The sequence below is a fragment of the Dermacentor andersoni genome, chromosome 1, assembly GCF_023375885.2.
Source record: "Dermacentor andersoni chromosome 1, qqDerAnde1_hic_scaffold, whole genome shotgun sequence".
Taxonomy (NCBI): Eukaryota; Metazoa; Arthropoda; class Arachnida; order Ixodida; family Ixodidae; genus Dermacentor; species Dermacentor andersoni.
The window spans coordinates 16,579,903-16,868,260 of NC_092814.1; the positions used below are offsets into that span (position 1 = coordinate 16,579,903).

General features: G+C 47.3%; 1 protein-coding gene and 1 long non-coding RNA gene across 2 annotated transcripts; both read right to left on the reverse strand.

Moving 5' to 3' along the window:
• Positions 1-13,698: 13,698 nt before the first annotated feature.
• On the reverse strand, positions 13,699-219,864 carry LOC126545837 (growth hormone secretagogue receptor type 1-like). The gene is made up of 3 exons (XM_050193840.3): positions 219,445-219,864; positions 44,958-45,502; positions 13,699-14,413 (listed from the first exon to the last, which is right to left on the reverse strand). The coding sequence occupies exons 1-3, from the start codon at positions 219,809-219,811 to the stop codon at positions 14,183-14,185; spliced, it is 1,143 nt and encodes a 380-aa protein (XP_050049797.2). The 5' UTR covers positions 219,812-219,864; the 3' UTR covers positions 13,699-14,182.
• LOC129381130 (uncharacterized) lies at positions 143,133-145,267 on the reverse strand. Its single transcript, XR_011892421.1, has 2 exons — positions 144,240-145,267; positions 143,133-143,339 (listed from the first exon to the last, which is right to left on the reverse strand). It is a non-coding gene; the product is annotated as an uncharacterized lncRNA (long non-coding RNA).
• Positions 219,865-288,358: the final 68,494 nt, after the last annotated feature.

Genomic DNA, 288,358 nt, shown 5'->3' on the forward strand with positions numbered 1-288,358 from the left:
GAGCGTTGACTCACAATGGCGGAAAAGAACTAGGAAGCTAACCAGTAAGCATGCCAGACACGAGGACGGAGAAAGAGAGCATTAAACGACAGGTTAAAAACGCGGAAGATAAAAATTAGATAAATTAAATGGAAAAGAAGCATAGTGTTGAGCTATATCGATACTGGAAACAGCAGATAAGGAAGGAAGCGTCTTATTATAACTCAACAGGCAGTAGCCTACTCCTTGAAGCTAGGTCAGGATGTCTTAGAACGCGGAGCTACAAAAAGGAATTTAACGAAGAAGACACATGTACTGTGTGGTAAGTCTGTAGAAACAATAGAACATACTACTGTGAGGGTAGTAAAATGTGAGGGTACTAAATGTGAGGGTATCCATCCCGATGTCGATGCGGGCCCTGAGGCCCTAGGGTTCAGAGATAACAATAGTCATTTATATAAATATGCGCTGAACATTACCAAAAAGCGATTGGAGGATTGGTGGCGCAAAAGCAGAGAGGTGACATAAGGTTAAAAGTGTAGGAAGACGTATTTAAAGAAAATGGCGAAATTTAATAACTTACAAGACAGTTAAACAAAAATAAAAAGCTGAGAATGGTGGCAACTGCCATCACCCCGTTTCAAAGGGGACGCTCCTACCCTCCATCCATCCATCCATCGGGGCTCTGCAGCTGCTCTCACTTTCGGTGAGCCTGTAGCGGCGGCGTGATCTTTTCTTCTAGGCGACGTTGGTTCGAGGAAGTTCTCCTATAGAGCTTGACAGTTCGTGGAAAGGGTCCCTCTAAAGTCGCACACACACAAAGGAGCCTGTAAGCCAGCCAGAATGGTAATCCCTCGAGACAACCATAACAAATTGGGAATCCACCTTTCTTAGTCGAGCATTCTTTTTGCCTGGGGTGCTACACGCCTACCGCGGCCGCTGAGGCCTAGCGCGCTGGCGTGTGCTATTGTTGCGCTTCCTGGACGTGAGCCGTCTTCTTGTTCACCAGCTCTGGAGGCGATAGTCGCGCCTCTACTACATATACTTTTACACTACATACATACTTTTCATAGCATGTATGTCGTGACATAAATTATATGAATGGCATGATGCCGTTGTGGTCGTGTTTGTAACTCAGTATATATCAAGATATGAATGAATTGCATGCATGACCTTACATGGATCAAAAGACATGCGGTTTATGGCATGAATGACATGTATTTCATGGCATGCTCTGTGCGTATGACATCAATGACAAGACGTGGACGTGTCATGTTATGCATGACGTGATTTTTTCATGGTCGTTTCTTTAACTCGATATATATCTGATATAAATGACATGACATGCTTGTGTGACCTGACGTGAATGAGACGGCGTTAATGACAACACAAGCAGGAGCACGTTATTCCATGTCATTCTTGTCCTGTCATGCAGGCATGTCTCGCCACACATATTATGATACATATCGAGTTAAAGAACTGGCCACGACGCCACCACCTCATGTCATTTATGTCATTCATGACAATCACGTCATAATATGTTATGTCATTTAATTCATGTCATGGATATCCTGACATGTAACTTGCCAACATGACAATGACAATCATGTCTTGACGTGAATGTCATAAATGCGATTACTATAATGGGTTGAATAACAGGACGTTCATTTCTCTAACTGGATATATTCTGGATATGCATATCATTCATGTGTGATAATAATGTCATGCCATGCCATGTACGAGCGCGAATCAGGAAGTATTTGCCTCTATTTTTTATTAGTCAAAACAAGAGCCATACAGGTAATTACAAATATACGTACTATTCTACGTACCTTCAACTATTTTCTCACATAATGCCCACACCGGTTTAGACATTTGTCGTACCACAGGATTAAATTTGGGATGCCCCTGTCACACACCGGAAGGCGAGTACTAGTTCTGGTTTCAAGGAAGGTGCGCGCTCCAAGTGGTTGCCGGACATCCTAACTTATTTTTTTATTTCTCTTTTTCTCAGTTTTAAATCGGACAAAGCGCGGGAAGTGGTTGTCTTCGTGCGGCCGTGGAGCTTATCTCCGCTCACACTTGCCATGCGCTCAGCGATATCACAAGCCGGATCACGCTCGGTCATCTGCTTCGGCTGTCGTTCCAAGCCTGACGATGGGAAAGACAGAGAAGCTCGATCAGGCGTGCAACGAACGGAAGACGCAGGAAACCGGGTCAACCGAGCATGAGACGAAGCTGGCCAAATCGGAGCATCACATGTGTTGCGCGGCTCTGTGGTGTTCTAACACCAGGAATTCCAGTTCTGCGAAGGTTTTCAGGTTTCCTAATGACAGCTGGTAAGCACAAGTACTTCACTATACTTTCTGAGCAGGTATTCATTGTGCATGAGTAAACCAGTTATGTGCAAGCCTCCGTGAACTGACATAGGAGGAGTGTCACTCGACCCATTCCTCACGACAGCAGCGCATCTGCATGCTGTCGGTGAAATACTTGCACTGAAGGGCTTGAGTGCGTGTTTGTTGGGCTAAACATTTTGTGCACTCTTTGCTTTGTCGACGCATAGAGCCCAGGGTAAAGAAATCAGACATGCGTGATGTTTTATTAAATATAAAGAGCAATGATGGCAAAAGGACGCACGCACGTAATTTCTGGTGGCGTTTTGATGAGCGATTACCAAGATATCGCACTGAAAAAGGTTGAAGCTATCTATTTGATCTAAATTTTGGAGCGTAGAGGTACCACATGCTCCGTTACCTTGCTTTAGGCTCACCTTCGGTGTGTGCAAGTTTTTGAGTGCCTGTATTATAGACCAGGCGCAATGCTGTTAGGTTTGCCGGCAAAATGTATTTATAATGCCAGTAATACAAGTATAGGGTATTTAATGATGATTAAGTATGAACTGGTAAACCCCCTTGCGATGAAAAGTGCTACTAAGTTTTTTTTATGAATTGTTGTTTCCGTGCGTTGTTGTTGTGTCAAAATAGTATCCTAATACTCGGTGTGCGTTTCTGTATACATTAATATGACGCAAAGTATGACGACAGGCAGATTACACGCACTTGTAAGCGCTATAGAAATATCCTTTCTCATTCGGCATGTAGTTCAAATAATGAGAACAATGGCATGCTACTCCCTGTTCATTCAGATGTATGTAGCCTGTTTAAAATCCGTGGGTCCCTACTTTTCATGCTGTCAATCAAATACATGTATTGTACTCTACCTTGTTTCTGTAAGCCATAAACTGTGTCGCCTTCATAACATACGTGATAGTCAATTTCCGTGTGACTAGCTCGTGCTGGTTAATGTTGGCATTCGTTTCGGTCTTCTGGAATCTATGTTCCGCCATGATGTACAAATTTAAGCTGTGAATCAAAACTGCTTCTGCAGATTGTCGCTTTTGCACTAAGAGGAGGATAGTGTTTTGCCAGCACGTAATGTGTGAATAAAAACAAAAACGTTCAACTTGTGTTCAGTTTTGGCTGACTGAGAAATCGGCCAGCTTTAGGTGATCCACTTCACAGCACGCGAACAAAATGAAGGATTGATGGTGCCAGGAAGGTATTTTGTTTAGCCTACCCCCATTATATCTGTGGACTAGTTGAACTGTCGCCCTAAACTTAACCAAAAGTTAGGAATTTTAAAGCGACTACTTTCCCGAAATGACGAAATGTAAATATTACCTGCGAATATTGGTAGTTAACAACGGTTTGCTATATAAATAATTTTCATATTTGCTTGGCATTGGTGTGTACGAGCGCTGTCCCAGCGCTTTAAGAAATGAAGCTTCCAAGGTAAACGCAGAAGAAAAGTGCCTCGTAAACACGGCACACTTAAGCTGGTTCTGCTACGCGATTTCGCCGATGTCGCCACGCGGCCAGCGGACCTACAAGAGAGCCCGCCTGCATGAGAAGTAGGAAAGGAGAGGTTCACGGTAAGCCTCCCCCTTCAGGCGGCGCGCCCTCTGCCTTCTGACCTCATTAGTGACATCATGGAGGCAATGTTTTGTTCGTGAATCATTTCCAGTTGGATGTCAGGCAACCGCCAGAGGTGGAAGCGGAGCTGCCACCGAGTATCGGCAGGGCACGGAATGCCCCAGCGCAGGTATAGGCAGTTTCCGCCCCCTGCCCCTGTGTCGTGAGCCAGCGAGGCACGCAGCCTCCCCGAACACTCGTTGTCGTGCAAGTCTTCACAGCCTTTTGCGAACTCACAACACCATCACCTCACACTTCTCAAAGCAAGACAACATTCCCCACACGTGCGCTATATTTCCTTCTGGATTTCGATGGGCGTTCGTCCCTTGCTCGATAGGAAACCAATCACACTTCGTTGCTCGTAGGACGTGGACGTCTGCAAAACAACCGCCATCTTCGGATGGATGGATGGATGGATGGATGGATGGATGGATGGATGGATGGAGGTTATGAGCGTCCCCTTTGGAAAGAGGTGGTGGGTTGCGCCACCAACTCTTGCTATTATACTGCCCAATGTCCTACCTAGATTACAGAAGAAGAAAAAAAAACGCTATGAACTTCCACAACCAAATTTTCTGATCCCCCTATTGCGAACTTTGCTTTTGTACGTCCCCGTTTTTTGCCATTTCCCTACTTTTCGTCCACTAATCTTTCCAATCGTCCCTTACTAATCCCTATTATGGACATATTTACTTTTCCACTGCTCTCGCTGAACCCAAAAGCTTCAAGGAGGCCAGTGGCGCCTAAATCGACCGCTGGGCAGACGTCTTCACATTGTAATAAAACATGCTCCATAGTCTCCCTAGCTTTACCGCAGCAAGCACATACTTCTTCTTCCTTCTTAATCTCGCTTTATAGGTGCGTGTTCTAAGGCATCCCGATCACGCTTCGAAAAGTAATGAGCTTCCCCTTGAGTTATCATAAATTGTTTCTTTCCTGATTTCGTTTTTTCCTCTTAAGTAGTTACTCATGGCAGGTTACCTTTCAACTGCCGCCACCCATGAGATTATTTCAGCCTCTCTGACTTTCCGCTTGACCCTCGTTGTTGCCATGTTGCCCACCCCACAGGCCACATACTTGCTGGTAAGCTTCCTAGTTCTTTTCCTCCACTGTGAATCAATGTTTTTCATGTACAGATACCTGGAACACTCTCCCAGCCCATATACTTTCTTCCATATTCCTCAGCCGTTCTCCATACTCAATTTTACTGCGAGCTTCCATCGCATCAAAACTAGTCCAGCCCATATCACCCTGCACAGTTTCATTTGTAGTCTTCCCGTGAGCGCCCAATGCAAGGCGACCCACTGACCTTTGGTTCCCATCGAGACCTGATTGTACCCCTGATTTAAAGCAAACAACCGCATTTCCAAAAGTAATTCCTGGAACCATTACAACTTTCCACATACCTTGGAGGACCTCGTACCTATTGTATCCCCATAGCGCTTTGTGCTTCATTATGGCTGCCCATTTCTCTTCCCCTTCACTGTTATTTTTTTTCCTGTGTTTCCATACATCTATTGCCTTCGTTTATCCATATACCAATGTATTTATATTCTGTTACCCGAGGTATTTCCTTGCCCTGTATCTCCACTGTCTGTTCACTGTTTTCATTGAATGCCATTAGATCTGATTTTCTAACACTAAATTTCAAACCTAAATTGTTGCCTTCCTGTCCACAGATATTAGCCAGACGTTGCAAATCACTTTGCTTGTTAGCTAGCAACACAATGTCATCCGCATAAAATAAACCTGGGAGCTGCTGCTCTACTACTGTACCCGCCTGTTTGTATGATAGATTAAACCCGATATTACTTCCTTCTAGTGCCCTCTCCATCCTCACCATGTACATACATCATAAACAGCAGTGGGGATAAAGGGCACCCCTGCCTCAGTCCCTTGTTGATATCAACTTTCTCCTCGCTCCTCATCCCTTCCCATTCAACGCAAACGGTATTTTCTAGGTAAATCTCTCTGAAAAGCTGTAGACAATCGTCGCCTCAGCCTTCTGCTTCCAGAATATCCCACAAAATGTTGCGGTCTACGTTGTCATACGCCCCTGTAATGTCTAAGAAGGTCACATATAACGGTCTGCTTGCTAATCTTGATATTTCAATACAATGACTAAGATCCAATAAGTTATCATCCAAACGCCTACCTATTCTGAAGCCATTGTGAAGTTATTTCAAACTGCCATTATTCTCTACCCATGCTTGCAGCTTTAATTTGATTTCATGCATTGCTAACCTGTATATTACCTATATAATGGTCAACGGTCTATACGAGTGAATTCTATCTTTCTCCCGCTTACCTTTATAAATTAAATCCATCTACTTTTTCACCAACTGTCTAGTATTCGTCTATCTTTAAAAGTTTTTCCACTGCTTTCACCAGAGCATCCTTAATTTTTGGTCCTAGTTCATTTATCAGCCTAACTGGAACCTCGTCGAGCCCTGTGGCTGTGCGCTTAGGAATTTTGTCTTCGGCTTTCTTCCAATTGAAATTTGTAAGCACCGGCTCCTTTTCCAACTGGTTCTTTTTCATGCTCTTTCTTTCTTCAAATACAACCTCGTCATTGCCTTGGAAAGATTCGACTGTTATTTTTCGGATGTAATTTATAGTGGCTTCCCCTTCCAGTTTGTTTCCTTCTTCGAGTAGGATATGTTGTACTGTTGTTGACTTCCTGCCTAATAATTTTATGTGGTTCTAAAATATTTGAGGTGCGGCAATCTTTTTCTCACGTGTTTTTGACACCCAACGTTCACTTTCACCTTTTATCTTTGCTTGCAGCAGTATTTGAACCATAGACTTTTTCTCCCGGTATATTTCCCCTTTAATGGTTACTTCATCCTGCGGTAACTGCGCCTTCGTTGCCTGCCTATGCCCTCAGGACACTTTCTGTTTTTCGGTGATCGCCTCTCGTATCTCCCGTTTCCACCAACTTTTCGGTTTCTTTTTTTTTCTTTCCAACGAATACGTTGTTTCTCTTTCCGTGTTTCTGTCGTTATTACAATTAGAAGCTCACTATATTGCCACTCTTGGCTATTTGTCAAGCTCTTCCTTGACTTTAGTGACTATATTTGTTATTTGTTCAGCGTTCAAATTTGGAATGTCCGTTTGCATTCCTTGCTCTCTTTCCCAACTGCATATCCTATATTCAAAATGGTGCGTTTGTGCTCACTCCCTATGCTGCTATACCCTTCCTCGGCAGTGAGCACTTCTCTCAACGTATCATGAATTCCTTCCGTCATCAGACAGTAATCAATGGTTCATGGCCAGTTTCCCGCTCCCCCGTCATAATACCCTTAGGCCTTGTTTTCACAATAACGAGGTTATGTTGCTCACAAAGATCTAGCATTGACTTCCCGTTGTTGTCGGTATAGCCATCTAAATCCTGTATGTGGGCATTCATGTCACCTAAGACGATAATTTCGGCATCATTCCCGAAACCCTTGATGCCAGTACTTATACATTCCACTAACTCTTGATTCTTCTCTGTGCAATTATTTCCGGTGCACAGATACGTTACGCCCAGCCTAGTTTTTTGCGCACTCATTGTAACTGACAACCAAAGATGCTCCTGACATTTTGAATTTACTCTTTTCCATTTGGCTCCCTGATGGATGAGTGTTCCGACTCCCCCTGCATTTCTTTCCAACTGTACTTCCTGTGCTCCGGCCTTTTCCGCGTAGCTACCTCAAGGTAGGTGCCGCTCTTTTTAGCTACTCCCTCCCCACGTTGCACGCATTCTACGTGCTTTGCTGACCCTACCTCTCCTGTCGCGTTGGGGGACTGCGTTTCATTGTCGCGACCTTTCTCGTTCACAATGGCGGCCCTGTTCAGCTTTTTCTCGACTGCTTGAAGTCTTTTTTGCACTACCTTCCGTGCATCACGCTCCATAGTTACCTTATTTTTGAGCTCTTGGACCTGTTTGACAAGGTCCTCCTGGAAAGCCTCGATTTTCTTTCGCCTAGCACCGACGTCAGAGTGTGTGCCGATTGACTCGATTCACTCTCCAATCTCGTCCGTCGCCTCGTCTGCCTTGAGGGACCCCCCCCCCCCCCCCCCACACACACACTGCACGCTTTCCCTGCTTTCTTGCCATGTATTGCACGGCGTTTTGTAATGCAAATACTATCATCATCATCATCATCATCACCAGCACTCTAGTTGATGTCCACTGCAGGACGAAGGCCTCTCCTTGATTCTCCAATTACCCCTGTCCTGCGCCAACCGATTCCAACTAGCACCCCCGAATTTCCTAATTTCGTCGCAGCACCTAGTCTGCTGCCGTCCTCGACTTCGCTTTTCTTGGTACCCATTGTGTCACTCACATGGTCCAACGGTTATCTGATCTGCGCATTACATGACCTGCCCAGCGCCATTTTTTTCTATTAACGTCAATTAGAATATCGTCTATGGCCGTTTGTTCTCTTATCCAAACCACTCTCCTTCTGTTTTTTTAAAGTTCTGCCTAGCATTCTTCCCTACATGGCTCTTTGCGCGGTTCTTAACTTGTGCTCAAGCTTGTTTCTCAGTCTTCAAGTCTCTGCCCCATATGTTAGCACCGGTAAAATTCAATGTTTGTATACCTTCCTTTTCAATAATAACGGTAAGCTTCCAGTCAGAAGCTCACGCTATCTGCCGTATGCGATCCAGCCCATTTTTATTCTTATGTGAATTTCCTTCTTATGGTCAGGCTTCCCTGTGATTAGTTGACCTAGGTAAAAGTACTCCTTCACAAACTCTAGAGGCTGACTTGCGATCCTGAACTCCGGTTCCCTCGCTGGGATATTCATCATTATCTTTGTCTTCTGCGTATTAATCATCAACCCCACTCTTACACTCGCCCTGTTAAAGTCCTCAATCATTTGTTGTATTTCGTCTGCATTGTTCCTGAATAGAACAATGTCCTCGGCAAACCGCAGGTAGCCGAGATATTCGCCGTCGACCCTTACTCCTAAGCCTTCCCAGTTTAATACCTTGAATACGTCTTCCAAGCACCCAGCGAATAGCATTGGAGAGATTTTGTCTCCCTGTCTGACCCCTTTATAGCTATCTTCCTGCTTTTCTTGTGTAGAATCAACGTAGCTGTAGAACCTCTGTAGGTATTGTCCAAGGTATTTACGTAAGCGTTGTGCACTCCTTGATTACGTAATGCCTTTACGACTGCTGGTATCTCTATTGAATCAAATGCTTTTTCAAATAGTGCTATTGAATCAAATGCCTCTACTGAATCAAAAGCCATATAGAGAGGTATTATACTTTGCGGATTTCTCAATAACCTGATTAATGACATAGATGTGATCCATTGTAGAGTATCCCTTACTGAAGCCAGCCTGTTCCCTTGGTTGACTTAAGTCCAGTGTTGCCCTTATTCTATTAGAGACTATTTTGGTAAATATTTTATGTAACACTGGGAGTAAGCTAATGGGCCTATAATTTTTCAGTTCTTTAACGACTCCCTTTTTGTGTATTAGTGTAATGTTTGCATTCTTCCAGTTTTCTGGAACCCGTGTAGTCGATGGACTCTTCGAATAGAGAGCCGCCAGTTTTACTAGCATTATGTCTCCTTCATCTTTGATTAAATCGACTGTTATTCCATCTTCTCCTACCTCTTTTCCACGCTTCATGTCTTTAAAGGCCCTTGTGACCTCTTATTTAGTTATAGTATGAGTTTCTGCATCCTGTTCCTTATTGTTTCGAATGGAGTACTCCTGCGTCCTCTGGGTACTGCACAGGTCAGTATAGAATTGTTCCGCTGCTTTTATTATAGCTTCGAAATTGCTGATGATAATACCCTGCTTAACTTTCAGCGCATATATCTTGGTTTGTGCTATGCCAAGTTTCCTTCTCATTGATTTCAGGCTACGTCCATTTTTGACGGCTTCTTCGCTATTTCTGACGTTATAATTTCGAATATCACTTATTTTCGCCTTGTTAATCATTTTGGACAGTTCCGTGAATTCTATCTTGTCTCTTGAGTTGGACTCTTTCATTCTTTGTCGTTTCTTTATTGGGTCCTTTGTTACTTGCGAGAGCTTGCCTACTGGTTGCCTTGGTGCCTTGCCTCCTACTTCAATTGCTGCTTCTGAAGCCAGCCTCGTTACTGTTTCATTCATTACCTCTATGTCATGATCTTCATCATCTCTCTGTTCTAAGGCTGCATATTTGTTTACAAGTACGAGCCTAAATTTGTCTTCCTTTACCCTTAGTGCCTCTAAATTGACCTGTTGCTTCTTGACCAATTTTTCTCTTTCTCTGTACAAATTTTGGTAAATCCCAGCCCTCAGTAACATATGATCACTGCACTTTACACTACCTATCACTTCTACATTCTGCACTATGCTGGGATCGACTAAAAGTACGAAGTCAATTTCATTTCTTGTTTCACCATTAGGGCTTTTCCAGGTCCATTTTTTGTTGCTACGTTTCCTGAAAAAGTTTTTCATTGTTCTAAGCTTATTTATTTCTGCGAATCCTACCAGCATCTCTCCTCTAGCATTTCTAGAATCGACGCCGTAGTTGCCGATTGCCTGTTCACCCGCCTGCTTTTTTGCCCCTTTTGCATTGAAGTCACCCATTACTACTGTATACTTAGTTTGCACTTTTCTGATCGCTAATTCAACATGCTCATAAAACTGATCTACTTCCACATCGTGGCTAGATGTTGGAGCGTAGGGCTTGTACTACCTTTAATCTATACCTGTTATTACGTTTGATTACGACAACTGCTAGCCTCATTTATTCTGTAGAATTCGTCAGTGTGGCCCGCTATGCCCTTATGGATTAGGAGTCCTACCCCGTATTGCTTCTTATGAGGGAGACCTCTATAGCAGAGGACATGGCCGTCATTTAGCAATGTATAAGCCTAACCAGTTCTTCTAATCTCACTAAGGCCAATAGTATCCCAAACAACGTCTGATAGTTCCTCAAGTACTATAATACTATACTAATGCAGACCTCGTGTCTTCTAGCAAAAACCGATAAGCACAGAATCCGAATTCTTTAAATGTGGCAAAGTAATTCTCGCCAATGTTTTAAAAGCAAGCAATGCCGCACAGACTTAAGGTATGACACGTTTGCACACGTGTTCAAACACGCGGCCACGCTCTCACTTTCCTGCCAAAGCAATATTCCCGATACCAAAGCACACACAGTAAAACCACTGATAGCTATTAGCGTTGACACTTCGAAGCTACTATTTAAAGGCTATAAAGACTTAACGCCCCACCCGGTTGCATATGTTGAAGCACGTGGCGCGAATGTACGCTCTGACTATCCTGCAAAACCAAATATACACGAAACACATGCGCACACAAGCACCTGCGCACACGAAAAAAGAGAGAAATAAAAAAAGAAAACTACCCAATTATTATTTAAAGGCTAAAAAACTCTACAATTCTAAAGCAGAAGCAAGCTCAAAGCATGCACAAAATCTTATGATTTCGTCGCCACCACGGAGCCCTGTAAAAACACGTCCATTCATCACAAAATCTCACGCTAATCTGCGGCGGAGGGGAGCGCCATCGAGAGGTGTTGCAAGGAACCGGGTGCACCACTGTATGGCCTTTGAGATTTGCGCGCGCCAGCACGTGCAGATCTCGGAGGCAGTGACTGTTCTAGGAGTGGTAGAAACGCTGGGAAATGGGTTTATGTTTGAGATTCCGCGTGAGAGGATGTTTATGTTTTCTCCTATATTCGAATTGCAATCCGACGTATCATGTCTGTAGGATGTGTGTAAGTCGTATTTTACGATTTTTCTGATGTATTTTACTTTCACATATTCAATAATTTCAGCAACTTCCTTGTGCTGCGTAAATGGCCTGCGTGGTTGGGTATGCGTGGTGCGGAATGAGTTTTCCCGAAACGACAGTCGACGCTGGACACGGGACGCTGTCGTGTTTATAAGATGATTCGAATACATGCCATGGTGTGTATATCAAGCCATGACATTATTGCTATGAATGCCATGATAGGCGTACCAAGAATGAGATAATTCCTGACATACATGCATGCAAGGGATCACATTACCATGACAAGAACTTATGCCGACCCAATGGATCGAGTTGTCTACTATCGTGGCGCGATGACTCGTGTTCGTGAAGCCGTGAATGGTCGTTCAATCGTTATGCTAGATTCGTAATCTGACAATTGCCTCTGATTGTCGCGTGTTATCTGCGCCTGAGCCAGGTGCCACGCGTAAAAAGATCCCGGCATATCAGCAGCAGAACACCGGTAGGTGGGTGTATCCTTCCAAACTGCGATTGAGAAAGCAAGTTTCCCACAAGCGCTTATTTCTGAGCGCGGGACAGCAACACGCCGCTTCCTCGTTCCTTCCAATGCTGGCAGCTGACTTTCGCGGCGCCTCTCGTCGTTACCAGCCCGCTTAATCAAATATCGAGGCCTGCTCTTTCCTGGTGCACATGGTCTCCGAATGTGACAACGCTTCATCGAATTCCACAACGGCAGCGTCAACACGGCTCGGCCAAGGCGAGCAGCTGCACAACGCGACTCCTCCGAATGGCTATGAAAGGACGCGGCCTTACAGGTTGTGCTACAGTATATCGCCGTCAAGTGATTCATTTGTGTCCCTCAAGTTATACCACGTGCTGCCGTCAGTGAGCATTCAGTTTCTGCGTGTCTTACCCATCTCGCACTTCCATGCCGTTCGTTCACATCAATTCGATCGCTCGCAGAAATCATGCTATTGTCGTTACCGTCATCGTCCTCTTGCTGCTGTCTTCAACCAACGTACTCGCGTTAATTCCACTGCACTGTACTCTTGTCACACACAAATACTGTTTTTATGCTAACACATTGGTCCGCCTGGTGACTCTTTACGGAACTCCCAACAATGCTGCATGGCCAGCCGCCTGCAAAATGTTTCGCGTAACGTCGATTTCCAGTGTATGGGATAAGCACATTTTTTGTGGGTAGAGGGGGTAATTGCCTCCGATATCAGGCCGCGTGCGCCACTGTTCGAAAGCGTTTAGCGACTAATCGTTAGAACAGGGCGCATGCTCCGTAACGCTGTGAAAAAGTCAGATCGTTAATACCCTCGCTAGGACTACGAGTACTTCTTATAAGCGACGCTTGCTTTTAATTCGAAGAGCATTGTTGGCCTTGTGAGACCAGTTTTCTTTCTAGGTATGTCTGGCTATCCCACCGAGGACGTGGCCCGATCTCGGAGATAGTTGTATCAGGGTTTCGCAATCGAAACCGTATCTGAACCGCCCTCATGGGGGCGCTTACGTACGGACGCCCAGCCTATTTAAGGCGTGCGCACTACGATAAACCCTCTGCCTCGGTCTTCGGCTGCGTCTCTGTGCGTCTCTGCGGCCGCCGTCCCGGCGTGACCAACGTGCCCGGCGTGGCGTTCATGGCGGCCACGCCGACGTAACATTTACGCAGTGTTATGTGTCATTCGGAATTGTGTAATGATGCTTCCGTACTTGTGTAATGTCGATCGTAAATGCGAATGCCATTCAGAAATGTGTAATGATGTTTCTTGCTTCTTGTGCAATGTCAGTCAGAAATGCGAATGCTATACAGAGATGTATGTTTCCTTGCTTCTCGTGCAATGTCGTTCGCAAATGCGTAATGCCATTCAGGAATGTATAACGATGTTTCCTTGCTTCTTGTGTAATATGCTTTCTACCATTGAGATTGTGTAATGTCACAACTTCTGAAAATACTTTTAAAGAAGAGAGGGGCAATGGTGTTGTATCGGGGTTTCTATTTGGAAACCCCGATACAACAATAGTGCAGCCTGAAAATTCCGGCGGTTCTCACTTACGACGCCTGTACAAGTATAGTCAAAACTGTATGTGTACGGAGCCGGCGCTTCTCTCTCGCTGTTCCCTCTAGGCACGCTGACCCTTCTGGCGGCGCCGCTGTGAAGTTCATAGTTGCACATACAAGTAACCCAAGTTGGCGTCAAATAGGTTCATTTAAGAGCGGCACATACCCAGTGGCCCCAGCGATACACAACCAGTGGCCAAGGTTAGCTTCACAGAGGTTCATTGGCGTCAATGAGTTACGGGCGCAAAGCTGCAATTATCCAGAGGAGCTGAAAAGACTAGCCCTGCGATACTGTGTTGCCGCTTCGCTTCGCTTCCGGGGGGGCTTCGCAAAAGGAGTCATCATTCTTTACTGTAGCAGGACGCCGCGGCAGGTGCGAGTTCCTTATTGTGCCTTAACGCAGAGTTGATATGCAGACCGTGGATGTGTCAGACATTCTGTGGGGCACCGCTGCTAAAGCTGCTTTGGAAGGCCAGTGAAGTGCTCGTTTGCGTGTTGGTGGTGCAGTGGCGCCTGGGGTGACGGAAACCCAGCAGACGGCAGAAGGCAGCGCGAAATTTTGACGAGATGGCGTTGTAGAGGATGGGGTTCATTGCCGAGTTCAGGTACAGCATGACACGGCACAGGTACAACAGGCTGTAGAAAAGTTCCAGGCTCACCTGCGAACCGAAATGAAGAATTGGCTTATTACCGCCGCTTGTGGCACATTCTAGCAGGCCACACAGTGAAACATTTCAAGCACAGCGGGCAGGTAAGGTATACCACGACCACTCCTATGTGTGAACGATAGAGAAAGTTTAGCTCAATTTAGCGCATCAATTAAGAGAAAAGCTGCTCAGTAGCAGTAAGAGCATAAGAACGACTGAGTCCCTTGGCTATCCTGGCGCCATAACAATGGCGACCCACGATGAGGGAGAAAATGCAAGGCGTGGGTAAAGAGACAGGGTTTTTCGTTCTACTAGTTCAGACGTTACGCAAGCTTGATGAGAGCTAATATCAGGTACCCTTTTGTTTCCAATAAAGAAGGTATAATCATCGCTTTAGAGCGTCACTGCAGCTTAGCATTGTTCGTCTGGAAATTTTTCGTCATTCTAAATCTCTGTGACCTACTTGGCCTAGATAAAAATGTAAAAAATCACCGCCCGGGCCCTCCATACAGATGGTTAAACAGCGAAGCTGGAACGTGCGGCTCCGGTGTTTATCACTGGGTTAATCTTGACGGTTTATTAAACGACGGCTTGGTAGGCTGCCGGGTCCTGGGTACGCAGTTGCTGCTTGCGCTCGGCTGCTCGGCGCTGTTCTTGTGCCCAGGCTGCAGCATCGGCACGGCGTGGACGAGCTCGTTCCCGGCTCTGCTCACGGCGTTGCTGATCGAGTTACCTGCGCCTAAGGAGGGCGTGTGACGCGTGGCCTAGCCATTTCGTAGGCGGAGAGAAAATGCTTCACGCGCGCTCGGCTGCGACGGAGAGCAACGACGTCACTACTTGCGCAGCTAATTCAACACCACCTAGATTGCACAAGGCCTTTTCACTCCGATCTATGACGTCATGTTACCTGGCCCGACTGCCATAGAATTTAATGGGGATGTTCCCAAGTAGGCAACAGTGATTTTGACGTCACCACTTTCGTCACGCACGCCTTGTCAATGGAAATTTCAAGCCAGGTAGCGTGACCACATAAATCGGAGTAAACAGGCCTTGCGCTATCTTGGTGGTGTTCGCTAATCGCGCGACTCTCTTTCTCTCTTTTTTTCGCGCATGCGCATGGGTTTGCACCGGGGGGGGTTTTCAGCGTACAGGCGTCCGATAGACGGATGGACGGATGGATGAATCGGCTGGCTATATATATAGCTTGGCTGTAATACCTAACACTCACAAAGTCTTCTTGTCTTGGCAGGCTGCTGAGCAGTGTCACAATCATCTAATATTAATCGTTAAATCTAATAGCGTGGCTGATTGGGCAAGTTGGCGATTCATCACCTTGAGTGTACACCACGAAGGTTAAACGTGGACAAGAGAAGCGACAAAAACGCGCTGACAGCGCTTGTCCTTCCCACTTCACTCATCCCCGTTTAGCCTTCGCGCTGCCCATCACGATAGGCAAAGCTGCCGTTACTCTTAGCCGTTTTAAGTCTTCAATTAATTTAAGCCAGGCAGCGAGGCTGCGCATGCCTCCCATTGGCGTGGTCAAACATGTCACAATTAAGCCAAGCCTACATTCAGCGCATATTCGTCCCCTGGTGGTGGACGGCGTAAAAGGCTTTTTTTTTTCGAGCATGTACTACATCACATGGCTGAGGAAAGGAGAGCAGCGTAGGAGGGTGCAGCGGAAGCATAAAGAGGAAAGCGGAGGAGGAGACTGTGGCGAAAAGGTAAAGAGGATAGAGGACTGCCACACGAGACGCTCTTCACGGCGGCGACCAGGGATGCGACGAAAGCGTCCACAAATACCATATATGGAAACAAAGTGCTGGCGTGGCTTCGGTCCCACTGGGCATGCGCTACTTCGCCTGCGCTGCCGCCGCTAGAGAATGCGCTCCGCTCGAGCCACGGGTTCCCGTGTTCACGCTTTCTTTCTGAACAATGAGGCATGCAACCGGTGCTTCGTCTGCCGCTGCTGCAGAGGCTGAGAGCCGCCGGCCAAGAGGACCCTTAGAAGTGTTTGGGCGCGAGCTAGTTGGCACGGATCAGTCCTTTCAGACAGTGCAAAAAACACACGGACAAGGAAGATCACAGGACCAGCGCTGACTGCCAACATCTTTATTGAAGCCTGCAGAAATTACACGAACGCCGAACAGGCAAAGAATCAATGGAACAATGGACGTCGCAACTAATGGCCGACATTGAGACGGCCACGAAGGAAATAGAGACAGATCTCCCCGTAAAAAGCATGGACAGCCGACTGGCTCACATGCTCGAAGCCAACCAATGGCTCACCAGGAGATGGAACGGACAAAGACACAATCGATGGCTGAGGAAAAGAATTTCTTGCCTCAACCGGCTGATTGCAGAATATTGCGCGCAACTATCTAACCAACAATGGAACGAAGTGCGCGACGCTGCGGACGGCCGCATCAACAGCGGGACGACGTGGCACCTGCTCAAACACCTTTTAGACAGAACCAGAACCAAAGTGGACCAGGGTCGCACGCTGAACAGGACCATGCACGAGGAACTCAAGATTACCACGGAAAAGGACCTCATTGACCTTCTCGCCGACAAGTACCTCCCGCTGGCCAAAAATGCTAGAGGCACGACCGCCGAAGCATATCGCGTCAAGGCCAACCCAGAGCTAGATCGGGACTTCTCAACCGAAGAGATACGCATGGCGCTTCAGAACCTAAACAGCAAGTCAGCGCCGGAGACGAACGGCGTAACTAACAAGGCACTTAGAAACCTAGACGACACCTCCATCGAAACCCTCACAGAGGAAATCAACAAAATCTAGAGGAACGGAGCACTACCCGAAGACTGGAAAACGGCTCTCATCATGCTCAGCCACAAGCATGGCAAGGCGCCCAACATCAATAACCTCAGACCGATCTCGCTGACGTCAGCGCTGGGGCCGGACGGCGTAACTAACAAGGCACTTAAAAACCTAGACGAGACCTCCATCGAAACCCTCACAGAGGAAATCAACAAAATCTAGAGGAACGGAGCACTACCCGAAAACTGCAAAACGGCTCTCATCATGCTCAGCTTTAAGCATGGCAAGGCGCCCAACATCAATAACCTCAGACCGAGCTCGCTGACGTCTTGCGTCGGCAAGGCAGCCGAGCACGCGGTCCTAAACAGGCTCTCTAAACATCTCGAACAAAAAGATATCTACCCCGCAACAATGATCGGCTTTAGACCCGGGCTATCCACCCAAGATGCCATGAAGCTTCTCAAACATGAGATCATTGACGCAGACACGAGAGACGCGAGATTAATCCTAGGGCTAGACCTCGAAAAGGCCTTCGATATTTTATCACATGACTACATGCTCGACACGATCTCTAACCTCGACTTCAACATTAGACTCTACGCTTATATAAAATCCTTCCTGGGAGACAGAACGCTCACCCTCCGTCTACGGGAAATCAAGTCCCAGAAATATAAACGGGGCAGCAAGGGCACCCCACAAGGTTCTGTCATCTCTCCGACGCTTTCTAACCTTGCGCTAGCTGGCCTAGGCAAGAGACTGGATCAAATCGAGAACGTCAAATACACCATATACGCAGATGACGTAACGCTCTGGATCCCCGGAGGTAGCCTGGGATCAATTGAGAACGCTCTATAGCAGGCGATCAACGCGATCTAGGAATACCTCGCTCCCACAGGCCTGCTAGGTTCGCCTGCGAAGTCGGAGCTCCTCGTCTACAAACCATCGAGAAGCGTTCCCAAGCCAAAGAGCGAAATCAGAGACACACACGCCATTACTCTCAGAGCAAAAGACGGAGCAACCATTCCACACGTCAGCAAAATCAGAGTCCTCTGCATGCTCATTGAGAGCAATGGCTCTAACGTCGCGACAGTGGAGAAGATCGTGACAAAGTCGAATAATGCCTTGAATCTCATACGACGCGTAGCAAACAGACAAGAAGGCCTTGAGGAAGAAAATCTCCTCAAGCTAACACACGCCTTTGCGGTATGCAACTTCACGGAGCCATTCACAGATGGAAGGTAGCGGAGAAGGACAAACTCAATGTGCAACTGAGGAAGCTAGTCAAACTATCGGTGGAAATCCATAAGAAAACCGAGACCGAGCTCCTGCTGCAAATTAATCTGCGGAAAACTAAAGTAATGCTTAACAGTCTCGGAAGATAACAATTTACAAAAGGTAGCGAGGCAATGGAAGTGGTAAGGGAATACATCTACTTAGGGCAGGTAGTGACGGCGGATCCGGATCATGAGACGGAAATAATCAGAAGAATAAGAATGGGCTGGGGTGCGTTTGGCAGGCATTCTCAGATCCTGAACTGCAGGTTGCCATTATCCCTCAAGAGAAAAGTGTATAATAGCTGTGTCTTACCCGTACTCACCTACGGGGCAGAAACCTGGAGGCTTACTAAAAGGGTTCTACTTAAATTGAGGACGACGCAACGAGCTATGGAAAGAATGATGGGTGTAACGTTAAGGGATAAGAAAAGAGCAGATTGGGTGAGGGAACAAACGCGAGTTAATGATATCTTAGTTGGAATCAAGAAAAAAAATGGGCAGGACATGTAATCAGGAGAGAAGATAACCAATGGTCATTAAGGGTTAGGACTGGATTCCAAGGGAAGGGAAGCGTAGCAGGGGGGCGGCAGAAAGTTAGGTGGGCGGATGAGATTAAGAAGTTTGCAGGGACGACATGTCCACAATTAGTACATGACCGGGGTTGTTGAAGTATGGGAGAGGCCTTTGCCCTGCAGTGGGCGTAACCAGGCTGATGATGATGATACTCTTCGAAGTGTAGAAGACGCCGGGGACACCCACGATTGAGCTTGTCCAGGCGGCCAAATCGAAACGCGCCAAGCCTCTCACGGCACTGGCATGCCCGCGATAAATTCATAAGGGCGTTTTATTCGGTTGTCGATACTTGCGTTCATGGCTTAATGGTTTCACTATCAGGGTGCTGTGGTAGAGTTCTGGTGTCCGAATCCTGTCGTCGGACAATTTTAATGATATTTTTTAATTATTTGTTACGCAATACACTGTTAAAAATGACGAGGTCACAAAGTCACAAAGCCGTTTGAAGCCAAAAGGACGGAGTTTAGGCAAATCCATGTACTTCCCATAATTGCCATGCTGGTACAACCGCTCCCATTGCAGCTCCCTTTTTTTAGGAAACTCTGTAGTCGGACCCACGCAAACAAGAATCAAGACTCCGCCAGGCTACAAGAAGCATTCCGCGGCACGGGCCTGGCGGAGCAGTTCTGGGCCGTCGAGCGAGCCCACGATGCGGCCAGGGAGTTACAACTCCCAGTCCCAAAGTGGGAGTTGCCCGCTCTGTGGGACGTCGCGCCCGTAGCTCGCAGGACTTTCAGTAAAGTTATTCCATCCATCCATTCATCCATACAAATATACATGGTGTCCCACGTAACATTAGCCAAACATTAAAAATATGCGAATGCCACGTAGCTGGACAGAACCAGGGTAATGTTGTTTGCCGTCGCTTGGAGATACTCAGATTATTTCTTTCCAATCTACCTAATTACATACTTAGGACTAATTATTTAGTCAACTTCTCAAATATTGTAATTACATGAAAAGTGTCGGTGGAAAAATCGTAGAGTGACATAAAAGACTCCCGATGCAGCTTTCTGTTGCTCAATACGTGCTACATAAAAGCGGTTTTCCCAGCTTGAAACGAGCCCGCGAATACGCGGAAAGCGCCTCGAGCGGCCAGTCGTGCCGCAGTTTTGCGTGTATTTGCGCGTTTCTTCGACGCTCGGAAAAACAATTTTGTGTCGCACATATTAGGCGACAGAAAGCGGGAGGTTTCCATGTCGCTCTACAATTTTCTCGTTGACACTTTTTATCTAATTATAATATTTGAGAAGTCGATCAATAAATTAGGACTAATTATCTAATGAGCCGGAATAAAGAAATAATTTGAGTATCTACAAGCGACGGCAAACAACATTACCTTGGTTCTGTCCAGCTACGTGCATTTGCATATCTTTAATGTTTGGCTAAAGTTACGGGGAATAGTATACATCACCCTGTATACTATTCGCAACAGGCTAAAAGAGAGAAAAGAAGAAAGGGAAGGCGAGTCGTCCTGGATCAACTCCTCCTGCCCATGCGTCACGAACGTAAAACTATACAAATGTAAAACACAAAATGTGGGCACGATCCAAACTGATTAACTTATGAGGAAGCTCCTCATCGTAAAGAGGTATAGAAGGGGCGCTTACGCAAATGGCTCCCAACCTACAAATTGAAAAGTCTTCAATGATGTCCCTGGTCATCTGATCACTGTACCTTCTCAGCGCGCGTGTGACTTCTAGGCGAGGTCAACAGTCGCACGTTGCACAATGAATATCTAGATTACTACCAGTCTTAAACTTTATACTGTGAGCATGCTCTCGGTAAACGTTCGTTAAGGCAGTGTCCCGTTTGCCCTATGTAAATGCAGCCGCAAGAGGTGGGAATGACACAAACTATATTGGTTTTGCACTGTACAGGTTTGGCGGTATGTCGCTTACTACACAGTCCAGGCGTTTGCCGGCCTTTCGTTGACTTTCTTGCACAACGTTTCCTACTTGTTAGGTGCGGTAAACACCACCTTGACACCGGCCCAGTCCGCCGCTTTCTTGATGCGGTGCGACACACAATGTAATATACATACAGGATTGAAACAGGCTTGGATATGTCCTTTACCACTTCGCGCGGCTTCATGGTGGAACGGAAGTCTTATTGCGAGAGGTTGCCTGTGCTGTTTAAGAGGAATGATCAAGAGGACCCTGTCGTTCAGAATCAAGTTCTTTGCCACAGTATAACGCGAATTCAAAACACCTAAACAGCTGCGCGCGCAATTCGCATTAGGGAGCACCGTAATCACCGGTGAATTTTTTTCGCTCGATACTATAGCACCTCAAACCTTCATTGCAGTTTCGGTTTCACTTCTGAGCATAGAGTCAGTGAACTTCTCACGCGTTTATATATTCCTGATCGCGAAACTTATTTTGTGGTCGTTTGGTGAGTGTCAAAAATGGCACAAATGAACTTTCCCCGAGGAAGCTTTAGTCTAGAATTGCTCTCGCGCGTGTATGTTAGTCACCCTGTTTATAACCCTCTTCCAGTGACCAGTAAACTCCATCAGTATCTACAGAATGCAAAGTTGCTGGCATGCCAGTGTCCCTCTGGCGTAATTATTGAAATGCTCCTTATTTAGCGTCCACTGAAAGCCTTTCTGTTAAACTTTGCTTATTTCCTAAAAGTCTCAATTTTTGTATCACGTGCGTTTCGCCTAGAGCGGCAAAGAGTGTAATGAAAAATGTAAGACATATACAGAAAAAAAAACTTTCTGCTCGCACGCGCAACACTCGAGGCGACGGCGTTGATGTTTCTCCGAGGACCGTTCTTGTTTTTTTTTTCTCTTGATATTTTGTGGTTCCTGAGTAGCTTCGCTGTGTTCTGGAATCCCGTGCAGCCTCAACATTCTAATGCCCTCATAGTTGTTTGATACCAGTTGTTTTTCGATGGGGGCGAAATGCGAAAACACCCGTGTACTTAGATTTAGGTGCACGTTAAAGAACCCCAGGTGGTCAAAATTTCTGGAGTCCCCCACTACGGCGTGCCTCATAATCAGAAAGTGGTTTTGGCACGTAAAACCCCATAATTTAATTTTTAATTTTTGATACCAGTTGTTTGCATGAATTCGGGTCACTGAGGGCTCATTTGTTTTGCGTAATTTGCTGAGACCTAATCCCCCCGATACAGCCATAAAAATTGTTCTCATGTGGGAAGATAAACTTATTTGCGGCGACAATGACAGCCTGGCTAAACTAATGCAAGACAACCGCACGACGAATAGCGTATGAAGGTACCGTTACAATGGTGGAATAAGGCATAACGCGTGCTAAATTCTCGAGAAATCGCAATAAAGCGTTTCATGCTTCCATCTATCTCTCCATTAATCGTGGGCGGACGCATCGCTTCCAATCAGCTCGCGCCCCCCCCCCCCCTCCCCCGTTGGTGGTGTCGCGAAACAGCGTGCGCCGTCAAATGTCTGAAGGTCCTATTTTTTGTAATTATGCAAAACGGTGTATTCACCAATATTCCCCAATTACGTGAGAAAAAAAGAACCACTGTATCGCGGTTTGACGAAGCTCTCATCTACCGTAAGTACATCAGACACTTGCATGCCGACCGATGATCAAGTGCATAAGTGTATTGCAAGAAGTACTTGTAGCTAAACTATAACAGACTGAAATCTAAAACTATACAATACTCCAGCAACTATTGGAACTGCAGAAGGAAATCACAAAAATATTTTTATGAGGTCTTTAGAAGAAGGGCTTTAATGGACGAATCATTCAAACTACGGTTATTTAGAGTTGACGGAAGAGCATATTTCAGTCTTTGCATTCCATAATTTCTTCACGGCCGTGGGTCGTACCAGAATTCACGATGTAGTGTTGTGTAGTGATTTGGGTTCCTCTGTAAATTCGCAGTTTCCGATAAAAAAGTAATCGTGTGCTGAATTTGCCACTTATGTAGGGAAAGATTACGCCTGGGATAAAGAGCAGTTACATTCTTAACACGTAAAATCGAGTGTAGTGGTACAGAGGGAGCTAAACAACGTGCGCGCGTTGGAGATTGCTCTTAATGGGCCCTTTTGAAATGGTATTATTTTTCAGATTTGTTATCGTGGTAATTCCCCAAACCAAGTTACAATATATTGTGCGCGATTTAATTAGATCAAAATATGTTAGCCGCTTACTTTTCGGAGGCAGCGTGTTTTGAGTGAGTGAGTGAGTGAGTGAGTGAGTGAGTGAGTGAGTGAGTGAGTGAGTGAGTGAGTGAGTGAGTGAGTGAGTGAGAAAACTTTATTTCGAATCAGAACGATTCGCGTCCGGCGAGTCAGTTGGATGGGGCACCCGCCGAGGTTACGGCCAAGAGTTGTTGTCTCCCGGCGACTTCCTTGGCCCGCAGGACTGCCCACAGTTGGTCTTCCAGGTTCGATCTGAGCACCACGGCCTGCCATCGCGCGTGGGAGGCTGTCGGTAGAGGGGTCACTTTCATTGTCTTGTATTAGTCTTCCCCGGCATTCCCATAACATGTGTTCTAGCGTGGCTCTGGTGCCACACACTTTGCATCTATCTGTTGTGTATATTTCTGGATAAAAAGTGTGCATTAGTGTGGGACTCTTTTATGATTTCGTTTGTAGTTGTCGCCACTGGACACCTTGCGATCTGTTCAGTTGTGGATGGGGTGGTGAATAAGTTCATCTGCATCTTGTAATGGGTGGTGATGTCGTTGAACCTGGCCATTCTGTCTTCACATACCCGGAGGGTCCTGTCGAGGGGTCTACGCTCGTCGCAGCTCAGAAAGTGAGTCCTCGAGCTACATTGTTTGCCGCCTCGTTAGGGTTGTCCTCTCCCGTTGAGCCAGGGTGTGGGCTGGTATCCATATCGTTTGGACGCATCTGTCTTTGTTGTTTTGCCTTTTCTGATTATGTGTAGCGCCTCAGGTGAGATCAAGCCATTCGCGAAGTTGCGTACTGCAGTTTGTAAATCGCTGATTATGCAGTATGCGTCGGTTTGTGCTATGGCTAACGCTATAGCCGCTTCTTCCGCCGTTTCTACGCATGTCGTGCTTATAGACAAGCTTGTGCAGCATGGCCTATTGTGGTTAAGTACTGCTGCGACAATGCTACGCTTGTGTTTGTAATGTGCAGCGCCTACAAAGACCGGGTCCTTGTCTCTTCCGCAGTTCTTCGCCATGTTCTTTGCCCTTCGTCTTTACAGGATGCATATTCTTGGGTAGTGGGGGTACCGTGAGTCTGGCCCTTATTTCCTTGGGTATGTCCCGTTTGTCTCGGTGTTATGTGTGGTAGCGGATGCCTAGTTTATCCAAGATGTGTCTGTCCCGCCGTCATCTTGGAGAGGCGTTTGTATTGACACGTGTATTCTTTATCTTTGTCGGGCGACCAATTCTCGCCACCTAACAAATGTTATCGCAAAGCGTAGGACGCGCCTGCATGTAAAATAAGTTTCTGGAATGTTATCGATGGTTGCATCCGCTGTCTTTCCCCGCAACTTGTGTAATCTGATTGCATGCATGCGCGACGCGAATAGTGTAACCCTCCGTGGTTGCTCAGTGGCTATGGTGTTGGGCTGCTGAGCACGAGGTCGCGGGATCGAATCCCGGCCACGGCGGCCGCATTTCGATGGGGGCGAAATGCGAAAACACCCGTGTACTTACATTTAGGTGCACGTTAAAGAACCCCAGGTGGTCCAAATTTCCGGAGTCCCCCACTACGGCGTGCCTCATAATCAGAAAGTGGTTTTGGCACGTAAAACCCCATAATCAAATCAATCAATCAATAGTGTAGAACTTTGTGGAAGACAGGCGGGTCTCAGCGGTTACCCTGGAACATTTGACGACTGATTTATAAAAGCCGACGCCCTTGACCCGATGATCAGATTTTCGACGATCGCCGACTGTGTTCGCCGCTATCGTTGTGCTTTAAGTCTAGCCTGTCTTTGTGGCCACAGGTTCGCCCAATAAAAGCTAGTTTTGTCTTTCACAGTATTGCTACTGTGTTCTTTAACGTCACTACCACGTGACATCTGGTGGAGGTGCTTTTCGTCCAAGTACCGGACGCCCCCGACAAACCGTGATCCAAGCCCGGACCGCAAAGAGAGCACCAACGTAGTCCCGGACAATATAGCAAGCCGTCGTCTACAACAGCTGCCCCCGGAGCACGGACTTCTACCTGAGAAGACCAAAACGATTGTGGCCAAGACAACCACAATGGCAGCCCCAGTGTCACCCGTCATATTTCAAGAACCCAGAGAGCCCCCTACCTTCCGCGGAGCTACGTCGGAGGATCCGGAAACCTGGTTCGAAACCTACGAAAGGATCTCGACCTTTAACAACTGGACATCTGAGGATAAACTACGACCTGTGTATTTCTTGGAAGATGCCGCGAGGACTTGGTTCGAGAACCGGGAGTCCACCCTTGCAACATGGGACCTCTTCCGCCGTAACTTCCTGAGGACGTTCACGAGCGTTGTCCGAAAAGAAAGGGCCGAAGTTCTGCTGGAAACCCGAGGCCAACTACCCAATGAGACCATCGCCATCTTCACAGAACAGATGACCCGTCTTTTCCGGCACGCCGAACCGGAAATGTCCGAAGAGAAAAAAGTACGTTTCTTGATGCGAGGCGTAAAGGAAGAACTTTTCGCCGGACTAATCCGAAACCCACCGTAGACCGTAGCTGAGTTCCTGACAGAGGCTACGACGATTGAGAAAACTTTAGAAATGCGCACTAGGCAATATAACCGCCAAGTGCTCACGCCTCAGTGCGCCATCCAAGCGCTAGGCTCCATTCATCTCCAAGAGACCATCAGGGCAACAAAGGTCTGCGACGAAGGTCTTGCCTTCGCCGCAGCCTCAAGTAGCTTCGATCGCTGACATCGTGAAAGATGAGGTTCAGCGATCGCTGGTAGTTCCTGAGGTGCAACCTCAATTACCGCATCCCCAGCCAGAAGCGATGACCTACGCCGCCGTCGCACGCAGTCAAGGTCCCCCTCCGCGACCGCGCCAGGGCCCTGTAACGCCGCAATTCCGTCGTCTGCCGCCGCCCCCGCCAGCACGGCCACCCGTCACCCAGCGCACATACGCGAGAAAGACGGACATTTGGCGCGCTCCCGACCACCGCCCGCTCTGCTACCACTGCGGCGAAGTCGGCCATGTGTACCGCCGATGACCATACCGCGACCTGGGATTGCGAGGCATCGCCGTCAACGCACAGCACCCGAGGGAAGGTGAACGCCCTCGTGACATCGCCGATTACATCGCCACTACTCAGTGGAGCCCTCGACGACCGTCCCGTTCGCCGTCACCAGGCCGCTACCTGCCGTCCCAGCGCCGTCCATACACTGGCCCGACCCGGGGCCGGCCAGCGAGCTCCAGCATTGTCATTTCCGTCGGCACCAAAACAACTGCCGACGTAGAAGGCATCATCGAGGGTGACCAGCGTCTACAGCTAGACCGGGAAATTTGCGTCGCAAGAGGGATCGCTCGACTGCACGAAGGAAAAATTAAAGCGTTGCTGACAAATTTCAGCCAGGAGTTCAAACACATGAACGAGGGCACTACGATTGCGTACATCGAGGAAATTCTGGAAACCAGTAATGCGTTTCTTCTTTCCCGTTCTGCCGCATCTACCCCGACGACCATAGTTCCCGAACCAGACTTTGACGTAAATCCAAGTCTCCCCATGAGCAAGCGGCAACAGCTCAGAAGTCTTCTCCGACGATACAAGGACTGCTTTTCGACGTCATCGAGGATTCGACAAACACCAGTTGCAAAGCATCGCATAATAACCGAAGAGTGCGCTCAACCACTCCGCCAGAGCCCTTACCGAGTTTGGACACGAGAACGTGAAGCTATTAGGCAACAAGTCGACAATATGCTCCGCGACGACATCATCCAGCCGTCGAAAAGCCCGTGGGCATCTCCTGTTTTCCTGGTGAAGAAAAAGGATGGAACCCTACGTTTCTGCGTCGATTATCGTCGCCTGAACAAGATCACGAAGACGTATACCCCCTTCCACGCATAGACGACGCATTGGATTATCTCTGCAGCGCTAAATCCTTCTCGTCGATGGACCTCAAGTCTGGCTACTGGCAAACAGAAGTCGACGAGAGAGATCGCGAAAAGACCGCCTTCATCACGCCAGACGGCCTCTACGAGTTCAAGGTCATGCAATTCGGATTGTGCTCGGCGCCTGCAACGTTCCAGCGAGTCATAGACACGGTGTTAGCAGGACTGAAGTGGCAGACCTGTCTTGTTTACTTCGATGACGTCGTCGTCTTCGCCGGAAATTTCGACGATCACCTTAGGCGGCTTGCGACAGTACTAGAGGCCATCAAATCATCAGGGCTCATTCTGAAGCGATAAAAGTGCTGCTTCGCTTACGATGAGCTTCTGTTCCTAGGCCACGTCATCAGCCAATCCGGAGTACGCCCCGACCCGCAGAAAACAGCTGCCATCGCAAAGTTCCCGCAGCCCATTGACAAGAAGGCAGTGCGTAGATTCCTTGGCATGTATGCCTACTACAGGCCCTTTGTCAAGGACTTTTCACGCATCGCTAAGCCACTAACGCATCTAACCAAATCTGATGTCTAGTTCAAGTGGCAAACGCCGCAGGCCCACGAATTTCAAGAACTAAGACGACGTATGCAGTCACCGCCGGTAATTGCACATTTCGACGAAGACGCCGACACCAAAATCCACACTGACGCCCTTAGCCTAGGCCTTGGTGCCGTCCTAGTCCAGAGGATAGACGGACTTGAACGGGTGATATCTTATGCTAGCCGGTCTCTGTCAAAAGCGGAAGGTAATTATTCTACGACTGAAAAGGAATGCCTCGCCATCATTTGGGCTACAGCAAAATTCCGCTCTTACCTATATGGCAGGCCATTCAAATTAGTCAGCGACCATCACGCGTTGTGTTGGCTAGCTAACTTAAAGGACCCTTCAGGACGGCTCGCGCGGTAGAGCCTCAGACTGCAAGAATAAGACCTCACGGTAATATACAAGTCCGGAAGAAAACATTCTGACGCCTACTGCTTATCGCGCGCCCCCATCGATCCCTCGCCGCAAGACGACGAGGACGACGACGCCTTCCTTCGAATAATAAGCACGGAAGACTAAACAGCTACGAGCAGACCCGGAGCAAAAAGGCCTCGTCGAGTATTTGGAAGCGAGCACCGACGTTGTCCCTAGGGCATTTAAGCGCGGGTTGTCTTCATTCACGATACAAAACAACCTGCTCGTGAAGAACAACTTCTCACCAGTCCGCGCCAGCTACCTTCTTGTTGTACCGTCAGCGCTGCGTCCAGAAATACTGCACGCCCTACACGACGATCCAACCGCTGGGCACCTCGGATTCTCCCTGACGCTGTCGAGGATACAGGAAAAGTATTACTGGCCGCATCTGACCGCCGACGTCGCCCGTTACGTCAAGACATGCCGAGACTGTCAGCGACGCAAGACACCACCGACAAAGCCAGCAGGATTACTACAGCCGATCGAACCTCCTCGTCGACCATTCCAGCAGATTGGGATGGATTTGTTGGGCCCGTTTCCGACGTCAACATCCGGGAATAAGTGGATCGTCGTGGCGACGGACTACCTTACCCGCTTCGCTGAAACTAAAGCTCTACCAAAAGGCAGCGCAGCCGACGTGGCGAAATTTTTCGTCGAGCACATCCTGCTGCGACATGGTGCCCCAGAAGTCATCATCACCGACAGAGGAACGGCTTTTACAGCAGAGCTCACCCAAGCCATTCTGCAGTACAGCCAGACAAGCCACAGGAGGACAACTGCCTACCATCCGCAGACGAATGGTCTCACGGAGCGCCTGAACAAGACCCTCGCCGACATGCTAGCAATGTACGTCGACGTCGAACACAAGACGTGGGACGTGGTCCTGCCGTACGTAACCTTCGCTTACAACACGGCGGTGCAAGAAACAACACAGAGCACGCCGTTCAAGTTGGTTTACGGCAGGAACCCGACGACGACGCTCGACGCCATGCTGCCGCACGTCACTGACGAGGAGAATCTTGACGTCGCTACCTATATCCAGCGCGCCGAAGAAGTCCGACAGATCGCCCACCTACGGATCAAGAACCAGCAGCGTACCGACAGCTGACACTACAACCTCCGACGACGCTACGTCGAGTACCAGCCCGGTGACCGTGTTTGGGTTTGGACCCCGATACGCCGACGAGGACTGAGTATTTCGGACCCTACAAGGTCATCCGACGTATAGCGCACTAGACTATGAGGTCGTGCCAGACGGCATTCCGCATTCACAGCGGCGCCGCGCACAATCTGAAGTGGTCACGTGGTGCGTCTTAAGCCCTTTTACGCACGCTGACGAACGTCCTTAGTTTGTTGTTTCTTTGCTACGGGCGTTTTTGTTTATTACTTTCGCTTGTTTGCAGCATCGGGTCGATGCTCTCTAAGAGGGGGGTATTAATGTACACGCGTACATTTTTATCTATCTCGGGTGACCACGTTTCACCTCTTAACAAATGTTATCACGCAGCGCAGGACGCGCCTGGATGTACAGCAAGTGTCTGGAATGTTATCGATGGTTCCATCCGCTGTCTGTCACCGAAACTTGTGTAATCTGATTGCATGCATGCGCGACGCGAATAGTGTAGAACTTTGTGGAAGACACGTGGGTCCCAGCGATTAGCCTGGAACATTCGACGATTGAAGTATAAAAGCCGATGCACTTGACCCGTTGATCAGATTTTCGACGATCGCCGACTGTATTCGCCGCCATCGTTGCGCTATAAGTGTAGCCTGTTTTTGTGGGCACAGGTTTTGTGGGCACGTTACCCCCACGTGACAATATTATATTGACCGCTAATATACGCGAAGACCGGGGAAGAGAACACACAACGACGACATGGGTAAATTTTGAGGACGAGACGATGGAACACAGCAAGAACGCCATCTTTGCGACATATAGGCTTCAGAAGAACTTTAGTTTGACCTCATTGATGTTTACTTCATATCAGATAGAGCGCTAGTAAACACGAGGACAGGTGAATGAAACACAGAACGACGACCCGGGTTAATATTGAGGACACCAAAGACGATGTAACAGAGCTTGAATTGCAATATGTACTTGATATATGCTTCATAAGAGCTTGAGTTTGGCCTAATTGGTGTTTACTTCATGTCATATTGACCGGTAATAAAGACGAGGACAGGGGAAGCAAACACAAAACGACGACACGGGTGGTATTTTGAGGACACGAAAGACGATAAACCACAGCAAGGAGGGTTATCTGAAAGAGATATATGCTTCATAAAAACTTGAGTTTATCTTAATTGATGCTTACTTCATATCATATTGATCGCTAATGAAGACGAGGACAAGGGAAGAAAACACTAAGTGACGACACGGACGGTATTTTGAGGACACAAAAGACCATGTAACAGAGCAAGAAGGGAACTCTGTACTTGATATGTGCTTCGGAAGAACTTCAGTTTGGCCTAATTTGTGTTTACTTCATATGATATTGACCGCTAAAAAAGACGACGACAGCGGAAGAGAACACAGAACGGCTACACAGAATGTATCTTGAGGACACAAAAGACGGTGAAACACAGCAAGAAGGACCATCTGAACGAGACATATCCTTCATAAGAACTTAAGTTTGGCCTAATTGGTGTTTACTTCATATCCTATTGACCGCTAATAAGGACGAAGACAGGGGAAGGGAACACAAAACGACGACATGGTAAATTTTGAGAGAACGAAAGACGATAGGACACAGCAATAACGGCCATATGTGCGACATATATACTTCAGAAGAACTTGAGTTTGACCTCATTTTTGTTTCTTTCATATCATATTGACCGCTATAAAGGCGAACACAGGGGAGCAGAACACAATACGATGACATGGGTGGTGTTTTGAGGACAAGGCGATAGAACACACAAAGAAGGGTCATCTGTACGAGATATATGCTTCAGAAGAACTTGAGCTTGGCCTAATTCGTGTTTACTTCGATGATATTGACCTGTAATGAAGACGAGGACAGGGGAAGTGAACAAATAATAACGACACAGTGGTATTTTGAGGACACGAGACTATGAAGCACAGCAAGAAGGTCCATCTGAAAAAAATATATGCTTCATAAGAACTTCAGTTTGGCCTAATTGGTGTTTACTTCATTTCATATTGATCGCTAATAACGATGAGGACAGGGGAAGAAAACTCAAAACGACTACACGGGTAAATATTGAGGACACGAAAGACGATGTAACAGAACAAGAAGGGCAATCTGTACTTGATATATGCTTAAGACGAACTTGAATTTAGCCTCATTGATGTTTACTTCGTGCCATATTGACCGGTAATAAAGACGACGACCGGGGAACAAAACATAAAACGACGACGTCTGTGGAATTCGAAGACACAAAACACGATGAAGCCCAGCAAGAATAGCTATCTGAAAGCGATATATCCTTGATAAGAACTTTAGTTGGGCCTAATGGTGTTTACGTCATGTCATATTGACCGTTAATAAAGACAAGGACAGGGGAAGAGAACACAAAATGACGACACGGGTGGTGTTTTGAGGAGACGAAAGACCATGGAATACACAAAGAAGGGTAATCTGTACGAGATATATGCTTCAGAAGAACTTGCGTTTGGCCTAATTCGTGTTCGATTATATTGACCGGTAATAAAGAAGAGGACAGGGGAAGAGAACTCAAAACGACGATACGGGAGGTATTTTCAGGACACGAAAGACTATGTAACACATCAAGACTGGCCATCTGTATGACATATATGCTTCATAAGAACTTGAGTTTGGCATAGTTGGGGTTTACTTCATATCATATTGACCGCTAATAAAGACGAAGACAGGGAAAGAGAACACAAAACGACGACATGGGTAAGTTTTGAGGACACGAAAGACGATGTAACACTGCAAGAATGGCCATCTGTGCGACATATACGCTTCTGAAGAAATTGAGTTTGACCTCATTGATGTTTACTTCAGATCATATAGACCACTAATAAAGACGAGGAGATGGGAATAAAATAAAAACGACGACACGGCTGGTCTTTTGAGGACGCCGAAGACGATACATCAAAGCAAGAAGGCCTATGTGAAAGAGATATATGATTCATAAGAACTTGAGTTTGGCCTAATTGGTGTTTACTTCATATGATATTGAACGCTAAAAAAGACGTGGACACCGGAAGAGTACACAAAATGGCGACACGGGATGTATTTTGCGGAGAGAAAAGACGATGAAACACCGCAAGAAGGGCCATCTGTACGACATATATCCTTCATGAGATTTTGAGTTTCGCCTAGTTGGTGCTTACTTCATATCCTATTGACCGGTAATAAAGACGACAACAGGAGAAGAAAACATAAAATGACGACACGGGCGGTATTCCGAGGACAGAAAAGACGATGTAACAGAGCAAGAAGGGCAATCTGAACTAGATAGTTCCTTCATAAGAACTTGAGCTTGGCCTAATTGGTGTTTACTTCATATGATATTGAATGCTAACAAAGACGAAGACACCGGAAGAGAACACAAAACGGTGGCACGGGAGTTATCTTGAGGAGAGAAAAGAAGATGAAACACAGCAAGAAGGGCCATCTGTACGACATAAATTCTTCTTAAGAACTTGGGTTTGGCCTAGTTGGTGCTTACTTCATATCCTGTTGACCGTTAATAAAGACGAAGGCCGGGGAAGGGAACACAAAACGACGACATGGGCAAATTTTGAGGGAACGAAAGACGATGGAACACAGCAAGAACGGATATCTGTGCGACATATATGCTTCAGTAGAACTTGAGCTTGACCTCAGTGTTCTTTACTTCATATCATATTGACAGCTAATAAGAGGACCTGGGAAGAGAACTCAAAACGACGATACGGGTGGTATTTTGAGGACCAAAAAGTCGATGAAACACAGCAGGAAGGGCAATCTGAAAGGGATAAATGATTCATAAGAACTTGAGTTTGACCTAATTGGCGTTTACTTCATATCATATTGACCCCTCCAAAAGACGAGGAAAGGGGAAGAGAACACAAAACGACGACACGGGTAAATTTTGAGGACACAAAAGACGATGAAACAAAGCAAGAAGGACTATCTGAAAGAGATAAATGATTCATAAGAACTCGAGTCTGGCCTAGTTGGGGTTAACTTCATATCACATTGACCGCTAATAAAGACGAAGACAGGGAAAGAGAACACAAAACGACGACATGGTTAAATTTTGAGGACACGAAAGACGACGGAACACAGCAAAAACAGCCACCTGTGCGACACATACGCTTCTGAAGAAATTGAGTTTGACCTCATTGATGTTTACTTCTTATCATGTAGACCACTAATAAAGATGAGGACAGGGGAAGAAAACACAAAACTACGACACGGCTGGTTATTTGAGGACGCAAAAGATGATACATCAAAGCAAGAAGGCCTATATGAAAGAGATATGTGATTCATAAGAAATTGAGTTGGGCCTAATTGGTGTTTACTTCATATAATATTGAACGCTAAAAAAGGCGAGGACACCGGAAGAGAACACGAAACGGCGACACGGGAGGTATATTGAGGAGAGAAAAGACGATGGAACACAGCAAGAACAGCCATCTGTGCGACATATATGCTTCAGAAGAATTGAGTTTGACCTCATTGTTGTTTACTTCATATCATATTGACAGCTAATAAAACGAGGACCTGGGAAGAGAACACAAAACGACGATACGGGTGGTATTTTGAGTATCAAAAAGACCGTGAAACACAGCAAGAAGGGCTATCTGAAAGAGATAAACAATTCATGAGAACTTGGGTTTGGCCTAACTGGCGTTTACTTCATATCAGATTGACCCCTCAAAAAGACGAGGAAAGGGGAAGAGAACACAAAACGACGACGCGGGTAAATGTTGAGGACACGAAAGACGATGAAACACAGCAAGCAATGCCATCTGAAAGAGATATATGCTTCATAAGAAATTGAGTTTCGCCTAATTGGTGATTACTTCATGTCATATTTACTGGTATTAAAGACGACGACAGGAGAAGAGAACACAAAATGACGACACGGGCGGTATTTCGAGGACAGAAAAGACGATGAAACACAGCAAGAAGGGCCATCTGAACCACATATATGCTTCATGAGATCTTTAGTTTCGCCTAGCTGGTGCTTCCTTCATATGCTATTGACCGCTAATACAGACGAAGACAGGGTGAGGGAACACAAAACGACGACATGGGAAAATTTTCAGGGAACGAAAGACGATTGAACACAGCAAGAACGGCCATCTGTGCGACATATATGCTTCAGAAGAACTTGAGTTTGACCTCATTGTTCTTTACTTCATATCATATTGACAGCTAATAAGACGAGGACCTGGGAAGAGAACTCAAAACGACGATAAGGGTGGTATTTTGAGGACCAAAACGTCGATGAAACACAGCAAGAAGGGCTATCTGAAAGAGATAAATGATTCATAAGAACTTAAGTTGGGCCTAATGGTGTTTACTTCAAACCATATCGACCGCTCATAAAGACAAGGACAGGGGAAGAGAACACAAAACGACGAAACGGGTGGTGTGTTGAGGACACGAAAGACGATAGAACACACAAAGAAGGGTCATCTGTAGGAGATATATGCTTCCGAAGAACCTGAGTTTGGCCTAATTCGTTTTTACTTCGATGATATTCACCGCTAAAAAAGACCAGGACAGGGGAAGAGAACACAAAACGACGACACGGGTAAATTCTTAGGACACGAAAGGCGATGAAACACCGGAAGGGCCATCTGAAAGATATATATGCTTCATATGAACTTTAGTTTGGCCTAATTGGTGTTTACTTCATACCATATAGACCGGTAATAAAGACGAGGACAGGGCAAGAGAACACAAAACGACAACACGGCTGGTATTTTGAGGACACAAAAGACGATGCATCAAATCAAAAAGGGCTATCTGAAAGAGATATATGTATGATAAGAACTTGAGTTTGGCCTAATTGGTGTTTATTTCATATCATCTTGGCCGCTAATAAAGACGAGGACAGTGTAATAGAACACAAAACGATGGCACATTGTAAATTTTGAGGACACGAAAGACGATGAACAAAGCAGGAATGGCCATCTGTGCTACATATATGCTTCAGAAGAACTTGAGTTTGACATCATTGGTGTTTACTTCGTATCATATTGACCGCTAATAAAGACGAGGACAAGGGAAGATAACACAAAATGACGACACGGTAAAATTTGAGGACACGAAAGATTATGAAATACAGCCACCAGGGCCACCTGAAAGAGCTGTATGCTTCATAAGAACTTGAGTTTGGCCTAATTGGTGTTTACTTCATGTCACATAGACCGGTAATAAAGACGAGGAAAAGTCAAAAGAACACAAAACGACGACACGGCTGATATTTTGTGGACACGACAGATGATTGAACAAAACAAGAACGGCCATCTCTACGGCATATATGCTTCAGAAGAACTTGAGTATGACCTCTTTGGCATTTAATTCATGTCGCAGTGACCGCTAATAAAGAAGAAGACATGGGAACAGAACACAAAACGACGACGTGGGTGGTATTTGAGGACACGAAAGACGATGAAGCCTAGCAAGAAGGGCTATCTCAAAGAGATCAAGCCTTGATAAGAACTTGAGTTTGGCCTCATAATGTTTACTCCATATCACATTCGCCGCTAATAAAGACAACCACAGATGAAGAGAACGCAAAACGACGGCACGGATGGGGTTTTGAGGACACGAAAGACGATTAAACACCGTAAGAAGGGCCATTTGAACGAGATATATGCTTCAGAAGAGCTTGAGTTTGTCCTAATTCGTGTTTACTTCGCTGATATTGACCGCTAAAAAAGAGAAGGACAGGGGAAGAGAACACTAAACGACGACACGGGTAAATTCTGAGGACACGAAAGACGATGAAACACGGCAAGAACGGCCATCTGAAAGATGTATATGCTTCATAAGAAATTGAGTGTGGCCTAATTTGTGTTTAGTTCATATCATATTGAGCGGTAATAAAAACGAGGAGAGGAGAAGAGAACACGAAACGACGATACGGGTGGTACTTTCAGGACACGAAAGACTATGCAACACAGCAGGAACGGCCATCTGTACTACATATATGCTTCATAAGGACTTGACTTGGGCCTAGTTGGTGTTTACTTCATATTATATTGACCGCTAATAAAGACGAGGACAAAGAAAGGGAACACACTATTACCACACGGGCGGTATTTTGAGGACACAAAAGACGATGGAACACAGCAAGAAGGGCAATCTGTACTTCATATATGCTTCAGAAGAGCTTGAGGTTGGCATAGCTCATGTTTATTTCATATAATATTGACCGCTAACAAAGACGAGGACAGCGCAAGAGAACACAAAACGACGACACCTGAGGCAATTTGAGGACACAAAAGAAGATGAAGCACCGCAAGAAGCGCCATCTGAACGAGATGTATCGTTCATAAGAACTTGAGTTTGGCCTAGTTGGGGTTTACTTCATATCATATTGACCGCTAATAAAGACGAAGACAGGGGAACAGAACACAAAACGATGACACGGGTGGCGATTTGAGGACACGAAAGACGATAGAACACACAAAGAAGGGTCATCTATACGAGATATATGCTTCAGAAGAACTTGAGCGAATTGTTATTTACTTCATATCATATTGACCGCTAAAAAAACAAGGAGAGGGGAAGTGAACACAAAACGACGACACGGGTAGTATTTTGGGGACACAAATACGATATAACACAGCAAGAATGGGAATCTGTACGAGATGTATGCTTTCGAAGAACTTGAGTTTGGCCTAATTTTTCTTTACTTCATGTCATAGTCATGGCTAATAAAGAAGAGGACAGGGGAAGAGAACACAAAACGACGATACTGGTGGTATTTTGAGGACACGAAAGACGATGAAACAGAGCAAGAAGGGCTATTTGAAAGAAATATATGCTTCATAAGAAATTGACTTCGGACGAATTGGTGTTCATATCATATTGACTGCTAGAAAAGACGGGTACTGGGGAAGTAAACCCAAAACGACGACACTGGTGGTATTTTGAAGACACAAAAGACGATGGAACACAGCAAGAACGCTCATCTGTGCGAGATGTATGCTTTAGAAGAGCTTTAGTTTGGCCGAATTGGTATTTACTTCATATCATATTGACCGCTAATAAAGACGAGGACAAGGGAAGAGAACACCAAACGACGAAACATGTGGTATTTTGAGGGGAAAAAGGACGATGGAACACATTAAGAACGGTCATCTATACGAGATATATGGTTCAGACGAACTTGTGTTTGGCCTAATTTGTGTTTACTTCATGTGATATTGATGGCTAATAAAGAAGAGGACAGAGGAAGAGAACACAACACGACGACACGGGTGGTGTGCTGAGGACGCGAATGACTATAAAACACAGCAGGAAGGGCTATCTGAAAGAAATATATGGTTCATAAGAACTTGAGTTTGGCGAAATTGGTGCTTATTTCATATCATATTGACGGCTAATAAAGACAAGGACAGGGGAAGACAACACTAAACGACGACAAGGGTGGTTTTTTTGAGGACAAGAAAGACGATAGAACACAGCAAGCATGGCCATCTGTACGACGTATACGCTACAGAGAAACTTGAGTTTGGCCTAGTTGGTGTTTACTTCATATAATATTGACCACTAAGAAAGACGAGGACAGTGGAAGAGAACACAAAACGAGACCAATGGTGGTATTGCTACACGCGTGTGGTATTTGCTTCTTTGAATGAGGCACATGGGCGCCATCGCTCGAGAAACGAGGAGGAAGAGCAAACTGGGCTCGCGCTGCGAATCTAACCGGTCAGTACTGCAACGGCTGTTGTAAATATAACCTGTAAATAGTTGTTCGTCTTACTGACTTGTCCTTCGCGTAACAGTGTTGTCGAGGTGGAACGCTCCCCGTTCTTGCCACGGAGCTCCGAAGCGGCCGCACCGTCGTCTTCTCGGCCATGGCTTCCGATGGAACCTGCGGCACCTACCACAATGTACGTTACAGTTCCTAGTCTCCGTGATCCTGGGACATTCTCCACCTAAAACGACGTAGACATCGATGACTGGCTCAGCATGTATAAGCGTGTTATATATAAGCGTGCATAAGCGTGTTGTATAAGCCACCACAGTGACCTTACCATCATGCTTGCCTATGTGATGTTTTATCTGGAGGGGACACCGCGTGTCTGGTTTCGCACCCGTGAGGACGAGCTCTCCAGCTGAGACATTTTCAAAGAGCGGCTTCGTGACCTGTTTTGCAACTCGTCAGGTCGCCAACCGGCTGCGCCAAAGAGCTTGGCACCCGTGTCCAGTCGTCGACCGAATCGTACGTCTCCTACATACAGGAAGTGCTCGCGCTTTGCCAGAAAGTCGACGAGCACATGACCGATGTTTACATGGTGGGCCATTTCTAAAAGGCATGGCGGATGGCGCCTTCAATTTGCTCGTCTTTAACGACGTTTCTACCATCTACACCATTCTCAAAGGATGCCGCCGCATCGAGGTACCCAAAAGCCATCTCGTCGTCCCACACTTTTCGCGGCTCCCAAGCACTCTTGCCACGTCCTCTTGCTCCGCTCTGACCTGCACATGGCCATTTCAAGAGAACGTCACCCGTATCGTTCGCCGTGACATTGAAGCGACGAGTCCGGCCCCCCTTCATCCACGACCCCCTGAATTTACCTTTGACCAAGCGGCACCGACTATTTCCGTTATCCAAGCAGTTGTGCGCTAAGACATTGCAAACCTTGGTATCCTTACCACCTGTTCTGTCTTCCGACCTGATTGGGCACCCATTCCTTTGTCCACAAATTGTAATGACCAGTATTTCGCTCTCAGACCACGCAATCCTGCCGATTGGCGAACCCCAGACGACAAACCAATCTGCTTCCGCTGCCACCGCGTTAGTCATGTATCCTGCCACTGCCGCACCACCTGGATACCTCCGTACTGGAGCTCATTCCCTGCTCCTCGCCCATACGCCGACGCTCGCCGTTATTCCCCTCGCCGTCTGTACGATACTTCCGATGTCCCTGACAGGCGCTGCTCCGTGCGATCGCCGTCGCCTCAGCACCGTCGCTCCTCGTCACCCCAACCTCGCCGCTTTTCCTCGCCAAACAGACGGACGGAAAACTAGGCCATGCAGCTCTTGGAGGTAGTGCTGCATCACGTTCGTCCTGTCCAAATCCTCCGTTGACGCTCCTCACCAACACGAACCTAATTGAAGTAGACATGGATGGTTTTCCGTTGATGGCAATAATTGATACTGGATCCCTATTGTCCATTATGAGCACTAACCTATGTCATCGCCTCAAAGCATTCTTACGCCTGCCATCACTCGAGCCGTACGCGTCCCCAATGGTGCCACTGTTGCCGTCAAGGGTATGTGCACTGCTCGGATAGGAATTGCTGGCCACCAAGTTCCAGTCCTGGTCACCGTGCTGACCAGTTGCCCTCATGACCTAATCTTCGTGCTCGACTTTCTGGCGACGCATTCTACCCTCATCGACTGTGCCACCGGTACGCTGTGCCTAGAGCTTCCTCTTCTCTCAGACGTTCGCCCCGAACAACTGAACACCCTCTGCACTACAACGTTTGTTCGCTTACCTCCAAAAGCCCTAACCTTCGTCGAATTGGCCTCAATGGCAACCGTGCCTGATGGCAACTATGTCGTCGCAACTATTCGTGATGTCCTCCTGGCGCGCGATATCACTGTGCCACGCTCCGTCGTAGCCCTTGGCGCTAATTGGATGTGCCTGCCCGTTATGAATTTTGGCAAGCAAGTGTTACCTGAAGGCATAGCGGTGGCCACGCTCCGGTCAGTGACAGACGACTACGTTACTGCTTTTGCAGCCGACGCGTCTCCAGATCCTCCTGATTGCCCGCACGATGCTTTGAACCTCGACGGCCTATTACGTCCCATGGTGGCTCCGGACCTCGCACCTGACCAAGCAGCCGCCCTATATCGCCTTTTGCTTTTCTACCGCGACATATTTGACTGACAATCGACCACTTTGTCAGACGTCCTTTGTTAAGCATCGGATAAACACTGGTGATGCTGTTCCCATTCACCACCGACCGTATCGCGTGTCCATGGCAGAGCGGCAAGTTATTCAGCAGGAAGTCAACAAGATGCTCGCCAGAGGCATTGTTGAGCCCTCGTCGAGTCCTTGGGCGTCGCCGGTCGTGCTCGTCAAAAAGAAAGATGGCACGTGGCGTTCCTGCGCTGATTACCGCCATCTAAACCAAATTACTAAAAAGGAGGTTTACTCTTTACCACGAATTGACGACGCTCTTGATTGTCTTCAAGGTGCCAAATACTTTTCGTCCATCGACCTTCGATCTGATTATTGGCAGATTTCCGTCGATCAGCAAGACCAAGAAAAGACTCCATATCGTCACTCCAGATGGCCTCTACTAATTCAAGGTTATACCGTTCGGTTTATGCAATTCCCCCGCGACGTTCGAACGGATGATCAACTCTCTGCTTCAAGGTTTCAAATGGTCAACTTGCCTTTGTTACTTCGACGACGTCTTTGTATTTTCTCCTGCATTTGAGGCGCACCTTGAGCACGTCGCAGCTATCCTTGACGTCCTCCGCAAGGCTGGGATCTAATTAAACTCATCGAAGTGCCACTTCGGGCGCCGACAGATTACTGTGCTAGGCCATCTCGCTGATGCTTCTGGAGTACAACCCGACCCGGAGAAGGTTCGAGCAGTAACGGCTTTTTCTATAACTCAGTCTGTCAAAGACGTCCGGAGTTTTGTGGGGCTCTGTTCTTATTTCCGACGGTTTGTGAAAGATTTCGCAGCAATCACTCGACCACTAACTGAACTTCTGAAGAAAGATGTGCCTTTTACATGGGGTTCCCCTCAGACTGCCGCATTTTCACGCCTTATCACGATTCTCACCAATCGACCGGTCTTGGCCCACTTTGACCTGTCCACACCTACAGAGGTCTTAACCGATGCCAGTGGTTATGGGATCGGTGCCATCTTATCGCAATGCCAACACGGACACGAGCGCGTTATAGCCTACGCTAGCCGGATATTGACACCTGCAGTGCGCAACTATCCGATTACTGAGCGTGAATGTCTTGCTCTTGTCTGGGCTGTTTCAAAGTTCCGCCCACATTTATATGGCAAGCCATTCTCAGTAACCACAGACCATCACGCGCTCTGTTGGCTTTTGCTGCTCAAGAATCCTACTGGCCGGCTCGGTCGTTGGGCCCTCCGACTACAAGAATATCCCTACACAGTGATTTACAAGTGGGGACGCCAACACCAGGACGCAGATTGCCTCTCTTGCTACCCAGTCGAAGACGCGACCTCTACGGCTGATACTGACACCGACGCTTGTGCTCTCTCTGTTTTTCCACTGCTCCATGTTGCCGACGAGCAGCGCCGTGACCCGTCTTTGCGTATTATCATTGACCGCCTGGAATCGTCACTCGCCGACAGTTCCCTTCGATTATTCACACTTCAAGATGGCGTACTCTACCGCCACAACGTTCACCCCGACGGCCCTGCATTACGCCTTGTGATCCCTAAACACCTTCGCTCGGCGGTTCTCCATGAACTTCACGACCTCCCCACTGCCGGTCACCTGGGTGTGTCACGTACCTACAACCAGATCCGCCGACGCTTCTTTTGGCCAGGGCTTGCTCCCTCAGTTCGAAGATACGCAGCTGCGTGTCAAAAATGCCAGCGACGCAAGACACCATCGACGCTCCTTGCTGGGTACCTGCAACCACTCGACATTCCCGCGGAACCATTCTTTCGGGTTGGTTTGGACTTACTTCGCCCTTTTGCTCTTTCTACCCCTGAGAACAGGTGGATCGCGGTAGGCACGGATTACGCCACGCGCTACGCCATCACCCGAGCGCTTCCTACAAGCTGCACCACGGATGTCACCGATTTTCTTCTACGCGACGTTATTTTATTACATGGAGATCCGCGACAAATTCTCACTGACCGTGGCCGGACATTCCTATCAAAAGTTATGGTGGACATCCTGCAGTCCTGTGTCACGAGGCACAAGCTATCCACGTCATACCATCCGCAAACAAATGGCCTCACGGAGCGTCTCAATCGCACTCTTACAGACAGGCTCGCGAAATATGTTTCTTCAGACCACACTGACTGGGACGTCACTCTAGCGTTTGTCACGTTTGCTTATAATTCCTCGCGCCACGAGACAGCCGGTTATTCCCCATTTTTCCTCCTGTTCGGCCGAGGACCAGCGCTACCCCTTCACACAACACTCCCTGTTCACGCGGCACCGACCAGTGAATATGCACAGGACGTTATTGCCCGCTGTGCCCACGCAAGGAAACTTGCCCGTGACCGCCTTCTGAAATCCCAAGAGAGTCAAAGGCGTTTTTACGACCAGCGACACCGAGACATGCACTTCCCGCTCCGTTGCGTCAGGTCGGCCTGTCAGAAAAACTGCTGTCTCGTTACACAGGCCCATACCGAGTGCTTCGTGCCGTGACTCCCGTCACCTGCGAGATCGCCCCTGACGCCCCATCTGATTCCCAGTCCAGGGATATCGTGCACGTTACACGACTGAAGCAGTATCACCCTCCGAGTGATGACGTTTAGACGCTCCGGGACGTCGCTTCTGCCGCTGCGGGAGTATGCTACACGTGTGCGATATCTGCCTGTTTGAACGAGGCGCGTGGGCGCCATCGCTCGAGGAAAGAGGAGGAAGAACAAACACAGTGGGCTCGCGCTGTGAATCTAACCGGTCAGCACTGCAACCGCTGTAAATACAGCCTGTAAATAGTTGCTCGTCTTACTGACTCTTCCTTCGCGTAACAGTATTATAGGACACGAAAGACGATCTAATACCGCAAGAAGTGTCATCGGTACGAGATGTAGGCTGCATAGGAGCTTGAGTTTGGCCTAGTTGGTGTTTACTTCATATAATATTGACCGGTAACACTAACGAGGACATGGGAAGAGAACACAAAACGACGACACGGGTGGCTTCTTGAGGACACGAAAGAGGATGTAACACAGCAAGAACGGCCATCTGTACGACATATATGCTTGAGAAGAACTTGAGCATGGCCTAGTTGGCGTTTACTTCATATATAATATTGAGCACTAATAAAGACGAGGACAGAGCAAGAGTTCACAAAACGACGTCATGGGCGGTATATTGAGGACACTAAAGACGATGGAACACAGCAAGAAGGGCCCTCTGTACGAGCTGTATGCTCCATATGTTTGATGTTTACTTCATGTCATATTGACCGCTAATAAAAACGAGGGCAGGGGAACAGAACGCACATTGACGACACTCTTGACTTCTTTTCCCCTGTCCTGGCAGTTATTAGCGGTCATAATGATATGTAGTAAACAACTAGGCCCAACGCAAGTTCTCAAGTAAATTACGGGTATTGAAAAGGAAGTTTGGTAAATGTCGGCCTGGGTGGGGATCGAATGCGGGGGGTGCGAGAGGAGCACGCTTCCCCGACACCACGGCTGTGATTGACTGAATGTGTGCGTGCGTCATTGCGCACGTCACGCCGCAGCCATCTGGCTGGCTATAAATGTGGCCTAGACGTGACGACGCAGCCAATATTGAGGAGGTGGCGCCACGCTATGACTGTATAAAATGAGTGTACAAAATAAAAACCATTACTGTCCACTGGAATGCCGCTGAGTGGTCCTTCAAGTTATCAACTCCTCGCGAGCAAGCGAGCGCATTCGGTCGCTTGGAGCGTTTTCATTTGTCCTTACCGAGGCGTAGTGAAAACGCAGCTTGCGCGGACAATAAACGCGTAGAAAAAGCATTGCACCAAAACGATTATAATGATTTCGCCTTCCCACATGTAATCAGCCTTAAGTGCCTGCCGAATGTTTCCTGTTGCAGTCATTTAACTGGTGTGGAGGATAATTATGCCTTTTCGTTTCAGCATTAGAAGCATTCTTTACAGGATTGGCGAGGTTGCTGAAGATTGGCCCCTGTTTGCAAAAGAAAGGTCCCTGGAAGGTCGTTTCGCGAATTGCAAGCGCCGCAATGTCCGTTTAAGCATTGTATCTATACATTCTGTAGCAATACTCCTTCCAGGCTCCCATAGTGTGTACGTCCAGCCTATGTATGTCAAAAAGCTGGAAGGCATCCTCGTAAATGTGAAAATTGTACGTAACTGAGGGTGGCCTTTTAGGCTTTTGACGCACGTATTGGGAAGATCGTAATGAGCACTGCATGTACAGAAGCATAACTACGATCCATTAAAATTTGAAATACACTTGTAATTGCGCACAGATGCTTTTCAGATGCTGTTATTTCTGAAGAAGGGGCGAAAGTATTTCAACAAGCCGCTATACATAGTTGCAACTGCATCTGCACTAGTGGTGGTAGAATAAACCTACACCACTACAGTTGCACCCGCGAGCAGCAATAGACTAAAACTGCTCTAGTGCAGTCACTCTCCTTCCACAGAGTAGCGATGGATTGTCCTAGTGCTAGTACCATCTCCGGAAAAGGAAGAGTCTATTTGTCCTACTCCTGATAGTGCACAAGTTATCTTGAAAAAAAAAAGAAGAGACGCATGTGTGACAAATTGTTACTCCATTGATATACTGACGTTAACTTCTATAATACATCCTTTAAATTTAGAGTGTGGCGACGGACCGACTTGACTCTTAGGACCACCAGACACGTGCAGTATGCGCTGTGTGAGTGAGAGCTGCATAGCCACTGCGTATTATTGCGATAAACCATGCTGTGAGCACTCCTATAACCAATGTAAACCGTCACTACCGAACAAGCAGCCGATCATACCACTCAATCACATATTGCTCAACAGCTTGTGAGCACGGTGGTTAATGCGAGCCTCTACAAGGATTTGCATCGAGAACAAGGAGTGCTCGACCTGTTCCTCGACGGGCGCGGGAGAGACGATGATCCAAAGGATGAGTGCCCGGTAAGGCAACAAGCAGACGAAGAAGCTGATCACAACGGCAGCCAGCATCAGCACCACCTGGCGGCGGGCGCGTAGCTGCGCCGCCTCGGGCGCCGATGGAGGAGCGCTGCCAGTGTCGCGCTGGCGCACGAGCTGGCGTGCTATGCTCGCGTACACGACCAGTAGCACGAACAAAGGCAGCACAAAGAGCAGCGCCATTGTGGCCATGATGTACAGGCGCCGCCAAGGCCGCCCGAACGAGGTGCCACACGAAGCCACCGTACTTCCGTCATAATACTCCACCCAGCCGTACTGGGACACGAACAGCATCGGACTGGTGACCACCAGCGCTAGGAGCCACACAGCGCTGATGATGGCCAGAGCACGCATCTTTGTGCAAGTGTAGCCGGCCTTGAGCGGCTGGCAGATGGCGTAGTAGCGCTCGAAGCTGATCGCCAGTATGGTCAGGATCGACACATGCGCCATCACCAGCTCCAGGAACGGGGTGAGCCGACCTGCGAATGTAGTGAAAATCATATTGCACACTAAGGATGGAACTTCCACTACCGTACATGGCACTAATGGAGTCAATGGCGTCTATTGGCCAAACCACGCGTAGGCATGCCGGCAATCCTGCAGATGGTGCGGGACAGATCGTACGCGTCCAAGCGCGGCACGAGCACGGACATCTCGGTATCTGTTCCAGACAGATATCGGTGCTCTGGCTGGCTGCCTCGCCTTTCCATGCACTTGGCTTCGGTGCGGTACAATCAGTGAGGCAACTTTGTGTCATGCGTGAATGTGTTTTCAGAGCGCAGCTGTTAGGCGCCCATTCCTGCGGCCAGCGTCGGCGTCGACCTAACAGAGCGAACGAGCACAGCGTAAGATGAAAGCGAACGCGGAGCGCAGCGTTTCAATGCCTGCGCAGCGTTTGTGCGCAGGCGCGAGTAAGATAGGCTGCGAGAGAGAAAATGTGGGGGCTTTTGTTCCTTGAATACCTGATTTTGGCTAGGTACTACGGAGAAGTTTATTTGCTCGTTTTCTATGCGTTTGTCGCTAGGCGTGCCGGCATCGCCGTGTGAGGTCGCTTGTTGACCATAATCAAATGCACCAGTTTGTTTACGCTGCGACGCTGGCTGCCGGCGCGGTGAACGAGGTGAAGCAGTGGGCACTGACGCCTGATTTGGCGATCTCTGTTTCTAAAGGCACATATGTCGGACATACGCATATCCCAGAAGCTAAAGGTGTGTCAAGCATACTTTCTCGAGCCTGCGGCGCTCGCGCTGAGTCATGCCATGCCGTTTATGCCTTTCTCGCGCCTTACGGCGCCCTACCTTCAAAAAAACCCCGATTTTCTTGGGGGAGCAGTAGGGACCCTAGCAGAGCCGAGCCTGCTGTCCTGGAGCAGTATGTTCGCTCGCACCAAACTAAAAATACGCTGGGCGTCACTTGTTTGCTTCCGTTTCACTGGCTCTGTGGAGCTGCGCCACTGCACTACGTACTGCAGCATGTTGATTTAAGGTTCTCGGTACAAATTCAAGTATACTAACAGTGCGAGACACAGGACGAGAAAGTAGGTGACACCCATATCTGTTATAATGCTACGTACACAAGTGACTGCAGCGCCTAAAAACATTTTGGTGTTGGCTTTTTACGACTTTCGAAATATTCAGGGAGGACCTCCATGCATAAATACAGCACACGCGCCGCGATGGACGAACCCGGCTAGCGCTAAGATGGAAGTTCAAAAACATTCCACGTTCAGTAACCACACACATATATCAGTTGCGGCTTCCTTCAGGGGCATACGTGAGCTTTCGGGTTGGTGCTTGCTGCTGCGTTTGGTGCAAGAATATGGATTGCAGCAGGCACCGCTTATGCACAATTACGATCAATATACGCATGCCACTTCTCTAGAAGCTTACGCTAACCACGGGTAGCGTGAGGGTCTCCATGCACTGACACGATTATTTCACCGTAGCCGAATTTCGACTATTTATATGCGATAAGGGTATCTATTTGAGCTTGTTGGTAAGGCATCTTGTAATTTGTTGTAGCACTGGCAGAACGACACGGACATAGGAGGCACATGAGACAACACACATCACTGAACGACCAGCTGCGAGCCACTGCGCAGCTATTACAGCTGCAAACAGCTGTGAACGTCCGTCATGTCTCCTCGCACTGATCTTCAGGAACCGCTGTTGCGCACTCAAAAACAGATCTAAACTTAAAATAGTTTTTACATTACAAAACACACGTATCATTTGTTCTTAATAAAGACATGTCAATATTATCATAACGCACAAGGTTTCTTAGTTGCATTTGAAAAATTGTGCGGCGTACTTCACAATACGTGGCAGAAAGCAGCCCTGGGCGTTGCAGCAGCGCCATTGTTCTAATCGTAATCCTGTGAAATGCGCCCTCTAAATATCGCATTGGTACGCTTCCGATTGCACTGATTTTTGTCGCTCCAGTCACAGCATGTGAAACAGGCTTTTGGCGGCGAACTGCGGAGATCAAAGGGAAGACACCCCTCCGCGCGCTGCGTTCCTCGCAGCTCCTGTCCGGCGGTCCTCAAGATTTGATGGCTGACCCATGGTACTGTGCCTGCCCATCATTCCTGGGCTGCCGTCCGTGCCTCCTAGTAGTGGTCCCTTCCTCGTGTATGGGACTTTTGTTATCAAGGCAGGCCCCAGGACTCGCATCAAGAGAAGCGACATGTTCGCCTCATGTAATCGCTGTGGCACCTTCTCCGTAACCTGGTCCTGTTGAAGACGACGACGCCCTCGTTGACTTTGCCCCGCTGGCTTAGCCCTTTTGGCTGTCTGAACCTTGCCATTTGGCCTCGGTCAGCCTTCTTTGCAGGCCGGCCTCGGTCTTTAGGAGGGTAGAATGCGGGCATCGAGATGCTTTCCCGCGCATCATCCCCCGGCTCATGCATTTTGCTTAGCATGATCTCCAAGAACCGCCATCCCAGTGGCAACGTGGCAGACACAGCTAGATTTCTCTTTTAAAGGGGCCCTGAACCACCCCTCTGGCTTGGTGAAATAACGTAGTCCGCGGGTAGCATACGCCGTTGTGAACATTTCAGGCAAGTTCTGCTGTCGTTTGCGGTCCGTGGAGCTCGCAAGCGGAGCGCGAAGTCACCTTTTTCTCAAACGCTCTCGTTTCAAAAACCCCATGATCTTCGCTCCTTTTTGTGTGCTCTATTTCGTCATAACGCACACTCCAATACGCGGCTGCTATTGGTCGCGGCGCTCGGCTACACCGCGGCCGCCGCGAGGTGCCGCCACGAGTCCAGTGGCTAAGCGCACTGCGACTCTCTGAGGACAGCCGCGTTTGGCTTACGCTTAGCGCGGCATAGCTTCCAAATCGGAAATTTGAACTGCGCACCATTGTGACGTCTCCGCCGTAGCCTTCGCAGTGCAAGGCATTGGAGGAGGAAAGGGAGCACAGCTGAGGCCGTGTTCGATTGCCGATAACTCCGCTTCTGCTGAACGCATTGAAGTACTTTTTGCGGCAAAGTGGTTCTGAAATGGCCTATCTTCACTTCAAATGTCTTTCTCCACTTCGCTAAAAAGTGGTCCCGGGCCCCTTTAAGTCAATCCAGCTTCATTTGAGATTTTGTGTTGTCTTGTTTAATCCTTTTGCGTGTCTCAAGCGTAGATTCATTAGAGCGCTGAAGCAACACAATACAAACAAAGGTAACCCTGCTCTCCTCGCGTCTCCGCTTGTGTGTCGTCACAAGTCAGCGCAATGTGGGATTCCGAAACTTCTCCTTCAAAAGCGCAATATGGCGCAACGAGAAACAACAGCGGCCTCCGAACGTCGGAATCACGGCATCAGGGTCGTGGGCGCTGTAGTTGCGGGCACAATCGGCGATATGCATGAAAGGGGCATCAACGCGAGAGATTCAACTGCTAGCGAGATAGAAATGTCTGGGCCCGATGAGCTTAAGGGGCTGGTTGAAAGTTTCCGCATTATTCCGGCCGCTGCATTCGAAAGAGTTTTTCTACATTTCTCAAGGTAAAAAGCTATTTTTACACCTTTATTCCATGGTGCTGTTTCTTAGTAACATTCATATAAAAAATTGAACGCAACTGACACCGATAGCTGCACTGAACTATAAAACAGTTTCGACATGCAGGCTAAAGAAGGACCATTTCTTTTCGGAAATAACTGTGCATCCGAACAATGCCTGCATTTCTACTGATCCGTACTTCGTTCATTCAACCGAATGACGACGACTTAACAAATTGAGCAAATTTTTTTTCTACTCATCATATCTCTGCTGAAAACAAAATGTTCACCTGCTGCAAAAAGAAGGCGGGGATTTTGTTTCTGTTTTCTTCAGGGAAGAAAGACGTTATAAGGAAAGTCACATAAGCAAAGGGTGATTCATATTCTGAACAAGTTAATTGACTTACCGTCCAGTCGGGAATGTGCCTTATAACATCTGCTTCTTAGTTGACAGCTTAAGGGCTGAGCCCAGAAAAAGTTGGTCATGGAAGAGGTCTGTCTTTTTTTCGTACGTAAAGAGTATTCTGTAAACAATCTCAGTCAGAACAAGTGGAAGCAAGGCTTACATATCTAGACAGTGTCACGTGCATTGGTGCTGGCTTAGCAATTGTAGACGAATTCACTGACTCTTTGCTGAATCGAAAAATCTCATATAAACCGAGGCATAGCGAAAAAGAAAAGAATTGCGCCTATGACGGCAAAAAACAGCACGTCTCTGCATATTGGTGGACGAATGAATATACAAGCCCACTCAACTTTCAACATAGACGCTTTTCGATACGTGCCGAATTTTTTTTTAATGTGTCGGCTGAAAAGTAAAACTTGCAAAAAGTTTTGTATTTCTCTAGCTTTCAACACCTCTGTATTCGGTCCTCTCAGCCGTTAGTATGAAAAAGCCAGAATTTCAACCAATTTAACAAAGAAGGATATAGCGACACATATTTTTTTTTATTTATAATTTCGGTTCCCACCCTACCGGTGCCGCCACCGCGGAATAGAAACGGCCACCACGCCGCCGCCAGTCGAAATTGACACGCCGCACACCTCTAGCCACAGCTAACTTCCCGCGCAAACCGTGTTTCTCCAGAGCCAGCTAGACTAGGTGAACGCCTCCGCACTCGCCCTCACCTTTCCTCTGACGTCACCCCACTCTGCCTTAGCCGTACCACTGCGCGTGGTGTCGCCCTTGAGCACCAGATGGCGCTAGGTGCTAGATGCTACTAAAACGCCTTGATAATTTGAAAGTAGCGACACTCTCCTCCGCACGGCGCTTTGCTCCTCGATTCTCCTCCTCGCTTTCCTCCTCGCCGGCTGCGCACGGCACGCTTTTCCTTCTGGGCTCCCGCGGACGGGCCGCAGGATTCTATGGAGGCGTGTTATTTTTGGCCAGTTGCGCGCCGCAGTGGGGCTGAAACTTTTGAGAAATGCTAATAACAGCATCGATAATGCTGGAGGCAACGTTTATGAGGAGGTTGGTTTTTTTCTTAAAGCGGTATGAACTGGGTATACCGATGTAAAGGGAGCTCTGAGGCGAGTTCTACACTCCAGACAATTTTTCTACCACATGATCAGATGCTTTACTTCGTGCGTCTGATCTGGTATTGCTTGTGACACATGCCTTTGTGTGTGGCTTATTAAGCGAAAGCCTTAGACCTCTCTTTCAAGGTCCCGTTGTGAGCTACAGAAAATATCACGTGACCGAAGGAAGAGGGGAAGCGTACCAAAGCATGTGCAGGCGCGTATAAGAGACGATTAATGATTAGCAAAGTAATGATTGATTAGTGATTGGATTAAGATGAATTCGGGTGTATTAAGGTGGATTAAAGTCGATGAAGGTGCATTAGGGTGAATGAAGGTGGATTAAGTTGCATAAAGGAGGACTAGGTTGAATTAAGGTCGATGAAGGTGCATTAGGGTGGATGAAAGCGAGTTGAGGTGCATTAAGGACGATTATAGTGGATTAGGATGGATTAAAGTGCATGAAGAAGGATAAGGGTGGATTAGGAAGGATTAAGGGTGATTTTGGTGGGCTAGGGTGAATTAAAGTGAATGAAGGAGGATTAAGGTGGATTAGGGTGGACTAAGGTAGATGAATGTGGATTAAGGTGAATTAAGGACGATTACAGTGGATTAGTGTGGATTAAAGTGAATGAGGAAGCACTAGGGTTGATTAAGGAGGAATAAAGTGCATTAAGGAGGGTTAGAGTAGATGAAGGTCGATGAAGGTGAACTAGGGTGAATTAAGGAACACTTTCGTGGATTATGGTGGATTAAAGGAAATGAAGGAGGCTTAAGGTCGATGAATGTCGATTCGGTGGATTATTGCGCATTAGGAGGATTATGGTAGACTAATTGGTCTTAATACTCAATGAACCCTAATTCACCTTAGTCCACACTAATCCACCTTAATGCTCCTTCTTCCACCTTAATCCAGTTTAATACTCCCAATCCACCTTAATACTACGGAATCAACCTACGTCGCCCATAATGCACCTTAGCCTACCCTATACGGTCTTAATCCTCCTTTATCAACCCTAATCCATCACAATCCACCTTAATCCGCATTCATCCACCTTAATCCTTAATCATGCACCTTAATCCAACTTAATCCTGCTTAATAGTCCCATTCTACCTTAATACACGCTAATCCACCTCTATTAGACTTAATCCAGCTCCATGGTCCCAAATCCACCTTAATCTACCCTAATCTATCCCAATCGGTCGTAATCCTCCTTTATCAACCCTAATTCCCCTTAATCCACATTAATCGACCTTAATCTGTCTTTATCCGCCTTAATCCACCCTAATCTACGTTCATGCACCCTAATGCACCCTAATTCACCCTAATTGGTCTTAATACCCTTTCATCAACCCTTCACCTTAATCCACCATAATCCGCCCTAATCCCCCTCCACCCACCTTAATCTTTATTCATGCATCTTACTCCTTCTTAATACATTTTAATCCCCTTAATCTCCTTTAATACACTCTAATCAACCTTAATCCCCCTAATCCACCTTATGTCAATCACTAATGATTCATTAATTGGGTAAACATTCTCTTATACAGGGGTGGACATGCTTTGGGTCACCTCTGGCCTTCCTTGGGTCACGTAATACTTCCAGTTTACAACGCGACCTTGAAACATAGAGATCTAAAGGCGTTCGCCTTAAAGCTTAAAAAAAAAACTCAATGTTGACTTGCTAAGGCTCATCACCTGCAATACTACGGGTATACTTGCCACTAATTTTTTCAGGGCGCAAAGCAGAATCTATAGAGCTGCACTTCCGACTGAATAACAACAATTAGCGACGTGTGAGGTGATGAAGCCGCCCCAGAATATTAAGCATACTGAGGACAACCGCAACAATAATGGGCCGGAAGAATGAAAAAGAAATGCAGCATTACGGGATGCTTTGCTACGAGCTATAAGAAAGATGCCTCAGCTCGCAAACAACGCTGTTCTTTGTCGGAACAAAGTTCTTTCGGCCAGTGTCATGCAGCCACTGCTTCCTTCGCAAGCCGTCACGCTTTCCTTGTGGTATCATAAAAATGGCCTAACCATCTTCAGGCTTCTTGCTGCAGTTATATGCGCAACAGCCCGGCATAACGCTAGCCCATAGAGCAGAAAACGCCGCGTGCAACGTTCGCTACGCCGAGCTAAAGCACCGAGCCAGCCGTGCTAAGGAGGAAAATGGCGCGAACAAAAAAGAAAAACACAAGGAAAACTCAGGATCCGCACGTTTCCAAGGACAAAGGCAGGGAGACCAATCGTCGTGCAGAAAAACGGGGACAAAACTGGTTGCCGCGGGGGAACGCGCAAGGGGCGAGGGGGTCGCGCGGCAGCGTTCAAAGAGTGTCGCTACTTTCAAATTATCAAGGGATTTTAGAGGTTACGCGACCCACGTGACGCGCATATCCTGAGCCATCGAGACACCGCAGGAGAACGTCGCGGCACGTGGTTCGCTTTTTTGCATTTATTCCTCTGTGTACACGTACGGTCTGTTCGATGTCATGGGCCGATGTTGTGTGCCAAACTGTAGAGGGAACTACGACGACGGGCCAAAGGTCAGGCTGTTTGGGTTCCCAAGTGATCCCGAACGAAGGAAAAAATGGCAGTGGGCAGTGCGACTGGATGATGTCGACGTTCGAAAACTGAAAGATCCGCTGGTAAGTGTTGTCTGGCTTTTCAATTTGAGCAGTGATGATTTATATAAGCAATGCACAATGAAAGTGTATTAGTGCCAACTACGATATTCCATTGTTATACAATACGTTTTCAAGTGACCATTTATTTAAACCTGTAAGCCACGTGGGCTCGCGTGCGTTTGCGATGGTGTGTGTATATTCATTCGTTGAATGGCTCATGGGTCAGTAAAATGCGCTTTTCGGGGATCTCGCGCTTAGATTTGTAAGCGTATGTCACAGCTGTGCAGGCGTCAGGGTGTGTTCGTAATATGACGGCGCTGGTTCTTTCGCAGGTTTGTGAACGGCATCTCACGCCCGAGCACCTACGCACAACGTCAAAATACACGGCCTGCGACGGACGGACCATCGATGTTCAAATGAAGCTCACCCGGCTTACGCCTCATGCTGTTCCAACGATCTTTCCCGACTGCCAGCAATATATTTTGGATTCTTGCCAGTCGAGAGAAGACCCTGATGCAAAGCGAACACGTGTGGAGAACGAGCAGCTTCAAGGGGCATTAAAGCAGTCAGCTTTAGCGCACGAGAACGTGTAAAGAGAAAACAAAATTAATTGCCTCCAAGACATCAGTTCACGCCTGCACAAGCTAGGAGAGAAAAGGTTTTGGACAGCGATACCTTGTGACAGCTGCATGATCTTTACTGACATCAGTGACAACAGATGCTCCCGAGATTTTGGTGTCAGTGACTGTGTCATGGGATATGTCTGTGCGTGCGTTTTGGAGAGGTGCTCGTCTTACATCTGACAAGTGTTTTGAGATCCCACATCATATCCACGATTTCCGCGTGCTTGTTCAGCTCTTGGCTAATGTCGAGGACCACTGCACTAAAAGAGAACTACAAGTGGACAAAGGAAAGGCTGCACTGAAATTGGTGATCTCATTTCTTGATGACATTTCAAGTGGAGACCTTCTGGAGGACGAAAAGGTAGGCGCTGTGATGTTCCTCAAAGAGCAATGTCATCTCCTCATGAAGAGGAATAATGCTGTTCGGTGCTCTGCGGAACTTTTGGTGTTGTGTGCATTTTGTGCTCTATTTCACCGCATGGCTACAAGTTTTTGATGAGCAGTGGAAAGCTAGTGTTGCCTCATACGGAAACAATCAAGCGTATCTGTGGTGCACATGATGTCAGTCCTTTAAAGGAGCAAAATGAAGAGGGCTTCCTAAGATATATGAAAAGGAGGGCAAGTCTGCTAAAAGCTCATGAAAGAAATGCAACATTAATGGTAGATGAAATACACTAACAGCAGTCCTTTGAATACAAGGGTGACAGCATAACAGGGGCTGCTGCGAACTGTTCTGAACCTGCTAAGACAGCGCATGTATTCATGATGCAGTCTCTCCTGTCACCGTTTAAAGATGTTGCACACATCCTTCCAGTGTCAAAAATTACTGCGGTGGAACTGCATGAAACTGTAAATAAAGTAGTCTTGAGACTCGAAGAAGCGAACCTTCATATCGATGCAGTCATCACAGACAATAATTCCATTAATCGGAAAGTAATGGCTATGTTCAGTGAGGCCCAGAAGCTAGAAATTGTTTACCCCCGTGCAGCTGACCCGCAGCAGCCACTTTTTCATATTGCTGACTCTGTGCATTTGCCGAAATATATCAGAAACAATTGGCTAAACCAAAAAAAAAAAATACTGACAAATGTCTATATTACCCACCTTTTTCCTGTGGAACCACAGAAAGTATAAAAATGGCGGGTGCTTCATTCACATCACTCAGAAGGCTTCATCAGGCTGAGCAAACTAATACTGTGAAAGTGGCTTTGGCTAAAGTATAAAGCGTTAAATCCCACAAATATTGAGAGGAAGAACGTGAAACTTGCTCTGTAAATTTTTAACTCTTTTGCCTCATCTGCTTTGAGGATAGAGATGAAACCGTGCATCTGACGCTTGCAGATGGTACTGCAGATTTCATTGACCTAATTGTGCGACCGTGGAGAATCGTCAACGTCAAGATTCCCGATAAGGGACACAAAGTGAGAGATGTATGGCAAGAGCCAGTACGTGAAATCAATCGTGAGCAGCTGCAGTTGCTCGACACATTTGTTACCTGGCTGGATGACTGGAAAAGTAGGTGTGTGTTTACAGGTGCGTTGAGAAAGGAGACTCACTCAGCTCTCCGGCTTTCCGCATACGCCTCAATCGAGGTGTCAAGATATTGTTTGGAGAAGCTCTCAGTTTTACGCACGTTCTCCTTGGAAAATTTCAAACCGATCCCCTCGAAGCTCGGTTTGGGAAGTACCGGAAGCTGTCCTGGGTCCCTTTACAATGCGTCGATCACACAGGTATTTGAAGCTGAGGCAAAGATCCGCCTCCAGAACACACTGATCTTGCCAGATATGCCAGCATTCACTGACACTTGCAAAGAGACGTGTGTTGAAATGCTGATTGACAAATATAACATGAAGCTAAGAAGCTGTGACCTAAACAAGCCTCGGGAAGACATGCCGGAATTGGTGTACATCGCTGGCTACTGTGCCTACGCTGCTTTGAAGCACCAGCCTTGCAATGACTGCTGTGATTCACAATTACTGAGAGAGAGCTTGAACGCAGTGAGCATGTGCTCATTGATAATATGAGCAGAGGCGGCCTGAAATTTCCACAGCCATGTGTCGTTCATGTGGTGATGTGCACCAAGACTGTGCTAGAACATATTACAGGCAAAGAATATGAGAATATGTTTCATGCAGAGAGCAATCGGAGAGCTGCACTTCTAAGTATGATGAAGTATTTGCTCTGTGACCGTGAAGACTTTGACACTTGTGCAACTGGTCACTGTCAAGAGTCAATGTTAAAGAAGATCCTTAATCCAGCAGTAAACACTCTGCTGAATAATTACGCAGCCTTCAAAAACGACAAGATAAACAAAGAAAAGAATAATGGGAAAAAGAGAAAGTTGATTACCCTCAAGTGAAAATGATGTGTGCTGTTTTCGCGAATGTGTATGCTACAATACATACAACGGGCCCAACTGGGCTAGTGCAGAGTAGGGTATAACCCCGGGTCGACGCTTGGCCAGCGTCACGACTCGTTAAATCGTCGTTTGCCGGCACTTTATTAAAGTTATTCCTATCCTATCCTATGAACTGCGTGTTATGTTGTCTTGACTTTCATGAAAATTTTAAAAATTATTCAGCATTGTGAAGTTCCACAGATTTTTCTTATTAAGCTAGTGAGGTTGATGTATGTCATATTTTATTGATGTGAGTGTTGTGTGTTCGAATGTCATTCTGTGATAGTGGAAACCAATGCCAAATAAGATGTGTGATATGAATTGTACAGCTGTCTGTGACAGACTGAAAAAAAGAAAGATGTTTTTCCGGCGCCTGGTCTTTTTAGACCCAAATTCTGTAGTGCATTTTGTTTTATGGAGGCCATTGCCAGCTTTGCTCCAAATGTCGAAGTTGAGGTGGAATTGAATTGAATTATGGGGTTTTACGTGCCGAAACCACTCTCTGATTATGAGGCACGCCGCAGTGGAGGGCTCCGGAAATTTCGACCACCTGGGGTTCTTTAACGTGCACCTAAATCTAAGTACACGGGTGTTTTCGTTGAGGTGGAAAGAGCTTGTCTTAGTTGCTGAAATCACGCCAGTGCTAAATTTGTACTGGATGCAAATAAATTCCTGAGGTATACCTTCGAACATGCTGTAGTATTGTGCTTTTTTATTTGTTTTGATGACACCTCAAGCGGAGGCAGACGGCCTGAGTGTGGTGACGTCACGGGAGGAGTGCCGAGGCCTTCTCCAAGTCTAGGTGGTTCTGGTTTCTCCCTCCCGGCCTCGAGTCACGGCGCGAGCATATGTTACTGGAACGCGCTTTCATTGGCCTCCTGAATAGCGGTTACTTGGCGCGCAATCCACCCGATGTTCTCTTCCTCTGAGCGCTTCATCGCCGCGCAGTGAGGCAAACTCTAGTGAATTATCCCTAGATCTAGGGGTTTTCACGTTTGCTTAGGGCTTCAGCATCTTTCTCGAAGTATGTAGCGATCTTCAAAGATGCACTTATCTCGCCATTTACGCCACCACGCATACTTCAGTAAGATTACTGAAACCAGCTGCTTCTTAAGTCTCTAGCACCGCCAGTGGAAGTGGAGCAGCGCGCCCGGAGCAAGCGGTCGCTAGAACTAGTGGCGCTGCAGTCATTCGCGACTTCTTTCGATTATGGTGTCATAATAGGTGAGGGTGTCGCTGTTTCCTGCACGGCCGTAAGGGGCATGTCTTGCGACAGCCCTGTAAGTGAAGCCGCTCTAGTAACATAGTGTTTCTTTTTGACCAAGAAGGGCGAACCAGCGCTGTGCTTCGTTTCGGAAACTTTTGTTTGCTTCTCTTCGCGAAAGAGGGCGATGAATTATCGCGGCTGGATAGTACAGTGGTTGCGCAGCGTGTCTAAAAGGAAGCTTCTGAAGCTTCGCCAGTTTTAGCTTTTGTGCGCTCGAGAACGCATGCTTGGCAGTTTAGAATATTTATACTTCGACCGCACCTCATGCCCTCGTGGTTCCAAGAGATCTTTGTGCAGTAGACGCATTAACAAAGTAAATGGCAACTTCTGGAACTAGCGGTGACGAGCAAGGTCAGCCGAGTAAAAAGAAACCAATTTACGATATAATTCAACAAGACATATGAACATGTGAACAGAAGCGCACACAAAGCACTGCGGCCGCGTGAAGCATAACGGTGTCATTGTATAACAATTTTAGGAATTTTTTCGCAATCTATAGGGATTTGAGGGTATCATTCTAGGGATAATATGGCACACTGAGTTGGCAACACTGTCGCCGCGGCAGAAGGAAAACTGAGGAGAGGCCCTATCCCCTTCGCGCGCTAGGAGAAAAGTATGGAGGAAATGACTTAGTAGGTTCTCCTTTTTAAAACGAAGCTTTCTTTGCCTTTTCCTTCGACTTTCCCACTGCTGCTGCTGCTACTGTGGCTGCTGCTATCGGCACACCGCGTCGGGAAAGGGGGGGGGGGGGGGGGGTGTTCAGAGCGTGTATATACACGGAAAGAGCGTGGCAGGGAAGAAAACAAGCACGAGGAAGTCGTTTGAACCGCATCGCGTTGAATGTGCAGAATGCCCTCTGGAGCTCCCGGGTCATCGCCACTTTAGCCTCTTAACAGCTGTAATTATCAGTGACCCCCCCTAAGCGCTTACTTTTCTACCAACGTGCAACTCCAGAGGCAAGCTAGATAGAATGGAAGAAATGACGGGGGAGAGAAGGCAGAGAATGGGTAAAACTGACGCAGTAGAGAAACGAGTGAATAACAGCCTTGCCACTTTTCGCTCGCAGTTCCCGTACAAGAAGGGGGTGGATAGGGAAAAGGTGACGTGAGAAGGTGAGAAGGTGAGAAGGCAACGAAACGCTGGATTTAACTTCAACGTACGGTACGGTGCGTTTTTGCTATCTCTGCAAAATAAAAGCATGCAAATATGTTTAGCGGACAACTTACGCAGGGCGTGCAGAAGCAGAGCTGCATTAATTAAAGCGCACCGAAGGGTCTCGGCGACATAACGGAAGCGGTCTCACGTCGAATAAACACTTCTGTACCCATCGCAATAGCTTCGCGGCTATGGCATTGCTCGAAGTCGCGGATTTCAACTTGTACTTTAATAATTCTTCAAGTATATACTAGAAACGTCCTCCTGGGCTAAAAGCTGCCATAAGCAGCTTGACTGGTCCCCAGAGCCGTTGTTGTACATGGCAAAACTATAACAGTAAGTACTTTGTAACATAAAACAGTTCAAAAGCAGTTGAACCCGCATAAAATCAATTGTAACATTTTAAAATATAAGCGTATTGAGAGGATAATTGTAGTGCGATACCGAAACAAACAACATTCAAACATACCTCATAAGGTTAATAAAAAAAATCAAAGGGCACCATACAATTAGAATCGTCATACATGAAATATATATGTTTACAAGTGAACAAAACGACTCTTCGATTCCCGGCGACAAAATTAGTATTGTCAACATAATTATTAAGGATTTTTGGTAAACTGTGGTAAAAAAAATTAAAATTAAATTGTGGGGTTTTACGTGCCAAAACCACTTTCTGATTATGAGGCACGCCGTAGTGGGGGACTCCGGAAATTTCGACCACCAGGGGTTCTTTAACGTGCACCTAAATCTAAGTACACGGGTGTTTTCGCATTTCGCCCCCATCGAAATGCGGCCGTCGTGGCCGGGATTCGATCCCGCGACCTCGTGCTCAGCAGCCTAACACCATAGCCACTGAGCAACCACGGCGGGTAAAAAAACTGTGTTTAATGAATTGTAATTTGTATTCAGTGTGAAAACGTGGTACATAAAAAGGATCAGGGTTTCTTAGATGTACTGGTATGTTATGGCGCTGCAAGGCCGTTATGGATGTAAGTCAATTCCTTAACTCTTCCTTTGTAAAATAAAACATCTGTAAAACGCGATATTCGTAGTAGCGGTCTGCCCATATAAATTGGTATATCTCTGACAAACTTTTTATTGTCGATATGGAATCGTTACTGGCAATGTGCCGGAGGAGCGCATTTTGTAATTTAATTATATCATTTACGTTCGTTTGCGTTGTGGTCCCCCATACTAAACTACAATAATTGAATTGGGGAGGTAAACAATAAATGATAGATTTATAGCTCGGTTTTTACCGGCATGAGAACTCTACAGCGAGCTAGCACCCCGGCTGCTGCAGAATATTTACTGCGAAGTTGGTGAAAATGAGCATCCCAATTTAGATGACAGGAAGAAGTTATACGAAGTATTTTATGATCGTTAGCTAGCTGAATATTTTCATCTCAATAAGTTATTGAGTGTTCCAGTTTAACATTTTTATTTCTTGCTCTAAAAAGAAAAGCTCTCGTCTTAGAAGGATTAAATCTGATTCCATTTAACTATGCCCACTCAGACAGATTACGTAACAGTGCACTACACGTAATAATTAGTTCGTTCGCGTCCTTTCCAATGAAGACTAAAGTGCTATCATCCGCATATACAAAGAAATCAACTGTAGCATAAATATTTACTAAGTCATTAACGTATAACATAAATAATGGTGGGCCCAAAACACTCCCTTGGGGCAACCCGTTTTTATTTGACTAGAAGAAAGATTGGACATTATCGATATACACACACTGACTCCTATTTTTCAAGTATGACTTCATCATGGCGAGGGTACTGCCGCGAACTCCACACATAGAAAGCTTAGATATCAGAATGTCATGATTGAGGCAATAAAACGCCTTGCTGAAGTAAATGAAAATCCCGAGGGCGAAATTCCCACCGTCTATAGCAATACGATACTTTCTTTCAAGGATAAAAGAGCTGTCTCCGTACATCTTCCCTTTCTAAAGGCAAAATTGTGAATTTGTTATAACGTCATGCTTGACGTAATAGTCCTTCGGAAACCCGCAAGGTGGATAAAAGTAATTATTAAAGCGAAAATCAGATATCGATCCGCTCGTAGCACATGCTACAATGGAAACCCATGCGGGTTCCTCGAAAGAAAAGCCTCGCAGTTGAAGAAAAATTCGTTCTGGTCGAGGACTCGCACCGGAGACCACCGCCTTTCAGGGGCAGCCGCTCTACCATCTGAGCTAACCAGGTGACTAGCAGATGGCAGGGCGAAGTCGATTTTGTCAACTCGAAGAAAACGGAATAGTTTGACGTGATAGTATTGCGGAAGCCCGCGAGGTGGAGAGAAGTAATTAATGAAGAGAAAATCCGACATCCACCTGTTCGTAGCAAATCTTACAAAGGAAACACATACGGGTTCCTCGAAAGAAAAGCCTCGTAGTTCAGAAAAATTCGTTCTGGCCCGGGACTCGGACCACTGCCTTTTCGGGACAGCCGCTCTACCATCTGAGCTATATTTCTGTGGAATATTTCCGTGGAAGCCCGCAAGGTGGAGAGCAGTAAGTCGGCGGCTAGGCTGTACCATGTAGTGATCCGGTATTTTGCTGTTGACAGGCTGTCTGATTGCGCACGCACTCGAAGCTACCGATCCGGTTATCAGGGAACAAGTATTGGCTGCCTGAATCACTGATTTTCGTATCAAGATACCAAAGGACCAACATCGGCTTCGTTCCCTGTCGCCCACCGTCGCTCCCATCACCTTGGTCACCTATCTCGGCAGCCCAATCAAGTCTAACTACCGTCTACAAAAGGACTGCTCTCGCTGACTCCCGTCGCAGTCGGCGGCAAGGCTGTACCATGTATTGATCCATTATTTTACTGTCGACAGGTGAGTTCAAACAACCATCTGCCCGCGTTCCTTTTTCTATTTTGCTCTCTGCAGCCGACTGCACCACAATGCCTGATTGTACCACTTGTGCTGAGCCATTGCCGCGAGACGATAAGTTTCTGACGTGCTCTGTTTGCAATGAAGCTTTTCACCTGGGTAAAAACTGCTCGACGGTTGCTAAATCAACTTTTTCAAAAATGTCGGCAGCAAAACGGGGATCTTGGGTGTGCTTGGCATGCAAGACGCAAGCTGTCAAGCAACCTGCAATGGGTAATAAATCGGATGATGGAGCACTCGAACAACAACTTTTGACTGTAAACGATAAACTGGACCGGCTGACGACTACAGTCGTAATGTTGGCTATTCGAATGGAAGAACTACTCTCCTTCAAAGCTATCGGAGAAAAAATTACAAAAACTGTTCTGCAGATACAGGAGTCGCTCGATTCCCTTGCTGTTAAATATGAATCGGTGTCGTCCACTGTAACTGCGAGCCAGATAGCAGTTGGCGGGCTTTGCAGGCAAGTAGATACACTCTCCTCCAAGATTGTTGCCCAGGCTGAGTTACTTGAGAAGGTTGGCTCTGAACTTAGCGAATTAGAGCAATACAGCCGACGCTGCAATTTTGAGATTCATGGCCTGCAATGTAACCCCAACGAGGATTTGTCTTCCTTCTTGTCAGGACTGGCGGCGAAGCTAAACATTTCCGAATTCAAACCGACCGATGTTTCTGCCGTTTACCGACTTCCCGCAGCAACAATACCATTCCTGTAATCCATGTGCAAATGCACACTGTCTCGGCCAAACAGTAATGGCTCGCCGCACGAGGAATCCTAGGTGAACTTGCTCATCATAGTACCTTTCCGCGGCTTTACTTCAACGATAATCTTTCGCGTGCCCAATGGGAGCTGTATCGGCTGGCAAGGCCGAAAGGCACAGAAAAAAAATAAATGCGTTTGGACCAAAAACGGCAGGATACTGGCTAAGAGGGATGAAGACGCACCTACTCTGTATATCAATAAGGCATCTGATTTCGAGAGTACTGAATGAGCATGAACAAAGATGCCTTCAAGACCTGTACTAGTCTGAACGAGGTCTGTAGTTTCTTTCCAAATCCTAATGGTTGCGCCTTCCGTGCAGTTCACGTCAACATTCGCAGTATTAGAAAACATTGGGACCATTTTCAGGCCTTAATTACTCATTTGAACTCCTATTTCGATGCGATCGTGCTTACCAAGATTAACATTCCGTCCGCCTGCATCAATCAGTATCAGATAATTGGATACCAAGTTTTTTCATATACTAGGCCAATTAAAAGGGGAGGAGGCGTGGCAGTTTTCATCCGAGACACATGGGCGACAACTGAGCTGACTTTCTCGTTTTCCCAAGCTGAAATTGTGGTAGTGGGTGTTAGCGCACCTTCCTTGTCACTAATTCTGCTTGCGGTTTATCCCCCACCGTGTTGCAACGGTCGCATATTCCTGGATCAACTGGATCTCGTCCTGGCCTCGAAGTCATCAATGGACCATGTTTGCCTAATTGGAAATGTCAACATAGGTACGCTACGCCCTTCAGCGACGAAAGTTAGCAATTATTTGGACGTCGTTTCCGATAGGCCTTGCAAATTACGATCTGTGAACCTACGCGCCAAGAATTCCTTGCTGGTCATCTTGTCACATCTTGCATAGATCATATAAATATACGTGCACATAACTTGAGTTTCAAATCTGCCGTTATTACAACGAAACGTGCTGATCATTACATGGTCTGCTGCTCACTAACAGATGACACTACTGACTTGGTCGCTCCAAACGAAGTCAAACAAATCTCAATTGTTGACCCTTTGGCTTTCGACAAATTTGTAATGAATCACGACTCGTATAACTTTTTGATGACTGTTCCTCCAGGCGGCGCCTATGACAACTTTGTAACACTGTTCACATATTTCCGGCTTGCAGCTACAAGGGTCTGTAAAATCAAATAACGTAACTTGGACCAAAAATGGATGTCGACAGAAATACTCGCGGCAATAAAACCAAAAGACTTGTTATGGGTTCAAACAAAGAGAAGTCCTAATTGTACTGCTTTGCGGCTTTGGTTCAAAGAGCTTCGAAATAAGATCAGTGCTATGATACGTCTAGCAAAACGTAATAACATACCAGCAAAATTCGCGGACGCTCGTTGTGACAGCAGAAAAACATGGTCCCTAATTAACAATCTTAGAGGGGGTGATGTACACGCTAATCGCCATGTTGATCTGATGTCTCGTTTTTCTTCAAATGGTACTGTAACCGCTAATGATTTTAACTCATTTTTTTTTTCAAAAGTGTCTGGTGTAGCGAGACCTCCTCCAGATATTTGCACATTGCAGACTAGTATTTCAGAATCCGCCCTTCTTCCCATGTTTTCGGAACATGACCTCAAATCAATCCTTTTCAGTCTAAAACCAAATAAGTCTCCAGGAATTGATGGTATTTCAATATTACAGCTGGGCAGAACTTTCGCAGCAATAAAAGATGTGCTACTACTTATTTCAAGCAATATTATTGCCACTGGTATCATGCCCGATAATCTGAAAAATGCGCTGGTCATTCCTCTATTTAAAAGTGGCACACGCAACAATATCGAAAACAACCGGCCAATTTCAATCCTTTCATGCATTGGGCAGATATTGGAAAAACATCTGCTCAAGACAATGAGCAGCTTTTTAAACAATCGTGGCGTGTTACCTCCTAGCCAGTATGGCTTTGTGCCGAATCGGGTAGGCAGCTGCTGCTTGAAGATTTTTCCGATACACTAAACTCTGCGTTTGAACACAATCAGATTGCTTGTGCACTGTTTCTCGACGTCCGCAAAGCGTTCTGTCATAGTATACTACTAACCAAACGTTCTTTGCTAGGCTTTCGGGGTGCGTTATTGCAGCTTCTGAAAAACTTCTGATCTCACAGGCACCAACTTGTGTCTATTGAAAAATTTCGTAGCAACCTGACCGAAATTAAAGCTGGCGTCCCCCAAGGTTCAATTTTCAGTCCGTTATTATTTAATTTATATTTTAACGATTTATCTAATGTTGCGAATGTCAAATTATATCAGTATGCTGATGACACTGTCCTTGTTTCACACGCTCGAAGTTACACTGACGCCATCTCTTCTTTACAAATGGCAACAACAAAAGTGATGGACTGGTTTCGGAATAATGTATTCCGTATCAATGTGTACAAAACTCAACTAATCTGTCTCCACAACCCTGTCAAGCAAGTTACCCTATCATCCCCATTATATTTGCACACATCGCATTGCAATCCCTGTTCCTGTGACCCTATGCAATACGCTTGATCAATTAAATACCTTCGTGTTTTTTTTACAGTGATTTATCCTGGAAATCTCATTTTACATATATTTCTCAAAAACTTCGCGCAGTGTCTTGTGTTTTGTATAATATTAAATTTTACATGTCATTGTCTGTCCGAAAGCTTGTAGTACATGCCTTATGCTACAGTGTAATCCGGTATGGGATATCTACATATGGTCATGACAGTCAACATTTCGTAAACCGTGTCAACTCCGTCCTTCGTGGCATTCTGAAGCATGTTGCTTATGATGTCTCCCCCAAATCTGATGTGTTCAAAACTTTGTCTTTACCTGATTTCAATTCTTAGCTGCTAGAAACTGTTAATTTAAAGCATTTTTCGGTAAGCCAGTATAAAATTCCTTATGTGCCTCTCCGTTGCCTGAGACCAAAGAATCCTTATGTTACACCCCGCTGTAAGAAGAGAGATGGTCGAAGACTCCGTAACTATTATGTCCCAGCAATGTTTAATTTACTTCCCCAATGCATACAAGATGTGAAGACGAAATATAATCTCAGAAAGGCTCCTAGACACATTAATGCATGATCGGAAGCCTGTCATGTGTGTGGTTTCTTTTTCTCCCTGTTGTCCCCAAACTAATAACGTGTTACTGATGGCTCAGTCGCTGTCTACCAGAGACTGCCGTTCAAGCCCACTGCGGCTTTGGCAGCCCCGATTCTTCCATTGTATGAGTCTCAAGTCATCAATAAACTATTATTATTATTATTAATAAAGGAGAAAATTAGACATCCACCCGTTCGTAGCAAATGCTACAAAGGAAACCCATATGTGTTCCTGTAAAGAAAAGCCTCGCAGTTGAATAAAAAATTGTCCTGGTCCGGGACTCGAACCCGGGACCACCGCCTTTCAGGGAAAGCCGCTCTACCATCTGAGCTAACCAGGCGGCTAGCAAATGGCAGGGCTAAGACTATTTTGTCAACAATTCGAGCAAAGGCAACAGTTTGACGTATTTGTTCGGCGGAAACCCGCAAGGTGGAGTGAAGTAATTAATAAATAGAAAATAAGACATCCACCCGTTCCTAGCAAATGCTACAAAGGAAACGCATACAGATTCCTCGAAAGAAAAGACTCGCAGTTGAAGAAAAATTGGTCCTGGTCCGGGACTAGAACCCGAGTCCACTGCCTTTCCGGGACAGCCGCTCTACCATCTGAGCTAACCAGGCTTTTTTTATTGCCTGTTTCGTAACAAGTACACGATTCACAGCAATTCTGCGCTCCGGTTACAGAACAAAAAAAAAAGACAATCCAATGTGCGGCTGTACCTTGTCGATTAATTTTATTTTAAAAATGCTTAATGTTTGCAAGCTGTTCAAATGTTGCTAACCACTCTGGTGGTTGGCCGAGTGCTTTATACACTTCGCGAATGAACACTTTATTTTCAACAAAATGTTCTCTGGCTGGTTTTGCGCCAACATCCTCATTACGCACCGCCATTCATGTCTTCCACACGCTTTGCATGCAGGTAACATCACCATATCACATGGCACGCCTTCTGTCTCTTCAAAAGATAAAAACCGGATTCCAAAAGGTGTTAATGGAAATTCTTTTTTAGGGTCCTTTGTAGAATGTCCCAAAGGCAGACTGAGTCCCTGCACTCCAGAAAAATGTGCGCAATTGACTCCGGTTTCTTACAAATGTGGCAATTAACACTCCAGGGTACAAAGATCCCCTTCTCCTGCAGCCATGGCTTGACAGGAAGCGTGCCAGTGTGCAGCATGAAAAAAGAACGTTTTTGTTGTTGCACTTACTGGCATTTTTTATTCTCTTTAAGACATTCTGCTCACGCCCCAGTGCATATATTGCAAGGTATACTGGTACTGGATGCATGATATCAACTAAATCGCGGTATAATCGCTTTCTTGCGACAGTGTTCAGGTATTCCAAAGAAAAGTGTGCTTTTACAAAACGGAAAGAACTTCTCACTTCAAACACAAAACCTCGGACAACTACTTGAGGTATGACATATGACGTCACTACATATTCTGGCAGTGCGTCACCTAATCGCGTCTGGATAACGCACCGCAAAAAACAATCGCTTTCGTCGCGCAAGAACATGAAATGCGACACTAACTGCTTCAAAAATAAATGCGACAAACCGAACCCTCCTTTCTGTACAGCATGAAACAGATTCAGATGAATCGCGCGCTCCTATCCTCATCCCCACACAAACATAGCAAGAACCCTGTGCAACTTCTGTAACACACTCGGGATATACATAAAATTTGCAGCATATAAAACACTTTGGCGACAAGAAACAAATTGCAGACCGTGGCTCTCGTGAATATTCAGAGATTCTTGCCTCCCCACTTCGTTGTTTGTATTTTAGCCCACTGAGTTTGTTCGGTCCATTGCGTCGTGGTATCGCGATAGGAACACCAAGGTAACTAGTTGGCATATCTGTGAACGGTACTGTTTCTAACACTGCAAGCTGGCTGTCCCACTCACCGTGCCAGAAGCCTATGCATTTTTGCCAGCTTATGGCACTCCCAGTGAGAATGCAAAACTTTCTTGCATCCTTGACTGCCTCCCGAATGCTCTCTTGGTCAATGTAAAAAAGTGCGATGTCATCTGCGTAAGCTAGTATTTTACATCCTGAGTTAAAAGACGGTAGCCGCGAATGTTTTCATTGTCTCGTACCTTCAAACAGAAAGGTTCAAGAAAAATCGCAAAAAGTAATGGCGACAAAGGGCACCCCTGGCGCACACTGGATAACACTGGTATATTTTCACTAAGTTTTTTATTGATTATAAGGTGAGCAGAACAGTTCTCATAAGCCATGGCAACTCCGTCCTGAATTATTTTGCCTACATTAATGTGTTTTAACAGGGCAAGAAGTATGCTGTGAGTAAGCGTGTCGAAAGCTTTCTCTGGGTCTAACTGAACCATTGCTACACATTCGAGGTTCGCGTCACAGCATTCCAATATACTCCTAGCGACGTGAATGTTCGACAATATTGTTCTTTTCCTGATACCGCATGTTTGGTGTGGGCCTACTATGGATTTAATAACTGGCTGTATCCTTTTTCCGAGTACCTTCATGTAGACTTTATAATCCACGTTCGTGAGACTTATGGGCCTGTATCCAGTGACAGATTTCAGCTTTACCGTATCGCTGGTTTTCGGTATAAGCACAATATGACTTTTCCTGAATGATGGCTGCAAGTGCTTAGTTTCATGAGCTTCTGATATTACACCGTGCAGTATATCGCTCATTTCTGCCTTGAAAGTTTTATAGAAAGCTGCTCCTAGGCCGTCTGGTCCAGGCGCCTTTCCTTTACCCAAGTCTTCCATGGCTTCTGTAATTCCTTTCGCAGAGATTGGTCTCTCGAGTTGCTCTTTTATTTCATCTTCTAATTTTGGCAGAAGCGTTAGAAAGGTATTTACAAACTCTTCTGTTACAGGCACCTGCCTACCCAGCAACGCTCGGTAGTGTTCAACGAAAGCTTCCTCAATTACGTCTGGGTCTTTTGACATTGTGTTGTTAAAACAAATTTCTTTAATTATGTTCGTGGAGGCACAATCCTTTTCGTCACTGAGCGCGCGCTTAGTTGGCGCCTCTCCCAGCCACAGTCTCTCGGCTCGTGCTCTTATCGCAGCTCCTCGATAAATTTCAGCGTCCACGCTTTCAAGTTCACGTTTCATTTCTCTAACCTGTTTCGAAAACATTCCCGGTATTGTGCACTCCGCGTTTAGAAAATAATCGAGCATGCTTTGCAGTTCTTTTCCTCTTTGTTTACCTTTATGACGTATCACACAAGCTCTCTCGATCGCACTCATTTTCACTTGAAGTTTATACTGCTCTCACAGCATTTATTTCTATATGTACAGCACAGCATCTATTTCATCTATATGTAACATCTATTTGCATTACGTCAATTTTTCTTTCTACAGTTTTTACAAACCATTCATCACTTAAGATCGTTTCGTTCATTTTCCACAGTTCCCAGTTAAAGTTGGACCCTCTATGTTTCATGCCCAATGTACACGTTACTAGGCTGTGGTCACTGAAGCTCACATGCTTTAATGCGTAGCAAATGACGGTTATCGCAAGGTTGGCTGATACCTACAAACGATCTAGTCGAGCGTGACTCTGCCCTTGAAAATGAGTAAAGAGAACGCTGTTGACGCTTAAAATGCTTCCAACGTCTACTAAATCATAGTCTGCCACGAGTGCGCAGAGTTGATGCGCACTTGTATTACGTAATATTGTACTGGGCTTCGGACATGCAAACGCAATTGAAGTCTCCAAGCAGAACAACATTTCTTTCACACGCCAGGTGTGATTCAACATAGTGAAAAAAATTTTACCTATAACCAATTTTGTTTGGAGCGTACACACAGATAATTCGCCAATGAACATCATTCAAAGCGAAATCACATAGGACCAATCGCTCATCTTGGGCTGACATTACACTTTGCGCAACAATACCAATTGAATAACGCAAAAATAAAGACAGCCATCAGCCTTACCTACTCCATGACAAACACAAATGTTGTAACGCGATTTAAAAACCTGACCCATTTCGTCCGTTTCCTCTTCGCTTTCAATTTTAGTTGCTTGAACAGCAAGAATGTTTATGTCGTTTTCCAGCATCAGGCGATTTAATTGTGCTTGTCGCCACCTAGCCGCTCACCCGCGTACGTTAAGCGTGACAATACGTATAGCTATTCCATGATTAGTTGTCATTGAAAGAAAAGAGCAAGCGGAAACTACAATACATTTCTGAAATCAAAGTCCGTGAAACTTACAAAAAAAAATCTGCACTCTCATAAGCTCCGTCTCATGCGGCGAAGCCATGACATTTCCTACTGCGCTACTCATCAATCGCTTAAAAGGTTCCGCAGCACTTGTCCCTAATAAGCATTCTACCGAACAGCACCCCGCTGCCGCGGGGGAACGGTCGGCGTCTGCCGCCCCTCAGGTAGAAGTTCTGGCGTCGGCCTCCTCTCAGCCGGAACGTTTGGCTTGGGCTTGAGCGTAGACCGCCGGAAAGAAGAACCCTTCGTGGGTGGTCCTTCGCTGCCAACACCGTCGTCTTCCTCAAGCCTGCCATCTTCGTCGAGGATTTCCCGAGACCTCTTTGAAACGGCGCCAGCCTGGTCGCTTTTCTCGCCCGATTCTTTGATGAAGGCAGCGCCAGGAATGCCCTGTCGCAGAACGCCTTCAGCAGCCACCGCGTTGCCCCCACTTTCACACACCGTAGAATTTTCCGCAGACTGTTCACCTTGCACTTCATTCTTGGCCTCGGCCTCGCTACTCCCCTTGCTGGGTTAGCACTTGTCGCTGGCCATGACCACTGGCTTCTCTTGCGGGCCTCGTGGGTCCCTGCCCACTCCAGCAGTGTCTTCCGCGTACGCTTGGTCCATCAAGTGCTCGTCTAATGCGTCGCTCCGGCCAGACCTGGTCACGTTAGCATAGCTTCTCAGGCATTGGGTCTCGTCGTGGCCGAAACGACGACAGAGCCCACAGCGTGGCACACGGCACTCGCGCCGTATATGGCCGGTACCGCGGCATCGGTGGCAGAGCAGAGCTCTGCCTCGCACGATCACGAGCGCGTGGTCCTCTGATACTCGTACCTGATGCGGGATGTATTCCATGGTCATACCATCTTTCAACCGTAACGATAGCAGCCGCGTGTGAGAACCTTCGTCGCCGCAACCGGGAACTCGCCACCGCTCCGTGGAAATTTCGGTCACCGTTCCGAATGGCGTCAAGGCTGCTCTGACGTCCTCGTCGGGGGTCGTGTGAAGAAGCCAGAACAGCTTCAGTCTGATATCCTGGTTGCACGGGTCAATGGTGACGCAGCGGTGTTCCTTCACGCTAAAGGCCTTAGCCGACAGCAGCCTCTTTTTTCCGACTTCATCCTTAAAGGTTATAGCCCAGATATGGTCCATCTGATAGGCCCCGAGGGCCACCACCTCCGGCAACAGCTTATGACGGTCAAGCGCACCGCGAAAATGTTCGACTCGATAGGGCCTGGCCTTCACACCACCGTGCAAAAACACTGTATTACACATGGATGCAGCAAAACAAGCTTATAATCCTGTGAGGACGTTTCCATAAGCCTGATACCGCGGCCCGGCTGGGCCGCATGAACCACCCCTAAGGAGCACAACATTCCATGACTGTCCGCTGTGGTGGCCGGAAGTGGAATCTCTCCGGGAAAATCAGGGATTCCAAGGTAAGCGAAGCGTAGCAGGGTGCGGCAGAAAGTTAGGTGGGCGGATGAGATTAAGTTTGCAGGGACAACATGGCCACGATTCGCACAGGACCGGGGCACTTGGAGAAGTATGAGAGAGGCCTTTGCCCTGCAGTGGGCGTAATCAGGCTGATGATGATGATAATGATGATGATGATGATGATGAAGAAGAAGAAGAAGGCGAGAAACGCTGTTCTAAACTGACTGTTCTCTAGCTTGTGCAGTAAACCGATGTTTATAGTATTACTCCAAACGCAAGGGTCACGAGTATGGCAACCACAACCGTAAGTCACGGTATGATCGTAACTTGTCGCGACAGCGCAACTGTAATTCACAGAGCCTGTCACTAAGGGATACGCGGCGAGGTATGGCCGAGGAATAAGTAATTGCCAAGATTGGTATTTGGTAAACGTTAATTACCAAGAACTGCGGGTGCCTATACTACCGCAAAGGACGGATACTGGGCGGTGACACCAATCATTTGCTCCCTACATCACACATCTACACTGAAATTAAACTGGTTTCAGGAATTCCCGCTTATATTCTCTCAACCCTTAACTGCGACTTCGCCTGCAGCCTGGACTCTATTTTTTTCTCTATTTTTGTACATCGCTTCTTTCCAAATGTGCGCAGACGTGCTTCGACCGACGTTCGGTTCTCCTTTTTTTAATGAATTCATGCACTCACTCATTCAATCCTAAATTGCTGCAGAATATAGCGTCTCTTCATCTCCATAATCATCCTCTCTCTCACCTGCAATCTGCCATCGCAAAACAATGCTGCTATATTGCATATGGCTGCGCGTCGCATATGCAGCAAACGTGGCATAAATCAGGGATCCGGGACCTCACAGAGGTGCAACGTAATGCCTATCGCATTTATCTCGCATTTACCGCTAAATTGCCATTACAATGTTCCCTCCCCATGTGTACGGTAGCCAATCGGGCACGTCCATGGTTAAACTCCTTGCCTTTCGCACTTCTGTTATCTGCCCTTTTCTTTAATATGTTGCACTTTTTTTGTTGGTGGCCTGCCTCATCTCTTACTGGACGAAGTACAATATGAAAGAAACCTAGCTGCGCTAGTCGAGGGCAGCTTTTTTCAGATTCCTGATGCGTCAATTTAAAAGATGCATTTCCTATCCAAGCGTGTGAAACCTTCAAACGGCAAAAAATGACGGTAATTCCATGTACCGCTCATAAACAGAAAACCGAGACTTCCGCCTTTGCCAGTGGACGACACGAAGATCATCTACAGACCTAACGCGGGATTACAACTCTCCAGATGGATATTGGTGGCAGTGACACATGCCATCGGGCGAGCTAGCAAGTTGTCCCAAAAAGACTTCTATGACAACATCTGGATTCAAGTGCAACATGCCGAGAATATAATAATTGCAAATACACCAAACAAAGACAGCGTACGACATGCCCCTCAAGAGCACCAGCATCCAGGTTGGAGGGCCCATTTACTAAGTTAAGGCACATGTCAGGACACCAGAGGGCATCAGTAAAGGTGTAATCTACAACATCCCGCCAGGCACGACCGAAGAGGAACTACTACAAGGGCTACGAGTAGATGCAACATACACGGTTGTCGCAGCAGGCATGCTGGGAAGATCGTCAACAGCACTCATCTACTTCGACGGACCGCACGTCCCATACAACATCATATATAAAGGCTGTGACTACCACTGCAAACCATACAGGAAATCTGTGCGATACTGCAGAACCTGCGGAGAACTAGGCCACCGGCAAGATATCTGCCCGAAACCCCTTATCAACTTCTGCTACATATGCGAGATGGAAAATCAACCGGAAGACCATGCCTGCCAACCCAGTTATAAAATCTGCCAACAAGCCCATGAGACAGCAGGAAAGGGGTGCCGACATAAACTGAAACCAAATCCACCACCGTACAAGATCAGACTGTAATGGAAAAACAAGATACAAGAGCAGCAACGCAGACAGAAGTCAAATTCAGACTCAGACTTCCCGGCACTATCCGTATCAAGCAGTACCTCACTACAGTGTCCACACAGATCCAGAAGTGACTCCAAATCAACAGGCGGTCAAGGAAACGAAGGACCCCGGTGAAGATCACAGCCTGGATCCCGTACACGCAACACACAAAAGCGAGTTACGTATGCAGACACTGCAGGAGGAAACACACGAGCACAAGAATCAACAGAAACCAAACGAGATCTGGGAGCACAACTACAAAATCAGCAAGCCCTCATTGACAAGCTCATACAAAGGTGCAAGAAACAAAACACCGCCAATCAAGCCTCGAAACCTCAAAGAATGCCAAACATTCCACCGCCCCTTACGGAAGAACGAATCAAGGAAATTGTAACAATGGATGTGCGGATGCAGATACAGGAGGTCATAACCACGTTTACAAAGGAGATAACACAACAGCCCCAGCAACACATCACCGCTCTGCTGGCACCTATCCATGCTTCCCTCCAAGAGCTCAGCAACTTCGTGTCATATTCGAAGCAGAACCATGTAACGAAAGCCACAGTAGAAAAGCTACTCAACAACACCGACACGGCTCGCAAGAAAGCACATAAAGACCTCCATAATGCAGCCAGACCGGAATCCATGGCCCGGGGCGAAAACAACGAGTTGGAACAAGATGGCGAGTAACACCAAGAAGAGATTGCGACAACTTCCAATGAAGCGGTGGCAATAGAACTGTCGCTCTATCCGAACCAAAAGAAGAAACCTCCAAGGACTGATCAAATTGGAACAACCAGATATCATCGCTATCCAAGAAAGTTATCACACCAATCTGCGCATGATATGATACACACACCGGATCTCAGAGAACAGCCATCCAGATGAAGAAAAATCTCACCACGCAATATCACACAATCCAGGGAACAACCATCGAACACACCCTAGTGAAAGTGCTACCTGAGAAGAAGACGCACCAAAGACTATATGCCCTATGCTTATATAGTCCACCCGGGGATCCGTTATCCGACTTTGTAAACTTCATCACGCAAGCAGAAGACTATCTAAAGGCCATAAACTCGTAATAATGGGGAATTTTAATGCCCCCCACACAGCATGGGGTTACCAGCACACGACCAAAAAAGGAGCGCGAGTGCACCGATTCGGCGCAACAGAATCACCTCGCCCTCTGGAATGATCCTAAACTAACGACTCGAACAGGCAACAGTGTGTCCAGGGATAGAATTCCCGACCTCACCTTTACAATAGGAGTATCCAAGGCCGAATGGACCCGACTGGAAGAAAACCTCGACAGCGACCTCTACATCCTTCAGCTGGAAATCCTGCACCATAAGAAGCCGAGCACAACCGGAACGGCAAGGCTGACTGACTGGAAGGCCTTCCAAGAATATGACATAGAGGAAAACATCGAAAATATTGAAGAGTGGCTAACCGAAGTGGTCAAGACGGCGGAGAAGCATGCCAAACTCATCCAACTGACAATGGACACGCGGGCCTTAGACTCTCACCTCCTACATCTTTGGGATGCCAGAAGGAGCACTACTGAGGCGGTGGAAAAAGATGAAACTTAACCGCAAGCTGGAGAAACGGATCGCTCACATAACAAAGCAAGCAAAAGAATACGGAGATCAATTCAGTAGTCAGAACTGGCATAAGCTGTGCGACCAACTTCAAGGCACACTCAGCACGAAGAAGACCTGGCATTTACTGCGAGCCCTTCTAGCTACCACCAAAACCAAGACCCAACAATGTAGTGACCTCAAGAAAATCATTCACTCCCATCCAGGAACTGAGAAATAAATTCTGGAAGAAATCAAGCGTAAACTTGTCGGAGACAATGCGCCCCAGATTACCGATCCCCGACCGTACAAATGCGAACCAAAGCTCACTCTCGACAGCCGTTTCACGCTTCCTGAACTCCACGCCACCCTTGCCAAATTGACCGATTTCGCATCGCCAGGAAATGAAAAGATGACCAACAAGATCCTACGAAACGCCCCAGACAAGGCCCTAAATGGACTCCTCGACTACATGAATCACTGCTGGGAAAAAGGTGAGCGCCCGGAAGAACGGAAGCCCGCAAAGGTCATTATGATCTCAAAACACAACAAGCCACTAAAATCAGCAACCTACGGCCCATCTCCCTTACTTCCTGCGCTGCAAAGCTTCTCGAACCCATGGTTCACGATCGCCTCCCCACATGCCTCGAAGACTGAGGACTCATGCCTGACACAATATTCGGCTTCTGACAGCTCCTCTCAGCACAAGAAGTACTCCTAAAGCTCAAGGACTACATAGAATGCCACAAGAAGTTCTCTATTTTAGCCATAGATGTAAAAGGAGCATTCGATTATGTGAAGCATGAAGCAATCCTCCAGAATCTCCAAGACAAATTGCGGAATCCGGACCTACCAATACGTATACGGCTTTCTCAAAGATCGCACGGCTACGGTGGGTATCGGCAACATCCAAAGCGACAAGTTCAAAATATCCAACAAAGGAACTCCACAAGGGTCAGTCATTTCACCTTTGCTGTTCAATCTCGCCATGATTGAGCTCCCGCAACAACTCGATGGCATCGAAGGTTTAAGCCATGCAATATACACCAACGATATAACGTTATGGACAAAGGCGTCCACAACCGGCCGACACCAAACTACCCTCCAAGAGACAATCGATCAGGTAGAACAGTACCTCTCAAGATGCGGTCTCCAGTCCGCCCCTTAAAAATTAGAGCTACTTATACTCAAGGCAAGGAGCCGGAGAAGACCACCAGCCAACATCGCCCCAGATCCCAACGTCAGACTCAATGGAATCGATATCCCTCAAGTTGGCTCCCTCCGCGTCCTTGGCCTCACGATACACAAAGACGGTTTTGGCGCAGCTACATGTCCGAAGCTTCAGATGACCCTAACACAAGTAACTCATCTCATTCGGCGTATAACCACCCAAAGAAGAGGACTTAAAGAGCAAGGAACCGTCCAATTAATCCAAGCACTCCTTATAAGCCAGCTCACATATGGCACCCCGTATCTATTCCTTAAGAAGCTGAAATTGAAAAACTCAACATCGCCATCAGAAAAGCAATCAAGAGCGCACTAGGACTTCCCAGTACGACCTCAACCACGACAGTCCTTAAACCTGGCCTCCATAACAACTGGGAAGAAATCAGTGAAGTGCACAGAGTCAGCCAGCTGGAAAGCCTTCAGCTGACTCAAACCGGCAGAGCAGTACTTCGCAAACTCGCATACAGCGAAAACTTCATAGCAGATTTAGTAAAGCAATGAAGGGGGCTAGTTGGTGAACGTTTATGGCTATATTGCGCTTACTTTTGCAGTGACGATATTAAGTCAAGGACAAGACGTGGACGTATGTAGCGCAACGTACGCTACGTCCGTTGCGGTACGTTGCGCTACGTACGTCCATGTCCTGTCCTTCGCTTATTATCGTCACTGAAAACTAAGCGCAATATAACCATTTATGTTCATAGCAGACTCAGACGCGAAAGCCCGATTGCCGTCACTTCTTCGTGACTATATCTCAGTCGCTCCAATACCTCGCAACATGCATGCAACATACCACAAAGACAGAAGACAAGCAAGATGTTAGAGCACTCAGCAAGAAATACTCAAAGAACCCCAACAAGATTATACAGATGCAGCAAAATACCCAGGTAGAAGAGCATACGCAATTACCATGACCAACAACCAAGGGAATGAGCTAGTCGCTGCCAACATACCGGCCAGAAATCCAGAAACAACGGAGGAAGTGGCCATCGCCCTCGGCATCGCCACGTGCAAAAACACAGCAATCATCTTGAGTGACTCGCAAACTGCATGTAGCAACCTACGAAAAGGCTGAATTTCTGCCGCAGCACTGAAGATTCTAGAAGAAAAAACAAGACGCCAAGAACTACCCGAAACCTACGTCGCATGGACCCCAGGCCACGAACACCTGGCAGGAAACGAAGCAGCACATGCTGTCGCCCGAGAGCATACCAGCCGGGATTTCCTGCCGCACGGTCTCCGGAAAGTGACGAGGGTGGAGGACATTCCCATCAACTACGCCGTAGTATTGCAACATTACCGACTGGAAAGAAGACAATATCCTTTACCACATCCAAAAATAAGCAAGGAAGAAGACACCGCCCTCCGCAGACTACAAACGAATACGTATGTCCATGGAATTATCATGCACCGGATGCACCCCACCAAATTCTCATACCTATTTCGATATTGTGACGTACCAGACACCCTCCAACACATGGTGTTGGTTTGCCCACACCGCGAGAACAAAACACAAGATGATGCCTCGGAACCGCTACAAGCGATCGAAGAAATGTGGGAGGCAAGACACAGAGCCTGGAAGATCAGCAAAGTCTGGTGGACCGGGCCCGGGCTGCGGCATTAGCCAACGGTTTTCTGTACTAAGAGAGCCGCCCACCTAGGGCGAAGAAAGAACACTTTCTCGCTGTTTCTCACAATAAACGTTCATTGCTGCTCCTCCCATCCAAGCCTAATTGACAGCGATACCTGCGAGGTGAGTTACGGTAGCTCGTGAGTTTGGACTAACGACGCTATTCACGCAGAACTTTCGTCTTTTGCGTGGTTGTGAGCAGGAGTGAAAGGCACGAGGGTAACACGCCTTCCCGAAATGAAAAAGTCGGAATGACCCTTTGTTCGAAGGTTGGACATACATCAAGGACACACAATACGGATGACATTCAAGTCGGTATCAGCTTGCCAAGGGGGAACTCAGATGAAACGTACGTTTTCAAATGGATAGGCTTTTAATTATCCTAAGGACATGTTTATTGAAATTTCCTCCCTGGTCATCAGGCGAAAGCAGACTAATAAGCAGTTAAATTTTCTTTATTCTTGAGACCTCTTGTTAGTGTCCGGGTTCCTGTCATTTACAACTTCTGGATTAAAAAGTCAGTTGCGAATAATAAATTATTTCTATAAATGAGTAAACGCACACGCAACAAAAATCATATTCCATTTCCCAGTATTCACTCAATGAAGATGTAGCACGTCTGTACTGTCAAGTTGCGATGTGAAGAACAAGGCAGTTCCAATAGAGTGAGTCACGAATACAACTCATTATAAGGCGAGCTTGAGCTGGAAAACACTCAATGGACAACGATGGCTTCGCGCAAAATAGGGCTTCCTCTGAATCTGATCTACGAATCAAGGCATCTGTTCATCTGATTTGAATGGTCGTACATTGCAGCATAATCGCGGGCGCTGAAATGTGATCGAGAATATATACGTTAGTGTTCGCTTCACGCGCGCAATCTGATTAGATAACTCTCTTTGTCTATTGAACCCGTGACGACATTCTGGCTACTTGAAATACATGCAGGCGCGTCTTGAGCTAAGCGATAACTTAGCAACAGTGGTGAGACGCTAAAGGAAGCTCACCCGTAAAAACAAAATATACGGTCGCTTCAAATATTCGACAGTTTTAGTTTAGTGTTGGCAACCGGACATAAAAGCATTACGTACGTAAATAGCGTCGTCCTCACTGCGCATGCTCGGAACGTTATTGGATTTCTGCGATTTACGCGCGCTATGATGACGTACGTTATTTGGCGAGTTTAGCGTCATAATAGTCAGTTGTAGCATAGCGTAAAACGCTTGCGTTAGCGTTAGCGTGCGGCGCAACGCTAACGCAAAGAAAGGCTGCACTGCGCGGCAAAAGGAAGTGTTTTAGAATAGTGGAACGGAGGAAAGCGCTAACGTTAACGCTAACATATACGGCGACATCTAGATGTAAAAACACGAAGTACTGGAAAGCCAAATCCACACAAAATGTCGAGCTGATCCAATGTCAAATCCGCAAGTGTGTTCCTAAGTCAAGCTTCTCGAAAGCCACAGTCGCTGCGTTAATTACGCATGTAGGTGTTTTGTTTCAGTGTTGTTTTGTCGAGAGTCCCCAAACAAACCGATTATTCTTGGCATGCCGCGATCGAGTGTTCTGTGGGACCCATATTACCTGTCCTTTTTAAGTTGGGATAGACGCTCTCATGCTTAGGGAACGAGAGTGACCGCGCGGGTTGTTCGTGTCCTCAAGAAGCGGCCTGCTCAACATTGAGGCTATTCCGGAGGGGATGTTTCGCCGGCAATTTCGCTTGGATTTCTCATTTCTTTCCACTTTTTTTGCAACGGACGCCCATCTTGACGTCTGTCCGAATGGGTTCAAGGCGAAAACGTCCTTCAGGAGGTTCATGTCGTCGTCGTTAGTAAAGCGCACACGCATTGTGACCACAGCACCGACCACACTACTTTGTTTTGCCGCGGAAAACGTGACATGCATCGGCTTGACATGCGGCTTTACGCCAAGCGAACGAGCGAAATACACTTGGGCGCCATCTCGAGGCGGATACAGCAAACATGAGCAAACATAAGCAAACCTTCTCGTTAAGCCTACTGCGCCGCTAATTGAGAACGTATATCTAAACAACGCCCATTTGTCACCTGTACGCCGCTGTCGAAGCATCATCACACAAATCTAAAGCAAACACGAGGATTAATGGGGAACGAATCAGCCGAACAGTGCAGGCCGACGACTCGATAGATACGAAGCGGGCAGCTCTCACTTGGACTGACGCTGCCATGTTGCCGTACGTAAGGCTCCCCTTGCGTGCGTTAGCGTTCACCGCTAAATCTCGAAAATAGCGTACGTGCGCAAGAGCTCCAGCACCGTTTACGTACAGGGTATGCGCATTGTGGTGCACGCAACGCTAACGTTAACTCTTTGCGTTTACTGCTTTACGCTATACTAAAACTGTCTAATGTTTACGGACGCCAACAAATAGCGTTGTCGAACATGGCAGCACCCATGGCTCCCGCTTCAGCGTGGATTCTCGTGATGGCTACGCTCTCACTCGCGTTGATCGCCAGTAACTGTTGAAATGAGCTTTCGCTTTCTTTAAACTCACCTGAAAGGTTAGTTAGGAGTGCATAGCGTGTCCAGTTTGTGAGATTATTCGGCGATTCTGGCACCCGTACGCCTAACGAGACATGTCCACGCAGCAACAGCAGTATGGTCGTTAATGGACCGTCTTGCCTTGGAATCATTTGGCACGAGGCACCAGACGGCGCCCTGTTTTATAATGTTTTCTTTACGTTTGTGTTTGCGTAAGGTAAACTAAAAGACTTGAAAGGACAAGCACCGTAACGTCCCGCAAAGGTGCTTAGGTTTAGCGTCCGTTCGCTATTCTAAAGCTGTCTATTAGCTGAAATATAATGCACGTGAGAAAAGGGGCCCGCCCCCTAGACTGCGCAGCGGCGCAGACATACCAAAAGTTCCAGAGCTAAACACTTTCAGAGTACTGGTAGTTATTAAACCGGTATTTCACGTGTCAATGTAGTCCTGTAGTCCAGGGGCCAGTTCCATAACGGGCACTGTGTCGGAGCCCATATTTCGCGTGGCTTCAGATATGTCAGCAATAACTGTCACAAAATCACTGTATTTACTTTTTTAGGTCTTAACATTAGACAACCAAAATATATGCCGCAAACACTCATCCTAATGCATTAGTATTTTTCATTCTAACGTACATGTTCGCGCTGCTCCATCTGTTTCAAAGTACTGAAGAATATATCCAATGCTCAGCTGTTTTAGCGCGAAAGCGTTAAGGGCCCCGTGGCTCAGAAAATCTCGTGTCGGCGTCGTTGTCAGTGAGCAAACATTTTCGTACATATTTAGGCATATGTATATGCCATGCGTGCTAGATGACATGCGGTATATCCGGGTTATGTTGCCCCAACATTCCATCACTAAAGTTGCTCATACTTTGTCTTACAGTCTTGACAAAGTTATTCCACGGAATTTTGAGACTGACAGCCCACAAACAAACACCATGAAACAAAATACTGAAGCGCATACCTTTTAAGTTAAATCTTTTAAAACTGAAATATTAGAAGTGCGAAACAACGTCAGCAACCTGAAAATTATGTAATTTTCTTGGCGCGGCTGTGCACTACCTCCGCGATCGGCCCATGCAAGAGACCGCGTTTCTACCAGAACGCTCGCCTCGTGCAAAGCGTTCGACGCCAGCGTTTCCCGGTAAACATTACAGTTACAAAATCTGCAGTTGCGGGGAAGCGTGAGAAGAAGTCAGGGATTTTTTAATGCTATCATGTTCCACTCTTACGAGGAAGCTTTAGCTCGGGTGCTCCTGTCTAAATACATGTAAAAGGAGAATTCGTTTTTCTCGGTAACCACTGCACCAAATTTGACGAGGTTTGTTACATTTAAAAGAAAAACTTCAAATCTAGTGACTCCTTGCTTCGAATTATCAATTTAGGTCATCAATTTTTTATTAAAAATTGGCAAAATTCGAACATTTTCAGAAAACTAAACTAGGAAGTTTACAACTCTCTAACTCAGCAATGAAAAATGATACCACAATCCTGGGAATTACATATAATAATGCATCTAAAGCAAGCAAAATTGATGTATTACACATAAAGCTCAAGAAAACTAGTAATATGGAGATACTTTACAGAACCCTCGTGAACAACGTAAGACATTTATGTAACATATAAAATGACATATCAAAGTTGTCCGCTTTCGATGATCTAATGGATGCCGTTTACAGAACCGCGATATCTGTTCTTGATGTAGATCTATTAATTTCTAAACTTCGTGCTTCTACTTTTTTGAGACCTTCGAATTTGTGAAAATCTTTTTTAACAAAATTCAGGCCCTATATCGAAATACAGCTTTTAGCAGACACTAGAATTTAACTTTCTCTTCAAAGCACAACAAAGTTCATTAAAATCGGTCCAGGAGTTATCTCAGAAAAACGTTTTTCCGTTTTACGTGTATTTGAATAGGCCGCGTAGGAGTTAGGCCCGAGCTAAAGCTTCCTCTTAACGGCAAAGCTTAAGGGTCCCCCGACGTTTTATTCGATATCACGCCAGGAAATCGAGCCTGATGCTAGCAACGCTCAGAAATGTAATCGGGAGCGCACACAATGTTCTAGCACACCTTCTGTGATGTACCGTAGCGCTGAGGTGCTTCTTGTATAATGTTAAAGAATCCATCTTAAAGGCAGAAGTGCACGGCTGAGCACGTGCCTTTAGGCTCATGAACTTGATTTGCACCAAGAAAACCAGACCATGCTTTCACACTTGCTCCTTAGGAAGCCTATTGCACTATCAATATGCCGGCTGTTTTTAACTGCACCAAATAAAAAGACCAACCAATATAGGTCTTGGTGAGATCGTTTTATCATTCGAGTGTTCATATTGGTAATCTCTAGATACGGAGTAAGTTGAGATGTTGTGTGCACAATTAACGAAGCTACGTTAATTATATTTGCAAGTATGACATATGATTGGCAAAAGATTAGCTAATCGACATCGACCCGTCATATTGCGTTTTTTTTTTTGCCGAAAAAATGACAGTTCTGCGCAACTGTTCAAAGCTCAAACGCACAGACTTATCGGTGTCGGAGGATTTTTCGTTTGCAGTTCGTGAAACGCGCAGGAAGTTATGGGAGTCCTCAAAACGAAACCGAGCATGCGGTGATAAAGTTGTGCTTCTTTTCGATAAGCTGAAAATAAATGACACGCTGTACGCATGGGATAAGCACGTGGAAAAAAGGATACCTCTTAAACAAGCGCGTTCTGAGATGACTGGTCGCGAGGGTAATAGTTCAAATGCATGATGCCAAGAAAGAACACCGTCGTTTTTTTATTGTGTTTCAACGCTCGAAGCATAGTGAACAAAACAGATAAACTAGAGGAGATTTTATTGGCTTACGAACCTGACGTTTTAGTGATTACAGAGACGTGGCTTCATCCCTCTATCCACGACTCGGAAATAATTCCAGAAGACTATAGCCTAATTCACAGAGATCGTGATAGCCGTGGAGGCGGAGTGGCCATCGCTAGAAAGAATGGTCTAAAGTTCCAAGAGGAACAAGGTATACCTAACCACAAGAGACTCTGGTGCACAGTCACATTCCAAAGCACACCTCTACTAATAGGTGGAGTATACAGACAGCCTGGGGCACCTGAAACTTACCTTACGGAATTACACAACTACCTCCTCGAAAAAATGCATGATTGGACGAAGCTAGTACTTGTTGGCGACTTCAACTTGGCAGGAATTGACCGGGACAACCTGGCCGCCAGCAATAGGGAAGTAAGCAGCTATGAACGACTTTTTGATACCATGTTAAGTTTTTCTTTATCCCAACGCGTAACGCAACCGACACGCGTCCAAGGGCTTGTTTCTAATATTTTAGACCTTGCTTTGATTTTCTGCACAGTAGACACTGAAGTTAAGGTGGAAGATGTAATATCTGACCATAAATTGATTCCGATTCGTTTTCCTAATCTTAGCCTGGCAAAAAGTAACACTGGAAATTCACATATAGTTATTAAAGATTATTGCAGAGCAAACGATGAAAGCATTATTGATTACCGGAAATGAACTTAGACGATTTTTACGCTGAACCTTCCGATGATGTCGAGAACTTATGGCTAAAATTTAAAGCGGTAATTTTTCACTGTGAAAAAACTTATATTCCTACGAAACGTAAGAGGACAAGGCGAAGAAATCCTTGGATAACGCGAGAAATTATTCATATGAAACGGAGGCTGAAAAGAATCCGGAAGCGTAAATACGGTCCAACAGTAATAACTAAATATTACCACGAATTTAAAAGCTTGTTACGGCAAGCAAGAAATAACTTTTTTTCACGCACTTTAACAGATTTCATGACAAAGCAACCGAAAAAAATTCGGCGTTACCTTGCTAAGCCGGACAGTCCAATCCGTAAGATGGAAATCAACAGCATCACTACCGAAAATACGCACACAATACTTAACTCATTCAATTGTTTTTTCCAGTCCGTATTCACCCAAGCATGCCCAGTCCAAGTACCGCTTGTTCAACGTGACTCGGCTATGCCGGAAATCGAGATAACCGAACGAGGTATCTTGAACCTGCTTCTACAACTAGATGTTAAAAAATCCCCGGGCCCAGATAAAATCCCACATGCGTTTCTTAAGCGTTATGCAGAACAACTCACCCCCTTTTTGCATAAAATATTTACGCTTTCACTGAAAAATGGTGCAGTTCTGACAGACTGGCTTCGCGCTAGAATAAACCCAATTCATAAAAGTGGTAACAAACTTTCTGTGGAAACATATTGACCCATATCACTAACTAGTTGTTGTTGCAAATTGATGGACCATATCCTCAACAAAGCCATCATGGACTACCTAGAGTCTAAGAATATACTGTACGCGAAACAGCACGGCTTCCGTAGAGGGCTGTCCACGGTAACGCAACTTGCGGAAATAACTCATGACTTCGCTGGCATTATTGATTCTAAACTTCAAGCTGACGCAATACTCATAGACTTTGCGAAAGCATTCGATCGCGTACCTCATTCTAAATTAATAGCCAAGCTTGAATCGATTCACATTAATAGCAAAGTAATAGGATGGATTTCGGCTTACCTTACAAATCGTACCCAGTATGTAAGTTTAAACAATGTAGATTCTGACTGCCTAAGCGTTTTGTCCGGTGCACCCCAAGGGTCTGTTTTAGGGCCAACATTGTTTCTTATATAGGTTAATGACATCTCTTCTTGTGCAGAACCAGGTGTAACATTGCGACTTTTCGCAGATGATTGTGTCATTTATACTGCAATTCGCAGTACTGACGACCAACTAAAGCTTAATTCTTCTTTACAAAACATTTCCCAATGGTGCAATACGTGGGGGATGGAAATACATATCTCTAAAGCAGCGTTCATCAGCCTAACCAAGAAAAAACGAGCTTTATCATTTACGTACAATCTTAAAGGCTTGAATATTACGCAAGTAGACAAAGTAAAATACTTGGGTGTCACATTCTCGCAAGAATTAAAATGGGATAAGCACATCACCGATACATGCGCCAAGGCATTCAAGCAATTAGGGTTTCTACGCAGAAGACTGAGTAAAGCACCTCAGGCCGTAAAATTAACTGCCTATAAAACTCTGGTCCGACCTATTTTAGAATACGGAAGCATAGTGTGGGACCCTCATCAAAAGTACCTTCGCGATAAACTTGAAAGATTACAGAATAGGTCTCTTAGGTTTATCTATTCAAAATATTCTTGGCACGACAGTGTAACGGACATGCGCAATCAAGCGCATTTGGCAACTCCTTCCTACCGGCGTCATGTTGCATCTATGAAGTTTTTTTATCTCCTCCTTAACGGAGACATCAAAATCGCAAACGATATTCATCCGCCTGGCCGTCGGTCTAGTAGGACAGACCACGATAAGTGCGTCCGGCCATTTAATACGCATTGCAATACGTTTAAGTTTTCCTACTTCCCTCGCGCTGTGAACGCTTGGAATGCGCTACCAAGCGTAGCTGTAAATAATCCAAATTTAGATCACTTTTGTTCTCTAGTGGAGCAGCTAATGGACCCTGTATAACTACTTTTCCTGTTGTAAAACCCCAGAAAGTATCTTGTAGTGTTGTATTATTTTCGTGTGTACATTTTTCTCATGTATAGCATACGATTCATAATGCTAGATTTTCTGTTTTAGTGTACGCGAAGCGTAACCATGTAGGTAATATAATATTGATGCACTTGTTGTTGAAACGTGTTCTGACCTACCTCATGTTTTCCTGTTGTCTGTTCCTGTTGTTTGGCAACTTAACTTATTAGATGCCTACGATGATGTAAGCCCGCTCCCTGTATGGGTCTGCAGAAGACCTACAGTATTGATAAATAAATAATATAAAATAAAGTATGAATCTTAAATGCCTAAAGAAAATCAGTAGTTTGGAGCCCGTCCTCGCGATAATCTAGCCGAGCGAAGACATTTTGATTAAACATGCTTCTGTAAGAGCTATGCCAACAAATATTTTCAAATCAAACGGTCTCGGAAAGCGTAACTGACGCAGAAAAAGAACGCCTGTAAAGTCAACCTGACCGCACGTAGCCTATACGCGTAGTGCGCGGCGATGGACGCGACACTGGTGGCGGCCTTGCGCAGAACACACGGGAGATGAGCCAGCCGCGCGCCGTACTTTGTTGTGTCGTTGATAGTGCTTCTCTGTCTTAGTCACGTTTTCAGAGCAAAATAGGCAACACCCTTCGCAAGTGTGGGGTGGCCAAAGCTTCCGAACCCGCCGTGGTTGCTCAGTGGCTATGGTGTTAGGCTGCTGAGCACAAGGTCGCGGGATCGAATCCCGGCCACGGCGGCCGCATTTCATCATCATCAGCCTGGTTACGCCCACTGCAGGGCAAAGGCCTCTCCCATACTTCTCCAACAACCCCGGTCATGTACAAATTGCGGCCATGCCGTCCCTGCAAACTTCTTAATCTCATCCGCCCACCTAACTTTCTGCCGCCCCCTGCTACGCTTCCCTTCCCTTGGGATCCAGTCCGTAACCCTTAATGACCATCGGTTATCTTCCCTCCTCATTACATGTCCTGCCCATGCCCTTTTCATTTTCTTGATTTCAACTAAGATGTCATTAACTCGCGTTTGTTCCCTCACCCAATCTGCTCTTTTCTTATCCCTTAACGTTACACCTATCATTCTTCTTTCCAAAGCTCGTTGCGTCGTCCTCAATTTCAGTAGAACCCTTTTCGTAAGCCTCCAGGTTTCTGCCCCGTAGGTGAGTACTGGTAAGACACAGCTATTATACACTTTTCTCTTGAGGGATAATGGCAACCTGCTGTTCATGATCTGAGAATGCCTGCCAAACGCACCCCAGCCCATTCTTATTCTTCTGATTATTTCCGTCTCATGATCCGGATCCGCCGTCACTACTTGCCCTAAGTAGAGGTATTCCCTTACGACTTCGAGTGCCTCGCTGCCTATTGTAAATTGGTGTTCTCTTCCGAGACTGTTAAACATTACTTTAGTTTTCTGCAGATTATTTTTAGACCCACTCTTCTGCTTTGCCTCTCCAGGTCAGTGAGCATGCATTGCAATTGGTCCCCTGAGTTATTAAGCAAGGCAATATCATCAGCGAATCGCAAGTTACTAAGGTATTCTCCATTAATTTTTATCCCCAATTCTTCCCAATCCAGGTCTCGGAATACCTCCTGTAAACACGCTGTCAATAGCATTGGAGAGACCGTATATCCCTGCCTGACGCCTTTCTTTATTGGGATTTTGTTGCTTTCTTTATGGAGGACTACGGTGGCTGTGGAGCCGCTATAGATATCTTTCAGTATTTTTACATACGGCTCGTCTACACCCTGATTCCGTAATGCCTCCATGACTGCTGGGGTTTCGACAGAATCAAACGCTTTCTCGTAATCAATGAAAGCTATATGTAAGGGTTGGTGATATTCCGCACATTTCTCTATCACCTGATTGATAGTGTGAATATGATCTATTGTTGAGTAGCCTTTACGGAATCCTGCCTGGTCCTTTGCTTGACAGAAGTCTAAGGTGTTCCTGATTCTATTTGCGATTACCTTAGTAAATATTTTGTAGGCAACGGACAGTAAGCTGATCGGTCTATAATTTTTCAAGTCTTTGGCGTCCCCTTTCTTATGGATTAGGATTATGTTAGCGTTCTTCCAAGATTCCGGTACGCTCGACGTCATGAGGCATTGCGTATACAGGGTGGCCAGTTTCTCTAGAACAATCTGCCCACCATCCTTCAACAAATCTGCTGTTACCTGATCCTCCCCAGCTGCCTTCCCCCTTTGCATATCTCCCAAGGCTTTCTTTACTTCTTCCGGCGTTACCTTTGGGACTTCGAATTCCTCTAGACTATTTTCTCTTCCATTATCGTCGTGGGTGCCACTGGTACTGTATAAATCTGTATAGAACTCCTCAGCCACTTGAACTATCTCATCCATATTAGTAATGATATTGCCGGCTTTGCCTCTTAACGCATACATCTGATTCTTGCCAATTCCTAGTTTCTTCTTCACTGTTTTTAGGCTTCCGCCGTTCCTGAGAGCATGTTCAATTCTATCCATATTATACTTCCTTATGTCAGCTGTCTTACGCTTGTTGATTAACTTCGAAAGTTCTGCCAGTTCTATTCTAGCTGTAGGGTTAGAGGCTTTCATACATTGGTGTTTCTTGATCAGATCTTTCGTCTGCTGCGATAGTTTACTGGTATCCTGCCTAACCGAGTTACCACCGACTTCCATTGCACGCTTCTTAATGATGCCCACAAGATTGTCGTTCATTGCTTCAACACTAAGGTCCTCTTCCTGAGTTAAAGCCGAATACCTGTTCTGTAGCTTGATCTGGAATTCCTCTATTTTCCCTCTTGCCGCTAACTCATTGATCGGTTTCTTATGTACCAGATTCTTCCGTTCCCTCCTCAGGTCTAGGCTAATTCGAGTTCTTACCATCCTGTGGTCACTGCAGCGCACCTTGCCGAGCACGTCCACATCTTGTATGATGCCAGGGTTAGCGCAGAGTATGAAGTCTATTTCATTTCTAGTCTCGCCGTTCGGACTCCTCCACGTCCACTTTCGGCTATCCCGCTTGCGGAAGAAAGTATTCATTATCCTCATATTATTCTGTTCCGCAAACTCTACTAACTCCCCCCTGCTATTCCTAGTGCCTATGCCATATTCCCCCACTGCCTTGTCTGCAGCCTGCCTCTTGCCTGGGCGTGCAGCGGTGGCGTAGAGGTAGAAAACCCGCCTCGCGTGCAAGAGGTCCGTGGTTCGAATCCCGGTGCCGGCAATTTTCCACCGGATTAAAAAAAAAAATCCGCGTGTTGATAAAATTGCACAAATAGGCCTGGAGTGTGGCCTGATCCCGGTGACCAGAACCAGTAACGCACTCTCTCACCAGAGCAGGATTGGCCACCCTGGTGCAGTACATGGCCACAACCTCCTATATGAACACAACAATCAAACCCCGGCCCCTCAGTCCCCAGCAGCTGCGAAGCAACTGACCACGGCGGCGGTCAGACCTGCGACGCTGCAGAGGGTGCTAAGAATCACTGGCTCCGGACAGGCCGCCATTTGAATATGAACCTGGCAACGTTTAACGCTAGAACGTTATCTAGTGAGGCGAGTCTAGCAGTGCTATTGGAGGAATTAGAGGGCAGCAAATGGGATATAATAGGGCTCAGTGAAGTTAGGAGGCCAAAAGAAGCATATACAGTGCTAAAAAGTGGGCACGTTCTGTGCTACCGGGGCTTAGCGGAAAGAAGAGAACTAGGAGTCGGATTCCCGATTAATAAGAATATAGCTGGTAACATACAGGAATTCTATAGCATTAACGAGAGGGTGGCAGGTCTTGTTGTTAAACTTAATAAGAGGTACAAAATAAAGATTGTACAGGTCTATGCCCCTACATCCAGTCATGATGACCAGGAAGTCGAAAGCTTCTATGAAGACGTGGAATGGGCGATGGGTAGAGTGAAAACTAAACACACTATACTAATGGGCGACTTTAATGCCAAGGCCGCATTTCGATGGGGGCGAAATGCGAAAACACCCGTGTACTTAGATTTAGGTGCACGTTAAAGAACCCCAGGTGGTCGAAATTTCCGGAGTCCTCCACTACGGCGTGCCTCATAATCAGAAAGTGGTTTTGGCACGTAAAACCCCATAATTTAATTTTTAAAGCTTCCGAGTAATGTCGAAGAAGAATTGTTGCAGAGTGGGGTGCTCAAATACCGGCGAAAACGTGCCGGCGATACGGTTCTAATAATTCCCCGCAAAGCCTCATCAGCGGGAGGAATGGTAGCAATGGATCGTCACTTCGGCGGGAAATATCTTGTTCTCATCCTTTCCTTTGTCGCTTCGGTGTTTTTTTCCACTCGATCGTAGTTAGACGCGTAAGCGACGAAGTTCATCTGCAGTGCGGCATGCGGTTTAAAGGCATTGCGCTAAAGTTCGGAATGCCGTTTGCTGCTTATACTGTTTTCCGCTTTTTTACCGCGTTTGGCTAGCTAGTCAGCACGACTGCACGAGCGCATTGTGTTCTATGTTAAAGCTACTGAAGCTCGCAAGAACTGAAATTGTTGGTGGCCCGGTGCATCCTCGCAACAGCTGTCGCGCCCTTCATGTTTTTACATCTGTCTTATGCCTGGCTTCCCACATGTTTAACTGCTGCTAGTTGCTTCACGCATAACTCTTGCTGATTATTTTGAGCTGCGAAGTTTTCACCCTCCCTCGCACGCTGCCTTATCGGAATGATACCAAGCAAGTGCTTCTTTAACAGCTTTATTTTTTTCGCCCGAGGGAATATTGGATATGGTGGTTTTTTGGGAAATGTGTTTAGAAAATGGATAGTGTTCAGGGCGAGAATTGCAAATAGTTGCTGCATATGGTATTATTTGTTACATTTTTCGCTGATAAGTTCGCGTTACGTTTGGGAAGTCATGACACCTCGATGCTGTCTGAGCAGATTTAACACGCCGAGTTATTTGTTTCACAATGTAGACCCTTCTTGCATGTGAATCCTGTACTCAATTGAATTCTTTCTTACTATGATTACGCCGCAGAGGGCGAAACCCGGCCTTGCCGCCAGCGCTCATTTACTTTGACTGGCGCTGCTCTCCCTTTAAATACATCATGTGGCATCTCTCTTGTAACATTTAAAAAAAGTGCTGAAAAATTAGTCAGACTTTAGCTTTGTACGTTTCCAGGCAGTTCCCTTGGGGAATTTAAAATTGCAAGAACTGCAGCGGGAACGGCAGTTCACTGGCGTATGAAGAATTGCATCGGTGGTACAGCGCTAACACGCGCTTTTATTAACCCGAGCGTTTGGTGACTTCTTTGACTAGTGTACGCGTTTCCATCAATAAATTCGCAATTACTCTTCTTGAGGCGACTTTGCACTTATTCGGCGAGGTCACATGTATTCATCCGCAGAAAAATCACAACGGCATATGTAGACATCGCACCGTGCGGATTTGTTTGATATAAGTCTGCACTAACGACGATTGCTTATTATCGAGGTACAGAAGCAGCATTACGGCAAGGGTAGAATTTAAAAGGACGATCGCGACATCACATTATTCAACAAAATTTATCGGCTAGTTCACATGAGCTCCACTTCATTTAAATGGGGTTCATGGCGTTTGTTACGGAACGCACCTGGCATGTATGGGCACCATGTTGTCCCAAACACCGGTAACATCGTGTTCATACCAGCTACCACAGAGGTCAGCGTCTCCCATACAGCTGTCACCGCAGAAGTAGCAGTCTGGCACCCGAACAAAGGAGAAATCGCAGCCGCGAACTGCAGCCACCCTTGCTGCAAAAGGTTGTCGTCTGCTACTGCTCCCGCGCGTACTGTTGGAAGCGCCCGCTAGGTGGCTATCAGTGGCGCCTCTATAGGCGGTGCACGAGGCGTGTTCAGACTACGTGCGCTACGTACGGATCGTTCGCACGGAACGTAAGCGTAAACGCAAAAAGCGCAACTACTTTGTTCACACTACTGTTGCATTGATCTGAAGTACGCAACAATCGTAACCAGCCTGGGCGTAAATGTTGGAGTACCCGCTACTTTTACGGCACGCACAGATACGACTGTTACGACGACGCCAATGCACGAAGCAGTTTCGGTTTGCATCTCCCGGTCACGGAGCTTCCGGCCTCCCCATATTCCGTGTTTTCATCCTGTGCCCGCCATCGCAGCAATCCGACGTAGCAGCGTTGTTCTTTACGTGTCTATGCGGTTTGACGGTCTTATTGTGCTGTGTGTGCTCGTGGCGGGTGATGATACTAGCTTCGGAAGCCTCTGCGTCACCGCCATCCCAGCCATCCGTCGTTGCAACGCTGTTCCTTGCTGCTGCTGCCGACGCCATCCGCGTTTTCCCGGGTTCGCGCCGAACGCGCGCGGTGTCCCTGAGTGCAGTGCGGTTTTCCGGTCTCATTGTGTTGTGTACATTGCCCGTGCCTAGTGATGATGCTAAGTGCGGAAGCTTCTTCGCTGTGCAGCCATGAATTACTAATTGAAGAAGTGCGACAGAGGCCGATACTCTATGACCAGCGCCTGAAAACTTTGGGCTTGAAGAGCCTCGACCTGCGCTAACAGCCACTTGCTGATCAGCGCCATGTTAAAAAAATGCGAAACGCGGCTGTCCCAGAACGGTGATTGGCCAGTCGTAAAAAACGTATCTTATCGAAAGGCTCAATGTGAACGTAGGTGGTTGCTAGCTGCATAAACAGTCCTTCCAGCAGTTGCGTAAATTGCAATAAATACGCCACTTATAGCGGATGCGACTGTAGTCTGAACGCGGCATAATACGCCTCGTGCATGTCAATAGTATGGCTCCGTGAGCGTGTTCCTCGTGGCCAGTCCGCTTTTAATCTTTATTAACGCTGTTTATTCGAAGGCAAGCAGTTCACAGTTTTAATATTAATATAGCAGCGAATGTGTGCCGCCGAAAGCTTGCTTGGTCGTAGAAGCGACGCATGACACAATGATGGTGCAGGTTTAGCGCGTCGCTGGCTTGGAAACAATGAGCTGCCGCCGTGGGGAGGAAGATAACGAAGGTGAACAGCTAGGTAGCAGCTCACGGAGCCGTGACGATGGTGACGATGCCATCGTGACGAAATCTGGGACGGCGATATTGACGGCTCAGGCTGTTTTTCTTTTACTTTACTTTGATTTGACTTTCAGAAAGAGATAGTGCTATGGTGCTATAAATGCAGAGTCATTCGTTTTTGACTAGTAGATTTAAATACGGGTTTATATAACCTCCATATCCCATTCATCCATGAAAGTATAGCGTAAGCCGGGAAGTGCTGTCACACACACACACACACACACGCACACATGCGCACACACACATAAACTCACGCGCGTACGCACGCATACGCACGCACCCACGCATGCGCACGCCCACACACGCCCACACAAACACGCACGCTCGCGCACGCACATACACACGCACGCGCGCACACACACACACACACACACGCACGCACGCAGACACACACACGCACACGCACACATACACGCACGCACGCACAGGCACGCACGCACATCCACACACGCACGCAGGCACATACACGCCCACACACACAGAGACATACGGCACATGTTCGCCCGCATTCACATTTACACGCGCCCACGCATGGACACACGCACAAAAATGTACGCACGCACACACAAATGCGCGTATGTTCGCACACGCATACACGCACTCGTGTGCACGCAGATTCAAATACGGAGACACAAAGACGCGCGCACACGCAAATGCGCGTATGCTCGCACACGCATACACGCACTCGTGTGCACGCAGATTCAAATACGGAGACACAAAGACGCGCGCACACGCAAATGCGCGTATGTTCGCACACGCATACACGCACTCGTGTGCACGCAGATTCAAATACGGAGACACAAAGACGCGCGCACACGCAAATGCGCGTATGTTCGCACACGCATACACGCACTCGTGTGCACGCAGATTCAAATACGGAGACACAAAGACGCGCGCACACGCAAATGCAATTACACACGCACCGCGCACACACGCTCAAGGCGCGTAGACGCACATACACTCCCTCTCATTCCCCGCTGCCTCGCAAAAACATGCGCCTGCAGACTACATGGCACTCGTTCTGCGATCGCCGTTCAAACTCCAGCTGTAATAAATTGCTTTAAGGTTTAAATTTGGCACTTCTTCAAGTCAATGTGCCCTCTACCCATAGGGTACAAAACTATCTGCTCCTGTCGCGTGGCATAACCGCCTATCCCCGACCAAAACACTGCCTTAACGCACCACCAATCTTCCGACTAAGTACCATAAATGTATGTGTTGTTACAAGGGACTACCTTGAAACTTGTTGATACTCGGTCGATGTCTATTGGAATAAAATTGTAATTGCACCCATTCAGTTACATATGTGCATTGCCGCGAAGTTCCACAGAATGGTGAAGGTGCAATGACCGACTTTCTGAATGTGTCCATGGTACAAGGCACGGCAGTATTTTTTTTTTAACTTAACACAAAGGCATGCGCATGCTTGTTATGTTGTCCGAGGAATAAAATCTGATAATAAAAGCGATTGCTTCAAAAATGAGCAACCGATTGTTACGTTGTAGGAAGTAAAAATAGAAAATATAATATTTGAAGAGCACTCCTTCAGAAACAAAACCGAAACTAAATCTAAGAGTTTTGTGTTCCGGTCATCTGGTGGGAGAATATCGAACTCAGGCCTACGTGGCGTGAAAAGAAAACAACACGCATCACGGTATCTAACCGCTGCCGCCATAACGTGGAGCGATAGGTGAAACCGATTAAACCACTCGGCCACGGCTTCCAACGCTTCCGCTATGATACGCTCGGGTTGTTATAATACCACGTGAGTTTTGCACGATAGTGTCTCAAAAATCGCTTTTGGGAACAGTGTTACGCCACGTGTAGAGTCGGGATAGGCATCAAAGGCATCAATCGAAAGCTGAGTCTCCGGACTACATTCGCTATAGCGGGCATTGCGATAGCAGCCGCAGTTTCATTTCAGCTACTGTTTTTGTCTCGAAAATCGAGCACAAATTTTCGTCGTTTCCATAGGCTTCTATTGTTAAATACTTAACCGCTCTGGGAACAAAATTCTAGCTTGCCACAGTGTGATCCCTGCATTTGACTCGTGTGGATTCCTTTCTACTACGTGTCTGTGACCTGCCTTTTTCCTTTGAAAACGCGCTAGCTCCGTGCCGCTGCCGCTTGGAGCGCTAGTTGGTACGTGTCCAGAATAGCTGGATATGGGCCTATATTACTTCAGAAAAGGAGCGCGCTTGCCTGGTATGGGTAGTACACAAGCTCCACTGTTATCTGGACGGATCACGGTTCCTAGTAGAAACTCAACACTGCTCTTTGACGTGGCTTAGTAATAAGTCCCCAAGAAACTGCACACTTCTAACAGGCGCTCAATTTTTCATCAAAATTCTAGCAAATTAAAGCATATAATTGGATTCTTTATGCTAATATCTTTCTCTTGCGTGCATCGCCAGCAGCAAGAACAGGAGCACATTTTTTTTTTTTGTACAGAGCTAGGCGTATTGGCAGAAATACAGTGATGCATTGAGTCACCTTGCATACCTCCTTGATACAATGAAGACCTGTCCCTTTGTCTTCTCCCACGCGGTGTCTATTTTTATGGCCCTTTTAATAGCTACAATGAACAGCTACTGACTCGCCCAACACGATGCCCTCAGGATACAGGTGCTCTGGCAGACGGAATCGATCACAAGTATTCAGATGTATTTTAAAAGAAAGAAATGGCTTTAAACTTCGTAGGAATTATCTGATATTTTATCTAACATTGGCAATATCATCTTTTATCTAAACATGATAGTTTATCTAAAAAGCATGTTTATTTATGTTCAGAACGGAATTAGTAAAAAAAGATGAGTACTGTAACTAGCAATGAAGATTCCGATTTGACAAGATCGCAGCTCCTCAACACCTGCTTTGTTTTTCAACAACGCAGGTAACACGCCTTCCGCCAGCGAGGGAGTCGTCGACGAAGCTGAAACTTGGGACGTCGGCACGGGTGGAGCGAGAAGTATTTCAGCTGGTTTAGTAAAGCGGCTTGTGTGCTCGAAGTGTGGATTTTTTGTACCACGTTCCGTTTGTTTGTACAGCGTATGAGAACTGTCCATAATGGTACTGTGACTTCATTTGTATGCAGCATGTGTGGAAGTAATTGTGTCTTTCTGAAACCTTATCAGGAGCACCAAGGAGGATCTAAGACTAAACATTCGGAAAATAATAAGCCACGGGAAAGAGTCCATACAGACGGTGAAATTAGTGACCCCGATCTCGTCCCTACATCTCTAGAATAACAGCCCAACAGCTGTGGCATCATATCCAGTGTTATGTTGGGTCTCTGCCGGTCACTAGTAGGTCCACATAAGTGTCCGAAAACATCAATTGACGACGTTCTGCAACAAGCAAGCAATATGTTTGCCGTAGCTGAATTTTCCATAGACACAGCTAATAATAAAACAGACAGGCTTCGGAAGCGCTGCTGCGAGAACGCTGGCATTTACGTGCCTCCAAATAAAGTGCCGCTCGCAGGAACAAAAGTGCATACATTGTAAAGCTTCAATATCTCCTAGCAAATCTTCTGAAGCACCCGGAGATTGTCACCCACGTCAGAAACTTTCCTCAAAGCAAACATAGTTCCATACTTGAAAACTTTCATGACGGCACTGGATTTTGTTCCCACTAAATTTTTCAGAAGCAAAATAATATTTGGCTTAGCCTCTACTACAGCGACGTTGAATTAGCAAATCCTATTGGTATGAAGAGAGGAAGCCCAGGAAAGCTCAGTATGTTCTACATATCGCTTCTAAATTTCCCACCTCATGAACGCTCCATGCTAAGTAACATATTTTTTACTAGGAGTTGGCCACACATCCCATCTGAAACATCACACACAGCATCACACTGAAGGGATGAACTTTCGCACAAACCGGGGCACAGAAAACGTTTTTGGTGCTCTGATGACCTTGACAGGCGATGCTCTGGCTGTACATTCATTAGCTGGTTTTAAAGAATTGTTTGGCCCTGCACGGTTTCGTTCCTGCCGCACATGTCTGGTGCAAACGGCCGACTAGTGAGTGCATTCTCAGGACGGAACGCGGGGCAAATGCAGAGGTGGAGCAGCTAAAAGCAAATTACATGCGCGGCAGGCCGAAGTGAGCTGTCGAAGGAGTTTAGATTAAAGGGAGAGTCCGCGTTGACCTCTATTCTGTTTTTTGTTTTCACAAAAGATGTTTTGTTAGATACAATGCATGTTTTACTAGACGGAATTCTACCGAAAGAAATAGCACTTTTTTGTTAAAATTGCAGTTAAAGGGCAAGCCTAATTTTCCCGCAAAGAATTGAATGATGGCATTAGCACATTGTTTTCATCGAGCGGTTAGCAGCAGTGACTGGCCAAGGATGTTCGAGCTGGATCGAACTGTTATTACTTCTGCGAGTGCATCGCTGGTGCTAATCCTGCACCGTCTGTTGATTCTGGCATCTTTCTTACCCAAAAATTTAATGCATGTGCGAAGCCTTGTCCCGTTAGCGCAGATTACTCAAATAATACTGTCTCTGGTCTTGACAGCAGAGGCCGTTGGCGACTTGGAGAAACTGATTGCTGATCACCAAGAAATGTTCTTTAAATGCTATAGAGAAGGATCAATGTTTTCCAGGCGACACATGCTGCTGCACATTGTCGAACAAATTAGGACCCACGGCAACGGTCGCCCTCACTGGACTATGCGATTGGAAGCCAAGAATGCTCTCTCTTAGTCAAAAAACCTTTTTTTTTTTTATTTCAGGACCTGTCAGCGACTTCCTTGAATATAACATTGAATATAGAATAGTGCAATTATTAAACCTCCATGAATCGAATATTGACCCTACATTACAGACCAGGCAAATCTAATAATAACATAATAATAACATTCTTTATTTCGTGAAAATATTAGCCCAAGCCATGAAGGCTTGCCGGGCTGTACCCAGCAGTCAGCGCCAAGTACTCAAAAAGAAGAAACAAGGTTAGCAAGCTATAAACTGAAGCAAGCTACAAAACAAAAGCAAACTGAAACACAAGAGGAGGCTACAATACCAAAGCAAGGTACCAAAAAAACACGTGCTACGAGCAAAAGCAAGCTACAAAAGATATAAAGTGAAACAAACAAGTGTACATACCAATCTAGACCAAACTAAGCTAATCGAAACTATGGCACGGGCTCTAATGACAACTAAACAGAAGAATAATTGGTTTTGAGGTACAGTTTGGGTGCCCGTTTTGATGAGATTCAGTAAAGTTCAGTGTGTAAGGAATTAAAAACGTAAAGAACATAACATGTTTGGTATAACGACCAATATGGGTATAGCACGTTGGGGTAGTAAACGTATTATGATGTCTCAGTGGTCTGACAGGAACCAAAGAAAAAAAGAAAATCACTGTTCCAAAAATGTTTTATAACCACAGTTTGAAAAAATAATGTGTCAAATGGAGGGCAACTGCAAAAAGGAAAACATATTATTATTAGGGGGAATGGTCTCATTGTATGCAACATTTCGAAGAACAGATTTCAGGATAGAATTCAATTTTGCGCGCTATGTAAATGAACAGTGCTAAAATATGGTAATTCCGTATCTAAGATAGCTGCACACAATTGTGTGAACAATGACTTTCCTGACAGAAAACAGGAACAGATATCTAGAGTTATACAGAAAACAAGATATTGTAGGAAGCTTTTTGCTAATACCTGTAAAATGAGTGTTCCACGTCATATCAGAATCAAACATAATGGCTAAATATCTTACAGTAGTTGGGAACTGTAGTGGTATGCATTTGCAGTTCATACAATTGGAGTCGTGAACAAAAATGGCACAAGACGATGAAGATTTTTTATAAGAATTTTTAAAGCAAACTAGTTTAGTCTTTTGTCTATTAATTCAAATTCCGTTACTTGTACACCAGTTCATTACAGACGTGGCATCTGCTTGAAGGTTATCAACCTTCAAGCTGACTTCAAGCTGAGTTTACAGGACACTGTCGTCGGCGAACTGGAATATGCGGCATTTTGTTACAAATTGAGGCAAATCATTGACGTGCAGGGTAAATAAAAGTGGAGATGAAACAGACCCCTGGGGAACACCAGATTTTAACACTATTTTTGTACTGGAATAGTCACCTGTGCGCACCACCTGAGAGTGATTACTAAAATAACTAGACAATAACTTTATAAATGGACCCCTGAAACGAATTTTTTCTAGCTTGTCAAGAAGTAATGTGGGAATAACGGAATCAAAAGCCTTGCTTGCATCTAAGAAAAAGAGCACATACGAATTCATTATTACAAAAAGCTGAATAGATAGTGTCCCTAAATTCTTCTAGTAGAGAAATAGTGCTTCTTCCCTGGATGAAACGAAACTGTGCTTGTGACAGAACATTATTTTTATTTAGTAAATAGGTCATAGTTACAAGCAGGTGTTTTTCAATTATTTGACTGATCGCAGGCAGAACGGCAATCGGTCTGTAGTTCTCTACTTTGCTATGAGAACCACTCTTATAGAGCGGCTTAACCACAGCCGCTTTTATATCATCGGGAATAACGCAATGATCCACATACGCATTATTAATGAAAAGAAGGACGGATTGAAGCACAGAAAAATGAATGTCATGTATGGAGATTGTTTCTTAAATCGAAAGCTAAATAACATGCTGTGCAAGTGTCCTCCAGTAACCGGTGGAAAGAATGCCGATCGTACAGTATTAGGAACAGCGCTAGACGCATCTGGAGCAAAAGGCTGAAGATGTGAAGACGCTTTAAAAAAAAGTAATTAAATTCTTGAGCGGCTGACATGAGGTTGCTGAAATGTTTTGAGAATACATCTTCTAAGGGTTGATTGGTGTTTCGTCCAAATACTTCATTATAGCTGACTATGTCTTTCTGGGGGAGTGCTAATGTCATTATCAATCACTCCTTCTCACTACTAACATCACAGTCGATGCATAAATGTTGTCAAATTATGTTTCGAGATTTCTAGTTGAATTTTGAGGGGTTGTACTTTTGCTGAAAATTGCAATAATTACGCAACATGCGAAGCCAACAAACGAAGACATCAAGGATATCATAGGGTAAATTGCTTGTACTTACTAACTGAATTAAAGAAATGATAAATGAATGGCAATGACGGTGAATGAAAAAACAACGTGCCGCAGGTGGCGCACAGTCCCACGTCTTGACATTACGCATCGCACGCGTAATAGATAAAACCGGGCACCTCGGTTAACCCCCATTCTTCTCAAGATTACGCAAGATTGTTTGATTCCATACCAATGTATGTTTTTCGATGTATAATTTCTGTAGAGCAAGTTGGATGCACATGTATAAAAATACGCATGCGATCAGATGAAAAAAAAGCATACGCTATGTACCTGATGAAATGTACATTAAATCGTGCCAACTGTTGCGGACTGTGTTATTGATGAGGGAGCCAAGACCTCAGCAGGCTTTTTCACCTTCAGTCTTTGCCTCCCACGAGGAAATTTTGTATTCTTCTAGCAAAATAAACATGCTTGTATATTTGTATTTGTTGAGACAAATCATTAGATGTTCTTTGGAATGATGATGGCAATCCAAGGACAGGGCAAGCTACTCGTAAATTAGGCTCAGTTCCTGGTGCTGCCTATGTCCTCGATGAGAAACTTTATGGAGCTGGCCTGCCTCGTTGTGATTTCGGCAAGGTTGCTCTCTCTGTTGAATCTATGGGCACACAGAACGTAACGCTCAGAGCGAATGGCGTTTTTCTCAGCGGTACACCAGATTGGAACCCATGCTTTTGTAGAATATCCGACGTAGTTTGTTTTGAAGCTGATATACTCTTAAAGAACCCCAGGTGGTCCAAATTTCCGGAGTCCTCCACTAAGGCGTACCTCATAATCAGAAACTGGTTTTGGCACGTAAAACCCCATAATTAAATTTTTTTTACTTCAACGGTTACAACTATACTAGTCGTCGCTATTTTAGCAAATTGTCACTTAGCAGTGACGGTAAAGAACACAGTAGCAATACTGTAAATGACGAAACTAACTTTTATTGGGCGAACCTGTGTCTACAAAAACAGGTTATACTTAAAGCACAACGATAGCGGTGAACACAGTCGGCGATCGTCGGAATCTGATCTGCCGGTCCAGCGTGTCGACTTTTGTACACGAGCCAGCGAACGTTCCAGAGTAATCGCTAGTTCCCGCGTGTCTTCCAGAAAGTTCTACACGATTCGCGTCGCGCATACATGCAATCAGATTACAGAAGGTTCGGTGACAACAGACAGGGGATGGAAACATCGATAACATTCCAGAAACTTCTGATACATGCAGGCGCGTTCCGCGCTGAGCGATAACATTTCGTTGACAGTGAAAAAGCGCTCACCTGAGATTCAGGGCTCTGCTTCGCAAGGTGCTCAAAATTCCAAGCAACCAGCCACTGTTGATAGTGGGGCACTTTAATGCACATCACTAGGAATGGGGGGTACCCGCACCAAAGCCCGAAAGGCAGACAGCTGTGGGAAGATACGGATGACATAGGGCTCACTCTGCGCACGGACCCTGATAGTCCAACGAGGGTGGGCAATAGCGTTAGTAAGGATACATCTCCAGATCTGACATTCTCGAAAATCGTAAAAGGTATGGCAAGGTAATGGAAAGGTAATGGCATAATTCGGATCAAAATTTTCGCAGCGACCACTAGATAATTTTGTCCATACTGAAAGAAGGCCTTAAAACGCGCAGGGCTCGCGCGCCGGCCGTCATTGAGTGGGATAAGTTTAGCGATATCGGGAGGGCGCACGAAGTGGGGCCCCGGCCTCGCACGTTGTTCTGCCGAGATTCGACTCCGCAGCCGGAATCAAAGTGACACCGCGTCGAACAGCCTCCACTATTATCAACTACTTCCAGGGCTAGTTCGCCGTGCGGCTAATTACGCGCTCCACGAAGAGACGCCAAGTACAGCTGCACGTAATCACAGTTTCACCGGTAGTGGGTTCACCCGTCACCTCCCATATTCGAACGAAGAAGCGTTTATCGCATCTTGTCACGAAGCAACTTGTCAGAAACATCGAGGAATGGGCGACGGCGCTCAAATCGGACGTTAGAGGGACGACAAAAACGCTCGAAGGGGATAAAGCCCCGGACATTGCGGACAGCCGTCTTCTGCATATATGGGGAGCTAAGCAAAGCATGGAGCGTCGTCTCAAAAAAACAGAAATGGAGACGCAACCTCAGAAGAAGGATTGCGAGGCATAATAACGAAATCAAAGGTTATACTTTTACATTATGCGAACAACATTGGGGCAACAAGTGTGACGAAATGGAGGGGAGCATGAACCTCTCCAAGACGTGGAGCATCCTCCGGCACTTGCTGGACACCGAAAGCTTGAAGACTCAATCCAGTGTAAGATTGGTAAAAGCGAGGCACGCATTCGAAGGGAACGATGTTTATTTCATGACAATAAATTGAGACGTACGTGGGGGAACATTGCGAACTCCACTTCCCGACTATGGTGGAGCGCCTAAGGAGGCGTTGAACATCACATAAGCGGAAGTGAGGGCGAAGATTGTAAGACTTAAAACGAAGTCGACTCCGGGTCCTGACGAGGTAACGAACAAAATGCTCAGGAACTTAGACGGTGACTCATTAGGTATCTAACGGAGTACATGCAGGAATGTTGGGATAAAGGCGAGCTCCCGCAACAGTGAAAGACGGCAAGCATTATTTTAATGCCGAAACCCGGGAAGCCTCTTCAATTGGCAAACTTATGGCCAATTTCCCTTACTTCGTGCGTGGGGAATTGATGGAGCGCATCGTCCAGACCAGACTGATGGGCTTCATGGAGCAGGGCGATCTGTGGCCACATGAGATGGTCGGGTTCCGACGTCACTTGTGTACGTCATGCTCCAAATCAAGCATGATATAGTAGACTCAAGGTCTAAAGATACAAAAGAAATTCTGAGGCTTTCGACAACATAAAGCATCCTGGAAGGGCTGAACAAGATTAATGTAGGTACCAGGACATATCGATACATCAGGCACTTCCTGACGAGAACTGCCTCCATGAAGTTCCAAACGCTGGAATCCCCCAAATTGAGCTAGGGAGTAAGGGTGCACCCCAGGGATCAGTGCTGTCTCCCCTACTCTTCAACGTGGCTACGGGGGAACTCACCGAGCAATTGGCAAAGCTTGAGGGATTAAAATATAGTATATATGCGGATCATATCACCCTCTCGGTCAACCGAGGAAATGATTCGGCCGTCGAAAGCCTGCTCCAGGCTGCCACCGACATCATAGTCGATTACGTGGCCGAGAGAGGCCTAGCGTACTCGCCACAGACATAAGAATTGTTTATATACAATCCGAAGCACTTAGGGTGCAGGGCACCGTCGGAGATCAAAATTAAAGTGGCGGCTAAGGAGGTACCAAAGTCGAGAAAATCAGTATCTTGGGCCTGCTTCTCCAGTTACACGGCCACAATGGCGAGACCGTAAAGAGGCTGCAGAAACACGCGATGCATGTCCTGAGCCTAATTAGGCGGGTGACCAGTAAAGGCCGAGGATTAAAGTAGAAAAATTTGATTAAACTAATACAGGCGTACATCTTCAGCCAGGAGAGCTACGCAACGCCATATCTCGATTTGAAAGCGGTGGAAAGAGAAAAGATTGATTCTCTAATGAGAAAATGCGTAAAAAGTTCGCTGGGACTGCCCATGTGCACATCCACAGACACTGATGGCTCTTGGGGTGCACAACGCACGGGCAGAACTGGCGGAAGACGTGCGATCCTCTCAAATTGAGAGACTTAGCCCCACGAGGACAAGAAGAGCCATATTGACCAAAGTTGGAATAAATCAGGACAGAGGCCCCACCTAGAAGGTCGAAATAAATAGGGCAGTGAGAAAAAAATCTGATTGTCCCCCCTGCCAAATAACATGCACCCGGAACATAACAAAGACAGGACGCCAAAACGAGCCGAAGCATTGCAAATTAGATTCGGTAAAATTTCGGAACATGAGGTGGCCTATGTAGACGCGGCGGGAGGTCTAAATAGGCGATTTTACGGTGGCAACGGCCGTCAGCGGCCGGGCTATTCCCGTGACAGCTGCCACTTTGCGCAGGCGCAGCATAGAAGTTGCCAAGGAAATTGTGATCACGTTAGCTTGCGCTGGAACGGACGCGAAATTTGTGATCAGTGACAGCACAACTGCCATACAAAATTTGAGCAACGGACGGAAATCGCCCTTAGCGGCTAGAATCCTAGGCCAGAGAAAGTTAAATCATCATCATCATCATCATCCTCATCATCAGCCTGGTTACGCCCACTGCAGGGCAAAGGCCTCTCCCATACTTCTCCAACAACCCCGGTCATGTACTAACTGTGGCCATGTCGTCCCTGCAAATTTCTTAATCTCATCCGCCCACGTAACTTTCTGCCGCCCCCTGCTACGCTTCCCTTCCCTTGGAATCCAGTCCGTAACCCTTAATTACCATCGGTTATCTTCCCTCCTCATTACATGTCCAGCCCATGCCCATTTCTTTTTCTTGATTTCAACTAAGATGTCATTAACTCGCGTTTGTTCCCTCACAAATCTGCTCTTTTCTTATCCCTTAACGTTACACCCATCATTCTTCTTTCCATAGCTCGTTGCGTCGTCCTCAATTTAAGTAGAACCCTTTTCGTAAGCCTCCAGGTTTCTACCCCGTAGGTGAGTACTGGTAAGACACAGCTACTATACACTTTTCTCTTGAGGGATAATGGCAGCCCGCTGTTTGCGATCTCAGAATGCCTGCCAAACACACCCCAGCCCATCCTTATTCTTCTGATTATTTCCGTCTCATGATCCGGATCCGCCGTCACTACCTGCCCTAAGTAGATGTATTCCCTTACCACTTCCAGTGCCTCGCTACCTATTGTAAATCGCTGTTCTCTTCCGAGACTGTTAAACATTAGTTTTTTGCAGATTAATTTTTAGACCCACTCTTCTGCTTTGCCTTTCCAGGTCAGTGAGCCTGCATTGCAATTGGTTCCCTGAGTTACTAGGCAAGGCAATATCATCAGCGAATCGCGAGCTACTAAGGTATTCTCCATTAACTTTTATCCCCAATTCTTCCCCAATCCAGATCTCTGAATACCTCCTGTAAACATGCTGTGAATAGCATTGGAGAGATCTATCTCCCTGCCTGACGCCTTTCTTGATTGGGATTTTGTTGCTTTCTTTATGGAGGACTACGGTGGCTGTGGAGCCGCTATAGATATCTTTCAGTATTTTTACATACGGCTCGTCTACACCCTGATTCCGTAATGCCTCCACGGCTGCTGAGGTTTCGACAGAATCAAACACTTTCTCGTAATCAATGAAAGCTATATATAAGGGTTGGTTATATTCCGCACCTTTCTCTATCACCTGATTGATAGTGCGAATATGGTCTATTGTTGAGTAGCCTTTACGGAATCATGCATGGTCCTTTGCTTGACAGAAGTCTAAGGTGTTCCTGATTCTATTTGCGATTACCTTAGTAAATAGTTTGTAGGCAACTGACAGTAAGCTGATCGGTCTATAATTTTTCAAGTCTTTGGCGTCCTCTTTCTTATGGATTATGATTATGTTAGCGTTCTTCCAAGATTCCGGTACGCTCGACGTCATTAGGCATTGTGTATACAGGGTGGCCAGTTTCTCTAGAACAATCTGCCCACCATCCTTCAACAAATCTGCTGTTACCTGATGCTCCCCAGCTGCCTTCCTCCTTTGCATAGCTCCCAAGTCTTTCTTTACTTCTTCCGGCGTTACCTGTGGGATTTCGAATTCCTCTAGACTATTCTCTCTTCCATTATTGTCGTGGGTGCCACTGGTACTGTATAAATCTCTATAGAACTCCTCAGCCACTTGAACTATCTCATCCATATTGTCACAGACAAAGCCACAAGAGACTTCGGTCGACGCTAGAAATCTTTTTTATATATGTCGCTGTCCTGGCACCTTCGTCGTTCTCTTCTTTTCGGAGCCACTCAACATGCCTAGCATGTGGCACCGAATTGCACCGAGTGGCTGTCAGCTGTGTCGAGGTCGTGGCATTACCCCCCTCCCTAGAAGCATCGTCTCGATGCGGAACATTGATGCACTGGAGATTGCCATGGTGATACTGTGAAGGCAGACGTAGATGGTGGGAGAGGTGTGGAGCTTTGCGTTCAGTGGGAGTGGTATAACTTCAATCTAGAGACGTGAACGACATCGGACAGGCTTGGGCGTCGGGGACGGCGAGCGGTGCCTTCTCCTTCAGGAATCACTTCGTATGTGACGTCGCCGAGTCGTTGAACGATCCTGTAAGGTCCAAAGTAGCGGCGCAAAAGTTTCTCCGACCGACCACGCTGGCGGATCGGTGTCCACACCCATACTTTGTCACCGGGTTGATAAGTGACGTGGCGGTGACGAAGATTGTACCGGTCGGCGTCGTTGTGTTGTTGGTGGCGGATACGCATTCGTGCGAGCTGGCGCGCCTCTTCGGCGCATCGAGTGAATTCCGCAGCATCAGTGACAACATTAGAACAGTAGGTGGGTATAAGCATTGCGTCCAACGTTGTGACAGCTTCCCGGCCGTGTACCAAGCGAAAAGGGGTGAAGCCGGTAGTTTCTTGAACAGCTGTATTATATGCAAACGTAACATATGGGAGAACGTCGTCCCAGTTTTTGTGGTCGACGTCAACATACATAGAAATCATATCAGCGATCGTTTTGTTCAGCCTTTCTGTGAGCCCATTCGTCTGGGGATGGTAAGCAGTGGCTTTGCGGTGAACTGTACCACTGAGAAGCATGATATCTTCTGTGAGCTGCGCTGTAAATGCTGTGCCCCGGTCGGTTATAACCACTGTTGGAGCACCGTGGTGGAGTACGATACCATGTACAAAGAAGGTGGCAATATCATTAGCAGTGCCTCGTGGGAGTGCTCGGGTTTCAATGTAACGTGTAAGGTAGTCTGTGGCAACAGCAATCCAACGGTTACCAGCCCTCGACGTGGGGAATGGTCCAAGCAAATCTATGCCAACCTGCTGAAAAGGGATCCGCGGAGGATCCACGGGATGGAGAAGTCCAGCCGGACGCACGGGTGGTGTCTTGCGTCTCTGGCAGTCGCGGCATGTCTTCACGTATTGCTTTACGTCACGGCGAAGTTTAGGCCAGAAGTACTTTTGGCGTATGCGTGAAAACGTCCGTGCGAATCCCAAGTGGCCCGAAGATGGCTCGTCGTGAGTGGCCCGCAAGATATCGTCACGTAGTGAAGACGGCACTACAAGAAGGCAGGCGGTTGCGGTCGAGTGAAAACCCAGTTTGTAGAGAACGCCATCGTGGAGAAAAAACGAGGATAATTTGCGGATGAACATACGAGGCGGCTCTGATAGACGGTTCTGAAGGTAGTCGATGAGAGGCTGGAGTTCTGAATCATCGCGCTGTTGCTTGCTGATGTCTGATACTGTGATAATGGACAGAAATGCGTCCTCTTCATCAAAGTCGTATGTCGACGGTTGAAGTGGAGCACGTGACAGGCAGTCGGCGTCGGTGTGTTTACGCCCGGACTTGAACGCTATCGTCATATCGTATTCTTGCAAGCTAAGACTCCAGCGTCCAAGACGGCCAGATGGATCCTTCAGATTGGCGAGCCAGCACAATGAATGGTGATCTGTCACAACTCGAAACGATCGGCCGTACAAATATGGTCGGAACTTAGCAATTGCCCACACAACGGCCAAGCATTCCTTCTCCGTAGTGGAATAGTTCCTTTCAGCTGGAGACAAAGTGCGGCTTGCGTACGCAATGACGCGCTCGGCTCCATCTTGCCACTGTACGAGGACGGCACCAAGGCCAACGTTGCTGGCATGCGTGTGCAACTCAGTGTCACTGTCTTCGTCAAAGTGCCCAGAACAGGAGGTGTGTGCAGACGTTTCTGGAGTTCACAGAAGGCCTCTTGTTGGTCCTGCTCCCAGACAAATGGAACATTATCCTTAGTCAACCGTTGCAACGGTTCGGCTATCCGTGAAAAGTTAGCCACGAAGCGTCGATAATATGCGCAAAGCCCTAGAAAACAGCGGAGTTCGTGTTTGTTCGAAGGTGTTGGAAACGAAGCAACAGCAATGGTTTTGTCAGGATCTGGTCGAATGCCCTCGTAGCTGACGACATGGCCTAAAAATTTGAGTTCGTCATACCCGAAATGGCATTTTTCGGGCTTTAAAGACAGGCCAGCAGTACGAATTGCGTCAAGAACTGCTTGTAAGCGCTGGAGGTGCTGCTCAAAAGTTTCTGAAAAGACAACGATATCATCTAAATACACAAGGCATGACTGCCACTTGAGACATGATAGAACCGTGTCCATCATGCGCTGAAAAGTAGCAGGCGCAGAGCACAATCCGAAAGGAAGGACCTTGAATTCGTAGAGTCCGTCAGGCGTAATAAATGCGGTTTTCTCACGGTCACGCTCATCAACCTCTATTTGCCAGTAGCCGCTGCGAAGGTCCATCGATGAGAAGTATCCAGCATTTCGAAGGCGGTCCAAAGAGTCGTCGATGCGGAGAATGGGATAAACGTCCTTCTTCGTAACGTTGTTAAGCTTGCGATAGTCAACGCAAAAACGCAGTGTGCCGTCTTTCTTTTTCACTAGAACCACAGGTGACGCCCATGGACTGGTGGATGGATGGATGGATGGATGAAAAACTTTATTAGGGTCCTTTAGGGCGCGCCCTAGCGCGCAGCGGGCCGCTCCCACGTCGGGACAGAGAGGCCGAGCCTCTCCGCCACGTCGCGGGCCCGTTGGACAGCCCATAACTGTTCTTCGAGGTTGGGGCTGTGTAGGACAGCATCCCAGCGTGAAGAAGTGTTACTTTCATCGCCGCGTAACGCGGGGCATCGCCAGAGCATGTGAGGTAAGTTCGCTAAGTCATTGCATAGTGCACGTGTATTTGTCGTCTGAATTTCGGGGTACATCTTGTGAAGAAGTAGGGGGTTTGGGTATGCCCCCGTCTGTAGAAGCCTTAGTGTCAAAGCCTGAGGTCTATTGAGTTTGCAATGTGGGAGGGGGTAGATCCTCCGAGCCAAGTAAAAGTGCTTAGCAATTTCGGTGTACGAGGAAGGAGAGTCCCGATTGTCAGTACCCCCGGCGTCACGTTGCCTGCGTAGCTACGCGGTTGATGATCCCTCGCGCAGCTCCGTGTGCCGACTCATTGAGGTTGGGCGGGGCACCCTCGATCTGTCCCATGTGGGCTGGAAACCAGATCAATGTGTGTGGCTTGATCTCTTTGCTTCCTAATATCCCTAGGGCCAGCTCGGATATGGTTCCTTTGGCAAATGCCCTAACAGCTGTTATCGAGTCACTGTAGATTGATGTCCTCTTGTCGTCCAACAAGGCCATCGCTATTGCAGCCTGCTCTGCGATTTCAGAGGACGTCGTCCGAATAGAGAATAGAGAATAGGACTGGTGGAGGGCTGTATGATATCGTCGGTAAGCATTTGTTTGACTTGATTTCGGATGGCGTCTTGCTCTTTACGAGAAACACGGTAGGTACGTTGGCGCACGGTTCTTTCATTGGGATTTGTAATAATTCTGTGTTTCGCAATAGGCGTTTGGTTGACCTTCGATGTTGAAGCGAAACAGTCCGCAAAAGACTGTAAAAGGCTTCGAATGCTAGCCTGTTGTTCACCTGATAATTTAGAATTCACATCAATATTGCTGTTGGCTGGTACGTCACAGTTAGAATCTCCATCATTTTGCCCTACAGTTAAACAAGCGGGAAAATCACTGACTGGCTCCAAATAGGCGATGGCAGTTCGTGGGGCGAAGTGCTGGTATTCACGACTGAAATTGGTCACTAAAATCTGAGCAGTCCGTGATGACAGCTGCAAGATGCCGCGGGCTACGCAAACCTGTCGAGCCAACAAGACTGACAGATTGCCTTCAGCGATTCCGAGATGGGGAGGATCATCGTCTGTTTCTACGGTGATCAACGCAGTACTCCGGGGTGGTAAAGTAGCACAGTCACCCGGAACGCGTAACACCGTGGACTGTGGGTGGTAGTCGTCCGAATGAGTTGCGTGTTCGCTGGAAAATGTGACAAGCAACTCGCGAAGGTTTATGATTGCGCCGTACTCCCGAAGAAAGTCCATGCCGAGTATGACCTGCCTAGAGCACTCTTCCAGTATAATAAATGAACCGACAAATGTGACCTCAGGAATTTGTACCCCCGCAGTGCATTTGCCGATCGGCGTGAGAACATGACCGCCGGCTGTACGGAGCTTAGGTCCTGGCCACGGTGTCGTCACCTTGCGAAGTGCCGTAACCAGTTGTCCGCTCATGACAGAATAATCGGCGCCAGAATCGACAAGAGCGGTTACCGGGTGGTTATCTACAGAAACGAGTATGTCGGCTGAAACAGGTTCACGGTTTTCGAAGGAAGGTGTCGAAGGTACGCAGTCGTCGTTGTCGTCGTCGTTATTGTCGTCGTCGGGGTGTCGCAGCGGAGGATCTTTCGAAGTGCGTTGGACAGCGGCCCCACCTCCGGAGGTCGCTGTTCTCAGTTTCTCCGACTTGGGCTTGTGGGCCGGTTGCCCACGGAAGCGGAGAACGTAGTGTAGCGGCTAGGTCACGCCGATCGTAGAGGAGGTGGTGATCGTGACTGGCGCCTCTGCGGAGACGGAGATCGGGTCGTTGGCAGAGACTGTTCAACCGGTGGGAACTGCGCGTACGGCGACGAAGGTTGACTGGCCAGATATTGCTGGATTTCTTTCGGGCGCTCTCCCTCACGTGGGTGACGATCGCCGAGGTGATAGACCTGGAGTCCAATTCTTCGGTAGTAGCAGGCACGGTACAAGTGGCCCGCTTCGCCACAGTGGAAGCAGAGAGGCTGATAGTCAGGTGTGCGCCACACGTCTGACTTTCGCGTATTGATTCGGGGGCTCGTGGACCCGTACATATTTGTACGTGAACCTTGGCTCTGGAAGTGGCACAACTGTTTTTGAGAAGAAGGCGGGTTACGGTGGTTCGCGGGTTGCGCAGGTAGCCTCACTGCTTGCGCATAAGTCAGTACGGGGGCGGCTTCAGGTCTGGTTTGCACGAACGGCTGTGCTGCCTGGCGAACTTCTTCGCGGACGATATCTGTGAGGGATGTTACGGTCGGTTGAAATCGCACTCCCTGTAGCCGGTCGAGTTCCTCACGCACGACACTACGCACAAGCTCTCGAAGCGCATCGGTGTCATAGGGTAACGAGAGAGAAGATGCTGATCCCAGGTTGATTTGGCGATCGTAGACCGAGGAGCGTTGTTGAAGGGCTCGCTCCATTGTTGTCGCCTCACTAACGAACTCAGCTACTGTAGCTGGAGGCCTTCGCATCAGTCCAGCAAACAGCTGATCTTTCACTGCACGCATCAGTAGGCGTACTTTCTTCGCTTCTGTCATGCCAGGGTCAGCACGCTTGAAAAGCCGCGACATGTCTTCTACGAACATGGCTACGTTTTCGTTCGGCCTTTGAACCCTATTCTGAAGAGCTTGCTCTGCTCGCTCTTTTCTTGCGGGGCTGCTGTACGTATCGCGTATCTGCCTTTGAAATTCTTGCCAGGTGGTGATGGATGGCTCGTGGTTAGCGAAACATGTTCGGGCAGAGTCCTCTAGGGCGAAGTACACGTTCCTTAACTTTTTCTGCTCGTCCCAATAATTGACGTCAGCCACACGATCGAATTCGTCGAGCCAGTCTTCCACGTCCTCAAAAGGCTCACCATGGAACGGCCGCGGCCAGCGTGGGGTGTAGAGAACCAGCGACGCAGGAGGCTGTCCCGTACCGTACGTCTCCTGTGTCTGGCTTGCGGTTGTGGTGGACATCCTCGGCAGATCTTGCAGGCCGTATTCCGGAGGCAGTCTTTGAAGCCGTCGGCTTTTGCGTAGGTTGTCCGCTCCCTGTTCCTGGGGGTCAGAGTACATAGACGTGTACCCCGCACCTCCACCAGTTTGTCACAGACAAAGCCACAAGAGACTTCGGTCGACGCTAGAGATCTTTTTTATGTATGTCGCTGTCCTGGCACCTTCGTCATTCTCTTCTTCTCGGAGCCACTCAACATGCCTAGCATGTGGCACCGAATTGCACCGAGTGGCTGTCAGCTGTGTCGAGGTCGTGGCAATATTAGTAATGATATTGCCGGCTTTGTCTCTTAACGCATACATCTGATTCTTGCCAATTCCTAAAATTGCTGAAAGTTAAATAGAAGAATTCAAATAATTTGGACTCCGGCGCACGAGGCCGTCACCGGCAACGAGGCGGCCGACGAGCTGGCTCGAGATCTCTCTCTACCGCCGAGCTCCTACAGGGCCCCTCCGATGACTGAGGGAGCGGAGAGCTCATGGTAAAATATGGGAAGATCACGCAGCTTTATAGATTGGCTCGTAGACTGGTATCACCGCCAGACCAGAAATGAAACAACAGACAAGCAGTCGCATGCAGACGACTGCAAACTTATACGTATCCGCACCCAGTTATGGCGAACCACGTGTTCCCCGAGGCCAGGAGCAATAGGCGTAATCTGTGTGGGGCGAGAGGGAGCCTCGACCACATAATATTGGAATGCCCGTATTCTCCCGGGGGAACGCACAATATTGGTGGTAGAGACACCTGGGAGACCCTGCTGCGCAGCTCAGACTCTTAGCTCCAGCTCCGGCTCGTCCAACTGGCTGAAGATGCTGCTGGGACCCAATACCTACCAGCCTGCATCTGAGGCGGCGGCACCCTCGCCCTGACCTGCGTGTGGGGGGTGGGTAGATCACCTTAACCGTTGCAGAATAAACTTTATTCTATCTCTCAACTGAAAAAGATAAGTCCACGTGTCCACATAACTTGTGAGCTTGGGAAAATTTTACCACGAGACTAATAAGGCAGAAAGATGTCTCTTCTCACTTTGTTTCAGTGAAAGCAATGCAAATCAGGACAAAAATCTACCCTATTCCGAACGAGGTACTTTGTATTAGGAGAGACACTCTCAGATATGCATCCCAACATGTTCTCGGAAAAATTGCGGAAGGATGTAAGAGGACGTAAAACGTTGATGCAGCTTGAATAGCACTGACGAGATTTATCTGAGCATTGCCCAGCTGTAAATCTTGTCAAACCATATTTGTACTGTAATACACCTGCCAATGCCAACATGTTCAAATCCTAAGCTCTATTTCTGTCTCAGCTTGCGTGGGCCATGCGGCACAGGGCACAATGACGAAAAGCCAGTGAAGTTTGCAAGAGGGCTCCACGCCAGGCCTCAGATGTGTCCTTAATACCAGAACTATTTTATTCTCAATCTGCGTCGAAAGAACTGGAAGTATGTATATTAAACAGATTATTTTAAATTTCTTTGGCAGGGACGCTTTACATACAAATTGTTTTCAATCTTGAGCAACGAATAGTAATCGCTATATTGATGAACGTCGGCAAGAGCGGAGACAGCCAACATTTCCGACCCAATAAGAGCGCAACACTGAAGCACTGGAACGGATGGTTAAGTGTGATATATATGCAGCTGAACACTACATAATGCTTAATGCATAGACACGTGGACTTGCTTATTTTTTTCGGGTGAGCGATTTTCACCGTCTAAGGGCTGTTTCACATGCTGTGACTGGAACGACGAAAATCGGTGCAGTCGCATGCGTCGCAATGCGATTTTTAGGGGGCCCATTTCACATGATTGCGCTTTCAACAATGCGACTGGTACGACGCCCAGGGTTGCTTACTGCCAGGTTTCGTGGCACACGCTGCATAATCCTTTTATTGTAATGAATAAAGTGTTTACATTATAATATTATTGACTTTTCTTGATTAGGAGCAAATAATGTGCACGTTTAGTAATTTAAAAACGTGTTAAGATTTGTTTTGGAGTGCGTCACGGTGGTTTCTGAAGTTCAGTGCGACATGGCGCACGTAAACAGCTATACGAAGGTGGTTCAGCGCTGTTTGTTGTCTCATCTGCCTTCTATGACCCTTTCGTTCTGCCTGCGCTACAACAATCTACAAGATGACCTATCGACAAGTTGATATAGCTACCCTCACCGCATATGCACTATTCGGAATTCGGCTGCCACGAAGTCGTCGTGTCAGCCCAACAAGATCCTCGCGCAACCCGTGCTCGGCGTCAGCTACTGGAGAAATGATGTGCGTACATTGCTCGTCATTGCGCATACACCGTGCCTGCTCCTAGCCATATTCTTGCGCCAAACGCAACAAGCACCAACCCGAAAGCCGGCGTGTGCCCCTGAACGAAACCGAAAATGATCTGTCTGATTACTGGACGTGGAATGAAAATTGTGTGGTGAAATTCAACCTTATCGCTTGCCTGGTTCGTCCATCGCCGTGTGTGTGCTGTGAATATATGTATGGGAGTCCTCTCTAAATATTTCTAAAGGCGCAAAAGCTGACGCATCAAATGTTTTGAGCTGTTACCGTCACTGTTGTAGAAACCTGTACACTGTGTACCATTCTAAAAGACACGCTTCTCGTGCACTTTGTTGTCCTGTGTCTCGCCCTGGTAGTATACTCGGAACTTCTAACAAGAAGACCATATCAATACGCGCTATCCATAATGCAAGACCGTAGGCCCACCGCAGGCGCACTTGCCGTAGAAGGTTTCAGTTTTCTGCTCAGCCTCGCACGCCGCTCACGGTTAGCCTGTTTTGTGGAAATAAATATTATTATTATATTGTTAATATTATTAAATATTATATTTTCTTCACTGTAATTTATAGCAATCATCCACATTTCGCAAGCTAGTCATGCATTTAACCTATATTAGGTCAACATTGCTACGACATGCTTATGGGAGTCATTTCAAACTAGATAGCTCAGCCAGAGAAAGTATAAATGAAAGTCTCAGTGTTTATTCCAATTTGGTATTCCTAAACAGATTGTATTGGCAGAATTTTATGCCTGCTTGCACTATCTGCAATTCAATGTTCAGAGCTGGAAAAACTGATCCCTTTTCTTGCTGTCGAAAGGCTGCTCATTCATTTCGAAAGTGCTAAGCAATGACTATATCTCTAAGCTTATCAATGCGTTTTTGTTCCACAAATACAATTAAGTTTTCTTTCTCCCTCTCATTGGCAGCCATGTAATGAAACTGCTCACGTTCACAAGTATCAGGATGCCAACATTCTGGAGTTTGTCCTGGGCATTTGTCTGCATCCTATAGTGTGCATGTTTGTATCAAGGTCTGGTGTTGCAATCGCAGTGATCTGCGCATATTTTTATATTGCAGCAAACGAATTTATTGAACTTTGTTTTCAAATCTACAATGTGACCACGCAGTAACGACCACATTAATAAGAAAAAGAAAGCTGCAGATTCAGTGCACGTGTTGGAATCTATGCGACGTGAAGTTTTTGTCAAGGGGTCAATTAAATTCTGTTAATGTAACTGTGATATATACAATTGGTCTTATTTTCAACAATCTAACATGTCACCTTTTCCAACGTTTGCTTATGCACAACAGAGGTCATAACCTTAATGCAATGTCATCTTTATGCACTACACTGTTCACAAACTATACCGAAATGCAAACGACAGTTAATGTAGATGCACACTGCGAGACATCAACACAGTGACATTTTTTTAGCAAGGAATGGTGCGAGGTGTATGCAGATGAATGAATGACATGTGCTTATGTACTTTATACCTCGCGGGCTGCAAGGTTGGAGTACTAGTTAAGGGGGCATAAAAAAGTAGTTACAAAAGGAAGAAGGGCACAACCTTAAGAAAAAAACCACTGAAAAAGCAGCACCAATACAATGCACCAACTAGCCCAACGTGTTTTACTGGCACAACATTATGCAATACTTAACAAACAATAACAGAAAAAAATTACTGCCCATGCACCCTGTACAGATGGTAAACCAGCGATGCTGAAATATGCGGCCCCGGTGTTTATCACTGGGTTAATTCCTACGGTTTATTTGGGCCTTTCTATATTATTCATTATATCTGTGTTTCTTAATGAGGTTACGCACACGTTTGGCTTGGGTTTATCACATTCTTTATTTGGAATGCCACTCATCGCGCCTTGCAATATCACCATCATAGAAAGGGCAATGAGTGGTTCATTGTTTTAATACAGCAGGTCCATCAAAGTCTTTCTGAATTATGTTACGCATTTGTGTATTGTAATGCGTTTATCATAGTAGTTATGACTCGGTTATGCACTGTAGTTACCAAGTGACACACTGGGGCTCCACATTTCATTTAATTAAATACAAGGACAGATTTTTATACCTATTGGGATTTCAGAGGGAGACTGCTGTACGCTGTTAAGAACGGCCAGCTGAAGAGCAAGTTTTGCCAGGCAGTTGCGACAGCGGCGGCAACTTTCCTGGAACGCCACCGCAAACCTCTAGCCACGGCGTCACTAAGTCGACTGTGTGTGAAGAACAATACGCGCGTCCTCAACTCTCCGTCGGTGGAGCCAAGATGAGTGCGACGAAGCAGGCTTTGTGCCTGAACCCGCCACCGCCAACCTGGTCTGCTGTGAACGAGGGAGTCCCCGAGGGAACGTAGTTCGAAACGTCTTCCCACGCGCCGTCCAAGACGCAAGACAATGGGCACCCGGCCGCGCTGCCGGGGTCAGCTCGGGGAATAAAAGGCACCTTTCCTGACACAAGCCCCGAGTTCTACGAAGTCCATCTGACCTCGGTTGGGGACCGTGAAACTCACGCAAGGAAGTGTGTGTGTGAGTGTGTGTGTGTAAGCCGTCCCGCAAAGAGGCGACTCGTCTACGATGACTGGTCGGCCGTTTCCCTTACCTTGGGATCGAGGGAGGACCGAGTGCTTATACATCGCTGTTGTACGGCGGCTCTGGGCACTTTCTCTCGCAGTCATGCTAGACTGATGGACTGCAACATCCTTATGTAGATACTGTAAATAAACCCATATTCCTCATTCTCGATGAGAAGCAGTCCTTCCCTTCATGAACGTCCTCAGCGTGGCTAAGTTGGACGACGGCATGGGCCAGCTACCTTCTAATTCATGCCCGACTCCAATCTTGACAACTGGTTACGAGCGATGGGATTGAGCCCCCAATCCTAACAACTGGCTGACAGAAGTGAGATGGACTTTGCGACGTGGTGCAAAGTCCATCTCTTGCATGTCTGCGGTGTTAGGAATGGCCTGCCGAGGTGGCAACATGCAAGTTTTCGCAGCCAGCTGCAGCTGCGAGCGTGGCGAGCTTCCCCGAAGATACCATGGAAGCCTTCAACACCCGCCGCGGTGACTCGATTCGTAGGGACCCAGAGGTGGCGCGTCAACAACGCCTCGGTGCCGCTATGAGAAAACGCGCTCGGCGGATCAACTATTGTCAGTGAAATTGGCAACGCCTTCACGGTTCGACTCAAGCAGGGGGATTTCCTGGAAGGAGATGCCTTGCGGTTCCTTTTCACGGGCCTTTGAAGACGGCAGAAAATGGACAGCGGCGGAGACCACTGTGTGAGGTCCGCTCTGGAATTTAGAGGCGCCGGACAAGGGACAATCGGTGGCTACGGTGCATGGTCAGCTCGGAAAACCAACGCGCCTTTCAAGACTCAAGGTAATGGGGAAGCGGCGGGCCGACTGCGTTGACGTTTGACGCTGCTAATCGGCAGTGAGGACTGTGCGTACGTGTGTGTGTAAACCGTCCCGCAGAGAGGAGGCTTGTTTACGATGACGTCGAACGTTTTGCCTCACCTAGGGATCTAGGGAACACGAAGTGTTTGAAAACGGCTGTTTGTCGCCTGCTAGGTATGCTCGTCGTCGTGCTCTGTGCTCGTCAATGTACTCGTGAGCTGTGTGCTCGTTTGCTGTATGCTTCGTCTTGCGGGCTCCATTTGGGAGTCACGCTAGACTGTGTAAATGTATCACTTGTTTAAAATGTAAATACTGCAAATAAACCCTGCTCGCCTAGTCCTGTCGCCCCAAGTTCCTCCGATCGTCCTACAAGCCCGGCTCCAAATCTTAAAACTGGTTGACAGCGGTGTAATCGGCCTACGGCTCATAAATCGGCCTACGACTCAGGAGACAGCAACGGCAGCTCACGGACGTTGGCACATGGTGACTGACCGGTATCCTGATCAAGTTGGAGGCGACTTGGGATTGACCACTTCTTGCAACTGACTGGGTACGGCGGAGAAGGACTGGTGATATGATGCTGCTTCAGTGGGTAAGAGTTTTGCTTCAGTGGGTGTTTTAGCTGTAAGATTTACCAGGCTTCAATTTCGCTGTGTTTGTTGATTTGATTCGCTAGTGATATTTTACTTGTATTCTGATTTGCGTGGGTATCGCAGCAAGTATTGTGTGACAGCAGAGCCAAAGCTTAAAGTAGCGACCATGGTCCTAATGTGTTTGACGAGAGCTGACCTGTTGTGGTTGTGTGAAGAGATCGAGGTAGAAGTAAAGGATGACTTCCCGGAAGCAGAGATTCGTAAAACCATTCTCGCAAGTAACGATGATTTGAAATTCATATAACAAATTGGCAAAAAAATTCTAAGTAAAAGACAGGAAAGGGAAATGGCAGCAGTGAACAAACAGATAGAAGATTTGCAGCAGTTACACGCAGGAAGTCAACAGCGGCTTGAGAAATTTGTAGGCTGGATGCAGCGAAAGGAGGAAGTCGATAGCAGATTTCAGTCGAAAGCCCAGGAAAGTAGTAGCACCTGCGAGATTAGCAGCACGTTCATAGGTGAACTCAAAGTGCTAGAAGCTAATGATGCCTTAGTGTCAGCAGAGGACGTTAAAGGCCGTAGTGAGAGTGACGAGGTGCTGTGCCAACAGAGCACTGTAGAGACAGCTAGGCCAGCTGTGAATGAATTGCCACAGTAACCGCGCGTGTGCGTCACAGGTAATGTTACCGAGGTTGTTAACGAAGTAGAGAGCACCGCTGACCCGACAGACGCGAGCACCTATGTCGAGATAACTGTCGAGTCGGATCTGCGTGCCGAAGTGCAGTGCCAGCTGGACGATGCAGTTGAGGGCAGCTCTCAGGATTGCAAGCTGCGTAGCTTAAGAGAAGACAACTGCATTGTTCAGGGATCGGTGCAGCTCTGCGCCAGTCTAGGTAGCCAAGAGAGAGTAGATATTATTGAAAATCACTCAGACTGTGTGGGTAGGAGACCGATCCGGGCCGACGAGATGTGTACCGGCCAGCACGAGGCGCCAGAGGGTGGCATGAAAGTGAGCGCCAGGAAAAAGCGACATAAAAAGAAGCGCCGTAAAGATCAGAATGCGGTGAAAAATGTAACGCCGCGAAAGACGGCGACAAATCAAAAAGGCAGAGCGCGAAGAAAAGAAGAGTGCGGTCGTCGTTGACGACGTGTGCGCATCAAGCACATTTTAGCCACCGGTCCAAAGGAGGCCGTGAAGTATGTTCTGCACGGACGCGGACAAAGTGCACGGCGCAGTTATGTTCCTCGTTGTTCCGTCGTTCTTTCCGGAGTGCAGCATGTAGTGCGAAGGAGCGCAAGGTGGCAAGACGAGACGACGTGGTAGGGAGTCGCGACGCGGTCAGTCGAGTTAGTAATGAAAGCGTGGCGCCAGGACGCAAATTGGCCAGAAACTGTAACGTGTTGAAGGAGCTGCTAGTGTGTCGGCCCTTTTGTTGTTCCGGGGTAGCCAGAATAGCTTTCGAACCGCGACCACCTCGGGTGCGGCTCAAAAGTATGAGTCAGTCGTAAGCGTTTGGAACTGGAGGCCAGGAGACCTTCCGTAGAAGTAAAAAGTGTTGTTTTGTTTTATTTTTGAGCATTTGATAATTTTCGCGATTTGAGACTAAAAATTTCTTTGAATAAGTAAGGTATGAGCTTTCTTTATGTTTTCGCTTGAGAAGCTCCGAGGTTTGAAAGAGGTGTTTTATGCAAACATTTAGTCTCGCGAGGAGTTAATGAGTAGATAGGCTTTCTTTCTTTTGTGTCTGTGAGTAACCTTAAGGTCAAGGTTATCGGTGAGAGGCCTATGGTAACGCGTGTGTGTATTATTTAACCTTCCTTTCTATGTGTTTTTTTTTTATTTTCTAAGGTTAATCACGTAGGTTTTCAGTAAGTGCGTAATTCGCACTGAAAAGCGTTCTTAGTTCCTTTAGCGCGTGTCCTCTGTGGACGGAAGGAAGCAGATTTATGACTGGCTTGCTCGTGTGTGTTTAGGGCGACCGTGTCCCCCGAAGATACCATGGAAGCCTTCAACACCCGCCGCGGTGACTCGTTTCGTAAGGACCCCGAGGTGGCGCGTCAACAACCCCTCGGTGCCGCTATGAGAAAACGCGCTCGGCGGATCAACTATTGTCAGTGAAATCGGCAACGTCTTCAGGGTTCGACTGAAGCAGGGGGATTTCCTGGAAGGAGATGCCCTGCGGTGCCTTTTCACGGGCCTTTGAAGACGCCAGAAAATGGACAGCCGCGGAGGCCACTGTGCGAGGTCCGCTCTGGAATTTAGAGGCGCTGGACAAGGGACAATCAGTGGCCACGGTGCCTGGTCAGCTCGGGGAACCAACGCGCCTTTCAAGACTCAAGATAATGGGCAAGCGGTGGGTCGACTGCGTTGACGTTTGACGCTGCTAATTGGCAGTGAGGACTGTGCGTACGTGTGTGTGTAAACCGTCCCGCAGAGAGGAGGCTTGTTTACGATGGCGTCGAACGTTTTGCCTCACCTAGGGATCCAGGGAACACGAAGTGTTTAAAAACGGCTGTTTGTCGCCTGCTAGGTGTGCTCGTCGTCGTGCTCTGTGCTCGTCAATGTACTAGTGAACTGTGTGCTCGTTTGCTGTATGCTTCGTCTTGCGGGCTCCATTTGGGAGTCACGCTAGACTGTGTAAATGTATCACTTGTTTAAAATGTAAATACTACAAATAAACCCTGCTCGCCTAGTCCTGTCGCCCCAAGTTCCTACGATCGTCCTACAAGCCCGGCTCCAAATCTTACAGCGGTGAGTACTTGGTTCTTGCTTTGACTCTCTAGGCTTCATTTTGTCGTTGTTCTGTTTAGAACTGTAGGGAAGCTAGATCGTTGATTGTTAGCTAGGTTGTGTTTTCCTAGCTAGATTTAGCGAGCAGGATCAAGGCAGTAAATCAGCAATCATGGAGTTAAGGAGACTGCTGAGAGACGAATTGTTGATTGTTCATGAGGAACTGGGCCTAGATGTACGCAAGGAAATGCTAAAATCGGAATTATTGGAGCTAATTTCCGAACAGGCGAGTGAGGAAGAAATTGAAATGGGATTGGAACTTCTAAAAAAGAGAGAGAAATGGGAAAGAGATAGAGAAGAACGGGACAGAGAAAAACGAGAGAGAGAGAGAGAGAGAGAGAGAGGCGATAAAGATCGCGAGTTCGGGAAAATGCAACTGGAACTTGAAAGCAAACGTTTGGAGTTGTCTCAAGGAAGTGAAGGGGCTCTGGGACGATCAAGTGAGGCAGAATCGTACCACATGGACAGGCTGTTAAAGCCATTTGAGGTGGGGACCAACATATGCTTGTTCCTATGCAATTTTGAAAGGACTTGCGAGAAGATGAACTTCGGTCCGAGTACATGGCCACAGCAGTCGCTGTCTGTGTTGCCGTGTGAGGCTGCGGAAGTAATCGCCAGACTCAGTGCACAGGATGCATATGATTATGCAATAGTTAAGGCTAGTCTCCTGAAGAAATACCGCCTTTCAGCCGAAGCTTTTCGGCAAAGGTTTAGGAGCACAGGCAAGAAAGATAGCGAGGGGTATCCGGAGTTTGCATACGGCTTAAAGGTCAACCTAGTCGAGTGGCTGAAAAGCGAGGAAGCGTACGACAGCAGAGACATGATCATTGAATGCATGTGTCTAGAGCAATTTTACAAAAGCATCCCCCAAGCTGTGAAGCTGTGGGTCCAAGACAGAGGGAATTTAAACACTTTGGAAAGGCTCGCTGAATTAGCCGAAGAGTACGCAACCCGTAGAAAGTTGAACGCCGAGGACGGAAATTGGGACGGTCGAAATGGACCGCGGAAACCATTTCCGTTCAAAAAGGGTTCGCAGACTAGGCGACCGCAGCATGTAGACGTGGTGGAACGGCCCACAGAAAAGAGCGTGGAGAAATATAACGGCGAAACTGTACAAATACAGCAGAAAAAAAATTCGAATCTTTTAGACCGATCCGCTGATATAAGTGCCACAAACTGGGACATACCGCTGTGAACTGCGGAAAGCCTAGCGTAGTTTTCTCCTACGTGGCCATATCTTCACGACCTGCAAGTTAATAGCAAACCATGCAGGGTGCTAAGAGACAGTGCCGCCACGATGGACATTGTCCATCCGTCTTACGTGACGGTAGATGACTTTACTGGAGAAGTATCATGGATCAAACAGGTTGTAGAAGAACACAGCGTATGTCTGCCCATGGCCAAAGTCAAAATCAGCGCACCATTCGGGGAGCTAGTGACCGAGGCTGCAGTTTCCAAAATTTTTTCACTGCAGTACCCTTACATTTTTTCGAATCGTTCAAATCGGTTACTGCGTGAAAAATGGCTTAAGCTGGGAGAGGTCGTAGTAAAGGCATTGACGCGAGGCCAAGCTCGTAAAATCACGTCGCTTTCGGCTGAAAATGCACCAGCTGCTCCAGCGGAAGCAGCAAAAGAGATAGCTGCAATAACAGAATCGGAGCTAGGCTCGAGGGATAAAAAAAAACGGTCGAGGAAAGCCCGCCAGCTGACCAGCTCAATGAGCGGATCGCTAGGGTGTCAAAGTTCACCCCTGCAGGAAGAGCCCGCTGATGCACTCGCAAGCGAGACACGGTCGTTATTATCACCGGCCTGAAAGAACTTTGATCAGCTCTTACGAGTGGACAGAGAGTCACTGGTAGCGGAGCAAAAGAATGATGACAGCTTAGCTAAATTACACCACACAGCTAAAGAAGACATTGCTAGGCGCAACGTGACGATACATGAGAGAGGATGATTCTTGTATCTGCACTACAGAGATCGAAAGGGAAGGATTTTAGATCAGTTAGTCGTACCTACTGAGTACAGGGAGGACCTTTTGAGTCTCTGTCATGGAAATGGGTGGTCCGGCCGCCTAGGCATAAACAAATCAAAGGAAATATTGCATATGGAATACTATTGGCCTGGCTGTTTCAAAGCCGTAGAAAACTTTGTAAGATCATGCGACGCCTGCCAGCGCTCGAGTGAACCAGGAGAGACATGGAAAGCTCCACTAAAGGTAGTGCCCTTAATAACAGAACCTTTCAGACGACTTGTGATAGACACGCTAGGGCCTCTACCAAAAACAAAATGGGGTGACAGGTACTTGTTTACCATGCTGGGTCCGGCTACAAAGTTTCCAGAAGCAATCCCTCTGAAAAAGCTCAGCTCCACCGAAGCAGTAGACGCGCTCTTGACAGTGTTTGCACGAGTTGGGTTTCCAGCCGAAATTCAGGCGGATCAAGGGTCAGTATTCACCAGCGCACTGACTTTTACATTCTTGCAAAAGTGCGGGGTAAAGTTAGTACACAGTTCTGTCTATCACCCTCTGTCAAACAGTGTAGAGAGGTGGCATTCGGTGCTTAAGCGAGTTTTGCGTGCGCTCTTTTACGAGCACAAGGAGGACTGGGAGAACTGTCTGCCGGCAACTTTGTTTGCTTTGTGAACGGTTCCACATGAAGCGACAGGGTTCTCGCCAGCAGAACTAGTGTATGGGAGGACACTCCGTTCTCCACTGAGAATGTTAAGAGAGATGTGGGAGGAAAGAGGGGAGAGTCCAACAGTGGTTGAATACGAGCTAAATTTGCTGGAACGGCTAAGCGCAACCCAAGATCTAGTCGGAAAGAACATGGGAGTAGCTAAAAAGAACGCCAAATTCTATTACGACAAGAATGTGAGGCTTCGTATGTTCAACGCCGGAGACCAGGTAATGATCCTCAAAGCTTCAAGAAAGAACAAGCTTGAAGTTCACTTGGACAGGCCCGTTAAAGTGTTGCACAAACTTTCAGATACTAACTATGCTCTGAAAATTCCCAGTCGCAGGAAGGAGGTAAGGATATATCACTGCAATTTGATGAAGCCGTATAGAGAGCGGAGCGGAGTCGTTAACTATACCATCAAAGAGCAGGATGGCATTAGTACCAAGTTTAAGGAGTATAGGGCGACCTCCAACTCTGAAATCGGCCTATAAGAAGTAGTAAAACATTCGGTAAGCTCGCACGCTCTTAGACCCGAGCAGCTAAATGAGCTAAAAGGGGTGTTAGGGAAATATCTCGACAAATTGAGCGATCGGCCGGGTAGAACCGAACTAATAACGCATGAAATAGAGCTGACATCGACCGAACCTGTAAGATCAAAGCCTTGCAGGGTGTCTCCAAGAAAGAGAGAAATTATGGAGGCACAGATACAGCGCATGCTAGAGTTAGGAGTTATTGAGCCTGGTGAGAGTGACTACACGTACCGCTAATACTGGTAGCAACCCCTAACAAGGACCCTCGTCCGTGTGTTGACTACAGGAAGTTAAATGCCATCACTAGGGATCAGCTGTACCCAATACCGAACATTGAGGAACGAATTGAAAGACTTAGCGCTACTAAATACATTTCAACTATAGATCTCGTGCGGGGGTACTGGCAAGTTCCCCTTTAAGAAAGTGCCAGCCGCTATGCCGCATTCATCACACCTGTAGGCACTTTTCGGCCTCTCGCACTCAGCTTCGGGCTGAAGAACGCGCCGTTTAGCTTCTCTAAGTTAATGCATATTGTCCTAAAAGACTTGCAGGAGTTCGCCTTGCCATATCTTCATGATGTAGCAATGTTTTCGGATAGCTGGGAACAACACGTATCGCACCTCAAACAGGTGTTCTCACGCGTGTGGGAAGCCGGCTTAAGAAAGAAAGTCGAAAAGTGTAGATTTGTTTGTTCACAGGTTACTTATCTGGGCCATGTTGTCGGCCAGGGCACGAGACGGCCGGCCGAGCTGAAAATAGCTACGATTGGAGAATTTTCTCAGCCGCGAACAAAACAGACCTTCGTTCATTTTTGAGACTTGTGGGGTACTATCAACGGTTCATTCTGAATTACTCGCAAATGGCAAGTCCATTAACGGACGCCGTCCGAAAGGGAGCACCGAGTAGCGTACACTGGGATACGGACAAAGAGAACGCTTTCCAAAGTTTGAAAACGCTATTCGTTTCTCGTCCTGTGGTTCGCGCGCCAGACTACACAAAGGAATTCATAGTTCAATGCGACGCAAGCGACAGAGGTACGGGCGTGGTACTTAGTCAGGTCGGCGACGATAACGAGGAGCATCCTATCCTCTATGCCAGCCGTAAACTAACCATTCCTTCTCTGAAGCCTACAGCGCTTCAGAGAAGGAATGCGCTTGTTTAGTTTGGGCCGCCCAGAAGAGTTCGTGTTACTTGTACGGAGCGAAGTTCATCTTCGAGACCGACAGCTGTCCTCTGACGTGGCTCAATCAAATGTCGCACAAAAGTGGCCGCTTGCTCCTGAAGTGTCACTCTCTAAGAGTACAACTTTTCCGTTAAATATAAGAAGGGAAAGTTGCATAGCAATGCGGATGGTTTGAGCAGGCTAATTTGAATTCTGCGTTTAAGGGCCCCGCCTAAATTTTAGGATTACTATTGTTAATTTTGTTAAGCCAAGAAGATCCCCTCTCATTTAGCAGGATTCCCTCCATGATTGCTGAATTTGTCAGCACGAGATTGCTTCAAAAATTGGCATAGCGAAACGCAGCATTTCTTGTTTCTGCACTTATGTTTTCTTTGAAGCCTAGCGGGTCTAATGTGAGATTCAAGGTACGTCATCTCGGCGCAGAGCCGTGTTGGGGGGTTCGTTTTGCAGTAGCCTGTCCTTGTTGGATGTTTTGGGGCGGTGACATCATTACACAAGTGGTCGCTGCGAGCCAAGGCATCACCCACTGGCCACCAGCCGTTCTCTTCCTGCCCAGCGGTTGTCAGCGCTGGACAGTCGAGATTTTCCGGGCCATGGAGGCGCTGTTAAGAACGGCCAGCTGAAGTGCAAGTTTTGCCAGCCTGTTGCGACAGTGGCGGCAGCTTTCCTAGAACGCCACCGCAAACGTCTAGCCACGGCGTCACTAAGTCGACTGTGTGAAGAACAATACGCGCGTCCTCAACTCTCCGTCGGTGGAGCCAAGATGAGTGCGACGAAGCAGGCTTTGTGCCTGAACCCGCCACCGCAAACCTGGTCTGCTGTGAACGAGGCAGTCCCCGAGGGAACGTAGTTCGAGACCCCTTCCCAAGCGCCGTCCAAGACGCAAGACAATGGGCACCCGGCCGCGCTGCGGGGGTCAGCTCGGGGAATAAAAGGCACCTTTCCTGACACAAGCCCCGAGTTCTACGAAGTCCATCTGACCTCGGTTGGGGACCGTGAAACTCACGCAAGGAAGTGTGTGTGTGAGTGTGTGTGTGTAAGCCGTCCCGCAAAGAGGCGACTCGTTTACGATGACTGGTCGGCCGTTTCCCTTACCTTGGAATCGAGGGAGGACCGAGTGCTTATACACCGCTGTTGCACGGCGGCTCAGGGCACTTTCTCTCGCAGTCATGCTATACTGATGAACTGCAACATCCTTATGTAGATACTGTAAATAAACCCATATTTCTCGTTCTCGATGAGAAGCAGTCCTTCCCTTCATCAAAGTCCTCAGCGTGGATAACTTGGACGACGCCATGGGCCAGCTACCTTGTAATTTATGCCCGACTCCAATATTGACAACTGATTACGAGCGATGGGATTGAGCCCCCAATCCTAACAACGCGCGCTCTGCTGCGAGAGAGAAACGACTTCACTCTCGGTGACCACACCTTTGCTGCGAGATAATTATGACATCATGACCTTGTCCTAACCCCGTCCCCCTCTGTGTCCCTTCCCTCCAATAATACGTAAATAAATGTATATGTTTTAAATGCATAAGCATTTCTATGTCTACCGAACAAGAAATTTCTGCGTCCATCATCTAAGACAAATGCAACGGCTGATACCCCTACACTAGGGTTCTTGTGATCGGACCGCTAGTGCTTCGCCTACGCATATAGAGCTTCACTGTAAAAAGAATGAACACCTTTCTGCTAGAGACCAAGGCGATCATGAGGCGTATTAACCAATAAATATTTATTGAACATGCAGAGTAAATGCTGGTCGACAAGCAATAAATTTAATTTACACAAAAAGCAGAATCAAAATCTGATGTGTGTCCATACAGGTTCCAACAGGAAGCGCATCCATCTCTGAAAGTGTAACAGAGGCCATGCTGACACAAGATTCTCCCAGTGTCTTTAGATCTGCAGCTTCCATAATTTCTCTGGGCAGCCGATCTCCATAGAATGCTAGCTTCTTCTTCTACAATGCACTCACCTCATCTGAGCGTGTATTGTAGAGGAAGAAGCTAGCATTTTGTGCAGATCGGCTGCCTAGAGAAATTACGGAAGCTGTAGATCTAAAAATGCTGGGAGAATCTTGTGAGCACGGCCTCCGTTAGAAATGGATGCATTTTCTGTCAGAAAACGCACATTAATTTTTGCTTCTCCTTTTTGTGTATGTTCGGTTTATTGCTTGTCAGCCAGCATTTACTCGGTGTGTACATCAAACTTTTGCTTGTTAGATCATCTCAGATTTCTTGTTCGTCCTATGTGTCCTCCGGTACCGTTTGCAGCCAGGCTATCCTTTATTTTTTTAGAATGCGGCAAGTCACTTTAATGACCCTTATGATGCTCCTGTGTACCTTATAAAATATTTTGTTTGGCCAATGTAGCAAGAATGTATAGTGCGAATAAGTAAGAGCAGGGTACGTTAACTTCTAATTAAAAGGTTTATTGTGAAAATGCAGTGATCACTAAAGGTTACCAGAAGGTAGCACAGCAATAAAACCTGATAAATACTAGTGCTTGATGAAACCAAACATAAAAACGGGAAAGGGAGAAAAGTCATATATATACAAGTCCAGGCAAAAAAAAACATTGTGATCACCGAGTGAGCTTGTGTCTACCCTCCATGAAACTCGTTTTTTTTTTTAATGGCATGGAACTGGAAGAGGGTGCTTGCATAAGCAAGCTGTCAGTCTGTCTATTGGAATAAGAACAGTGTTTCTTGAAAGGTGCTGGCATGCATGATTGGCAATTGTAATAATTTTTTTTTCCTGCACTTGGAATTTTTCTGTATTTTCTTTCTGTAGCATTTTTATTTATGTTTGGCTGCATCAAGCACCAATTTTTATCTAGCCTTCAAAGATGTCTTTCTTTTTCTGGGGAAAACACGGGGAAGGCAGGAGATGGAAATTCAAGACGATGAGCAAAACGAGAACATGGTGAAAGGAGGAGCCAATGTTTTGACAAGTGGATGTTCCTGACAATCTCGTGTGATGTGCAGGCCCAGACAGCTTCTGGTGAATTAATGCAGGTGCGCAGGGTGCTGTGCAGAGTGTAATCTGCCCTACAAGTGCTGCTTTGATTGCTTTCAGTTCAGTTTTTCTAGGTGTAGGATGACCTGGAATGGTACTCACTTATATGGGGTTTAGTTTTATGTAGTGTCATACTACTTTTACACTGCTATAGCAACATCAGTGTACTATGTGGGCCTGATTTTTGCTAGCATCTTCATAACTAGCAACCTCCTCTGTGTGTTTGGCAGTTGCATATAGTCTCGTGGCCTAATTGTTTGCCCCCATATTGCACGGTATGGGCCTGTTGTGCTTCAAATTCGGGTGCTCCCGCGGTTGTTTCTGAAGGGAGGGGTAGTCATATTTGCATCTCATATGCTAGCTGGCATAGTATCTTGGGACCAGGTTCTGAACTCTTCAGGCAAAGAATTTGTGCTGCAGGCTGCAACTCTACTCTGTCTAGGTGCTTGTTTGTTTGCTCTTTCTCATAGAGGTCTTCAAGCATGGTACAGTCTGAAAGACCTGTTATTACCCGATGCCTGTATCCGATTAGTTGTCTTTTTTGTGTGCTGCTGGTAGTTCATACCGTACAATACCTTGGACACAAGCACAGCTTTCACCATTCTTGTGTTGGGAGACTCTGGAAGACGCTGTTCCTTTCCACTCGAATGTTGTCGCTGAGCCTGCCGCGACTTGCGTTTTTGTTCGGCAGCGCGAGCGCGTTTGGTTGCTGGAGAAAGGGGAGCGTGCTTCTCGGATAGCGAGGAGCGTCTGCCGACGCCGGTTTGGAGCGCGAGGGTGGCGCTATCTACTGAGCGCATGAGCAGTACGCGCGCCACTCTGATGACGTCACGAGCGCCCCTTAGCGGAGTGTGACGTCTTCTGCGAACGGACGCCGCCGTGGCCGCGAGCATGGAATGCAATCCCAATCATATGGCTGCAAGGTTTGCCGCAGATGTGCGCGCACACCCACGCATATGTCCGCGCTCTCCCACACGCCCACTCGCACAGCGCTACTCGCATGGCGCCTGCTTTGCTTGCTCCCCTCGCCGGTGGCGCCCCCTCTCATGCTCCCCTCGCCGGTGATCACCGCTTTCCTGCGTCCACCACGGACTGCGCCCGGGCACTCATGAGCCACTAAAAGCCTCGTCGAGTATTTGGAAGGGAACACGGATGTTGTCTTTGTGGGCATTTAAGCGAGGATTGTCTTCGTTTTCACTTCAAAACAACTTACTCGTAAAGAACTTCTCACTAGTCCGCGCCAACTACCTTCTTGTTCCCTCCGCGCTGCTTCCAGAAGTACTACACGCCCTACATGACGATCCGACCACTGGGCACCTCGTATTCTCCCGGACGCTATCTAAGATACAGGAAAAGTATTACTGGCCGTGCCTGACCGCCAACGTCGCCCGTTACGTAGAGACATGCCGAGACTGTCAGTGGCACAAGACACCACCCTCAAGGCCAGTGGGATTATACTACAGCCGATCGAGCTTCCTTGCCAACCATTTCAGCAGATCGCGATGGACTTGTTGGGACCCTTTCCAATGTCCACATCTGGAAATAAGTGGATCTTCGTGGCGACGAACTACCTCAACCGCTTCCCTGAAACGAAAGCTCTGCCGAAAAGTAGCGCAGCCGAAGTGGCGAAATTCATCGAGAACATCCAGCTTCGACATGGCGCCCCAGAAGTCATCATCACCGACAGAGTAACAGCCTTTACAGCGGAGCTCACCCGATCCATTTTACAATACAGCCAGACGAGTCACAGGAGGACAACTGCCTACCGCTCACAGACGAATGGTCTTACGAAGCGTCTGAATAAGACCCTCACCGACATGCTGCAATGTACGTCGACGTCGAACACAACTTTGGGATGCCGTTCTGCCGTACCTAACCTTCGCTTCCAACACGGCGGTGCAAGAAACAACACAGATCACTCCGTTCAAGCTGGTTTCCGGCAAGAACCTGACAACGACTGTCGACGCCATGCTGCCACACGTCACCGACGAAGAGAATCTGGACGCCGCCACCTGTCTCCAGCGCGCCGAAAAAGTCCGACAACTCTCCCGCCTCCGGATCAAAGACCAGCAGAGGACCGACAGCCGACACTACAGCCTTCGACGACGCTACGTCGAGTACCAGCCCGGCGACCGTGTTTGGGTTTGGACCCCAATACGCCGACGAGGACTTAGCGAGAAGCTTTTACGCCGCTATTTCAGACCCTACAAGATCACCCGACGCATTGGCGCACTCCACTGTGAGGTCGTCCCAGGCGGCTTTTTGCTATCACAGCGGCGCCGCTCAAGACCTGAAATAGTCCACGTTGTGCGACTTAAGTCGTTCTACCAGCGCTAGCGAACTTTGGGGCTTTGAATAGCTGAAATTTAGACTTTCTCTTTTGCGACTATTTTAATTTGGACTCTGTTTGTTTGTTGTTTTGCTACTTTTGTTTTATAAATGTCCTTTTGTGTTTCGGTCTCCTGTTACGTTTGTATAATCGGGGACGACGCTTTTTAGAGAAAGCATTCACACGTGGACTTGTTCATCTTTTCTGGGTGAGCGCTTTTCACCCTCTAACAAATGTTATCGCTCAACGCGGGACGCGCCCGCATGTATCGGAAGTTTCTGGAATGTTATCGATGATTCTGTTGTCACGAAGCTTGGGTAATCTGACTGCATGTGCGACGTGAATTGTGTAGAGCTTCTGGAGGACACGCGGGCACCTTCTATGACTCGTGTGTAAAAGCCGACGCGCTTGACCGCCCGAGAATATTTTCGACGATCGCCGACTGTGTTCGCCGCTGTTGTTGTTACTCCTGTGTAGCCTCTTTTTGACGGCACAGGTTCACCCAATAAAACGCTAGTTTCGTCACTCAGTTTTGCTGCTTTCTTCACCGTCACTACCTCGTGACAGTATTATAATGGTTGTCAGCGAATAGTGAAATAAGCAGAGAAACCGATAATACGAATTTAAATCTGAGCCTGGATTTCGGTCGAGAATGTTGAAATAGTTGTCTCGTATGAGCGAAGAAGAGATTCAGTAACCAGTTATTTTTCCCTAGGCAATTGGGAAGGCGCTTGGTTCAACAGGGCCTTTTAACAAGGAGAGAATGGTGGTACTCTTGTACAGCACTATCAAGATGCGCAAGACCAACCCACCCGCTCGGCTGCCAAGCTTTTTTTTTCGAACGAAGAAATTCTTATTATTGCACCTTACGTGGTGAAATGAAGCATTTATAGAGGAACTGAAATACGTACTGCTTCCGATGTTCAGCTTGGCATCGAAGCAGAGGTGAGGGGTTTAAACAGAAGAGGGACGAAATCGTGAACAGACTGTACAAAGAGCTCGTTACAAAACTGTACATTGGTGATATGGACTTCACCAGCATTGATGACGAGCTGAGAGAGAGACATGCGAAATACTCGCTTATTGCTTCAGTAAGTCATTGGTTTATTTTTTTATCTTCTGTTCAGTTGGTACCTATACACGTAAAAATGCACAGAATATTCTGGTGATGCGATATCATGTATTCGTTTCACACTTCACTCGGGATGCAAATCACTTAGAAAGTTCGCGAAAACTGTTTCCACATAACTCTAAGTTGTACGAAGTATAGCGTACATTACAGTTCTAGTTGTCTCTAACATTACGCAGAGAACACGGTTAAAACTTAACATTATGTAAATTCTTTCGTAGTTTTAGGATCGGACTCCAGACGACAAACGGGCCTAGATCAAAGATTCTGTGGACTGAGTCTTCCAAGGACATCTGTTGTGAAGAGGGCGAAGTCGTCATCTTGCGCAAAGAACGCTATCTTGAAGAAGCAGTGACGCTATGCCTCGCTATGTATTATATCAAAGCATATCCAACCGCTTTCGTTCAAATTTAGGCCTCGTTCAAAGCGCGCTGAGCCATGTTGAACAGTTTCCGCGGTGCTGGATTAGTATAGAAAGCTTCTAAGCATTCAGCACAGATAAAGAAGTTACATCAAACCTGCTGACAAATATGGCACCCGAACTTTCTACATTTCATCAGTGAATAAAGAATGCTGTGTCTCTTCAGAAATTTGCAGGTGTTTCTGCACTTCGGAGGCCTAACTGTTCAACCAGTTTGCTCAAACTTCTACGCGCAGCCCAGCGCATCAGATGTAAGCTGGTAAAAAGCAGGCGATGAAGTAAACAGTAAATTCTAATGTCTCAATCGCTCTAAAAGGCCTAAAATTACTGCGGTTTAAACTGATGTTCTTTTATCGCTAAAATATTGTATGTGAATGCAAAAAAGCGTTGTAGGAAGACACCAGGAACACGCTGATACCCTCTTTTATTGCGAAAGCAATACTGCTCACACTTTCGGCCCATCGGAGGTCGTGGCGCCTCCTTACACAGCTGCGCATCACGTGACCGTGTGACGTCAGGCTAGACCGAGAGACGGGGCCCCAGCTCGCGGCATCGATTGTAGAGACGAAGCCTTGTGCGCCGCTGCTGCGGCGCTATCGAGAGAGGGCGCTCGCTGGCGTGACGTCACGCCAGACCGAGACGGGGCCCCAGCTCGCGGCATCGATGGTGGAGGCGAAGCCTTGCGCGCCGCTGCTGCGCGCTACCGAGAGAGGGCGCTCGCTGGTGTGACGTCACGCTAGGAGCATAAATGGGGCTACAGCTCGGCTCCTCGGAGTGGTCGGTGCGCTGCCTTGCGCTATGTCGGATGATGTATAGCCATAAGTTCAACAAAGGGCAACCATGTCCACACCATCAGCCGAACCAAGGCGCAGCCAAGGGTATTGCTTTCGCAATCTTCCAGGCTTAACCAAGCTAAGCCTTCAGCCAATTTTTTTTTACAAGCGGACCCGGTTTCTTCCAAGAAGATAAGACAACCACCCGAGCATGCCGGACCACCACGCTAAGCCTAACGGCGTAGCGGAGCGCGGACCCCCGGCAGTCAGCTCCCAGCCCAAGCGTAGCGCCGCCACGGCCCAACTTCCAACGGACAACGACCCGGAACTAGCCCAGTACACCATGGACACGGATGACCAAGCCATCGAAACCCAAGCGGGATCTGCGGCCGACGCTGAAGAGGACTTCCTCTCGCGTGAAGAGGTGATACAGGGGGAATCAACCAGCGACGCCGACGAAAGCGAAGAGAAAGTCTCAGCAAGGTAAGACAACGAAGCCAAGAACGGTCAGTGGCAACTTGCACTATCTTTGCGAGAACGAAAAGGTTCAAGAAAACAATTGCGAGCAGCCTCTGATGACAGCGGAGCTCGAGGCGACGGTGAGGGCAACAGCAGCTGCATTGCCCGGGCGCCTGCGGGAGAGCGAGCTAAACGCGGTGTAGCTCCTATAAGAGCCCGACGGCGAACGCGCGCGGCGCCGCTGCCCAGAAATGACATGAAAATTATCATGCGTCCCAAGCCAGGGCTAGTTGTAAAAGAACTTAAAATCTACGAAGTTGCGCGAGCGATAAAACGTGCAAGCGGCGACCCGGAGACCTGCAGGAGCGATAAATTTCTGCTTCGCCTCCGCAACGGATCAAACGTAATCATTGTAAGTACCCCATACGAACAAGTTGCGGAGAAGATCGTGAAGATCAAAACGCTGGAGCTCAATAGCACTAAACATCCGATGAACACCTACATAAGCACCACTGAAGGGTACCTTAAAGGAGTGGTACACGGACTGGAACGCGAAACCCCAGAAGATAAACTTTCAAGTCATCTCCAAGTGCGCACTCAACGAGTGACAATCGTCTAAGCCCGGATGCTCGGCAAGTCTGAAAGCGCAATGATAACGTTCGATGGACCGATAGTGCCACGCTTCGTCTACTATTACGGTGGCGAAATGCCATGTGTGCCTTATCTGCCCACGAGACAATACTGCAAACTGTGCAAAAGCAACGGACATAGAACGGACGTTTGTCCAACGCCTACGGCAAAGGCGTGCAGCAATTGTTGGCTAAGGGACCCTCCTGAGGACCACACCTGTGATCCAGAGTGTGCTCTGTGCGGGGGGGGGGGGGGGGGCTCATCCCACGGCGGCATCGGAGTGCACCAAGAAACTCAAACGGGTCCCCCAAAGGGGTAGGCCACCACTGTCGCAACGTCTACGCCGACCACAAGCCAACGGAATCCTCAAGAGACGCTGGTTCAGCACGGACAGTGAGGGCTCTGCATCATCAGACGGGGCCCGTTCCAAGTCTCCAGTTCCCGATCCAGGTCCAGCTCCCGAGACCACTCCAACTCCAGGGGGAGTGGCCAAGAAAGGGGCCAAACAACAAAACATCAGAAGAGCAAAAAGACGCTGAACAAGGAAGGCAAAAACAAGGTGAGCTGGGCGGCAATCGCCTCCCAACCCCCACACCAAACAGCACAATTCACACGCCTAGAACGCGAACTCGAGCTAATGCGAGTGCGAATAGGACACCTAGAACGAGAAATTAGGCAATTGAAAAAGCAACAAATGCAGCAACCACAACAAGAGCCTAAACCAGTCCAGAGAGGACAGAAAGGACAAAAACTACCGAATTTAGAAGGCGACACCGTAATTACCTTGTCGATATTGAAAGAAACCATAAAATAAGTTATACCCACAATCACAGAGCAGGCGATGATTCAGGTAGATCGAAAACTAGAAGCTCTGGACAAGAAAATCCAGGCACAACAAATAGAATTTACGAAAGCATTGAGAAAACATGCCACAGGCAGCAGCATAAGAGAAAAAGCAGAGAAAGTATACAACAGGCCAGGCCTGTCGGCCATGACCCAGGCGGCACACAATGCCTAAACATCAAAAGCACGCTTCCGAAGAGTGCGAAATATGGCAGAGGAACTGCCGCGGGTTCCAGCGTAAAATGGGACAACTGTCGCAGCTGGTGATGACACAAAAAAGATCACCAGCTATCATTGCATTGCAAGAAGCCGGAACAAACCCAAAATTGCAGGGATACGAAACTTTCAATACCGAAGGTGAAAACTGGAAGGTCGCAACATTGGTGGACAAGAAAGTAACGGAAATATGTCACAAATCCATAGTAGGAACGGACATTCCGCATATAATAACAGAAATCACATATAAAGGCACCAGAGGAAAGAGTGCCTTCATAATTAATGTCTACAGCCCGCCGAGTCAGAAAAGAGTAACGTTCGACAAACTATTTCAAGAGACGGCAAAAATGGCGAAGGGGAGACCTCTAGTGATAGTTGGGGATTTTAATGCCAGGCACTCAAGCTGGGGGCATCCAACCCAGAACAATAAAGGCAAAAATATCATGGGACAAATAGAAGCACTCGGCATGACACTTCTAACAGACCCTGCAATGCCAACAAGAACAGGGAATAGTATCTCCGCAGACACAAGTCCGGACCTAACAATAACCAAAAATTGTCCAAATGCGGAGTGGTGCAACACCCTCGAAAATCTAGGAAGTGACCATTGCATTATAAGCACCACAATCCGCACAGCTCAAATCCGCAAACAAATAGGTACAGCTAAAATAACAGACTGGCGGGCTTACAGAGAATCGCTTAAAGAACATACCACGGACATAAATGATTTAGATAATTGGTGCGAACGCATGTGTAATATAAAGCAGAAACATACCAAAACCATCACCAGGACGGACAAAACACCTGAAGTGGACCCTCACCTATTGAATCCGTGGGATGCAAGACAAAGCCTGACCAAAAGATGGAAGCGACAGAAATTCAACGGCAAAGTCAAAATGAAAATCAAAGAAATAACCCAGAAGGCCGAGGAATACGCTAATCAAATTACAACAGCCAACTGGGAACGCTTCTGCGGATCACTTAATGGAACCCCAGGGACGGCAAAAACGTGGAACATCCTCAGAGGAATGATTGACCCAATCAAAACCAGACGCGAAGGACAAAAGAACTTGGAGAGATTGCTACACTCGTACCCAGGCACAAAAGAAGAACTCCTTCCGGCAATCCATAGAAAATGCTTCGGTAACAAAGCCCCGATACCCCCATACCAAGCTGATTACACCGGACACCCAAACTTAGCAATGGATGAATTCTTCACGGTGGCAGAAGTTTAAGCAGCAATCGCCAGTACAAAACGGAACACAGCGGCAGGGGCGGACCAAATATCAAATGCCATGATTAGAAACATGAATGATGAAGCCATAACAGCCCTTATGAACTTTATAAATGACCATTGGGTCAAAGGAACGATACCACAGCAATGGAAACACGATGTGATAATCATGATTCCTAAACCAGGGAACAAATTTACTTTACACAACCTTAGGCCCATCTCTCTTACATCATGTCTAGGAAAGGTGTTCGAAAGATTAGTAAACACTAGACTCCAACGTCATCTTGAAGAAAACTACTTAATGCCTGACACCATGTTTGGCTTCAGACCACATCTGTCAACACAGGACATACTCCTGCTTTTAAAAGAGGAAGTATTAACGAACGTCCCCAAGGTCGGAGAACACATTGTCATGGCTGTCGACATAAAAGGGGCCTTCGACAACGTAAGTCACAAAGGGATACTGGATGGACTCGCAGAGACCAGCTGCGGTCAAAGGACGTACCAGTACATCCGAAGCTTCCTCAACCAGAGAATAGCACTTATCAAAGTAGGAAACGATGAATCTGAAGTCATCCATCCTCGTAACAAAGGAAGGCCACAGGGTGCGTTGATTTCGCCTACACTCTTCAACATAACCATGATTGGACTAGCTAAAAAACTCCAAGAAATCCCCGACGTCCGCCATTCCCTATACGCAGATGATATAACGATATGGATAACCAAGGGCAACTTGGGAGAGAAGGAGGAAAAGCTCCAACGGGCAGCCAATATAATAGAAAATTATACGCAACAAAGAGGACTGCAGTGCTCTGCGGAGAAGTCATAACTCAATCGCCTCACAAAAACCAAAAAACAAATAACTGACCCAAGACTCAAACTCGAGATCAGGCTTGAAGGGAAAATTATTCCTGAGAGGTCAATAGTAAGAGTGTTGGGGATGTGGCTGCAATCTAATGTCAGATGTTTACACACTTTAAACAGGATCAGAAAATCAACGCAACAAATTAACCGGATGATATCCCGTGTGGCTCATAATCGGACAGGAATGGGGGAACAAGACACCCTCAGACTGGTGAAAAGCCTGGTCATTAGCAGACTAATCTACTCCCTACCTTACCATACCATGAACAGGGAGGAAGAAGAAAAGGCTGATACAATAATAAAGATGGCATATAAGACAGCCCTGAGTTTGCCACGCAACACTTCAAATGAGAAGCTTCTAGCCCTCGGCCTCGACAATACATTTCATGAGCTGGCTGAGGCCCAACTCATAGCGCAAAGGAGTCGATTGGCGCAAACGGCAGTCGGCAGAGTTCTACTTCAAAGAGTCGGTCTTGGAGAATGCATACAAATATACGAAAACGCCAAAGGTCTACCCTGCCAGATTAGAGCTTTGTATGGGGTATCACCAGTACCACAAAACATGGATCCGACATTACACGCAGGAAGGAGAAAAGCTGGAGGAGAATACATAGACAAAACAACAAAATACTTGGAAACTGCACGATTCACGGATGCTTCACCATATCGGGCCAACGCAAAGAACATGGTGGCAGTTGTCGTAAACCGTAAAAGGAAAATCACGGCCTGTGCTTCGGTTTCCCCAGCAACCATTTTAGAAGCCGAAGAGATAGCCATCGCCTTAGCTATAAGATAAGGCATAGAGCGCAATGCTCCACTAACAATAGTCACAGATTCTCAGGCCGCATGTAGGAACTATCAGAGGGGACAGATTGGCGCGAGGGCACGCCGGATACTTACCGCAATCAACAGAGACCTTGACGTCAGGTATACCCAAACGATAACATGGGCCCCGGGACACGAGGGTGTTACTGGGAACCTCGATGCAGATGAGGCGGCTCGAGGTTTCACTAATTGCCGAGCTGCCCGTGGCAACATGGTGGAGGACCCGACACCCATCGATCCAAGTTATAAAGCGATCTTGCAACACTACAGGGAATTCAGAAGGCTCTATTCAGCCCCGCATAGGAACCTTTCAGCCGTGGACTCAGCGACGTTACGCAGCCTCCAAACGGACACATACATAAACCTACATAAATTGCACATATACTACCCAACCGCATACAACGACATATGCCCGTGGTGTGTGAGCACACCAACACTCTAACACATCACATGGGAGTGCACAGCTCACACAGAAGAACAAGATAATAACACGAGAGCGAGGTGGGAGGCATTGCTATCCAGCTCCGCCCTCGGGGATCAGCTCAGGCTCGTCGGAGGGCAGAAAGGATGGCGAGGATGGCGATGTTACTCTGCCTTGGAATAGGGACCCGACCACCACGAGCGTACCGGAATCTTGGAAGAACGCCAACATAATCTTAATCAATAAGAAAGGGGACGCCAAAGAATTGAAAAATTATAGATCGATCAGCTTACTCACCGTTGCCTACAAAGTATACTACGGTAATCGCAAATAGAATCGGGAACACCTCATACTTCTGTCAACCAAAGGACCAGGCAAGATGTCGCAAGGGCTACTCAACAATAGACAATATTCATACTATGAATCAGGTGATAGAGAAATGTGCGGAATATAACCAACCCTTATATATAGCTTCCATTGATTGCGAGAAAGCGTGTGATTCAGTCGAAACCTCAGCAGTCATGCAGGAATTTCGGAATCAAGGTGTAGACGAGCCGTGTGTAAAAATGCTGAAATATATCTACAGTGGCTCCTCAGCCACCGTAGTCTTCCATAAAGAAAGCAACAAGATCTCAATAAAGAAGGGTGTCAAACAGGGAGATACGATCTCTCCAACTCTATTCACAGCGTGTTTGCAGGAGGTATTCAGACACCTGGTTTGGGAAGAATTGGGGATAAGAGTTAATGGAGAATACCTTTGTAACTTGCGATTCGCTGATGATATTACCTTGCTTAGTAACTCAGAGGACCAATTGCAATGCACGCTCACTGACCTGGACAGGGGAAGCAGAAGAGTACGTCTAAAAATTTATCTGCAGAAAACTAAAGTAATGTTTAACAGTCTCACAAGAAAACATCAGTTTGCAATAGGTAGCGAGGCACTGGGAGTGCTAAGGGAATAGTGGCCGCGAATCCGGATCACGAGACTGAAATAATCAGAAGAATAAGAATGGGCTGGGGTGCGTTTGGCAGGCATTCTCAGATCATTAACAGCAGCTTGCCATTATCCCTCAGGAGAAAAGTGTATAACAGCTGTGTGTTACCAGTACTCACCTACGGGACAGAAACCTGGAGGCTTACGAAAAGGGTTCTATTTAAATTGAGGACGACGCAACGAGCTATGGAAAGAAGAATGATGGGTGTAACGTTAAGGGATAAGATAAGACTGGGTGAGGCAACAAACGCGAGGTAATTACATCTTATGTGAAATCAAGAAAAAGGAATAGGCATGGTTAGGGGATGTAATTAGGAGGAAAGATAACCGATGGTCATTAAGGGTTGCGGACTGGGTTCCAAGAGAAGGAAAGCGTAGCAGGGGGCGGTAGAAAGTTAGGTGAACGGATGAGATTAAGAAGTTTGCAGGGACAACATGGCCTTAATTAGCACAGGACCGTGGTAGCATTGGAGAGGCCTTTGCCCTGTAGAGGGCGTAGCAAGGCTGATGATGATTATGATGCTGATGATGATGAGGAGGATCTGCTGAGGATGGGAGGAACGCCGTTAACTAAAGGCTGCGGACTAATTTCGATGTCCCGGAGTTTTTTTTAACGGGTATGGACATCATGCAGTACATCGACTTTTGGCATTTCGCAGCTATTAAAGAGCGGTTAAAGATTAATATGCGGAAGACAACGATAATGATGAATAGCCGGGCAAGAGAAAAAGAGTTCAGGATTGCCAGTCAGCCTCTAGTCTGTGCAGGTGTACGTTTACCTAGGTCAATTACTCACGGGGGACGCTGATCGTGAGAAGGAAACTTGAAGAATAAAAATGGGTTGGAGCGCATATGGCAGAAATTATTAGGTCCTGACTAGAAGCTTTAATTTTTTTTTAATTATGGGGTTTAACGTGCCAAAACCACTTTCTGATTATGAGGCACGCCGTAGTGGAGGACTCTGGAAATTTCGACCACCTGGGGTTCTTTAACGTGCACCTAAATCTAAGCACACGGGTGTTTTCGCATTTCGCCCGCATCGAAATGCGGCCGCCGTGGCCGGGATTCGATCCCGCGACCTCGTGCTCAGCAGCCTAACACCATAGCCACTGAGCAACCACGGCGGGTAGACTAGAAGCTTACTATTATCATTAAAAAGAAAGGTATACAATCAGTGCATCCTACCGGTGCTAATATATGGGGCAGAAACTTGGAGACTGACAAAGAAGCTCGAGATCAAGTTAAGGACCGCACAAAGAGCGATGGAGCGAAGAATGCTAGGCACAACTTTAAGAGACAGGAAGAGAGCGGTGTGGATAAGAGAGCAAACGAGTATAGCCGATATTCTAATTGACATCAAGAGAAAGAAATGGAGCTTCGTAGGTCATGTAATGCGTAGGCTGGGTAACCGGTGGACCATTAAGGTTACAGAATGGGTGCCAAGAGAAGTCGATGACGGTAGAAGACTTTTTAGTGTGATGAAATTGAGAAATTCGCAGGCACTATTAGCAATTGGTTAGCGCAGGACAGGGGTAATTGGAGATTACTCCTGTGCTGTTTTATGTACACTGCCTTTGTCCTGCAGTGGACATACAATAGGCTGATGATGATGACGATGATGATGAAAATTCTGTTGCAGCCGGGAGTGATCACGCGTCTTCGAAATTAGCAGTTGAGCACTATAATTACTAAGCCACCGTGGCGGATTCAATGTGCGATTCATTCACGAAGTGCACTGAAACAAAATGTGCTTATAGGTTGGAAAATACTGTGCATTGGCATATTAAGAGCGCTTACAGAACATGAAGTACACTTTAACGATATACCACAAAATCTTTTACGACCCTTTTACTCACTACTAATCGCTACAGTGCCATAGTGTGATGGAATTGATGGCTGTCGGCCATGCAGTCTAACCGGGTTCGATTCGTGACTGGTGAGTATTTGGTCCGTTCTTTGTTTCTGAGCTGATGTGTAGATGTATCGCAACGTACATACACGGTTTAGAATGAGGCACGCAGCCCATATAAGTACCCTCTTTTGCGAACTACAGTGTGTGCCACATGATTTAAAGGCCACATAATAGCAAACCGTTCCTGTTGTGAGCCGCTCAGAAGACAGGCCAGCGACGCTGTGAGACACACAAGGCTGAGTCGCTTGTCGTGTGAACCTCACGAACAGTTGGCCGCTTACGTCTTAGGCCACTTGCAAGCTGGGCTGCTTACATTAGTCGCGTATAGTGTGAGCCGTATATTACTTTGGTAACTTGCTCTGTGGGTGGCTAACTTCTTCTTCCGCAAAAATGGCGGGCCGCCGACACTCTGAGCCGCCAAATCTGCCCGTTTATAGGACGATAAATTTTGATCTCGATTTCCGGTATATTTTTATAACACTTATACTGTCGGACGTTCGCTCATTAGGACGGTGAAAAGGGCCGGGTAGAAGCTACTAAACATTAATCCCCAGTTCCGCTATATAAGCGGTGTTTTATGCAGGACTTGACTAAAAGTAAAGACAACGATGCGACGTTACCATACACACTGACAATTACCAACATGCTGAAATTACCTTTGGCTGAAGAATTGATAACACCGGCAGAATTCAAACTTATTAAACGAACTATCAAAACTGCAGGGCAGTTCTACCTCCTGAAAATTCATAAAATTCCACTCACTGAACTATACACCGCTAATATCCCAGGGCGCGCAACAGTCAAACAACACCCCTACAAGGAGCCTCTCCACATTTCTTAACCACTTCCTTGATGACTTTCCCAATACACTTCCGTCATTTATACAAGATACCCCCCACCTACTGAGAATTGTGGAGGACACTAGTACTAAAGGCACACTATCACAAAACATAATTCTCGCAACACTAGACATCACGGCACTGTGGACCAACATTCCAATCCCTGCTAGTTTATCTTCGATAAAAGAAACGCTGTCGAAACACAATGCACAACACTGTCCAAATCTATGTATCTCTTTTTGAATCACTTGTAACGTATAATTACTTTGAATTTGAGGAGAATTACTACCTACAAATACATGGAAGAAGCATGGGTGTAAGTTTTGCACAAACCTACGCGATCATATTTATGGGAACTCTAGAAACTAATTTCCTGTCTCACTGTACAAGAAGGCCCCACACATACCTACGATACATAGACGACGTATTTATAATGCGGGGACACGGTCAGGACTGTCTAGATAAATTTGTAACATTCCTAAATTCTTTGCACCGAACAATAAAATTCACGCCGGAATCTTCATCCGAGCGCATAACTTGGAACAACAATATGTATTGACAATGAGACACGAAAGAAAACGCTCAATAGGAAACCTTTTGATAAACAGTACGTATAGTATACGAGCCACCATCTGAGACATTGCAAACAAGGCACCTTTAAAGGTCGAGCCACACGACCCTTATAAAAATTTCTAGCAACATTTTTTAGACACTCTTTAGACTTTTGTTACTAGAACCTACCAACAGTCAATTGAAATCCTACCAGCTGTCTTTATACATCCTAACAACGCTCTAGTAACACCCTAGAAACAATTGGCCACCAACTTCCAATAGAAACATGTTCATAGGATGTCTTTAAACTTCCTACCAATTTCCTATGAACATTTGTCTTTATACACCCTAGTAACATTCTTTCAAAAGAGAAATGTTCATATATATTTTGTTAACTTACTACCAATCCCCTATTAACAAACTTTCTTTATACACCATATTAACATTCTTTCAAAAGAAAAATGTTCATATATATTCTGTTAACTTCCTACCAATCCCCTATTAACAAACTTTCTTTATACACCATATTAACATTCTTTCAAAAGAAAAATGTTCATATATTTTCTGTTGACTTCCTACCAATCCCCTATTAACAAGCTTTCTTTATACGCCGTATTAACATTCTTCCAATTGAACAATGTTTGCAAACGTTCTCCCAACTTCCTACCAATCACCTGTTAACATTTGTCTTTATACACCCTAGTAGCATAGTGTAAAAATTCGTCAGTATGCGTGAACATGTTGGTAAAAGGCGGTATGCAACCTAGAAGGTGCATGTACATGGAAAACAAATGCAAGTTTGCACTGAAAGAAGTTTATTCACACAAAAATATTTGCACAGAATTGTGAGAGAAGTAGTAGAGAAATTAATAAAAATAATAAATGAATGATGACTTAGTTGATTACGGCAGGGCAGCTGTCGCATAATCTCTAGCAGGCATCGATTATAATGTATTTTTTACATTCAGAGCTGATGTCTCAGAATGTTTGCAGAATGAACCAACCCTGCACAGAAACAAGATGGTCAGTGTTAACATCATGTTCAGGTTAGCATATCACATACACAGAACAGCTTTTTAACAAGGTTCACATGAATCCTAAAATTGTAACCGTCATCCCTGTTTACTTGCAGATGAGATGGCAAGGATTTGGCACATTTTGCAACGCATATCCTTTGCTGCGTTGTATTTGCTACGTGTTATTGAAATTACGAAAGTGTCCAAAATATTTTCTCTACCAATTATCTGCATAAATGAGTTACTCACTCTAAAAGATAATTACATGGTTTATTCATGGTGAAATTTGTAGCGCGCACAATAGACACGGACGCAGAGACGGTGGACACGCGAGCGCTTACTCACAGCTGGTTATTTTTGGAAGGACTGAACGTAACAGCGTCAGCTAGCTGCACCGAGCATGTGCAAAACGTGTCATCCATTTTTATATAAGCAGATTACAGAGCTTCAAGCAGTACACAAGAATACAAATACTTTGTCAGTGATAGCAACCAATGGCTGACTGACGCATTTTTAAGCACGCCTTGTTATATGGAACGCTTCTGTAATTTGACGTGATCGTTTATTTTTACTCGAAAACAAAATATCAGTGTCAGAAAATACCAGTTCACAATGACATTGGTTGCAATGTTTAAACAAGTGCGAATGATTTTCTTTCACATTCGCACTTGTCTAACCAGTGAGACCTATGTCGTTGTGAACCGGTTCGCTGAAACATATGTAATTATGAACCGTGAAACTATACGCTCAATATTTTACTATCTCTCATCCTGTGCAGCCAGAGTAGGAAAGAGCAAAGAATGATTTCATGCCAAAATGCGGCGTAAGAAACGGAAATAAAATAACATCAAAATAATATGTTTATGAAAAATGATGGTAAAGAACATACCTTTTATTATAATTTGGAGATAGAGAAAACTTCGGCGCATAGCAGTCTTGAGGAACAGCTGTTCGCTATTTGTGCAGTTTAAAACACGGACAGTGCCAATATTAAATCACTTCAGACGACACTGCATCGCAGCTCGCAGAGAAGTTCCAGAAACGCTCACATCACAGAACGAAGAAAGCACCGTGGGCTTCGCAAACACCCTGCTGGTTGGCTTGCATCGATGAATTAGCCACAACACAGCATAAGAATAAATAGCAGCAAAAATAGCTAGATTGCTGCTACAAAACGCCACGAAACACCTACACCGCTCCGACCGTACCATGCCGGCGTCGCAAAGGTACTGATGGCGATTGCGATGGTCTCCCTCTTTGCCTCGACTCGGCCAACTGTCAAATTTGTGCGCATGCGCGGGAGAGGCATGTTACATTCTTTCCATCCACCTGCTTCGCCTTGACCGCCGCGGAACTAAAGCCCCTATTTTAGCCGAAACATGCCCCCCCCCCCCCCTCCCTTACTACCTTAGGATGGTTGACTCACACCTAGACATTCGTCGCCTCTCGGTGAAAGCTGTGGCCGGCTTTTGTGTACGCACCCCTTTCTGGGAAGTGCGCTTAGAGGGAGGAATGTACCTCTTCGCCGAGGTTGACAAAAAAAAAAAAAATGACAAGACAGCCAGCTCAATTTTGCTGGGCATTATGGGGCTGTATAGTTTTAGCTTTCGAGACAATTATTGTTCTGAAAACCGACTCATTTCTCGAAATTAAACAGAAAAATAAAATCATATTGGGTAAATTATGTGGTTATTCTATTTTGCGCAAGAGCATCCTTTAGCACTTGCTGCTTTCAAAAACAAAAATTTGCTCCTTGGCGCCCAGCGGTGAAGCACATAGTAGTACTATTTTCATCGTCAAATACATGTCCAAAGCGTGGCGGCTATGATGTTAGCAGTTTTCAGACGCCCGAAGCACGGCAAAAGCATGGCCTTTGATATCCTGGCTGTTGGTATACGTAATGCCATTATTACGGATGTCATGATGACCCCTTGTCGGAGCTCAAAATTTTGTCGCCGTGTTGTGAAGCAAGATCACTGAATGTTAAGAGGGCATAATTATTTCTTCTCAATCTGTTTTAACACACAGCAAGCTACCATCGCCATCAAGCACATCAGTTGACATAGTCACTTTGCTTTCAGTTTGATGCAATGTCCTATTTCCTTTAATGTGCAGAAGCCGTCGGTAGGAGGCAGGGACGAAAGCGAGCGAACAGGAACGCGTCGAAAGCTACATTTTTTATACAGTAATTTAATTATTTTTTTACAGAAAGGTGTTACTTGCACAGAGTTCAGCTTTTATTTCTATTCGACCTGTGCGCTTCTCAGGTCAATACTCGCTCTCACTCAGCAGCAGCTGTATTTTGCAGCCTTTTGGACATTTGAGCGGCAACGTTCCAGCGCCGTGTTAACCTGAGTTTCGGCTCTTTTTCTTCTTTTTAACAAATATCGTGGGGCTACTATGCTGACACGTTCCAGCTTAAAGCGTACTATTTATATCGCAGAATGCACTGACCTGATTATCTCGTTGCAAAGCTAATTGGTGGCATTGCAATAGCAGTGCGTGGTAAGGGCAAATTTACGCTCCAGCCCCACTACACACCACCCGCCTGCCCGCACGCATGTGGTCGGGCGAAAATTTGCACATTTCGTAGACTGGTACACACATTTCGGTTTACACTGCAGGTGCGAGTCCAGTGTTTGCCAATATTTGTGAACCAGTGGGCGAAATGTAGTTTTCTGCACAACCGCACGCGTCACGGCTCAAGCGTAAATCGGCCTTTAATTAACCAGCCCCAAGGTCGGGATAAAGCACTGCAACTGGTGCGCGGCCTGCACAGTAGTCCGCTATCACACCGGTCAGGTGGTGTAGCGCAAGCAAATTTTTTCGGAGTGAGCTGACGTCACCGCACGCTCACGTAGTCCAGTATAACCTTTAAAAAGATTAGTTCTAACAGTTTACGAACATATTTCTTTACACATTTTAGTAGCACTCCGTCAACAATTGACTGCCGACTTGGATTGGGACTATGATTTAAAACAAAGAGCTTGACTCCTGAGTATGTCATATATCGGCATTAATGTGTGTTAGAAAAATCTATCAAAAACTCTCAAGTTACCTCCCATTCTAAATATTTTTCGGCAAACAGTGCGAGCTGTGGACGTACTGAGGATACATGTCCTTCAAACAAAAAAATATAGTTCGATGATGTATAGTAAAACATTCTTTACCCAAAAGTAACGAGCCTTTTGACGCAGTACTGAAGTGGTTATAGAGACAAAAGCTAGAAAAATACATGTTGATGGGGACCTTAAAATATTCTGTGTGCGAAAGTAAGAAGGAAGTCTTTTACGGTGTATTAAAATATTCTTTATACAAAAGTAAGAAGGAAGTCTATTAACGGTGTAGTTAAATCATTCTTGATACAAAAGTAAGAAGAAAGTCTGTTAACAGTGTATTGAAAATATTCTTTATACAAAAGTAAGAAGGAAGTCTTTTAACGGTGTATTTAAAACATTCTTTATACAAAAGTAAGAAGAAAGTCTGTTAACCGTGTATTGAAAATATTCTTTATACAAAAGTAAGAAGGAAGTCTTTTAACCGTGTATTTAAAACATTCTATATACAAAAGTAAGAAGGAAGTCTTTTAACCGTGTATTTAAAACATTCTATATACAAAAGTAAGAAGAAAGTCTGTTAACATTGTATTGAAAATATTCTTTATACAAAAGTAAGAAGAAAGTCTGTTAACGGTGTATTGAAAATATTCTTTATACAAAAGTAAGAAGAAAGTCTGTTAACGGTGTATTGAAAATATTCTTTATACAAAAGTAAGAAGGAAGTCTTTTGACTGTGTATGAACAAATGTTACTAGAATGTAAATGTAAATAGACTGTCAATAAAGTAAATAGAAAGTTGGTAGGAGTTCTAAAGAATGTTAACGTTCATTTTTATAAGGGGACTACGCCGCATTTGCGTTGAAAACCATGACTAAATAAACAGACTCGATCATCTTTAAAAAAAAACTATAAACAGGGTCCACCCGAACACTGCCTTCAAAAAGCCTACATCAATGCAGCCAAATTTGATCAAAGCGAAGTCCTCAAAAGCCGCATTCACAAAAACAACGCCTCTTAGTACTAAATTCTGAAACGCACTCCCAAACGTAAACAACATCCTCAGTAAATACTACCCAATTCTCACCGGCAACCAGAACCTAATAAGGTCTTCCGCCCAGAGTAGCCTACCGACGCAAGACTAACATTAAGGGCATTGTTGCTAATGCCAAGCGACAAAGACGAATCCAACATCCAGTCCCTGTGGCCGCCTCAGGTGCTCTACCTGCAAACATATTCAGTCTACTACTACAGTAAAAATACAACGTCGGATTACCTTCACAAGGTGACTTCGAGTTTGACCTGCACGTCAAGCAACGTAGTCTACAGTCTGTAATGTGCCGCTTATAACAATACATAGGTGAGACCGGACAACAAATTCATACAAGATTCAACGGCCATCGCGCAGATACAAAACACAGCTTACCTAAAGCAACTGATAGCCAGCCACTTCAATGAGCATGGCCCTATATTCGATAAAGCAAGGCTCTATAGACCTTTTCATCGGGCGAGGAGGAAACGGCGCGCGGCGAGCCTTTCCTCCTCTCTGGCTTGTACGATACGGCGCGGCGCTGTTTGAAAGTATTCCTGTCGCGTGCTGCGTCAGAAAACGGGCTAACGCCACAGTACGACCTCGTATAGTCACGCCGCGCAACGTTTATAGATCTATAAACGTTGATGCCGCATGCTTGCACCATGCGCTATATCGAACAAAGATATGTGTAATCCAGCACCTACCACTGCTTTGGATGCTCGCACAGTTCGTAAACGGTCGCTTTGCTGGACTAGTTCACACTGTAAGGTATACTGTTATTACGAACCAAAACTTTTTTATTCATGGGTGGATACTTCATCCACAGAACGAAGTAGCAACGCTATGTAATTTGCTGATAACAGTTTGAACGCTTGTCAAACCATAACAGCACAGCTCAGGACTATCGTAGCAGAACGGTGCCCACGCAGTTACGATTGTCGCGTATGTTTCATTGCTCCTAAACCGCAGCTTAGAACTAGAGGATAATACTGCAATAAGGGGCGCTATAACGTTAAACTATTCCAAACTTTTCTATTCCAATTCTGCTATCAGCCCTCCACGATTGGTCAAAAACTTTTTTTTCGATCACGCCCACTTCACCTGTCTGTCACGCGACGTCACGAAATCCGCGATACCTCCCCACCTGATATGATGTGTACACACTGACTATGCGTGATTTGACAGAAAAAGAAAAACAGTTATTTCTGATTCGACCCCCTTTTCGCCATTAGCCCTCGGCTATTGGTAAAAAGTTTTCGGGCTGCACCCACTTCACCTGCCTGTAACGCGACGTCACAAAACGGCACAAACTCACCGCGTCAAAGTGACGTGTACGCGATAAAGATGCATTAATATGCCGAACAAAACTGAAATTTCTTCGGAATAACCGCAGGCTGCCCCGTTCCGAAAGGAATAAAAGATGGCTGCGCCGATCGCTGAGACGTTGGCTACTCGCACCTGCCGGAGAGCATGGGTGTATTCGCGTATAATAAAACTTCTTCCGTGGCCGTGTAACGTTTTCGAGCCCTTTCGGCACGTTTACCACCTCATTCTGCCAAGTCTTCTTTGCTGAGGGTCAGTTTTGGCGTCATTCTTAAGCTTCCGTTGCATGCCGCCGCGATTTTCGACCAGCCACCACAAGCAAAGTAAGGGAAAGCCGACCAATCGTAGACGCCGGCACCACCCTCTTCATCCGGTTATCGATTTTCAGTGCACTGGCTCTGCCCCAGTGAATCCCTATCCACTTGAGCGTTCTCCTCGCCTCTTGTCAGCCAATTAGATACGACAAGCTGCTCAGTGTAGGCAATGTTATTCGTTTTTCAAGCAACTAGGAGAGCGTTTTATTGGTCTGTTCAGACAACCCTGTGGGTGACCGCCCGGTGCTTGCGTCGGTGGTTACGCAAATTTGACGTCAGGAGATTGGAATAGAAACATATTGGAATAGTTTTACGTTATAGGGCCCAAGGTCACGTTAGCGAATGGAACATTCAGAAATGATCTCCGAGGCTGATTGCAGGCTCAAACATGCGCGCGCACATCGCGCTGCGTGCTCTGTCCGCCTTAACGACAGCAGAAAGTCCGGCCATACCGGCTTAAGCCACTTCAGTACGCTTTACATAACCGTTTTGCACGCAGAAGACGCCACGTCATACTAAATAGACCGCACGAGCGCGAAAGCAAACCCCAGGAACTACCGCCGAGCGTATACCTGCCATGCATAACCAAGCGCTCGCCCAAGCCAGCATGCCCACTGCCCATAGATGGCGCAACTGCGTAGCAAATGGTGGCACCCATGAAAAAACGGTCTATATGCTACAAATAAATTTCCGGTCGCCTCGCGAGAGGAAACATACAGAATCATGCCTCATACACAATTTTCAACGCCTACACCAGATGGCGATCAATTTGGCACGTGGCCACTTAGAATCGCTAAAAGCTGTAACTTGAACCAGAAACTCTCACATCATTAACAAAGGCAGAAAACACGTTATGCCACCAGCAAACCTCGATTCTCAATCTCACCTATTCCTCCATTTCCAGTTCTTCCCTGCCTCCACCCTAACACTCAATTTATCATTTTCTTCCACCCTTTTACCCACATATAAACCATGCAAGCCCTTTTTCCTTGTACACCTGCCCCCTTCAATTTTTTTTTTCTGTCCCACTACTGTTTGTTCTTCCGTTTTTCCCTTCCTCCTGGAATTTTCTCTTCATTTTCCTTTAAAGTCCTACGCGGATACATTCCAAAGTCCCAGACGACAGGATAGCTTTTTCGGTATCTCGACCACACAGGGCCGTGACAAATCCTACGCCGAACTACTGAGGCTAACGTCCCTTGCAAGACCAAGCTGCTGCCTTGCAACTACCATATCCATTGCCCCCAGACTCCGTGTCGCCATCTTAACGCCTTCAAATTTACCTGACGCATTGCTGCTAAGCTACTCCAGTCATTCTTTCAACTCATGACTTTTTGTCACTCGCACATTGACCGGCTCACCTGCTCTTCTAAAACCACAAACGCACGCCACTTACGACACCTCTCAAGGTTTTCTAACCTCTCGCTTCCCCAGCACCCCACTGTCCCACGTCCTTCCTTTCTCTATTTTTTTTTCAAGCCAATCATCTTTGCCTTTTCCTCCGACTTTCCCACTGCTGGTGGTGGTGGTGGTGCTGCTGCTGCTGCTGCTGCTGTGGCTGCTGCTGTCTGGCACACCACGTCGGGAGGTGGTTCAGAGCGTGTATATGCATGGAAGGAGCGTGGCAGAGAAGAAAAGAGACGTGAGGAACTTGTTTGGACCACACCCCGTCGAATGTGCACAATGCCTTTGGAGCGCCCCGGTCATAGTCACCTTAGCTTCTTGACAGCAATTATCTGTGACCCCCCGCAAGCGCTTACCTGTCTACAAACGTGCAAGTCCAGAGGGAAGCTAGATAGAATGGAAGAGAGGGGCGAGAGAGAATGGGTAGAACCGACGCAGTCTCGAAACGAGCGACACTCTTCGCTCGCAGTTCCCATACAAAGGGGGAGGGGGATAAGGGAAGGCAAGGAAACGCCAAATACGCTTAAGTTCAGGGTACGGTACGGTGCGTTTCTGCTTTTCTAAAAAATAAAACCATCCAAATCTGTCTAGCGGACAACTTCCGCAGGGCGTGCAGAAGCAGAGCCGCATTAATTAAAGCGCACCGTAGGGTCTAGGCGACTCAGTGGAAGCGGTCGCACCTCAAATCAACACTTATGTGCCGGCCGCGATAGCTTTGCCGCTATGGAATTGCTCGAGGTCGCGGATTTGACCAAGACAGCCGCATTTCGGCGGGGGCGAAATGAAAAACGCTCGCGCACTTTGATTTAGGGACACGTTAAAGAACATACCAGTGCCAAAATTAATCCGGAGTGCGCCACTACGGCCTGCCTCATAATCCGATTGTGGTTTTGGAGCTTACAGCCTCAAAATCCAAGTTTAATGCTTCTGCCACGATGCGATGTGCCATGTGAGGCAATGACAATGCTCAACCATCCCAGGAGTTACGACGTGTGGTGCACAAAAACGCCTCAAGCAAACACCTCTCCCTTTGTGTTTTGTGTACTACGCAGACGAACAGCAGTGGTGCACGCAAGGTAAAGTTAAACATCAACTCACCACTCTCGTGTTAACAAAACGTTGAAGAATTTAAACATTCACCGTCAACATCACCGCTAATGATCGTCAATCAAAACAAACAGCACAGAAAGCTTCGCTTACATCGATTACCATAGTGCGTGGTATCTGCATATTTTTTTTCTTTTCCGTTTTTTCTGCCCCCTTCCAAATATCCCGCTCTTGTCCCCTCGTCTTAGAAACCACACCTACAGCCGTCAAATGACATCGCACAATTTTTTTTATCAATCACAGCCAAGTGCCACCGACGACTGCACGTGACGTCACTCCACTGACGTGTTAAAACTACCCTGACGAGGACGGCTAGGCCGCCTTTGACGAACATAGTTCCTCCTATCAATACGTTGGCCAGCCTTTCTGAAGCACTTTATCCCTGTTTATATGCTTTATAACACGTGTATTACCCCTGTTAGATACGGGACCGTTTCCTGAGCCTACTTCGATTTCCCCAGACCACATCGAATCGCACCACAGCTAATTAAGGAGCGCAGAAACACGGATACCACATTCCTAAGGCACGGCACGTGCAAACAAGTTGGCGGACCCCACTTCGTGTGCAGCCGGTGGAGCTATTCACTGCTTGACTCTTCCCGAAAGTGAAGCGAGAGCCTGACACTGTGGCGAGTAAAGTGGGTCCCTAAGCAAGACCGCTGTAATGCGCCGTGAACACCTGGCGGCGTCGCCCCCCCATCCGCCTATTGTGACGGCGCCTTGCAAGTCAGCAAGGCAAGACCGCAGGGAGAAGAAAGCCCTCGGACAAACACACGAGCAGCGACTCTCTTCGCCGGGTGTGGCTCCATCGCACGGGCGCCTACCATTGGCCGAAAATGACGTCACCCGAGCGGGCTCTCTCATTGGACGAACATGACGTGTCTTCGAGTCACCGAAGGGCTTAAAAGACGTGGACTGGGAGCAGCAGGAGAGCATTCCTAGAGCATTCCTTGATTCTTCTCTTTCGAACTTCTTGCGACGGGCCGCAGCGTGCGAGTTGCTGCCGGCCCGTAATGACCTTAAGACTGTTAATTGACTCTCACTGTAAATAATGTAAATAAACCTCCCAAGTTTTCATCCCGACGTCCTCCTCAACTCCTACACCCCATATGTCAGCCCTCCTTCTTGACTTTGGATAACCGAGTAAGTGTAAGACAAGGGTTGAAGATTAATAAGCAGAATACAAAGATAGTGTTTGGTAGTGTGTACACTTAGTGAATTCGGCAACCTATCACTCCAAAAATTGTAAAACAACAGCTAGTGATGCGGCGCCCAGATGAACCGCCCCAGCTTACCGGATCGCAAGCAGCCCCGATCGATGTGCAAAATCGCGCTCAACTCTTATAGCAGCGTCTACGTGACATCTCCTCGAAGGTTCAGTTACTTTGTTATGCAAGGCCACGGCTGGCGGGCTGACCCCACTGGCTCCCGCCTCCCCTTGGGGCCGTATGCTTACTCGAGTACGCTCTCTCGCTAGCAATGGAAATAAAACAGCGTTCACGCTTCCGGAATTTGCAGAAGAGAAGGCCTGATGAGAAGACGCCGGTGTCGTTTAGTTTTCTTTCTTCCCATTCGGTTCGGTCGAGGCCCCCGCTTCTCCCCCAGGACAAGCACAAGTTGCCAACGCGGCAGATGCAGAGTGACTTGGGGCTCGTAGCCCTCCAAAGAACAGCTCCTTCTGTAATAAAAAGGTTCATAAATGCTAGATACGAATAACAAATGGTAATGCCCAAATGGTCAGGGCAGTGCGCCCCATCCAGAGTGAACACAAGCGTATCGCCCATTACAGCGACCACGATGAGAGTCGCCTTTTTTTTTTATATTGTCAACTGGCGGGGAACACACGCTTTCAAACAGCGCCGTCAAGGTCTGCACGGTACCGTCGTCATGTTCGCGCTTCCCACGGCCTCCTTGTCGTTGCCTGGCAGCACCTTGTGGCTCCTTTTCAACTGGCGCCACATGGCGAGTCGCTCCTTCCTGATTACACCTTGGGCGCCTAATCCACATGTATGCCTCTGCAAGCTCGTCGATGACATCACCTGGGGTGCTATGCAGGATGCGCCGAGTTTCTCGTTCACCCGAGTTTTACCCGAGTTTGCTCGACGGCATTCATTGAACGGAGCCAACGCACCAAAGCTACAAGAACGCGCCAAGCCACAGGCAAGAAAATATGTAGACAAACAGCCGCGTATGACAACATGAGCGCGCCCTGCGCGGCAAGCTGCTTCCACGTTTCAAGCGCAGAAGCCTGCACAACGAAACGCGCCAGCGCCGCGTGTTGCTATCAACACATTATCGCAACTTAGCAATTGGCGGCGAGGACTTACGGAGTCACAATCTGTCGGAAGCGCCTCCCTTGCGTACTATGAGGGATCACGCGGCACGCTCCTCAGAGGTTTGGCTTACGGCACTTAATAAAAACACCACGCGGCTGCCCTCCTGTACATTTCTGTAAGTACTCTCAAAACGAGGGAACTTTATTACTGTCGAAATAATAATCTTGGGCAGACTGAAAGCACAGAATCGTTTACAGACGCTATCTCTTTACCGAATACGTACAGTGAAAGCCACTGCGCATGGTCGCCGCGATGGAGTCTCCCGAACCGGCTTCTTGCCTGAAAGGTCGGCAATCGCTGAGCGCAAACTAAGTGAAATATGTTCTTACAGTGGGCGGCCTGTATAACCAAATGGCGCATAACAGAACGAAGCCTCAATGCATGCAGCGATCACACGGGTTTGCGGCGACCGACTGCGCGTCTGCATGCATGTCCGCGCACAATGTTTATCTTTCACTTAGAGCGTTTTCGCACCGTGCTGTGAGCTGTAGGCCGCAGTATATGAGCATTTAACAGTCCAGAAGCAACCATTGTTCTGTACGTTATCAGAGCTGTTCAAACACAAGTTCGTTTTAATAAGGGACTTCGACACCACCGGCGACTGTGATGTGCCGTCGCGACGATTCAATATTTTCGTTCTTCTAAATTCTTAGACGTTTCAATATTATTTCTAAAGGTGCGTCCCACTGTATTCTGTCAGCGGGCGATTTCGCAGTGCTTCTTTTTCGTAATCTAGTGCGTTAATTCATAACACAAACATGACCATATGCCATGCCTTTATTTAATGTGCTTCTTACTACTCCCTTTCCATTCCAGTGAACTTGCCAGTGTCTACCATCAACAACTTCATAGACCAAACCGTCGTGACATTAGCCGGGCAGGGAGCGCGGGCGAACGTCTCAGTGCACGTTTTCTGCTACTCCCCGAACATCGCAGTCCCGGCGCCGTAGCAGAAATATTCCTCGCGTCTGTGCTTGGTGCATGCCCGAGTTGTAGCCGATGTCTGTTTGTCGGTTCTAAGTTTCGCGAATCATGCTTCACGGAGGTTCTTGTCCTGCGGCTACGCGTAACCCGCCGTGGTTGCTCAGTGGCTATGGTGTTGGGCTGCTGAGCACGAGGTCACGGGATCGAATCCCGGCCACGGCGGCCGCATTTCGATGGGGGCGAAATGCGAGAACATCCGTGTACTTAGATTTAGGCGCACGTTAAAGAACCCCAGGTGGTCGAAATTTCCGGAGTCCTCCACTACGGCGTGCCTCATAATCAGAAAGTGGTTTTGTCATGTAAAACCCTATAACTTTTTTGTGGCTACGCGTGAATAAGGCTGACACCGGGCTCCGTTGCGTATTTCCGGCACTGCGGCACCGAGCAGTAGCCTACCATGCTGCACGCCTCCAAAGGCTGCCAATACCTATTATGGTGATTTCAAATGTCGTCAAGCAGACACCCAAGTCGGGAAAGCCTCACCACTTAATCAAAACCGCCGCGCAGGTAAGACTTTAAACGTTCGTTTTCAGCTCACTTCGGCGCTTCCGAAGCAGACGACGCGGCAGCTGTGTCCACGTGATCCCTCATGCCACATCACGCCGACGGTGGCGCCAGCTTTTCCAGTGGTGGAGCTCGCCCCCATAGTCCCGCTGTCTGTCTGCACACTTGCCGTGAGCCGCTTGCCATGCCTTTCCTGGGCGCGTCAAGGGCGTGCCTACTCTTTAGGGTGCTACCTTTCTCTCTCCACCGAATGCGAACAGGGTACATGCGGCGCATTATTGCACCTACGTCATCATCATCATCAGCCTAGTTACGCCCACTGCAGGGCAAAGGCTTCTCCCATACTTCTCCAACTACCCCGGTCATGTACTAATTATGGCCATGTTGTCCCTGCAAACTTTTTATTCTCATCCACCCACCTAACTTTCTGCCGACCCGTGCTACGCTTCCCTTACCTTGGAATGCAGTCTGTAACCCTTAATGACCATCGGTTATCTTCCCTCCTCATTCCATGTCCTGCCCATTCCCATTTCTTTTTCTTGATTTAAACTAAGATGTCATTAACTCGCGTTTGTTCCCTCACCCAATCTGCTCTTTTCTTATCCCTTAACGTTACACCCATAATTCTTCTTTCCATAGCTCGTTGCGTCCACCTCAATTTAAGCAGTACCCTTTTCGTCAGCCTCCAGGCTTCTGCCCCACACGTGAGTACTGGTAAGACACAGCTGTTATATACTTTTCCCCTGAGGGATAATGGCAACCTGCTGGTAATGATCTGAGAATGCCTGCCAAACGCACCCCAGCCCATTCTTATTCTTCTGATTATTTCAGTCTCATGATCCGGATCCGTGGCGACTGCCTGCCCTAAGTAGATATTGTCACGTGGTGGTGACGTTCAAGAACACAGTAGCAATACTGTGAAGAACAAACCTAACTTTTATTGGGCGAACCTGTGCCCACAAAAACAGGCTACACTTATAGCACAACGATAGCGGCGAACACTGTCGGCGATCGTCGAAAATCTGATCAGCGGGTCAAGCGCGTCGGCTTTTATAGAGCAGTCATCGAATGTTCCAGACTAATCGTTGGGACCCGCATGCCTTCCACAAAGTTCTACAACATTCGAGTCACGCGATGAAATCAGATAACACAAGGTTCGGCGACAACAGACAGCCGGGTAGAAGCATCGATAACTTTCCAGAAACGTCGGATACATGCAGGCGCGTCCCTCGCTGTGCGATTACAGTTGTTAAGCGGCGAAACGTGGTCGTCCGATAAAGATAAGCACACGTGTCAATACCCCCCTCTTAAAAAGCATCGACCCGATGCTGCAAACGAATGAAGTTAATAAACAAAAGCACTCGTAGCAAAGAAAAGAACAAATAACAAAGTTCGTCAGCGTCCGTAAAAGGGTTTAAGGCGCACGACGTGAACCACTTCAGATCGTGCGCGGCGCCGCTGTGAATGCGAAATGCCGTCTGGCACGACCTCATAGTCCAGAGCGCCAATACGTCGGATGACCTTGTAGGGTCCGAAATAGCGTCGGAGTAGTTTCTCACTGAGTCCTCGTCGGCGTATCGGGGTCCAGACCCAAACACGGTCGCCAGGCTGGTACTCGACGAAGCGTCGTCGGAGGTTGTAGTGTCGGCTGTCGGTCCTCTGCTGGCTCTTGATTCGCAGGCGGGCGAGCTGTCGGGCTTCTTCGGCGCGCTGGAGATAGCTAGCGACGTCAACATTCTCTTCGTCAGTGACGTGGGGCAGCATGGCGTCGAGCGTCGTTGTCGGGTTCCTGCCGTAAACCAGCTTAAACGGCGTGATCTGTGTTGTTTCTTGCACCGCCGTGTTGTACGCAAAGGTTACGTACGGCAGGATCGCGTCCCACGTCTTGTGTTCGACGTCGACGTACATTGCTAGCATGTCGGCGAGGGTCTTGTTCAGGCGCTCCGTGAGACCATTCGTCTGCGGATGGTAGGCAGTTGTCCTCCTGTGGCTTGTCTGGCTGTACTGCAGAATGGCTTGGGTGAGCTCTGCTGTAAAAGCCGTTCCTCTGTCGGTGATGAGGACTTCTGGGGCACCATGTCGCAGCAGGATGTTCTCGACGAAAAATTTCGCCACTTCGGCTGCGCTGCCTTTTGGTAGAGCTTTAGTTTCAGCAAAGCGGGTGAGATAGTCCGTCGCCACGACGATCCACTTATTCCCGGATGTTGATATCGGAAACGGCCCCAACAAATCCATCCCAATCTGCTGGAATGGTCGGCGAGGAGGTTCGATCGGCTGTAGTAAGCCTGCTGGTCTTGTCGGTGGTGTCTTGCGTCGTTGACAGTCTCGGCATGTCTTGACGTAACGGGCGACGTCGGCGGTCAGACGCGGCCAGTAATACCTTTCCTGTATTCTCGACAGCGTCCGGGAGAATCCGAGGTGCCCAGCGGTTGGATCGTCGTGTAGGGCATGCAGTATTTCTGGACGCAGCGCTGACGGTACAACAAGAAGGTAGCTGGCGCGGACTGGTGAGAAGTTCTTCTTCACGAGCAGGTTGTTTTGTAGCCTGAACGACGACAACCCGCGCTTAAATGCCCTAGGGGCAACGTCGGTGTTTCCTTCCAAATACTCGACGAGGCCTTTTAGCTCCGGGTCAGCTCGTTGCTGTTTAGTGAAGTCTTCCGCGCTTATTATCCCAAGGAAGGCGTCGTCGTCCTCGTCGTCTTGCGGCGGGGGATCGATGGGGGCGCGCGATAAGCAGTCGGCGTCGGAGTGTTTTCTTCCGGACTTGTATATTACCGTGACGTCATATTCTTGTAGTCTGAGGCTCCACCGCGCCAGCCGTCCTGAAGGGTCCTTTAAGTTAGCTAGCCAACACAATGCATGATGGTCACTGACGACTTTGAATGGCCTGCCATAGAGGTGAGGGCCGAATTTAGCTATTGCCCAAATGATGGCGAGGCATTCCTTTTCAGTCGTAGAATAGTTGCTTTCCGCTTTTGACAGCGACCGGCTAGCATACGATATCACCCTTTCAAGTCCTTCTTTCCTCTGGACTAGGACGGCACCGAGGCCTAGGCTACTGGCGTCAGTGTGGATTTCGGTATCGGCGTCCTCGTCGAAGTGTGCAAGTACCGGCGGCGACTGCATGCGTTGTTTGAGTTCTTGAAATGCCTTGGCCTGCGGCGTTTCCCACTTGAACGCGACATCACATTTGGTTAGATGTGTTAGCGGCTCCGCGATGCGTGAGAAGTCCTTGACAAAGCGCCTATAGTAGGCACACATGCCAAGGAATCTGCGCACTGCCTTCTTGTCGGTTGGCTGCGGGAACTTTGCGATGGCAGCTGTCTTCTGTGGGTCGGGGCGTACTCCTGATTTGCTGATCACGTGGCCTAGGAACAAAAGCTCATCGTAAGCGAAGCGGCACTTTTCCGGCTTCAGAGTGAGCCCTGATGACTTGATGGCTTCTAACACTGTCGCAAGCCGCCTAAGGTGATCGTCGAAATTTCCGGCGAAGACAACGACGTCATCCAGGTAAACAAGGCACGTCTGCCACTTCAGTCCGGCTAACACCGTGTCCATGACGCGCTGAAACGTTGCAGGCGCCGAGCACAGTCCGAATGGCATGACCTTGAACTGGTAGAGGCCGTCCGGCGTGATGAAGACAGTCTTTTCGCGATCTCTCTCGTCAACTTCTATTTGCCAGTAGCCAGACTTGAGGTCCATCGACGAGAAGTATTTAGCGTTGCAGAGCCGATCCAATGCGTCGTCTATCCGTGGAAGGGGGTACACATCCTTCTTCGTGATCTTGTTCAGTCGACGATAGTCGACGCAGAAGCGTAGGGTTCCGTCCTTTTTCTTTACCAGGACTACAGGAGAGGCCCACGGGCTTTTCGACGGCTGGATGATGTCGTCGCGCAGCATTTCGTCGACTTGTTGCCTAATAGCTTCACGTTCTCGCGTCGAAACTCGGTAAGGGCTCTGGCGGAGTGGTCGAGCGCTCTCTTCGGTTATTATGCGATGCTTTGCAACTGGTGTTTGTCGAATCCTCGATGACGTCGAAAAGCAGTCTTTGTATCGTCGGAGAAGACTTCTGATCTGTTGCTGCTTACTCACAGGAAGACTTGGATTCACGTCGAAGTCTGGTTCGGGGACAATGCTCATCGGTGTAGATGCGGCTGAATCCGAGAGGACAAAGGCATTGCTGGTTTCCACAATTTCCTCGATGTATGCGATTGTCGTGCCCTTGTTGATGTGCTTGAACTCTTGGCTGAAGTTGGTTAGCATAACTTCCACTTGCCCTCCGTGGAGTCGAGCGATCCCTCTTGCGACGCAAATTTCACGGTCGAGCAGTAGATGTTGGTCGCCCTCGATCACGCCTTCTACGTCAGCGGGTGTTTCAGTGCCGACTGAAATAATAATGCTGGCGCGCGGCGGGATGCTCACTTGATCTTCGAGCACACTCAAGGCGTGGTGACTACGACAGCTCTCCGGCGGTATCGCTTGATCTTGTGACAGCGTTATCGATTTCGACTTCAGGTCGATGACTGCGCCATGTTGATTCAGGAAGTCCATGCCGAGAATGACGTCTCGTGAACACTGTTGGAGGACAACGAAGGTGGCAGGGTAAGTCCGGTCATGAACGGTAATTCTTGCCGTGCAGATCCCAGTCGGCGTAATCAGGTGTCCTCCAGCGGTGCGTATTTGAGGGCCTTCCCATGCAGTCTTAACTTTCCGCAACTGGGCGGCGATGGGTCCACTCATGACGGAGTAATCGGCTCCTGTGTCTACTAAGGCGGTGACTGCGTGGCCGTCGAGAAGCACGTCGAGGTCGGTGGTTCTTTGTCTTGCGTTACAGTTAGGTCTCGGCGTCGGATCACGGCTGCGTCGTGTTGAACTGAAGCTGGAACGTCGCGTCGTCAAGTCGTCTTTCGTCGGTGTAGTCTTGGCTTCCTGACTTCGTCGGGACGGCGGCGTGTCGTCATTAGGTCGTCGAGATGGTTTCTTCGTCGTCTTCGTCGGCGGCGGAGGATCTTCGTCAGTTCGACGAACAGCAACCGCACCTCCATCGGTTGCTGCTTTTAGTTTTCCGGATACGGGCTCGCTGACCGGCCCCGGGCTGGGCCAGTGTATGGTCGGCGCTGCGGCGACAGGTAGCGGCCTGGTGACGGCGAACGGGACGGTCGTCGAGGGCTCCACTTAGTAGCGGCGAGGTAGTCGGCGATGTCACGAGGGCGTTCACCTTCCCTCGGGCGCTGTGCGTTGACGGCGAAGCCTCGCAGTCCCATCTCCCGGTATGGGCATCGGCGATACACATGACCGGCTTCCCCGCAGTGATAGCAGAGCGGGCGGTGGTCGGGGGCGCGCCAAATGTCCGTCTTCCTCGCGTAGGTACGCTGGCCGACGGGTGCGCGTGCTGGCGGCGGCGGCGGCGGACGACGGAATTGCGTCATTGCAGGGCCCTGGCGTGGTCGCGGAGGGGGACCTTGACGGCGTGCGACGGCGGCGTATGTCATCGCTTCTGGCTGGGGCTGCGGTAATTGTGGTTGCAGTTCGGGAACTCCAAGCGATCGGTGCACCTCTTCTTTGACGATGTCGGCGATCGAAGCCACTTGGGGCTGCGACGAAGGCAGGACCTTGCGCAGTTCTTCGCGCACAATGGCCCTGATGGTCTCCTGAAGGTCGCCGGAATCCAATCCTTGGATGGCGTACTGCGGCGTGAGCCCCTGGCGGTTATATTGCCGAGTGCGCATCTCCAGAGTTTTCTCGATCGTCGATGCCTCTGCCGAAAACTCAGCTACGGTCTTCGGCGGGTTACGAATAAGTCCTGCGAAAAGTTCTTGCTTGACGCCCCGCATCAGGAAGCGGACTTTTTTCTCTTCTGACATTTCCGGGTCGGCGTGCCGGAAAAGACGGGCCATCTCTTCCGTGAAGATCGCGATCGTCTCGTTTGGCAGCTGCACTCTGGTTTCTAGTAGTGCTTGGGCTCGCTCTTTTCGCACGACGCTTGTGAACGTGTGCAAGAAGCCGCTTCGGAAAAGGTCCCACGTCGTCAAGGTGGCTTCCCGATTCTCGAACCACGTCCTGGCGGCGTCTTCCAATGCGAAATAGACATGCCGCAGCTTGTCGTCGCTGTCCCAACTGTTAAACTTAGCGACCCTCTCATACGTTTCGAGCCAGGTTTCCGGGTCCTCGAATGTTGATCCGCGGAACGTCGGAGGTTCCCTGGGCTGCTGCAGCACGATGGGGGACGCTGGGGCTGCCATTGGGGTTGCCTTGTCCACAATCTTCTTGGTCTTCTCAGGTAGAAGTCCGTGCTCCGGGGGCAGCTGTTGAAGACGGCGGCTTGCTCGATGCTCCGGGACTACGTTGGTGTTCTCTTTGCGGTCCGGGCTTGGATCACGGCTTGTCGGGGGCGTCCGGTACATGAACGAAAAGCACCTCCACCAGATGTCACGTGGTGGTGACGTTCAAGAACACAGTAGCAATACTGTGAAGAACAAACCTAACTTTTATTGGGCGAACCTGTGCCCACAAAAACAGGCTACACTTATAGCACAACGATAGCGGCGAACACTGTCCGCGATCGTCGAAAATCTGATCAGCGGGTCAAGCGCGTCGGCTTTTATAGAGCAGTCATCGAATGTTCCAGACTAATCGTTGGGACCCGCATGCCTTCCACAAAGTTCTACAACATTCGAGTCACGCGATGAAATCAGATAACACAAGGTTCGGCGACAACAGACAGCCGGGTAGAAGCATCGATAACTTTCCAGAAACGTCGGATACATGTAGGCGCGTCCCTCGCTGTGCGATTACAGTTGTTAAGCGGCGAAACCTGGTCGTCCGATAAAGATAAGCACACGTGTCAATATATTCCCTTACCACTTCCAGTGCCTCGCTACCTATCGTAAACTGCTGTTCTCTTCCGAGACTGTTAAACATTAGTTTAGCTTTCTGCAGATTATACTTTTAGACCCACCCTTCTGCTTTGCCCCTCCAGGTCAGTGAGCATGCATTGCAAATGGTCCCCTGAGTTACTAAGCAAGGCAATATCATCAGCGAATCTCAACTTACTATGGTATTCTCCATTAACTCTTATCCCCAATTCTTCCCACTCCAGGTCTCTGAATACCTCCTGTAAACACGCTGTGAATAGTATTGGAGAGATCTTATCTCCCTGCCTGACGCCTTTCCTTATTGGGATTTTGTTGCTTTCTTTATGGAGGACTACGGTGGCTATGGAGCCGCTATTGATATCTTTCGGTATCTTTACATATGGCTCGTCTACACCCTAATTCTGTAGTGCCTCCATGACTGCTGAGGTTTCGACCCAATCAAACGCTTTTTCGTAATCAATGAAAGCTATATATAAGGGTTGGTTATATTCAGCATATTTCTTTATCACCTGATTGATAGTGTAAATATGGTCTATTGTTGAATAGCCATTGCGGAATCCTGCCTGGTCCTTTGGTTGGCAGAAATCTAAGGTGTTCCTGATTCTATTTGCGATTACCTTAGTAAATACTTTGCAGGCAACGGACAGTAAGCTGATCGGTCTATAATTTTTCAAGTCTTTGGCGTCCCCTTTCTTACGGATTAGGATTATGTTAGCGTTCTTCCAAGATTCCCGTACGCTCGAGGTCATGAGGCATTGTGTATACAAGGTGGCCAGTTTTTCTAGAACAATCTGCCCACCATCCTTCAACAAATCTGCTGTTACCTGCTCCTCCCCCGCTGCCTTCCCCCTTTGCATAGCTCCCAAGGCGTTGTTTACTTCTTCCGGCGTTACTTGTGGGAGTTAAAATTCCTCTAGACTATTCTCTCTTTTATTATCGTCCTGGGTGCCACTGGCACCGTATAAATCTCTATAGAACTCCTCAGCCACTTGAACTGTCTCATCCATATTAGTAATGATATTGCCGGCTTTGTCTCCTAACGCACACATCTGATTCTTGCCTATTCCTAGTTTCTTCTTCACTGTTTTTAGGCTTCCTCCGTTCCTGAGAGCATGTTCAATTCTATCCATATTATAGTTCCTTATGTCAGCTGTCTTACGCTTGTTGATTATCTTAGAAAGTTCTGCCAGTTCTATTCTAGCTGTAGGGTTAGATGCTTTCATACATTGGCGTTTCGTGATCAGATCTTTCGTCTCCTGCGACAGCTTACTGGTATCCTGCCTAACAGAGCTACCCCCGACTTCTACTGCACACTCCTTAATGATGCCCATAAGATTGTCGTTCATTGCTCCAACACTAAGGTCCTCTTCCTGAGTTAATGCCGAATACCTGTTCTGTAGCTTGATCCGGAATTCCTCTAGTTTGCCTCTTACCGCTAACTCATTGATTGGCTTCTTATGTACCAGTTTCTTCCGTTCCCTCCTCAAATCTAGGCTAATTCGGTTTCTTACCATCCTATGGTCACTGCAGCGCACCTTGCTGAGCACGTCCACATCTTGTATGATGCCAGGGTTAGCGCAGAGTATGAAGTCCATTTCATTTCTGGTCTCGCCGTTCGGGCTCCTCCACGTCCACTTTCGTCTATCCCGCTTGTGAAAGAAGGTATTCATTATCCGCATATTATTCTGTTCTGCAAACTCTACTAATAACTATCCCCTGCTATTCCTAGAGCCTATGCCATATTCCCCCACTGACTTGTCTCCAGCCTGCTTCTTGCCTACATTGGCACTGAAGTCACCCATCAGTATACTGTATTTTGTTTTGACTTTACCCATCGCCGATTCCACGTCTTCATAGAAGCTTTCGACTTCCTTGTCATCATGAGTGGATGTAGGGGCGTAGACCAATAGGACCTTCAATTTGTACCTCTTATTAAGTTTCATAACAAGACCTGCCACCCTCTCGTTAATACTATAGAATTCCTGTATATTACCAGCTATATCCTTATTAATCAGAAATCCGACTCCTACTTCTCGTCTCTCCGCTAAGTCCCGGTACCACAGGACGTGCCCGCTTTTCAGCACCGCATATGTTTCTTTTGTCCTCCTAACCTCACTGAGCCCTATTATATCCCATTTACTACCCTCTAATTCCTACAATAACACTGCTAGACTCGCCTCACTAGATAACGTTTCAACGTTAAACGTTGCCAGGTTCAGATGCCAATGGCGGCCTGTCCGCAGCCAGGGATTCTTAGCACCCTCTGCTGCGTCACAGGTCTGACCGCCGCCCTGGTCAGTTGCTTCGCGGCTGCTGGGGACTGAGGGCCGAGGTTTGATTGTTGTATTCATATAGGAGGTTGTGGCCAAGTACTGCACCAGGGTGGCCAATCCTGTTGCTGATCATTGTGTGCTATCAAGTTGCTAAAGTGTATGCAACCGGTGCATGGTATTACGTGATTCTATAATCGGATACAACTTTAGGAGGCCGAGGAACCTGCCCTTCAAAGGCAGGTGAACACAAGCCTGCACCAATGGGCCCGCACTCTAGACTGACTTCGTGCCACCAGACGCACTAATACCCGCTCGTTGGAGAGGGACTATTTCTTTAGACGTGGAGGCAATGGGCTGCTGCGCTTTGGTCATCTGGGCGGGGCCTCTCCTGCCTTCTGAAGTTGTATCCGACTGTAGAGGATGCCGCTTTTCATACAACACAAAAGGACAAATTGTACAGTTATTTGGCCTATGAAATGGATACATCCCAAGTCAGCTTAAGCTGTGTGAAAATTAGTACATATGACATTGTTAAAGAATATGTGGTATCGAACATGCATGTAATGGCACGTTTGAATCGGGGAGTGTCGCATTCATATGCACTGGCTACAGGTGATAGCATTATTAAGCTCCTGCTGTTTCCTGTCTTTTCATTGTGAATTACAAACACCATTCATGTTGTGGCTAATCAACACGCACTGTAGTCGTGCACATAGGAAGAACAAACAGCACTATGATGTGTATGCTGCATTAGTGTATTTTTCATTTGCATGGTCCAAGCGTGGCACAGGTTGTCTTAAGTTTTTGCCCATTTTGAAGAGACACCAAGTGCATGTTACAAGTGCCCTAATATGCACAGCACAATGTTTACTGCAATAATTTCATTCATGCTCTTGAATAGTAAACAAAGTAATAAACTGAAAGCTCTTTATAAAGTGTCTTCTAGGGGCTCGAGTGGAGCGCAGTGAGGGCACCGATACTACTGTTGCAGAGCAGCCCTCTGGACCTCTGCCACACTCTCAAGAGCACGTGCCTGGCGCTCGCCTACTGCCACCAGGCGGTTGAGTGCCTCCAGCAGCAGAATGTTTTGCTGCAAAAAAAGTGGATTGTTCGAATTAATGAACCGCATATAAACCATTATTTGCAAAAAAAAATGCTCGTTGCACTATCAGTGCTAAGTGCCTTTAACTGTGGAAGCCTTAAGTGTATGCATAATAAAACAATGTGTCGGGACAACGTTGCTTTATTATTCATAACTGGGGTTGTCTTTTTTTTCAGAGCCAATTGTTATGTTGATTAATGTTCCAGCAGCTGAGGTGTCCTCGCACCTTCACGAGTCTCTACTGTCAGCACCACAAACAGATTTTTGTTCACTGCAAAACAAATGCCTCTCCCTACAATCTTGTCTTATGCGTGCTGAATGCATCCAATGCCTACAAACATCATATTTTTGTCCCATTGCGCAATTTTCTACGATCCTCGGCTGCAGTTCTCTCACCTTGACATTCATCCTGTCACGCTTATGTAATCACCTGTTATGAATTGGCAACAAGTGATTGAAGACGTGCATGGCCTGCCTGCCGATTTCATTTTTTTTCTTAATTTCAACTAGCATATCAGTTGCAACGGTTTACTACGCCACTGTCTTCCTGCCTTAATGCTATCTCCAACAATTTTCGTTACTTTGCTTTCTGCACAGTCCTCGACTTCTCAAGTTTCTTTGTTAACCTCCAGGTTTATGTCCCATATTGCATAACCGGTAGAATGCAATGATTCTAAACTTTTTTCAAGGATATCGGTAACGTGGCGATCGCGATTCGGTAATGCCTTCCATGTGCTGTTCAACCCATGAAACTTTTGTATAAGTTTCCTGCTTTCACCTGGATAAAGATGCTCTTCCATAGATTCTGCTGGGTGAACGTCACTCATGAATTTCTGTTATCTCACCAATTTAGTGAAGGTTACCTTTATCTCTTCCATATTTTCGCGGGGCCGCCCACGTGCATGTAAAATCACGAACACTCCTTGGTTCTCAATGCCTTTTTTAAACTGCTGGACATTCAGTTCGTTACTACGAAAGTGACTTAATCCGTGCACTATTATTATGCTAAATATGAAACAGTAGAAATATACTTATCTGCAGTTTGTCGATGTCTCCTTCACTGAGTTGGTTGCGCGATCCATCGTCGGCACCACCTCCTTGTCGCATCGTACCTATATAGGATGTCGTCCTTTTGCACACACTATGTAATATTCGTGACGCTCGCCGTCACGCAGAGTGGAGGAACTCAGCGCACTCATAGAAGCAGCACGGGCAAGTTGTTTCTTCAACATTACGCCGTGAACAGCATTACGCCGTGATATGTAAAATCGCCGACGTTATTGGCAGTCTTAAGGGGTGCACGGAAAGATTGCTCACGGAGGAACAGAACTATCCAAGAAATAGAAGTCATCGTCGAGCCTGATCGCTACGTCGCGGACTGCAAGCTCGTTGTACGAATTTGTTTACACTGGGCATCTTCGATGTTTAGCCGCCATGCTCGCCCGGTGAATGGATGTGATGACGCCACCACAGCGTTCCCTCGTGGTATAATGCGAAGCGTACTAAATTACAAATTAGTCTATTATACATTAAGTGTACATCTTGTAAGCTTTAAAATGCTTCTAAACCACGTTAATGTATCTAATAACATTGTACTAAATGCATTTGTTTTTATAACTTCCTTGTGCATGTAATGCACTCGGTGAAAAGACAAGCAAGTGAAAGTAGGCACCACCATGCGCCGACGGTATGACACGTGAGCCCCAGTTTGTCGACCGCACAGAACGCAAAGCCCAAGGAATGATAGCAATCCAAAGTGAATGTAGATAACCGAATGAAACTGGAGACTTGTCGAAAGATAAACCGTGTCTCGGTACCATTTGTGCTTTCATCTTGGGGTGTCGCCAGAGTTCGTGAAGATCCCGAGTTTCGCCAAACTCGGCGCATCCTGCATTGCACCCCTGATGTAAACTATACAAAGAGCCCAACCATTCGTGCTGGCTTCATTGGCCAAGGGAACTGTGCCGTCGCCACGACTTTGAACCGCCATGTTCTCTATACGCGGGTTTGCGTTCACATGTCTGTATGCAAAGAAAAGCGATGGCCCATGTTTACCTCTGTTCCCATGACCACGGGTTTTACGCGACACAGTTTGAGAATGCTGGTGTTAAGAGCGCAAAACGGAGACGGGAACACGAGACGAGAAGACGATACTACGAGCACTGACTTTCAAGAACGTTCATTTGAAAGAAACACAGTTCCTTGTACATTTTCCCACAGGAATCACACGAGTCACAGACGCGTCATTGCACATCCCGTGACACAGGCCACTTCTGCTCACTCAAGAAAATAATTACCCGAGCAAAACCTCAAGTTCGTTTTTGTTAGCAACAACGACGTCGTGCTAACACATTGGTCCCGAAGTCTGGCAATCTCGGCTGCCTCAATTATCTCCCGAACCAGCTGGTCATTTCACAGCGTCTAAATTCTGCGGCACAAGTTTTAGGCAATCTCTGACGTGGATGCCTAAATTCCTGTTCACTTGCTCGACGATAACTTTATGTTCATTTACTCTTCGCTTGTGCATCTTCCAGTTTGCCCTGAATACTTTTTCCCACATTTCAAACGTACAGAATACACCGCGGCTTCTGCGAAATCCACAAAGCGGCTCTGGTAATTTATCGTGCCCCCTTGCTGCTTTTCGGCTTTTCTGCATTGGCGCGTTGGCAGAGGCTTTTCAGTTTTTCCGGGGCAGTGAGCACTCCAGCTTTGCGCCCAAGCTTTTTCAAGCGGTGATATATGTTGTGCACGTATGGCAGGGCCACAGTCCTACGCTTTTCTTTTGTTTTCGTGTTCTCGCCACCTTGCTCGCCATTGACACGCTCGAGTTCTAGGTTCTTGTTCATTCGTTCCGCAACAGACACAAGTAGGTGGTCAACGCCAGTAAGGCGGTCAACCTGGCGGCGAAAACTTTGTTCCATCGCGTGGATGCACGATTTTTAAGTGCATTTGGTAAGCGTAGGTTTGCAGTGGCTCTCTGCAGCAGTATTGAATCCGCTGATTTGAATGGCAGTGGTGTTTTCTCGCCTCTGGGTTCATAGCCCCAGCAGGCCTTCCCCCTAGCACTGTTTATGATGGGTAGCTCATGTGTGTTGAGGGCGGCTGCGTTCTGACTTCTCTGGAACTAGTTATTAGAAGACGCATTTTTAAGGGTTCTGCGGAGTGCGTAAGTTACGCAAGTTCAGTTGTCGTTTGAGGTACGTGTCCTGTATGGACTAGGAGATTAAACGAGAGTAAGCGTGATGAAACATTTGCGTACGACGCAAGTACGCGTTCTGAATAGGGACCACAAAGCTTGCGCGATGTGATTACGCACCTGTGGAGTTGACCAGATTGTTCAGTGGCACGAGTACGTGCGATATGTACGCCCCTGCGGTAGGGTAAGAACAGGCTGTTCATGAAGTTAGGCTGCTTAACTTATGTTCGGGTATTGGTGGTTGAGAGCCTTCGGTTTAGTCCTGCGTAAACCTTTACTCTTGTGCAGCGCAACGGTCAGGTTTGGTTGAACTCAGAGGCAACGTGAACGTTCGTTTTGGTGGCACAAAATTTTGGGGTTCCCAGTTGAGCGGCTTGCATTCAAATTTTGATAGGAAGCCTGGTGGCTTAACAGCTGATTCCGGGCGTTTGCACGCTGAGTGGTATTGTGTTGCCGGGATCGACTCCTCTATGCCGGTTGTTGTGAGATAGTTTAAGGCATTCCAAGGGCGCAGTTGTTGCGGAGAGCTAAGCCGTATTCTTGCTCGCCAGCCATTCTCTTCCTGCCCAGCGGTTGTCAGCACTGTCCAGTCGAGATTTTCCGGGCCCTGGAGGAGCTGTTACGATCAGCCTGCAGAAGTACTCCTCTACAAACCTATCTCAGCCCGCTGCAGTTGTTTCAATCAACTCGCAGGGGTGGGGTCCTTCAGAGAACCGGCGAGACGACAGTGCTAACCGACCATGCACTTCCTTCGGAGAACTGAAGACCACGGCAGCGGTAATCCACCATGCGCCTCCTTCGGAGAGTCGGCGACCACAGCAGGGCCTGGCCATGTTTGGCGGACCGTGTATTGTTGGTTGATTTGCCGTGGCCTTCATTGTCTATTTGTAGCAAGAGAGCTTCTCTAACAAAGGATGCTTTGCGGTGCGTTTTCTCGTGCCCCAGGATTCGTCACAGTCTGCTGACACTCGTAGCGGCTACCGGAGAAGTGGGCTCTGGAATTAAGAGGCACCGGCTGGGGTCAGGCGTGCCAACCTAGCTACGAGGACCTGCTCAACTCGGTAGGTCCTGGGAATCCAAAGTGCGTATGTGAGTGTGTGAACCCTCCCCCTTAAAGACGGGTCGACTACGCCCCAACGACTGTGGACGGTCTGATCGGAAGAAGGCTGGACAGTAGTTTTCCCTCCCCTAGATATCTAGGTAGGACACAGGCTTTTTAAGCAGCAGTTTGTCGGCTGCTAGAGGGTGCTTGGTGCTGTGCGCTCGTGCTCGAGGCTGTGTGCTGTGTGCTTCGTCTTTCGTGCGCCATTTGGAAGTCATGCTAGAGTGTTGAACTGTATCTCATGTTTTAATGTAAATATGTAAATAAATCCTGTTCTCCTAGTTCCCGACGAAGAGCCAGGTGCTCCCTACAACCCCGACCACAAACCTAATAACTGGATGGCAGTGGTGAGATCGGCCTACAAGTCGTAGACGGAAATGATACTTCACCGACTTTGGGACATGGTGACCGACCGGCATCCCGATCAAGTTGGAGGCGACTTGGGATTGACAATCTTTTGCAACTGACTGGATAGGGCGGAGAAGGACTGGTGATATGGTGCTGCTTGAGCACGCAAGCGTTTGGTTTTGGCTGTAAGATTTACCAGGCTTCAATTTCCCTGTGTTTGTAGATTTGTATCACTGGGGATCTTTTACTTGTATTCTGATTTGTGTGGCTATCGCAGCAAGTATTGTGTGACAGAAGAGAAAAAGCTTAAAGTAGCGACCATGGTCCTATTGTGCTTGACGAGAGCTGACCTGTTGTGGTTGTGTGAAGAGGTCGAGGTAGAAGTAAAGAAGGACTTCCCGGAAGCAGAGATTCGTAAAACCATTCTCGCAAGTAACAATGATTTGAAATTCATATAACAAATTGGCAAACAAATTCTAAGTAAAAGACAGGACAGGGAAATGACAGCAGTGAACAAACAGATACAAGATTTACAGCAGTTAAACGCAGGAAGTCAACAGTGGCTTGAGAAATTTGTAGGCTGGACGCAGCGAAAGGAGCAAGTCGATAGCAGATTTCAGTCGGAAGCTCAGGAAAGTGGTACCACCTGCGAGATTAGCAGCACTTTCATAGGTGAACTAGAAGTGCTAGCAGCTAACGATGCCTTAGTGGCAACAGAGGCCCTTAAAGGCCGTAGTGAGAGCGACGAGGTTCTGTGCCAACAGAGCACTGTAGAGACAGCTAGGCCAGCTGTAAATGAATTGGCACAGTCACCGCGCGTGTGCGTCACTTGTAATGTTAACGAGGTTGTTAACAAAGTACAGAGTACTGCTGACCCGACAGACACGAGCACCCATGTCGAGTCAGATCTGCGTGCCGAAGTGAAGTGCCAGCTGGACGATGCAGTTGAGGGCAGTTCGCAGGGTTGCGAGCTCCGTAGCTCAAGGGAAGACAATTGTATTGTTCAGGGATCGGTGCAGCTGTCCGCCAGTCTAGGTAGCCAAGAGAGGGATGATTTAGTTAGGAGTCATTCTGACTGTGCGGATGAAACAGCGATCGAGACCGATGATCTGTGTGCCGGTGCACAGCATGAGCTGGGCAATGCAGTAGAGGGCAGTTCACAAGAGTGCGAGTTGCATAGCTAGAGTAAAGACTGCTGCATTGTTCCAGAGTCAGTTGAGCTGTGCGCCAGTGGCGGGAATAAGAGAGTTGATTTAAATGAAAATCACTCAGACTGTGCGGGTAGGAGAGCGATCCGGGCCGACGAGTTGTGTACCGCCCAGCTTGAGGCCACGAAAAGGCGGCATGAAAGAGATTTCAAAGAGAAAGCGTCGTAGAAAGAAGCGCCGTAAAGACCGGAATGCGGTGAATAATGTAGCGCAGCCAAAGACGGAGACAGACGCAAAAAGCCAAAGCGCGAGGAAAAGCAAGGTGCGGTCATCGTTGACGACGTTGGCGCATCAAGCAAGGTTCGACACACGGGTCAAAAAGAGACCGAAAAGAATATTATGCATGGACGCGGACAAAGGGCACGCGGCAGTTAAGTTCGCCGTCGTTCCGTCGTTCTTTTCGTCGTGCAGCATGTAGTGCGAAGGAGCGCAAGGTGGCAAGACGAGACGACGTGGTAGGGAGTCGCGACGCGGTCAGTCGAGTTCGTGATGAAAGCCTGGCGCCTGGACGCAAATTCGCAGGAGACTGTAACGTCTTAAAGGAGCTGATAGTGTGTAAACACTTTTGTTGTTCCTGGGTAGCCAGAATAGCTTTCAAACAGCGACCACCTCGAGTACGACTCAAAAGTATGAATCCATCGTAAACGTTTAAAACGGGAGGCCAAGAGAGCTTCTGTAGAAGGGAAACGTGTTCTTTTGTTTTATTTTTGAGCATGTGAAAATTTTCGCAATTGGAGACTCGTTTCTTTCAATATGTAAGCTATGATCTTTATTTGTGTTTCGTTTGAGAAGCTCCGAGATTTGAAAGATGCGTTTTATATCAACATTTAGTTTCGCGAGGTGTTAATCAATGAGTAGATCGGCTGTTTTTTTTTTTTGTGAGTAACCTGGATGTCAAGGTTATCGGTGAAAGGCCTATGGCAACGCGCTTGTGTATTAGTTAACCTTCTTTTTTTGAAGTGTTTTGAAAGTTTCTAACGTTAAGCATGTAGGTTTTCAGTAAGTGCATAATTTGCACTAAGAAGCCTTCTCAGTTCCATTCGCGCGTGTCCTATGCGGACGGAAAGAAGCAGAATGTTTATAATGGGGTAGCTCGTGTGTGTTGAGGGCAGCTGCGTTCTGACTTTTCTGGAACTAGTTATTAGAAGACGCATTTTTAAGGGTTCTGCGGAGTGCGTAAGTTACGCAAGTTTAGTTGTCGTTTGAAGTACGTGTCCTGTATGGACTAGGAGATCAAATGAGAGTAAGCGTGATGAAACGTTTCCGTACGACGCAAGTACGCGTTCTTAATAGGGTCCACAAAGCTAGCGCGATTGTCATTACGTACCTGTGGAGTTGACCAGACTGTTCAGTGGCACGAGTACGTGCGATATGTACGCCCCTGCGGTAGGGTAAGAACAGGCTGTTCATGAAGTTAGGCTGCTTAACTTATGTTCGGGTATTGGTGGTTGAGAGCCTTCGGTTTAGTCCTGCGTAAACCTTTACTCTTGTGCAGCGCGACGGTCAGGTTTGGTTGAACACAGAGGGAACGTGAACGCTCGTTTTGGCGGCACAAAATGTTGGGGTTCCCAGTTGAGCGGCTTGCATTCAAATTTTGATAGGAAGCCTGTGGCTTAACAGCTGATTCCGGGCGTTTGCACGCTGAGTGGTATTGTGTTGCCGGGATCGACTCTTCTATGCCGGTTGTTGTGAGATGGTTTGAGGGATTCCAAGGGCACAGTTGTTGCGGAGAGCTAAGCAGTATTCTTGCTCGCCAGCCATTATCTTCCTGCCCAACGGTTGTCAGCACTGTCCAGTCGAGATTTTCCGGGCCCTGGAGGAGCTGTTACGATCAGCCTGCAGGGGTACTACTATGCAAACCTATCTCAGCTCGCTGCAGTTGTTTCGATCGACTCGCAGAGGTGTGGCCCTTCAGAGAACGGGCGAGACGACAGCGCTAACCGACCATGCACTCCCTTCGCAGAACTGGAGACCATGGCAGCGTTAATGCACCGTGCGCCTCCATTGGAGTCGGCAACGGCAGCAGGGCTGGCCGTGTTTGGCGGACCGTGTATTGTTGGTTGATTTGCCGGGGCCTTCATGGTCTATTTGCAGCAAGAGAGCTTCTCTAACAAAGGGTGTTTTGCGGTGCGTTTCCTCGGGCCCCAGGATTCGTCACAGTCTGCTGAAGCTCGTGGCGGCTACCGAAGAAGTCGGCTCTGGAATTAAGAGGCGCCGGCTGGGGTCAGGCGTGACAACCTGGCTACGAGGACCCGCTCAACTCGGTGGGTTCTGGGAATCCAAAGTGCGTATGTGAATGTGCGAACCCTCCCCCTCAAAAACGGGTCGGCTACGCCCCAACGACTGTGGACGGTCCGATTGGACGAAGGTTGGACAGTAGTTTTCCCTCCCCTAGGGATCTGACAAAGGCTTTTTAAGCAGCTGTTTGTCGGCTGCTAGAGGGTGCTTGGTGCTTTCTGCTCCTGCTCGAGGCTGTGTGCTGTATGCTTCGTCTTGCGTGCTCCATTTGAGAGTCATGCTAGACTGTTGAAATGTATCTCATGTTTTAATGTAAATATGTAAATAAATCATGTACTCCTAGTTCTCGATGAGAGCAAGTTCCTCCCTACAACCACGTTCCAAGCGTGGGTGAGTTGGACGACGGTATGGGCCAGGTACCACATATTTCATGCCCGACTACAAACCTTAATACTGGATGCCAGCGGTGAGATCGTCCTACAACTCTAATAGCGGGCATACATACCTGGGCCGGCGTATACACCAACAAGCATAACAATATAACCAATAAAGATTTTAATGGTACTTTGCACACCTATTTCTTACATAGTTTCCTCTGCAATGAGCCACCAAAAGATAAACTCGTTCGACAGCTTTTGATATGATATGGCATGGTCGTGCAGATGTTAGCAAAGCGATCGTGTAGACACACGGCGACGCGGGCACCGAACGCTCATGTCGATATATTGTCACGTGGTAGTGACGTTAAAGAACACAGTAGCAGTACTGTGAAAGACAAAAGTAGCTTTTATTGGGCGAACCTGTGCCCACAAAACAGGCTACACTAAAGCACAACGATAGCGGCGAACACAGTCGGCGATCGTCGAAAATCTGATCAGCGGGTCAAGCGCGTCGGCTTTTATAGAGCAGTCGTCGAATGTTCCAGACTAATCGTTCGGACCCGCGTGCCTTCCACAAAGTTCTACACCATTCGCGTGACGCGATGAGATCAGATAACATAAGGTTCGGCGACAACAGACAGCGGATAGAAGCATCGATAACTTTCCAGAAACTTCGGATACACGCAGGCGCGTCCCACGCTGTGCGATTACATTTGTTACGCGGCGAAACGTGGTTGCCCGATACAGATAAGTACACGTGTCAATACCCCCCTCTTAAAGAGCATCGTCCCGATGCTATAAATATAAGAGAGCGAAACACAAAAGGACACCTATTAAACATAAGTAACGAAACAATGAAAAGAAACGAAGTCCAAAGGTCAGTTACGCGAAGCCCCAAAGTTCATTAACGCTGGTAGTACGGCTTGAGTCGCACAACGTGGACTATTTCAGGTCGTGACCGGCGCCGCTGTGATAGCGAAATGCCGTCTGGCACGACCTCATAGTCCAGTGCGCCAATACGTCGGATAACCTTGTAGGGTCCGAAATAGCGTCGCAGTAGCTTCTCACTTAGTCCTCGTCGGCGTATCGGGGTCCATACCCAAACACGGTCGCCGGGTTGGTACTCGACGAAGCGTCGTCGCAGGTTGTACTGTCGGCTGTCGGTACGCTGCTGGTTCTTGATCCGTAAGCGGGCGAGCTGTCGAGCTTCTTCGGCGCGCTGGAGATAGGAAGCGACGTCAAGATTTTCCTCGTCAGTGACGTGCGGCAGCATAGCGTCGAGCGTCGTCGTCGGGTTCCTGCCGTAAACCAGCTTAAATGGCGTGATCTGTGTTGTTTCTTGTACCGCCGTGTTATAAGCGAATGTTACGTACGGCAGGACCGCATCCCACGTCTTGTGCTCGACGTCGACGTACATTGCTAGCATGTCGGCGAGGGTCTTGTTCAGGCGCTCCGTGAGACCATTCGTCTGCGGATGGTAGGCAGTTGTCCTCCTGTGACTTGTCTGGCTGTATTGCAGAATGGCTTGCGTGAGCTCTGCTGTAAAAGCCGTTCCTCTGTCGGTGATGAGGACTTCTGGGGCACCATGTCGCAGCAGGATGTTCTCGACGAAAAATTTCGCCACTTCGGCTGCGCTGCCTTTCCGTAGAGCTTTAGTTTCAGCGAAGCGGGTGAGATAGTCCGTCGCTACGACGATCCACTTATTTCCGGAAGTTGATGTCGGAAACGGTCCCAACAAGTCCATGCCGATCTGCTGAAAAGGTCGGTGAGGAGGCTTGATCGGCTGTAGTAATCCCGCTGGCCTTGTCGGTGGTGTCTTGCGTCGCTGACAGTCTCGGCATGTCTTGACGTAACGGGCGACATCGGCGGTTAGGTGCGGCCAGTAATACTTTTCTTGTATCCTCGATAGCGTTCGGGAGAAACCGAGGTGCCCAGCGGTCGGATCGTCATGTAGGGCGTGCAGTACTTCTGGACGCAGCGCCGACGGAACAACAAGGTAGTTGGCGCGGACTGGTGAGAAGTTCTTCACGAGTAGGTTGTTTTGAAGCGTGAACGAAGATAATCCACGCTTAAATGCCCTAGGGACAACGTCGGTGTGCCCTTCCAAATACTCGACTAAGGCTTTTAGCTCCGGGTCCCCTCGTTGTTGTTCGGCGAAATCTTCCGCGCTTATTATGCCAAGGAAGGCGTCGTCATCCTCGTCATCTTGCGGCGGCGGGTCAATGGGGGCGCGTGATAGGCAATCGGCATCTGAGTGTTTTCGTCCGGACTTGTATGTTACAGTGATGTCATATTCTTGTAGTCTGAGGCTCCACCGTGCCAACCGTCCTGAAGGGTCCTTTAAGTTAGCTAGCCAACACAACGCGTGATGGTCGCTGACCACTTTGAATGGCCTGCCATATAGGTAAGGGCGAAATTTCGCTGTAGCCCAAACGATGGCGAGGCATTCCTTTTCGGTTGTAGAATACTTGCCTTCCGCTTTTGACAACGACCGGCTAGCGTAAGCTATCACGTGTTCATGTCCATCTTTTCTCTGGACTAGGACGGCACCGAGGCCTAGGCTACTGGCGTCAGTGTGAATTTCGGTATCGGCGTGCTCGTCGAAGTGCGCAAGTACGGGCGGCGACTGCATGCGTCGTTTGAGTTCTTGAAATGCGTCGGCCTGCGGCGTTTCCCACTTGAACTCGACATCACATTTGGTTAGATGGGTTAGCGGCTCCGCGATGCGTGAAAAGTCCTTGACAAAGCTCCTGTAGTAGGCACACATGCCAAGGAATCTACGCACTGCCTTCTTGTCGATGGGCTGCGGGAAGTTTGCGATGGCAGCTGTCTTCTGAGGGTCGGGGCGGACTCCAGATTTGCTGATGACGTGGCCTAAAAATAGAAGCTCCTGGTAAGCGAAGTGGCACTTTTCCGGCTTCAGAGTGAGCCCTGATGACATGATGGCCTCTAGTGCTGTTGCAAGCCGCCTAAGGTGATCGTCGAAATTGCCGGCGAAGACAACGACGTCATCCAAGTAAACGAGACAGGTCTGCCACTTCAATCCTGCTAAAACCGTGTCCATCACCCGTTGGAACGTTGCGGGCGCCGAGCACAGTCCAAATGGCATAACCTTGAACTCGTAGAGGCCGTCCGGGGTGATGAAGGCGGTCTTTTCGCGATCTCTTTCGTCGACTTCTATTTGCCAATAGCCAGACTTGAGGTCCATCGACGAGAAGTATTTAGCGTTGCAGAGCCGATCCAATGCGTCGTCTATCCGTGGGAGGGGGTATACGTCCTTCTTCGTGATCTTGTTCAGACGACGATAATCGACGCAGAAACGTAGGGTTCCGTCCTTTTTCTTCACCAGGACAACAGGGGACGCCCACGGGCTTTTCGACGGCTGGATGATGTCGTCGCGCAGCATTTCGTCGACTTGTTCTCTTATAGCTTCACGTTCTCGCGGCGAAACTCGGTAAGGGCTCTGGCGGAGTGGTCGAGTGCACTCCTCGGTTATTATGCGATGCTTGGCGACTGGTGTTTGTCGAATCCTCGATGATGTCGAAAAGCAGGCTTTGTATCGTCGGAGCAGACTTCTGAGCTGTTGCTGCTTGCCCATGGGGAGACTTGGATTAATGTCGTAGTTTGGTTCGGGAACCATGGTCGTCGGGGCAGATGCGGCGGAATCCGAGAGGACAAACGCATTACTGGTTTCCAGAATTTCCTCAATGTACCCGATCGTCGTGCCCTTGTTGATGTGCTTGAACTCCTGGCTGAAGTTTGTCAGCAACACTTCAGTTTTCCCTCCATGCAGTCGAGCGATCCCTCTTGCGACGCAAATTTCACGGTCTAGCAATAGACGTTGGTCGCCTTCGATGACGCCTTCTACGTCAGCGGGTGTTTCTGTGCCGACTGAAATAACAATGCTGGAGCGAGGCGGGATGCTCACTTGATCTTCGAGCACACTCAAGGCGTGGCGACTACGAGGGCTCTCCGGCGGTGTCGCTTTATCTTCCGACAGCGTTATAGACTTCGACTTCAGGTCGATGATTGCGCCGTGTTGGTTCAGGAAGTCCATACCGAGAATGACGTCTCGTGAACACTGTTGGAGGATAACGAAGGTGGCAGGGTAAGTCCGGTCATAAATGGTAATTCTTGCCGTGCAGATTCCAGTCGGCGTAATGAGGTGTCCTCCAGCGGTCCGAATTTGGGGGCCCTCCCATGCAGTCTTAACCTTCCTCAACTGGGCGGCGATGTGTCCACTCATTACGGAGTAATCGGCCCCTCTGTCGACTAAGGCAGTGACTGCGTGGCCGTCGAGAAGTACGTCGAGGTCGGTGGTTCTTCGTCTGGCGTTGCAGTTGGGTCTTGGCGTCGGATCACGGCTGCGTCGTGTTAAACTGAAGCTGGAACGTCGCGTCGTCACGTAGTCATTTGTCGGTGAAGTCTTGGCTTGTCGGGGGCGTCCGGTACATGGACCAAAAGCACCTCCACCAGATGTCACGTGGTAGTGACGTTAAAGAACACAGTAGCAGTACTGTGAAAGACAAAAGTAGCTTTTATTGGGCGAACCTGTGCCCACAAAACAGGCTACACTAAAGCACAACGATAGCGGCGAACACAGTCGGCGATCGTCGAAAATCTGATCAGCGGGTCAAGCGCGTCGGCTTTTATAGAGCAGTCGTCGAATGTTCCAGACTATTCGTTCGGACCCGCGTGCCTTCCACAAAGTTCTACACCATTCGCGTCACGCGATGAGATCAGATAACATAAGGTTCGGCGACAACAGACAGCGGATAGAAGCATCGATAACTTTCCAGAAACTTCGGATACACGCAGGCGCGTCCCACGCTGTGCGATTACATTTGTTACGCGGCGAAACGTGGTTGCCCGATACAGATAAGTACACGTGTCAATATTGTGCTCCATTCTTACTTTGAAAGTTAAAAAGAAGCTTTTGCGGCAGGTGTACATTCATTAATAAAACGTATATTTTATATCTAAAAGAGCATGCAGATAACTAACTGAATGTTTCAAGTTCTTTACAGCAGGTTGGTTTAGCCCGTACTTGGACGGTTCAAGACAAGATGGTCAAGCAACAATGCGCCGCAGCCGCGGAGCGAGCGTCGGCGTGCGGCAGAGCTTATGTCCAGTGTTTGCCTGCCCTTTTCTTCCAACCGACGCGAAACGACGTGTGCCACTGGTTGGGCATTTGACCCACCGCGCACGAGCAGCGCATGCGCCGTCGATAGTTGTACATCACGACGATGGCCCAGAAACGTGGCGAGCGTCCGTATGATTGCTGTAGACATGGAGGAAATAAACTAAATAGGAGATGCCCTGACGTCACGTTTTTGAAGCCGGAAATGCAACCATGTTTGTGTCCATCTCTCTTTGCACCTCCAATCAGCTTGTCGGAGCAGATGCCAGCTTTGAACTTGCATTACTACGAGCCGCCAGAAGAGTGTGCTGCCGTCGCGCATCAGAACAAAGCCTACGATACTTCTGTAACAGTTTCAGTGAAGCAGGCGCGCTTCTGTGCTTTTCCGTAACACGTTGAAAAAGACGACCAAGACACGCGCTGTAATTACTTGAGTGTCTGTGTTGTTGGATGGCGTTCGCACTCACACACCCAAAATACAACTTTCAAGCTTACAAACCGCGCTTCAAAGTCAGCTTGTCTCGCGAACAGAATGTGCTGCGAGAAAGCCACGGGCCGGAAAATCTTATCTCACTTTTCAGAGGCCGAGAGCAGCAGCTAGAGCTTCAGGAGCGCGGTTGCTATGACAACGTTGACATTTGGGGTACCAGTCCCAGTGCTGCTTTGCGAAAAACAGCACATGACTTCCGCCACACTTTCTCCAACACATCCGTGCTGGCCGGGGCGCTCCTACGCTTTCCTTCCTCCATGGCTATAGACGGTTTTCAGTAGCGACGAACGGGCGCGCCATGTCTGATCACGTGAGCGCACCGGCATGACTGGTCTTGGATTGAAGGCCAGTGCTGTGCTGTGAAGTTGCATGTGCTCGCGCTGAAGGGCCCTGATCATCGCGCATGCGCGTCCCTCCTTCGCGCCCAGCGATTCAAGCTCATGAAGCCTTCTTGTGCGCCGTTCACGTCAGTTGGCTCTTCAATTACAGCTCTCTTTTTTCGGTACCAAGCGCGGTGTATTTAAGCCTCGATCTGTTTGAAGTGGTTGCCTAGCCTCTCGCTCTTACCGTATGCTTGAGCGACCACTGAAAAATCGTGTCGACTTGTGTGTTGACATATCGCTAACTGATATTTTAGCTTCCAACGCATGTTAAGGTAAGCATTCGCCGGGATACTGGTGCAATGATATCTGCAGAATTCACCAGTGCATCGAGGATGCGATAGTTTCACGTAGTTCTCTTCAGTACAGATTGTTTTTATCGGATGTACTAACTAGATTATCCCAAACTGGTGTTCTTTCATAGTAAAACCACCATCACACGGGCGATTTCGTTCGCGATCTAGCCGATTCAGATCGGGTGCTGCTACACAGTCACTTTCGATCGCGATCTAACGTCGATCCAAATCAAGTCGGTTGTCGTCCGTGCGTCGTGATCGAAATCCTCGATAGCGATCGGAGACCAATGTAAGCAGGTTCTAGCTCGGTATGTTAGAAAACTATGTATAACGAGAAAGAGAGCCGAACAAATAACCCTCTAAAAAGGTCGTTTTAACCAACAATGCAAAACGAATTTTTTTTTCATTTACTTATAATTTTGCAAATCTGTCTGCAGTATCGACACCATGCATGTAGTTCTGAGAGTTGCAGATGATCAGAGGAATCGGCGGACGTGGCACGTCTTTTACCTAAAATAACGAATCAAAAAGTTATTTTTCTGAAAAAGGTTTTGTACAACTACCTTTGCCATCTATTAGGCACGTTTATTATTTGCTGCGGACTTACTCAGTTACACTTTAAGCCCAAACAACACGATTCCGATCCTTGGACTGCGCAGTTGCGATCATTTTTGATCGCGATCGAAAGTCCGAGTCAGATCGAGGCTCGATCGCGATCGAAAGTGTCCATGTGACAGGGGCATAACTTTGACTGTAAATAAAAGCGTTTTATAAATGAGAGCTCTCATTTCAGCCTTTAAAACACTTCATAGGAGAGGAACACCAGCTTAGTAATCCAATCCATATTTAGTATTAATTGGAACTCTAAAACTATAATTCAGAGATCCAAACAATCCGTTTAACATTAGATTGTACCTATCGTGTTATTTTAATTCCTTCAAACATCCGCAGATGTCTCGAGGAGTAACTAAATATCCTCTTAATTTTTATTTCTCATTGCTGCATTACTTACAAATTTTTCTCTCCCGTTTCAGTTGCCTACGATTACATGGTGAATGCAATCGAACGGGAAGCGCGCACAAAAAAATAAACGGCCTCGGGCAGTCGTGATGCATCAGTAGTGCGTGCATTTTACTAACCAGCGTGACACTGCTTCTCCACCACAGTTCTTGCGTACGACCGCAACACAAGTTTTCCCGCTACATCTCCACATTGTGCAGAATATTGTTCGAAGTCGCCCGACAGAGTTTACCGAACGGCGCTTTTAAGACACCGCTGGTTGTGCTTTTGCGACGGAAGAGCAATGATGCACTTTAGTCCACGGGGTGCTCAAAGCGCTCCGGTGGCGCCGCCTGGTTTCTTTTGCCGGCTACTCCAGACCGTCTATAGCAGTAATGTTTTCTCGCAGCCTGCATTGAATTTGCTTAACCTACCACGAGACCTAGAGCTATTGTTTTTACTTTCAGCAGTTTATTTATTTATTTTTTTATCTTGAATATTCTAAGGGCCCCGAAAGGCATTATATAGGGGGGGGGGGGGGGGGGGGATACAATTCACACATGATATGTCAACACAATAAAAACGACTGAAGTCAACAATCAAACGCAGATTTGGGTCAAAGATACAGTTTGTAAAAAAACGAAACGAAGACGAAAAGAAGTCAGGGTGAAAGTACAGGGTACAATTCACATTCGCAATACATGGCACGCTGCAACAAGGCACACGCGGCAGGTGGGTCTTGGAAAAATACACAGTTCAAAATTTATATATGTATAAAACAGGACAGGCAAGCAGTGGCAGCTGAACATTTTATACATTTAAAAATGTGCGCAGGGCAGATTGGAAGGCAGACGGGTGAGTGATTGTTACAATATCTTGGGGTAGGGCGTTCCATTCATTCACTGACAGCACCAAAGGGGAATTTCGGAATATTTTGGTCCTAGCAAGTATGGGAGACACTTTGCATACATAGTCATTGCGGTTGGACAAATACTGGGCGAGCAAGGTGGGAGCAGATGAAAAAGATGAACCGCAATAGTAAAGGGAGTGAAAAAAAAGACGGACGAAAATATTTCCGCCGTGTGCCAAGAACTGGAAGATTAGGTGTCTGCTTTGACGCAGACACACTTTGGTATGGAGAGTAGGGGCGCAACATAAAGCGGGCAGCCTTATCTTGAATTGATTTGATGCGATCAGAAAGGTTAGCTGTGTGAGGGTTCCAAATAACTGAGGCGTAATCGAGGGTTGCTCTGATAAGGGAAATGTATGCACGAAATCTTGTGTCACTGTTTGCAAGGTACAGACGGCGCTTTAAAAAGCCAAGTTTTTTTAGTGCCTTGTTAGTAATATGTTCAACATGCATGGCCCAGCTTAAATCAGAAGTAAGAATAACGCCCAGGTATTTAAAGAAGAGGTTCGTTCGAGCATGCAATTTTGTAGAGTGTATACGTTGGACGGAAAGCTTGGAGGAAAATGTATTGACCTTACTTTTATCTGCATTAATTTGCATGTTCCACACGCGACACCAGTCAGTTAATGTGGCTAAATCTTTTTGTAATATGGCAACGTCATCAGGGTGGTTATCTGTCTATAAATTACACAATCATCGGCAAACAGCCGTATTGTTGAAGTTATATTCATAGCTATGGCATTAATATATATATATATATATATATATATATATATATATATATATATCTAAGGAATAACAAACACTGACCCTGACTTAACGCGGCAATTCACTACGTCTGCGAGTCGTCTTCATGGCGGTACAGCAGTCGTCTGGTCTATCATTCTGAGAGAAGGCTACCTTGCAATTCGTACGCGGTAACAAACTCTACCAATAGTTACGCAACAAGCCTGAGCCCACGGTGACCCGACGAGGCTGGCCGCGATGCGCTCCGATGCTGCGACCCCGAATTCCTCGAACGTGTGGCAAGCGGCTTTTGCGCGCCAGTGCGCTCGCTGTGCGGTCACTGTACTTCTAGGCAGACCGCGCGTCCAGCAAAAGTCTTGCGTTTGCTGCAGCAGAGCATTCGTTCATGTGTGGTCCGGAAAGAAGTATTTTTGCCTTGTTATTACAACAAGCATTGGGCGTCATGTGATGAGGAGCACAACGCCATAGCCACGGGTTACCACGTATTGCGACAAAAGTTATCTGAAAATTTTCGACGAGCCTTCACTGTCTAACCTGAGCCTGTGGTTCCGCATTTTACTTCTGCAAAATTTAAGTACCACATTGGATATGAATGGCATTTCATGCGCAGTAAACCTCCAGGAATTGAGCGTTCTCAAGGAGGTAGTCACATAAAAACTTAACTACAGAACTTTAATTACACTCCCCAACCGAAACGGTACTATAAGTAGATATTTAAGAAAACTTAAAGTGTAGCCCCCCGATATGACGTACATCTCTACGACGTAAGTATCGATTGTTCATATTCTAATGCCAAAATAGAATTAACGTCAATAAGACATCAGCTACTGCATAATTGCAAAACACATGTTAGTAGGACGTTCTTTAGATATTATGAAGAGACGTGCACAAATGGATCATACCTGGTTTTGATAGGATATTGGCGGTTCGCTGGCCTGGTGCAATTGAGCTGAACGATACGACAAACCAATGGGACGACCAACAGAGCGGCTATCCCCGGTGAGCGCATAATCGTCGAAACAGAATGGGCTGATACCTGCCACGTCTGTACGAATGCAGCTACCCTACCAAACGGTCGTAGATTATGATTTCTTAGCCCTACACATGATTTATCAGGGCCCACTAGTGTCAAAAACCTACGGAAGCCAGCCCCTTAGTAATGTAAATTCAAGCCATTAACGAGGCTGTGCTATATGCTATCTCTAGTCTGCCTACAGTGAGACACTTGAATATTTTACTTTCTCCTGAGCGGCCGTGCAAGGTTCACAGGGTCTTACGGCTGCCACCAGTTGTTACGTGCTGGTACCAGTTGTAACTCGGACGGGGTTTCAGTGACATTCAACACCGCCTGCTTGGAGCTCGAACCAGATTGACCATCGTAGAGGACTCGGCAGAGAAGCCCAGATTATGTAAAAACAAATACCACCAGCTTAATACAGAGGTCTTTTAGCGCGCGAAAAGGGACGAAAGACAGTGGCAAGACGCGGACACAGCGTCTTGCCACTCTTTCGTCCCTTTTCGTGCGCTAAAAAACCTCAGTGATGGAATACCAACACGCCCTAACCTACGCTCTTTCAGTTTAATACATCGTTACGGGTGAGCTGGGCGCTCCCAGTGAGAAAGTACAAGAACGTTCGGCATGCGTGCTCCTGTACGCAAGAGCAGAGAAGATGTCTCAGTGGCGTCTCGCGGGCGTTCTTATAACCTCCCCAATCCGGGCAACCTCATTCTCTCTTGCTCCCTGGTAGAGGACCTTGTCAGCACACACAGGGAAATACGAAGAAAAACCACCCCCTAGCGTAGAAAGGGTGAACGTAGGTCGCGTCGTGGTCAGCCCACTGGTCAGCCCAGACAGAGGAATTAAGAGAGAGACCGCTTACTGGCGTAGAGGGATTGAACGTAGGACAAATGAGAGTAGGATTTGCACTGGTGCATAATCCTGGACAGGCCGCCATTGGAATCTGAACCTGGCAACGTCTAACGCTAGAACGTTATCTAGTCAGGTGAGTCTAGCAGTGCTATTGGAGGAATTAGAGGGCAGTAAATGGGATATAATAGCGCTCAGTGAAGTTAGGAGGACAAATGAAGCATATACAGTGCTAAAAAGTGGGCACGTCCTATGCTACCGGGGCTTAACGGAGAGACGAGAACTAGGAGTCGGATTCCTGCTTAATAAGAATATAGCTGGTAACATACAGGAATTCTATAGCATTAGCAAGAGGGTGGCAGCTCTTATTGTGAAACTTAATAAGAGGTACAAATTGAAGATCGTACAGGTCTACGCCCCTACATCCAGCCATGATGACCAGGAAGTCGAAAGCTGCTATGAAGACGCGGAATCGGCGATGGGTAAAGTCAAAACAAAATACCCTATACTGATGGGCGACTTCAATGCCAAGGTAGGCAAGAAGCAGCCTGGAGACAAGTCAGTGGGGGAATATGGCACAGGCACTAGGAATAGCAGGGGAGAGTTATTAGTAGACTTTGCAAAACAGAATAATATGCGGATAATGAATACCTTCTGCCGTAAGCGGGATAGCCGAAAGTGGACGTGGAGAAGCCCGAATGATGAGACTAGGAATGACATAGACTTCATACTCTGCGCTAACCCTGGCATCATACAAGATGTGGACGTGCTCGGCAAGGTGCGCTGCAGTGACGATAGGATGGTAAGAACTCGAATTAGCCTAGACGTGAGGAGGGAACGGAAGGAACTGGTACATAAGAAGCCGATCAATGAGTTAGCGGTAAGAGGCAAAATAGAGGAATACTGGATCAAGCTACCGAACAGGCATTCGGCTTCAACTCAGGAAGAGGACCTTAGTGTTGAAAGAATCAACGACAATCTTATGGGCATCATTAAGGAGTGTGCAATAGAAGTCGGGGGTAGCTCCGTTAGACAGGATACCAGTAAGCTATCGCAGGAGACGAAAGATCTGATCAAGAAACGCCAATGTATGAAAGCATCTAACCCTACAGCTAGAATAGAACGGGCAGAACTTTCTAAGTTAATCAACAAGCGTAAGACAGCTGACATAAGGAACTATAATATGGATAGAATTGAAGATGCTCTCAGGAACGGAGGAAGCCTAAAAGCAGTGAAGAAGAAACTAGGAATATGCAAGAATCAGATGTATGCGTTAAGAGACAAAATCGTCAATATTGTTACTAATATGGATGAGATAGTTCAAGTGGCTGAGGAGTTCTATAGAGATTTATACAGTACCAGTGGCACCCAGGACTATAATGGAAGAGAGAATAGTCTAGAGGAACTTGAAATCCCACAAGTAACGCCGGAAGAAGTAAATAAAGCCTTGGGAGCTATGCAAAGGGGGGAGGCAGCTGGGGAGGATCAGGTAACAGCAGATAAGTTGAAGGATGGAGGGCAGGTAGTTCTAGAAAAACTGACCACCCTGCATACGCAATGCCTCATGACCTTGAGCGTACCAGAATCTTGGAAGAATGCTAACATAATCCTAATCCATAAGAAAGCAGAGGCCAAAGAACTGAAAAATAATAGACCGATCAGCTTACTGTCCGTTGCTTACAAAGAATTTACTAAGGTAATCGCAAATAGAATCAAGAACACCTTAGACTTCTGTCAACCAAAGGACCAGGGAGCATTCCGTAAAGGCTACGAGAAAGCGTTTGATTCAGTTGAAACCTCAGCAATCATGGAGGCATTACGGAATCAGGGTGTAGACAAGCCGTATGTGAAAATACTGAAAGATTTTCATAGCGGCTCCAAAACCACCTTAGTCCTCCATAAAGAAAGCAACAAAATCCCAATAATGAAAGGAGTCAGGCAGGGAGATACGATCTCTCCAATGCTATTCAGAGCGTGTTTACAGGAGGCATTCAGAGACCTGGATTGGGAAGAATTGTGGATAAGAGTTAATAGAGAATACCTTAGTAACTTGCGATTCGCTGATGATATTGCCTTGCTTAGTGACTCAGGGAACCAATTACAATACATGCTCACTGACCTGGAGAGGCAAAGCAGAAGGGTGGGTCTAAAAATTAATCTGCAGAAAACTAAAGTAATGTTTAACAGTCTCGGTAGAGAACAGCAGTTTACGATAGGTAACGAGGCACTGGAAGTGGTAAGGTATCATCCTACTTAGGGCAGGTAGTGACCGCGGATCCGGATCTTGAGACTGAAATAATCAGAAGAATAAGAATGGGCTGGGGTCCGTTTGGCAGGCATTCTCAGATCATGAACAGCAGGTTGCCATTATCCCTCAAGAGAAAAGTGTATAACAGCTGTGTCTTACCAGTTCTCACGTACGGGGCAGAAACCTGGAGGCTTACGAAAAGGGTTCTACTTAAATTGAGGACGACGCAATGAGCTATGCAAAGAAGAATGATGGGTGTAACGTTAAGGGATAAGAAAAGAGCAGATTGGTTGAGGGAACAGACGCGAGTTAATGACATCTTAGTTGAAATCAAGAAAAAGAAATGGGCATGGGCAGGACATGTAATGAGGAAGGAAGATAACCGATGGTCATTAAGGGTTACGTAGTGGTTTCCAAGGGAAGGGAAGCGTAGCAGGGGGCGGCAGAAAGTTAGGTGTGCGGATGAGATTAATAAGTTTGCAGGGACGACATGGCCACAATCAGTACATGACCGGGGTAGTTGGAGAAGTGTGGGAGAGGCCTTTGCCCTGCAGTGGGCGTAACCAGGCTGATAATGATGATGATGATGATGATGATGATGATCCCGTTGTGCATACCTAACGACCAAGCCTTTTCACGTCGATGAGCGTCATGATTAGGCACCACGTGTCTCAGACGCTTGGCATCCGTTTCCTTGACCACCGCACACAGTGAACCGTAACGAAATCAATAGAAATCGCCTGAGAAGATACACACCTTGCATTGCAATACAGGCACCTGTGTCCAGGTATACTGGATTCAAGGCTATGCTGCGAAGCCTCACAACATTGCCGCTGACCAGCAGGCACCCAGCCTTCCTACTCATGATGTTCCGTCACTTCCCCTCTCACCTCACTCCACGGCCGTAGGAATTACCTCCGGTGGGACACAAGCGTTCTGATCCCACCATGTGTCTGCTCCTTAGGGTGGAAGAGGTTGCGCTTATAAGGCTTAATTCGGGCCGGGGTGGCCCTTACTGGGCCTCTTCGATTTTCGGAGTTCTGGCAGCCCGCTTCAAGCGGTGCGCGATGCTCTTGTTCTAGTAGATTAGTTTTATTGCCCATTTACTCTGTCATTCTTTTTGTCATTTCTTCCAGTGCGCAAACTCAAACTAAAAAAATTTAGGTACGTTTACGCCAAATACCTTGGGCTGTACACTGAGCTTCACAACTATGATTGATCTTAATTCTTTGAGATCGGGAACGTTGATGTCATCACTACTGACATCAGATGTACAAAGATTAATGAAAAAAAATGTATACCGGATGTTATCCGAGGAAGTCTTGATTCCCTTGCTGGTTTACGATTTCAAACACTACTTGAAGAAAAAACAGCGGTCTCCCAAACTATACGTAAAATTTTAAAATGAGTATTGGTACCAAAGATATTCATTATGCAGGCAAATTGTGAAAAAAAACTTATTGCACGCGATGAAGCTGAATACGCTAAACTTCTTGAAGAGAACTTCAAGAAACAATCAAACTCTTTTGGGGCTTTTGTACGGAAGCAAAGGTCAGTGCTGCTGTGCTGAAGAAGCGTGACAGTATTTGTTTCAAACCGCAAGATGTATGCAAAGCTTTCGCTGAAAACTTTAGCTGTTGCTTCGGGCGCCCTGACAGTACAATCGCTGTTATTATCTTTGATGACAGCACAGAGTGCTTAGTATATGAAAGTGTCTATAAAGATGGTGTTTCATCGACGATTCAGAAGCTTAAGCCGTAACTTTCAAAAGGAGTAGAAATTCCCAGCTTCATAATCAAAGGAGGCGCTGACATTTTTAGCCCTGCTTCAACGTACTTTCTCAAATTATCTTTGCGCACTGGTGCTTCTCGTTGCCTTTGAAAGCTGTCAATAGCTGTTCCTGTATTTATATCCGGCAATGCTTGTGATCGGAATAATTTTCAACCAGTGTCTGTCTCTTATTTCTTATTTCGCAAGAGTTTTTGGAATTGTAATGCACGAACACATGAATTCATATTTAAAACAAAAGATATCATCCTTGCAAGACGTTTGTTTTTTTAAAGGACGATTCCATGAATCGAGTTTATGCGCCTTTCTTGGATGCAGTGGGCCTCACGTTTTCATCGCGGTCAGGTAGACACAATCTAATTTGACATAACTGAAGTTTTCCACACGGTTTCCCATCAAGCACTTCTGATGCAGATCGAAAGATAGGGACTTTGCTCCATGTAGTGCAAATGGCTCAAAAGCTACCTTGGCAGCCGCCGTAATCTCACCAGATATTCTCGCTGTGTGTCCGACAAATTTATATAATCATCGCTGAGTGACTTAAAGCTCCTACCTTGGAACGTTGTTGCTTCTAGTATTTATGAATTATTTTCCGCTACATATCATGAACTCGAGCGTTCTGTTGGTTGCAGAAGGCTTAAAATTATTCCGTACGATTGAGAACTTGGAAGACTGCCGCCGTTTGCAAACTGACATTGGCAACATCGAGGAATGGGGCTTGATAAATAGGAATTGAACATTAAGGAAGCTTCCGTTTTGTTTCTTACTAGAAATCACAACACACTTATGACTAAGTATACTCTTCTTGGCGGACAAATATCTCGTGCTGCCCATGTACGAGACCTTGGCGTTATTGTTGACTCAAGGCTTGATTTCCGGTTGCATGTATCTTCAGCATGCGCGCACTGAGACACGTTGGTGTTATTTCTACGTAAACACGACAATTTCGTCTTCACGAGTGTCTGCGCACTCTTTGCTGTACTCTCGTAAGACTACGTCTCGGGTTCGCGTTAGTAGCCTGGTAGAGCGTTTCCATTAGCTATTCTAATCGAGTCGAAAATGTTGAGCGTAATAGCATGCTTTCTGTAGATATAGTGGTGTTTCTATAACTATGACTTTCCCAGCAGACCTCGGCATGTTTACTCTTCATGACAGGCGACCCGTGCGTGACATGCAGCTCCAGAATTCATAACATTGTACGTGGCTCCATCGTCTGTGACCACTTATTGATGTCACTCTAATTTCGCGTGTCTCATGCAAAACCCGCCAAATGTCCGGTTACACTCTATCCAGAGATGCGTGTCGTTTGCCCCATGACTCGTTTGCAGGTCACTTATAATTCATCCTTCCATAGCACGAAAATATTTGCCTAAATTGCTGTTTTCATGGCTCCTTTTAGATGATTGTTTTTAAATTGCTTTGTGATTTTCTTTTTTCTCTAATGTGTCTGGTTCATGTCACTGTCTTTGTATTCGACATGGTGTGCGCTCGTTTAGGCCGATGGCTGTTGATGCACACTAAAAATAATATATATATATATTATATATACATATATATGCCCTTCCACAATGTCCGAAGCACCGCTCTTTGCGCGAGAGAACGCTTGGTAGGTCCGAAAAAGGGGTAAAAAGGAAAGGCAGGTGGAACCACCGCATTTCCAGCCCCATCACGCCGTGACGTCATGAATATTGACGGCACATGCTAGGGCCTAGTAAATTTTTTAACGGTAAAGATTGACTGCATTGTGTTCTAAAGCAGCCAAAGCCAAGCAGACTGTCATGTTTCGGGAATTCTTACTGTGCGAACGCCACCGAAATGTGAAAAATTACATTGAAATCTGTGATGTCACACTGGCATGGCGGCGTTTGGGTCTGTAAGCGCGAAATGCAAAAAATGAAACTTGGACCTTCATTTTCCCTTCTCATAATCAACCTATCATCGCGATATTACCGACAAGAGTTCAAACTCTACTTTATCGCTCTAAACTGATTTACCGTTTCGCTTTAGTGTCCCTTTAACGAGTTGCAGGATGTCCCAGCTCAAATTCTTTGTCCCACTTTTACTTACAATGTTTGGTGCCCCTTAGAAATATTGTTTCCTTTCCTCTGTAGGATGCCACGCTCCTATAAGCCGAATAATGACTTTTACTAAGCTGTGATTGCCATTCTTATCGCGGTTGCTTCATGACAGTCCTTTCTGGCGCCGCAGGATCTGGTGTACTATACTTAACCCCACAAATCCCAAACTCTATTCCAAGTGAAGGCAAATTGGAACATTAATTTGAAGTAGTAGAGAGTCGATTTATACAAAAAACAATAAAGCGTTTCTGAGTAAATGATATGGCCAATAACTTTTACTAATTCCTGTCCTTACCTATCGTTGTGATCGGCCGTTCACCCCGCGACATCCTCCGGTCACGGCTCGCGCGATTATGGGGAATGAGCCGACTGCCTCGTTAAATGGTTCTCAACACGGACGATTTATGACCAGCGCGGGAGTACCCCGTTAAGGAGAGGTTTGAGCAATTAGCATGGATACGGCCATCATTTGTCAGCCGCACAAACTTGCATGTTCACGCCGGGGACGGAGTCGGTGTACCATCGGAATCAGCGTGCGGTCCCCCTTTCCCTGTTTGCGCCCAGTGATGTGCGTGCATTTCCGACAAAGCTCTCTTCAGGGAGAAAGGGCAACCGACCTTCGAATTGACGGGACCTGATGTAATCGGTCTCCTGACACCGGACTGGGGGAAGTGACAGAACAATGGAGGAGCAATGGATGGCGGGAGTCATCGACGGCTACAACTTCATCATGAACTTTTTTGTACTACTTTGAATTTGCTTTTAAATATGTAACTATATACGTGTTTGTCCAACGTCCTGAATATTGGGCCCAGCCTCATGTTCCCTTACTCCTCCACGAGCAAAGTGAATTCCACATCTTCGGACCCCCAGTCGCAACACTATCTACAACTAGAGAGGGCACAGTACCTGGCTGACGAACATGATGCCTAAGCCACTGCTACTGCTTTTGCAGGTATTGCCGTGTATTTTCACCGCCACAACAACGAGCAACGGACTACTGGCTTTCTTCCGAGTGCCTCGTGGCAATGATACCGTGGACTGCACTATCATCGATCATCGTTCCGCAAGTGCGACGTCATGACTCGACACCATACTTAAGGAGCCTCGATGCGACATCCGCTTTAGAGGGCACGGCATCTGGCTGACGAACAAGATGCCCAAGTCACTGCTACTGCTTTTGCAGGCAAGTGCTATGGACAATATAGTCATTTATCGCAGCGACAACCGCTTTTTGATAGTCTTGCCATGCCCTCGAAAGTGTTGTGATATTTAGTATGACTGCTGGTCAATGCTTCTCTTGTTGCTTATGGCGGCAGATGTTGAGGAAAATCCCGGACCAAAGGTAAACGAAATGCCAGAAGAAAATATTCGGAATCAGACTGCATTTGCTCCTAAGATGGATGGCACTAAAAATGAAATTGTCACACGGAGCGCAAAGACAGACAGGATACAGAGCCTCTTTGCTACAGTTGATACAATGAACAGCAGGATTTGCAATTTAGGAAGTATAGTTCAACAACAGGCTGCAAAGCTAGTCGATTACGAGAACAGAAGCCGGCGTAGTAATTTGTTAGTCTTTGGCGTCACTGAAACCGCGACTGACTCTGGTGTAGAAACGGAGTCAAAACTAAAAGAACTTCTTCTGGAGGATGTATTTAAGAAAACTAAGGGTGTACAGTTTCATACAGTTCAGCGAATTCATCGCCTTGGTAAACCCCAACCAACACAATGTATACCGGTTATTCTTAAGTTTTACGACATCAGGGAAAAGGAAAGTGTGCTGAATAAAGGTGCAGAACTAAAGGGTACTGTTTGGCGTATGAGCGCTGACTATGTCAAAGAAACATCAGTTCTACGCAGAAAACTATGGGAAAGCGCAGCCGCACACAGGGCCAAGAAAGCAAAGGTCCTGCTCGGTCATGATAAACTTCGCATAAACAACGATACATATTTTGGGGATCAGAACCGCAATGAACGCTGCCTGCTGTCTAAAAGATTAGGACATAGGGCTGATAACAGAAAACAGCACAGGCCAGATCGGTCCAGCGCCACTGATGATCCTGATACCATAGGCAGCACCTCAGGCTCATCATCACAGATATAGCTACGCCTTTTAAGTTTGAACGCGCGAAGTATTGTAAATAAGACTGCACAGTTAGAACATCTGCTCCTTTCACGAAGCCCACATGTTGTGGCAATAACAGAAACGTGGTTGCATAAAAATATATCTGAGGACTGTATTGTACCTCCCATCTATAGAATGTTTAGGAAAGACCAGGACACCCGTGGTAGGGGCGTTTGTATTGTAGTAAAGAACCCTTTATCTGCTGTATTGATTCGTTGCGATGTTGCTGAAATGTTTTGGTGCAAGATCACATATCATGGGATTGCCTACATCGTTGGAGCAGTGTATCGGGCACCCTCTAGCTCGCCTGGGTTGCTCAAAGATCTAAACACTTTCCTACGTGCAAATGTCAAAGCAGACGTGAGATTAATAATGAATGGAGATTTTAATCTTCATCACATAGATTGGCAAAACCCATGTACTGTTGGCTCCGATTCATCTAGAGTAGAGAAGCTGTTGGAACTTATGTTCATATACAATCTAAACCTAATTGTACAAGAAGACACAAGAGTAATGGCCACATCGCGGTCATTGTTGGATCATGTGTTCGTGTCAGATAAAATAGGTGCTTATACTGTTAAATTTGAGAATGGTATCTCTGACCACAAGATGGTTATTGTTACAATCACAGTGGGAACAAGTGTTTGTTTCAGGCCCTACATCCTTGTACGCATTAAATATTATGTACGCGCGGATGATGTTTCCATCCTTTACTACCTGGACCCTGCGTTTGGTGACTTTCAAATTTATTTCCATACTAAAACAGTAGAAGAGTTGTGGCAGAACTTTAAGGTACAACACTGCGAGGACAGCTATATCCCTAAGCGCGTAAAGAAGACCGAAGCCCCTGGTTAACCAGGAACGTAAATCATATGAAAATAAAAATAAAAAGGCTACGTAAAAGTAAAAATAAATCTACATGTTTCGCGACTTCGAGCTGAGTTGAAGCAAGCCCTGCAGGATTTTAAAAAAAATTCAATGACACGCTTAACCACTTCCTCAGAACGTCACCGCAAAAGTTTTGGCGATACTTCAGTGATTGGAAGGAACAGGTACAGGAAATCAGGAAAGATCAGGTTCTGATAAACAAAAAAGATATTGTAGAACATTTTAATCACTTCTTTCAGTCCGTATTCACCACGACCAATGATGACGTCGATGTTAGTTCGGAAAGCACAGTGCATAGCTAAATTAATGACATCATACTTACACAGGAGGGTGTATCTAAGCAGCTATTGAATTTAGAGGCAAAAGAAAAGCGTACGGGCCAGATGATATACCGCCCCTGTTTCTTCAAAAATATGCTGAATTGGTGTCGCGTTACTTGACACTTATATTTCAAAAATCATTGCACGCTCATTCTGTACCCCAAGATTGGCGCAGTGCAATAGTTATTCCGGTGGTTAAAGGCGGCAGTCGAACAATAGTGAGTAATTACCGGCCTATATCTTTTACATCCATTTCGTGTAAACTTTTGGAACACATAATAGCTAAGCATATCCCTCGCCATTCAGAAAATAATTTCTTACTTTACCCATACCAGCATGGAATCAGAACAGGCCTTTCCACTTCCACACAACTCGCAAAGACAATGACTTCGCAATGGCGATTGATGCTAGGGAGCAGATTGACGTAATCGCCATAGGTTTTGCCAAGGCTTTCGACAAGGTGCCACAAAAAAAGCTGATTTACAAACTGGAAAGAACCGGCCTTAATGCCACTATAATAATATGGATCAAAGCATACTTAACGAATCGCAACCAGGTGGTCAAAATGGATGGTCATGTATCCGGCTCACTGATGTCCCGCAAGGATGTGTCCTGGGCCGCTTTTATTTTTGCTGCACATTAATGACATTTCTGCTGTGATGGAACCAGATGTACATCTTAAACGTTTCGCGGATGACTGTTTATTTTATTCTACAGTACGAAACATGGCAGACCAACTTAAACTTAACTGTCTAAAGGCGTCAAGCGGATGGTGCAAGAAAAGCAGTATGACAATAAAATATTCTAAATCAACATGTACACATATTACCACAAGAAAAGGTGGCCGTCTTTTGTTTCCTTATACTATTGGTGACAAGTCTTCGATAAATACTAGCCGGTTTAAACACCTGGGAATAACGATGACAGAAAACTTATCATGGAGCATGCATATGGATAATCTTTCTTCAAAGGTATACGGGAGGATATCTTTTCTGCGAAAAAACATGGAGGGTGGTACATGCGATGTAAGACTCACCGCTTACAAAACTTTTGTAAGGCCACTTCTTGACTACGCGACAGAGGTATGGAGCCCTCACTAAAGTTATTTGAAGAAATTATTTGAGAAAATTCAGCGGTACGCGGTGCGATTTATATGCTCCCGATATCGAAGGACTGATTCAGCCACAGAAATGCTCCGTTTTTCTAAACTGGACCTGCTAGAAACGCGTCCACAAAAAAAATCGATTGAAACTATTATTCCAAATACTGCAAGGCCAAATAAATATTAGGAAGGAAACGTACGTACTGACACCTGGCAAACGGAGCTCCAGAACTAACCATAATCGATCTATCCAAGCTTACGACGCTCACACAGATACGTACAGGTACTCCTTCTTTCCCAACGTAATTGAAATGTGGAACAAAGTACCAATGTGTGTTGTGGAACATACTGATCTGTCTCAATTCAAACAAACTCTGGATCTGTGCAAGTGCGCCGATTGATTCCGATGTATTCTGTGTTTGTGATTATTCCATATGATTTCTTTCTTTTATATTTCTTCATAACCTTCTCCGTAAGAACCCTCGCAAGAGGGTTGACAGTATTCTTGAATAAAAATAGATAAAAAGTTACTCTAGCACATAAAAACCGCTACTATTGGCTTTACTATATCATTCCCGTGCTTGAATACTTGAATGAGTCGCATTGAGTGTATAAAAAAGATATGTTGGCCTATGTGAGGTTCAGAAAACAAACGTGAAATTATAGTTGAATCAAAGGTAAAAATTGTTTGGTTGGGGCTGTTCGAGGGTTTTTTTCTAGCAAAAGAAACAACATAATTATCATGCACAATTGCTTTGCCCGTCTCTGATCATGCAAGGTAACACAAATTGACATTTTTTACAAACCTTCTTGTTGTTGCAACTCTGAAGATCATTTCTTTAAATGTGAAGGGCCAAACAGCTATGTCGTCACTATTTGTGCACGAGGACGTCACTTTATACGGATTTTTAAAAATGGAATGTTTTCTAATCAATGCGGGAATTCCTCGCTGACTTCAATCTTGGAAACAATTTGGCAGCTATATAAAAATCTATTGTTTGTTTTTCTGTGTGAACTTAGGTCCTACTTAGACTCAGCAGTTATTTCTCATGCACAGCTCATGCACTGAATGTGAGCAGAATTTTTTTCTATCTTGCGACGACAACCTTGCTTCGATTATACAGGTTATTCGAATAATGCTGGGATGTGGTAAGCTTGTCTACAGCTACATGATCAGCAAGCTTTCTTTGTTTTCATTGAAGGACAAGAGGGTTGCGCTCACGCCCTGTTTAGTGTATCCTGGCCACAACCTAGAACACGCAGAGTTTCTCCACCACTGCGTAGACAAAGAGAGGCTGTTCATGGCGAAAAATCATGAGTGGATTTTTTATGTTGAACATAAATAGTATTGTTACACACCAGGTGTTTAATGCAGAACCAGATGAATCTGGTTGATAGGTGCGTTTCGAGCGGTCCCGAGGCAGCTTGGCTCACGTCGTTCTCTTCTTTCTTCCATCTGGTTGCCTGCGCGGCAGCCGTGGTTCATGACAGAACTCGTGACATTTCCCCGCTGGCAGACGAAGCCCGCCGGGCGAGTCAGTAATCTCGTGGATTGTAACGCCTCAGGCGCGCGACGTGTGTCACTTCAGCCTTGGCCGAGCGTCGTCCACTGCTCGTGAGACGCGCAATGCGGTAGTTCACGTCGCTGAGGCGCTCCAGAATAACGTAGGGGCCGACGTAGAGGGCGAGAAACTTCTGGTACAAGCCACGCTTCCGCAACGGCGTCCAGAGCCACACAAGGTCACCAGGATCGAAGTAAACGTGGCGGTGACGCCCGTCATAGCCTATCTTGGACCGGTCCTGCGATGCCAGCGTGCGTAGCTTATGTGAGGCGTCGCGCTTCTGCTCAACAGAGGATCTCATCAATTGATTCTTTGTGATGAGCGAAGTAGGGAAATACGGTGTCGAGGGTGTAGCGCGGCGGACGAGCATAAAGAAGGAAAAATGGTAGTAACCAGTAGTCTCGTGTCTCGCGGTATTGAAGGCATAGTTAATGAAAGGCAAGATACTGTCCCAATTCTTGTGTGCTGAATCGACGTACATGGACAGCATGTTAACAAGCGTTCTGTTTGTGCGCTCGACCAGACCATTAGTTTGTGGATAGTAGGGCGTAGAATGGCGGAACCTACATGAACACAGACGAAGGGTTTCTTCAACAACGTCCGCGGTAAACTGTCGCCCACGATCGCTGATTACCATGCGACGAAGTCCGTGTCGGAGTATAACGTGATCCAGCAAGAAGACAGACACTTCTGTAGCTGTGCCCGATGGCAACGCGGCGGTCTCACTATAGCGGGTAAGGTGATCTACAAAAACGATAACCCAACGATTGCCCTTGGAGGATCGCGGGAAATGGCCCAGAAGATCTATACCAACTTGCTCAAAGGGGACGCTAGATGGGGTAACTGGTTGAAGCAGGCCGTGTGGCGCTTCTGGCGGACGCTTGTAGCGCTGGCATTGAGAGCAGCTGGCGACGTAGCGTTCGATATCCTTGCGCATCTTAGGCCAGTAAAACCGTTCTTGGGCCCGGTAGAGCGAACGTGTGGAACAAAGATGACCGGAAGTTGGGGCATCGTGCATGGCGTATAATATTTAGTTGCGAAGGTTCTTGGGGACAACTTAAAGGTAGCGAACACCGGTGGTCGAGTAGCTCTTCTTATAGAGCGCGCCACCATCACGTAGGCGAAAGCGACTGCCTGCAGCTGACTCCTGTGTTTCCGCGAAGAGCGGTTGTAAGCTCTCGTCCTTGTGCTGCTCGGATATGGCGGTACCTGTATCCGGAAATTCCGGGGACACAAAAGCGATGTATTCATCAAAGTTGTTCGCATCACATTCAGTTGTTTGAAGTGGCATCCGAGAGGGACAATCAGCGTCACCATGTCGCCGGCCACTTTTGTAACAAATAACGAAATCGTATTCCTGTAGACCGAGGGCCCAGCGCGCTAGTCGTCCTGAGGGATCCCGCAGATTCACAAGCCAGCATAGCGAATAATGATCTGTTATCACAGTGAAGGGGTGCTCGTAGAGATACGAAGGAAACCGTTGCACTGCGAAGATGAGCGTCAGGCACTCTTGTTCGTTGACTGTGTAGTTGCGCTCGGAGCGGCTCAAGGATCGGCTCGCGTACGAGATCACGTGCTCACTGTCGCCAAAATGCTCAACTAGCACAGTACCGATGCCTACGCCACTGGCATCGGTGTGATTCTCAGTTGGTGATAAAGGATCAAAGTGGCGAAGAATTGGTTGGGACGTCAGCAGGAACTTCAGCTGGAGAAACGATGAGTCGCAGTCTGCAGTCCACTCAAACGGAACGCCTTTTTGGAGAAGGCGTTTAAGCGGATGGGCCATGTCAGCAAACCAGGGAATGAATCGGCGAAAGTAGGAGCAAGAAACTTCGTAACTGCTTGACAGAGTTGGGTATCTTAAATGCTTCTACAGCCGCAGTCTCTTGCGGATCTGGTCGGTTGCCTTCTTTAGCGACCAGATCTCCTAGCACAAGAGTTTGTCATTCCCCAAAACGCATTTTTTTTTAATTGAGCACAAGACCTGCTTTCTCCAAGCAATTCAAGACCAAGTCTAAACGTTTGTTGTGCTCACTAAACGTTCGCCCGAAGATCACAACGTCGTCTAAGTGGCACATGCAAACTTTCCATTTTATGCCGCGTAATATCGGTTCCATGAACCTTTCGAACGTTGCGGGTGCGTTGCACAACCCGAAAGGCATCACGTTAAACTCAAATAATCCGTCGGGCGCAACAAACGCTGTCTTTTTTCTGTCGTCCTTCTGTATAGGAATTTGCCAGTAACCTGACCGTAAATCAATAAAGGAAAAGTAAGATGCCGCGAAGAGACAGTCGATGGTGTCGTCAATTCGTCGGAGCGGATATACATCTTTTTCAGTAACGGCGTTTAGGTGACGATAACCAACGCAGAACCGCCACGTACGGTCTTTCTTCTTCACCAATAACACGGGGGCTGCCCAAGGACTAGATGATTCTCGAATGACGCCTTTGCATTGCATTTCTCAGACTTGATCGCTGATTATCTTGCGTTCTGACGGGGACACACGATAGGGTTTTCGGCGGATTGGCTGGGCGGCTCCTGTGTTGATGCGGTGACGAGTTCTGGACGCAGGAATCGATGGCGGGCAGTCGTGCTGCGCAAAGTCGAATACCGAGGTGTGTTTCGTAAGCAGGGCCATCAACACTCGACGCTCGTGATCACTGAGTGATTTATCAATCATGGAAGGTATCTTCGATGATGTGTGGTGTTTTGTGGCGCAAGGGCCAGGTTTGGCCAAAGAGCGCCATGACAAGTGGTAATGTTGATGTATTATGGATGGCGTGCACAATGAATTCCTTATGGTAGATGTCACATGGCTGTAAAAGGGCCTAAAATCTGTAGGTGTAAGTGGAGTAGAATATATAGTTGCTAAAATAATGACGGTGACTAGGCAGCGATGTGGGTTATGGCAATGGGCTGTCGTAAAAACACTGTGCAATAAAACAACACTGACACCAGAGTTTTAAGAGAGCCCTTGAATGCAGGGCTGTTAGTCAGGTGCTAAAAATTGCCTGGCCAAATGATTTTCAGGATGTCGGTTTCTTCTAAAAAATCTAAGACTGTTTGCAGTTTGAAAAATGGTTCGTCACTAAGAAAAAATGCAGGATGGAGAGGTATATTTTCGCGATATGCAGAAGGGAAATACTTTTTCCTCTCCGTTTCTATTGCAGGGCACTGGATAAGAGCATGGATGACTGTGAGGCCATCGCCGCACCTACTACAAGTAGGAGGATCCCCGCCAGTCAAGAGGTAGGAGTGAGTACTGTAAGTGTGTCCTATTCTTAATCGGGAGAGAAGTACTTCCCTGTACCGTGTTGTTTTGTCATTTATCCAATTCCGCAATTTTGGTTTTATAATGTGTAACTTATTCTGTGTTTGTGTATCCCACTCTTCTTGCCAATGATTCCTCAATTTACGGCGTAAAAAGGGCTTTAGGTCTGTGGCAGGAATGGGGATATTTCCATCTGTGTCGCTAAAACTCACTGACGTAGCGTTTTCGTCAGCAGCTACGTTGCCTTTTATACCTTTATGGCCAGGTACCCAGCATAGGATAATCGCTTGGTTGCACATATATGCGGAGCACAACAAGCTATACAGCTCATTTAAAATGGGATTCTTATGTTTTCGTAAGCTAATCAGGGCTCTCACGACACTTAGTGAGTCTGTAAAGACAACAGCCTTAGCGACATTTCTGCGCCTTATGTGTTTAACAGCCGAAAGTATACCGTATGCTTCTGCCGTAAAGATACTGGTGTGTGGGTTTAGTGGCCCTGATGTTGAAAATGAGGGTCCGAGAGCTGCGTAAGCAACACCAGCAGGAGACTTCGAAGCATCTGTGTAATATTCGTCACAGGAATACTTCTCTTTAAGTTCAAGAAAATGTGATTGTATGTGAGCCTCAGGTGCTTGTTTTGATATTTCTAAGAAGGAGATGTCACATTGGATAGTTTGCCACTCCCAAGGCGGTGGAAGCCGAGAGGGGGCCATTAAGACATTCTCTAAAAGAGAGACTCCTGTTTTTTCTGAGAGTGCTGCCAACCGGAGGGACAGAGGAGGCCGGACACCTGGGCGGTTACGGAATAGCCTGGCCGTGGAGGAGTCGTGAGTAATTGAATGACATGGATGATCCACAGCTGATTTTACCTTCAAGGCATACGAAAGACACAAATATGTCCTTTGGTAGTACAGCGACCATTCATTAGATTCGACGTAAAGGCTTTGCACAGGACTAGTTCTAAAGGCGCCTGTTGCAAGGCGGATGCCTAAGTGGTGGACAGGATCTAGCATTCTTAGAGTACTAGGTCCAGCAGAATTATAGACTATGGCCCCATAGTCAAGGCGTGTTAATATTAGGCTTTTGTACAACTTTATTAGGCATCTCCTGTCGCTTCCCCAAGCTGTGCGTGACAACAGCTTCAGAAGATTCATAGTCTTGAGGCACTTTGCCTTAAGATACTTCAGGTGTGGCACAAAGGTTAGCTTACTGTCTAGAAGGATCCCTAAGAATTTGTGTTCACAGCTCACAGATAACCGTTCTCCATTGAGATTGATTACTGGTTCCGCCTGTATACCTCTTTTATTAGAGAACAGGACGCACGTACTTTTTCTCGGATTTAGCCTAAAACCATTTTCGTCCGCCCACTTAGACAATTTATTTATGCAAAGCTGTACATGTCGCTCACAGATACTTAGATTACATGATTTAAAACCTATCTGGATGTCATCTACATATACAGAATAAAACATACTACGTGGTATGGCAGTCTGGATCGAGTTCATTTTGACTATAAAAAGAGTGCAGCTGAGCACACCTCCTTGTGGAACACCAGCTTCCTGCGTAAATGGACGGGACAGAACGTTACCAATTCTTACACGGAACGTGCGATTGGAGAGGTAACTCTGAATGGTGTATAGCAAGTTGCCTCGAACTCCCATTTCAGACAGATCGCGGAGGATTCCAAAGCGCCAGGTTGTGTCGTATGCCTTCTCCATATCTAAAAATACAGACAGGAAAAACTGCTTGTGGACAAAGGCATCGCAGATATTTGTCTCGATGCGGACAAGGTGATCTGTTGTGGATCTACCATCTCTAAAACCGCACTGTAAGGGATCGAGTATCTTGCTGCTTTCAAGAAAATGGATGAGGCGACGGTTAATCATTTTCTCAAATAATTTGCATATACAACTTGTCAGAGCTATGGGCCTATAATTGTTGGGTGAGGAAGGGTCCTTGCCCTCTTTGAGAATAGGGATTACGATTGCTTCTTTCCAAACAGAAGGAATGTAGCCTGCAGAGAACATGGAATTAAAGAGTGACAGTAGTATTTTTTGTGTTTCGGGGTGTAAGTGTCTGATCATCTCATACATTATCCTGTCACTTCCTGGTGCGGACTTGTTGCAAGAGTTCAGTGAGGCCTGGAACTCAGCCATTCCAAATGGACGGTTGTATGCTTCGTTGGATGTGCTTTTCCGATCCAAATTCATCTGCTCTGCTAGTCGCTGGTATTTTAGGAATGTATCTGTGTAATGTGATGTACTGGAAATGTGCTCAAAATGTGCTCCTAGACAATCTGCCTGATCCTCCAGGGTGTCTCCTTGTGTATTTAATAAAGGTAAGGGACGAGTTTCGCGGCCTTTTATTTTGTTAACCCTGTTCCAGGCTTTTCGTTCGTCTGTATATGAATTGATGCTGCTTATGTAGTTTTTCCAACTTTCGCGTTTAGCGCGGCGGCGCGTTCTTCTCCCTTGCGACTTGATCGCCTTGAAATTAATGAGGTTCTCTGCGGTTGGTGAGTTACGGAGGAGATTCCAAGCCTTGTTTTGCTTTTTCCTGGCTTCTCTACACTCCTCATTCCACCATGGAATACGTCGTCTTGAGGGCGACCCTTTTGTTTGGGGGATACATACTGATGCAGCATCAATAATGAACGCTGTTATGTATGCTACTGCGTCGTCTAGGCTAAGTTCAGAGATATCATTCCAGGGCAGCTGCGTTAGTTCGCGAAACTTCGTCCAGTCGGCTGAATCAACTTTCCACCGAGGAACATGTGCAGGATACTCACTTTGTTTTTTAAGGTTTAGGACGATGGGGAAGTGATCACTGCCATAAGGGTTATTAATGACATCCCACTGGAGATATGGCACAATTGTACTAGACGCTATGCTTAGGTCTATCGAAGAAAATGTTTTATGTGTAGAGCTGTAAAACGTTGGCTTTTTCTTATTAAGCAAGCAGGAACTCGAAGTGAATAGGATGTTTTCTATAAGCCGTCCTCTCGCATCACAGCGTGAGTCACCCCACAGTGTGCTATGCGCATTTAGATCACCGACGACTATGTAAGGGTGACGCAGCTCATCAATAAAGCTTTGAAATGTTGTGCTAGAGAGTTGATAATTTGGGGGGATGTATACGGACGTGATAGTAACTAGTTTATTGAATAGTACTGCTTGGATAGCAACTGCCTCAAGGGGAGTTCGGAGTTGCAGTTGCCGACAAGCAACGCCTCTGTCTACTATTATTGCTACGCCGCCGGACGATGCAACAGCATCATCTCGGTCCTTCCTGAAAATAGCATATTGCCTAAGAAAGTTTGTTTGCGTATATTTAAGGTGTGTCTCCTGAACACACAGCACCTTTGGATTGTATTTGTGTAAGAGTTCTTTGATATCATCGAGGTTGTGGATCAGACCTCTCACGTTCCAGTGTAATATTTGTGTATCCATATTGTTTGTGTTTATGTGCTGTGTGTCAAGAGGTATGAATTAGGTTGGCTCAAGGGTCCTTTCCAGGCCCCTTGATGCGGGGTATTTCTTTTTTCTTGGCGCGCTCCAGGGAGCAACGCCGTCCCTTCGGCGTCTGAGACGCCGGAGAAGTTTTTGTTACATCCATCGCCTCGTCAGAGGCGCTGGATGACGCCCGCTCAGCGGGCACGCGCGGGGGTTTTTCGGGCCTGTCTGCACGAGCAGTGGCCCTGGGACCAGCAGGCTCGGAGGTCTGCTGGCCGTTCGTGGTAGGGGGCGGAAGAGCCGTGGCTGCTCCCGCCAGGGGGGCTGATGGCGTAACCGCCGTCACACTCCGTGTGACTTGCGCGGCCGCCTGAAAATGTAGCGCTGCCCCCCGGCGCGCCACATCGGTGTAGGAAGGACTGGACTGATTTTGGAGTGAAAAACGCTTACGTTCCTCTGGAAAAGATAGGTTTTGTTTGACTTTCAGTTCAATTATTTGTTTCTCCTTTTTCCACGAGGGGCACGATCGCGAGTAGGCGGGGTGATCTCCTTCACAGTTGGCACAGTGGTTTGGTGAAGTACAGATGTCAGAAGCGTGTTCAGAAGAACTACACTTAGCACAAGTAGCACGTCCTCTGCAGGTTTGCGACCCATGCCCAAAACGCTGACACTTAAAGCATCGACGCGGATTTGGGATGTACGGTCTAACACGAAGCTTGCAGTAGCCGGTTTCTATTGATTCAGGGAGAATGCTGGTTCCAAATGTTATGATTATATGCCTAGTTGGTATTTCTTTGTCATCTCGTCTTATTTTAATCCTTTGCACTTTGACAACGTTCTGTTCTTGCCATCCTTCTAGTAGTTCGCTTTCACTCAGTTCGAGAAGGTCATCTTCTGAGACGACCCCGCGCACTGTGTTCATGGATCTGTGTGGGCCCACTGAGACTGGAATTTCTCCAAATGCAACAAGTTTCGAGAGTTTGTCATATTGCGCTTTGTCGCGAAGTTCGAGAAGAAGATCACCACTTCCCATCTTAGTTACTTTATAGCCTGGGCCAATTGCTTCAGTGAGAGATTCCGCTACGACAAATGGTAAGATCATTCTGACTGTTTTCTTATCGTGCTGACTATGTACAACGTGGTACTTTGGAAAGGATTGTTTTGGCTGCATGAAGAAAGTGAATGTTTCATCGGTGCGCCCCCTCTTCAGGGAGCGATCAGGTAGCGGAGGAAAGTTATTTGCCATATAGAGCAGGAAAGTTCGGCGGCGATGGTGGCCACCCACCACCGAGCCCAACGAGGGGACGCTACAAGGTTGGAAGAATACCTGCAGACGCCAGCCATACATCGCCGCTATAACCTAATATATATATACCCAAGGCAGGATATATAACACACGGTTAACCCTTGCCGCCAGGAAATACGGAAGTAATAAGAAGTGAAGAGAAGACAGAAAAGATGGAAAAGTGGGAGAGAAAGACGAAGATTGGAGTAGAGGACAGGAAAAGGCGACTGCCGATTTCCTCCAGGTGGGTCAGTCTGAAGGTGCCGTCTATGTGAAGCCGAGGCCGAAGAGGTGTGTTGCCTCCGCCGGGGGGCCTTAAAGGTCCAAACACCCAGCATCGGCTCAACCCCCAGGATCCCCTTTTCCCCAGACACGGCTAAGCCGCGCACGGCTACACGCGCGAGGGTCCAACCCTCGTGTGCTCGGGTACGTGGTGTCGCAACGCACCAAACGCCTGCTTGCGCAGACGCCCCTGCGGGGGAAGGTATCTTCGAGCTCCCGGGGCTCGAGACACTGGTTGCTCATCCATCGGGTAGCTCTGTAAGTACTGCCACCGATACGGGCGAGTCTTCCTGAAACGTGGCAATCTTTAGGCCTTGAGGTAGCACTGCCGCTTCAGTGGAACAGTTTAGCGCCCACAGCCCCGCGAATCCATTGGTCACTGAGACCACGCAGTGCGGAACTAACATGTTTTTCTTGAAGCAGTTCCGATGTACAGGTTCTACTGCAGCATCGTACGAGATAGGAGTCGGAGATGAACAGGCGACGGTAACACGAATCGCGGATAAGACGGGCACAACTGTATCATCAGACACGCACAACACACTCTCCGGGGAAGCTGCACCTTCAAAGAGCACAGGCGAAACACTGGTGTCGACACCGAGTTCTCCCGTCCGGCAGTCAACATTCGCACCACACACTTGCAAAAACTCAATCCCCAGAATCACGTCATGCGAAAAGCGAGGAAGAACAGTGAACTCTGCATTAAAAACTTTCCCACCCAAAGACACATCCACGTTACACACACCAACCGGGTATAATGATTCACCACTGACTCCACGAAAACTTGTGCACTGGTCCCAAAGAAACATAACCTTGCGTCCCAGAAGGCATTTAAACTCTACACTCATGACCGAGACAGTTGCTCCCGTGTCGACTACAGCCATTGTAGAGACCCCATCAATCAGTACATGAACATTATTCTTCAGCATGAAAATAGTTGGAGGCAGTTGAGTCGGCAGCGCACATTTTCCAGCGACCTCACCTCCATCGGCCGCGCTGGCTAGTTTCCCGGCGGGGGTGACACGAAACGGCGCCGAGGCAACGGTGACGTGAATCGCGGCCGAGGGATGGTGATTGGGAGCCTCGGAAGGCTGGTGGTGGCGTCAGAGTACGGTCGGAGGCAGGGGAGCGGTAGCGGTTCCGGGTTCTTTCTTCTCCAAAGTAGGTCTTCTGGGCGGTGCATCGGTCCTCTCAGACGTGGCTTCCTGAAGTGGAGTCTCCTGGCCATTGAGTGCACAGTGTACGACCGATAGACAGCATAGTCGGCGCTGACGGTCCGTAGTTCGATGGTCGGCGTCGGCTACAGTACCTAGCTATATGGCCAGGCATCCCACAGAAGTAACACACTGCCGAAGGGCGAACTTCAGAATGCGGATTGAAGTATTCTGCCGAAGACATCGGTTGAGGCTAACGAGGCTCTTCCCCTTGAAAGCCGTAGGTAGCGCCAAGTCTTCGTGTACGAAAGTTGCGTGGGCATAGATCAAAACGTTGAGGGGGCGAATCATTGCGTGGCGGTTCGATCGTACCGTAATGCGGTTCGACTCTGGAGCCGTTAAGATCCGCGACGTTCACCGACTGGTTCCAAGTAGCCGAAGAGGGTTCCCAAAGAGTGTCTCGGAAAACGGAGGAGCTGCAACGTGGCGCCGCATAACATGCCTGTTCGTCACGTCGCTGGAGCTCCTCGCGGACTATCTGGCGGATGACGGACGGAAGGTCTGGTTGCGGAGGACTCACGTCAACACTTCCTACGGTCGTTACATTGGCCAGCCGTCCAAACTTTGGTGTAATTCGGCGAGTCTTCAGCGCCTCGAAAGTACGGCAGTGCCGTATCAGTTGTGATACAGTTTTCAAGTTTTCTTTACCAATGAGGAAGTTGTATTCCTTCCGCTATTCCACTTTATGTTCCTGTGTCACTTGAGAGTTGACGGTTCGGAACAGCTTCAAAATTTCTTCAATATGGGTAGTGCAAGTTTCGCCGGGTACCTGAGCTCTCTGGGCTAATCTCTTCTTGATCTCCTCAACGAAGCGTGTCCATGTAGTTAGCATGTACGCGTGGTTGTCATACCACACCATCGCCATGCCGGCCAAGAAGAAAACAACGTTCCTAAGCTGACTGGCAGCGTTCCAGTTATTGTATTGGCTTACCCTTTCGTAATGGGTTAGCCACTCATCCAATCTTCCTCTGCCTTCGCCGAGAACGTGCGTGCCTCTCGGTAGTGCTGGATAGGGACTCGGCTCGCCAAGGCACTCCTGGTGAGGGTATTTTGCTTTGTGGCCTTGATTGAGCACGACGGCGAAAGTCCGGCGAGGCGACGGCTTCGGCGTAGTTCTTGTGCTGATTGCTCCGTTGTAGGTCGTGGGTGTTACCCCGCACCTCCACCAAATGTTACACAAGTGGTGGTAATTGCAGAACCAGATGAATCTGGTTGATAGGCGCGTTTCGAGGGGTCCCCACGCAGCTTGGCTCACGTTGTTCTCTTCTTTTTTCCAGCTGGTTGTCTGCGCGGCAGCCGTGGATCATAACAGAGCTAGTCTACATAGAACAAATCGTCAGGATGACAGCAGTTTTGAGATATTAATTCCGGAACTTTGCGGACAAATGCTTTGGCATTCAGTTGCAATTGTGCTTCAATGCATAGAACGACGTTTCGTTGGGAAAGTAAGTGGAACGACAGTGCATTTTTACGCAAGTTTGACGGTGCATATCTCATAAATGGTGTCACCCACACAATTATTTTGAAGTGGATATGCCTTGGAGCCTGATCCGCTAGAATTTGCAAATTGCAATATGCTCGATAAGGCGATTAGTTAAAAACTTAAATAGAGAATTTTTGTTAATTATTCGATTACGCATTTCAATTCTTTGTGCCAGTAATGTCCACCTTTTCGAGTACACTACCTCATCGATTAGAATAGTGCAATCTGCCACAGACAGCTCTTTTTCTTTGACATTTTAAAATGTACGCTGAAACGCCCTGTATATCATACCGCAGTAAAATATACCGTCATCCCTTGAATTGCTGTCATCAATTGCAAACTACTGTTAACTGCTGTCATACTTTGCAAATGAGGTTTGCGTTTTCACTGCCCTAGTATGAAATACAATAAAGTTTGTTCACATTTTCCTTTGATATCATCACATATGTCTCATTTGCATAATTATAGATATAATATATAATATAATATATATATATATATATATATATATATTCATATCATCAGAATCACTTCTACTTATTGAATTAAAGAAATGATAAAGTTATGGAATTGAGAGTGGATGAAAAACACCGTCAATATTTATTTATCTTTTGTGATGGTGACCTTGAAATTTACCTCCTCCAGTGCACAACTTCTGCAAGCTTGGAGTGACGCCTGTCGCCGGCAAAAGATGCCGAGAGCGAGTGGGGCTATACTAATCCAGGTACAACCAAATTAGGAAGGCCCACAAAGCTTCAAGAAGACCCTCCCTCACCGGATCTGGAATTGGCCTCCCTGGTGCAGTATTCGGCAACCCCCTCCCAAATGGCTAACTCAATTACCCAATGGCCCTCAGTCCCCAGCAGTTGCGGAGCACCTGACCAAGGCGGCGGTCAGACCTCTAACACAGCAGAGGGTGCTAAGAATCTCTGGATCCGGACAGGCCGCCAATGGAAACTGACCCTTGCAACGTTCAACACTCGAACCCTCTCGAGTGAGGCTAGCTTAGCAGGACTCTTTGAGGAATAATCAGACATTGTTTGGGATATCATCGGTCTTAGTGAGGTTAGAAGAACTGGTGAGGCTTATGCATTGCTGAATAACGGACATGTACTCTCCTATAGAGGTCTCCTAGATAAGAAGCCATGCGGGGTAGGATTGATAATCCATAAGCACATAGCGGGTAACATTGACGAATTGTACAGCATGAATGAGAGGGTAGCTGTAGTCGTAATCGTAGTCGTAAATGTAGTCGTAAGTTAATAAGAGGTATACATTAAAGCTAGTACAAGCCTACGCTCCAACATCCAGTCACGACGATGAGGAAGTAGATCAGTTTTATGAAGATGTTGAATTAGCGATGAGAAAAGTGCGAACTCAATATGCAGTAGAAATGGGCGACTTTAATGCAAAAGTGGGGGAAAAGCAGGCTGGTGGACAAGCAATCGGCAACTACGGCGTCGATTCTGGGAACGCTAGAGGAGAGATGCTGGTAGAATTCGCAGAAAGGAATAAGCTTCGAATAATGAACACCTTCTTCAGGAAACCTAGCAAGAGAAAGTGCACCTGGAATAGCACTAATGGTGAAAAAAGAAATGAGATTGCCTTCATACTTTCCGCTGATCGCAGCATAATGCGGGATGTAGAAGTGATGGGTAGGGTAAAGTGCAGTGATCATAGGTTAATGAGAGCTAAGACTCACCTCAATTTGAGGAGAGAAAGAGCTAAATTGGTCAAGAAGAAACAGGTCAACCTAAAGGCAGGAAGGGTAAAACCAGAGAAATTCAGGCTGGTACTTGCAAACAAATATGCAGCCTTAGAACAGAAAGATAATGATGACATAGAGCTAATGAATGAAACCGTAATTAGGTTGGCTTCAGAGGCAGCAATTGAAGTGGGAGGCAAGGCACCAAGGCAACCAGTAGCCAAGCCCTCCCTAGAAAACTGGGACCCAATGAAGAAACGACAAAAAATGGAAGTGTCCAACTCAAGAGATAGGACAGAATTCACGGAACTGTCAAAACTGATCAACAACGCGAAAATAAGGGATATTCGAAACTATAACGAGAGAAAGAGTGGGGAAGCCGTAAAAAATGGACGCAGCCTCAAAACGGTGAGAAAGAAACTTGGCATAGGACAAACCGAGATGTTTGTACTGAAAGATAAGCAGGATAATATCATCAGCCATCCCGAAGATATAGTAAAAGCAGCGGAAGAATTCTATACTGACCTGTACAATACCCAGAGGAGTCAGGATACCTCAGTTAGAAACAGTAATGAACAGGATATAGGAACTCCTCGTATAACTAGCGATGAGGTCAGAAGGGCCTTGTAAGACACGAAACGAGGAAGAGCGGCAGGAGAAGATCGAATAACAGTCGATTTAATCAAAAATGAAGGAGACAACGTTATAATGTTTGAAAAACTGGCGGCTCTTTATACGAAGTGTCTATCGACTGCTAGGGTCCCAGAAAACTGGAAGAATGCAAACATTATACTAATCCACAAAAAGGGAGTCGTTAAAGAAATGAAAAACTATAGGCCCATTAGTTTACTCCCAGTATTATATAAAATATTTGTCAAAATAATCCCCAATAGAATAAGGGCAACACTGGACTTTAATCAACCAAGGGAACAGGCTGGCTTCAGGAAGGGATGCTCTACAATGGATCACATCCATGTCATCAATCAGGTCATCGAGAAATCCGCAGTACAATAAGACTCTCTATATGGCTGTCATAGATTACGAAAAGGCATTTGATTCAGCAGAGATACCACCAGTCATAGAGGCATTACGTAATCAAGGAGTACAGAACGCTTATGTAAATACCTTGGAAAATATCTACAGAGGTTCTACAGCTACGTTAATTCTACACAAGAAAAGCAGGAAGATAGCTATAAAGAAAGGGGTCAGACAGGGAGACACAATCTCTCCAATGCTATTCACTGCGTGCTTGGAAGAAGTATTCAAGCTATTAAACTGGGAAGGCTTATGAGTAAAGATCGACGGCGAATATCTCAGTGACCTTCGGTTTGCCGACTACATTGTTCTATTCAGCAACAATGCAGACGAATTACAACAAATGATTGAGGACCTTAACAGCGAGAATGTAAGAGTGTGGTTGAAGATTAATATGCAGACGACAAGGACAATGATAAATAGCCGGGCAAAGGAACAAGAGTTCAGCATCGCCAGTCGGCCTCTAGATTGTGTGATGCAGTACGTTTACCTAGGCCAATTAATCACAGGGAACCCTGATCATGAGATGGAAATTCACAGAAGAATAAAAATGTATTGGATCGCATACGGCAGACATTCCCAGCTCCTGACTGGAAGCTTACCAGCATCATTGAAAATGAAGGTGTGCAATCAGTGCATTTTACCAGTGCTGACATATGGGGCAGAGACTTGGAAACTGGCAAAGAAGCTTGAGAACGAGTTAAGGACCGCGCAAAGAGCGATGGAACGAAGATTCATAAGATAGCGTTAAGGGACATAAAGAGAACGGTTTGGATCAGAGAGCGAACGGGTATAGACGATATTATAATTGACACCAAGAGGAAAAAATTGAGTTGGGCAGGTCATGTAATGCGCCGGTTAGATAACCGTTGGACCGCTATGGTTACAGAATGGGTACCAAGAGAAGGAAAACGCAATTGAGGACGACAAAAGACTAGGTAAAGCGATGCAATTAGAAAATTCGCGGGCGCTAGTTGGAATCGGTTGGCGCAGGACAGGGGTAATTGGAGATCGCAGGGAGAGGCCTTCGTCCTGCAGTGGAGATAAAACAGGCTGCTGATGATGATATTGAAAAACACTTGCTGCAGGTGGGGAAACATCCCACGTCTTCGCATTACGCGTGCGATGCTCTACCAATTGAGCTACTGCAGCGCCGCTTTGCCATCCATTTTCCGTGATATGTGTTACTACTAGAACTAACCCTGGAAGTGTTAGCAAGTGCCACCACTCACAAACCTTGGCGGCGGATGTGGAACATCCTTTCTGCCGCAGGCGTCACGAGTAAGCGATCATTTTGGGTGAAGGCAACTGATCAATAAACCCACACGTGCTACCTGAAGTCATCAACGTTGCCGGATTCGAGACGCACGTCATGTAATGAACGAGAAGAAAGGGGGTAACCGAGGGGCCCGATTTTATTACTCATATCATAAGAAGCCAACAAACAAGGACACCAAGGACAACATCGGGGAAATCACTTGTACGTACTCATTGAATTAAAGAAAAGATAAATTGATGGAATTGAAAGTGGATGAAAAACACTTGCTGCAGGTGGGGAAAGAGCCCACGTCTTCGCATTACGCGAGCGATGTTCTACCGATTGAGCTACGGCGGCGCCATTTTGCCATCCATTTACCGTGGTATTTATGTGTCACTACTAGAACTTACCCTGGGAGTGTTAGCAAGCGCCACCACACACAAACTTTGGCGGCGGATGTGGAATATCCTTTCTGTCGCAGGCATCACGGGTACGTGATCTTTTTGAGTGAACGCAACTGGTCAATAAACCCACACGTGCTACCTCAAGGCATCAATGTTGCCAGATTCGAGACCCGCAATATATATATCACACATGATCCTGAGGCACTCTGCATATAAGAATGTGCGTGTATTATGCACCATGGGTCGTTGTTTCTTTACTAGTGCAAAAAGTGACCATGACGTCACATGTGTTGACCACAGCGCCATATTCCCGCAAGAAGTCCATGCCTAGTATGAGCTGTTTGCAACACTGGTAAAATAACGAAGGTAGCGACAAAAGCTATATTCCGGATCACGAGTCTAGCCGTACATTTGCCTGTAGGCGCCATCAGCTGACCTCCAGCATTTCGAATGGAAGGGCCCGTCCAATGCATTTTAACGCTCTTAAGTTTGCCTGCTAAGGGCTAGCTCATTATAGAAAAGCCGGCCCGAGTGTCAACTAAGGCCATTACTTCGTGCCCATCAACGACTAGAGGGAGGTCGGCAGTCACAATTTTATCGGCGTTCGGCTCTGATAGGTATACGATCTGCTGCGTTCTTTGCAATACTGAGGGATTTTCGGCAATTCGATTACGGGCAACCTTCTCCCCGGAGGTGACGGCTTTCAGTTTCCCAATCGTGGTCTGGCAGAGCTCCTCCCCACGTCAGCAAAACTGCGGCGGTTCGGTGATGAAAAACGCGTTGGAGACGGCGAACGCGACCGGATATTAGCTGAGCTCACTTGCCGTCCTGTAAAGCTGTTGTCAAAGGGACCACAGCTTTCATCAAGCTGACGGCGCGTAGCGGCTGGTGAATTTTCCTGGTAGCCAGCCTCACGATCAGTGCAGAAGCGGAAAATGTGGCCTGGTTCTCCGCAATTATAGCACAATGGTCGGCGATCGGCGATCGACGGTGCGCCATATATCGGTCTTGCGAACCTGTTGGGATCGCCGAAAAGGCTCTCGTTGGGCCCAGGATGTGACAGGTGGGCGGTACTTAAGGCAGAAAGTTGGGCTAGTTGGTGTTGATTCATTTGCTGAGACATAGTTACTAGCGTTAACAAGACTAACAGGGAAAAAGTTAGGACAGGACGGAGCGCAAGTGTCTAACGCTGTGTCCTGTCCCACCTTTTGTTTTTTCGTTACTCTTGTTAATGCTAGTAACTATGTTTCAGCTGGCGGTACTGTTGTGTCGCTATTGCAGACAATGGACGACGAACATCGTCCGCATAGGTACAAGCACTTGGCTCGAAGCACGGTTCGGGGCCTGGTTCGGGAGGTGCAAAGGCTTGCAGGAGTTCGTGGCGCACAACTTCAGCAACGGAGGTGACTGTGAACGCCTTTGGCGTCACTGGTTGCTTTGCAATTGCAAGCTCCTCGCGCACAATCTTCCTTATCATCAATTGGCGCAGGGAATTTTCGTCGGTGGCTGCCAGTACTGTGGCTCCTGCAGATGGTCCGGTCGTTGCTGCAGCGCCCATTTGATTGGTGTGGCCTCCCTAATAAATTCGTCCACTGTTGTGGGAGGGTTGCGTACATGGCCTGCAAAGAATTGTTCCTTCACGCCAGGCATGAGATGACTCAGCTTCTTTATCTCGGTCATGTTGGGATCTGTGCGGCGAAACAAAGGTGCCATGTCTTCGGGAAACATCGCGACACCCTCATTTTGGCATTTGGATGCGCAACTCAAGAAGCTGTTGAGCGTTATCCCGTCGATTCGTATTTCCGAAGCTCTCAAGTAACCGACGGCAAAACTCGTCTCAGGTTGTCAAGCTTCCCTCGCGGCTCACAAACCATGTTCTTGCGGTCCCTTCGAGGGCACAGTACACGTTCGAAAGCTTCCGAGTAGGACGCCAGTGAATGGAGTTGGAGACGCGTTCATACTGTTCCAGCCAGTCTTCAGCATCTTCATGCGCAACGGCGTGAAAGCTCGCGGGGATTCGACGGCTTTGAACCGTCACCTGCGTCGAGCTTGCCCACGCCATTTCTTGAGCATAGGTGGTCGCTGACAGGGCAGGTCCTTGCAGGATACCGAATTCTGGGCTCAGACGTTGCAGGCGGCGGCTTGCCTGGTGCACAGGCGTCTCGATGCGGGGATGTCTCAGTGGGCTGCATGTAGGGCTGCTCAAAGAAGTCCTGATCATCAGGCGATGAGTGCAGTACCCAGCGCCTCCTGCAGTGTCACACTTCACTGAGAATGGGAACTTTAAGTGCGAAAGGTTGTCCTGTCGCACTCTATCGGCACACCTGAGAAGGGAACGCAGCCTTCTTCTATTGAGCCTGCGCGCACTCTCGAGCAGATCGTCTTTGTCGTCACGGTCGTCGCTCGATGCATACAGGGGCGGGCAGTATATACTAACTCTAACCGAGAATTAAAGTAGGGGTAGCGCAAAGTGTGACATTGGCATACTTTGCAGCCTCTCACTTTTGGAAGCGGGCACTGCCGGCTGCGCACGGGCAAATCCAACAGAACAACTGAGGTCAAAGTTTTTTTATGAATATAGTTGCGACGTAAATAATGCTTTTCTTTATTACGTATCCCGTGTTTGGGCAGCGAGAATTCTACTTGTGAACTTGTTTGCACTGCTTCTGCTCAATAAAATACCAAAATAAAACAGACGTTTGGTATGTGGTTGGGATCACCTGTACACGAATTGCTAAAAGAGGGAATACATCTTCAATACTTATCTGCAGACCAGAGGGCAGCGCTTGGAATTGCACATGTACCGATCACCAGCAATACACCAAGGGATAAACCATGGATCGATCAGTTTTAGGCTCGGGCCCCATCACTGCTGGCGTCGCAGTCCACCTTGAAGCCATTGGTGGGACGGCGGCGTAGTACTCGCCTCAGCAAGCACATGAAAGATTTCACGTAGGTGACGCATGACACACGTGCATTAGATAGGACTGGCTGATGACTGCATGCTTTACAAAAGGACACCTGTTTGATATCTGAAACGTGACAATTAACGGTGGCGTGGGAGCAGCGACAGGGCCCGAGACCCTTCCTAGAATCATGGTTTATGCGTCGTGATCGCTCGGCGTGCAATTCTAACCGTGGCCCGGCCTGTCGAATATTTACGGCTGCTTCGTAAGTCGGATGTTTTCACTCTTATAGGCCATTCGTGTACTAATCATGCCACCCGCATAAGTGGCGAAACGTCTTTGTTTAGATCCTTCGTGAAGCAAATTCAGTGCAAAGAAATTTATGAGTTGCGCTAGATTTCTTTCCAGGGGCTTGTGCATGGTGCCTCGCTGAGACGCACCGTAGCTGACGATGCACGCCCGCGTTGCGGAGAAGCTGGCGCTGCTCGCGTCATTCCGAGTATGCAATCGTTGGATTATCGCCGCGGTGGCTTAGCGGCTATAGTTTTGTGCTGTTAAGCACGAGGGGAAATCCCGGCCGCAGCGGCCACGTATCGATGGGGGCAAAATGCAAAAACGTCCGTGGGGGCCCGCTATGCTGGTAATCAAAAATAATCCGGAGCCCCCACTGCCCCATAATCAAGTACTGTAAAAACTCTGTCCAGAGATCGCGGACATAGCATTGCCGTCTCTTATCACCTTCAGAAAACAAGAAAGGCACCCGAGAGTTCTGTATGGAATTTTATTGTGTAATCACAACTTATCCTAGATATGCTGGTGGAAACGCCTAGTCAAATGCTCATCACCATTATAATATCATTACAACACTGACTTGAATTTTAATTCGAAAGCCATATATGTCCCATTACGGGAAATTCCGCCGTCGGCATGAGCAAAAGATGGCACCAAAAATGGCCGAAGGCGCAAAGAGTAAGAACACATCAAATTCGTCAGGAAGGTTTCCGTAAAGCAAGTAAATTAATGCCTTCGAAAATAAAATTTGATAACGTTCGTTGGGAATCGGGTGCGAGGTGAGTGCACTTCCCCGACGGCTCCATATTTAAGGTGAGCTGCACGCCTCGCCGTCACGTGCTCTTCGGATTTCATCGGTGCTGTTTACTGCGATGCAGCTGTGAAGCTTCGTCACCACCCACGGAAGCACGCCTCAGAAGACGAAGCAAGGAAACACAAAGGAACACGGCATACTTACGACACACCTATATAACCATTAGGCATAAAATAAAATTTCCCGTCCTGCAGCAAAATGGTCCGAACGTTTCCAGCCTGTGGCCAACGCATACGCGAACACACGCATACACCGATTCAGCAGAAAGAACTTGAATGCATGTTGAAAACATCCATCGAAAACATTTCACCTAGGCGATTATAATTCCCACTCGTAAGCAATCTTAAGGGTCCCTGCTAAATGTTTCTTGCTATCAGCATGTGTCACTTCTAACGCCTGTCAATTTTATTTTTAGGCTGCTTCTGTTCGTGACGCGAGGTCGACTTGTTATGAACGAGTTCTTTATATTTTTCTTTATTTAAGAGGTCCGCCACTGACCCTCGCCCCTGCTTATTAGCCATCCTTGTTCGTTCTTTTCTTTTTCTGCATACGTTAAGCACATAAATTTCCTTCTTTTCTTTACAGCGAAGCTGTTAATGCGACTAGAAGAGTTCGAAAGGTTGTGTACCAGTTTTCGCGGTTTTCTGAAATAATTAAGTTTATATTTAGGGAACTTGTGCAAAATGTTAGATGTAATATGCCAAAACATTTTCAAGTTTGGGTGTGCCAAATGAAAGTTAAATTAAATTTGCTAAACCCTCGTTTTCATCCCGTATATAAAGGCTTTGTATAAACGCTTCAAGCGCTTCCATGGAAGGACCTAAAGCATAAAAATGTCATATCATGAGGAGATGGAGGCCCCTCTATTGGTGAAGTGTGTCAAAAGTTTCAAGTGAGTAGGTTAATTATCTACTGTGAAAATAGTTACTGAACAATCGCCTTCTACCAGCATCGCCTTCTACCCCTACCTCCAGGGTGCGAGGCACGGTGTTCATATTTCGTTGAACTAGGAAGCATAAATCTGTGAGCAGCGGTAGGTCTGTGTAGGTTATTTACAGCTTCTTCTAGAAAGTCGCTTATTCAAGCGATCCAGAGTGTCGTACTGCCGATATTTCCAATGCGTCCCAGATTCTTAAAGCAACTGCGCATAACAGCTTAAAATTCGGTGAAATTAGGGAGAACTTGAAGTGTAATTTTAGGCCAAACATTTGCGGTCCTGCTTTATTTAGAAGCGCTGCAAATAATTAATGAACGCTGAATTTTTTTCTATTTTCATACGTCACACGGTCTTTGTATATTGTTTTCCCACTGTCCTATGCGGCATAAACAAGGCACTTTGTTTGCAAGCAAGCATGTTTGCAAGCATGTTTGCATGTTGGCAAGCAAGCGTGTTTGCAAGCAAGCTTGTTTGCATGTGCAAGCAAAGTTCAAAGTGTAAGGGCCGTTGCAGTAAATCACAAATTCAAGCAATCCGGACCTTAATGAGGGTGTTTTATAAAGACACGAAACGTAGACTTTATCCGGCTGCGCTGGGAAAAAATGAAGGCAGACACATTTATCAGAAATGGGGGGGGGGGGGGGGGGGGGGGCGTTACCATAGCTCCTGTCCGTCGAAGTAAGATGTGTGTGAATGAATTACTGCCTTTTTAAAAAAAACTCTTAACAAGGGCTCGAAAACATTATATATGCGATCAGTTCTTTAGACGGAATAGTCATATACAGAAACCGTTTTTATGTGTTTTACATAATTACAGAAAAATGAAACGCTTATCGCAACTGCTCGAAAGAAACAGCTTGACTGGAGACTGGGTTGGAATTCTGCAAGGTATTTCTTCTTGCGCATCTTTCCAGTCCCTCATGTTGATTATACTTCGTTGTGTATAACCTCAATAATACCATTGTCACACTCACAAACTTCTGCTGTAGACAAAAACAGAATGTATTATTCTTTATGTACTCATTAAAATTGTTTGTAGCAAATGTGTAATTTTTACGTAGGCTGTACTGCCGGTACTGAGCGGACTCACGGACCAAGTCTCTTTTGTCCTTGCATCCTCATGAGATTTTATGTCATTTCAAGGAATAGACACAAATTAACATAATTTTCATGCCCCCAGTACCTCACCATGTATGAGTGATAATGATGTCTATGTCTGTTAATTATATAATATAACCGTCACTGGCGCATTTACAACCTTTTTCTCTTAATTAGACTACAGTGGTTATTCGCAATTTATATATATATATATATATATATATATATATATATATATATATATATATATATATATATATATAAAGCAACATTCATAAATTACAATATGTGCCATAAAGTAGTTCACTCTTAGAAGAAATTTCTGGATTTTTTAATTAGTTGAATTAGTTTCCATTTGACGTGCATGTCCGCCTCTCTGCATAAGCCAGCTCAAGGCCTAGAATTATATTATCTGCAACAGGCGATTTCGAAGAAATCCTACAAAACTAAAACATGATCACCCCGTACAGTACGTGGTGCAGTTAAACAAATATTGCAGGTAGGGCACTGCGCTGTCACTTTACACTGTCATGTTTCCACTATATTCATAGGGAGGCCTCGGATAAAGAAAATATCAAAAGCTTCTATATCCAAAGATCAAACTTGTAGGCAAGTTTGAGCTTCAGTTGCAGCAAATATAGGCAATAAAAACGTTTCTGTATATCTATCGGGGCGCGAGTTAATGCAAAGAAAGAAACATATCATGTAAAAGTTGAAGATGTATTTTTCCCTTACCAGCATTAGATTAGAGGCGAGAAAATGCGGACACCAATGTAATGAGGGCGCATGCTTCTTGCTGAGGCAGGAAGGATGGTTGGTGCGCAAACGAACATATGCGCATCAGTTGACGACACCAATGAAAAAGTAATTTTGAATCTTGCCAAGTCGGTGTAATGCGATTCAAGGGGGACTGCGATTGCACTCACACATTCCTTCTCCGAGCAACCACACCTCAGGCTGTGAGTGTAGCTCGACCAGGGCGGTGGGCAGGCACACCAGCAGCACGAGCAGATCGGACACGCTCAGGTTGACGAGGAACAGGTTGGTCGAGTTGCGCAGCTCTCTGGTCCGGCACACGACCAGCGGCACGAGCAGGTTTCCCGCGCTGCCCAGCACCAGCAGCAGCGCGATGGCCGCCGTCGCGGCTGCCTGGATGGAGCGCGGGAACGCCAGCGTGCAGTTCACGCCGCACGCCACGCTCGCGTTCAGCATCGCGAATGCCGACGCTCGGCGGCTGCCGCCGAGCGAGGCGCCGCCCCCCGGTCGACGCGCGGCGAGGTCGCCAACGAGCATCACGAGTCCACCGGTCGGGTATTTTCATGTCTGTGCATTAACGGGCGCAGCAGCACATGCTTTGTCAACGCTGTCTATACTTGGCTTATCTTAGACCCCCACACCCACCCACCTAAAGGGTCATTACAAGAGCTGTGTCACTCGCATCATTTGATGTTTCTTGTGACGTGCCTCGACCTTCGCACTGAAAATTTTATTGTGGCTAATAGCTTACTGCCTCATGGTTGGTGCAGACGTGCGCGGCTTTTAAGTCATATCTTCGCTTCATTTCTGCAAATCCTGACAATAGGAGGACAAGCGCATTAGAAGCACCGACTGTCTCTGCCTCATCCCTATTTCCTCACTTCACTGTTTTAAATTTCCACGGGAAACAGCATGCACACACACAATATATTTAAATATACACACAGGACAAAATTTCTTATATTTTTGAAAGAGATGGAGGTAGCCAATTAAACATGGCTAGTGGCATCTAAAGGTAGGGATAGCCTATACCTACAGAATGAATATGTTGCTGTATAAACAGAAAAATGTGTAAGAAGAATATACAGACAAATCTAGATGATTCTACAGGTCCCTATCTACTAAGCATAGGTGCTGGTTAAGGTGGTACGGGTGATAGGCCGTCATTTAGAATCCTCCAAACTGATGACTTGTAAATTGGTATCTTGGCGGCCACATCCCGCACGCTATAGGATGAGGGTTTGAGCCCGTAAATGCTAGAACATCCGCGCGTACGCTAGGAATCAAAGATGGTGTCCTAAGGCGCTGTTTTTTGAAGCTGCCCGTTTGTCTCAGGTTTTCAACATTTCTGATGATAGTCGACGTGTTTGGTCTAGCGCCACACTTCCATCACTGGTATATATTTGCGGCCTTCCTCTTGTTGCCATGTGCAGATCCCAAGGCAAGGATTATGTTTACCTTCTACTCACTAAAGAAACACATGGCGACTGGGACGAAACAAAACGCACTTTTGAACCTTTGCATTGACGTTGTCAGTTCACTTTTGTGGCGATAGGTTTTGTGGCAAAAAAAAAAAAACATCCGTGCACTTTATCTACGCTAAAAGAACCGCTATCACAACTTGGTTCCCACTGACACCAAACGCGACGTGTTACTTCGGCCGGTCCACGGCAGATAAGGCACCAGCTTGATCACAGTGTTTTCCTTTCCTTTCTTTATTCCGTTCTGGTTAACAGTGGGAGCCTGTTCGAGATCGCTGCTTTATGATCCGGGTAGGAGCGAAGTCACGTTGCATTCTCCACATTTCGCGATGTTCACTTATCAGTCGGGGGAAAAAATAGTGCGCAATTAGTACGTCGCTGAGGATACCGCAGTTATATGTCCCTTGGCTGTGCTTTCAAATGCCTCATCAACACTTTGAAAATTAAGACAGTACTCCTCGACTAAGATACTTAATTGTAATTAATGAATTAGATCTCAGTAATGAAAGAATTACTGGCGGCTACTCCACTGTACTGGAAACAATATCCACTAGGTTTCCGAGTAACGCAACTGCTCTTTTTTTAAGTCTTCGTGCACGATAATTGGGGAACACTATAATTCACCCAGTAACAGAAATGAGGCCAAGCCGGATTCACTCGAAATCAGAATCAACAACAGTCATGCGCAGCAGCGCTTATACTCAGAATCACAACAGGGAGAGAGAGGCTGCAGTTTCGCCTAAAAGGCGAAGCAGTATTAGTGATAGGCAAGTATGCGACAATTATACGAAAGAAGATAACACCACCGAGAGGATTCAGGCTGTGAAATTGAGGTCTTGTGTATACTCATAGAACGCCGTCACTTCAGCGCTCAATTTTTCGAGGTCACACGAAGTTTCAAGTGCAAGAAATATATATATTGCCGCTAGGTGTCACGAGCCAGCGCTGAGAAAGAACTGGAACGCGCGCTCGGCAAGAGGCGGGCGCTGAAGAAGAAGTAGAGGCTGAAGACGCCGGCTTGACTTTTTTTGTACGCCATCTTGTACAACTGTCTGTCTCGCCGACGCCGGGTGCATCTTCAATTTTCTTTTCTTGACAAAACTGGTGGAGGTGCGGGGTAGGGTTCATCCGATGCCACAAACCCTTCCTGGTAGCAGGAGTATCAGCCCTATACTAGTGAACCAGCCCTATACTGTTCACCGCGCCAGCAGGAGAATCCGAGGATTGCCTCCGGAGCTTGACCATCTCTCCGCAACAACATCGACGCCCCCACGGACCAGTATGGAAGGAACATCGACGTCTCTATCGACTATGATGCAAGGTACGGCCACAACGGCAACTCAGTACCTGCTGCAGAATCTCCGAGTGCCGAAAGTTTTCCACGGGGATATCTTCGAGAGTGTAGAAAACTGGTTAGCCCAGTTTGAGCGCGTTGCCGAGATAAACGAATGGAGCGACGCGGCGAAGTTGAGAAACGTCTACTTCAGCTTGGAGGACGGTGCTCGCACTTAGTACGAGAATCGAGAAGGGCTCCTCAAATCGTGACTCGAGTTCCGCCGTGCCTAGCTGGAGACATACACCAATGCTGATCGCCGCGACCGAGCCGAACGGGCGCTCCAATCCCGCATTCATCTGCCGAATGAGAGCGTGACGTCGTACGTAGAGGATATGACGCGCCTCTTTCGTCGGGTGGACCCCACCATGTCAGAGGAAAAGAAGCTGCGGCTTCTAATGCGGGGAGTTAAAGAAGATCTATTTGTTGGCCTGGTTCGAAGCCCGCCGAAGACCGTGGCTGAATTCTTAACCGAAGCCACCACGATGGAAAAGAGGCACACCAGCGCTCAGCTTTCTATGAAAGGCAAATGAACGCTACTTCACCTTCGGACCAGCGCTCAGCTACGTATGACAGGCACGCGAATGCTGCTTCACTGACAGACGCGGTTGCCTTTGAAAACCTGGACGTTCTCCGAGACCTTATCCGCTCTATGCTGCGTGATGAGCTTCAATGGCTCAGCTGCCCGCCTCAGCCCACGCTGTGTTCCATTTCTACCCTCAAAAAAGTCAAGTGCAGCAAGCGATCCAAACTCCCGTTCCAAGCAGCAATGCGCCGCCTGTGACAGCACAGTTGCAGCGGCCGTCGTATGCGCAAGTTTTGGGGCGAGTCCCTGTCCTCGCTCCGACCCATTTCGTCCCCGCCACGTCTTACGCCGCGTCATACGTCCCGCCGCTCCCATCAGTGCAACCGATCCAACGCATGGAGGATCAGCGCCAGCTGGAAAGGAAATCTGACGTCTGGCGTACCCCGGACAGAAGGCCTCTGTGCTATCACTGTGGAGAAGCCGGTCACGCATACCGCGAGTGCATATACCGCCGCCTCGGACTGCAAGGTTTTGCCGCGGATTCACGAAGGCCCAGATATGGCGAAAGTCCTAGGCCGATTGAAGAATACCTGAACCAGCAGAGTATGCCACTGTTCCCGCGGCGGCAGTCACGCTCGCCGTCCCCCAGGCGATCTTCCTCAGCTCCTAGAAGCCCTCCAATGGCAGCGCAGGGACGATCGCCAAGCCTTCGCAGCGAAAACTAAGAACAGCGACCTTCGGGGGCGAGGCTGCTGATAATCACCCTTCCGAAGACCTCCCATCGACGCGAGCACGGTCTATTCAGCACGATTCAGCAACGACAGCAGCCGAACTCAGCGACAGACTCTCGTAAGACATACCTGTTGTGCTCGACGGCCGCTACGTCAGTGCGTTATAGGACACGGGTGCCGACTACTCAATGTTGTGCGGAAAACTATCGACGTAATTTAGAAAAGTTATCACGCCTTGGTCTGGAACACAAATTCGTACTGCTGGCGGGCATATCGTAACACCATTGCGCATGTGCACGGTCAGAGTACAAATTCGTGGGTGTACGTTTCCAGCCAGCTGCCCTTTGGCCTCGAGCTCCATCACTGGAAAAGCTGGCGCCACCGTCGGCGTGACGTCCTATGAGGATCACGTGGACATAGCGGCCGCGTCGGCTTCTTCGGGAGCGCCGAAGCGAGCTGAAAACGAGAGTTTAAATTCCCGCGCACGCTGCGGTCCTCATTTAGTGGCGAGATTCTCACGCTTCGAGTGTCTCCTTTACAACGCTTGAAAGCACTACAATAGGTAGTGGCTGCCTTTGAAGGCGCGCAACATGGTACGTTACTGCTCGGTGCCGCAGTGCCGGATGTACGCAACGGAGCCCGGTGTCAGCCTTATTCACGCGTAGCCGCAGGACAAGAACCTCCGTGAAGCATGGCTCACGAAACTTAGAACCGACAAACAGACATCGGCTACAACTCGGGTATGGAGCAAGCACAGACGCGAGGAAGATTTCTGCTGCGGCGCCGGGTCTGCGATGTTCGGAAAACGCGCACTGAGACGCTCGCCCGAGTCCGCTGCCCGACTAATGTCATGACGGTTTGGTCTAGAACTTGTCGATACTATAGATACAGGCAAGTTCACTGAAGTGGAAAGGGAGCGGTAAGAAACACATTAAAGAAAAGCTTGGCATATGGTCATGTTTGTGTTATGAATTAATGCACTGGATTACAAAAAAGAAGCAGCGGGAAATCGCACGCTCAGAACACCGATAAACATACAGTGCGAAGCAACTCGATAAATACTATTGAAACAGCCAAGAATTTAGAAGAAAAAGAAAGATTGAATCGTCGCGACGGCACATCACAGTCCCCGTAGGCGTCGAAGTCTACTATGAAAGTATTTTTGAACAGCTCTGATAGCGCCCACGCAACAATGGTTGCTTGTATACTGTAAAATGCTCATATTCTGCGGCCTAAAGCTCATAGCACGGTGCGAGAACGCGCACGCGGCGAAAACGAAACAGTGCGCTGACAAGCATGCAGACGCGCAGTCGGTCGCTTCGAGTCTGCGCGATCGCTGCATTGAGGCTTCATTCTATTACGCTCCATTTAGTTATACAAACACTATAAGAACATATTTCATATAGTTTGCTCTCAGCGTTTACCTACCTTTCACGAAAGAAGCCGGTTCGGGAGACTCCATCGCGGCGACCGCGCGCAGTGGCATTCACTGTACGTATCCGGTAAAGAGATAGCGTCTGTAAATGATTCTGTGCTTTCAGTTTGCCCAAAATTATTTTTTAGACAGTAAAAAACTTCTCTCGTTTCGAAAGTACTAACAGAAATGTCCGGGAGAGCTCGTGCGTGGTGTTTTCAGTGAGTGCTGACAGCAAAACCTATGAGGAACGCGCCGCGTGATCCCTCATACTACGCCAGCGAGGCGCTTCCGATAGATGGCGACTCCGTAACTCCTCGCCGCCAATACTTCTCGATTGTTCTCGGGACCTCATCTTGGGCGTCGACTTTCTGCGAGAGTATGGTGCCATTATAGACCTCCGGGAGCGCACAGTGACTTTTTCGACAGAGAGAACAGCCGCGACAATTGCCGACGTAGCGCGCTTCGGGTTTACGCCGACAGTGTAGCTTTACCACCACGCGCAAGTGGCCTGGTAGCTGTCGTATGTGACGATCTGCGTAACCGCGAAGTTGTTGCAGAGGGCAATTCCTCCCTTATGCTGACTAATGGTGTATGTGCAGCCCGCAGTCTCATTATGCTTCGAGGTGGACATTCTGCGCTCCTCGTGACGAACTTCGGCCAGGAACACCGGCACCTATTTCGTCGTACTACTATCGCTTTTGGTGAGCCCATAGCAGACGTTGCCAAATGCTTTGCGCCTATGACAAAGGACAACCCATCTCACACACTCAGCAATATCAAAATCGATTCAGACCTTTCGGAGGAAAAGCAGAAAGCGCTGCGCGAGTTGATACTTCGGTTCAAGGAGTGCTTCGCATCTTCTTCTAAGGTACGCCAGACGCCCATCACGAGACACCGAATAATCACGTATGACGATGCTCGTCCCATACGACAACTGCCTTATCGCGTGTCGGCGAAAGAGCGCAAGGTGATTAATGCACAAGTGAAAGAAATGCTTGGCGAGGACGTCATACAACCATTCCAAAGTCCTTGGGTCGTCGCCGGTAGCCCTCGTCGAAAAGAAAGACGGAACGCTTCGGTTCTGTGTTCAATATAGAAAGGTGAACAACGACACAAAGAAAAGTCTTTTATCCGCTTCCGTGGACCGATGATTCGTTAGATCGACTACGGCGAACCAGGTATTTTAACGCGACAGCATTAAGGAGCTCGTGTCGCAGAAAAGCCGGTGTCGGCGACGTTTGCCATGAGCGAAAAATCCTGGAAGGTAATTCATAAATAAAAACAACTTGCAAGATCGGCTGGGTGGGAATCGAACCAGGGTCTCTGGAGTGTGAGACGGAGACGCTACCACTCAGCCATGAGCTCGATGGTTGAAATCGGGACAAAAGCGCCTCTAGTGAATGCGGTGTTGCCTTAGAAACGTTCCGTAGAAAGTTATACTGCGGTGCATATCGGTAATTATAAGCATGTAAATTACAGAAGTCGCCGTTAAACAAGTAGCGAAGTACGTTTCCGCAACATTTCTTGTGCGCTTGGCGCACACACAGAGCCATCTTGCTGCAAACACAGAAGACCCCCTCCTCGCAATGTACGGCGCTGCCGCGACAGGTGGCGCGCCACTCGCCCGCTTCTACCCTTCGTCTCGTCACGAGCATGCCGAGCGAATGAGTGGGCGGTGCGAACGGGGTGCGATAACGCTATAGCGTTCCACTCTTGAAGGCGAAGCTTTAGCGTCCTCCAAATGTTTTTCATCTATAGATTTGAAGAGTGGATATTTGCAAATCAAAGTTGACGAACGAGATCGCGGAAAAACTGCCTTTGTTACTCCGGATGGACTGCACGAATTTAAAGTACATCCACTCGGGCCTGTGTTCTGCACCGGGCACATTCCAGAGAATGATGGACACTGTTCTGACGGGTCCGAAGTGGCAGAGTTGTTTAGTATACTTAGATGACGTCGTCGTGTTTTCGGCGGCCTTCGAAGAACATCTGAAGCGTTTAGAGGCGGTACTTGAGGCGCTCCGCTAATCTCACACTAAAGCCAGAAAAGTGTCACTTCGGTTACGAAGAGCTGAAGTTTCTGGGGCATGTTGTAAACGCCGACGGCGTCCAGCCTGACCCAGACAAAACATCTGCTGTTGCTGCTTTTCCGACTCCTCGTGCACAAGAAAGCAGTACGCCGCTTTCTCGGTCTGTGTGCGTACTATCGTCGCTTCATCGCTAATTTCTCCCGGATCGCCGAACCACTTGTACGCCTCGCGCGAGAAGGCACACGCTTCGTTTGCACGGATGAGCAGGACGCAGCTTTCCCCAAGTTACGGCAGCGCCTGCAGAAATCACCCGTCCTCGCTCACTTTGACGAGAACGCTGACACCGAGGTGCATACCAACGCAGGGAACGTCGGTCTTGGCGCTGTACTCGTTCAATACAAGGAAGGCGTTGAGCTAGTGATCGCTTACGCCAGTCGCACCCTTTCACGCGCCGAAATCAACTACTCCACCTCCGAGAAAGAGTGTCTAGCGGTCGTGTGGGCCATCATGAAATTTCACCCTTGTCTCTACGGTCGCCCTTTCAAGGTGGTGACAGACCACCATTCGTTGTGTTGGTTAGCCAACTTACAAGACCCGTCCGGGCGACTTGCTCGATGCAGTCTCCGTCGGCAGGAGTTCCATGTTACCATCGTCTACAAATCGGGCCGCAAACACGAAGATGCGGACACGTTGTCGCGCGCTCCCGTCAAAACTTGCGATAAGGACATGGACGAAGACGGCGCATTCCTTGGGGCCCTCACTGCACCTGACGTGATCATACGGCAGCACGAAGACGCCGTAATGCGCCCTCTCCTCGATCACCTAGAAGGCAAGGACGTTACAATCCCACGGCACGTTTCTCGCCGTTTCTTGACCTTCTGCCTCCGAAAGGGTGTCCTCTACAAGAAAAACTCGAGTGCCAGCGACAAAGAGTACCTATTGGTCGTACCTGCCGCCCTCCGTGATGACATTGTCCTAGCCTGCCATGATGAGCCCACGTCTGGACACTTGGGATTTTCACGTACTCTTGCAAGAGTACGCGAGACGTACTATCGGCCCAGACTTTCTACCACGATGAAGCATTACGTGCAAAGCTGCCGTGAGTGTCAACGCAGGAAATCGCCGTCTTTGAAGCCTGGGGGGTTACTGCAACCCATCGCACCACCTAGCGCGCCGTTTGATCAAATCGGCATTGATCTTCTGGGACCCTTTCCCTTGTCAGCCAGCGGAAACAAGTGGATTATAGTAGCCACACACTATCTAACACGCTACGCCGAGAAGAAGGCTGTACAACGTGCCACGGCCTACGAAGTTGCCCAGTTTTTTATCGATCACATACCGTAGTCCTCAGACATGGTGCCCCATAACATGTCATCACCGACAGTGGGACTGCCTTTACAGCCCACCTGATAGAGGACATATTCGAGCTGAGCTGCACGCACCATCGCAAGGCGACTGCCTATCATCCGCAGACCAACGGACTGACGGAACGGCTAAACAAAACCGTTGCTGACATGCTGTCTATGTATGTAGACGTCCAGCATAAAACATGGGATCAAGTCCTGCCGTTAGTTACATTCGCGTAAAACACCGCCATTCAGGAAACCACACGGTTCCCACCGTTTCGTCTTGTCTACGGGCGCGAGGTCCAGACCACGCTAGACGCTATGCTCCCGCACGACACCGACGCATCAATTACTTCCGACGCCGAGCAACTTACTCAACACGCAGAGAAAGCTCGTCAACTCGCGCGCATACACATCACGAAGCAGCAGAGTACAGACGCGCGACGCTACAACCTTCGACATCGGCAAGTCGAGTACCAGCCAGATGACCAAGTCTGGGTGTGGACTACAATCAGGGGTTGTCTGAGAAGCTGCTGAGTAGATACTTTAGACCCTACAAAGTGATACGCCGCGTTAGTGAAGTGAACTATGAGGTCATTCCCGACGGTGCCGCGTCGCCTCGGCGTCGACAGCATCACTCAGAGATAGTGCATGTTATTCGCCTCAAACCGTATTTCGCGCGTTAAAGCGGCGCCAACCCGATCTCATACAACTTCCACACTTCCACTTTCTTTTAGTAAGCATCTTAGTTTAGTAAGCATCGGGCCGATGCTTTTCTTTTGGAGGGGGAATAATGCCGTTAGGTGTCACGAGCCAAAGCTGAGAAAGTGAGTGGAACGCGCGCTAGGCAAGAGGCGGGCGCTGAAGTAGAGGCTGAAGGCGCCGGCTTGAGTTGTTTTGTACGCCATCTTGTACGACTGTCTTTTTCGCCGACGCCGGGTACACACACACACACACTAAATCACTTTATTGGTAAAAATGAAATTAAACGCACGACTTTTTTTTATTTCATAATGTATTGACAGAAAGCAACCGTTTTATCCACCGAGGCCAGCAGCACCACGCACACAACTGCAGCAACAATAGCCAAAAAGAAAGGCGAGATAGTAATACTTTGTACCTGTATTATCGTGATAGAAAAGGAAATAAGCAATATATTGCCTAAATAGGAGTTTATAGTAAAAGGTATATAGCGAAAAATACACGTATAACAGAAAAGCAAATTCCTCAAGCACTTGTGGCCCCTGCTGTCGTGTCCGTGTATTTTTACCGCTACGTACTTAACCGTGAATGCATACCAAGTCGCCCAACTTTAAATCTTGATTCAGGAAAAAGGCGCATATACAGAAGCGTTATGCATGGACAGGCATAAGTAGAGAGTTTGTATTTTCCCGGGGCGTGTCTTTCGCAACCCACACCCATAAAAACTTGCAGTGACGTTTCGTTTCGTGAACGCGGGTGACGCCCAAGCTTGTGTGGGTGCTGCAGCGCACGCGTAGCTGTCGGCCCGCGCCTGTCTGCAGCGCAGATCGCATTCAAGGCAGGACTCGCCACACGCAGAAGCCTCCTGAGTAGAGCGCCCCCTTATACACATTCGCGTACTAACTAAATTAACAAGCACGGTGTCAGCGCGCAAATGCAGACACGAACAAGTCGCACTCGATGACCGCGGACGCAAGCTGTTAAAACGCTGGCGTGAGGAATTGCGGCAGCAGCAGCGAGCGAAGTGACCTTCGTGCTGTCCATCGTTTCAACGCAAACTGAGCGGCGAGAACCCAGCGCACGGAAAGCCATCGGCCACTTAGACTGTGCCCCAAAACAGATCGCTTTCGAGAAGGGAAACTGTTAAATAGTGAAACGGAAGTAAGAGTCGTGGTGCCATTGTGAACTAAAGCATACGACCAAAAGATGGCGCTGGAAAAAAAAACAGAACAAATATCATCATCATTACGTAGTGAGCAATATGGCCGCAGCGTAGCGGCTGGTGGGGCTCGTCGCGCTGCTCGCTGGCTGGTTTTGGGCATTTTGTTACCTCTGTCGGGGTGGCAATCGTATATACGGTACTCTGAAATCGAGGGTTCGACGGAAGCCCGTCTGGTCGGGATGAAGCATTGAAGAAATAAAACGAAGGACACCGACCAACATAGAAGTGCTAAAAAATGAAAAAATCTAAAAGACGTTTCGGCTTCGCTACGGAAGCCTTGTTCACAATGGGAAGACGGAAGGTTCATGGAAGCTTATGTATGCTTTAGAACGTGACGTAAGCAGCGTGTGTATGACGGGGGGAGGGTTCCCTCATTTCGGTTAAGCGTGTGACGTGTTTTTTGTATCTCGAGTGATTCCAGATACAGACGCGATTTTTGGTTTCGTTCTTGGCCGATAATTCTCGAGCGATCCCAGTCGATATTGTGGCCCGTTGCATCCGTGTGCTCGGCAAGGGCATTCGACACTGTACGCTTCTTTTCGACATCTTTCTGATGCTGCCTCAGTCTCTGTTTGAAGTTGCCCGATTCACCGATGTATGCGTAGTCGCAATCTGCGCAGGGTATCTTGTAGACCACGCCGGGAAACGATTCTCTCGGAAGCCTGTCCTTACCGCCGACGAGCGCTTGCCTCAGCTTACATACTGGCACGTGCGCCACCTCAACGTCATAACTGCGTAGAACGCGAGACAAGGTTTCGCTTATCCCTGGAACGTAAGGTATGGCGGCACGCTTTCTTGGTCGGGGATTGGTCGGACGAGCTGGATTGGACAGATGGCGCTCCACAGCAGTCAAAAAGGATGTGGGGTAGCCGCTTGCCGAGAGATCACCTCGCACGTGGTCCAAGTCAGTGGAACGGCTTTCTGCTGTGGTGCAAATGCGGTTCGTACGGTTGAGCAGAGAGGCAGCAACCGACCTTTTGTGAGCGTCTGGATGAACGGATTGAAAGTTCAGGTAGCGGCCAGTGTGTGTGTCCTTACGGTACACGCTGAACGAGAGCCGTCCATCGCGTCTGGTGACAAGTACATCTAAAAAAGGGAGTCTGCTGTCGACCTCTGTCTCAACAGTGAATTGGATGACCTTTTCTTGACTGTTTAGGTGCGCAGTGAACGAATCCAAAGCGCTGCGCCGAATCAGACAGAAACAGTCGTCCACATAGCGCAGAAAAACTTTTGGCCTAGGGCTGAAGGACGCGAGAGCACGCTTTTCCAAACATTCCATCGTAAGATTGGCAGCAGTAACAGAGACGGATGCACCCATTGCCGTACCGTGGACTTGCCTGTAGAAGACCTTGTCGAAACAGAAGTACGTGTTTCCAAGGCAAAAACAGAGGAGCCTCTTGAGGTCGGGAACGTCAATGGGCGACCTGTCTGGCAAGGTCCTGTCAGATTCCAGAGCAGAGGTGCATGCTTCCACCGCCAAGTCAGTCGGAATTGAGGTAAACAGAGATACCACGTCGAACGAAACCATCACCTCGTCGTCGTCTAGAGACACGTCACGAACTTTTTCAATAAAGTCACAGGAGTTGCTCACGTGCGTGGAGCTCTTCCCGACGAGTGGAGCCAGAAGCTGGTGCAGGTATGCGGACAATTTGTAGAGAGGGGAGCGAGTGTAGTCGACGGTGCTGCACCTGCACTTTATGGCCTGCCAAAGGTTCATAAGCCTAACGTCCCCCTACGTCCAATCGTCGACTGCAGAAGCTCCGTCGAACCTGCGGCACGTGAAGCGCTTTATTTTGGACGGCCTCGATATGATTACTGTTGCATTGCTCGGGCGCATTCCAGACAGGAGAAGCACATTCTGGTAAAGGGCGGATTAGAGATTTATACATCAATAGTCCCTTGGGGCCGTGGTCAATGTCAGCCGAACTTTTTCTGTGACTTTAAGGTTATTAAATCTATGTCTTTGAACCAAGACATACTGGGTGTGAAACCAAGACCAAGGTATCTACATTCAATAACGCTCTGAAAGAGGCTATTACCAGTTATGTAAGAAAAAACGAAAGGCGTTGTTTTATTAGTGAAAATCATAGCGACGGTTTTACGGATGTTAATTGTCATTTGCCAGTAGCGCACCAAGAGCTAAAATTAGAAAGTGATTTTTGAAGCTGTAAATGGTCATAAAGGTAGGAAATTTTATGATATAATACGCAGTCATCAGCATACAAACGTAAATTTGAAGTTATGTGACGAGGTAAATCATTTATAAAGATCAAGAAAAGCAACCGACCCAACACGGAACCTTGTGGCACTCCCGAGGGTACCTCTGCTGCTCTGGAATTAGCTCGGTTAAAGGACACAAATCGAGATCGATGGGAAAGAAAACTACAATTCTAGCCGAGAACGCCGGGATTATTAAGGATGGCGCCAAGTTTATACATCATTTTCGTATGAATCACGTTGTCGAATGCCTTTGAAAAGACAATGAAGATTGCGTCAGTTTGGTTGCCCGCATCACGGTTAAATCAAATGTCATCTGTAATTTCACTTAGCTTTGTTAATGTGCTGAATCCACGTCTGAAGCCATGCTGGACATTAGTTCGCAATTTATGTGACTCGAGCTATTCCATAATGTGTTTATAAATAATGTGCTCTAACATTTTACACGAATGACAGGCTAAAGAAATCGGTCTATAACTAGATATAACATGTTTGTCACTGGTCTAGAATAAAGGAAGAAGGATAGGATGAAGGTACTGTAGAGGATGCCAGGGACGTGAGAAATATGACAGTAAAGTAGCGACCGGTCCATAATGAGTACCGTACCGAAAATTAGTTCGGAATGCCATCTGGCCCAGTAGATTTTTCAATATCAAGTTTCACAATTAAGTTCAGGACACCTTCTTCGGTAACGTTCATGTCATTGATGGACATGTCACTACGCACAATGGTGTCTGGTTGGATGAGGTTGTTGTCACGAGTGAAAACGGACTGGAAATACTAATTGGATGCATTCGATATGTGAAATAGATCATTAGTAGAAATTTTTAATCACCGTAGAAGTAGTCATCGTATCACGTAGTAAAACAGATGACCTGAATTTACGCGAGTTAATTTTCAGACTAAGCTGCTCTTTGGCTTTAATGAAACTTAGCATGGCTGCATAATTATTTGAGCGCCTCTTACACCTTAGCCTATTAACATGCCGTGTTAGGCGTAATATATCTAGCGTCATCCAGGGAATTTTTCTATTTTTCTTCTTTGTTTTGAATGGTAAAAAACAATTAATACATTTTTCAACCAAGCATTTGAACTAACTAACAAATGCGTTAACGTCACAAGTAGAACTTAGTGCAACAAATTCTACAAAACCACCCGACAGAGTGTCTATTATTGAAACATCATCAGCGCGATTACAATCAGGAAATGTAGAGAGAACAAAATTATGTTTAGTAATCGAGAAATTTAATGAGACAAGAACGGCCTGGTGGTCAGAAATTCTCTCTATGACGTCACACCTGTAGCCCTTTGCAACAGTGCTAGAATGAAGACCAAATCAAGCATTGTGCCGGATCGTGCAGGTTCGTTGGTAATCTAGACGAGGTCAAATAAAAGACAACGAGCTGTCTGTTTATGGAAGACTCTTCCGCAAGTATTGAACTAGGCCAATGAATGCCGCGGGGGCATTAAAATCACCCATGCAAATGCGATTACCCATATTGAGTTGCTGCTCGTAATATAGTTACTGAGAGTTTCAATGTGATCTACAGAGCAACTTGGTGGACGGTAGATGACGCCTATCACCACATGTGCTTTGTCTAGACAAATTTTACACCAAACAGATTCTATATCGCCTGGCGGTGACAATCTGGAAAACTTCAGGTCCGACCGAACAAGCAACGCCTTTCGAGCGACGCTAGTCTGCGCGAACCACAACGTAGCCTGGAGGAGTGAAGTCTATTGTCGTGCAGCCTGGGATACCAACCATATGAGGCGAGTGTGCAGAAAGACAAATAGTTCCCAAACTTGTTAGTTATGCTCCTGGCATTGAGGTTTTAAATTGAAAGGTTACAATTGGAATTACGAGCAAGTCAATCAGAAGAAGTAAAACGTGATGACTCAGAAAGTTTAGGTGTAAACGATGAATCAGGCGGTGGCGACCGAGATATTCTGTTAACGAAAGATTTTCGGTCTTTGATAAGGGCATTGGACACACCATCCCAATTGTAGCGCACTTTGTCCATGAAAGTGTGATCATACCGTAGCTTTGCTACACAGCCTTCGCTTCCAAAAGGTGCTGAGCTATCCCAATTTTTTTTTTCCTGATTGTACGAACGCTGGCTGAAAAATTTTAAGAGGTGTAAAATTGCGGCCCTTTAAGCAACCAGAGGCTTTTAATTACCATAGATTTCTCCCGAAAATCCAGCAACTTAAGAATCATTGGGTGCTATCTGCGCTTTCCGCCGATCCTGTGGCAACGCTAAATTCATGGGGGCATAATTTCCAGCGTAGAAGAAAATATCTGTACAACCCTATCCAGCAAAATGCCCTCATATTCGTCCGATGTTTCGTCCAAGCCGTGTATAACAATGTTGCGACGGGATAGCTTATCAATGTCATCAATCTTGGCAACTAACTGAGCCACAGTTCCAGTTAGTGTTTCAATCTCGGAACAGAGGAGATGCGAAACATTGAAATTAGCCTTCTGTCCTGTTGCAGGCAATTGAAGTACTGCTACATGGGTCTCTAGCGCATCAAAGTGCGAGTTCGCGGAGGCTTCTACTGACCTAATATTGGCAAAGTCCTCAGCCATCTGTTTTACTCGTTGTTGTCTCATTAAGCATGGTGACACTATCAGCATTTTTTGTCGAACATGCCGCCTTAGCCCAATGTTGAGGGGCCACTGTGGAGCTCGTATAGCGTTCAAAATGACTATTATACTGGAATCCTGACACTCTGACGAATTACCAAGCTTTTTTGAAGGGTCAAGATTGGGGGGGCCACAATTCCGCTCCACGTCTCTACTCAACAAAAGGCAACTGATACAGTACAAGGCATTAAAATATAAATCAGCCCTGTCAGCCGTCTGACGGGGTGTGGGCTCGCAAGCTAACATGCCTTCTGTTTTGTAGCAATCGCATCCCCGGCTGATCAACGGCAAAGAAGATTTTCCTGCTGCCCTGGTCGACACCGTACGCCGACTGGTGTGGCTGTCCAGGCTGCGCATGCGTCAACGTTCCGCTGGACATCGTCTGCCCGGCAGCGACACGAGGGACGCTATCAGGGACTGGACCGCATACAAAAGCGGCAGCGGACAGCCATCCTGTCGCAGTCTGAGGGGGTGTGGGCTCGCAAGCTAACATGCCTTCTGTTTTGTAGCAATCGCATCCCCGGCTGATCAACGGCAAAGAAGATTTTCCTGCTGCCCTGGTCGACACCGTACGCCGACTGGTGTGGCTGTCCAGGCTGCGCATGCGTCAACGTTCCGCTGGACATCGTCTGCCCGGCAGCGACACGAGGGACGCTATCAGGGACTGGACCGCATACAAAAGCGGCAGCGGACAGCCATCCTGTCGCAGTCTGAGGGGGTGTGGGCTCGCAAGCTAACATGCCTTCTGTTTTGTAGCAATCGCATCCCCGGCTGATCAACGGCAAAGAAGATTTTCCTGCTGCCCTGGTCGACACCGTACGCCGACTGGTGTGGCTGTCCAGGCTGCGCATGCGTCAACGTTCCGCTGGACATCGTCTGCCCGGCAGCGACACGAGGGACGCTATCAGGGACTGGACCGCATACAAAAGCGGTAGCGGACAGCCATCCTGTCGCAGTCTGAGGGGGTGTGGGCTCGCAAGCTAACATGCCTTCTGTTTTGTAGCAATCGCATCCTCGGCTGATCAACGGCAAAGAAGATTTTCCTGCTGCCCTGGTCGACACCGTACGCCGACTGGTGTGGCTGTCCAGGCTGCGCATGCGTCAACGTTCCGCTGGACATCGTCTGCCCGGCAGCGACACGAGGGACGCTATCAGGGACTGGACCGCATACAAAAGCGGCAGCGGACAGCCATCCTGTCGCAGTCTGAGGGGGTGTGGGCTCGCAAGCTAACATGCCTTCTGTTTTGTAGCAATCGCATCCTCGGCTGATCAACGGCAAAGAAGATTTTCCTGCTGCCCTGGTCGACACCATACGCCGACTGGTGTGGCTGTCCAGGCTGCGCATGCGTCAACGTTCCGCTGGACATCGTCTGCTCGGCAGTGACACGAGAGACGCTATCAGGGACTGGACCGCATACAAAAGCGGCAGCGGACAGCCATCCTGTCGCAGTCTGAGGGGGTGTGGGCTCGCAAGCTAACATGCCTTCTGTTTTGTAGGTAAGCTATAATTTTAGCGATCGCCACTTTTCTTGCTTTGATTCCACCCCGTCTGGCTGCGACAGGGCTTTTTGCGTTGTGCTGTGCATTTTGTCATGTCCCTTGCATCCAGAATTGCAAACTGTACTGCTTGTCGCGAACCGGTGCCACGGGATGCGCTAAGCGTGTGCTGTTGTGAATGTAGCAGCTTATATCACACTGGGAAGTGCTCAGGCGTTGCAAAAAAGAACGTAAAAGTCAGCTGGGTGTGTTCTGAGTGCGCTATGAAAAAAACATCTGGCACAATGATCAATTCTGAAGAGCCGCAGCCCACTCTGCGGGAGGTTTTGGCAGCCATAAGCTCTGTTCAAAGCAGGCTAGATGAATTCCACTTGAGAGTAGACAGACTTGATAAGGCCATGCAGTTAGTCTACTAAGAATGACTCAGTGCTGGGATTAGCTGAAACGCAGAATAAGCTAATCGAAAAAGTTGAAAGCTCGATGGAAATGCTCTCTAAAAAATATGATGAAATAACCACAAACATTGCTTCTCAGAGCAGAAAGCTTGCTGCTCTCAGGAAACACTCTGATGAAAGACACACGTCTTGCGGCGAAGGACAAAGAATTCGCGCAGCTGCAGACAGCGGTCACAAATTCGGAGATTTATTCTAGAAGGAATAATATCGAAATGCATGGCGTGAAACCTGGTGGTAATGAAGACCTTAACATTGGTTTGAAATCACTAGCAGAAAAACTCGATATAGCATCACTGACTACTGATTGTATTGATGCAGCTCATAGGCTGCCAGCTAGGGAAGGAAGGATACCGCCCATAATCGTTAAATTTACTTCAATACAAAGAGACACATGGTATAGCAAACGTAGAATCTTGGTAAAGGAAAACATTTTCATCAATGAGAACTTCACGGCTGAAACAAGGAGACTGCTCTGGCAGGCAAAGCAAGTTGCAAAGGCTAAGGCAGTCAAGTTTGTGTGGACTAAGAATGGAATGGTTTTCATGAGAAAAACTGAAGGATCTGGAGCGAAGAAAATTGTCAGCGAAGCTGATCTATTAAGGTTGAATTAGTCATGCCCACAGCGCTCAATTCATTCGCGGAATGGGTACAAAGAAGGTCACGCTCTAATGGCTGCACTGCACCATTTCTAGAGCTTGTACACACTAATATCAGAAGCATTAAAAAGCACTGGGATTCATTAAATGTGTACCTGAGCGAAGTATTGCCATACTTAGACATCCTCATATTAACAGAGATAAATATAACGCAGTCCCAATCTGCAGCGTTTGTTCTCAAAGGTTTTCAGTCACATTCAAAGTGCCGTGACCTGAGCAAGGGCGGTGGCGTCTATGTTTTGGTTAGAAACGAATGGATTATGGAAGTAATTTCTGCTGACTTTACCGCAGCGGAAGTCTTTCCCTTTACATTGTGCAAGCCTCAAGCTACTTTCCTGGTATTATGAGAAGCCAACAAACACTGACACCAAGGACAACATAGGGGAAATTACTTGTGTTTAATAAATGAAATAAAGAAACGATAAATTAATGGAAATTAAAGTGGATGAAAAAACAACTTGCCGCAGGTGGGAACCGAACCCACAACCTTCGCATTTCGCGGGCGATGCTCTACCAATTGAGCTACCGCGGCGCTGTTTCCCCATCCACTTTCTTGGGTATTTATGTGTCGTAGTAGAACCCTGGGAGTGTTAGCCAGCGCCATCACTCACATACCTTGGCGGCGGACGTGGAACGTCTTTCTTGCCGCAGGCGTCACGAGAACGTGATCTTTTTGGGTGAAGGCAACTGGTCAATAAACCCACACATGCTACCTGAAGGCATCAATGTTGCCGGATTCGAGACCCTCGTTATGTAATAAACGAGAAGAGAGGGGATTAACCGAGGGTCCCGATTTTTATTAGTCATATCATGAGAAGCCAACAAACACTGACACCAAGGACAACATAGGGGAAATTACTTGTGTTTAATAAATGAAATAAAGAAACGATAAATTAATGGAAATTAAAGTGGATGAAAAAACAACTTGCCGCTGGTGGGAACCGAACCCACAACCTTCGCATTTCGCGTGCGATGCTCTAACAATTGAGCTACAGCGGCGCCGTTTCCCCATCCACTTTCTTGGGTAGTTATGTGCCCTAGTAGAACCCTGGGAGTGTTAGCCAGCACCACCACTCACAGACGTTGACGGCGGACGTGGAACATCCTTTTTGCCGCAGGCGTCACGAGAACGTAACCATGTGACAACGTATAATCAATTGGCAAATCAGTTTAGTACGTTCTTTTTACTGGCCACGAAAAAAGTTGAATTGAAACGCAGAAATCCGAGGGAAAAAATGGATAACGGCATCCATTGTAGAACTATCTTACCAAAAAGATAGATTATGGAGGCTTTGTAAAAGTTACCCGACAAATCTAGATCTGCAAAAAGAATATCGAACCGCACGTAACAAGCTTACTGCTCAGTGACGAATAAGTAAACGGGAATACTACGCTGAAAAATTCTCACAGTGTCACACTAACGCAAGAAAGACATGGGGCTTGTTGCATGACTTGGCGGGAAAGCCTGAACGTAAAAATCTAGATGATGGCTTGCTGAAAACATTTTCGCCTGCAGAGTCATTGGACATTGCGAACTCTTTTAAAGATGCCTTTGAACTATCACTAACAAAACTAAAACAGCAGTCTTCTAGAAATCCGAGTTTAAATTACCTGGGGCAGATGATTCCAAACTCTGCTGTTCTACCATCCATTAATGCAAGTGACTTGTGGGACTTGATCAACGCAATTCCACTCAACAAACCGGCAGGTTATGACCGAATAAGAGTGCGAGATGTAAAGTGCAATTTCTATCATCTGCAGAACGTACTCCTGTTTAGCTTAAACGGATGTTTCGAAACAGGTATAATCCCGCAGGGCTTAAAGACCTCAGTAATTAGACCAATTTATAAGAAAGGTAGTAAATTAGACAAAAATAACTATAGACCAATTGCAATAATGAACGTGTTAGCGCATGTAATGGAGAAATTTATTTACACTTGCATGGTACCCTTTTGCGATAAATTTGATATTATAAGTCCCTCCCAATACGGTTTTAGACGTAGGTTAAGTACAGTCGATCTGCTTGAAGAATGTAACGATTATATATGTAAAAATATTGATCAAAATAATATTGTGCTTGGCCTTTTCTTAGATCTGACAAGAGCTTTTGAAACCATAGAACACAACATCATGATGTACAAACTAGAAAGTATTGGTTTCCGAGGTGCTTATTCGAAATTCTTTTCCAATTATTTTTCAAACCGTATGCATGTAGTTTCTATAAAAAATACATATAGTGATTTTACATCAGTTAGATATGGTGTACCTCAAGGATCGGTCTTGGGAGCTCTTTTATTTAACATTTACGTAAAAGACATTGCCAACATAGAAATGAACGCTGCAATATTTCAATACGCTGATGACACTGCACTACTTATATCACACGAATCGTATTCTGCATCCGTAAAACTACTTCAAGAAGACGCAACACGTGTGATTGATTGGTTAAATGCTAATCAAATATATTTAAACAAAGACAAAACCACCATGATATGTTTCAGAAATCCTCCTAGGACTGTTAGCCTAGACCTGTCCATTCAATTACATGGTTCTCAGTGTTTAAAATGCTCTTGCCTGTCTCTACCGCTATCCTCTTCTGTTAAGTACCTTGGTCTTCATTTTGACGACCGTATGTTGTGGGATGTCCACATTGACTACATAATGAAGCGTTTACGAACGGTAGCAGCTCAGGTATACACACTTAAATTTAACACGCCTGTTTAGTTGCGAAGGTTAGTTTTTAAAGCTCTAGGCCAGTCTGTGCTCAGATATGATATTTCAGTTTTTGGTTCCTGCTCACAAACGAAGGTAGGTCGAGTGGATAAGCTATTGCATAGGATAGCTGCGAGCATACTGTATGGTACCGCTTACGATTGTTCAGACAATGACGTGAGAAGTAATATTGCAGCTGTTGAGTCCTTTTCGGATCTGTTTGTACAAGTGATACTTCTTCGTAATATTTTCTCGAATCGCCACAAAATAATACAGAGTTAACCGAAAACGCTAAGAAAAACATGTCTTTATCAGTTACCGCGTATATATACGAACTATGGTAAAAAGTGTCGAGAATATTACGTTCCCTTTTATTTTAACCAGTTGCCGAAAGAAATAATTCAACAGCATTCCCAAAAAGAAGCCAAACAACAAATTAAAGCATGGTTACTTCATCCTCAAAATACTTGACAGGTATTGTGTGCTTATGTTTTTTAAACAGTTCCTATCATTATTTACACTTTCGTCTTGTAAACAAAAAGATGGTGATCTTTTTTATTTATGTGTTTCCCAAAGAAATAGAGGGAAATTTTATTTTTCAAATTAGTAGCATGAGAAAAAAAAACAGTAAAATGTTCCTGTTCAGTGTTCTCTTCAAGCTGTTGCGATATGTAACATGTACGACGTATTTCTTTTGCTAGCAGCGAGCTAGCACCTCATGTCTGCCGTGACCCGCCCACAAGCGACTTGCGCTTATGCGGGCACGATATGTGTAATAAGCTGTGAACTGCTGAAATAAAGATGTATGTATGTATGTATGTATGTATGTCTTGTGGACAAAGAAACAGCAGCAATGATCGAGTGTCGGATATCAAGCATCAAGAATTTTCGAAATAACATCAGAATGAGAATCAGAGTCAGTTTAATCATGACAAAAATGGGGATAATGACATAATAAGTATATACAGAAGGAGTTCACGTAGTTAGAAACTGAAATGGGACCTCAGACATACCTGCAGAATGAAGAAACAGCGTTTTAGCTCTCTCCATACCGTGCCCAATGGGTATGGTTAGCCCACTAGCTACGGCTTTCCGCGCCTTATCACGGACAAACTGCGCTATTGGACGTGAAGGAGGGGAACTATTATTTTGTTTCCTAAGCAGTTCGCCTTTTTCCCCCAGGTGCAGATGTTTAATGCGCTCCGAAGTTACCGCTCTCATAAAAGTAGAAAGCAAAAATAACCGCCCGCTATCCATGGTTTCAAACGCCGCTTTCGAGACTTTCCGCGCCTTATCACATACACACTGCGCTATCGGAGATGGAGGGGAACTATTATTTTGTTTCCTAAGCGGGTCTCCTTTTCCCCCCGGCGGAGATTTTTCAATGCGCTCCAAAGTTTTCGCGCTCGTCAAAGTAGAAAGCCAAAATAACCGCCCGCTATCAATGATTTCAAACGCTACTTTCGAGACTTTCCGCGCCTTATCACAGACACACTGCGCTATCGGACGTGAAGGAGGGGAACTGTTATTTTGTTTCCTAAGCCCTTCACCTTTTTCCCCAAGGCGGAGATTTTTGAACGCTCTCCGAAATTATCGCGCTCGTCATAGCGGAAAGCAAGAATAACCGCCCGCTATTAATGATTTCAAACGCCGCTTTCGTGACTTTCCGCGCCTTATCACGGAAACACTGCACTATCGGACGTGAAGGAGGGGAACTATTATTTTGTTTCCTAAGCCGTTCTCCTTTTTCCCCAAGGCGGAGATGTTTGAACGCTCTCCAAAGTTACCCCGCTCGTCATAGTAGAAAGCAAAAATAACCGCCCGCTATCCATGGTTTCAAACGCCGCTTTCGTGACTTTCCGCGCCTTATCACGGACACACTGCGCTATCGGACGTGAAGGAGGGGAACTATTATTTTGTTTCCTAAGCCGTTCTCCTTTTTCCCCAAGGTGGAGATTTTTGAATGCGCTCCAAAGTTATCGCGCTCGTCGAAGTAGGAAGCAAAAATAACCGCCCGCTATCAATGATTTCAAACGCCACTTTCGAGATTTTAGCGCCGTTCACGGACACACTGCGCTATCGGACGTGAAGGAGAGGAACTCTTGTTTCATAAGCAGTTCCCCTTTTTCCCCCAAGCTTCCAGGAAATTTCTGAACGCTCTCTGAAGTTATCAGGCTCGTCATAGTAGAAAGCAAAAATAGCCGCCCGCTATCATTGATTTCAAACGCCACTTTATTTCATTTGTCATTTCATTTTATTTCCTTAAAGGCCCCATCGAAGGGGTATTACATAAGGGGTGGGCATATACATACATAAAAAAAATTGAGTGCCTTATTATTATAACAGGGTAAGATAATTTGTTAGGATGTTTAAAAATGTGCTAGGACAGGTTATGACTGTGATTTCGTTGGAAACGCCGTTCCAGTCTGTTGCTGCACGAAAAAAGAATGAAGACGAAAAAGTGACAGTGCGTGTACGTGGGTGGGCGACTTGTTGCGGGTGACCGGTGCTGCTGGATATGCGTGCCGGGGCGAGAATGTATGGTGCTTTGCCAAGTGAGCTGTAAAAGAACTTGTGAAAAAGACAAAGACTAGCAATGCGGCGGCGAGATGCAAGCAATGATAAACCAGATTCTGTTTTTAGTGCCGATATACTGATGTTGCAGGAGTATTTCGAAAGAATAAATCTTTCAGCTCGATTTTGAAGCGATTCCAGTTGATTGGTGAGATATGCTTTATGAGGGTTCCATATGGGCGATGCATATTCTAATTTCACCCTGACGAGAGACAGCTAGGCTGGTAATTTTACATGTTGGGGGGCGTGGCGCAAGTGGCGTTTTAAAAACCCGAGTGTTTTGTTAGCAGATGAGATGATGTTCATGATGTGCGTTTCCCAGGTTAAATCACTACAAAGGGTTACTCCGAGATATTTGTAGGAAGGAACTAATTCAAGGTTGACGTCAGCAATTTGGTACGAGAAAACAAGTGGATTTCTGCGGCGGTGGAAGGAGACAGTCTTACATTTGTTAGGGTTTAGTTCCATTAGCCAAAGCTTACACCATTCCTCTACACTTCGCAGGTCGTTTTGAAGGGACGTGTTATCGGAAACGCTGTTAATTTTACGATAAATTACACAATCGTCTGCAAACATACGGATGTTAGAAGATACATGCATTGGTAGGTCATTAATGTAAATTAGAAATAGTAGTGGACCAAGGACTGACCCTTGGGGTACGCCTGAGGTTACAGGGGTAGAGTTAGATGCTTGATTCTTGACAAAGACTGATTGTGAACGGTTACCTAAGAATTCTTTAATACATGCTAAGATATTGGTATTCAGATGTAATGCGCAAAGTTTTAGTAGTAGACGCTCATGAGGAACTTTGTCAAAAGCTTTGGCGAAATCTAGGATGATGGCGTCAGTCTGGAAGTTAGAGTGAAGGTTTACATGCAGGTCGTGAACGAACATAGCTAGCTGCGTTTCGCAGGAAAAACCTTTCCTGAAGCCATGCTGCGCAGGATGAAACAAATGGTTGGCATCAAGGAAGTCCATGATATGTGTGTAGATGATAAGTTCAAGGATTTTGCAGGGTACACTGGTTAATGAGATGGGGCGATAATTTAATGGGGAGTGTTTGTTGCTCGATTTGTGAACTGGAACGACCTTTCCGTGCTTCCAATGTGGAGGCAGCACGCCTGTTGAAACTGACTGTGAAAATAGAAGACAGAGATATGCTGCACAAATATGTTTAGCGTTTTTTAGAAGTTTAGACGTAATGTCGTCCCCACCAGCTGCCGATGAAAGTTTGATATTGTCTATGAGGGATGTAATGGCGGATGGAAAAAATGTAATTGGTGGCATGGTACATTGAATGTTCGCATGAGGAATAGAAAATGACATTTCAGTTTCTTGTGTAAATACTGACGCAAAGGTTGTGTTAAACAAGTGAGAACATTCAGCGTCGGTTAGGGAATCAGCTGATTCATTTCATAGGGTAATAGTTCGCGTGTCCTGTGGCCTTAAGACTTGACAGACTTTTTTTGGGTCATTCTTAAGCATGTTCGGCACATCAGAATAAAAGAATGAGCGTTTGGCATGAAGTATGGCTTCCATATAGGCCATTTCAGCGGCTTTGTATTTTTTCCATGCGTCAGGGGTGTTACGGGACTTAGCTCCTCGGAAGAAACGTTTTTTTTTTTTTTTTTCTAAACGCTTCAATGCTTTATTGAACCAGGGTTGTGCTGAATTGGAATTAATGCTAATTTGGGGAATGTATTTGCGAACTAAATTGTTTAGTTTCTCTTTAAAAATTTGCCAATTTTCCCCCATGGTATGACAAGGAAAGGCACTTGCAAAACTGGGGTAAAATTGCGTTAGTTCATGATTAATTGCTTCATAATTGCCCTTTTCATACAAGCGAATAGTCTTTTTAACAGTCGGGGTGAAAACGGGTTTATTTACGAGGTCGACATGAATGACTTCATGGTCACTGAGAGATGTTTGCGCCGCTCACGGACACACTGCGCTATCGGACGTGAAAGACAGGAACAGACAGGATTTTGATTCCTAAGCAGTTCACCTTTTCCCCCAGGCGGAGATGTTTGAATGCTCTCCAAAGTTACCGCGCTCGTCATAGTAGAAAGCAAAAATAACCGCCGGCTATCAATGATTTCAAACGCAACTTTAGAGATTTTTGTGCCGCTCACGGACACACTGCACTATCGGACGTGAAGGAGAGGAACTATTGTTTTGTTTCATAAGCAGTTCGCCTTTTTCCGCCAGGCCAAAATTTTTGTACGTTCTCTGAAGTTACCAGGCTCGTCATAGTAGAAAGCAAAAATAACCGCCCGCTATCATTGATTTCAAACGCAACTTTCGAGATGTTTTCGCCGCTCACGGACACACTGCGCTATCGGACGTGAAGGAGTGGAACTATTGTTTTGTTTCATAAGCAGTTCGCCTTTTTCTGCCAGGCGAAAATTTTTGAACGCTCTCTGAAGTTACCAGGCTCGTCATAGTAGAAAGCAAAAATAACCGCCCGCTATCAATGATTTCAAACGCTACTTTCGAGATTTTTGCGCCGCTCACGGACACACTGCGCTATCGGACGTGAAGGAGAGGAACTATTCTTTTGTTACATAAGCAGTTCGCCTTCTTCCCCTGCCGAAAATTTTTGAACGCTCTCTGAAGTTACCAGGCTCGTCATAGTAGAAAGCAAAAATAACCGCCCGATATCATTGATTTCAAACGCAACTTTCGAGATGTTTTCGCCGCTCACGGACACACTGCACTATCGGACGAGAGGAGAGGAACTATTGTTTTGTTTCATAAGCAGTTCGCCTTTTTCTGCCAGGCGAAAATTTTTGAACGCTCTCTGAAGTTACCAGGCTCGTCATAGTAGAAAGCAAAAATAACCGCCCGCTATCAATGATTTCAAACGCTACTTTCGAGATTTTTGCGCCGCTCACGGACACACTGCGCTATCGGACGTGAAGGAGAGGAACTATTGTTTTGTTACATAAGCAGTTCGCCTTCTTCCCCTGCCGAAAATTTTTGAACGCTCTCTGAAGTTACCAGGCTCGTCATAGTAGAAAGCAAAAATAACCGCCCGATATCATTGATTTCAAACGCAACTTTCGAGATGTTTTCGCCGCTCACGGACACACTGCACTATCCGACGTGAGGAGAGGAACTATTGTTTTGTTTCATAAGCAGTTCGCCTTTTTCCGCCAGGCGAAAATTTTTGAACGCTCTCTGAAGTTACCAGGCTCGTCATAGTAGAAAGCAAAAATAACCGCCCGCTATCATTGATTTCAAACGCAACTTTCGAGATGTTTTCGCCGCTCACGGACACACTGCACTATCGGACGTGAAGGAGAGGAACTATTGTTTTGTTTCATAAGCAGTTCGCCTTTTTCCGCCAGGCGAAAATTTTTGAACGCTCTCTCAAGTAACCAGGCTCGTCATAGTAGAAAGCAAAAATAACCGCCCGCTATCAATGATTTCAAACGCTACTTTCGAGATTCTTGTGCCGCTCACGGACACTGCACTATCGGACGTGAAGGAGAGGAACTATTGTTTTGTTTCATAAGCAGTACGCCTTTTTGCCCCCGGCGGAAATTTTTGAACGCTCGCTGAAGTTATCAGGCTTGTCATAATAGAAAGCCAAAATAACCGCCCGCTATCACTGATTTCAAACGCCACTTTCGAGACTTTCCGCGCCTTATCACGAACACACTGCGTAATCGGACGTGAAGGAGGGGAACTATTATTTTGTTTCCTAAGCAGTTCGCCTTTGTCCCCCAGGCGGAGAGTTTTGAAGGCGCTCCGAAGTTTTCGCGCTCGTCAAAGTAGAAAGCAAAACAACCACCCGCTATCAATGAATTCAAACGCCACTTTCGAGATTTTTCGGCCGCTCACGGACAACCTGCGCTATCGGACGCGAAGGAGGGGAACTATTGTTTTGTTTCATAAGCAATTCGCCATTTTCACCCTGGCGGAGATGTTTGAACGCTCTCCAAAGTTATCGCGCTCGTCATAGTAGAAAGCAAAAATAACCGCCTGCTATCAATGATTTCAAACGCCACATTCAAAATTTTAGCGCCGCTCCGGGACACACTGGGCTATCGGACGTGAAGGAGGGGAACTATTATTTTGATTCCTAAGCAGTTCGCCTTTTTCCCCCCGGCGGAGATGTTTGAACGCTCTCCGAAGTTATCGCGCTCGTCCTAGTAGAAAGCAAAATTACCACCCGCTATCAATGATTTCAGACGCCACTTTCGAGATTTTTGGGCCCCTCACGGACAAACTGCGCTATCGGACGTGAAGGACGGGAACTGTTGCTTTCTTTCATAAGCAGTACGCCTTTTTGCCCCAGGCGGAAATTTTGAACGCTCGCTGAAGTTATCAGGCTTGTCATAATAGAAAGCCAAAATAACTGCCCGCTATCACTGATTTCAAACGCCACTTTCGAGACTTTCCGCGCCTTATCACGGACACACTGCGCAATCGCACGTGAAGGAGGGGAACTATTATTTGGTTTCCTAAGCAGTTCGCCTTTGTCCCCCAGGCGGAGAGTTTTGAAGGCGCTCCGAAGTTATCGCGCTCGTCAAAGTAGAAAGCAAAAACAACCACCCCCTGTCAATGAATTCAAACGCAACTTTCGAGATTTATTGGCCGCTCACAGGACACACTGCGCTATCGGATGTGAAGGAGGGGAACTTATATTTTGATTCCTAAGCAGGTCGCCTTTTTGCCCGTGGCGGAGATGTTTGAACGCTCTCCGAAATTATTGCGCTCGTCATAGTAGAAAGTAAAAATAACGACTCGCTATCAATGATTTCAAACGCCACTTGCGAGATTCTTGCGCCGCTCACGGACACACTGAGCTATCGTACGTGAAGGAGGGGAACTATTGTTTTGTTTTCTAAGATTCGCTGTTTTCCTCCAGGCGGAGATGTTTGAACGCTCTCCGAAGTTACCGCGCTCGTCATAGTAGAAAGCAAAAATAAGCGTCCGCAATCAATGATTTCAAACGCTACTTTCGAGATTTTTCCGCCGCTCACGGACACACTGGGCTATCGGCCGTAATGGAGGGTAACTATTATATTGTTTCCTAAGCAGTTCGTCTTTTTCCCCCAGGCGCAGAGTTTTGAAGGCGCTCCGAAGTTTCCGCGCTCGTCAAAGTAGAAAGCAAAACAACCACCCGCTATCAATGAATTCAAACGGCACTTTCGAGATTTTTCGGCCGCTCACGGACACACTGCGCTATCGGACGCGAAGGAGGAGAACTATTGTTTTGTTTCATAAGCAATTCGCCATTTTCACCCAGGCGGAGATGTTTGAACGCTCTCCAATATTATCGCGCACGTCATAGTAGAAAGCAAAAATAAGCGTCCGCTATCAATGATTTCACACGCCACTTTCGAGATTTTAGCGCCACTCTTGGACACACTGGGCTGTCGGACGTGAAGGAGGGGAACTATTATTTTCATTCCTAAGCAGTTCGCCTTTTTGCCCCAGGCGGAGATGTTTGAACGCTCTCCAAAGTTATCGCGCTCGTCATAGTAGCAAAAATAACCGCCTGCTATCAATGATTTCAAACGCTACTTTCGAGATTTTTCCGCCGCTCACGGACACACTGGGCTATCGGCCGTAATGGAGGGTAACTATTATATTGTTTCCTAAGCAGTTCGTCTTTTTCCCCCCGGCGCAGAGTTTTGAAGGCGCTCCGAAGTTTTCGCGCTCGTCAAAGTAGAAAGCAAAACAACCACCCGCTATCAATGAATTCAAACGCCACTTTCGAGATTTTTCGGCCGCTCACGGACACACTGCGCTATCGGACGCGAAGGAGGGGAACTATTGTTTTGTTTCATAAGCAATTCGCCATTTTCACCCTGGCGGAGATGTTTGAACGCTCTCCAAAGTTGTCGCGCTCGTCATAGTAGAAAGCAAAAATAACCGTCTGCTAACAATGATTTCAAACGCCACATTCAAAATTTTAGCGCCGCTCCCGGACGCACTGCGCTATCGGACGTCAAGGAGGGAAACTATTATTTTGTTTCCTAAGCAATTAGCCTTTTTCCCCCAGGCGGAGATGTTTGGACGCTCTCCGAAGTTATCGCACTTGTCATAGTAGAAAGCAAAAATAAGCGTCCGCTATCAATAATTTCAAACGCTACTTTCGAGATTTTTGCGCCGCTCCGGGACACACTGGGCTATCGGTCGTGAAGGAGGGGAACTATTATTTTGATTCCTAAGCAGTTCGCCTTTTTCCCCCAGGCGGAGATGTTTGAACGCTCTCCGAAGTTATCGCGCTCGTCCTAGTAGAAAGCAAAATTACCACCCGCTATCAATGATTTCAGACGCCACTTTCGAGATTTTTGGGCCCCTCACGGACAAACTGCGCTATCGGACGTGAAGGACGGGAACTGTTGCTTTGTTTCATAAGCAGTACGCCTTTTTGCCCCAGGCTGAAATTTTGAACGCTCGCTGAAGTTATCAGGCTTGTCATAATAGAAAGCCAAAATAACTGCCCGCTATCACTGATTTCAAACGCCACTTTCGAGACTTTCCCCGCCTTAGCACGGACACACTGCGCAATCGCACATGAAGGAGGGGAACTATTATTTTGTTTCCTAAGCAGTTCTCCTTTGTCCCCCAGGCGGAGAGTTTTGAAGGCGCTCCGAAGTTATCGCGCTCGTCAAAGTAGAAAGCAAAAACAACCGCCCGCTGTCAATGAATTCAAACGCAACTTTCGAGATTTATCGGCCGCTCACGGACACACTGCGCTATCGGATGTGAAGGAGGGGAACTTATATTTTGATTCCTAAGCAGTTCGCCTTTTTCCCCGTGGCGGAGATGTTTGAACGCTCTCCGAAATCATTGCGCTCGTCATAGTAGAAAGTAAAAATAACCGCCCGCTATCATTGATTTCAAACGCCGCTTTCGAGACTTTCCGCGCCTTATCACGGACACACTGCACAATCGGACGTGAAGGAGGGGAACTATTATTTTGTTTCCTAAGCTGTTCGCCTTTTTTCCCAGGCGGAGAGTTTTGAAGGCGCTCCGAAGTTTTCGCGCTCGTCAAAGTAGAAAGCAAAACAACCACCCGCTATCAATGAATTCAAACGCCACTTTCGAGATTTTTCGACCGCTCACGGACAACCTGCGCTATCGGACGCGAAGGAGGGAAACTATTGTTTTGTTTAATAAGCAATTCGCCATTTTCACCCTGGCGGAGATGTTTGAACGCTCTCCAAAGTTATCGCGCTCGTCATAGTAGAAAGCAAAAATAACCGCCTGCTAACAATGATTTCAAACGCCACATTCAAAACTTTAGCGCCGCTCACGGACGCACTGCGCTATCGGACGTCAAGGAGGGAGACTATTATTTTGTTTCTTAAGCAATTAGCCTTTTTCCCCCAGGCGGAGATGTTTGAACGCTCTCCGAAGTTATCGCGCTCGTTATAGTAGAAAGCAAAAATAAGCGTCCGCTATCAATAATTTCAAACGCTACTTTCGAGATTTTTGCGGCACTCGGGGACACACTGGGCTATCGGACGTGAAAGAGCGGAACTATTACTTTGATTCCTAAGCAGTTCGCCTTTTTCCCCCAGGCGGCGATGTTTGAACGCTCTCCGAAGTTATCGCGCTCGTCCTAGTAGAAAGCAAAAATACCCACCCCCTATCAATGATTTCAGACGGCACTTTCGAGATTTTTGGGCCCCTCACGGACAAACTGCGCTATCGGACGTGAAGGAGGGGAGCTATTGCTTTGTTTCATAAGCAGTTCGGCTTTTTCCCCCAGGTGGCAATTTTTTAACGCTCTCTGAAGTTATCAGGCTCGTCATAGTAGAAAGCAAAAATAACCGCCCGCTATCATTGATTTCAAACGCAACTTTCGAGACTTTCCGCGCCTTATCACGGACACACTGCGCAATCGCACGTGAAGGAGGGGAACTATTATTTTGTTTACTAAGCAGTTCGCCTTTGTCCCCCAGGCGGAGAGTTTTGAAGGCGCTCCGAAGTTATCGCGCTCGTCAAAGTAGAAAGCAAAAATGGCCGCCCGCTATCAATGATTTCAGACGCCACTTTCCAGATGTTTGCGCCGCTCTCGGACACACTGTGCTATCGGACGTGAAGTAAAGTAACTATTGTATTGTTTCCTAAGCAGTTCGCTTTTTTCCCCTCGGGCAATGATGTTTGAACGCTCTCCGAAGTTATCGCGCTCTTCATAGTAGAAAGCAAAAATAACCGCCCGCTATCAATGATTTCAGACAACACCTCCAAGATGTTTGCGCCGCTCACGGACACACTGCACTATCGGACGTGAAGGAGAGGAACTATTGTTTTGTTTCATAAGCAGTTCGCCTTTCTTCCCCCAGGCGGAGGTGTTTAAACGCTCTCCGAATTTATCGCGCTCGTAGTAGTGGAAAGAAAAATAACCTCCCGCTATCAATGATTTCAGACACCACTTGCAAGATTTTTGTGCCGCTCACGGGCACACTGCGCTATCGGACGTGAAGGAGGGTAACTATTGTTTTGTTTCATAAGTAGTTCGCCTTTTTCCCCCAGGCGGTAATTTTTAAACCTCTCTGAAGTTATCAGGCTCGTCATAGTAGAAAGCAAAAATAAACGCCCGCTATCATTGATTTCAAACGCCACTTTCGAGATTTTTGCGCCGCTCACGGACACACTGCGCTATCGGACATGAAAGAGTGGAAGTATTATTTTGTTTCCTAAGAAGTTCGCCTTTCTACTCCAGGCCGAGATGTTTCAACGCTCTCCAAAGTTATCGTGCTCGTCATAGTAAAAAGCAAGAAAAACAACTCGCTATCAATGATTTCAAACGTCACTTTCGAGATTTTAGCGCCGCTCACGGACACACTGCGCTATCGGACGTGAAGGAGAGGAACTATTATTTTATTTCTGATCAATTCGCCTTTTTATCCCCCAGGCGGAGGTGTTTGAACGCTCTCCAACGTTATCGCGCTCGTCATAGAAGAAAGCAAAAGTAACCGCCCGCTATCAATGATTTCAGACGCCACTTTCGAGATTTTTACTCCGCTCACGGTGTCAGGATTGGGGGCTCAATCCCATCGCTCGAGATCCGTTGCCAAGATTGGAGTCCGGCATGAATTCGAAGGTAGCTGGCCCATGCCGTCGTCCAACTTAAACACGCTGAGGACGTTGATGAAGGGAAGAACTGCTTCTCATCGAGAACGAGGAAAATGGGTTTATTTGCAGAATTTAAATCAGTCTAACATGACTGCTTAAGAAAAGAGTGTCAGTCCAACATGACTGCTCAAGAGAAAGTGTGTCAGTCCAACCTGACTGCACGAGAGAAGTGTGTCGAGCATCCGCACAACAGCCGTTTTTAAACACTCGGTCCGCCGGCGATACATGGCGGCAAAGGTTCGTTTCGTCATCGCAAAACTAGCCGCCTCCCGCGAAAACAAGGTAACGCGAGCGTTCGTTTACTCATTGTCAACTTGCCGCCGCCCCGAAGAACAGTTTACGCACACAAAGGCACATACATTCCGAGGTCTGGAGCCGACGTCAGAGGGGAGTCGTTCCCGGTACCTCGGAGACATTCTTGGTAGCTCGTTGTCCCGCTGCGGCTTGCTCACGCTTAGCAAAATCAGGTTCGCGCTGGGGACCTCGGGCACAATAGTTCGTCTGTCGAACCCGTTTCGTGACAACGGCGATGGGGCTGGTGGATGGAGGCGGTTTTCAGCACAAAGCCCGCTTCTTCGAACGCAGCCTAGCTGCAGCGACGGAGAGTTGGGGATGCGCGCCTTGTCCCCCAGTCGTAATTGGGTGGCAATTTTTCCTTGCAGCTCGCCATTCTTAACAACGGACACACTGCGCTATCGTACGTGAAGGAGGGCAACTATTCTTTTGTTTCATAAGCAGTTCGCCTTTTTCCCCCAGGTGTTGATTTTTTATTGCGCTCCGAAGTTATCGCGCTCGTCAAAGTGTAGCGCAAAGATACCTGCCCGCTATCAATGGATTCAAACGCCACTTTCGAGATTTTTCGGCCACTCACGAACACACTGCGCTATCGGACGTGATGGAGGGCAACTATTATTTTGATTCCTAGCAGTTCGCCTTTTTCCTCCACGCGGTGATGTTTGAACGCTCTCCAAATTTATCGCGCTCGTCATAGTAGAAAGCAAAATTAACCGCCCGCTATCAATGATTTCAGACGCCACTTTCGAGATTTCGCTCCGCTCACGGACACACTGCGCTATCGGACGTGAAGGAGGGCAACTATTGCTTTGTTTCATAAGCAGTTCGCCTTTTTCCCCCAGGCGGAGATGTTTGAACGCTCTCCGAAGTTATCGCGCTTGTCATAGTAGAAAGCAAAAATAACCGCCCGCTATCAATGAATTCAAACGCCACTTTCGATATTTTTCGGCCACTCACGGACACACAGCGCTATCGGAGAGTGAAGGAGGGCAACTATTATTTTGATTCCTAAGCAGTTTGCCTTTTTCCCCCAGGCGGAGATGTTTGAGCGCTCTCCGAAGTTATCGCGCTTGTCATAGTAGAAAGCAAAAATAACCGCCCGCTATCAATTAATTCAAACGCCACTTTCGAGATTTTTCGGCTGCTCATGGACACACTGCGCTATCCGACGTGATGGAGGGGAACTATTATTTTGATTCCTAAGCAGTTCGCCTTTTTACCCCAGGCGGAAATTTTTTAATGCGCTCCGAAGTTATCGCGCTCGTCAAAGTGTTGCGCAAAAATACCTGCCCGCTATCAATGAATTCGAACGCCACTTTCGAGATTTTTCAGCCGCTCACGGACACACTGCGCTATCGTACGCGAATGAGGGGAACTAATATTTTGATTCCTTAAGCAGTTCGCCTTTTTTCCCCAGGCGGAGATGTTTGAACGCTCTCCGAATTTATCGCGCTCGTCATAGTAAACAGCAAAAATAACCGCCGGCTATAAATAATTTCAAACGCCACTTTCGAGATTTTTCGGCCGCTCACGGACACACTGCGCTATCGGACGTGAAGGAGGGCAACTACTGTTTTGTTTCAAAAGCAGTTCGCCTTTTTCCCCCAGGCGGAGATTTTTCAATGCGCTCCGAAGTTATCGCGCTCGTCAAAGTGTAGCGCAAAAAATCCTGCCCGCTCTTAATGAATTCACACGCCACTTTAGAGATTTTTCGGCCGCTCACGGACACACTGCGCTATCGAACGTGAAGGAGGGGAACTACTATTTTGATTCCTAAGCAGTTCGCCTTTTTCCCCCTGGCGGAGATGTTTGAACACTATCGGAACTTATCGCGCTCGTCATAGTAGAAAGGAAAAATAACCGCCCGTAATCAACGAATTCTAACGCAACTTTCGAGATTTTTCGGCCGCTCACGGACACACTGCGCTGTCGGACATGAAAGAGGGGAACTATTATTTTGATTCCTAAGAAGTTCGCCTTTTCCCCCCAGTAGGAGATTTTTTAATGCGCTCCGAAGTTATCGCACTCGTCAAAGTGTAGCGCAAGAATACCTGCCCCCTATCAATAAATTCAAACGCCACTTTCGAGATTTTTCTCCCACTCACGGACACACTGCGCTATTGGAGAGTGAAGGAGGGCAACTATTATTTTGATTCCTAAGCAGTTCGCCTTTTTCCCCCAGGCGCAGATGTTTGAAGGCTCTCCGAAGTTATCGCGCTCGTCATAGTAGACAGCAAAAATAACCACCGGCTATCAATGATTTCAAACGCCACTTTCGAGATTTTTCGGCCGCTCATGGACACACTGCGCTATCGGACGGGAAGGAGGGCAACTACTGTTTTGTTTCATAAGGAGTTCGCCTTTTTCCCCCAGGCGGAGATTTTTAATGCGCTCCGAAGTTATCGCGCTCGTCAAAGTGTAGCGCAAAAATACCTGCCCGCTATCAATGAATTCCAACGCCACTTTCGAGATTTTTCGGCCGCTCACGGACACACTGCGCTATCGAAGGTGAAGGAGGGGAACTACTATTTTGATTCCTAAGCAGTTCGCCTTTTTCACCCAGGCGGAGATGTTTGAACGCTCTCCGAACTTATCGCGCCCGTCATACTAGAAAGGAAAAATAACCGCCCGCTATCAATGAATTCAAACGCCACTTTCTAGATTTTTCGGCCGCTCACGGACACACTGCGCTATCGGACGTGAAAGAGGGGAACTATTATTTTGATTTCTAAGCTGTTCGCCTTCTCCCCCCCGGCGGAGATTTTTAATGCGCTCCGAAGTTATCGCGCTCGTCAAAGTGTAGCGCAAAAATACCTGCCGGCTATCAATGAATACAAACGCCACTTCGAGATTTTTCGGCCGCTCACGGACAGACTGCGCTATCGAACGTGAAGGAGGGGAACTACTAATTTGATTCCTAAGCAGTTCGCCTTTTCCCCCAGGCACAGAGTTTGAAGGCACTCCGAAGTTATCGCGGTCGTCAAAGTAAAAAGCGAAAATAACTGCCCGCTATCAATAAATTCAAAGGCCACTTTCGAGATTTTTCGGCCGCTGACGGACACACTGCGCTATCCGACGTGAAGGAGGGCAACTATTATTTTTTTTCCTAAGCAGTTCGCCTTTTTGTCCCAGGTGGAGAGTTTTGAAGGTGCTCCGAAGTTATCGCGCTCGTCAAAGAAGAAAGCAAAAATAACCGCCCGCTATCAATGAATTCAAACGCCACTTTCGATATTTTTCGGCCACTCACGGACACACTGCGCTATCGGAGAGTGAAGGAGGGCAACTATTATTTTGATTCCTAAGCAGTTTGCCTTTTTCCCCCAGGCGGAGATGTTTGAGCGCTCTCCGAAGTTATCGCGCTTGTCATAGTAGAAAGCAAAAATAACCGCCCGCTATCAATTAATTCAAACGCCACTTTCGAGATTTTTCGGCTGCTCATGGACACACTGCGCTATCCGACGTGAAGGAGGGGAACTATTATTTTGATTCCTAAGCAGTTCGCCTTTTTACCCCAGGCGGAAATTTTTTAATGCGCTCCGAAGTTATCGCGCTCGTCAAAGTATTGCGCAAAAATACCTGCCCGCTATCAATGAATTCGAACGCCACTTTCGAGATTTTTCAGCCGCTCACGGACACACTGCGCTATCGTACGCGAATGAGGGGAACTAATATTTTGATTCCTTAAGCAGTTCGCCTTTTTTCCCCAGGCGGAGATGTTTGAACGCTCTCCGAATTTATCGCGCTCGTCATAGTAAACAGCAAAAATAACCGCCGGCTATAAATAATTTCAAACGCCACTTTCGAGATTTTTCGGCCGCTCACGGACACACTGCGCTATCGGACGTGAAGGAGGGCAACTACTGTTTTGTTTCAAAAGCAGTTCGCCTTTTTCCCCCAGGCGGAGATTTTTCAATGCGCTCCGAAGTTATCGCGCTCGTCAAAGTGTAGCGCAAAAAATCCTGCCCGCTCTTAATGAATTCACACGCCACTTTAGAGATTTTTCGGCCGCTCACGGACACACTGCGCTATCGAACGTGAAGGAGGGGAACTACTATTTTGATTCCTAAGCAGTTCGCCTTTTTCCCCCAGGCGGAGATGTTTGAACACTATCGGAACTTATCGCGCTCGTCATAGTAGAAAGGAAAAATAACCGCCCGTAATCAACGAATTCTAACGCAACTTTCGAGATTTTTCGGCCGCTCACGGACACACTGCGCTGTCGGACATGAAAGAGGGGAACTATTATTTTGATTCCTAAGAAGTTCGCCTTTTCCCCCCAGTAGGAGATTTTTTAATGCGCTCCGAAGTTATCGCACTCGTCAAAGTGTAGCGCAAGAATACCTGCCCCCTATCAATAAATTCAAACGCCACTTTCGAGATTTTTCTCCCACTCACGGACACACTGCGCTATTGGAGAGTGAAGGAGGGCAACTATTATTTTGATTCCTAAGCAGTTCGCCTTTTTCCCCCAGGCGCAGATGTTTGAAGGCTCTCCGAAGTTATCGCGCTCGTCATAGTAGACAGCAAAAATAACCACCGGCTATCAATGATTTCAAACGCCACTTTCGAGATTTTTCGGCCGCTCATGGACACACTGCGCTATCGGACGGGAAGGAGGGCAACTACTGTTTTGTTTCATAAGGAGTTCGCCTTTTTCCCCCAGGCGGAGATTTTTAATGCGCTCCGAAGTTATCGCGCTCGTCAAAGTGTAGCGCAAAAATACCTGCCCGCTATCAATGAATTCAAACGCCACTTTCGAGATTTTTCGGCCGCTCACGGACACACTGCGCTATCGAAGGTGAAGGAGGGGAACTACTATTTTGATTCCTAAGCAGTTCGCCTTTTTCACCCAGGCGGAGATGTTTGAACGCTCTCCGAACTTATCGCGCCCGTCATACTAGAAAGGAAAAATAACCGCCCGCTATCAATGAATTCAAACGCCACTTTCTAGATTTTTCGGCCGCTCACGGACACACTGCGCTATCGGACGTGAAAGAGGGGAACTATTATTTTGATTTCTAAGCAGTTCGCCTTCTCCCCCCAGGCGGAGATTTTTAATGCGCTCCGAAGTTATCGCGCTCGTCAAAGTGTAGCGCAAAAATACCTGCCGGCTATCAATGAATACAAACGCCACTTCGAGATTTTTCGGCCGCTCACGGACAGACTGCGCTATCGAACGTGAAGGAGGGGAACTACTATTTTGATTCCTAAGCAGTTCGCCTTTTCCCCCAGGCACAGAGTTTGAAGGCACTCCGAAGTTATCGCGGTCGTCAAAGTAAAAAGCGAAAATAACCGCCCGCTATCAATAAATTCAAAGGCCACTTTCGAGATTTTTCGGCCGCTGACGGACACACTGCGCTATCCGACGTGAAGGAGGGCAACTATTATTTTTTTTCCTAAGCAGTTCGCCTTTTTGTCCCAGGTGGAGAGTTTTGAAGGTGCTCCGAAGTTATCGCGCTCGTCAAAGAAGAAAGCAAAAATAACCGCCCGCTATCAATGAATTCAAACGCCACTTTCGGAATTTTTGCTCCGCTCACGGACACCCTGCGCTATCCGACGTGAAGGAGGGCAACTATTGTTTTGTTTCATAAGCAGTTCGCCTTTTTCCCCCAGGTGGAGATTTTTTATTGCGCTCCGAAGTTATGGTGCGCGTCAAAGTGTAACGCAAAAATACCTGCCCGCTATCAATGAATTCAAAAGCCACTTTCGAGATTTTTCTGCCGCTCACGGACACACTGCTCTATCGGACATGAAGGAGGGGAAGTATTATTTTGATTCCTAAGCAGTTCGCCTTTTTCCCCCGGGCGGAGATTTTTTAATGCGCTCCGAAGTTATCGCGCTCGTCAAAGTGTAGCGCAAGAACACCTGCCCACTATCAATGAATTTAAACGCCACTTTCGAGATTTTTCGGCCGCTCACGGACACACTGCGCTATCGGACGTGAAGGAGGGGCACCATTATTTTGTTTCCTAAGCAGTTCACCTTTTTCCCGCAGGCGGAGAGTTTTGAAGGCGCTCCGAAGTTATCGCGCTCGTTAAAGTAGAAAGCAAAAATAACCGACCGCTATCAATGAATTCAAACGCCACTTTCTGGATTTTTGCTCCGTTCACGGACACACTGCGCTATCGGACGCGAAGAAGGGCAACTATTGTTTTCTTTCATAAGCAGTTCGCCTTTTTCCCCCAGGTGGAGATTTTTTAATGCGCTCCGAAGTTATCGCACTCGTCAAAGTGTAGCGCAAGAATACCTGCCCCCTATCAATAAATTCAAACGCCACTTTCGAGATTTTTCTCCCACTCACGGACACACTGCGCTATTGGAGAGTGAAGGAGGGCAACTATTATTTTGATTCCTAAGCAGTTCGCCTTTTTCCCCCAGGCGCAGATGTTTGAAGGCTCTCCGAAGTTATCGCGCTCGTCATAGTAGACAGCAAAAATAACCACCGGCTATCAATGATTTCAAACGCCACTTTCGAGATTTTTCGGCCGCTCATGGACACACTGCGCTATCGGACGGGAAGGAGGGCAACTACTGTTTTGTTTCATAAGGAGTTCGCCTTTTTCCCCCAGGCGGAGATTTTTAATGCGCTCCGAAGTTATCGCGCTCGTCAAAGTGTAGCGCAAAAATACCTGCCCGCTATCAATGAATTCCAACGCCACTTTCGAGATTTTTCGGCCGCTCACGGACACACTGCGCTATCGAAGGTGAAGGAGGGGAACTACTATTTTGATTCCTAAGCAGTTCGCCTTTTTCACCCAGGCGGAGATGTTTGAACGCTCTCCGAACTTATCGCGCCCGTCATACTAGAAAGGAAAAATAACCGCCCGCTATCAATGAATTCAAACGCCACTTTCTAGATTTTTCGGCCGCTCACGGACACACTGCGCTATCGGACGTGAAAGAGGGGAACTATTATTTTGATTTCTAAGCAGTTCGCCTTCTCCCCCCAGGCGGAGATTTTTAATGCGCTCCGAAGTTATCGCGCTCGTCAAAGTGTAGCGCAAAAATACCTGCCGGCTATCAATGAATACAAACGCCACTTCGAGATTTTTCGGCCGCTCACGGACAGACTGCGCTATCGAACGTGAAGGAGGGGAACTACTAATTTGATTCCTAAGCAGTTCGCCTTTTCCCCCAGGCACAGAGTTTGAAGGCACTCCGAAGTTATCGCGGTCGTCAAAGTAAAAAGCGAAAATAACTGCCCGCTATCAATAAATTCAAAGGCCACTTTCGAGATTTTTCGGCCGCTGACGGACACACTGCGCTATCCGACGTGAAGGAGGGCAACTATTATTTTTTTTCCTAAGCAGTTCGCCTTTTTGTCCCAGGTGGAGAGTTTTGAAGGTGCTCCGAAGTTATCGCGCTCGTCAAAGAAGAAAGCAAAAATAACCGCCCGCTATCAATGAATTCAAACGCCACTTTCGATATTTTTCGGCCACTCACGGACACACTGCGCTATCGGAGAGTGAAGGAGGGCAACTATTATTTTGATTCCTAAGCAGTTTGCCTTTTTCCCCCAGGCGGAGATGTTTGAGCGCTCTCCGAAGTTATCGCGCTTGTCATAGTAGAAAGCAAAAATAACCGCCCGCTATCAATTAATTCAAACGCCACTTTCGAGATTTTTCGGCTGCTCATGGACACACTGCGCTATCCGACGTGAAGGAGGGGAACTATTATTTTGATTCCTAAGCAGTTCGCCTTTTTACCCCAGGCGGAAATTTTTTAATGCGCTCCGAAGTTATCGCGCTCGTCAAAGTATTGCGCAAAAATACCTGCCCGCTATCAATGAATTCGAACGCCACTTTCGAGATTTTTCAGCCGCTCACGGACACACTGCGCTATCGTACGCGAATGAGGGGAACTAATATTTTGATTCCTTAAGCAGTTCGCCTTTTTTCCCCAGGCGGAGATGTTTGAACGCTCTCCGAATTTATCGCGCTCGTCATAGTAAACAGCAAAAATAACCGCCGGCTATAAATAATTTCAAACGCCACTTTCGAGATTTTTCGGCCGCTCACGGACACACTGCGCTATCGGACGTGAAGGAGGGCAACTACTGTTTTGTTTCAAAAGCAGTTCGCCTTTTTCCCCCAGGCGGAGATTTTTCAATGCGCTCCGAAGTTATCGCGCTCGTCAAAGTGTAGCGCAAAAAATCCTGCCCGCTCTTAATGAATTCACACGCCACTTTAGAGATTTTTCGGCCGCTCACGGACACACTGCGCTATCGAACGTGAAGGAGGGGAACTACTATTTTGATTCCTAAGCAGTTCGCCTTTTTCCCCCAGGCGGAGATGTTTGAACACTATCGGAACTTATCGCGCTCGTCATAGTAGAAAGGAAAAATAACCGCCCGTAATCAACGAATTCTAACGCAACTTTCGAGATTTTTCGGCCGCTCACGGACACACTGCGCTGTCGGACATGAAAGAGGGGAACTATTATTTTGATTCCTAAGAAGTTCGCCTTTTCCCCCCAGTAGGAGATTTTTTAATGCGCTCCGAAGTTATCGCACTCGTCAAAGTGTAGCGCAAGAATACCTGCCCCCTATCAATAAATTCAAACGCCACTTTCGAGATTTTTCTCCCACTCACGGACACACTGCGCTATTGGAGAGTGAAGGAGGGCAACTATTATTTTGATTCCTAAGCAGTTCGCCTTTTTCCCCCAGGCGCAGATGTTTGAAGGCTCTCCGAAGTTATCGCGCTCGTCATAGTAGACAGCAAAAATAACCACCGGCTATCAATGATTTCAAACGCCACTTTCGAGATTTTTCGGCCGCTCATGGACACACTGCGCTATCGGACGGGAAGGAGGGCAACTACTGTTTTGTTTCATAAGGAGTTCGCCTTTTTCCCCCAGGCGGAGATTTTTAATGCGCTCCGAAGTTATCGCGCTCGTCAAAGTGTAGCGCAAAAATACCTGCCCGCTATCAATGAATTCAAACGCCACTTTCGAGATTTTTCGGCCGCTCACGGACACACTGCGCTATCGAAGGTGAAGGAGGGGAACTACTATTTTGATTCCTAAGCAGTTCGCCTTTTTCACCCAGGCGGAGATGTTTGAACGCTCTCCGAACTTATCGCGCCCGTCATACTAGAAAGGAAAAATAACCGCCCGCTATCAATGAATTCAAACGCCACTTTCTAGATTTTTCGGCCGCTCACGGACACACTGCGCTATCGGACGTGAAAGAGGGGAACTATTATTTTGATTTCTAAGCAGTTCGCCTTCTCCCCCCAGGCGGAGATTTTTAATGCGCTCCGAAGTTATCGCGCTCGTCAAAGTGTAGCGCAAAAATACCTGCCGGCTATCAATGAATACAAACGCCACTTCGAGATTTTTCGGCCGCTCACGGACAGACTGCGCTATCGAACGTGAAGGAGGGGAACTACTATTTTGATTCCTAAGCAGTTCGCCTTTTCCCCCAGGCACAGAGTTTGAAGGCACTCCGAAGTTATCGCGGTCGTCAAAGTAAAAAGCGAAAATAACCGCCCGCTATCAATAAATTCAAAGGCCACTTTCGAGATTTTTCGGCCGCTGACGGACACACTGCGCTATCCGACGTGAAGGAGGGCAACTATTATTTTTTTTCCTAAGCAGTTCGCCTTTTTGTCCCAGGTGGAGAGTTTTGAAGGTGCTCCGAAGTTATCGCGCTCGTCAAAGAAGAAAGCAAAAATAACCGCCCGCTATCAATGAATTCAAACGCCACTTTCGGAATTTTTGCTCCGCTCACGGACACCCTGCGCTATCCGACGTGAAGGAGGGCAACTATTGTTTTGTTTCATAAGCAGTTCGCCTTTTTCCCCCAGGTGGAGATTTTTTATTGCGCTCCGAAGTTATGGTGCGCGTCAAAGTGTAACGCAAAAATACCTGCCCGCTATCAATGAATTCAAAAGCCACTTTCGAGATTTTTCTGCCGCTCACGGACACACTGCTCTATCGGACATGAAGGAGGGGAAGTATTATTTTGATTCCTAAGCAGTTCGCCTTTTTCCCCCGGGCGGAGATTTTTTAATGCGCTCCGAAGTTATCGCGCTCGTCAAAGTGTAGCGCAAGAACACCTGCCCACTATCAATGAATTTAAACGCCACTTTCGAGATTTTTCGGCCGCTCACGGACACACTGCGCTATCGGACGTGAAGGAGGGGCACCATTATTTTGTTTCCTAAGCAGTTCACCTTTTTCCCGCAGGCGGAGAGTTTTGAAGGCGCTCCGAAGTTATCGCGCTCGTTAAAGTAGAAAGCAAAAATAACCGACCGCTATCAATGAATTCAAACGCCACTTTCTGGATTTTTGCTCCGTTCACGGACACACTGCGCTATCGGACGCGAAGAAGGGCAACTATTGTTTTCTTTCATAAGCAGTTCGCCTTTTTCCCCCAGGTGGAGATTTTTTAATGCGCTCCGAAGTTATCGTGCTCATCAAAGTGTAGCGCAAAAATACCTGCCCGCTATCAATGAATTCAAAAGCCACTTTCGAGATTTTTCTGCCGCTCACGGACACACTGCTCTATCGGACGTGAAGGAGGGGAACTATTATTTTGATTCCTAAGCAGTTCGGCTTTTTCCCCCGGGCGGAGATTTTTTAATCCGCTCCGAAGTTATAGCGCTCGTCAAAGTGTAGCGCAAAAACACCTGCCCGCTATCAATGAATTTAAACGCCACTTTCGAGATTTTTCGGCCGCTCACGGACACGCTGCGCTATCGGACGTGAAGGAGGGGCACCATTATTTTGTTTCCTAAGCAGTTCACCTTTTTCCCGCAGGCGGAGAGTTTTGAAGGCGCTCCGAAGTTATCGCGCTCGTTAAAGTAGAAAGCAAAAATAACCGCCCGCTATCAATGAATTCAAACGCCACTTTCGGAATTTTTGCTCCGCTCACGGACACACTGCGCTATCGGACCTGAAGGAGGGTAACTATAATTTTGATTCCTAAGCAGTTCGCCTTTTTCCCCCAGGCGGAGTAATTGAACGCTCTCCGAATTTATCGCGCTCGTCATAGTACACAGCAAAAATAACCGCCGGCTATCAATTATTTCAAACGCCACTTTCGAGATTTTTCGGCCGCTCACGGACACACTGCGCTATCGGACGTGAAGGAGGGCAACTACTGTTTTGTTTCATAAGCAGTTCGCCTTTTTCCCCCAGGCGAAGATGTTTGAACGCTCTCCGAAGTTATCGCGCTCGTCATAGTACAAAGCAAAAATAACCGCCGGCTATCAATGAATTCAAACGCCACTTTCGAGATTTTTCGGCTGCTCATGGGCACACTGCGCTATCCGACGTGAAGGAGGGGAACTATTGTTTTGTTTCATTAGAAGTTCGCCTTTTTCCCCCAGGCGGAAATTTTTTAACGCTCTCTCAAGTTATCAGGCTCGTCATAGTAGAAAGCCAAAACAACCACCCGCTATCATTGATTTCAAACGCCGCTTTTGAGACATTCCGCGCCTTATCACGGACACACTGCGCTATCGGACGTGAAGGAGGGGAACTAATATTTTGTTTTCTAAGCAGTTCGCCTTTTTCGCCCAGGCGGAGAGTTTGAAGGCGCTCCGAAGTTATCCCGCTCGTCAAAGTAGAAAGCAAAAATAACAGCCCGCTATCAATGAATTCAAACGGCACTTTCGGCATTTTTGCCCCGCTCATGGACACGCTGCGCTATCCGACGTGAACAAGGGCAACTATTGTTTTGTTTCATAGGCAGTTCGCCTTTTTCCCCCTGGCGGAGATTTTTTAATGCGCTCCGAAGTTATCGCGCTCGTCAAAGTGTAGCGCAAAAACACCTGCCCGCTATCAATATATTTAAACGCCACTTTCGAGATTTTTGGACCGCTCACGGACACACTGCGCTATCGGACGTCAAGGAGGGCAACTACTGTTTTGTTTCATAAGGAGTTCGCTTTTTTCCCCCAGGAGGAGATTTTTTAATGCGCTCCGAAGTTATCGCGCTCGTCAAAGTGTAGCGCAAAAACACCTGTCCGCTATCAATAAATTCAAACGCCACTTTCGAGATTTTTCGGCCGCTCAGGGACACACTGCGCTATCGGACGTGAAGGAGGGGCACCATTATTTTGTTTCCTAAGCAGTTCACCTTTTTCCCGCAGGCGGAGAGTTTTAAAGGCGCTCCGAAGTTATCGCGCTCAACAAAGTAGAAAGCAAAAATAACCGCCCGCTATTAATGAATTCAAACGCCACTTTCGGGATTTTTCCTCCGCTCACGGACACACTGCGCTATCGGACCTGAAGGAGGGTAACTATAATTTTGATTCCTAAGCAGTTCGCCTTTTTCCACCAGGCGGAGATAATTGAACGCTCTCCGAATTTATCGCGCTCGTCATAGTAGACAGCAAAAATAACCGCCGGCTATCAATTATTTCAAACGCTACTTTCGAGATTTTTCGGCCGCTCACGGACACACTGCGCTATCGGACGTGAAGGAGGGCAACTACTGTTTTGTTTCATAAGCAGTTCGCCTTTTTCCTCCAGGCGGAGATTTTTAATGCGCTCCGAAATTATCGCGCTCGTCAAAGTGTAGCGCAAAAATACCTGCCGGCTATCAATGAATTCAAACGCCACTTTCGAGATTTTTCGGCCGCTCACGGACACACTGCGCTATCGAACGTGAAGGAGTGGAACTACTATTTTGATTCCTAAGCAGTTCGCCTTTTTCCCCCAGGCGGAGATGTTTGAACGCTCTCCGAACTTATCGCGCTCGTCATAGTTGAAAGGAAAAATAACCGCCCGCTATCAATGAATTCAAACGCCACTTTCGAGATTTTTCGGCCGCTCACGGACACACTGCGCTATCGGACGTGAAGGAGGGGAACTATTATTTTGATTCCTAAGCAGTTCGCCTTTTTCCCCCAAGCGGAGATATTTGAACGCTCTCCGAAGTTATCGCGCTCGTCATAGTAGAAAGAAAAAATAACCGCCCGCTATCAATGAATTCAAACGCCACTTTCGAGATTTTTCTGCAGCTCACGGACACACAGCGCTATCGGACGTGAAAGAGGGGAACTATTATTTTGATGCCTAAGAAGTTCGCTTTTTTCCCCCAAGAGGAGATTTTTTAATGCGCTCCGAAGTTATCGCGCTCGTCAAAGTGTAGCGCAAAAATACCTGTCCGCTATCAATGAATTCAAACGCCACTTTCGAGATTTTTCGGCCGCTCACGGACACACTGCGCTATCGGAGAGTGATAGAGGGCAACTATTATTTTGATTCCTAAGCCGTTCGCCTTTTCCCCCCAGGCGGAGATGTTTGAACGCTCTCCGAAGTTATCGCGATTGTCATAGTCGAAAGCTAAAATAACCGCCCGCTATCAATGAATTCAAACGCTACTTTCGAGATTTTTCGGCTGCTCATGGACACACTGCGCTATCCGACGTGAAGGAGGGGAACTATTGTTTTGTTTCATAAGCAGTTCGCCTTTTCCCCGAGGCAGAGAGTTTGAAGGCGCTCCGAAGTTATCGCGCTCGTCAAAGTAGAAAGCTCAAAAAACCGCCCGCTATCAATGAATTCAAACGCCACTTTCGGGATTTTTGCTCCGCTCACGGACACACTGCGCTATCGGACCCGAAGGAGGGTAACTATAATTTTGATTCCTAAGCAGTTCTCCTTTTTCCCCCAGGCGAAGATAAGTGAACGCTCTCCGAATTTATCGAGCTCGTAATGTAGACGGCAAAAATAACCGCAGGCTATCAATTATTTCAAACGCCACTTTCGAGATTTTTGGGCCGCTCACGGACACACTGCGCTATCGAACGTGAAGGAGGGGTACAACTATTTTGATTCCTAAGCAGTTCGCCTTTTTCCCCCAGGCGGAGATGTTTGAACGCTCTCCGAACTTATCGCGCTCGTCATAGTAGAAAGGAAAAATACCCGCCCGCTATCAATGAATTCAAACGCCACTTTCGAGATTTTTCGGCCTCTCACGGACACACTGCGCTATCGGACGTGAAAGAGGGGAACCATTATTTCGATTCCTAAGAAGTTCGACTTTTTCCCCCAGGAGGATATTTTTTAATGCTCTCCGAAGTTATGGCACTCGTCCAAGTGTAGCGCAAGAATACCTCTCCGCTATCAATAAATTCAAACGCCACTTTCGAGATTTTTCGGCCACTCACGGACACACTGCGCTATCGGAGAGTGAAGGAGGGCAACTATTATTTTGATTCCTAAGCAGTTCGCCTTTTTCCCCCAGGCGGAGATGTTTGAACGCTCTCCGAAGTTATCGCGCTCGTCAAAGTAAAAAGCAAAAAAAACCGCCGGCTATCAATGATTTCAAAGGCCACTTTCGAGATTTTAGCGCGGCTCACGGACACACTGCGCTATCGGACGTGAAGGAGGGGAACTATTGTTTTGTTTCATAAGCAGTTCGCCTCTTTCCCCCAGGCGGAAATTTTTAACGCTCTCTGAAGTTATCAGGCTCGTCATAGTAGAAAGCCAAAACAACCACGCGCTATCATGGATTTAAACGCCGCTTTTGAGACATTCCGCGCCTTATCACGGACACACTGCGCTATCGGACGTGGAGGAGGGGAACTATTATTTTCTTTTCTAAGCAGTTCGCCTTTTTCCCCCAGGCGGAGAGTTTGAAGGCGCTCCGAAGTTATTGCGCTCGTCAAAGTAGAAAGCAAAAAAAACCGCCCGCTATCAATGGATTCAAACGCCACTTTCAGGATTTTTGCTCCGCTCACGGACACACTGTGCTATCCGACGTGAAGGAGGGCAACTATTGTTTTGTTTCATAGGCAGTTCGCTTTTTCCACCAGGTCGAGATTTTTTAATGCGCTCCGAAGCTATCGTGCTCGTCAAAGTGTAGCGCAAAAATACCTGCCCGCTATCAATGAATTCAAAAGCCACTTTCGAGATTTTTCTGCTGCTCACGGACACACTGCTCTATCGGACGTGAAGGAGGGGAACTATTATTTTGATTCCTAAGCAGTTCGCCTTTTTCCCCCGGGCGGAGATTTTTTAATGCGCTCCGAAGTTATCGCGCTCGTCAAAGCAGAAAGCTCATAAAACCGCCCGCAATCAATGAATTTAAACGCCACTTTCGAGATTTTTCGGCCGCTCACGGACACACTGCGCTATCGGACGTGAAGGAGGGGCACCATTATTTTGTTTCCTAAGCAGTTCACCTTTTTCCCGCAGGCGGAGAGTTTTAAAGTCGCTCCGAAGTTATCGCGCTCGTTAAAGTAGAAAGCAAAAATAACCGACCGCTATCAATGAATTCAAACGCCACTTTCGGGATTTTTGCTCCGCTCATGGACACACTGCTCTATCGGACGTGAAGGAGGGGAACTATTATTTTGATTCCTAAGCAGTTCGCCTTTTTCCCCCGGGCGGAGATTTTTTAATGCGCTCCGAAGTTGTCGCGCTCGTCAAAGTGTAGCGCAAAAACACCTGCCCGCTATCAATGAATTTAAACTCCACTTTCGAGATTTTTCGGCCGCTCACGGACACACTGCGCTATCGGACGTGAAGGAGGGGCACCATTATTTTGTTTCCTAAGCAGTCAACCTTTTTCCCGCATGCGGAGAGTTTTGAAGGCGCTCCGAAGTTATCGCGCTCGTCAAAGTAGAAAGCTCAAAAAACCGCCCGCTATCAATGAATTCAAACGCCACTTTCGGGATTTTTGCTCCGCTCACGGACACACTGCGCTATCGGACCTGAAGGAGGGTAACTATAATTTTGATTCCTAAGCAGTTCTCCTTTTTCCCCCCGGCGGAGATAATTGAACGCTCTCCGAATTTATCGCGCTCGTCATAGTAGACGGCAAAAATAACCGCCGGCTATCAATTATTTCAAACGCCACTTTCGAGATTTTAGCGCCGCTCACGGACACACTGCGCTATCGGACGTGAAGGAGGGGAACTATTGTTTTGTTTCATAAGCAGTTCGACTTTTTCCCCCAGGTGGAGATTTTTTAATGCGCTCCGAAGTTATCCTGCTCGTGAAGTGTAGCGCAAAAATACCTGCCCGCTATCAATGAATTCAAAAGCCACTTTCGAGATTTTTCTGCCGCTCCCGGACACACTGCTCTATCGGACGTGAAGGAGGGGAAGTATTATTTTGATTCCTAAGCAGTTCGCCTTTTTCCCCCGGGCGGAGGTTTTTAATGCGCTCCGAAGTTATCGCGCTCGTCAGTGTAGCGCAAAAACATCTGCCCGCTATCAATGAATTTAAACGCCACTTTCGAGATTTTTCGGCCGCTCACGGACACACTGCGCTATCGGACGTGAAGGAGGGGCACCATTATTTTGTTTCCTAAGCAGTTCACCTTTTTCCCGCAGGCGGAGAGTTTTAAAGGCGCTCCGAAGTTATCGCGCTCGTTAAAGTAGAAAGCAAAAATAACCGACCGCTATCAATGAATTCCAACGCCACTTTCGGGATTTTTGCTCCGCTCACGGACACACTGCGCTATCGGACGTGAAGGAGGGGAACTATTGTTTTGTTTCATAAGCAGTTCGCCTCTTTCCCCCAGGCGGAGATAATTGAACGCTCTCCAAATTTATCGCGCTCGTCATAGTAGACGGCAAAAATAACCGCCGGCTATCAATTATTTCAAACGCCACTTTCGAGATTTTTCGGCCGCTCACGGACACACTGCGCTATCGAACGTGAAGGAGGGGAACAACTATTTTGATTCCTAAGCAGTTCGCCTTATTCCCCCAGGCGGAGATGTTTGAACGCTCTCCGAACTTATCGCGCTCGTCATAGTAGAGAGGAAAAATAACCGCCCGCTATCAATGAATTCAAACGCCACTTTCCAGATTTTTCGGCCGCTCACGGACACACTGCGCTATCGGACGTGAAAGAGGGGAACTATTATTTCGATTCCTAAGAAGTTTGCCTTTTACCCCCAGGAGGAGATTTTTTAATGTTCTCCGAAGTTATCGCACTCGTCAAAGCGTAGCGCAAGAATACCTGTCCGCTATCAATAAATTCAAACGCCACTTTCGAGATTTTTCGGCCACTCACGGACACCCTGCACTATCGGAGAGTGAAGGAGGGCAACTATTATTTTGATTCCTAAGCAGTTCGCCTTTTTCCCCCAGGCGGAGTTCTTTGAACGCTTTCCGAAGTTATCGCGCTTGTCATAGTAGACAGCAAAAGTAACCGCCGGCTATCAATGATTTCAAACGCCACTTTCGAGATTTTTCGGCCGCTCACGGACACACTACGCTATCGGACGTGAAGGAGGGCAACTACTGTTTTGTTTCATAAGGAGTTCGCCTTTCTCCCCCAGGCGGAGATTTTTTAATGCGCTCCGAAGTTATCGCGTTCCTCAAAGTGTAGAACAAAAACACCTATCCGCTATCAATAAATTCAAACGCCACTTTCGAGATTTTTCGGCCGCTCACGGACACACTGCGCTATCGGACGTGAAGGAGGGGAACTATTATTTTGATCCCTAAGCAGTTCGCCTTTTTCCCCCAGGCGGAGATGTTTGAACGCTCTCCGAAGTTATCGCGCTCGTCAAAGTAAAAAGCAAAAAACACCGCCCGCTAACAATAAATTCAAACGCAACTTTCGAGATTTTCCGGCCTCTCACGGACACACTGCGCTATCGGACGTGAAGGAGGGGAACTATTATTTTGTTTCCTAAGCAGTTCACCTTTTTCCCCCAGGCGGAGAGTTTTGAACGCTCTCCGAAGTTATCGCGCTTGTCATTGTAGAAAGCAAAAATAACCGCCCGCTATCAATGACTTCAAACGCCACTTTCGAGATTTTTCGGCTGCTCATGGACACACTGCGCAATCGGACGCGAAGGAGGGGAACTATTATTTTGATTCCTAAGCAGTTCGCCTTTTTCCCACAGGCGGAGATTTTTTTTATGCGCTCCGAAGTTATCGCGCTTGTCCAATTGTAGCGCAAAAACACCTGCCCGCTATCAATGAATTTAAACGCCACTTTCGAGATTTTTCGGCCGCTCACGGACACACTGCGCTATCGGACGTGAAGGAGGGGCACCATTATTTTGTTTCCTAAGCAGTTCGCCTTTTTCCCGCAGGCGGAGAGTTTTGAAGGCGCTCCGAAGTTATCGCGCTCGTCAAAGTACAAAGCAAAAATAACCGCCCGCTATCAATGAATTCAAACGCCACTTTCGAGATTTTTCGGCCGCTCACGGACACACTGGGCTATCGGACGTGAAGGAGGGGAACTATTATTTTGTTTCCTAAGCAGTTCGCCTTTTTCCCCCAGGCGGAAATTTTTGAACGCTCTCTGAAGTTATCAGGCTCGTCATAGTAGAAAGCCAAAACAACCACCCGCTATCATTGATTTCAAACGCCGCTTTTGAGACATTCCGCGCCTTAACACGGACACACTGCGCTATCGGACGTGAAGGAGAGGAACTATTATTTTGTTTTCGGAACAGTTCGCCTTTTTCCCCCAGGCGGAGAGTTTGAAGGCGCTCCGAAGTTATCGCGCTCGTCAAAGTAAAAGCAAAATTAACCGCCCGCTATCAATAAATTCAAACGCCACTTTCGAGATTTTTCGGCCGCTCACGGACACACTGCGCTATCGGACGTGAAGGAGGGCAACTACTGTTTTGTTTCATAAGCAGTTTGCCTTTTTCCCCCAGGCGGAGATGTTTGAACGCTCTCCGAAGTTATCGCGCTCGTCATAGTAGAAAGCAAAAATAACCGCCCGCTATCAATGAATTCAAACGCCACTTTCGAGATTTTTCGGCTGCTCACGGACACACTGCGCTATCGGACATGAAGGAGGGGAACTATTATTTTGATTCCTAAGCAGTTCGCCTTTTTCCCCCAGGCGGAGATTTTTATTGCGCTCCGAAGTTATCGCGCTCATCAAAGTGTAGCGCAAAAATACCTGCCCGTCATCAATGAATTCAAACGCCACTTTCGACATTTTTCGGCCGCTCACGGACACACTGCGCTATCGGACGTGAAGGAGGGGAACTATTATTTTGATTCCCATGCAGTTCGCCTTTTTCCCCCAACCGGAGATGTTTGAACGCTCTCCGAAGTTATCGCGCTTGTCATAGTAGAAAGCAAAAACAACCGCCCGCTATTAACGAATTGAAACGCCACTTTCGAGAATTTTCGGCTGCTCATGGACACACTGCGCTATCCGACGTGAAGGAGGGGAACCATTATTTTGGTTCCTAAGCAGTTCGCCTTTTTCCCCCAGGCGGAGATTTTTTAATGCGCTCCGAAGTTATCGCGCTCGTCAAAGTGTTGCGCAAAAATACCTGCCCGCTATCAATGAATTTAAACGCCACTTTAGAGATTTCTCGGCCGCTCACGGACACACTGCGCTATCAGACGTAAAGGAGGGGCACCATTATTTTGTTTCCTAAGCAGTTCACCTTTTTCCCGCAGGCGGAGAGTTTTGAAGGCGCTCCGAAGTTATCGCGCTCGTCAAAGTAGAAAGCTCAAAAAACCGCCCGCTATCAATGAATTCAAACGCCACTTTCGGGATTTTTGCTCCGCTCACGGACACACTGCGCTATCGGACCTGAAGGAGGGTAACTATAATTTTGATTCCTAAGCAGTTCGCCTTATTCCCCCAGGCGGAGATGTTTGAACGCTCTCCGAACTTATCGCGCTCGTCATAGTAGAGAGGAAAAATAACCGCCCGCTATCAATGAATTCAAACGCCACTTTCCAGATTTTTCGGCCGCTCACGGACACACTGCGCTATCGGACGTGAAAGAGGGGAACTATTATTTCGATTCCTAAGAAGTTTGCCTTTTACCCCCAGGAGGAGATTTTTTAATGTTCTCCGAAGTTATCGCACTCGTCAAAGCGTAGCGCAAGAATACCTGTCCGCTATCAATAAATTCAAACGCCACTTTCGAGATTTTTCGGCCACTCACGGACACCCTGCGCTATCGGAGAGTGAAGGAGGGCAACTATTATTTTGATTCCTAAGCAGTTCGCCTTTTTCCCCTAGGCGGAGTTCTTTGAACGCTTTCCGAAGTTATCGCGCTTGTCATAGTAGACAGCAAAAATAACCGCCGGCTATCAATGATTTCAAACGCCACTTTCGAGATTTTTCGGCCGCTCACGGACACACTACGCTATCGGACGTGAAGGAGGGCAACTACTGTTTTGTTTCATAAGGAGTTCGCCTTTCTCCCCCAGGCGGAGATTTTTTAATGCGCTCCGAAGTTATCGCGCTCCTCAAAGTGTAGAACAAAAACACCTGTCCGCTATCAATAAATTCAAACGCCACTTTCGAGATTTTTCGGCCGCTCACGGACACACTGCGCTATCGGACGTGAAGGAGGGGAACTATTATTTTGATCCCTAAGCAGTTCGCCTTTTTCCCCCAGGCGGAGATGTTTGAACGCTCTCCGAAGTTATCGCGCTCGTCAAAGTAAAAAGCAAAAAACACCGCCCGCTAACAATAAATTCAAACGCCACTTTCGAGATTTTCCGGCCTCTCACGGACACACTGCGCTATCGGACGTGAAGGAGGGGAACTATTATTTTGTTTCCTAAGCAGTTCACCTTTTTGCCCCAGGCGGAGAGTTTTGAACGCTCTCCGAAGTTATCGCGCTTGTCATTGTAGAAAGCAAAAATAACCGCCCGCTATCAATGACTTCAAACGCCACTTTCGAGATTTTTCGGCTGCTCATGGACACACTGCGCAATCGGACGCGAAGGAGGGGAACTATTATTTTGATTCCTAAGCAGTTCGCCTTTTTCCCCCAGGCGGAGATTTTTATTGCGCTCCGAAGTTATCGCGCTCATCAAAGTGTAGCGCAAAAATACCTGCCCGTCATCAATGAATTCAAACGCCACTTTCGACATTTTTCGGCCGCTCACGGACACACTGCGCTATCGGACGTGAAGGAGGGGAACTATTATTTTGATTCCCATGCAGTTCGCCTTTTTCCCCCAAGCGGAGATGTTTGAACGCTCTCCGAAGTTATCGCGCTTGTCATAGTAGAAAGCAAAAATAACCGCCCGCTATTAACGAATTGAAACGCCACTTTCGAGAATTTTCGGCTGCTCATGGACACACTGCGCTATCCGACGTGAAGGAGGGGAACCATTATTTTGGTTCCTAAGCAGTTCGCCTTTTTCCCCCAGGCGGAGATTTTTTAATGCGCTCCGAAGTTATCGCGCTCGTCAAAGTGTTGCGCAAAAATACCTGCCCGCTATCAATGAATTTAAACGCCACTTTAGAGATTTCTCGGCCGCTCACGGACACACTGCGCTATCAGACGTAAAGGAGGGGCACCATTATTTTGTTTCCTAAGCAGTTCACCTTTTTCCCGCAGGCGGAGAGTTTTGAAGGCGCTCCGAAGTTATCGCGCTCGTCAAAGTAGAAAGCTCAAAAAACCGCCCGCTATCAATGAATTCAAACGCCACTTTCGGGATTTTTGCTCCGCTCACGGACACACTGCGCTATCGGACCTGAAGGAGGGTAACTATAATTTTGATTCCTAAGCAGTTCGCCTTATTCCCCCAGGCGGAGATGTTTGAACGCTCTCCGAACTTATCGCGCTCGTCATAGTAGAGAGGAAAAATAACCGCCCGCTATCAATGAATTCAAACGCCACTTTCCAGATTTTTCGGCCGCTCACGGACACACTGCGCTATCGGACGTGAAAGAGGGGAACTATTATTTCGATTCCTAAGAAGTTTGCCTTTTACCCCCAGGAGGAGATTTTTTAATGTTCTCCGAAGTTATCGCACTCGTCAAAGCGTAGCGCAAGAATACCTGTCCGCTATCAATAAATTCAAACGCCACTTTCGAGATTTTTCGGCCACTCACGGACACCCTGCGCTATCGGAGAGTGAAGGAGGGCAACTATTATTTTGATTCCTAAGCAGTTCGCCTTTTTCCCCCAGGCGGAGTTCTTTGAACGCTTTCCGAAGTTATCGCGCTTGTCATAGTAGACAGCAAAAATAACCGCCGGCTATCAATGATTTCAAACGCCACTTTCGAGATTTTTCGGCCGCTCACGGACACACTACGCTATCGGACGTGAAGGAGGGCAACTACTGTTTTGTTTCATAAGGAGTTCGCCTTTCTCCCCCAGGCGGAGATTTTTTAATGCGCTCCGAAGTTATCGCGCTCCTCAAAGTGTAGAACAAAAACACCTGTCCGCTATCAATAAATTCAAACGCCACTTTCGAGATTTTTCGGCCGCTCACGGACACACTGCGCTATCGGACGTGAAGGAGGGGAACTATTATTTTGATCCCTAAGCAGTTCGCCTTTTTCCCCCAGGCGGAGATGTTTGAACGCTCTCCGAAGTTATCGCGCTCGTCAAAGTAAAAAGCAAAAAACACCGCCCGCTAACGATAAATTCAAACGCCACTTTCGAGATTTTCCGGCCTCTCACGGACACACTGCGCTATCGGACGTGAAGGAGGGGAACTATTATTTTGTTTCCTAAGCAGTTCACCTTTTTCCCCCAGGCGGAGAGTTTTGAACGCTCTCCGAAGTTATCGCGCTTGTCATTGTAGAAAGCAAAAATAACCGCCCGCTATCAATGACTTCAAACGCCACTTTCGAGATTTTTCGGCTGCTCATGGACACACTGCGCAATCGGACGCGAAGGAGGGGAACTATTATTTTGATTCCTAAGCAGTTCGCCTTTTTCCCACAGGCGGAGATTTTTTTTATGCGCTCCGAAGTTATCGCGCTTGTCCAATTGTAGCGCAAAAACACCTGCCCGCTATCAATGAATTTAAACGCCACTTTCGAGATTTTTCGGCCGCTCACGGACACACTGCGCTATCGGACGTGAAGGAGGGGCACCATTATTTTGTTTCCTAAGCAGTTCGCCTTTTTCCCGCAGGCGGAGAGTTTTGAAGGCGCTCCGAAGTTATCGCGCTCGTCAAAGTAGAAAGCAAAAATAACCGCCCGCTATCAATGAATTCAAACGCCACTTTCGAGATTTTTCGGCCGCTCACGGACACACTGGGCTATCGGACGTGAAGGAGGGGAACTATTATTTTGTTTCCTAAGCAGTTCGCCTTTTTCCCCCAGGCGGAAATTTTTGAACGCTCTCTGAAGTTATCAGGCTCGTCATAGTAGAAAGCCAAAACAACCACCCGCTATCATTGATTTCAAACGCCGCTTTTGAGACATTCCGCGCCTTAACACGGACACACTGCGCTATCGGACGTGAAGGAGAGGAACTATTATTTTGTTTTCGAAACAGTTCGCCTTTTTCCCCCAGGCGGAGAGTTTGAAGGCGCTCCGAAGTTATCGCGCTCGTCAAAGTAAAAGCAAAATTAACCGCCCGCTATCAATAAATTCAAACGCCACTTTCGAGATTTTTCGGCCGCTCACGGACACACTGCGCTATCGGACGTGAAGGAGGGCAACTACTGTTTTGTTTCATAAGCAGTTTGCCTTTTTCCCCCAGGCGGAGATGTTTGAACGCTCTCCGAAGTTATCGCGCTCGTCATAGTAGAAAGCAAAAATAACCGCCCGCTATCAATGAATTCAAACGCCACTTTCGAGATTTTTCGGCTGCTCACGGACACACTGCGCTATCGGACATGAAGGAGGGGAACTATTATTTTGATTCCTAAGCAGTTCGCCTTTTTCCCCCAGGCGGAGATTTTTATTGCGCTCCGAAGTTATCGCGCTCATCAAAGTGTAGCGCAAAAATACCTGCCCGTCATCAATGAATTCAAACGCCACTTTCGACATTTTTCGGCCGCTCACGGACACACTGCGCTATCGGACGTGAAGGAGGGGAACTATTATTTTGATTCCCATGCAGTTCGCCTTTTTCCCCCAAGCGGAGATGTTTGAACGCTCTCCGAAGTTATCGCGCTTGTCATAGTAGAAAGCAAAAATAACCGCCCGCTATTAACGAATTGAAACGCCACTTTCGAGAATTTTCGGCTGCTCATGGACACACTGCGCTATCCGACGTGAAGGAGGGGAACCATTATTTTGGTTCCTAAGCAGTTCGCCTTTTTCCCCCAGGCGGAGATTTTTTAATGCGCTCCGAAGTTATCGCGCTCGTCAAAGTGTTGCGCAAAAATACCTGCCCGCTATCAATGAATTTAAACGCCACTTTAGAGATTTCTCGGCCGCTCACGGACACACTGCGCTATCAGACGTAAAGGAGGGGCACCATTATTTTGTTTCCTAAGCAGTTCACCTTTTTCCCGCAGGCGGAGAGTTTTGAAGGCGCTCCGAAGTTATCGCGCTCGTCAAAGTAGAAAGCTCAAAAAACCGCCCGCTATCAATGAATTCAAACGCCACTTTCGGGATTTTTGCTCCGCTCACGGACACACTGCGCTATCGGACCTGAAGGAGGGTAACTATAATTTTGATTCCTAAGCAGTTCTCCTTTTTACCCCAGGCGGAGATAATTGAACGCTCTCCGAATTTATCGCGCTGGTCATAGTAGACAGCAAAAATGACCGCCGGCTATCAATTATCTGAAACGCCACTTTCGAGATTTTTCGGCCGCTCACGGACACACTGCGCCATCGGACGTCAAGGAGGGCAACTACTGTTTTGTTTCATAAGCAGTTCGCCTTTTTCCCCCAGGCGGAGATTCTTAATGCGCTCCGAAGTTATCGCGCTCGTCAAAGTGTAGCGCAAGAATACCTGCCCGGTATCAATGAATTCAAATGCCACTTTCGAGATTTTTCGGCCGCTCACGGACACACTGCGCTATCGGACGTGAAAGAGGGGAACTATTATTTCGATTACTAGGAAGTTCGCCTTTTTCCCCCAGGAGGAGATTTTTTAATGCTCTCCGAATTTATCGCACTCGTCAAAGTGTAGCGCAATAATACCTGTCCGCTATCAATAAATTCAAACGCCACTTTCGAGATTTTTCGGCCACTCACGGACACACTGCGCTATCGGAAAGTGAAGGAGGGCAACTATTATTTTGATTCCTAAGCAGTTCGCCTTTTTCCCCCAGGCGGAGTTGTTTGAACGCTCTCCGAAGTTATCGCGCTCGTCATAGTAGACAGTACAAATAACCGCCGGCTATGAATGATTTCAAACGCCACTTTCGCGATTTTTCGGCCGCTCACGGACACACTGCGCTATCGGACGTGAAGGAGGGCAACTACAGTTTTGTTTCATAAGGAGTTCGCCTTTTTCCCCCAGGCGGAGATTTTTAATGCGCTCCGAAGTTATCGCGCTCCTCAAAGTGTAGAACAAAAACACCTGTCCGCTATCAATAAGTTCAAACGCCACTTTCGACATTTTTCGGCCGCTCACGGACACACTGCGCTATCGGACGTGAAGGAGGGGAACTATTATTTTGATTCCTAAGCAGTTCGCCTTTTTCCCCCAGGCGGAGATGTTTGAACGCTCTCCGAAGTTATCGCGCTCGTCAAAGTAAAAAGCAAAAATGACCGCACGCTATCAATAAATTCAAACGCCACTTTCGAGATTTTTCGGCCGCTCACGGACACACTGCGCTATCGGACGTGAAGGAGGGGAACTATTATTTTGTTTCCTTAGCAGTTCACCTTTTTCCCCCAGGCAAAGATGTTTGAACGCTCTCCGAAGTTATCGCGCTCGTCATAGTAGAAAGCAAAAATAAGCGCCGGCTATCAATGATTTCAAAGGCCACTTTCGAGATTTTAGCGCCGCTCACGGACACACTGCGCTATCGGACGCGAAGGAGGGGAACTATTGTTTTGTTTCATGAGCAGTTTGCCTTTTTCCCCCAGGCGGAAATTTTTTAACGCTCTCTGAAGTTATCAGGCTCGTCACAGTAGAAAGCCAAAACAACCACCCGCTATCATTGATTTCGAACGCCGCTTTTGAGACATTCCGCGCCTTATCACGGACACACTGCGCTATCGGTCGTGAAGGAGGGGAACTATTGTTTTGTTTTCTAAGCAGTTCGCCTTTTTCCCCCAGGCGGAGAGTTTAAAGGCGCTCCGAAGTTATCGCGCTCGTCAAAGTAAAAAGCAAAAATAACCGCCCGCTATCAATAAATTCAAACGCCACTTTCGAGATTTTTCGGCCGCTCACGGACACACTGCGCTATCGGACGTGAAGGAGGTCAACTATTATTTTGTTTCCTAAGCAGTTCGCCTTTTTCCCCCAGGAGGAGAGTTTTGAAAGCGCTCCGAATTTATCGCGCTCGTCAAAGTAGAAAGCAAAAATAACCGCCCGCTATCAATGAATTCAAACGCCACTTTCGAGGTTTTTGCTCCGCTCACGGACACACTGCACTATCGGACGTGAAGGAGGGGAACTATTATTTTGATTCCTAAGCAGTTCGCCTTTTTCTCCCGGGCGCAGATTTTTTTAATGCGCTCCGAAGTTATCGCACTCGTCCAAGTGTAGCGCAAAAACACCTGCCAGCTATCAATGAATTTAAACGCCACTTTCGAGATTTTGCGGCCGCTCACGGACACACTGCGCTATCAGACGTGAAGGAGGGGAACTATTATTTTGTTTCCTAAGCAGTTCACCTTTTTCCCCCAGGCGGAGAGTTTTGAACGCTCTCCGAAGTTATCGCGCTTGTCATTGTAGAAAGCAAAAATAACCGCCCGCTATCAATGACTTCAAATGCCACTTTCGAGATTTTTCGGCTGCTCATGGACACACTGCGCAATCCGACGTGAAGGAGGGGAACTATTATTTTGATTCCTAAGCAGTTCGCCTTTTTCCCGCATGCGGAGAGTTTAAAGGCGCTCCGAAGTTATCGCGCTCGTCAAAGTAAAAAGCAAAAATAACCGCCCGCTATCAATAAATTCAAACGCCACTTTCGAGATTTTTCGGCCGCTCACGGACACACTGCGCTATCAGACGTGAAGGAGGGGAACTATTATTTTGTTTTGCTAAGCAGTTCGCCTTTTTCCCCCAGGCGGAGAGTTTTGAACGCTGTCCGAAATTATCGCGCTTGTCATTGTAGAAAGCAAAAATAACCGCCCCCTATCAATGAATTCAAACGCCACTTTCGAGATTTTTGCTACGCTCACGGACACACTGCACTATCGGACGTGAAGGAGGGGAACTATTATTTTGATTCCTAAGCAGTTCGCCTTTTTCCCCCGGGCGCAGATTTTTTTAATACGCTCCGAAGTTATCGCGCTCGTCCAAGTGTAGCGCAAAAACACCTGCCCGCTATCAATGAATTTAAACGCCACTTTTGAGATTTTTAGGCCGCTCACGGACACACTGCGCTATCAGACGTGAAGGAGGGGAACTATTATTTTGATTCCTAGGCAGTTCGCGTTTTTCCCGCAGGCGGAGAGTTTTGAAGGCGCTCCGAAGTTATCGCGCTCGTCAAAGTAGAAAGCAAAAATAACCGCCCGCTATCAATGAATTCAAACGCCACTTTCGAGATTTTCCGGCCGCTCACGGACACACTGCGCTATCGGACGTGAAGGAGGGGAACTATTATTTTGTTTCCTAAGCAGTTCGCCTTTTTCCCCCTGGCGGAAATTTTTTAACGCTCTCTGAAGTTATCAGGCTCGTCATAGTAGAAAGCCAAAACAACCACCCGCTATCATTGATTTCAAACGCCGCTTTCGAGACATTCCGCGCCTTATCACGGACACACTGCGCTATCGGACGTGAAGGAGGGGAACTATTATTTTGTTTTCTAAGCAGTTCGCCTTTTTCCCCCAGGCGGAGAGTTTGAAGGCGCTCCGAAGTTATCGCGTTCGTCAAAGTGTTGCGCAAAAATACCTGCCCGCTATTAATGAATTCAAACGCCACTTTTGAGATTTTTCGGCCGCTCACGGACACACTGCGCTATCGGACGTGAAGGAGGGGAACTATTATTTTGATTCCTTAGCAGTTCGCCTTTTTCCCCCAGGCGAAGATGTTTGAACGCTCTCCGAAGTTATCGCGCTCGTCATAGTAGAAAGCAAAAATAACCGCCGGCTATCAATGATTTCAAAGGCCACTTTCCAGATTTTAGCGCCGCTCACGGACACACTGCGCTATCGGACGCGAAGGAGGGGAACTATTGTTTTGTTTCATAAGCAGTTCGCCTTTTTCCCCCAGGCGGAAATTTTTAACGCTCTCTGAAGTTATCAGGCTCGTCATAGTAGAAAGCCAAAACAACCACCCGCTATCATTGATTTCAAACGCCGCTTTTGAGACATTCCGCGCCTTATCACGGACACACTGCGCTATCGGACGTGAAGGAGGGGAACTATTATTTTGTTTTCTAAGCAGTTCGCCTTTTTCCCCCAGGCGGAGAGTTTGAAGGCGCTCCGAAGTTATCGCGCTCGTCAAAGTAAAAAGCAAAAATAACCGCCCGCTATCAATAAATTCAAACGCCACTTTCGAGATTTTTCGGCCGCTCACGGACACACTGCGCTATCGGACGTGAAGGAGGGGATCTAATATTTTGTTTCCTAAGCAGTTCGCCTTTTTCCCCCAGGCGGAGAGTTTTGAAGGCGCTCCGAAGTTATCGCGCTTGTCAATGTAGAACGCAAAAATAACCGCCCGCTATCAATGAATTCAAACGCCACTTTCGAGATTTTTCGGCCGCTCACGGACCCACTGCGCTATCGGACGTGAAGGAGGGGAACTATTATTTTGTTTCCTAAGCAGTTCGCCTTTTTCCCCCAGGCGGAAATTTTTTAACGCTCTCTGAAGTTATCAGACTCGTCATAGTAGAAAGCCAAAACGACCACCCACTATCATTGATTTCAAACGCCGCTTTTGAGACATTCGCGCCTTATCACGGACACACTGCGCTATCGGACGTGAAGGAGGGGAACTATTATTTTGTTTTCTAAGCAGTTCGCCTTTTTCCCCCAGGCGGAGAGTTTGAAGGCGCTCCGAAGTTATCGCGCTCGTCAAAGTAAAAAGCAAAAATAACCGCCCGCTATCAATAAATTCAAACGCCACTTTCGAGATTTTTCAGCCGCTCGCGGACACACTGCGCTATCAGACGTGAAGGAGGGTGAAGTAATCGAACGTAGCCGGCGGGTAGTGGCAGATCAAAGAACGCTTTATTACTTGGTGTTGCTAGTTTTATACGAAACAGGAAAGGGTCACATGACTGGACATGATAGCAAGAGTGCGACACGTGTAATCTGTCTTGCTCATGCTATACATCAGCACGCGGGCTTGATAACGTAACATCACGCGTGCTTGATAACACTACATCCCTTCCCCCTAAGCTGGAGTAAGTGAGACGATCTGGGGGCTTCCGTAGGCGAGTCGAACGACGTGGTGGCTGTTGGTCTTCGGCTTGAGAGCCGACAACCCGTGCGTCCGAACCTTCATGAGCTGCGGCCTGCTCGGCGCTACACTGAGCTTCGTCGCCGGTCTGCACTTCGCTCGGCTTGCTAGGTGACGACCCTGTGCCGAGCCGTGGCCGGAGTTGGTCTACGTGGCGCCGCTGCGGTCCCTCCGGTGTTTCCAATGTAACCATGGGTGCTCCCGTCGTGGACACTACTGTCGCCGGCATCCACTTCCGAGCAGACTGAAACTGGCGTGACCATACTTGCCTGCCAGGTTGATACCGTGTTAGCGCTGTTGCTGCTCCTAGAACAGGCCCGCCGGAACAATCATTTTCTGTCACCTTTGTGTCTGTCAGTGAAGCTGTCAGCCTGGTTCGGGGACGGAAGCCCAACAGCAGTTCGGCGGGCGATTTTCCTCCTTCCAATGGTGTCGTTCTATAATGAAATAAAAACTTGATTAGTCGCTCCTGCAATGTACCTGCCGGATTTTTTCGAAGCCCTTCCTTCACTGTCCGTACAGCCCGTTCCGCCAACCCATTTGACTGAGGATGGTACGGGGCTGTTCTGATGTGTTTCACTTCGCTTTCCTTCAAGAAACTGGACAGAGTGGCACTTGAAAACTGTGGTCCGTTATCAGATACTACGCAGTAGGGCAGGCCAAAACGTGCGAAAATACCTTGAAGTACTTGAATGGTCGTCTCCGCTGTGGCGGTCTTCAAAGGTATGGCCTCAATCCACTTCGTCTCGGCATCCACCAACACAAAAACTTGGAAACCACTGATGGGGCCCGCGAAGTCCATATGCAACCTGTACCATGGTTTGTTGCTCGCCGGCCATGGAGACGGAACTTCAGCAGCCGGCATGGGCCAACATTGTATACACTGAGGGCAGCTTTTAACCAACACTTCAATGTCCCTATCTAGTCCAGGATACCAAAAAAGCGCTCGCGCTGTGCGCTTCATGGCACTGATACCGGGGTGACTTTCGTGCAGTTCCTTTAGCATGCATCGTTGCGCCGCCTCTGGCAGCACTACTCGATGGCCCCAGTAAAGCAGATCGTGACAGGCCATGAGCTCGTTACGGCGAGAAAAGTATGGCATCAGGTGTTGCTGTGCCACCGATAACTGCCGCGGCCAGCCATGCGTGATCCACCCCCTGATCTGATGCAGCGTATCGTCCGATCGGCTCAGTTCCGCTAAGTGCTGAGCGGAAAAGGTCATGGAATTTAGGCTCCGCGTATAGAGCACGTATTCCATGGGTTCTTGCCCTCCTCGGTCACCTAAGCATGGCAGTGGAAGGTGACTGAGAGCGTCTGCGTTAGCATTTAGCTGTCCTTGGCGGTACTCGAGGTCATAATGGTAAGCCGACAGTAGCAATGCCCATCGTTAAATTCTCGCTGCTGCCATGTGCGGTATCGGCCTCTCCGGGTGAAACAGTCCGGTCAGTGGTTTGTGATCCGTCACCAGAGTAAAATGCTTCGCCAACAAGTAATCTCTAAACTTAGTAATGCCGAACACCAAGGCCAGTGCTTCTTTCTCCAATTGCGAGTAATTCCGCTCAGCAGGTGTCAGTGCCCTCGAACGGAACGATATGGGATAGTCTGTGTTCCCAATTCGGTGTGACAGCACCGCGCCAACTCCAACTGGCGAGGCATCGCATTCAAGCCGCAACGGCTTTTCGAGGTCGTAGTGCACGAGTAGTTCCGCTGCCACCATAGTGCGCTTGGCTGCCTGGAAGGCTTTCTCGTGTTCGGCTTTCCATTGCCATCGAACTCCTTTAGCCAGCAGCCTGTAGAGTGGGACTAAGGTGGTTGCAAGGTTAGGCAAAAACTTGGCGTAATAAGTGAGCAATCCCAAAAAGGATTTTAGCTGGCTCACCGTCTCCGGTCTTGGTGCCTCGGTGATGGCTTCCATCTTCTCAGGAGGGTGCAGGCCAGTTGCGTCGATCTTGTGGCCCAAAAACGAAACTTGCTTCTCGCGGAACCTGCATTTGTCACGGTTCAACTTGAGTCCATTGTCGCGCAGCCGCTCGAGGACTTGCCGGAGAGTTGAGTTGTCGTTCTGCTTTTCGGCTATAATGATGTCATCCAAGTACACCTTGACGCGCGGGAGGCCTTGCAGAACGGACTCGAGGCGGCGCTGGAACAAAGCCGGAGCCGATGCAATTCCGAACGCGAGGCGGTTGTATGCAAAACAACCCTTTGTGTGTGTTCAACACGGCCATTTCTCGTGCCTCGTCGTCCAGTGGAAGTTGATTATACGCATGCCGCAAATCCAAAGTGGTGAACAACTCCCCCCCGTACAAAGATGCGAAGATGTCCTCAATTTTTGGTAACGGGTACTGTTTCAGATGTGTCGCCTGATTAACGGTTAGCTTGAAGTCGCCGCAAAGTCTAATATCACCGTTTCGCTTCACTACGGGCACGACGGGCGTAGCCCACTCGGAAACTCTCACTGGTGAAAGCACTCCCTCCTGTACTTGGCGGTCAATTTCGGCAGACACCTTTTCCCGAAGCGCGTACGGCACTGGTCGAGCCTTGAGAAAGCGTGGTACAGCGGCCTCCTTTTTGTGTAGTTTCACGGGCGGCCCCTTGCAACACCCCAACTTCTCCTCGAAAATTTCTGGAAATTTAGCCAAAAGTTTCGCTGTCGCTGCGTCGCAGTGAACCACATTCACACTCTGTGGCGCGCATTCATCCAGTAGCGCTATGCCAGCACTCCGAAAGGCTTGGATGGTGTTCCGGCCGCACAACAGAGGCCCGTCCCAATCCACTACCACTAGCGAGCTGTCTACTTGCGTATTATCGCATTCGACTTTCATGGCCACTCGGCCAAGGACCGGTAGAGGCCCCAGGAAGCATGTCAGCCGCAGTGAAGTTTTCTCCAGTGTCGGCCACCATTCGCGATGGTTTTCGAATACCGTCCTTGGAATTACGCTGATAGTGGATCCTGTATCCACCAACATGCGCAGTTTTCGGCCTTCCCAGATGAAATCCCTTTCGAATGGCCGTGCCGACTCCTTACTACTGTAGCTGTGAGCCACCAAAGCGTAGAGCATTTCTTCTCCGCTTTCGTCACTGCCGCCTAGCTCTTTCACAGCGTACGTTCCTGAGGGGTTAGCGCGACCACTAGAGCACATCCTTGCCAGGTGTCCCTTCCTGCCGCACTTGTAGCACGTCGCTTTCTTGTGTCTGCACACTTCCGAAACATGATTCGAGCCACATCTCGGGCATTGCGTAGCCTCGGTCATGGATCCATGCCCACGTCCGGACTTCTGTGGATTTATCCTGTGCTTCTGTATGAAGTTCGCAGCACCGTTGTCGTTGAACCTCCTCTCTTGCATAGCCCGAACATTTGTTTCTGCGGTTTCCGCTGCTAGAGCGAAAGCTTCGGCCTCCGCCAAGGTCAACTTCTTCTGAGACAACATGTGTCGTCGAGCTTGCTCATCACGGATTCCGTAGACAATCCGATCCCTCAACATGCGATCCAAAAACTTATCGAAACTGCAATCTTTTGCAAGACGTCTCAGGTCGGTTATGTAGTCCCGTACCTTTTCACCTTCCGCTTGGTTCCGCATAAAAAAAGCATAGCTCGCAGCTATCTCGCTGACTTGGGGATCGAAGTGGTTGTCCAGGTGCTGTACGACGGCCTCATAGCTCAGGTGGTTCACCGATTCTGACTGGCACTGGCCCTGAAGTACGCGAACCACGTTGTCACTTAGTGCTGACACAAGAAGCGCACGCTGTTTCCCTGGATTTGTGATGCTGTGGCCCTCAAAAAAGGCTTCCAAACGGACCCGGTAAGTGTTCCAGCTACTGGTGGTGTCGTCGAACTCAGGTGGCCTGGCTGTCATCGTGCAGCCGGTCCTATCCCATCCTCGTCGCCACTGAAGTAATCGAACGTAGCCGGCGGGTAGTGGCAGATCAAAGAACGCTTTATTGCTTGGTGTTGCTAGTTTTATACGAAACAGGAAAGGGTCACATGACTGGACATGATAGCAAGAGTGCGACACGTGTAATCTGTCTTGCTCATGCTATACATCAGCACGCGGGCTTGATAAAGTTACATCACGCGTGCTTGATAACACTACAGAGGGGAACTATTATTTTGTTTCCTAAGCAGTTCGCCTTTTTCCCACAGGCGGAGAGTTTTGAACGCTCTCCGAAGTTATCGCGCTCGTCAAAGTAGAAAGCAAAAATAACCGCCCGCTATCGATGAATTCAAACGCCACTTTCGAGATTTTTCGGCCGCTCACGGACACACTGCGCTATCGGACGTGAAGGAGGGCAACTATTATTTTGTTTCCTAAGCAGTTCGCCTTTTTCCCCCAGGCGGAAATTTTTTAACGCTCTCTGAAGTTATCAGGCTCGTCAAAGTAGAAAGCCAAAACAACCACCCGCTATCATTGATTTCAAACGCCGCTTTTGAGACATTCCGCGCCTTATCACGGACACACTGCGCTATCGGACGTGAAGGAGGGGAACTATTATTTTGTTTTCTAAGCAGTTCGCCTTTTTCCCCCAGGCGGAGAGTTTGAAGGCGCTCCGAAGTTATCGCGCTCGTTAAAGTAGAAAGCAAAAATAACCGACCGCTATCAATGAATTCAAACGCCACTTTCGGGATTTTTGCTCCGCTCACGGACACACTGCGCTATCGCACGTGAAGGAGGGGAACTATTATTTTGTTTTCTAAGCAGTTCGCCTTTTTCCCCCAGGCGGAGAGTTTGAAGGCGCTCCGAAGTTATCGCGCTCGTCAAAGTAAAAAGCAAAAATAACCGCCCGCTATCAATAAATTCAAACGCCACTTTCGAGATATTTCGGCCGCTCACGGACACACTGCGCTATCAGACGTGAAGGAGGGGAACTATTATTTCGTTTCCTAAGCAGTTCGCCTATTTCCCCCAGGCGGAGAGTTTTGAACGCTCTCCGAAGTTATCGCGCTTGTCATTGTAGACAGCAAAAATAACCACCCGCTGTCAATGACTTCAAACGCCACTTTCGAGATTTTTCGGCTGCTCATGGACACACTGCGCAATCCAACGTGAAGGAGGGGAAATATTATTTTGATTCCTAAGCAGTTCGCCTTTTTCCCCCACGCGGAGATTTTTTAATGCGCTCCGAAGTTATCGCGTTCGTCAAAGTGTTGCGCAAAAATACCTGCCCGCTATGAATGAATTCAAACGCCACTTTCGAGATTTTTCGGCCGCTCACGAACACACTGCGCTATCGGACGTGAAGGAGGGGAACTATTATTTTGATTCCTTAGCAGTTCGCCTTTTTCCCCCAGGCGAAGATGTTTGAACGCTCTCCGAAGTTATCGCGCTCGTCATAGTAGAAAGCAAAAATAACCGCCGGCTATCAATGATTTCAAAGGCCGCTTTCGAGATTTTAGCGCCGCTCACGGACACACTGCGCTATCGGACGCGAAGGAGGGGAACTATTGTATTGTTTCATAAGCAGTTCGCCTTTTTCCCCCAGGCGGAAATTTTTTAACGCTCTCTGAAGTTATCAGGCTCGTCATAGTAGGAAGCCAAAACAACCACCCGCTATCATTGATTTCAAACGCCGCTTCTGAGACATTCCGCGCCTTATCACGGACACACTGCGCTATCGGACGTGAAGGAGGGGAATTATTATTTTCTTTTCTAAGCAGTTCGCCTTTTTCCCCCAGGCGGAGAGTTTGAAGGCGCTCCGAAGTTATCACGCTCGTAAAAGTAAAAAGCAAAAATAGCCGCCCGCTATCAATAAATTCAAACGCCACTTTCGAGATTTTTCGGCCGCTCACGGACACACTGCGCTATCGGACGTGAAGGAGTGGAACTATTATTTTGTTTCCTAAGCAGTTCGCCTTTTTCCCCCAGGCGCAGTGTTTCGAAGGCGCTCCGAAGTTATCGCGCTCGTCAAAGTAGAAAGCAAAAATAACCGCCCGCTATGAAAGAATTCCAACGCCACTTTCGAGATTTTTGCTCCGCTCACGGACACACTGCGCTATCCGACGTGAAGGAGGGCAACTATTGTTTTGTTTCATAAGCAGTTCGCCTTTTTCCCCCAGGTGGAGATCTTTTAATGCGCTCCGAAGTTATGGCACTCGACAAAGTGTAACGCAAAAATACCTGCCCGCTATCAATGAATTCAAACGCCACTTTCGAGATTTTTCGGACGCTCACGGACACACTGCGCTATCGAACGTGAAGGAGGGGAACTACTATTTTGATTCCTAAGCAGTTCGCCTTTTTCCTCCAGGCGGAGATGTTTGAACGCTCTCCGAACTTATCGCGCTCGTCATAGTAAAAAGGAAAAATAACCGCTGCTATCAATGAATTCAAACGCCACTTTCGAGATTTTTCGGCCGCTCACGGACACACTGCGATATCGGACGTAAAGGAGGGGCACCATTATTTTGTTTCCTAAGCAGTTCGCCTTTATCCCGCAGGCGGAGAGTTCTGAAGGCGCTCCGAAGTTATCGCGCTCGTCAAAGTAGAAAGCAAAAATAACCGCCCGCTATCAATGAATTCAAACGCCACTTTCGGGATTTTCGCTCCGCTCACGGACACACTGCGCTATCGGACGTGAAGGAGGGGAACTATTATTTTGATTCCTATGCAGTTCGCCTTTTTCCCCCAGGTGGAGATGTTTGAACGCTCTCCGAAGTTATCCCGCACGTCATAGTAGAAAGCAAAAATAACCGCCGGCTCTAAATGATTTCAAAGGCCACTTTCGAGATTTTAGCGCCGCTCACGGACACACTGCGCTATCGGACGTGAAGGAGGGGAACTATTGTTTTCTTTCATAAGCAGTTCGCCTTATTCCCCCTGGCGGAAATTTTTTAACGCTCTCTGAAGTTATCAGGCTCGTCATTGTAGAAAGCCAAAGCAACCGCCCGCTATAATTCATTTTAAACGCCGCTTTCGAGACATTCCGCGCATTATCACGGACACACTGCGCTATCGGACGTGAAGGAGGGGAACTATTATTTTGTTCCCTAAGCAGTTCG

What these genes read in the sequence shown, in the direction of transcription:
- LOC126545837 (XM_050193840.3), bottom strand. Translation starts at nt 219,811, where the DNA reads ATGCTCGTTGGCGACCTCGCCGCGCGTCGACCGGGGGGCGGCGCCTCG. An exon ending in GTTGCTCGGAGAAGGAATGT is followed by an intron (nt 45,503 to 219,444) that starts GTGAGTGCAATC and finishes CTACATTCGCAG; the next exon opens with GTCGGCTCACCCCGTTCCTG. An exon ending in CCGCGCCCGTCGAGGAACAG is followed by an intron (nt 14,414 to 44,957) that starts GTCGAGCACTCC and finishes TTCGGTTCGCAG; the next exon opens with GTGAGCCTGGAACTTTTCTA.